The sequence below is a fragment of the Vipera ursinii genome, assembly GCF_947247035.1.
Source record: "Vipera ursinii genome assembly, chromosome: 2".
Lineage (NCBI taxonomy): Eukaryota > Metazoa > Chordata > Lepidosauria > Squamata > Viperidae > Vipera > Vipera ursinii.
The window spans coordinates 195,694,727-195,983,084 of NC_139513.1; the positions used below are offsets into that span (position 1 = coordinate 195,694,727).

At 42.3% G+C, this 288,358-nt stretch overlaps 9 protein-coding genes across 20 annotated transcripts in view; 4 read left to right on the top strand and 5 right to left on the bottom strand.

Annotated features, from left to right (window-relative positions):
• Positions 1-33,171: 33,171 nt before the first annotated feature.
• Positions 33,172-41,542, top strand: XPA (XPA, DNA damage recognition and repair factor). Of its 3 annotated transcripts, none has more exons than XM_083355081.1 (7): positions 33,172-33,402; positions 33,883-34,043; positions 34,851-34,970; positions 35,510-35,615; positions 36,586-36,751; positions 38,025-38,142; positions 39,183-41,542. In XM_083355081.1, the coding sequence occupies exons 2-7, from the start codon at positions 33,905-33,907 to the stop codon at positions 39,329-39,331; spliced, it is 798 nt and encodes a 265-aa protein (XP_083211207.1). In that variant the 5' UTR covers positions 33,172-33,402; positions 33,883-33,904; the 3' UTR covers positions 39,332-41,542. The 3 variants fall into 3 exon arrangements, with proteins under 3 accessions (XP_083211207.1, XP_083211206.1, XP_083211208.1); XM_083355082.1 differs by having other exon boundaries at positions 33,211-33,297; XM_083355080.1 differs by having other exon boundaries at positions 33,172-34,043.
• A 191-nt stretch (positions 41,543-41,733) lies between these two features.
• Positions 41,734-77,319, bottom strand: LOC310635793 (nuclear cap-binding protein subunit 1). Of its 4 annotated transcripts, none has more exons than XM_083355077.1 (23): positions 77,151-77,319; positions 71,349-71,428; positions 70,211-70,311; positions 69,067-69,223; positions 68,333-68,440; positions 67,294-67,415; positions 64,666-64,735; positions 64,156-64,371; positions 63,228-63,325; positions 62,952-63,015; positions 62,629-62,739; positions 62,444-62,508; positions 61,758-61,820; positions 58,850-58,924; positions 55,470-55,573; positions 55,033-55,152; positions 50,452-50,554; positions 48,868-48,961; positions 47,580-47,683; positions 47,084-47,198; positions 46,270-46,392; positions 45,180-45,293; positions 41,734-42,399 (listed from the first exon to the last, which is right to left on the bottom strand). In XM_083355077.1, the coding sequence occupies exons 1-23, from the start codon at positions 77,182-77,184 to the stop codon at positions 42,286-42,288; spliced, it is 2,355 nt and encodes a 784-aa protein (XP_083211203.1). In that variant the 5' UTR covers positions 77,185-77,319; the 3' UTR covers positions 41,734-42,285. The 4 variants fall into 4 exon arrangements, with proteins under 4 accessions (XP_083211203.1, XP_083211202.1, XP_083211204.1 ...); XM_083355076.1 differs by having other exon boundaries at positions 71,349-71,431; XM_083355078.1 differs by lacking the exons at positions 71,349-71,428; positions 77,151-77,319 and adding an exon at positions 69,322-69,371 and having other exon boundaries at positions 70,211-70,310.
• Positions 77,320-80,932: 3,613 nt separating this feature from the next.
• On the bottom strand, positions 80,933-122,479 carry LOC310634277 (nuclear cap-binding protein subunit 1-like). 2 transcript variants are annotated; one of them, XM_083352496.1, is made up of 23 exons: positions 122,221-122,479; positions 114,598-114,671; positions 111,949-112,049; positions 111,062-111,218; positions 109,458-109,565; positions 107,679-107,800; positions 106,759-106,828; positions 106,271-106,486; positions 99,046-99,143; positions 97,452-97,515; positions 97,087-97,197; positions 96,824-96,888; positions 96,211-96,273; positions 93,988-94,062; positions 90,886-90,989; positions 89,749-89,871; positions 87,350-87,452; positions 85,732-85,825; positions 85,350-85,453; positions 84,765-84,879; positions 83,596-83,718; positions 82,710-82,823; positions 80,933-81,377 (listed from the first exon to the last, which is right to left on the bottom strand). In XM_083352496.1, exons 1-23 carry the CDS (start codon positions 122,252-122,254, stop codon positions 81,264-81,266), a joined length of 2,352 nt encoding a protein of 783 aa, XP_083208622.1. In that variant the 5' UTR covers positions 122,255-122,479; the 3' UTR covers positions 80,933-81,263. The 2 variants fall into 2 exon arrangements, with proteins under 2 accessions (XP_083208622.1, XP_083208623.1); XM_083352497.1 differs by lacking the exon at positions 122,221-122,479 and adding an exon at positions 111,332-111,665 and having other exon boundaries at positions 114,598-114,650.
• Positions 122,480-127,107: 4,628 nt separating this feature from the next.
• TSTD2 (thiosulfate sulfurtransferase like domain containing 2) lies at positions 127,108-155,163 on the top strand (the record flags this gene model as incomplete). 2 transcript variants are annotated; one of them, XM_083355509.1, is made up of 11 exons in its annotated part: positions 127,108-127,233; positions 131,420-131,625; positions 134,274-134,581; positions 135,708-135,816; positions 138,534-138,659; positions 142,151-142,256; positions 142,739-142,857; positions 144,856-145,014; positions 147,897-148,035; positions 149,276-149,484; positions 155,072-155,163. In XM_083355509.1, exons 2-11 carry the CDS (start codon positions 131,437-131,439, stop codon positions 155,096-155,098), a joined length of 1,491 nt encoding a protein of 496 aa, XP_083211635.1. In that variant the 5' UTR covers positions 127,108-127,233; positions 131,420-131,436. The 2 variants fall into 2 exon arrangements, with proteins under 2 accessions (XP_083211635.1, XP_083211634.1); XM_083355508.1 differs by lacking the exon at positions 155,072-155,163 and having other exon boundaries at positions 149,276-149,556.
• Positions 149,598-187,527, bottom strand: TMOD1 (tropomodulin 1). Of its 3 annotated transcripts, none has more exons than XM_083355513.1 (11): positions 186,879-187,527; positions 181,223-181,408; positions 177,995-178,151; positions 171,855-171,974; positions 163,559-163,648; positions 160,506-160,633; positions 158,785-158,892; positions 157,284-157,427; positions 156,079-156,223; positions 153,812-153,870; positions 149,598-151,757 (listed from the first exon to the last, which is right to left on the bottom strand). In XM_083355513.1, exons 2-10 carry the CDS (start codon positions 181,340-181,342, stop codon positions 153,842-153,844), a joined length of 1,041 nt encoding a protein of 346 aa, XP_083211639.1. In that variant the 5' UTR covers positions 181,343-181,408; positions 186,879-187,527; the 3' UTR covers positions 149,598-151,757; positions 153,812-153,841. The 3 variants fall into 3 exon arrangements, with proteins under 3 accessions (XP_083211639.1, XP_083211638.1, XP_083211637.1); XM_083355512.1 differs by having other exon boundaries at positions 153,806-153,870; XM_083355511.1 differs by lacking the exon at positions 153,812-153,870.
• Positions 187,528-189,836: 2,309 nt separating this feature from the next.
• Positions 189,837-227,436, bottom strand: TDRD7 (tudor domain containing 7). 3 transcript variants are annotated; one of them, XM_083354511.1, is made up of 17 exons: positions 227,297-227,436; positions 218,018-218,230; positions 216,335-216,476; positions 215,334-215,541; positions 210,841-210,926; positions 208,781-209,001; positions 206,495-207,066; positions 201,352-201,538; positions 200,021-200,132; positions 198,771-198,970; positions 198,544-198,678; positions 197,669-197,749; positions 196,835-196,969; positions 196,289-196,399; positions 193,196-193,677; positions 190,816-190,976; positions 189,837-190,128 (listed from the first exon to the last, which is right to left on the bottom strand). In XM_083354511.1, the coding sequence occupies exons 2-17, from the start codon at positions 218,222-218,224 to the stop codon at positions 189,932-189,934; spliced, it is 3,237 nt and encodes a 1,078-aa protein (XP_083210637.1). In that variant the 5' UTR covers positions 218,225-218,230; positions 227,297-227,436; the 3' UTR covers positions 189,837-189,931. The 3 variants fall into 3 exon arrangements, with proteins under 3 accessions (XP_083210637.1, XP_083210638.1, XP_083210636.1); XM_083354512.1 differs by lacking the exon at positions 227,297-227,436 and adding an exon at positions 220,634-220,827; XM_083354510.1 differs by lacking the exon at positions 227,297-227,436 and adding an exon at positions 220,001-220,225.
• Positions 227,437-236,695: 9,259 nt separating this feature from the next.
• Positions 236,696-256,068, bottom strand: LOC310634938 (perilipin-3-like; the record flags this gene model as incomplete). Its single annotated transcript, XM_083353474.1, has 7 exons — positions 236,696-237,360; positions 242,266-242,388; positions 245,671-245,876; positions 248,246-248,483; positions 250,265-250,347; positions 253,809-253,992; positions 256,015-256,068. 7 exons carry the CDS (start codon positions 256,066-256,068, stop codon positions 237,010-237,012), a joined length of 1,239 nt encoding a protein of 412 aa, XP_083209600.1. The 3' UTR covers positions 236,696-237,009.
• A 3,069-nt stretch (positions 256,069-259,137) lies between these two features.
• On the top strand, positions 259,138-270,942 carry LOC310634939 (GATOR2 complex protein WDR24-like; the record flags this gene model as incomplete). The annotated part of the gene is given in 9 exon segments (XM_083353475.1): positions 259,138-259,346; positions 260,616-261,291; positions 262,093-262,208; positions 263,552-263,591; positions 263,593-263,674; positions 266,646-266,750; positions 267,187-267,518; positions 269,707-269,891; positions 270,746-270,942. Coding segments are annotated over 9 exon segments (1,914 nt in total). The 3' UTR covers positions 270,915-270,942.
• An 11,613-nt stretch (positions 270,943-282,555) lies between these two features.
• The window catches only part of LOC310636047 (kelch-like protein 10), a 5,918-nt gene continuing 115 nt past the window's right edge, over positions 282,556-288,358 (top strand). Inside the window, exons 1-4 of the mRNA XM_083355506.1 lie at positions 282,556-282,987; positions 283,774-284,391; positions 286,673-286,822; positions 288,103-288,358. The exon at positions 288,103-288,358 is cut by the window's right edge and continues 115 nt beyond it. Of these exons, the coding sequence (XP_083211632.1) occupies positions 282,571-282,987; positions 283,774-284,391; positions 286,673-286,822; positions 288,103-288,358 (1,441 nt within the window). The 5' untranslated portion in view covers positions 282,556-282,570. The remainder of the gene's footprint in view (positions 282,988-283,773; positions 284,392-286,672; positions 286,823-288,102) is intronic.

Here is a 288,358-nt window from a genome sequence, read left to right on the forward strand (position 1 = left end):
TTTCATCCATCCATGTTTAAAAGTCCTTTCCAGCAGACGAAAAGTGAATCTTGTACTGTACAGAAATTCGGCAGTGAAATCCACTCCATTGTTTCCCTCCAAGTCAGAAAAGGTCATCTATTGTTGATGAGATAAAAGGTGTACCTGGATTGGAGAAAATTCACTGACAAGAGCAGCCCAATCCAGAAAAGAGGGAGGACAGCGCTCTCCTTTATCTAGAGACAAAGAGGAAAACCTGTGGCGCATCAGAGATCTACAGTAAAAACCTTCTGGTTTTTTTTTTTTTTTTTTGGGTAGCCCTAGTGTTCTTTTCCATGATGTCGTGACAAAGTACTGCAGTGAATAATCCTCCTAAAATGCCTGTGGCAGATGCATAATGCCTATGGCTTTGAATGGGCTGGGTTGGTTTCAAGGCCTTTGCTTAATCCATTAGGTACTGCACAGTCTCCAGTCCCTACTTGTTGCCAGGAACATGAGAGCAAGGTGTGGCTGTGCTAGACCATCCATAGCTCCTCTCGGCTTTGGCACATGGTGAAATCCGATCAAGGTCACTTCACAACACATAAGGATACCTTAAGTATAAAAACTGAATTCCCTGTCAAGGGAACATCAACTGGGAGATGTTCTGTCTTCATTCTTGCCTGAGGTGTCATGGCTTAATGTTGTGTGGTTCTGAATTTATGAGTTTCAGGACTGACTGGATAGTTTTTTGTTTTTCAATTCTGCATATACATTTCAGCTTTCCCTACCTTTAGAGATCCTCTCAAAGTTTATTCCCACCTTTGCTTTCAGCTGTAAAACTCCTTTTTTTTTGTGCCCTCTAAAATTTTCCTTCTAGGTCACTGTGGATTCTGCTTTTTTTCTTTTCAGGTCAGCCATTCAGCGTTTTGGGATCAGGCCAACCAACTGCATGGTTAGGACAATTTTTTATTTATTTATTTTGAAGATGTGCTTTCAAGTCAATGTTGACTCCTGTTGACTGCCTGGACAAGTTCCTGCAGGTTTTCAGGTTTGCCATTGCCTGCTTCCTAGGGCTGAGAGAGAAGGACTGGCCCAAGGTCACCCAGCTGGCTTTGTGCCTAAGGTGGAACTAGAACTCACCACCTCCCACTTTCTAGTCTGATGCTTTAACCACTACACCAAACTGGCTCTCCAGGACAATATGGAGAATAGCAAATAGTGATATTTAGAATCAGTGGATCAATATAATTCAGCTGCACGTGGCAAATCATTTCCATACCAGTAGAGAAGCTCATAATTTGTGTACAGGTAGGTCACAATTTGTGCAAGTATGAATAGTTGAATACTTAGTTTAGTATAAATTATAAATTGATACCAGGCCACGTTTAATGTGAGCCAAAATTCAGTTAATGTGACGCTACTGTAGCACATGGGCATTTGAGGCTAGTGAATGTGCAGTTGTTGTTGCAGTTGTAAACACCAATTGTTATGTGTTCAGAATGGAGAGAAAAGAGATTCCATTGGACAAAAACTCAAGAAAGTAGAGGCTTGTTTTAAAGAACTACAACAAAATATAGAGGTAACCATATGCTTTGGATATAGTTTTATCCTTAAGCTTCTCTGTGTATGAGATCTATTTATCTCCATGACAGGACTGATATTTAGATTTTCTTTATTTTTTATGTTGCTTTGTATAGCTTCTCTATGCCTTGTTAAAAATAAATTTAATTTTTAAGTATATTTTATCTTTTTATTTATTTATTTATTTATTTTATTTAATTTCTATACCGCCCTTCTCCCGAAGGACTCAGGGCGGTGTACAGGGCAAATACAATAAAAATACAATATACAAAAGTTAAAAAAATTAAATAATGCAGCCCAATTCCAATAAAATTAATACAATAATATTAAAATACCCCAAACCCATCAGACCAGGCCGGCTTGTTCAAATAAGTATGTTTTTAGGTCACGTCAGAAGGAGCGAAGATCGGGAGCCATCCGGAGCTCAACCGGTAAACGGTTCCAAAGGTCTGGCGCGCCCACAGAGAACGCCCTCCCCCTGGGGGTCGCCAGTCAACACTCTTTGACCGACGGCACCCTAAGGAGGCCCTCTCTGTGGGAGCGCACTGGACGAAGGGAAATTGATGCCGGCTGCAGGTGCTCCCGTAAGTAATCCGGACCCATGCCATTTAGGGCTTTATAGGTCATTACCAGCACCTTGAATCTTACCCGGAGGGCAACTGGAAGCCAATGCAGCTCGCGGAGTAGAGGTGTTACATGGGAGTATCAGGAAACCCCCACCACCACTCGCACGGCTGCATTCTGCACCAGCTGAAGCCTCCGAGTAGTCCTCAAGGCCAGCCCCATGTAGAGAGCATTGCAGTAGTCCAAACGGGAGGTCACGAGCGCATGAGTGACTGTGCGCAAGGCATCTCGGTCCAGATAGGGCCGCAACTGGCGCACCAGGCTAACCTGGGCGAAGGCCCCCCTAGTCACAGCTCCTATATGATCTTCCAAGGAGAGCTGTGAATCTAGGAGGACACCCAAGTTGCGAGCCCTATCTACGGGGGGTAATATCTCACCCCCCATCGTTAGAGATGGAATAATCTGAATTTCCCAAATTTTCCTTTTAATATTTTACTGTTATAGTTCATTAATAAACATGCAAAATATGTTTAAAAATTTCATTTCTGTCAAGCTTGAACCAATTACCATATGCAAATTTGAATAATGTGATCATTTTGTGGGCTGTATTAACTGTACTGATCTCGACCTATCTGTAGTAATTCATTACATTATTTTAAATTGAAACATCAAGTTAAAACATTTATATAAATGCAATACTGTACTTTGGAAAATATTCTTGATGCGTTATCTAAAAAAAAAAGGTAACGTGTTTGTTAGGTGCTTGCTTGAGAATGATTTCAGTGCAAAAAAGATTAATTCTCAGCACTTGCATAATACTTGTTAAAGTTCACAAGGCGTCTCCTTAGTAATTCTTTATACTACCTGGAAATTACCTGTGTTTGGCTGAATTTCTTTTCCTAATGAAGGGCAGAATGGATTGAGAAAGTAACCTATTTAAAACGTGATATCGAGTTGAGAACTGTGGATGAAAGATATTGATGGCTCTTAAATGCATTGATAAATTTCCCGGTTTTGAATTAAAAGCAGGGCACAGTCCAACTACATTTTAACAAGTTATTGACATCCAACAAGATGTCCTAAGTGAAACACCAACCTCTAAATAAAATTTTTTAGCATAATCAGTGCCTTTCTTAAGTATGTAGCTGCGCATTACACTGAGCACATCAAACAAACAAATGTTAGCCAGGCTTTGGCAGTTGAGAATTAGGGAGAATCTTCTCAAAGGGTTTTAAACTGCTGGTTATTTAACTTTGCTCATATTATTTATAGTCTTCTTCATGGGAGAGTTACCTCCAGAGATTGGGAAGTAGAGGAGCAGCAACAAAGACAATTCTCTTGTCAAGGGCAAAATCAGCTGAAATAAGGAATTGAGGAAGGAAAAGAAACTCAAAATCCTTTCCAGATTTCTCTGCCTTCTCAGTATCCTTCGTGGGTCACTCTGCCTGCACAATCACACCTTCCTCCAAGCTAGTGGAAATGCCAAAGTAGTCTTTGCATTAGAGGTTGTGGTTTGCACAGAATAGCATGAGAATGCATGGGGTAAAAGTGGGCTTTGGTTGTGCCAGTGACATACTGGTGTCAAAAAACTGGTGTTGGCATGGCTATGACAAAATGCCAACGTGCTGCTCTTAGACGAATTTGAATACAGTGGCAGGTGGGAAAATGGGTGGTAAGATAGGCACTGTTCTAGTCAGTTGACTTGCCAGTTAACATGGCAAGAGAACTCTAAGGCAGTAAGTGAGGTCTGGCAGGTACATGCGGGGAGGCAAGGGCAAGTTGGCGGATGCTTTGAGAATCTCTGTTCTAGCGCATGGATTTTAGTTCACAAAAAAACTTAGATTGGCTATCTTCATAAATGCCACAAGGCCCCTACAGGTCATACTTCCAACATAACTTCCATATCAGTAGACCTATCGAGATGGGGTGTTTCTTAGTGTAGATGCCATCTAGTCCAACTTCTGCTAAGTGCCAGGATCCATTAGGGCATCTCTTATAGGTAATTAACCCAGCCTAACCTTAATGCTGCAGCAAACAACTTACCACTTTATGTAGCGACCTGCTCCAACAGTTGAGTGTATATATCCATATGCTTCGTACAATGCACTGTGTGTGTAGTGCTGAATGAGAGCTAACTGGGGCTAAAGCAGCGTAAGAGCTGTCTTCCATAGACCCAAATCAATAAATAAGTCCAAAAAATGCGTGAGACCAAATAGAGGAGGACTTGCAATTTATTATCCACCTGGATTCTTAGCAGCTTATTTCTTTGCTCGTAAATGATCAATTAATACAATCGAATATATTGAATTTGAAGGCCATTTTCACACAGGCATTGTTTCTAATACTCCATTAAGCATCATATGATCTGACTGTAATTTTCCTAAGTATTTCATCTTAGCTTTATTTTTTGCAATGTTTTTTGTATATTAAGAAATAGAAAAATAGTTTCTCTGATTGAGTTTTCCAGTTAAATAATGAAACAAGTGGCAATCAGCTAAAATATACCAGAGCTTCGGGTCTGGTCCCTTGTCTGGTTTCTGTCACCAGAGGAACGTAATAAATTGATTCATAGCATGATTTTCACTACCATTCTGATCAACTATCTCATTGCCTACAACAAAGTACCTTCTGCTAATATTATTTTTAAAATAATTTTATTAAATGCTACCATTAAAAAGATAAAGTGAATAGAAAACTCAAATAGAGTAAAAAGAAAAAAAATAGAAAGTGCAAAAAAGGAAAAGGAATAGAAAAAATTAAAAAGGAAAGAAAAGTAAGAATATAATAAAGAAAAAGATATATATGAAGAAATAACTTCCGCTTTCTCCAAACTGCTTGACCAAACTGTATATTTGTACATTTCAACTGTGAGGTTACTTGGAATTTCTCAACTCCCAGTTCTTGACGTCAAATGCAAAAAATCAGTTCAGTGTCCAGAGTATATGTGGGTGATCTCATGATCTCTCCTTTCTCCAGAGAGATTTCGTCAGTCAGATCCACCCACTGACCACCAATCTCCACTGCAATGCCATCCCTACTCTTTCAGGAATGTCTAGCTCACAATGTCCTCATTTGAAATCCAAGCATCCTAAGCTGTACGTAGATGTGTAGCTATTACTAAATTTCTCAAAGTCAGAAAGCACCAAGGAACCCACAGTTCAATCTTGAGCTATAAATATTCTCTTCCACTGAAACACTTGTAGCTTTGCAATGTTCATATTTTTGGTGCCTTCAAATCATCATCTTCTTCTGGGCATCTATATTGGACAGAAAAATCTCATGCCATGACATACCCTTCCCTACCTAGAAATTTCTATGCTGATTTCTTTTCACTCCTCTTGAATCATTTCTTCAGAAGTCCAAATCTCACCAAATGAGCCTTGGTGGAACAGTGGGCTAATGCCTCCTTAAGTAACACCAGCTGCCTGCAATTAGTACAGGTTCACATCCCACCAGGCTCAAAGTTGACTCAGCCTTCCATCCTTCCGAGGTAGGTAAAATGAGGACCCAGATTGTTGGGGGCAATAAGCTGACTTTGTAATAATGCCGCTTGGGGTGTGTGTGAAAGCCCTAATAATCAGACATATACATAGAATGAAGGCTACTGCTAAGCTTGTAAGCCACCCTGAGTCTTCGGAGAAGGGCGGGATATAAATGTAATAAAAATAAAAATAAAAATAAAAAACCTGTCCAATTCCATCTTCGCTTGCTACCCATTTTCTTCTCCAACACCTTCCTACCAGCTCAACCCATTTCATTTCCCCATCCCCTTAGAAGACTCCATGAATGTATAAAGTCTCATGGGGTTATCTCTCACCTCTTTCCTAGTTTCAGGTTAGGATCACAAGTACAATTTGTATGTCTGAGAAATCACACGACAGGATGGCAGATAGTGTTTATATCCTTCTTCGGTCACAGTGACATTTGATTAGAAAAAGATCGTGGTAAAGACTTCCTTGAGCTGCTTTTGACACCTAGTGTGATTGTGGACATTTAGCTCATTTAGCTTTCTGGGTGACGTTACTGAAATAGTTTGCCATTGCCATTTTGAAGGCTTTTAAAAAACTACTGCTTATAGTAGTCTTTTCTCAAGATCAGTCAAGGTCAACTATATGCTGCCACCTGCTGTATTTTAAAAGCATTTAAGGCCATCTCAAATATTTGGGGCTCTTTCAAATATGCAAGATAGTCTAACTACTGGACAATCAAGTTGCAGTGTATGGGAGACCTTCCTGATAGCCTCATTAGAAAAATGAAATGTCCCCTCTGAAAAATCCTCTTCTTCGTGATTTCTTTCTGCATGTAAACACAGATCTGTCATGTGAATCAAAGAAAAGCGTGTTACTAGAGTCACCACGATGTAAAAAAGATGTTGAGACTCTAGAAAGGGTACAGAGAAGAGCAACAAAGATGATTGGGGGACTGGAGGCTAAAAGATATAGGGAACGGTTGCTGGAATTGGGTATGTGTAGTTTAATGAAGAGAAGGGCGAGGGGTGAAGCTTGTAAGCCGCCCTGAGTCTTCGGAGAAGGGCGGGATATAAATGGAATTTAAATTTTTTTTAAAAAAATTAAAATCCAATATCTCAGGGGCTGCCACAAAGAAGAGGGAGCCAAGCTATTCTCCAAAGTCTCAGTGAGCCTGAAAGAAGTGGGCTCTTTATTAAGTACTTAATTCCTGGAACGGTTGCTGGAATTGGGTATGTCTAGTTTAACAAAGAAAAGGACAAGGGGGACATGATAGCAGTGTTCCAATATCTCAGGGGCTGCCACAGAGAAGAGGGAGCCAAACTATTCTCCAAAGCACCTGAAAGCAGGACAAGAAGCAACGGATGGAAACTAGTCAAGGAGAGAAGCAACCTAGAACTAAGGAGAAAATTCCTGACAGAACAATTAACCAGTGGAACAACCTGCCTCCAGAGGTGGTGAATGCTCCAACACTGGAGGTTTTTAAGAAGAGACTGGACAGCCATTTGCCTGAAATGGTATAGGGTTTCCTGCCTGAGCAGGGGGTTGGACTAGATGACCTCCAAGGTCCCTTCCAACTTTATATTATTATTATTATTATTATTATTATTATTATTATTATTATTATTATTATTATTATTATTATTATTATTATTATTATTATTATTATTATTATAGTTGATAAATGATCTGCACAGCCAACACTAACATTTCTCATCATTTCATTTCTTCTGTAGCAGTTTCAAAACTATTGCACTTCCCATCATTGGAAATCCATTTCTGAGACTGAAAACTACTTTTGGAGACTGAGTCAGGATATACCAAAAATACTGAAAGTTAATTCCCACAAGTCAATCACAGTAAAGTTACAATTAACACATTTTTTTTTGGAGAAAATATTACTGGCCTTAGGAATGTTCATTGTTCATGTGTCAAATGAGTAAAGAAGTATTTAGAAGAAAATGGCCACCAGTTCAACAATTTAATGATTTTTGGTACTCCTTGACTTAACAACAGTTTGTTTAGTGACCGTTTGAAGTTACAATGGCACTGAAAAAAGTGACTTATGACCACTTTTCACACTTACAACCGTTGCAGCATCTCCAGGGTCACACAATCAAAATTCAGACGTTTGGCAATTGACTCATAGTTATGACGGTTGCAGTGTCCTGGGTCATGTGATCACCTTTTGCAACCTTCTGACAAGTAAAATCAGTGGGGAAGCCAGATTCACTTAACCACCGTGTTATTAACAGAACTACTGCAGTTATTCACTTAACAACTGTGGCAAGAAAAGTTGTAAAATAGGGCAAAATTCACCTAACTGTCTCACTTAGCAACAAAAAGCTTGGCTTCAGTTGTGGTCATAAGTCAAGGACTACTTGGCTTTGGAAATGTTTTCCTTATTTTCATGGGTTACTGTGGGTGGTTCCAAAAAAATGAATCCTAGATGAACTGAGAAGCTTCAGTGTGACAAGAGTTCTGAGAAGAATTCACCACCCTATCAGAATTGACCTATGGGTCAAGTGAATTTTTTTTAATGATTAGAATTAAATCGAAGGGACGCGGTGGCTCAGTGGGTTAGGACGCTGAGCTTGTCGATCAGAAGGTCGGCAGTTTGGCGGGTCGAATCCCGAGTGCCGCGTAACAGAGTGAGCGCCTGTTACTCGTCCCAGCTTCTGCCAACCTAGCAGTTCGAAAGCACGTAAAAAATGCAAGTAGAAAAATAGGGACCACTCTAGTGGGAAGGTAACAGCGTTCCGTGCGCCTTTGGTGTCTAGTCATGCCGGCCACATGACCACGGAGACGTCCTCGGATAAGCGCTGACTCTTCGGCTTTGAAACGGAGATGAGCACTGGCCCCTAGAGTCGGAAACGACTAGCACGCAGGTGCGGGGGAACCTTTACCTTTACCTTTTACCTAGAATTAAATCATAATTGCTCTCTTTCTCAATGTGGAAAGTTAGCTTCATATTTCTCAACCCTAGCAAGACCTTTAAGACCTGTGGACTTCATCTCCCAGAATTCCCCAGCCAGCATGCAATCCGCACCATCTTAAAGTTGCCAAGTTTGAGAAACACTGAATTAGGTAACCTCATTGGTATGCATATTTTATAACTGTTTCATTGATGAAAAATATTCTGCCTAGTGAAACTGTCTTTCATATGGGTGGTCCTCAACTTACAACCACAACTGAGCCTTAAATATCCATTGCTAAGTGAATTTTACCCCATTTTATGACCTTTCTTGCCACAGTTGGGAAGCGAATCACTGAACTTGTTAATAACACAGTTGTTAAGTGAATTTGCCTTCCCCATTGATTTTGCTTGTCAGAAGCTCACAAAAGGTGATCGCATGATCACGTGACACCATCATAAATACATGCCAGTTGTCAAGCACCTGCATTTTGATCACGTGACGATGCTGCAACAGTTGTAACTGCGAAAACGGTCATAAGTCACTTTTTTCAGTGCAATTGAAAACAGTCACTAACGAATGGTTTTAAGTCAAGGACTACCTGTGCAGCTGTGCACCATAAACTCAGCATTCACAGCTCCATCACTCTATTATGTGACTTGAATAAAGAGCTCATCAACGCTTGGCGAGTTTTGAAATTTCGTCTTGTTTGAAATTTTGACATTTTGAATTTCCTTGTACTTTCCAGTAACTACTGTGTTATGTCAGTAGCTTTATTGCAAAGAAGGTTCGTTTGAAGCGGGAGGTTTGGGTGGAATTATTGGCTAATGTTGTAAAGGCGGGAAAAACCGGGCTAGGGATTGGATACAGTTCAAACGGCTCGAGTATATAAGCCGGAGTTATTTTGACAGTTGTCAGTTGACAGATGTGTATTAATAAACGTTCTTACTGTTAACCCTCTCTGAGTCATTCGTCTGCCTGAACCTAACAAGTGGCGACGAAGATGGGATTCGCAGCGAACTAGAGAAGGTCCGGTGACAAACAGCTGAGCGTAAGGTGGTAAATTTAAAAGAATACACAGTCAACCGTTGGCGGCCGCGGCGGAAAGTAACTAAACCTCCGAATGGCGCAACTCGGCTCTTTGAAAGAGTTTGATCCAAACTATCCAGAGGATTGGGAGGAATATGTCAGGCAGGTCGAAGGGTTTTTGCTCGTAAACGGCATAACCGACGACCGGAAGAAGGCTGCTGCCTTATTGACCATAAGTGGCACACCCGTGTACCGGGTTGCCGTTGGACTCTGTCAACCTATGCCGGTATCTAGTGTCTCGTACGCCGACTTACTGGCCAAATTAAAAGTACACTTTACGCCGAAAAGATCAGAGCTCTTTTGGCGACACATTTTTGAAAAGCGCAATCAAAGACCGGGCAAATCTATCACAAAGTTCGTCGCTGCAGTTCGAGAAGCAGCATTGCGTTGTAAATATGACAACCTAGAAATTAGGATTCGTGACAGAGTGGTGTTGGGCTTGCGGGACGAACAGCTACAGAATCGTATTATCGCTAAGCCTACCGGCGACTTACAAGAAGTCCTAGACGAACTGTTAACCTATGAGTCAACTGGAAATCGCGACCCCCCCCGCAATAGCACGGCTGCATCAGCCGAAATAAACCAAGAAAGCCGTGTGGACAGCGGGGTGGAGGACCAACAATGGGAAGCCGACATAGCAGAAGTCACCCGTAGGTTTGGCAAAATGGCGGCGAGACCCCCTCGAAATGACGGACCTGAACCGGGACGCCGAGTTCAAACAACTGCACCGCAACGACAACCAAGAGACTACCAGGCTAGACCACGCGACAATGAAAGCAGATGTGGAAGCTGCGGGGGCAACCACCCTAGAGCAACATACAGATTCCGCTCTGCCAAATGCAGAATGTGCGGAAAGACTGGACACATTCAGGCCATTTGCAGAGGCCGTCCCCGAGACAATCGCCTTCACGAAATTGATGTTTGGGCCGAAGGTAAGGTAACCCTTAAACATAGTGGCACTGAGACCCCCAGACCTCTGGCACGTTACCCCAACCGCGGGGAGGTGGCGCGAGTCAACCACATAGGGAAATCCAAAATACACCACATCCTGAGGCCTAAACTAAAAATCATAGTACAATTGCAAGGAATTCCTTGCAAAATGGAAGTTGATTCTGGGGCCTCAGTGTCCATAATTTCCAGTGAGACCCTTAAACAAATTGAACTTAAAAGTGGTCGTAAAATTCCACTTAGTTCAACCAAAATTCAATTGGCAGATTTTCAAAAAACCCCAATAAATATTAAGGGAAAGGTTACCCTTAAAGTTAAATATAAGGGGTTTAATGGCTTCTTAGACTTAATAGTCACAGAAGGCCATAGAACTAGTTTAATTGGCCTTAACTGGTTTCCAGCCCTGGGAATTTGGGTCGGGGGAATAAACACCATTAATAATAATAAGACCCTCAAATCTGTCTGCGATGAATTCGCAGACGTATTTGATGGGTCTTTAGGTAAATATAAAGGGCCCCCAATTAATTTTAATCTAGACCCAGCAGTTAAACCCATTAGGCTTAAGGCCCGACGGGTACCTTTCGCCCTTAAGCAAAAAATCGAGGCCGAGCTCGATAAGCTTGTAGGCCAAGGCGTTCTAGAACCGGTCGAGGGTGGCTTGTGGGAAACCCCAATCGTCACACCCCTAAAACCTAATGGGGATGTGAGGATTTGTGCTGATTACAAGGCCACCCTGAACCTCGGAATGAAAAAGCATGCTTACCCGGTCCCGACGGTGAAACAGGTCCTTGCCATGATCCAGGACGGCGCCATATTTGCCAAGTTAGACTTGGCGCAGGCGTATTTGCAACTTACTGTTTCCAGGGAAGCTGCTGAAGCTCAAACTATTGTCACCCACAAGGGGGCGTTCCGAGTCCACAGACTGCAATTTGGTATTGCAGCAGCTCCAGGCATCTTCCAGGAGGTGATGGAGAGGACTTTAAAGGGCATACCTGGTGTATGCCCTTACTTTGATGATGTTCTAATAGCTGGAAGAAATGAAGAAATTTTAGCTGAGCGTCTGGAACAGGTATTGGGAAGATTTAGGGAGGCTGGACTTAAATTAAAAAGGGAAAAATGCTGTATAGGAGTTAAATCCACCCTACAGCTGAAAAAATTAAGACAATTAAATTGGCACCAGAACCAAAAAAACAAGGCTGAATTACAAGCCTTTTTAGGATTAGTCAATTTCTATCACACATTCTTGCCACATAAAGCTGCCATCGCGGAACCATTACACAGACTATTAGATAGAAAAACCCCATGGCAGTGGCAAGAAAAACATAGAGTCAGTTTTCAAACCTTAAAAGATATTCTATCAAGCCAATCCACAGTTACTCATTTTATTGAGAACAAACCAATCTATTTAGCTTGTGATGCTTCACCTTATGGTGTGGGGGCTGTTATCAGCCACATGGATAGTCAGGGCATTCAAAAGCCAATTGCATACTATTCCAGGACGCTTACTAAAGCTGAACGGAATTATGCACAAATTGATAGAGAAGCATTAGCTATTGTGGCAGGAGTAAAAAATTTCCATGATTACCTTTATGGTAGGAACTTTACCATACTCACTGACCACAAACCGTTACTGGGACTGTTTACCACTGATAAACAGACACCCCAAATAATGTCACCCAGAATGCTGAGGTGGTCAATTTTCCTCTCAGCATATTCATTTTCACTGCAACATAGACCAGGTAAGGAAATGGGCCATGCGGATGCCCTTAGCAGACTGCCTTTAATCAACTAAGGAAGAGGGTTGCCGAAAGTATGCCAGTCAATGGGGGTCAAATCGAACACGGGGGCGATACTGCATCTTGGCTTAATCAAAACGACTTGTCAGATAGTGGAGGAGAAGTGGAAACTCAACCCAGTGTAGCTGTAGCAAACCCACAACATCGTCAAATTGATTGGGAGCTGTCCCCTATGAACAGGCCAGCAGTACCTGAGCAACAACAACAACAACAGCCACAACAGCAATTACAATCAGTTAGTAGTGAATCTTCAGAGCCTGTAACCCAAAATTCCAGACCCATAAATATCAGCCAGTCAATCAGACAGTCAGTTAACAATGACGTAAGTGGCAAGCCCAATAGATACCCATCTAGGGTCCATAGGCCACCCAAATACTTGAGAGATTACATCAACAAATAACATCAACTGGGGGGGAAGGGGTGTTACGTCAGTAGCTTTATTGCAAAGAAGGTTCCTTTGAAGCGGGAGGTTTGGGTGCAATTATTGGCTAATGTTGTAAAGGCGGGAAAAACCGGGCTAGGGATTGGATACAGTTCAAACGGCTCGAGTATATAAGCCGGAGTTATTTTGACAGTTGTCAGTTGACAGATGTGTATTAATAAACGTTCTTACTGTTAACCCTCTCTGAGTCATTCGTCTGCCTGAACCTAACATACTGTATAGGCCTCCATATTGAAATACTGAAGAGCCACAAGCACATGTTTCACGAAAGGTCTGCCCTTTTCCAAATAGCTTTGCAATATATATGAGGAATTGAATGTAGTTGTTACTTGGATACCGACTGACCACAGCAAAACAGCATACTTTTTTTAAAAACAGAGTATTGCTCTTGGTCGAGGGACAATTCTGGCAGGAGTGCTGGACACTTGTTGAACATAAAATATTGCCTTGGATGAAGAAGGGCCTTCACTTCAGACCATAAAATTTGCTGGGCCGAAGCAGCACTCCCAGAAGATTTATTTATTTATTTATTTATTTATTTATTTATTTATTTATTTATTTGGATTTGTATACCGCCCTTTCCCGAAGGACTCAGGGCGGTTTACAGGGAATTAAAACAAGAAATACAAAAGTTAAAAACAATTAAAAAGATTATAATAGTCCCTGAGAGAATAAAAACCCCAATTAAAATTAAAATAATTAAAATTAAAATTCTCAGCCTGAGCCAGAGAGCTCGAAGAGCCAGGTCTTCAGGTCCCGGCAGAATGAACGGAGGTCGGGGGCAGACATACAAATAAACCCCTCTCTTCTGGGGTTGTGAAAAGTCCTTAAAACCTGTCTGTCACGACTGCCATCGTACGCTGAGCTTTGCTTTCGTTAGCTGCCAGCCTGCCATGAACTAGAAGGAGTGTGGGGAGAGCGAGCCAGATGTGAGGAGGAAGAGGATAGAAAGTCATTGTACCTTCCAGAGATGCCATCTCAAAGCCCTGGGAAAGGAATGTAATGAAACAACAACCAGCCCGCCCACCATTCAAGAGACCATTTCCAAAATATTTTATTCAAATATAATTGGGGAATGAGGGAGCAGCAGAGAGGAGGAACTGGATGGGGAAAGTTAACCAGGAAACTTTGGTGCGTGAACGTCACTTCTGGCTTTGCGAAGCTGTATTCCACTTGACTTTTAGTAAAGTGTACTTTTCAATGCAGACTTGAGGGTCTTTCTTGTCTAAAGAATCAAGATGGGTGAGGACTGACATTGGCTCTGTTCCCAGGCTTGGGGTGCCCTGTTACAGCTTGTGTGTGTGGCTCTGTGTGTTTGTTTTTAATTAAAAGAGTTTTTACTATTTCTGGATTTTGTAAGATGCCCAGAGTCTAACAGAGTGGGTGGCTATAATAAATTTAATAAATGAATACTTTTTAAAAATATATTGTCCACCTACCTCCACAAAACTAAAAAAAGGCATAAAAAGAACTAAAGATATTAATAGGCAGCCCAGACTAAAATGCTCTAATAACAAAAGAAAACAAGGGACAATAAGCAAATAACAAACTTCTATCTCAGGCCTGGGGCAAAATCAGATTTTCAAAGCCTCCTGGAATCCCAGCAGAGACGACACTGTCCTTATTTCAGGGGGATTTTGTCCCAGAAGGTGGGAGCTACAACAGCTCCTTCTTAGGTGTGCTTCTTAGGTGCCCCAAGTTGGCAATATTTAATGGATGGGACTTGGAGTGCATTCACTCTGCTGGAATATACTAGGCAGGTGGACACAATTGGAGACAAGCAGTGTCTTGGTATACAGGCCCCATATCATGCAGGGCTTTGTAGGAAACAATCAGCACCTTGAATTGCACTGAGAAGCCAATCAGCAATCAGTGCAGCTCGTGCAGTGGTGGGATTCAAATATATGAACAACCGGTTCTCTCTGTGGATGCCGCTTCTGGAAGTCCATTCTGGGCCTGGGCAACAAAAAATTAGCTACCAGTTCTGCCGAAGTGGTGCGAACCAGCTGAATCCCACCACTGAGCTCGTGTAACAGTGGTGACACATGGGGACATCAAAAGGCACCTGTTACTGCTTGCGCTGTTGCATTTTGAACCAGCTGTTGCTTCAGATAGTCTTCACGACAATGATAATAATGATTACGTAGGCTTTGAAATTACTCTTTGGTCTGTACAGGTAAAAACCAGTCCTTTTAAATAAAAGAATAGTAGATAATTTAACTGGTTTTCAAGACTATCAGGGTCTTCCAAAGAGCGATCTCCTTTAAAAAAAATCCTGCCTCTTGGCTATTTTCAGCCCCTTTCTTCCTGTTCTCATTTATTTATTTCATTATGTCATAACGGAGTTCACTTTGGGAACACTCTCTCTCCCTCAGTCTCTCTTTCTCTGCTTCTCAAGTATTCCCAAATCTTGGCAGCATCAAGATACTTTATAGTGTGTGAGTGTGTGTGTGTGTGTTTGTTTGTGTGTGTGTAGACTGCCAGATCAAGGCTCAAGAGAGCATAACAAATGTCATACAAATACAATTTTAAAACCCAATACACAAACACAAAGCATCGGAGAGAAAAATACACATAAAATACCTGTCAGCCACTGTCCACCAGAAAAAAATCACCAACTTCCCAACACTAGAATTCCCAGTCAGAGCCATGCTTGTCTGTTGATTTCAGGGACTCGTAGTCTGTATACCTGAAGGATGCTCAATGTAAAGAAAAATGGGCTACTCCTGTTTCCTAGAATTCTCTCCCCCATCCATCGACGTGTTTTAAATGCTCAAAGCAAAATATTACTTCACATTACTGGGGCAATATCTTCATAATTAATGCAGCACACTAAGCTTTTGGTCTTTTGGATGAAGAGTTGGCAAGCTGAAATTACATTCCGGGGATTAAGAAATAAAACCAGTTTGATCAAATACTTGGAAACAGAAGGCAGCGTTCCGAACCACTGCACTTGTTTGGAGACTTTACTAAGTACACAAAAATGTGTATCCTACATTTCAGCAGCTGAAAAGTATTGACTACAAAAACATGTAAGCACAGCCATTTTGTCCACAGTTCCCTCTAATTAAATATTTTCTTTCCCCGCCACCTAAAAAGGTCTCAGGGAAAAAAAGCTGAAGCTTTCTTTTACCAGTCACTACATGTGTACTGGGAACTTAGAATCTGGTGAATTGCCATTTTCACACTCCTCTTTTTCTACTCATGTAGTAATTGTGTTTGGTTAAATGAATTACAAATTCAGGAAGAATCACAATGGATTAAATAACCTCATCGTTTGAAGGTATTGCATTTAAGAAGTCAGTCATTTTTTAAATGAAGGAATGACTAATGGACCAGCATGATTGTTGACAACTTTTCCACTATCTTATAACCTCCCAGGCCCATAGTTTTTTAAAAGCTCATTTAAAAAAAAACTTCAAAGTGTTTCGTAACAATAGTACAAGAACATATAGAATTAAGTATAAACCTTTGAATAACATTGCTGATTTTTTGGGAGGGGGCACATCTCATAGAGAAAGTCCCTCATTGCTCTCTTGCATAGCAAGGATGTGCATTCATTGTCCAGAAGGCATCCATAGGGAAGGGGAGTCAAAAATGAAAGAGGCAGCAGCCATGATTATGGAGGGTTGTGTGGTGGCAGCTGCAATTTGACTTTTAGATACCCCCTCCTCGTGGATACTCTTGTTATTTGTGCTATAATCATGCTCAATAAACATCCCAGCATTCTTCAGCCAATAAAATGGATCATGTTTTGAATGTGCCGTACTTGAATGTAGGGATAGAAATAGTACATAATTTGTCTGTTCCACTCCAAATACGTTGAATTACAAACCCCGTTATGTTGACTGGAATGGTGGGGCTTTCTTTCAGAGAAGGAAATACAGATTTTTTTTTTCAGATCCTCCAATACAGGTAGTTCTCAACTACAACCACAACTGAGTCCAAAATTTCTCAAAAAGTTCCCTTTTTTCAGTGGGAGATACATATTTTTACAAATAACTCAAGGCAGTGAACATATTTTATTTATTTTATTTTATTTTATTAAACTTATATACCGCCCTTCTCCCGTAGGACTCAGGGCGGTTCACAAGGTTTTTTAAAACAATGCAACAAGTTACAAAAATTAAAAACAATTAAAATAATTACATTAACCTTGAAATAAAAACCCAGTTACAATTAAAAATACAATTAAAACCCCAGTTAATACTCTCAGTCTAGGCCAGAAAGCTCAAAGAGCCAGGTCTTCAGGTCCCGGCGGAATGAGCGAAGGTCAGGGGCAGTCCTAAGCTCTACAGGCAGCTGTTCCAAAGGGTTCCAACACACCTCTTATTTTCCTCACAACAATAACTTTCTGAGGTAAGTTGGGCTCAGAGAACAACTGGCCCAAGGTCACCCAGCTTGTATAGAGATGGGTGCAATATGGAGCTCATTCTTAAAGGACCTTGGCCCATTCTTTACACCCTTTACCTCTCAACTTCATGACGGGCACAAACTGCTTGCAAGAGAAAAAGGAAATTTTGTCTCATAAAATCAAAGAGCCACATCTACATACCCACGTTCATTTTGCAAGAAAAAGTGCCTATTGTTTTCCAACAGGAGGGAGCTTTTGCCTTGCCCTGCCTCCCATCTCAAGACAGTCATTATTCAGCAGCTGCAATAAAGCTTCTCTACACCCCTAACCCTGAGATTCAGCAAGTTCTAAACCAGGGGTCTTCAAACTTGGCCCTTTTATGACTTGTGGACTTCAACTCTCAGAAGTCCTCCACCAGCGTGCCTGGCGGAGGAATTCTGGGAGTTGAAGTCCACAAGTCATAAAAGGGCCAAGTTTGAAGACCCAGGTCTAGACTCAGAAACATATAGAGCCCAAAGTGCTCACTATAATGCCAAAATAAATCAACACATAAAGACAATCTGCACAATCTCAGGAAGATTTAATCTGGATTTAGGAAAAACACCTTCAATCTCTAACATTAGCAAAAGAAACCCAGGGAAAATATCTTCCATATTTCAATAGTGGGAAAAGGAGTAGGGGAAGTTTGGGTAAGTCTTCAAAGAGCACATCTGGACTTATGAGAGAATATAAATGAGTATGCTCACAGACAAAAATATTGCTAGGGCAGATAGGGTCAGTCACAAAAAGCTGTTTGGAAGAGGGCTCTCTATTATGATAAAAGTGTATCTTGCAAAACTACTGCCACTCTAACTCTGTGATTTTTCTGTATCTATCCAGTTTACTTTTGGACATGGTTAGACATTCTCAATTAAAGCCCAGGGTTACTAACCAACCATAATTTTGAATTCATAAGAATGCCTGTGGGCAAATGCTCAGATACATGGTTAAACAGACAGGTAGTCCTTGACTTAACCATTCATTTAGTGACCATTCAAAAAGTGCCTTACGACTGGTGCCCCCATTTACAACCATCGCAGCATTCCCTAGGGTCACATGATCAAAGTTTGGGTGCTGGCAACCGGTATGCATTTATGATGGTTGCAGCATCCTGAAGTCCACATGATCAGCATTTACAACATTCCCAGCCAGCTACTGAAAAGCAAAGTCAATGGGGAAGCTGGATCACTTAATGACCATGTGGTTCACTTAGCAACTCCAGTGATCTGCTTGACAACTGTCTTGCTTAAAAATGGAAATTCTGTTCCCCATTATGGTTGTAACTGAAGGACTACCTGTAAAGGGATGCTAGAGGCTGGCATCCTACCTATTTGTTTTTTTTATGGAAAAGAATTTAAAATATAATCTAGGAAATAAACAAGAGAGAAAGTTGGGCCAGTCGCTCCCTTAGCCCAACTCACCTTGTTGTTGTGGGGAAAATAAGAGGTGTGTTGGATATGTTCACCACCTCGAGTTATTTATAAAAATAATAAAGGTGGGATACAAATCAATTAATTAATAGGATCCTTAGTTCAAGTCAGCATTATTTATTAATGGTATTTACATTCAGATTTTCCTCCCAAGAAATCCTCCCATAATCTCCCCCCTCTCTATTTTTATTCAGTCAATAATCTGAAAGGTAAACCGTTTTAAGAGGCAGCTATTGCTGAAATGCTCTATCTCAGAGGTCCCCAACCTTTTGGGCACTAGGGACTGGTTCCATGGAGAGAGGTTTTTCTGCAGACCGGAGTGGTGGGGGGGGGCGGGCGTGATTTTGTATGCTGCCTGCATCCCACAGATGGGGCTTTGCTTGTCTGTGCGGACCAGTTGCTGACATGCCATGGCCCGGTACCAGTCCATGGACTGGAGGTTGGGGACCCCTGCTCTATCTCACTAAGCTTCCACGTTGAATGGGGAATTGAACCTGAGGTCCGAGACAAGGGGGAAACGGAGATTTATCAAGGATAGGGAACAAAACACCAACAACTGCAGAGAACTGGATAATATGGGAAGACCAAATGGAAGACTGAGTGAAAGAAGGTATGTAAAGTTCATTGAATTTAAATTAGCAGGCTGGAATATCTGTTGAAGTAAGAAGACCCCCAGTGGGATAAGAATATTTTAAATAAATTGGGAAATGATTCTGACTATCTTGTGTTTTATTGAGGGGGGCTTCTTTTTTTCTTTTCAAAGATTGCAATCAAATGCACACAATGCTCAGAACAAATATGTAGTCAATAACCTGATCTTTTAAAAGTCAGGTAATTAAGTTGCCCACGCTTTTGTACGCCCAAGCTGCTCCCTCTTTTGGGATGAATGGTGCTGAAATGATGGGAGCCTCAGAGAGGACCACCCAGAGGGGCAAGAGAAGGAATGCTTTCACCCAGCTGACAGTCTCTGGGGCTGGGTGTTTTTTTTCTTCTACCTTCTTTTCAATCTGTCATTCAGAAAACAATAGATCTCAGGTACTAGTGGCAAAGTTCACTTTTCTGCTTATTCACGCTGTTGACAAAAAAAAGTGAAAAAGAAAAGAAGATAGAATAGAAAAATCCTAGCCCCTGGAAAAAAAAGTACATCAAGATTAGGGGAGGGGCATCTTTTGCATGGCATCCATGAATGGGATGAGATTAGCTAGCTAGTGACTAATTTATTTTCTGAAAGCGTTCCACAGCTGTCCTCTTCAGAAGAGCAAACAAAGGCCACACTTTGGAAAGCCAGTGCAGGGAATAAGGAGTCTGCTCTTGACAGCGATGGATAGGTCAGAGAGGCCCCCCAGAGTTGTCAAAAAGATGCCACTCCACCACTCTTCTCAATCCATGTACAACTTCTCTCTCTCTCCTTGTCTTTTAGGCTCAATTTATACAATATCACGGAGGGATGGTTGATGCTCCCCAACAGCTGACATGCTGATGCCATGTTTGCATTAATTGTGCCTTAAGCTACAACAGGGAAGCCATGATGCCCTTCCAGCTAAAATCGGGGGGAATACTGGAAAACATCCCTTCACTCCTTTAGCATTCCATCCATAAAAAGGTAAAGGTAAAGGTTCCCCTGCACATGCGTGCTACTCGTTTCCGACTCTAGGGGCCGGTGCTCATCTCTGTTTCAAAGCCGAAGAGCCAGCGCTTGTCCGAGGACGTCTCCGTGGTCATGTGGCCGGCATGACTAAACACCAAAGGCGCACGGAACGCTGTTACCTTCCCACCGTAGTGGTCCCTATTCTTCTACTTGCATTTTTACGTGCTTTCGAACTGCTAGGTTGGCAGAAGCTGGGACAAGTAACAGGCGCTCACTCTGTTATGCGGCACTAGGGATTCGACCCGCCAAACTGCCGACCTTCCAATCGACAAGCTCAGCGTCCTAACCCACTGAGCCACCACCATCCATCCATACATACATCCATACATCCATCCATACAGGCTTGTAAAACATGGTCTATTTTAATTCAGAAAACAATTTTCATATGTGTGAAATTACATCAGGCTTGGAGGTTTCTACCATGTGTATCAGAGTGTACCAATAGTTTGGGGAGGGGGAATCTATGATCATAGCCTTTTGCCTTGCAGTCACTCGATTAGAAAAAGCATTAATCTCCCAAGTGAATGAATGAATGAAAAGAAGATGCATGGCACACTCCACAACACAGTGTTGTGTTACGCGAATGAGAAGCATGGAAAGGACTGCTTAATGGCATGGAATGGAATGAAGGAGGCTGTGGAGGAGAGGAAAATACCCATAAGAGAGTGACTGCTGCCAAAATTAAGATGAGAGAAAAATAGTGTATATTATATAAATAAAGAAAAATGAAGTCAGAGACAATAAGGAATGATTAAGATTAAAAATGAAACAAACTTGCAGCACAATTTTAATAGAAATAAAAAAGGGCTTAAGAAAAGGGCGAAGAGGGCTGAGCAAGAAGTCTTGAATGGGATTAAGAATAAAAGCAAACAAAATTCTTTGGGGTGAATTTTTTTTTAATGATTTGCAGGGGGATGATAGCAATGTTTTTAAAAAAATGGAGTTAAAATGAATGCTGCTATACAAGAAAAAAATAATGAAAAGGGAGTTATCAGTGCTGAAAGAATGTTTAAAAAAAGAGGCAAGGTTGCACATGTAGAACAGTTATTTATTTTATTTATTTATTTTAATTCCATTGATATCCCGCCCTTCTCCGAAGACTCAGGGCGGCTTACAAGCTTAGCAGTAGCCTTCATTCTATGTATATGCCTGCTTATTAGGGCTTTCACACACACCCCAAGCGGCATTATTACAAAGTCAGCTTAATTGCCCCCAACAATCTGGGTCCTAAAAGTTATGAGAACTTTTAAAATATGAAAGCTTATGGGGTTGATTAAAGTGGGCAAAGATGCATCCATGCCTAAACAATTCCACTATTCCCTTACACAAAATAATGATAATAAGCAAGTATCCAAAAACTACAAATGGTGGCTTAGTTTGTTAAGAAGAGTATGTTTGTTCCAGAAGAGTATTTCTGGAAAACTATTTTATAGGTCTGATTGAAAGAGCACAAAAGGTTACAATACACCGAATTTGGAAAGTGCAATACAGCTTTTTGTTTGAATGAATATTTGCCGCCAATATTGCTGTTCAAGGTGACTCAGGATTATTGCTCTTTAGGAAGTCACTGAGAAATGTATGAAATGATATTTTATTGCACATTTTGCTGATTTAGAAGAAACATGTGATGAAAGGAATAGCTTGAATTGTGGAATTTTTATGTTAATATGGATTGAAGGTGAGTTACTGAGTGTAATCAAACCAGTGCACTGAAGGAAGTAAAGTGTCCCTAAAAATGAGTAGAATGCCTGCTAAATGTTTGCTTCCAAGAGACCAGTTCACCCCCAGTTCTTTCAGGAAGATAATGAAGACACTTTCATTTTGTTTGGTGCATAAGTAAGTGTGAGTCAATATTTACTGGGCTGCTCTTGTTGTTGTCACTAAATTTTGGTTGGTTTTATTATTTATTTTTCTTTGTTTATTTTAGCCTGTTTATCTAGAACCCTTGCTTTTAGATTCTGAGTTGTAAGGAATTAAGGATTGTTTTAGTTATCTTTAGTTATCTGATAATAAACCATCCACAGAATGCTTATTAGGGCAGGATATAAGTATGATAAAATGATAACTAAATGAGTTACATACAGACAGTAAAAAACAACAACACACCACTAAGGAATTTTCAGATTACAATGATGGACTGGAAATGGCTAGAGAGTGTCCAAATAAGCAGGGCCTCTGCTGCAGGAATTATAGGCAAATGTTTTTGTAAGTTCCTGCACTTAGAAAAACAAAAGCTGTGCTTTTAAATGGTTAAAATGTGGAATGCTTTTTTTTTTAATGGTGAATGTGTGGTGTTTTGTCATCGTGCCCAAAGACACTGGGCATAGGGAGTCTGAAAAGTGATCTTTGGCAGCAGCAAAAGGGTTTGACTAGTAAATTATAGCTTTTTAATTTTCTGGATTATAAACTGACAAGAAAGAAAGAAAGAAAGAAAGAAAGAAAGAAAGAAAGAAAGAAAGAAAGAAAGAAAGAAAGAAAGAAAGAAAGAAAGAAAGAAAGAAAGAAAGAAAGAAAGAAAGAAAGAAAGAAAGAAAGAAAGAAAGAAAGAAAGAAAGAAGAGAGGGAGGGAGGGAGGGAGGGAGGGAGGGAGGGAGGGAGGGAGGGAGGGAGGGAGGTGACAGACAACAAAAATATGTATAAAGCAAAAGAGAAGACAAGTCTAGCTTTCACCTCCTGCCACTTTCTTGTCTAAAAGATAGCTTTATGAATTTCCTGATATTGCAAAGTGACTGCACTGTGTTCTAAAATTTTGTTGAATAACAGCTATAATGAAAGCCAGGCAAGTATTGCTTTTTTAAAAGAAAAAGAACCACCAAAAACAACCAAAAAAAATTTCACATCCTGTCATACCCTCCCTCTCTCTTTTGTGAGAATAACAAAAATAACAAATGTGCATTAAGATTGCCTTTTAGGGAAGGCTGCCAATTTTCCCTTATATATTTGCATTTCAGATCTGTTCACATACCTGCACTTTTCAATTTTAAGGCAGCAGCTTTCAACACACTTACATGCTCTCTTAATAGTCTATCTCAGACAATAGGAGGCAACAAATGAAGGAGAGAGACAGCTCAAACTACCCAAAACGTCACTAGATGGCAAGACAATTTTAAAATGGTTCTAGTCTATTTAATTTTTTTGTTTTTAAAAGGCTATTGTTTTTATTATCATTAATAGTTTTTTATTTTTTTTAAAAAAACTATTTTTAATACACTCTTCCAGAAAGCTGCCTCAGAGTTGCTAACCCACTGGAATTTAGCCAGGGAAAATGACTACCACATAAAAGACAGGTATTGGCACTATTTAGATGTTATACTGAAAATATTGAGCTCAATCAATGAAATCCCACATATAGTCCTATTTCTACAGCTTTGGGACTGCAAAGCTTGCAAACCGGTGAAACAAACACTCACTGGGCTTTATTTTTCTCTTTTGAAATCTGTACATTGACTCATATATGAAAAATGGCCTAGGTCAGTGTTCGGGGCCCTTGGCCATGTTTTACATGCTCAGTTTTCCTAATAATAATAATAATAATAATAATAATAATAATAATAATAATAATAATAATAATAATAATAATAATAATAATACAAGAAGAGGAAGAAGAGGAAGAGGAAGAAGTTGTTGGAAGGGACCTTGGAGGTCATCTAGTCCAACCCCCTGCTCAGGCAGGAAACCCTATACCATTTCAGACAAATGGCTGTCCAGTCTCTTCTTAAAAACTTCCAGTGTTGGAGCATTCACTGCTTCTGGAGGCAGGTTGTTCCACTGGTTAATTGTTCTGACAGTCAGGAAGTTTCTCCTTAGTTCTTGATTATATAAAAAAGTAAACTTCATTAGCCAGTTACAGTGTCACCAAGGGCTGGCTGATTATTCTCATTTCATTTTTCTCTCTAATATTGCTTATTTCCCACCCTCATATGTGACTACCAAAGGATCTGTGTAGATCCAGATTTTGCCACATGGTAAGCCAATGCAAGAGGCTTGTGTAGTCTCCTTTTGAACATTGGTTTCTAACCTCTCCAGAAGGTTAGAAACCTGCTCCACAAGGATATAGGAGGCTACTCTGAACACCATCTTTATATCTCAGAAGGCGTTAAGCATTAATTGAAAGCCGAGATGCAATTGCTTCTCTCAAGGTGCCACATTTTATTATTTATTGCCACATGTTTTTTTTAAAAAATAAGCTTTCTTAAATTAATTTTTTAGACAAGAATAGAAAACACAAAATGTGGAAGTTATATGAAAAGAATAAAAAACTAAAATACAATGACTGAAATGCAAGCAACTAAACATTAAACCTAAAATATCATGGAGGTTACAATTTTTCAATATACCCTTGGTTATTTATAAGATTACAACATGTATTACTTTTTAAAGAGTAGTCTAAAGTCACTATTTAGATTTAAACTAAAAATATCTGGTTAACACAGTTTAGATCACTAATTTATCTAATTTCTTATAAAGTTGAAATCTGAACTCTCTATTTTACACCCCCCAAATATGACATATGGTATAATAATAAACTGAAGTCCAAGAATGGTTTCTGATTAGGATTGATTTCTACATTAGATTTACTTTTTAAATATGCTAGAAGCATATAGTATCCATCATGAAGTTAACGTATACAGAATAGTTATTTGAAGGAATGTGTGATTTAATAAAATTTAATTAAAATATTTCTAATTGCAAAGAGAATTCAATTTCAAAATGTGTTACCTTCTAATATGCTTCTTCTTCCAAACTGTTGAGTTTTATTGCATTGCCACCAGTGTGAAAAAAAATGATCTAACTTGCTCATTATATCAGCAATATAGTAGCAATAGTATCGTGGATTATTAATTTTAGCAGTTAAGATTGGAGTAACATACCAGCACCAATTTTCTCTGAATATAATATTTGGAGTAAATGTAGTATTTTTATTCCATTGAAATTCTCCTTGTTGCACCTCTATTACTATACTCAAATTTTGCATCCATTTAATCACACACTTTCTGACCTGCTCTGTATTGAATTTCACTAATAATTGATAAATTAAAGCAAAACACCTGTTAAATAACCTATTAAAGGTAATCCTCAACTTATAATGGCAATTGGGACCAGAATAAGAGAGTGATGCAGTTGTAAAGCAATCCCCGCAGTCCTGGTTACAACTGTTAACCAAGTCCCATTGTTGTTAAGCCAGGTAACTCTCTGTCAGCTTCCCACAATAAGTCAGGGAAGAAGCTGGCAGGAAGTTACCAAAGAAGACTGGCATCCAGGAAAGCACTTAAATCATGATTATGGACCATGGGAATGCTGGGACAGCTAGAACTGCAAGGACCAGTCATAACCACCATTTGTTCAGCATGTTCATAACTTAGAATGGTAGTTGTTATGTATGGGGGTTTAAGAGATACAGTAAGCCGAGGCATAGCCGATACCACCAGGTCGCGCTGTACCGAAACTGCTGTGGCCGGTTAGTTTCAGCGGGAAACTAAGGTTTAAATTGATTGGCTGAGAGCGTACCTGGCCAGGTATATAAAGGTACAGGTACAGTTTCTATCACCAATAAAGAGCCGCTATGCTGTACTCATCGGCCTGGTGTCTTTCCTGCGTTCCAGAACCCACTACACAATAGTAGTATGTCAAGGACTAGCTGTATAAGATTTTTCAATTTTGTTAAATCTAAGAATGGTGAATTTCCCCTTGTTTCTGCCATTTTCTTCATGCTGAACTACTTATTGGAAGGAATCTACAGTAAACTACCTTCATCTCCTTAACAATCTTGCATCTTCTTGCAATCTGAATGAATGATTGCCTTTCCATTGTGCACATTTTTTTATGTCCTTCTCTTCGTAAAAATAGGCATTTAATAACGAAGGTGAAAACCCTGGACTTAGTCTTTTGCTCTTTTTGCCCCATCTATTTTGTTACATTACTCCGCATTGCATGGTCTCTTGTAAATTGGAGCCTTGGTGGAGCAGTGGGCTAATGCCTCCTTAAGTAACACCAGCTGCCTGCAATTAGTGCAGGTTCAAGTCCCACCAGGCTCAAGGTTGACTCAGCCTTCCATCCTTCCAAGGTAGGTAAAATGAGGACCCAGATTGTTGGGGGCAATAAGCTGACTTTGTAATAATGCCGCTTGGGGCCCCCCAAAAGCCCTAATAAGCAGGCATATACATAGAATGAGGGCTATTGCTAAGCACATTGGTTTGTGCTTAAATTGTAAGCCGCCCTGAGTCTTCGGAGAAGGGTGGGATATAAATGGGATTAAAATAAAAATAAAAAATGATCTGAAACTCTTGGCCATGCCATAGAAGCAGCAGAAATATAAGGAAATACAATGGATTCTGAAATCCATGTGAAATAACTCACATGGGAGTACAATTTAATGTTTGGAGCCGCTGGTCTACCTTACTCTTTCGAATCCTGCAAAATCTTGAATCTAGTACTTGATCTTTTATTGGACCATATATAATTGCTTACCTATCTATACTAGTCAGTTAATATCTTGTTTCAATATATAATCGTAATCATTTGAAAAAAGGTGAATCTTGGCAAAAATGTATTTATTGAAACATCACTGCGCCTTCTTCAGCCCCTAATAGTCTTAGAGGGCTCTCTCTAGATACCAGGAGAAATGAGGAAAAAACTGTGGGAAGAATTCAGAGAAAGAAATATTTTGGGGAATATTAAAAAGGCAGAATATTTTTTCCCCTCTAGGGATTAGGGACATTTAACAGTTAACATTTACATAATACACAAAGACTTTGACGCAGACACACACACAAAGACAAGGAAAGAGGAAAGAAAAAGGAGACAGAACTCTTGGTTTTCACACACTGGTCATTCCCACTATAAATCTGTTAAATCAAATTAACCCTAACCTTTGGGGAAATATATTCTGTCTTTTTAATATTCCCCAAAATATTTCTTTCTCTGGATTCTTCCCACAAAGCTTAGGCCCCTCGCTCCTCTTATGTTCCTTCCTCTAAGACAGACATGTCAAACAGAAGACCCGGGGGCCGGATGCGGCCCATGAAGTGGTTTCATGCGGCCCGCGAAGCCATCCTGGAAACAGTGAGGGAGCGGCCCCCACTGCCTTGGTCCCGGCCCAGAGACCCTCCTTCTGCCAGAGACCCTCAGATCTGTCCCACTCCTGCCCAGGCCCCCATAGGCACCCTTGTTGCGAACGATGTAGAGCTGGCCACACCCACCCAGTAGGCCACGCCCACCCTGGCCATACCCATCCGGCCCCCTGAGGGCAACCGCAATGCTGATGTGGCCCTCAATGAAATTGAGTTTGACACCCCTGCTCTAAGACAAGGTTTCTTCAAGTGTGGCCCTAGGACTTGTGTGTGGGAATCCCCCAAGACCCTCTCAGAGTTCCATGATATCACAATTATTTGCCAGCCCATGATGAAAAATAATACAATGTTAAAATCCCATCAAACAGTTGTGAGAAGCAGTAGCAGTAGTGAATGCGTCAATTTCAATTTTCAATAGGTCAATGTGGATAAACATTATCATGTATAGGCTCTTTTGAGGTTCTCCATAATTTTTAAAAGTGGGAAAGGGTCCTTTGAGGAAAGTTTCAGAAATCCTGCTCTAGATATTCAGGAGCTGATACAGACTACTTGGCCCCTCTGAAGAGCAGACCTCCAGAATGTCTTCAGGTGGGTAAATGGGGAGCATCAAAGATTGGGTTCCATGGGCCAGTCACAATATGTTTTATTAATTTCTTTTTTCACAGAAAGTTGTCTTGAGATCTGGTGTTTGGTACATCCTGTATACTCAACACACACACACAGACACAGACACGTGCACACAGAGGCACACACACACACGCATGCATGCACACAGACACAGACACAGACACACAGACACGCACACATGCAATAAAGAAAACAAATATTACACAAAGTGCTAGAAGTATTGCAGTCCCTCCTCTTAAAGAAAAACAGAGAGAGCACCATTGCACCATTGCTTGGAAAAGGATGACGTAAATACTGTTAAGAATAATACCACTTTGGCTTGGTTTCAGTTGTGGATAAAGACTTAAGTCTCTTGTGCTTAGCCCACTTATAAATATAATTCCATCACAAAATTCCCTTCTGGGGAAAAGCAGCATCACGTAAAATGCAAAAAAAAAGAAGAAGACGTAATGGATAGAAGAAATAAAAGGCAGGAGGTAGTCAAATTAAATTTAGTTGTCCCCAGTACAATTCATTGCAATCCCCCATTTAGTTCTTTCTTGGCAAATCATCCTAGCTTCCACCAAGTGCTCACATGACCTTTTCTCTTTCCATTTATACATTTTACCTCAGTTTTTTAAAGGGTGTGTCATACATACCATCCTATCATGTTTTTCTCAGTCTTCCCTTTTCTCTTGAGACATTTATTCTTCCTTTATATATTTGTTCTGTGATTTGATTCTCAACCAGCCACCTCAGGTGACATGACCAGGCCAACATGCTCCTTATGTAATGGTTACTCATTTTCTGCTAAGTTCAGATTCATTCATCAGCCATTCATTATTTTCACCCTCATTTTACCACACAAATAATCCACTCAGCTTGCCTTCAGAAATCGTGGGCGCTCCATCAATGGAGGTCTTTAAGAAGAGACTAGAAAGTCACTTGTCTGAAATGGTATAGGTTCTCCTGCTTGAGCAGGGGGTTGGACTAGAAGACCTCCAAGGTCCCCTGCAGCTCTATTCTATTCACTCATACTACATTTGACTTTCAGGCTTTTGACTTCTTTTAACCAACAATAGACCACTCTTTTTCTACCAGCATTTACATACGAAAATATTTTCCATTTCTTTTCCATTTTAATTAACTTTCAGTCAACAAATTCATCTGCCTGCTAATTTTATTGCCATTTATATATACTACGTTAATTGTTCGTTCCACTTTCCATACTACATGCAATTACTTTGTCTTTGATATATTAGTTTTCAGATCTATACTTCAGATTGTATCGTACAATCTAATATTTTCTGCAAATCAAGTTCCGAAACAATAAAACGGCACCATCTGTATATACAAAAGGACACATGCACATTTATGTTCTTATACAACAGACCTATAGTGTTACCATAAGTATTCTTTATATATTTATCCATAAATGCATTAAAGAATCATGGAGATGCTTTAATTCCTGGTCAGTGCTGAACCATTGCCTAACCTTGCCATTTATTCATACATTTCTTTCATTTGACTCACAGTTGTCATATTCAGCAACAAGCCTTGAAATCCATATTTATGCAAAACATTCCGTACAGCAATTTGTGCCCATCCATTTTACCACATATTTCCCTAAATCAACTTGTAGTACATGCAAGGACTGTTCACAAGCCTTATACTAAACACACCATCTCAGAAATGTATTTGGAAAATCCATGTACGTATTAGCTTTATATCTCACATTTTGTACAGAAGCTCAAGGTAACATGCACAGAGCTTCTGCTGCTATTTTTTCCTACAACTACCCTGTCAGGTAGGTTGGACTTAGAGAGCAACTGACTAAGTCACCCACTGAGCTTTTATGGATGAGAGTGGACTAGACCTTGGGTCTCCCTGCTCCTGGCCAATATCTTCATCACCACACCATGTGCCTCTTGAGATAGTTTTGAAAGTCTCATAGTCTTGCCTATGTTTTATTTATTGATATATACATACATGCTTACATACGTTTGTATAAGCCACAAACAGGTAGTCCTCAAGTTAGGATCACAATTGACCCCCAAATTTCTGTTGCTAAACGGGACATGTATTAAGTGAGTTTTGCCATTTTGCGACCTTTAGTGACACAGTCATTAAGTCAGTCTCTGCAGTTGTTAAGTTAGTAACACGGTTGTTAAGAGAATCTGGCTTCCCCATTATCTATACTTGTCAGACGTTTGCAAAAGGTGATCACATGACTCCAGGACACTGCAATTATCATAAATATGAACCAGTTGCCACACATTCGAATTTTGTACATGTAACCATGAGGATATTGCAATGGTTTTACATGTGAAAAAATGGTCATAAGTCACTTTCTTCAGTGCTGTTCTAACTTTGAATGGTCACTAAACAAATGGTTGTATGTCAAGGACTATCTGCATTCCATAAATTTTCACATATACACATAAGACAATAAAACCTACGCAACCATAGCATAGACAGTAATTAAATGATATTGACAAACCCAACAGCTATCCCCTGTGAAGGGGCTCAGTCTTCGATAGGTCTCCTCCCACCAAAAGTGGATTATTTTGCTAAAGAAGTAATACGGAATATGGAGTAGAGGAGAACTGTTCCTGATCAAGTGAATCCTGAAATACGATTAAGATTAAACAATTAGACAGTGTAAATGGATTTTCTGTGCACTTGCTATGACTAAAAAACTGATTGTGCAGCACTAGAAAAATAAATGTATGGCTCCATTTATTCAATGGACCAAAGACCTAATTGCATTTGCTGCCTATAAGAGGATTGCCTATAGATGTATACTTTGTATAGACAAGTAAAATGAAATATGTCTCATTTGTAAAGAATATGGTAGGTTAAAACAAAAGACAGCTGTATAAATGTTTGCATTAGCAAGTCTATATTGTCTTGAGAGAGAGAGAGACTGACTGGGCCAATCCAACCAACCTCACAGATTGTTATTGAGGGCAAAAGAAGAGGAGGAAGGTATATTATTTGTAAAATAATAAAGACAGGAGACATAAATAAATAAATAAAATGTATAGAATTGTAAATTCTAATAATGGCATGCTTTTGTGGTATTCCCCCCCCCCACTTTTTTCTTAGAGCAATTTTATGCACTTTTTTATCCTTACCGACAACATTAATTAGCATTATATTTGGCTCTTTTTTCTTTTCGTTATTAATTAAAAAGTAGCAAAATAAATAACCACAATCAGATTTCTGATTGTGAAAGTAACAGATACCGTGGTGTTGCAACATCATGTCCTGATTTTGAATATTTAGTTGAAATAGGATTTGTTGCAATCTGCAAGGCTAATTTTCAAAAACCCTTGATATGAGTTTTTGTGGTACGAGACTTCTCATTCCACAGTAAAATATACAGCAGAGACTTTTCTATGTCCTGTCTCTAACTCTACCAGAGCACTCTGTTGCTCTTGAGGCAGGCATGTTTTCTTGCTTGGAAATAGTTTTAATCATCAGTTTGAAGTTCTTCTTTCTGGCCAGTTAGCTGAGTACAGAGAAGTTTCCATCAAGTGGTGCTGGTTAGGAATATGTTATTACTCTTGCCAAAGCACAAATCCCCAATGGCACTTCAGTGATTGTCATAGTGAGATGTACTGCCTTCCATGTAGACCTCTTTATCCCTCTGTGGTATTCAGCTACCACATTGGGCTATTGAGAATTGCGTGGGCAGAGCCACTCACCAAGACAAAACATATTAAAATAAGTACAACCAACCTTAGAACTGACACAGAGTATACTGAAATGGCAGGTAGCTTCTGCCTTTTGGGATAGGCCACCAACAGCACAGTAAAAGAATAAGCAGTCAAGAAACACCCTGCCAACTAGTCCTCAATAGGGCAGCCATGAAGGCCTTAGAAAGATATCCAGATGTCATGATGTGATTACACCTACAAATTACATAATTACATAAACCATGGTATTCCCTGTGACACTCTAGAGAAGTGAAACTTGGACTTTGAAGAAACAGGAGAGGGAGAGTATTGATGCTTTTGAGCTTTGGTATGGGAGAAGAGAATCTTATGGGCAACCAAGAATACCAAGAAATGGATCATCAAACAAATCAATCCAGAGAATCAGTCTCAAATTATCCTATTTTGAATACATAATGCAAAGACTTCGCTTTCTGAGACAGACTGTAATGCCGGGAAAGGTGGAGGGAAAGAGAAGATGGTCACCGGGGAGCTGGAAGGATTCAGTTAGTGTAATGCGTGCACCATTGGAAGATCTGAAAGACCAGATTAGGGGGGAAAAAATCTATTGAGCTTGGTGGCATGCAATTAATTATTTCAATTTTAAAATAAAATCAAAAGATTGAAGGCTGTATTTCTGTAATGTTTACTGCCACCATAATTCTCTTAGGTTTATGCCAACTAAGCAATTTGTACATAAGTAGAAGATATTAATTTTGCAAAGGTATCAGCGCACTCTACTGTCGGTTGTCAAAACACCACGTGCTTGGTTTATTTTCTGTATTGAGCAATTTATACAGCTGATGTGGCCGAACTACAACTCCCAGCAATCCAAGTGGCTGGCCACCAAACACATATTGCACAGCAGAAAATTAGAAAAAATCGGAGTTCTTGCTCTTTCGAAATCATCCTTCGATTTTTTTTTCTCAAATTTGGAGTTGCCTTAATTTTGGAAGACCTGCCTACACGTCCGTAGAGAAAGAGTCTTCTACAGAGACCTAAGAGATTGGCTTTGATCTTGGTTACATGCTCAGTCAGTTCTGTAAAGTAAACTACTCTCTTAGCGCAGCTACGATTTGCCCTTGAGATCATACAACACCAAACTTATCTTTCTCATCCCGGCTTTATATCGCACACTTTATTTATTATTTATTTATTTATTTATTTGATTTATATACCGCCCATCTCCTGGAGGACTCAGGGCGGTGTACAGAGCAATAAAATAAAAATACATTAGATAAATAATTTTAAAACCCAAATCCATCAGGCCAGGCCGACTTTAAAGATAATTGCACAGGACCATTTTTAAAAATGGAGAATAATTTTTTTTAAAAAAAAATTGCTGTCGCCCTGAAAAAAAACATTGAAAAACCCGCTCCCTACGGAAGGATGGTCTTTTCTTCTTTTTAAATCTATGGTCAAAAGCACCCCATTGGATCTCGGTGGGTGAGTGAGTGAGTGAGTGTGCGCCTTTATCAGAGCATGCGCACTCTGTTAAAGAAGCCACTACTTCGCGTTTCGTGTAAGTACGGTGGCCGCGGGCGGTCGTGGGGTCGAAGGGTCTTCTCGGATTTTCTTGCTTTTCCCAAGCGGGACGCGCGAAGCGAAGATCCCGCGGGACCAAACTTACGTGGGGAAAGGAGCCCCGCGGAGTGAATAAACTGGCGGGTTGGGATGATGGTGGTCAAAGTAGGGTTGTGCCGAGAGGGAACCAATTTCTGTCCTTGCTCGCGTCTGTCACCGTGTTTGACGGGCGGCGCCTTTGCTTGAGAGGCGAGTTGCTAAATCTCCCTTGCTGATGCTAGCAAGGGGAAACAACAAAGAGCGGTGACATTTCCAAAGTGATAAAGGGAGCTGAACTGAGTTTGTGCGCTGAAGCCCACGTTATCAGTAGTGCCGCCTCTTAAGAAATAGATCAGGGGTCTTCAAACTTGGCCCTTTTATGACTTGTGGACTTCAACTCCCAGAATTCCTCAGCCAGCTTTGCTGGCTGAGGAATTCTGGGAGTTGAAGTCCACAAGTCATAAAAGGGCCAAGTTTGAAGACCCCTGAAATAGATGGTCAGGTTTTGCTTTTTTGGGGTGTGTGTGGAGGAATTCGACTTGCAGTCGAGCAGCCCATCAATCACCCATCCAAGCATTAATGCCATCCTCACCTCCTTCGACGTTTTGTTAAAATGTGGTAAAATTGATATTGAGTGGTCCTTTGGCTATCGATTTATGGCTCAACTACCGTACCTCTTCCCATTTTTAGATGAGTGGTTCTGAATCCGGCCATGGATCCAAGTGTTGCCAAAGGAGAAAAAAACGCACTCTCCGAGACCATGAGGGCAAAGATTGAGAGGAACCGCCAGCGGGCTTTGATGCTCAGGCAAGCTAGACTGGCGAACTGGCCCTACCCTTCTCCTGGCGAAGGTTTGCCGTATCCTGTTATTGTGTCATATAGGGGACAATATTTATTTTTTTTAATTTTTTTTATTTTAATTCCATTTATATCCCGCCCTTCTCCGAAGACTCAGGGCGGGATATAAATGGAATTAAAATAATAATAGTTTGTGCACTTTATAAGGAAGTCATATGAAGAAGACGATGTAGGGATGTTCTTAAAGACTTTCCCTAATAAAGTGTACATTCTGAGAAATTAAACAAGTTTATTGTAAAAAGGGTTGCCACCTTCTTTTGTAGTGAGTGCACAGAGAAGCAAAGCTTCTACTTTCATTGGACTTGCATTCACACCCTGCATTCCTGCATAATAATAAGGAAGGATGTTTGTGGAACGAGCTACGGAGAGGGATATTTTATTCAAAATGAAGAAAAAAATGCACATTGAAGTTATTGGCTTAATGTGCTGACTAAACCAAGCTGTTGTCATTCTGTATTATATTATTAGCATGATGGGCAAACCTAGCCAATTGAGCTTCGTTCAGTGAAATGTAATTACATAAACAGTGGCTTGGTAAATATATGGACTCACTCGTATCTTCCCAGTGTGTTTTATGAATTATATCTGTTGCATCTCAGTTTGAGATGGATATGAGATGTGTAAATGTATATATTTCAAGACTGATCTAAAAGTGTTGAAGCTGTTGAAGTCTAAAAATGTTGAAGTGTTGCAGTCTCTTCAGTGACTGAAAGTAGTTTATGTAATGAATGTTATGGAGTCATTTCAAAATAAAGTCATTTTATCTGTATAGATACACAAATTGTTATTTATCTTTACAGGCAGCTCAAAAGTTAAAGGACCTCCAAAGACAATAGATACAGGAGGAGGGTTTTTTCTGGAGGAGGAAGAGGAAGAAGAGAAAAATCGACACCAAACTGAGAAAATTGTGCATCCCCCTGGTAATTTGCTTTATTTTAATAAGTGCCTGAATAAGCAAGACATAGGACATTTTGGTCAAAAAGAGCCATATGTTTTGATTTTAGGTTCAGCATTGGTTAAATAAGAATATAAATTTGCTAATCTTAATCTAAAATTGACTGATAATTACAGTGAGTACGGATGGAGACAACAGATCTAGAGATTACCAGATTGGAATAAGTTGCACTATTGAGTCAAGAATTTCTTTAAATTTCTGGGCACCATACAAAGATTGAAATCAATAGTTACAGAACAATAACCCTTGTTATCCAAGGTAGAGTATCATAAAACCACATCAACAGCACAGCTCACCTGACCTGGAAAAGCTTAGTTCTAATAAGCAGTGCTTGTTTTTATCAAGGTTTATAGACAATAAAACACAATAAAATGTAATTTCCAAGATTCCAAAGCTTATTTTTTTTCTGTTGTATTTGCATTTGCTGTTATTGCCCCTTTACTAGTTTGGATAAATTTAACAGCTTGAATTGTCATTATTGTGCTTCCGTTCTTATTTTAATAGGGCCGGTATTAGAATTTGATTATCTAATCTGCGAAGAATGTGGGAAGGAATTCATGGACTCATATCTCATGAACCACTTTGACCTGGCAACATGTGATAATTGCAGGTATAGCGATTTTGTTTCTGTACTTTCAAGTCAGTTCTGACTCTTGGCAACTGTGTGGATTAAGAATGACTAAATAACTGGATTTAGTGCTTCATTTTCTTTTAGTATTGCAAAACTTTCTAGCTCGGTGTAAAAAAATAAATATTATAAACTTAATTTAAGTCCAGAGTCATTGGAGTTGTGCAGCATCAAATCAATCAATTAAAAAATATGACTTGTATAATCAAAAAAGAACAATCAAAAAATATTTTTAAATATATACCAGCCCCCCTTTTTACAGGCTTCCACACAAGGCTTGAAAAAAGGTGTGGCTTAGGAATTGATTTAAATCAGGCATGTCAAACACAAGGCCCGGGGGCCGGATTCGGCCCGCGAAGTGGTTTCATGTGGCCCACGAAGCCATCCTGGAAACAGTGAGGGAACGGCCCCCACTGCCTTGGCCCTGGCCCAGAGACCCTCCTCCTGCCAGAGACCCTCAGATCTGTCCCGCTCCTGCCCAGGCCCCCATAGGCACCCTTGATGCGAACGATGTAGAGCTGGCCACGCCCACCCAGTAGGCCATACGCACTCTAGCCACGCCCACCCGGTAGGCCATGCCCACCCTCGCCATACCCACCAGGCCCCCTGAGGGCAACCGCAATGCTAATGCGGCCCTCAATCAAATTGAGTTTGACACCCCTGATTTAAATGTTCTGTTCATTAAAGCAGTTAAAAAAATTTTCAGGTTCATGGGGAAGTCGGAAAAAAGAACTCTGTTTTTGTAAACTTTGAAGCTCTTTTTCCAAATAATTTTCAAGGCTTTTTTTTTTGGCACAGACGAACCTGATATCCAGTGTTCTTATCTTAAAATATGTTCCCCTGAACATAAAAATACAATGTTAAGCATTAGTTAGTGGTGTAACCTGCATATTATTTGATATATGCAAATACATAGAATGCATGTTCAGTTTGGATTGGGGTCTCATTTCAGAGATGTTGAAAACAAACATAAACTCTTAACAAGGACTGAAGCAAAGCAAGAGTATCTTCTGAAGGACTGTGATTTAGACAAGAGAGAACCAGTGCTTAGATTCATTCTGAAGAAAAATCCTCACAATCCACACTGGGGTGACATGAAACTTTATTTAAAACTACAGGTATTGAATCTTGTCCTCTTAATATTTTTTCTTCCAACGGTATGACTTCCCTGTATTCTAACGACATTCCAGTTTTTCTCTGGAGTTGGACATCTACAGTATGATTCAGCTATATGATCCAACTGTCTCTTTGATATATATAATTTTTGTTGCTGGTAGGTTACAAGTAGGAACCTGAATTATATCAGTGTGCCTTTCTAATGAGGGAAGGCCTTTTGATTCAGTGTAGTTTTCTATCAACGGGGGAGGGAAGGGGTGTACCAAAAATTTGAGGAACTCTTTGAAACAGTGTGGCAAATGGTGCCAGCTGAGAGACATCATTAGAGATAACCCTCTGTAATTTACCATTAAATTACCAATATAGTTTAATATATATACTAAGGAGGGATTCATTTCCTATTTCCTAAAAGAAAAAGGTCCAGCCTCTCTCATTGCTACTTCCACGGTCTTTCTGAATCTGTTGCACGGATTGCCATGCTGTTTCCCACAAGCATTCATTTCTATTGTTGTATCGTCAGAAAAAGTAAATGGGACTGCTTCTTTGTATAAATTGCTATTCTTCAATGAAAAGAATCTTCTTAAATAAGACAACCCTTTCCCCACAGATAACGAATGAAATTAGTACCAAAAGAAGATAGCACTATATTCTTTGCTGAAGAGAGCTAGCCGAGAACAAGAGCCCTTGTTGGTTGTACTGCAGCCAACCCAAAGATGGGGCTTGGACATTACGACGTATAAGGTTTTCCTTAAGATGGTCTTTTTTTCCCAGGGTTGCAAAATTCCAGGAGGCAACACATACAGAAAATCTTTTGTTACCAGCTAATGTCTCCCCAAGGGACGCGGTGGCTCAGTGGGTTAGGACGCTGAGCTTGTCGATCAGAAGGTCGGCAGTTTGGCAGGTCGAATCCCGAGTGCCGCATAACAGAGTGAGCGCCTGTTACTCGTCCCAGCTTCTGCCAACCTAGCAGTTTGAAAGCACATAAAAATGCAAGTAGAAAAATAGGGACCACTACGGTGCGTCTTTGGCGTCTAGTCATGCCGGCCACATGACCACGGAGACGTCCTCGGACAAGCGCTGGCTCTTCGGCTTTGAAACGGAGATGAGCACCGGCCCCTAGAGTCGGAAATGACTAGCACGCATGTGCAGGGGAACCTTTACCTTTTACTTAATGTCTCCCCAGGCTTTTGTAGCCTAGAAACAGTTGCCCTAGCTGATCTAACCATTTATTTCTAGTCCCCTAAATCTTATTCAAATGATGCTTGGTATTTACAGGTAATTCAACGCTCACTTGAAGTTTGGGGTAGTGAGGAAGCATTGGAAGAAGCTAAAGAAAACCGCCAAGATAGCAGAGAGAAGATGAAGCAGAAAAAATTTGATAAAAAAGTTAAAGGTAAATGTAAACCTCCCTGTCCCTTCCTCCTGCAGGACAATGCACTAGTCTCCACAAACTAGCTTTCTTTCAAACAACGTTCTTGGATTCCACTCAGACCCAGCATATTTGGCTCAAAAGTAAAAATGTCGAGTTGATGCAACTGTTTACAGCAGTGCTTTTCTTTTCTTTTCTTAGTCCCTTTGAGTCGATGTTGACTCTTGGCAATTGCCCGGAAAAGCCCTTGCAACAAAGATTTCAAAAGTGGTTTGCCATTGCCTCCTTCCCTTGGCTGAGTGAGAGAGACTGGCACAAGGTCACCCAGCTGCCTTTGTGTCTAAATCAAACTAGAACTCAAGTCTCATATTAGTGCTTATTTTTCAAAAAGGAAAAGGGAAGCTAATGGGGGGCGGGGGAGAGCTTAAAAAAGATGGCAGAACTGTGAGGTAAATTGGAATTCTGCAAGTAGCCAATCCACCCACCCCACCCCACACATACACACAACCAGCCAGCTTTACTGCACTCATCATACTCTTGTTGACTGATGCCCCACTGGCTGAAAGATGAGGGGCTTAATGTATGAAATCCAGAGAAAGAGTTACATCCTTTTGTGACTGCTTTTTGTGATCACTATCATCTATCTCAAGAGTCCCCAACTCCCGGTCCGTCGACCAGTACTGGGCCACGACATACCAGCAACTGGTCAACACAAACAAGCAAAGCCATATCTGAGGGATGCAGGCAGCACACAAAACCATGCACTTTCTGGTCCGCGGAAAAAACTCTCCACGGAACCAGTTCTTGGTGCCCAAAAGTTTGGGGACCTCTGATCTTATCTAATGGACTTTAAAAATCACTCTAGATTCATTCCAATTCCATCTGCACATTCACTTTCAAAAACAGAACATTAATGAAAATAATGAGGATTTACTCCCTAGTTATGTTTTGGAATACAATACTCCCATTGAGCACATACAGAGTGTCACTGGGATTCATTTTTTTATTTGTGTGTTTGTGTGTGTGTGTTTTAATTACTGTGCTCCTTATTTCTATTGTATTAGAATTACGGCGAGCTGTAAGAAGTAGTTTATGGAAAAAAGACACAAGTATCCACCAACATGACTATGGAGCTGAAGAAATGATAGATGATGATACGTACAGAAAGATCTGCAGCACATGTGGTCATGAATTAACCTATGAAAAGATGTAGAACGATTTGGATTTATGTTCAATGAATTTTTGTATTCAAGTGTTTATATAATTGATACGGCATATCGTATAATTGATAATGGCATATTCTTTCTGGCCTACTTTGCATACCCTAACCATTATCCAGAAATAAGAACTGAAAATCTGGTAGAAAAGAGGCATAATGATAATCCTTTTATAAAAATGTTACATTTATTGAATAAAAATATTTAACTGCATAATACTTACACAGTTAAATGCTTATCTGTTATCATTGCATGCATTCTTAACATTTTTCATATATATATCTACAGTGATTGGTGGGTTAGAAAAACACGTTCCAATTTTGAAGATCGTACAGAGAACATAATACACCATAGTGTGGTTTGTGTCATTTTGATTTAGTGTCATTTCAACATAGTCACAGACCTCTTAAGACCCCAAACCTCAAATTGAGCCATGTATTGCCATAGAGAATGCTACTGGGAGGGTTGAAGATTTGCTAGGAATGTACAGTACAGCTGACCAAATTATTTGAGACCTTGTAGTATAGCAGTATAGAGTTTAAACTGCTGTGTTTCTCTGAAAATAAAACCCGACCAGAAAATTATGCCTAGCATGGTTTTTCAGGATGCTCGTAATATAAGCCCCCACAACCAAAATAAGCCCCAGTTAAGATCAACAGCCAGAGGGAGGCATTTAGTATTGTGATTGCGAGTGTGTGTGTGTGTGTGTGTGTGTGGCTAGCTCCATGTCGCTTGCATCTGAGGGGGCACCTGTGGGGGCCCGGGTGCGGGATCCATAGGTCTCTGGGGGAGGGGGCTGGGACCCTTCCCTAAGATGCCTCAGCTCCAGCCAACAGCCAGCCCTGTGCCTTCGGAAGCCAGCCCGGGACTTACGAGTTCTTGCTGTGACCTGTGCAGCCAGAAGCTCCCCATAACAACCAACCAGAGGAAGATTTCTTCACACATAACCCCTTGCCTTTTTTTCTCCCTGAGCAATTGCCATTGGCTCTTTCGCAGACTGCAGAAGGGCTTCCTCAGCCATCTGTTCTTCCCTGGATCAATTTCAGAAGCTGCCGCCTCCACCACTGTCACTTCCTTCTGCCTCTTGCAAGCTAGTTGCAAGGACGATGGAGAGGGGAGGGCACCAGGGAAGGTGACAGTGGGGACGGCTTCAGAGCCCGGCATCAGCATCACCACCCCCTCACTCCATGGGTTTACCAGGACAGCTGCTTGGAGGCGGCAGCAGTGCTGGCAGAACACGCCCTTCACACGAGAGAGTAATGCAGACAGGTGGGGGCAGCCAAAGGATCGGGCGGCAACGCCTACCCTGCCCTGTGTGGCTTCAGCAGGTACCTGGCAGGTGGAGTGAGATGGGCAGGTGAGTGAGCGGGCCCTGCAGCCAGGCCAACCCCACCCCACCATCTGGCTTGCCTCACAGTGGCGGCACCAGCAGCAGGCAGAGGTAGAGGTCCGGTGACCCAGCCCGCCAGATGTGCCCTGGTGCATCTGGTGGGCCGGATTGCGTGCCTTCCCCCCCACGCCTCTGCCTTCGCCTGATGCTTGGAGGGCTGGCCCAGCAGTCACAGCTCTCTGACTCATCTGCACTGCACAGGCTGCACAACCCAACAGTGCACTGGCCAAGGGGCCAGCAGGCTGCAGCTGCTGCCTGACACCATTAGCTCCTGCGTGCTCACAGCCTCCTGTACATGAAAAAAAGTAGGTCATCACCTGAAAATAAGCCCTAATGGATCTTTTGGAGCAAAAATAAATATAAGACCCGGTCTTATTTTCAGGGAAACATGGTATTAATATTATGGCACTGGAAGTCTCCCTACCTAGTTCTCGTTAAAAGGAACACATTATTTGGAGGGAAAACATCTGGGCCTTGGATATATTGGTAAATGAATAGACTTTAGTAGTCTGTGAACTTATTTTTCATTTACTGGCTGGATGTCATTAGCAATTCATTGTGCTGTCTTGCCTAGTAACAATAAATGGAAATACCAAGAACCCAGTAATACAGCTCTGAGCTGTATATATTTTCTACTATTAAGAATAGGCCCTTAAGTAACTCTCAAGTTTCTTACTCTCATTGATAACAATATTGACATTGATAACAATATTGGCAAAGCCAGCCTTAATCTAATGATTTGGCTCATCCAATTTATGAGTCAACACAAATAAATGAAAAGAAGCACAACAGTCCTGGTTGTCTTCTTGTCGATGAAACAAAAATACACTTTCTCCATAGTAATCAGACAATCTTTCTGCTATGGAAGGCAGATCAGGCTAGTTGATAGCTTGATATTAAGTCACTTAATGCAACTTATATCTGCATTACAAATGAGCAGCACAAATTGTTGCTTCAGTAATTGTGTTTCTATACTGTGTGACCCAAAATAAGCACATTAGACCAATATAAAAAACATGTTGTATTTCAATTATGTTTCACACAATCATGATAATTCATTTTGATAGCAAACATACCCAAAGGTTCTTTGCAGACCTGGCCATTTAAATATTCATATATTTGAGACCTCAGTTTCTTACGGAGCTTTGAGCATTATTACCACCAGAAAGGACATCTTCAGACAGAGACGTATGTTTTGAGACTTGTTTCACATTATTATGGAACCCGTTGCATAATGTGCAAGGGATAAACAAAGAGCCACGTTTATTTATTGTCTTCTATTTTTAACTTTTATACCAATAATAGGAGGGCACAAAAAGGATGCTATGGCAGAGTCCACATTCAATCCATTTCAAATTTAGAAATCCACGCATTATTCTATCCCAAACCTCCAGAAGTCATAACTAGCATAAGGCCCCTACCACTGAAAATTTGAGCACTGTGTAGCTAATTTAGCACAGCACTGTCAGATTATTATTTTTTTCCTTTCTTTCCCATCAAAGTTTTCATCTTAAACTTAATAAGATGAAATTAAGTCCTATACCAAAATAAAAAAGTTATTCAGGCCTGCAGTGCACAAAACTGCTGAAATACAGCCAGTATGTGATGATCCAATTCTGCTGTAAATAGAAGGTTCTCCAAGGTCACCATGTACTGTTGGATGATCTGATGATGCTAAGACACAAAAAAGCATTTCGGTTAAGTTTGGAAATGATGTAGCACCTTAAATAAAAAAAAACATTGCATCTTTCTAAAAGTTTAATATTTTGTTTGTACTTGCCACCTGTGGCTTAATATTGCAAGTTCGATTTGTATGATTGGTACCGCACAAGTATGCTGTACGCTATGTGCAACTCAAGTCAACACAACTAAAAACAGAACCTGGTCGGGAACAATCAGAAAAAACCAGAGTGGACAATCTTAAATGTGAAATCCAGCATCCTATGAAGCCGTAGGTTTATAGCACACTAACTGCTTTTACACAGAAATGAAAGATTAAATGGTCATTACAAAATATGATTTACTTAATGTCTATCAGCCCACCACTTCCAGAGCACTGTAAAATGAAGGCAATAAAAATACCGTATAAAATAAAAAGAAATTAGAAACAGAAATACATAAACTTGAACTTCAGAAATCCATCTCCAGCTACAAACCTGTACAAATAAAACCAAGTCTTAATTTAATCCACGTAAAACTTTGTCTAAGAGAGCTTTCTGTAATCATGCCACTACCACTGTCTAATGGTTATGGGACGGCCATCTAATCTTAGATGACAAATTTGAATCTTGCATTTATTTGGTCATTTAGAATCTTCAGTGAAAGACCCAGGGCTTCGGAGGCATATGTAATAAAAGCCAATCCCGGTAATTAAAGGTTTTAGAGACAGTAACAATCGCAGTTGGGTCCAGCATGGGACTTGACAGAAAGTTTGGAACTATTAGCTAGACTACCTGCGTGCTCCTGATTAGCTAAGGTTTCTCAGAAGATGGTGTGTGGTTGGATCCTGGCAAGGTTGACTCCATTCTCAAAAGAAAGTGGTGGAACCACTGACGAAAAAAAAAAAAAGGTAATGTTGCCTCAAGAAGCCACTGCTGAATTTGATTGTTTTGGGGTAACTTTAAACTTGTCTCCAATCTTCTCTTCTTGGGGAAGGTTGTTGAGAAAGTGGTTCTACTTCAGCTTCATAGATACCTTTGATCACAGAATTCTTCTAGGTTTCGGAGATTAGAAGTGGAAGGCAGTTCCGCCTTGCTCATCCACCTTCCTCACAAGGTTGGTTTCAGTCAGGGGAGAGAGATCTAATCCACAGCATTTTATCTGCAGGGCTCCTCAGGATTTGGCACTCTCCCCATTTCTATTTAATATCTACGTGAAGCTGTTGGGTGAGGTCATCTGACCGCGCAGTCTGGGGTATCAAATTGTGTGCTAAGGATACTCAGCTCCACACCTCTGTTGTTGGCCTACCAACGGATGCCGCTGGTGGTTCTATCAGAGAGTCTGGAGGCTGTGGCTGGGGAAGAATAGGATTTGGCTCAACCCTGGCAACATTAAATGGCTGTGAGTCTTCAGGCCCCTTGGATCAAGAAACAGACTCCACATGAAGACTAGAACTAGATAGATACACTATAAACTGAATCTTGCAAGTCTGATTCTGCTTTACCTTCCCTTCCTTTGGGGCCCTCCCACTGAATCAGGGAACAGTGTCCTGAGCTGCTTTGATACACTATTTTGTTTCCCAGAACTTATAGCGTCCTTCTGACAAATTGCGAGAGGGGCACTTGCTTCCAGAATGTGACCCGCTTCCAGGATTGCGTGAAGAGCCTCAGTAGGCCACGTGTTGCCTCACTGGGTACTGATAACGCAGTGGGTAGAATGCAGTATTGCAGGTTAATTCTGCTGAATCCTAGCAGTTCGATTCTCATCAGCTCAAGGTTGACTCAGCCTTCCATCCTTCCATGATCAGTAAAACGAGGACCCAGATTGTTGGGAGCAATATGCTGACTCTGTAAACCGCTTAGAGAATGCTGTAAGGCACTGTGAAGCGGTATATAAGTCTAAATGCTGTTGCTATTGCTACTCTTTCAGAAAATCAATCTCTGGAAAAGTAAATGGAGCAAGGAATGAGGCCAGGGGGGAGGCCCAAAGCCTCTGAGACCTGGGGAGGCTGGACTGGGGAGGGAACATAGGGAGATGGAGGCTGTTGCAGCATCCTTGCTGTCGGTCACATTGCCAAGTGTCCCCAATTTAATCATGTGATTGTGAGGATGCTGCAACAGCTGTAACTTTGAGTACAAGTCTTAGATCCCTTTGTTCAGCACCAATGTAATTTCAAACAATTAATGAATGGTTGCAAATCAAGGACTACCTCTGTTGGGTTTGGTCTTCCCTACTATCATAGGTTTCTGATGTCTTGTTGACTTACTCTTTGTATTCTTTTCTAATGTGTTAGCTGCATACAGTCACTTCTGTGAGATGGGCAGCCATATAAATTGATTAAATAAATACTAGCAAAATGAGATTACTAAAATGTCCCAAATAGCAGATATATTTTGCATTGACTGAATTTCTAATGAAGAAAAAGGACTTTGGTCTGATCTTAAATGCCAATGTCGATCTAGAAAGTGCTATGACTTTAATTAGTAGCTGGACACATTCATCTCAGAGAGATATTCACCGGCTTCTCCTCGGTATCTGTATGCAGCAAATAATTCTACAAATCACTTAGCACACGCACAAACAACTTTATCTAAGAAAACAACAAAAATAGTATAGCTAAAATCCAAGTTCAATTTGGGCCAATAGTGAACAAAAATGCTACAATATGACAAGATCCTGTTGAGGCTTTTGAATCAAGCCGCTACGAAGAAATTGCCAATCAGTGGTGCAAAGATGGATTTCCAGATAATCTCACTTCCAACAACCACGTGCATTCTGAGATAGGTAAGACTTGCCTGTAAGAAGATCTGCTGCAGCCTCTCTATACAGTTCTTGTACCAAGGTGTAGTTACATCAATGCCTCCTGCTTCACTTCGTGCTAAATGCTCTGTTAGGATCATAATGAAACGCTGGAAGGAATAAACAAGGTGAAATTATTGACCTTGGATTCACAGTCGGCAAGATTACTTTTCTTTCGAGTAAGGGTTAAAAGCGTCTCTGAATTAAGCAGGGAATAATTGAGTACAGAATGACAGCATTGGCAAACGTGGACTCACTAGCCCTGGACTTACAACCACAAGTAAGCCCAAAATTTCTTTTGCTAAGTGAGACAGTAATTCAGTGAATTTTGCCCCTTTTTATGACTTTTCTTGCCACAGTTGTTAAGTGAATCACTGCAGTTAAGTTAGTAACATGGTTGTTAAATGAATCTGGCTTCCCCATTGACTTTGCTTGTCAGGAGATTGCAACAGGTGATCACAGTGACCCTGGGACACTGCAACCGTCACAAATGTGAACCAGTTCCCAAGCATCCAAATTTTGATCATGTGACCACGGGGGATGCTGCGATGATTGCGAGCGTGAAAAATATCCACAAGTCACTTTTTCCAGTGACATTGTAACTTCGGTCACTAAATGAACTGCTGTAAGTCAAGGATTACCTGCCGTTATTTTCAACAACTTTTTTTTTAAAATTCCATTTATATCCCGCCCTTCTCCGAAGACTCAGGGCGGCTTACAAGCTTAGCAGTAGCCTTCATTCTATGTATATGCCTGCTTATTAGGGCTTTCACACACCCCCAAGTGGCATTATTACAAAGTCAGCTTAATTGCCCCCAACAATCTGGGTCCTCATTTTACCTACCTCGGAAGGATGGAAGGCTGAGTCAACCTTGAGCCTGGTGGGACTCGAACCTGCACTAATTGCAGGCAGCTGGTGTTACTTAAGGAGGCATTAGCCCACTGCTCCACCAAGGCTCTTCAAATGCACAGAATTTTAATTTAGAACCTTACGAAGCAGAAACACTTGTTCTAGAATTTTGCAGCCATGCTAATATTTTAAGATTGCCCTTTTCACTGGCCCATCAATATGGTCCCTGCTTTTACCTGAAATATTACAAGGAAGAGGTTTTTTTGTTCACTTTGAGCTGATTCAACTTTTTCTTGCAAACGTTCGATCTGCTCTTTAAGGGGCCAATTTCCCCTCTCATTGCTTCGGACATCATCACGCTGGAGGGAAAGGGTTGAAATGTAAACGGTAAGAGCACAAAAGAAGAGAAAGCAAAAACATCAAGGGTGGGACTTTTGTTCATAGGAGACATTAAGGAGGCAGACATCAATGAGAACGTGATGTAAGTTTGTATCTGTAATTTTAAATCCGTTACAGGCATAAGCAGATTTCAAGATACGTTAAAAATATTCAAGACTGAAAACAAAACAAAAATAAAAAGGCAATTATTGCGTATGTTATCAGAATTGGCTTCAAAACGCACAACATAGTTTTCGGGTGATGTTAAACTAGCATGATCCAAAAATGACTGCTTTGTCTACGGTTGGCTGCCTCAGCTGTTGTTTTAGACTATATCGACTATTGTTTAAAAATGTTGTAAGTCTCCACTATGAAACAGAAATCAGAAATATAAATCAATCGTGCTCAATTATATGGGGAAGTTGATTACATTTTATCAACGGTGGTTTTATCATAGCATGGGGATGCAAAAAAAATTAAATTATCCAATGAAAAGTATTCAAAAATAAGAAGGCCTGAGCCATAGACACAACAGAATGATGACCATCATCAATTTTCTGTCCTGCTGCCCGACTCTAGTTCAGAAGAGCAAAGCAAATCTTATGTTCTTGTAGCTGATGAAATATTGTTTCAAGCTATATTTCTTCATACAGGCATGAAAAGGTCACCTACTCTTTTCTGTTGCTTGGCTAATTTTTCTTTGGCTTCTTCTAGCTCCTTTTGGATCATCAGCACATGCTTGTTCATCTTACGAATGGTAGAGTGTAAGATCTCCCAAATATAAAATCTAGCAATAAAAGAAGCAAAGAAACCGCTGATGTTCAGAGAAAACATTCTGATTGTTGTCAGCAATAAGGCCGAACACTTGTAGATCTGGACTTTTCTCAGATAACTGAAATGGCCCCAAAGTTAAAACACAACTATACAACTTGCACCTCCTAATCTTCCCTCTGAACAGAAATTTCAGAATCATAATTCTCTAGGGCTGTAAAATTTCAATTAGATGCAAATTTCAGTAAGATACATTAAGTGTATTTACTTTCAGCAAATATATTTAACTTAAACAAAATCCCCCTTATTAAGGTCATTCGCTATGAGGAATATTTAAATCATAATCTGAAGATTTTTTTTTTAGAAAAGTTATGAGTTATGGTTGACACTTATTTACCTTGTAAAATCATGAGATAGCTCTGGAGAAAAAATCCAGTTTGCCACTGCAGCACAATCCACAATCTGTGTTCGGATCATCTTATCCACCAGTACAGCAATCATCTGTGTAATTATGCAAATGCAGGAACTTTGTTCAGTTCGTCAGTAGCGTGTCATCTGGACACAGCTTTCAACACAAACTCACAGACCGAGATCCCAGTTCACTGAAAACTACACAAGATCCCTCAAACCACAGCCTCTCTATAAAATCAATGCCTAAGCTGTGCAGACCATAATTATTTATGTTGGGAGGGCCACTTATCATAACTTCCCATCAAGAATCACAGATTCCATCACATTCACATTGTCTGGGGAAATCTGAACAATGGAGGACCTTTAAATCATTTACTTTTTAACTTTTTCTCATGTCAAAGCTGAGAAGATGTGAAGAGGAAACCATCAGCTCAGGACTGCATCTCTGTACCAACCCATGAGCAGGAAGACCATTCCTAAAGACACAAAGGACACTCTGGAACAGACATGTCAAACACAAGGCCCGGGGGCCAGATCCGGCCCGCGAAGTGGTTTCATGTGGCCCGCGAAGCCATCCTGGAAACAGTGAGGGAACGGCCCCCATTGCCTTGGCCCTGGCCCAGAGACCCTCCTCCTGCCAGAGACCCTCAGATCTGTCCCATTCCTGCCCAGGCCCCCATAGGCACCCTTGATGCCAATGATGTGGAGCTGGCCACGCCCACCCAGTAGGCCATACACACTCTAGCCATGCCCACCCAGTAGGCCACGCCCACCCAGGCCACACCCACCCGGCCCCCTGAGGGCAACCGCAATGCTGATGCGGCCCTCAATGAAATTGAGTTTGACACCCCTGCTCTGGAACATTGGAATGCAACCTCCATTCCTGCTAAAAGGCACAGATTCCTGTCAATGTTTCTGTCCACTCTTTCCTTGATGGAGCCCAGAGAATGACTGTCCATGACTGAGCTAGCTTTGGGAGGAGATGAAGAACTGCCAAATAGATGTCTACAATTTCTCTGGTTATAATCTTATGAAACAATAGATACAAAAAAGAAAAAAAGTTTCAGGTCTTGTTCAACAACATAAACTGAATTAACTCAATAAAGGAGGTTTAAATTAAAAAGAGGGAACACACTTTTCTCTAAAGCAGGAATTGCTGAGGGAGGGAGGGAAGAAGGAAGGAAGGAAGGAAGGAAGGAAGGAAGGAAGGAAGGAAGGAAGGAAGGAAGGAAGGAAGGAAGGAAGGAAGGAAGTCTATAAATATTTATTTTTACCTGAGGATGATTTTTCCATACTTCATACATAACTCTGAGAACGTGAAGCTTCCCTTCATCACTTTCAGCCAGAGTTTTGAGGATTTCTCGAAATCTTATCAGAACAGAAATGAATAACCCAAGAACGTTAAGGAATACAGGTCACTTCATTCTTACAGGTCACTTCTTACGTAATCTCATCATGCAACATGGTTTGAAATGGCAAAACTGAAGAGATAGAGAAGTGGACTGGTCTAGTCTCCCAAGATTCATTCTGAACTCTGAATTTTTAGATTAAAAAAAACTAGGAGGGTCAACATGTTGACAAAGAGCTCTGTAACACAGCAATTCTTCCTGCTATCTTGACTAGCCACATATTTAGTTGGGGATTAGTGATTTATGGAACCCACCTCTTCCCCAAAATCTATACCACCATTAACACACACACACCCCAGCTCTCTCTCACTGTAGTTGAGTCAGAGATAAGAGAAAGCAATGAGGTGAAAAACCTAGCTTAAGCCCAAGTCTCACAGAAGGTTTGTTCCAACCCTATTGAGGTAGTCAAGACTTGAATGCAAAGTCATGAATCTTAATACTACTTTTGTTATCGGGTTAAAGTAACAGGATCTTGTCTTCCCTACCTCCCTGCCTTTGTCCTAAAGTGAACTAGACACAGTCAAGACACCTCCCTGAGTCACAGGTGGCTAAGAGGCAGAGGAGGTAAAGTACAAGCAGACTCCCAAGGTTCTGTTACTCTAACCAACCTTTAACAAAAGGATCTTGGTCTTCTGACTGAGTTGATTTCATCATGGTTTACGTCAAGGGGCTGACATTTTCTCATTGTACAACTGGACCCAGTCATCAACATTTTCTTCAGAGAGGTTGCTTTTAACTTTGCCAATGTCCAGGGTGACTACACCACTGCAAAATCTAACGCACAAAGGAATCTTCTCCTCCAGCAGTAAACTTCTGGATTTCCCCTCTCTTTCTCCTGGGCCTCCATTGGTCATTCTTGTTAGGCTGTGTCTTGAGACTTAGATGTGTACAGGGATAATGTTGTGCTGCAGATCACAAGGAGGTGAGAAAGGACTGATGAACGTTTTCTGGATGCTGCAGTTCAAGAGGAAGCTCCTGACATGCAAAACTAAGCAGAAGTACCCAGGTATCAGGGACTATACAGGAATCTGCCTATTTTAAATTGCAAGTTAAAGTGAAGTGCTTTTTCAAAACGTAGCTGGACTTTCTTTGTTCTTCCTTGAAGTCGTTTCAGGTCTCATCCCAGAACTGTCTTCGGTTTCAACTGAACCAGTCAGAGCTGAAGAAGCTTCTTAGGTGAAAAGCAAAATGTCTTCAGGGAAAAAGCCAAGAAAGCCCATTTGTCTTTTGAAAAAGCACCTTTGGGACAACCATGACCTGGATGACTGAGAATCTTCACAGACATTTAAAGAGAAGTAGATAATATAGCTATTTTTTTAAAACAGCCATTAAATAAAAATCTTATTTGCTTCTGGCCTCTTTTTCGTTAACATTACAAGACAAATAAAAATAACATGGCAACAATATGAATGCACTGACAGATTAATATACTTAATGATAAATACTTACTTTCCCAGAGCACTGAAAGAGTGACTGAATGATTTTGAAGCTAAGTGCAATAGTGCCTGGACAAAAACTTCTATTTTTAAAGGATTGAATGAGAAGCCTTCATCTGGAAAACAAAATTACAAATACATTTGAATCCCTGTAAAGCAATGTAGGCATTCACTAAAGGCTGAGAGGGACTGAGAATTTTTATTTGTCTTTTTTGGAAAAAAGTAAAATGGCGAGGAAATTTCATAAAGGGCTTTTTTTCTTATCATATCCATTTTCGGTCAAAGAGTGTCGACTGGCGGCCCCCAGGGGGAGGGCGTTCTCTGTGGGCGCGCCAGGCCTTTGGAACCGTTTACCAGTGGAGCTTCGGACGGCTCCCGACCTTCGCTCCTTCCGACGTGACCTAAAAACATAATTATTTGAACAAGCCGGCCTGGTCTGATGGGTTTAGGGGTATTTTAACGCTTTGTATTAATTTATTGAATTGGGCTGTTGTATTTAATATTTTTTTTAATTTTTATATATTGTATTTTATTGTATTGCCCTGTACACCGCCCTGAGTCCTTCGGGATAAGGGTGGTATAAAAATTAAATAAATAAATAAATAAATTTATTTTTTAAAAAACCAAAGTTCCCTATTAGGTTTTAAGTTGAAAATGCTTGGTTAGCACAGTACTAATAGCTAACAAAACAATAAGCACATTAATAAATATTGGTTAAAGATCATATCCATACTTTGGATCCATTACGTGAAGACCTAGTCTTCTGATTAAGACTTTAAGGCTGAAGGAAGGTCAAAGGAAAAAGATGGAGAGAAGTAACATGGATGGACTCAGTTATAATGGTGGTGGATGCACCATTTCAAAACTTGAAGAACTATCTTAGGGACAGATCATCCTGGATAAAATCTCCCTATAGTATATGGTCACTAAAGTTAACACTGACCTGATGCCCCATAATAAAAAATCAGATAGAGTAAGACATAAACTCTATGCATATGAAAAATTTGGATGTGGAACAAATCCATGTGTAAAATTACAATCCAAGAAGGGTTTCCAATTATAATTAAATACTACATCAATTCTACATCAGATTTACTTTTCAAATATGAGATTATTCTGGACGTCAAGGCATACTCTCATAATTTATTTAGCTGTGCTTCTGTTTTCCAATAAAAACATCTCAGATCCATTCAGCTGTTCATATACTCAATGCCGATTCAATATTTTTTTTGAAAGGATATATAGTTTAGTTCAATTTAATATTAAGTCAAATTATGAGTTTCAAAAAATGTTCCATTCCATTCCATTTTCATGTTTGGTGGTCCTGTAATAAGATGCAAAAGTATTGGCAAAGGATTCGGATATGGTTAGAAGAAATATCAGGATGGAGTGTAGATTATAGACCAGAATTTTTCCTACTAGGCGTAACAACAGAGAAGCATACCAAAGAAGAGTTATATATAATGATACACATCATCACAGCAGCGAGAATGACGTTCGCCCAGAAATGGAAAAACAGTGAAATACCGGATGAGAGTGAAGTGATAAATAAAATTTGGGTGTGTGCAGAAATGGACAAGTTAACTTTGGAAATTAAAAATAAAGATCAGTCAGATTACTACAAAATTTGGAATAAGTTTTACTCATGGTGGGAACAGAAAGGAAGGTCACAACAGAAACACACAGGATGATGATTTCACATATTACTAGAATAAGGTGGTTGATAAGATTGAATATTCTATAACTGTATATAAATGATATGTACATAAAGTGTATATATGTATATAAAACACAAAAATGATATAAGACAAGAAGGATTGTCAGACCGTTAACACCTTGTCCAAAATTTTAAATAATAAAATTTGCAATTAAAAATTTTTTTTTTACTATCCATAAAGTATTTTAGGTGGAAATGCATCTTTGAAAATAAATACCAGCTGCTCTGGGCAAGTTTTGAAAATTTAACACTACCAGTATTACCAGTTCACAAATAAATTTGAAAACCAAAGAGAAAAAATATATATGTTCCATTCTATTATAAACCATTTTCCAGAATTATTAAGTTTTAAAGTTTTTCCACAACATTAAAAAGAGCAACCCAATACGCTCATTACTTTCCAGCAGTCTTTTGAAAAAGAATGACTCATTTTAGCAATTAAAAAAAAGGTAAAAACTTTCCCTTTCGGTCGTGTCCCACTCTAGGGCGGTGTTCATCTCCGTTTCTTGGCGAGGTAGCCAGCATTTATTTATTTATTTATTTATTTTATTACATTTATATACCGCCCTTTCCCAGAGGACTCAGGGCGGTTTACAGGGTAATTAAAAACCAAAAATACAAAAGTTAAAAACCAAGTTTAAGAAAGATTAAATTTATCCCTGTATAAATAAAACCCCAGTTAAAATAAGATTAATCCTCAGCCTGGGCCAGAGAGCTCGAAGAGCCAGGTCTTCAGGCCCTGGCGGAATGAACGGAGGTCGGGGGCAGTCCTCAGCTCCACTGGCAGCTGGTTCCAAAGGGCAGGCGCCCCCACTGAGAAGGCCCTATCCCTGGGTGTTACCCGCCGGCAATCTCTTACCGGTGGCACCCTGAGAAGACCCTCCCTGTGGGAGCGCACTGGACGAAGGGAACTTGATGCCAGCAACAGGTGTTCCCTCAGATATCCCGGACCCAAGCCATGTAGGGCTTTATAGGTCATCACCAGCACCTTGAATTTCACCCGGAGGACAACCGGAAGCCAATGCAGCTCACGGAGTAGAGGTGTTACATGGGAGTATCGGGAGACCCCCATCACAACTCGCACGGCCGCATTCTGCACCAGTTGAAGCCTCCGAGTGGTCCTCAAGGGCAGCCCCATGTAGAGAGCGTTGCAGTAGTCCAAACGGGAGGTCACAAGCGCATGAGTGACTGTGCGTAGGGCATCTCGGTCTAGATAGGGTCGCAACTGGCGCACCAGGCGAACCTGGGCAAAAGCCCCCCTGGTCACAGCTCCTATATGGTCTTCAAAATTGAGTCGTGAATCCAGGAGGACGCCCAAGTTGCGAGCCCTATCAACGGGGGGCTAACACCTCACCCCCCCCATCGTTAGAGATGGAATAGTCTGGTTGACCCGAGATGCCGATATGCACAGCCACTCAGTCTTGGCGGGATTGAGACGAAGCCTGTTTCTCCCCATCCAGACCTGGACCGCCTCCAGGCACCGGGACATCACGGCGAGGGCATCGCTGGGTTGGTTCGGGGTGTAAAGAAAAAGTTGGGTATCATCAGCGTACTGATGATACCCCACCATGAAACCACGAATGATCTCACCCAGCGGCTTCATATAGATGTTGAACAGGAGGGGCGAGAGAACCGACCCGAGGAACTCCACAAATGAGAGTCCTCGGGGCGGATCTCTGCCCTCCCGTCAACACCGACTGCGAGCGGCCCAGGAGATAGGAGGAGAACCACCGTAAAACGGTGCCTCCCACTCCCAACCCCCTGAGACGCCGCAGCAGGATACCATGGTCGATGGTATCAAAAGCCGCTGAGAGGTCTAATAGGACAGAGGAGCAACCCCTGTCCCTAGCCCTCCAGAGATCATTCACCAGCGCGACCAATGCCGTCTCCGTGCTATATCCGGGTCTGAAACCCGATTGGTACGGGTCCAGATAATCAGTTTCCTCCAGGAACAGAGGAAGCTGATGCGCCACCACACTCTCAACAACCTTCGCCAAAAAGCGAAGGTTGGAGACTGGACGATAGTTATTTAAAACAGCCGGGTCCAAGGCAGGCTTCTTGAGGAAGGGTCTCACCACCGCCTCCTTCAAGCATTGTCCAAAGACATTTTCTATGGCCATGTGGCCTGCATGGCTATATGCCAAAAGCGCACAGAATGCTGTTACTTTCCCACAAAAGTGGTACCTATTTATCTAGTCCCATTTGCACGCTTTCAAACTGCCAGGTGGGCACCAGCTAGGCGAGTAACAGGAGCTCACCCCGTTGCGCGGGTCTCGGGTCTCAAACCCAGGCTGTCAGCTCTCCAGCTAACAAACTCAGTGTCTTTAACTGCTGAGCCATTGGACCCCCTGTTTTAGCAGGTCTGGAATAATATCAATTATTATTATTAATATAATATATTGCTATAATTAATATTAATATTATAATATATTAATATCAAATTTTACTCCAAACATTATACTTATAGATAGAACTTCTGTAAGATGCTTTACTACTGGTGTATTAATCCAGGCTTTAAGTCTGGAATAATAACCTGTAGTAAAGAATCTTACAGAAATTCTGTCTATAAGTATGATGTTTGGAATAAATTTGATATTAACAGTATCAACAATAATGCCATCTCATATATTTAGGCATACTGTATACCAGTTTCAAACGAAAAGAATATTTGCTTGTTGGCATATATGGGGTGGGGGTAGATGCTGAGAGTCAAGGACGAAAGAAATTCCACTGAGTTAGTACATATTCCGTCTAAGTGCGTAACAATCAAAACCATGTACCAGATATGCTTAAACATAGCTAATTTCTCTGAGGTTTTGCAATGTTTCCATAAATGAACATTAGGAATGGGGCACAGTAAATATTAGACGGGCTTACCATCATTATCCTGATTAGTACTGGGCACATCCTTCAAAATGGTAAAAATTTCATCATTACTCGCTTTATTTTTGATGGCAACATTTAAGGAGAGTGCAATATTGTATCCAGGAAGAGATTCTAAAAAGATAGGAAGAAGCAAAGTTACCGTCTTTGAAGATTGGACACTTTTATATAAAAGACTGCATGCAACATAGTAGAAGGTTTTACATATCTTGAGGAACGTTTCAGAAGATAAGAAGCCACATCTTGAAGCAATGTCTCCTTGTGTTATCTTGCCCACTAGGGCTTTGGATGGTTCTTGGATGTTTCTTTTCTTTAAAGGGATTTATTATTGCTTCCCCCCTCCCACCTACACACACACAGGCCATTTCCCACCAACAGCAGCAAATGCTTCTTTTATATCTTAAAAAGTAAATTATATACTCTCAACATACTGTTGCTTTCTTCTCCATATTTATAAATACACACTGGATTTGCAGGAGTCAAGACTGAAAAATTAGCAGGAACAATATCAATTATTCGTTGATGGTAGGAAAGCCTGAAAAAAGAAGAAAAGAAAAATTATTTTGAAGAAAGTTGCTCTTGCTCATCATTCAGTAAAAGATATGTGCACTGGTAAAGCACCCCGAAGCTGATGTCTGTTCACTGAATCTGAGCAACATTCATAAAAAGTTCTTCAGAAGAACGAGGGCTGTGCCTGTGCTATAATTTAACATTATAATTCTTTTAACTGCTCAGTACTGGGTTATTGGCTTCAATATGGCTACCGCATTTTGGCCACCCCTTCTTTTGGCAAACTCAAATTCAACTGGTCAATCTACCAGAAAGAACTCACACTGACTTTTGAAAGTCAGGAATTAAATTCTGGTCTTCTCCATAACTCTCTTAAATTCCCAAGCGAGTGCACAAGTATTATCTGAGCTGCTAGCTGCTGTGCTATGGCTGGCTGAGACAACTCTTGACCTAAATCCCAGGTTAGTTTTATCGTGGTATTGGGCAGATCAGTTCATTGCAAATCCACTTGGTGATACTTCAACCAAGCTGTGGACAGTGGGGTGCCCTGAGAGTTGGATGCCATTACTAGAATCCTAGGTAAGACTGTTCTCTTTCTAAAGTTTTCAAGCCGATGTCCTTTGAGTTAAACGAGGTCAGGAAGCCAACTCCAAAAGTTTGATTCGAACTATACATTTTTGATATATGCCAGTGTTTCTGAGCCTTGGGTGCTTGAAAACATGCGGACTTCAATTCCAGGATTCCCCAGTCAGCTATGGGAAGCTGTGCTGGTAAGAGAATTCCATGCTGGATGGGGGATGGGGAGCTAAGTTGCCAAGGTTGAAAAACACTGCTATAAGCTATAGTAGCAAAAAATTGACTATGTTTTCTCTTCCTTCTTACATCCCAGTGAATTAGGCTGGAACTATTCTGAGTGGTTCCAGGCGGCCCTTGGGTCCCCACCTGCCGCCTTAGTTCACAGCTCGGGCGAGGCCCTAGTGGAAGCCTGGGAAAAGGCAGCCACTGAGGCACTCAACCAAGTTGTACCCATGCGGCCCCTGACCTGGTGCAGATCCCAGTGGGCTCTGTGGTTCTCCGCGGAGCTCCGGGAGATGAAGCGTCGGAGACGGGGCCTAGAGAGCTGTTGGAGGTCTAGCCGGTCTGAATCCGACCGATTGCGACTAAGGTCCTTCACAAGGTCTTACCTCGCAGCGATGAGGACAGCGAGGTCAAACTACTTTACTGCCCTCATTGCGTCCGCAGATAATCGCCCGGCCGCACTGTTTATGGTGACTCGCTCCCTCCTGAATCAGGAGGTGAGGGAGGAGCCCTTGCAGGGTCGTGCCGAGGAGTTTAGCCAGCATCTGTCGGACAAAATCGCTCGGATCCGGACCGGTCTGGCCTCCGACTGGGCAGAGTCTGACGGGGAGAACATGGGTGATCTTGTCGATGTCATCTGGGAGGAGTTCGACCCTGTGACTCCGGAAGAGGTGGACAGGATTATGGGGATGCTGAGCTCCACCACCTGTTTATTGGACCCGTGCCCCTCCTGGCTGGTTTATTCGGCTCGGGAGGGGACACGAGGCTGGCTCCAGGCAGTGATAACTGCTTCTCTGAATGAGGGTAGTTTTCCCGCCGCCTTGAAGGAGGCGGTGGTGAGACCCCTCAAGAAGCCTGCCCTGGACCCAGCTGTTTTAAACAACTTTCGACCAGTCTCCAACCTTCGCTTTCTAGCGTAGGTTGTTGAGAGTGTGGTGGCGCAGCAGCTCCCTCTGTTCCTGGAGGAAGCTGATTATCTAGACCCGTACCAATTGGGCTTCAGGCCCGGGTACAGCACGGAGACGGCATTGGTCGTGCTGTTGAATGATCTCTGGCGGGCTCGGGACAGGGGTTGCTCCTCTGTCCTAGTCCTATTAGACGTCTCAGCGGCTTTTGATACCATTGACCATGGTATCTTACTGTGGCGTCTCCGGGGGTTGGGAGTGGGAGGCACCGTTTTACGGTGGTTCTCCTCCTACCTCCTGGGACGTTCGCAGTCGGTGTTGGCAGGAGGGCAGAGGTCGGCCTCGAGGCCTCTTGTTTGTGGAGTGCCTCAGGGGTCGGTCCTCTCGCCTCTCCTGTTCAACATCTATATGAAGCCGCTGGGTGAGATCATTCGTGGTTTTGGGGTTGGGTATCATCAATATGCTGATGATACCCAGCTTTTTATCTCCACCCCAAACCACCCCAGTGATGCCCTCTCCGTGATGTCCCGCTGCCTGGAGGCGGTCCGGGTCTGGATGGGGAGGAACAGGCTTCGGCTCAACCCTGACAAGACTGAGTGGCTGTATGTGCCGGCGTCTCGGGAAATTCAGAATATTCCATGGTTAATTATGGGGGGCGAGATATTACCCCCCGTAGATAGGGCTCGTAACTTGCGTGTCCTCCTAGATTCACAGCTCTCCTTGGATGATCATATAGGAGCTGTGACTAGGGGGGCCTTCGCCCAGGTTCGCCTGGTGCATCAGTTGCGGCCCTATCTAGACCGGGATGCCTTGCGCACAGTCACTCATGCACTCGTGACCTCCCGTTTGGACTACTACAATGCTCTCTACATGGGGCTGCCCTTGAGGACCACCCGGAGGCTCCAGCTGGTGCAGAATGCAGCTGCGCGAGTGGTGGTGGGAATCTCCCGATACTCCCATGTAACACCTCTACTCCGTGAGCTGCATTGGCTTCCAGTTGCCCTCTGGGTAAGATTCAAGGTGCTGGTTATGACCTATAAAGCCCTAAATCAACTTCCCTTCGTCCAGTGCGCTCCCACAGAGAGGGCCTCCTTAGGGTGCCGTCGGTGAAAGAGTGTCGACTGGCGGCCCCCAGGGGGATGGCATTCTCTGTGGGCGTGCCAGACCTATGGAACCGTTTACCGGTGGAGCTCTGGACGGCTCCCGACCTTCGCTCCTTCCGACGTGACCTAAAAACATATTTATTTGAACAAGCCGGCCTGGTCTGATGGGTTTGGGGTTTTTTAACGTTTTGTAATTTATTAAATTGGGCTATTGTATTTAATATCTTTTTAATTTTTATATATTGTATTTTATTGTATTGCCCTGTACACCGCCCTGAGTCCTTCAGGAGAAGGGCGGTATAAAAATTAAATTAAATAAATAAATAGTGAATATTGGTGTAAATATGTTTAGGAACCCTTCCTCTTCTTTTTATTCCTCCATGTCTTTAATTTCTTTTGCTTACTCTTTTTTTCTGCTTTCTCGGTTCCTGCTTATCCTAATGGACACAGCATGATGGGTACATATGTATACAAATTTTGATAACTCTCACTCACCTCAAGCATTTTTCTAGTATTTCTCTTACGAACCTAGGCCTGGGTCTGTCAAGACCCTCCGAAAGACAATCTGACCTATAAAAAGAAAAACAAGACTATTATAATAAATAATCCCTTTCATGTTCATCAATACTCCTGAGATCAGAGAGGGATACTTTTTTCATTCAACACATTTTTATTTTATTCATATAACATTAAAATACAATTCCAAAAAACAAAAACAAAAAAATATAAAAAGAGAACTAAACAAGACATAAAATAAATAAATAAAACAAAAACTGTATAATTGTGCATACAAACAGATAAAGACACATATATACAGATTGTTCTCCCTAGTTAAATATTGATATATGTTTCAAGAATGATTCCCCCTTGAGAAATACGGTTACAGTTTATGTATTTCTACAGTTCTATTTACCGGTACGCATCTGGCATCTACTTACACATCTGACAACTACTTACACACCTCACACACACACACACACACACACACGTGTGTGTGTGTAAAAAACAAGATATTACAAATCCTCCATTAACCATCTATTATTGTGTATCATTTGCAGAAAGTCCACAACAGCTTCTAATCTACCAGATACCACCACAGTTGTTGTCTCTGCTCTATCAAGGATCAAATATCCTTGATTGGTTCTTAATGATAAAGCTTTTTCTTAAAATTTTAATTTTAGCCAGGATCTTCCACAACAATTGAGCCTCATTCACATAAATATATCCATATCCTTTGTTGTTCAAAAAAACTTTTTTCCATAAATGAATCTGTTCCCCAATCTCCATCTTATTGAGAAAGTCCAATTCATCCCTCATTGGTTCTGTCAATTTTAAGTCTTTCAAATGCACCTCTTTTCAAAAAAAACAACAAACCCTTTTCAAGCCAAACTACTCCTTCAAATCCACCAGCAATAAGTTGAATTTAACTGTAAATCAGGTTTAGCTGCTGTTGCTTGTACTTGAGTATTGTCTTTGGATTGATTTAAAACTGTTGTTATTTTATCAAACTTTTTAATCTAAGTTTTCAATTTGAACTTGTAAGTTTAAAGAGCTTTTTTCTGAAGGCTTCCCAAAGGGTTTTGTTTTTAAATTGATGCATTGTTTGCATTTTTGGTATAGTCCAGGACAGCCTGTAACTGAGCTTTCACAATGAAGCATAAACAGTTTTTCTTAAGGATGGGGGAATTAGATATAGCATACCAGAATAACCGCAGAGAACCTTGAGATAGCATTTCCCACAACACAAATGAAAAGGAGGGGGGGAGGAGATTCCATCAAAAAAATTTTTTAAAAAAGAATAAGACCAGGGGTTAAGAATAAGATCAGGGGTTGCCACAAAGAAGAGGAAGTCAGGCTATTCTCCAAAGCACCTGAAGGCAGGACAAGAAGCAACGGATGGAAGCTAATCAAGGAGAGAAGCAACCTAGAATTAAGGAGAAACTTCCTGACAGTTAGAACAATTAACCGGTGGAACAACCTGCCTCCAGAAGTGGTGAATGCTCCAACACTGGAAGTTTTTAAGAGGAGACTGGACAGCCATTTGCCTGAAATGGTACAGGGTTTCCTACCTGAGCAGGGGGTTGGACTAGATGACCTCCAAGGTCCCTTCCAAACTACTATTACTACTACTACTTATTATTATCATTATTATTATTATCATCATCATCATAGCTTTTAAAAATTCATAAGATGCAGAACCCCTGTAGTGAAAATCCAGCTGTATGTAAATCAAATGTAAATCAAATCAGTACCCAGAAAATGGCCATCAACTTCAATATGGAGAAAGTGAAAGTGCTTCTCAACAGCAAAATAAAGCAGTAAGCCCACAAAATAAATTCAAGAATTAATGAGATTTTAATGTGATTTGTGATGGCATATAGCACTGATTATCACCAGGGTGAAAAATCAGAAGCCATCCAGGACAGCAAGCACATGCTTTAGAGACTTACAGAGTGCTATTACGTAAGCACTGCAGAATGCTCCACTGCACAGTCCTAACATATTTACACCTATGTACATACATGTATACAGATAATCCTTGATTTACAACCATTCATTTAGTACCATTTGAAGTTATGACAGCACCGAAAAAAATGACTTATGACCATTTCTCACACTTATGACATAACACAGCATCCCCATGGTCATGTGATTAAAATTTGGACGTTTGGCAACTAGCTCATATTTATGACTATTGCCGTTTCCCGGGGTCATGTGATCCCCTTTTGCAGCCGTTTTGACAAGCAAAGTCAATGGGGAAGCCGGATTCACTTAACAATTTATTTATTTATTTTATTACATTTATATACCGCCCTTTCCCTGAGGACTCAGGGCGGTTTACAGGGAATTAAAAACCAACAATACAAAAGTTAAAACCAGTTTAAAAAAGATTAAATAACCCTGTGCAAATAAAACCCCGGTTAAAATAGATTAATCCTCAGCCTGGGCCAGAGAGCTCAAAGAGCCAGGTCTTCAGGCCCCGGCGGAATGAACGGAGGTCGGGGGCAGTCCTCAGCTCCACTGGCAGCTGGTTCCAGAGGGCAGGCGCCCCCACTGAGAAGGCCCTATCCCTGGGCGTTACCCGCCGGCAATCTCTTACCGGTGGGACCCTGAGCAGACCCTCCCTGTGGGAGCGCACTGGACGAAGGGCATTTGATGCTGGCAGCAGGTGTTCCCTCAAATACCCCGGACCCAAGCCATGTAGGGCTTTATAGGTAATGACCAGCACCTTGAATTGTGTGACTAACTTAACAACCACAGCGATTCACTTAAAAACTGTGTCAATGAAGGTTGCAAAATGGGGCAAAACTCACTTGACAACTGTCTTGCTTAGCAAGAGAAATTTGGGCATAAACTGCGGTTGTAATTCGAGGACTATCTGTACAGAGAATCAAACACTTACCAATCTTCCCAGCTCCAACGGAATTCAAAATTACTAAGATGGTGGGAAAACCAATTAATGAACCTTGATGGGAAAAAGAAAATCTGTAAATATTTTTATATTAAAAACATTTCATTTTGCATTGCTACTATTGACATTATATACAAATAGACAGAAAGACAAAATATAGTGGATTGTAAACTCTTTGAAACTGGAAGACAGAAAATGTGCAATTATTCTGTAGTAAATTAGTCTTTTGAAGAGCCATTCCAGAGGTGACTGCATGCTTTGCAAAAGCTTTGACATACAGCAGATGCTGCAAAAAAACCTGGGACCCAAAAGTGATGTGGCTGAACTGAGCCTCAGTATATTTTAAAGTATAATTTTTGAAACATTTTTGAAGAATTCACAGCCTAACATCCAATAATTGAGTAGCTCTCTTCTAGTTTTTAATATTAAATCCTATTTTTATTAACAATCTAACATGGCAGTCTAAGTGGTTGATTATGAATGCCATGTAAGAAAGCTCCAGAAGAAGCTAATAGAAAAAAATCACTTATTCCTCTACTAATTAAATGAGAGGAGCCACCTAAAATATGAAGGCCTATAAAAGCAGAAGCATTTACAAACATCATGGATTCTGTTGCCCTGAAGCATCTCAAGTCAATAAGTCCTCAGAAAATTTAGATGAGAATGTCCTCACTCACCGATCTATGCAGATGGTATTCATTGTATCTAAGCGCATGTACAGCATTTCTGTAGCTTGTGCAAGCTGTCAATTTTTCAATTAAGGTTTAAATTGTTTTTTATAATCTTTAATTGCAGAACAGAACATTCCTTTTATTATCAAAAGGTATTAACAGCTACAAGAAACCTTCGGGAGAAAGGATACAACTTGAGGTAAAGATCCAGGCTGAAGTTTACAGAGTTCAATAAAAAGCGTAGTGTACATGATTTCCATGTGAGGCGGAACAGGAAGCTGAAACAACTCAGCAAAAATTACCTGGGGAAAATATGAAAGCAATATTTCGCCAAAAAAAAAGAGGTGCATAGAATATTTCGTTGTCAGAAAATTTCAGTGTTAAAATGCCCCATTCCAATCCCACACCGGTGTACCAAAAATGGTTCAAATTCAAAAGGGATCATTGCAAGCTCCATTCTGAGATGAAGAACTACTAGCAGAGAGGAAGGTAACATGATAAATACAATATTTACCTCAACAATGTGGTAATTCAGAGGGATCTTGTGATTTCCTGGATAGCTCGTTAACTGTTCAGCACTACAGAAAAAGAAAGGCATGTGATTTGCGTTTAAAAGGGCAAGCAGGAAGTACCAAAATCACACTTTTTGTGATATGTGCCGGGTCCACTCCTTCAAAGAACTTCTTCTCCTTATGGGAGCAAGTCTTGGAAGTAGCTGCCGAAGGCTCGATCATCATACAGTGTCAGTCCCTGTTTGGACCGATTGATATGGACATTGATATATCCCTACCATGTTATTCTCTCTTTCCAAAAGGATCTGATGATGCAGTGAAGATTTTCTTCGATCACAAATCTTTCAACAGAGTGGCTTCCAGGCATAACTGGGCCCTGAGAAAACAAGCGACAGAGATTAATTTATTGGTACAGTCCAAAACTTCCATTTTCATCCCAAAAGGCTTAATATGATTACACCACTGGCATCACAGCATTTTCAAAAAGTTCTAATAGAGTAGTAGTTCGTAGGTATTTAATGTTTACAACATACTTTTCAGCATAAAGTTCAGCTGCCCCTTTTAGAAGCAGCTTTCTCTGCTCTGAAGAACAAACAGACAGAGCCCTCAAAAGCAGTGGTGCGTAGGGTAGATGGAACTATTAGATAGACAAAACAAACCCTAAGCCATTTCAACCCTCCTAAAGAATGTGACGCGGTGGCTCAGTGGGTTAGGATGCTGAGCTTGTCGATCAGATGGTCGGCAGTTTGGCGGGTCGAATCCCGAGTGCCGCGTAACAGAGTGAGCGCCTGTTACTCGTCCCAGCTTCTGCCAACCTAGCAGTTCGAAAGCATGTAAAAATGCAAGTAGAAAAATAGGGACCACTACGGTGGGAAGGTAACAGTGTTCTGTGCGCCTCTGGCGTCTAGTCATGCCGGCCACATGACCACGGAGACGTCCTCAGACAAGCGCTGGCTCTTCAGCTTTGAAACGGAGATGAGCACCGGCCCCTAGAGTCGGAAACGAATAGCACACATGTGTGGGGGAACCTTTACCTTTTTAAAGAATGTGAAGGAGCATTCTGAGTCTCAAGTAATTTCAGACAAAGTAATGACCCAAACCGAAGGCGAAGGGATATATATTATGTGGAACCCACCAAAGACAAAAACATTTCATTTCCCAACAGACAACGCACCACAGGGATGTTGCCCCACATCATTAACTTACTTCAGGATCATCAGTGTAGTCAAACATTCGGAAGGTGACTCTTGGCATCGGGTAAACGGAATCTGCCGTGTGGGGTGGGGGCGTAAAAGGAGGCAGGTTGTGCTGCAGCGCTTCACAAAGCACGCTGTCGAACGCCAGGTATGGCCGCAGAATGTGCCTCTCTTGCCAGTGGTCCTTCTTCATTTTCTGAATCTGAGCCCAAAGGCAATCTAAGTACTGGAAGGCAACAGCATCCGTCACATGTTTTCATATTCGGAATACAAGGACCCAAACCCAAACCCAGACTGATTTCTGTGCTGTAGGAAATCACTCTACCCAATTTTCTTAGGAACCGTTTCGGGGGGGGGGGGGAGAAATTCAGAATAAAGAAAATGCAAAGAAAGCCATTTGGAGGACTTTCTCATTAGAATAGGGTCAACTTCATGAAGCAAAACCTGGAATTATGCATTTGCACTAATGTTTCTTCAGATGGATGTGAGGATAAGAATTCACAACCCTAATCATATTCACCTCTTCTTGTGGATGTGGCTTATCAACGGACCAAACTTGCAGCATAGACACATGAGTCTTCTGACGCCGTCTGCCATAAAAGAACATAAGTCATTTCAAGGCTACTGATAATTGATTTGCACTTTAACTCAGAAAGACGCTGAAACAAACAGCACGTTATTCAAACCAGCCGCGACCACTGTTGTCTCTAAAGCCTTTAAAAATCAGGACTGCCTTTTATTAAATATGCCTCCCAATCCTTGGTCTTTCATTGAAGATTCTAAGTAAGTAACTAAATAATAAGAACAAGATTCAAACCTTCTTATCAAAAATTAGATACATGGTCAATAGAGAGGTTTTATTTTCAGGGATAACTTAATATTTTATTTGTCTTTTAACTTGTATTTTGTATTGGTATGATTTTAAACTGCCCTGTAAACCGCCCTGAGTCCTCCGGGAAAGGGCGGTATATAAATCTAATAAAATAAATAAATAATAAATTGGCAGAAGGCATTGGGAAAACTAAGCATCTGGCTGAAAAAGTGTGTGCTTTCAATGACCTGATTCTTAACTATACTGTAGGTTTTGGGAACAATTGACTCAGCTACCATGTAGAAAGATGCTTCTAGAACCATACAGCCCAAGACTTACAAAATTCTCTTGTCAGCCCTATGATCGCTTCAGATCCCTTTTTAAGTGCAAACTTGCCTACTTGCTTTCCAGGAATTCACACTCACTTATTCTAGTCCTGTCTTCAGAGTCAACGGAAAACAATTATGAGCACGTGCCTTTCAGCCAAATTTTGAGACTTTATCGTTATTGGTCTGCAGCATCACTGTCCCCACTAAGAATGTTGTTTGAGTCTTTCAATGTGTAAAGTCAGGCGATGATGATTAAAAAAGGAACCTAAAAGTCTGAAGTTATTTATTACCTCTCCATTTAACGGCCAATGGGTTGTATTCCTGCAAATTTATGACGTCTACATGTGCTATGTTCATGCTCTATGAAAGCATAATAACACAAAGTTATTATGGCGGTCATCTCTGCTTCTCTGAGTAAGGGTCACTTCCCCACCGCCTTGAAGGAGGCGGTGGTGAGACCTCTCCTCAAGAAGCCCACCTTGGACCCATCCTCATTGAATAACTTTTGTCCAGTCTCCAATCTTTGCTTCCTTGCGAAGGTTGTTGAGAGCGTGGTGGCGCACCAACTTCCTCAGGTCCTGGATGAAGCGGTTTATCTAGACCCGTGCCAATCGGGCTTCAGGCCGGGCTACAGCACGGAGACGGCATTGGTCGCTCTGATGAATGATCTCTGGAGAGCCCGGGACAGGGGCCATTCCTCTGTCCTAGTCTTATTAGACCTTTCGGCGGCTTTCGATACCATCGACCATGGTATCTTGCTGCGGCGCCTCAGGGGACTGGGAGTGGGAGGCACAGTTCTGCGTTGGTTCTCCTCCTTTCTCCAGGGTCGCTCGCAGTCGGTGCTGGCAGGGGGACAGAGGTCGACTCCGAGGCCTCTCGTTTGCGGAGTCCCTCAGGGGTCGGTCCTCTCGCCTCTCCTGTTCAACATCTACATGAAACCGCTGGGTGAGATCATTCGTAGCTTTGGAGTAGGGTACCATCAGTATGCTGATGACACCCAGCTTTTCATCTCAACTCCAAACAGCATCAGTGATGCCCTCGACGTGATGTCCCGCTGCCTGAAAGCGGTCCGGGAATGGATGGGGAGGAACAGGCTTCAACTGAACCCGGACAAGACTGAATGGCTGTACGTACCGGCAAGCCAGGTTACTCAGAGCATCCCATCCCTTAACATCGGGGATGAGTTACTACCCCCTGTTGATAGGGCCCGCAACCTGGGTGTCCTCCTAGACTCACAGCTCTCCCTGGAAGATCACATAGGAGCTGTGACCAAGGGGGCCTTCTCCCGGGTTCGACTGGTGCGCCAACTACGGCCTTATCTGGACCTGGATGCCTTACGTACAGTCACCCATGCCCTTGTGACCTCTCGCCTTGACTACTGTAACGCTCTCTACATGGGGCTGCCCTTGAGATCCACTCAGAAGCTTCAACTGGTGCAAAGTGCAGCGGCACAGACACTTTTGGGAGCCTCCCGATACTCCCATATCACACCTCTCCTCCGTGCGCTGCACTGGCTTCCAGTTGCCTTCCGGGTGAAGTTCAAGGTGCTAACAATGACATACAAAGCCCTACATGGCATGGGTCCGGACTACCTACGGGAGCACCTTCTGCCAATGTCAACACCCCACCGCCCTGTGCGCTCCCACAGAGAGGGCCTCCTCAGGGTGCCACCGCTCAAGGAATGTCGGCTGGTGGCCCCCAGGGGGAGGGCATTCTCAGTGGGTGCGCCAGCCCTCTGGAACTGCTTACCAACTGAAATCCAGATGGCCCCCGACCTCCGCACCTTCCGGCGCGACTTGAAGACTTACCTATTCCAGCAGTCCGGCCTGGCCTGATAGCTCTAATTGGGGTCCCAGTTTGTTTTGTTTATTGTTTTTCAGTACTGTTTCATTATGTTTGCCTACCTTACTCTGTACACCGCCCCGAGTCCTTCGGGAGAAGGGCGGTTTATAAAAACAAACAAACAAATAAATAAATAAATAAATAATGTTTTCTCTCGTTTCCTTACTTCAGATAGTTTTCGACAGTAGACAAGATCTGCTCCATTTCAGTATCCTTTTTCTCATAGAGCAACTTCCCCACCCAAGGTAAGGACGACAGAAACGCATACACGTACCAGTCACATCGCACCTGTTAAGTAGAAATATGGACAATAAGCATTCAGAAGATACTTTTGGTTCTTGCCATAAAAGCTGAATCAGGTCAAAGGCTTGAATTTCGTAAGAACAACTATTTATGATTCCACAATTCTAGCTCTATGTTACGATGCTTCAGGTACAAACTTTCAAGGGCCCAGGTTCATATATGTGCACATGAATGGTTGATTTTGATATTTCTAAAACAATTCAACCCAAAGGTGAATAGGGGAATAAGTACTAAATCTGCACAAATCAATGAAAAAATATAGGACAGAAAAGTCAACATTTTCCTTTCGTTGTGCTGATGCTCTATTATTTACCATTCCCCCACCCACCCAAGGAGCTATTTCGCACATTCCTTCTGATTGTATTTAAGATGTAAAATTTACTCTCTGGTGTAAATGAAATCAGCCAGGGCCTGGCAAACGTCTGTAAGTCATCAACAGCAATTGGCATGATGAAAAGGTTTTCTACAAATCCAGGTTTTAGAAATGTTCTAGGACAGGGGTCTTCAATCTCGGCCCTTTTATGACTCATGGACTTCAACTCCCAGAATTCCTCAGCCAGCATGCCTGGCTGAGAAATTCTGGGAGTTGAGGTCCATAGTCATAAAAGGGCCGAGTTTGAAGACCTCTGTTCTAGGAGCTACATTGTGGATCTTTTGGACTGCAGATTTTTAATATGAGACAGGATACTTATGTTCTGTCTGAAGGCCACAAGAGACTGTGACAAGAGCACCAGAGGGCACGTAGCGAAATCTTACAGGTTACTGTTTAGGCTTTTGTTATAATACAAGCTGAGGAGAGGCTTATCACATTTACAGACACAACCCAAAAATGTAAAAAAAACCCACTAACACATTTCAGCAATTTATTTCTCTATCTATGAAGCAAATGTATTTTTGTTTACCTGAGGTACATCCTCCTCCTGCGTCACACTAACGAAATTCTCAAACATGGCTACCACTGAGGGCGCAGCTATTACGTGACAATTCACAAGATCAGAAAGAAAGCGCACCTGCAGAAAGAGAACATTCAGCCCTTTCTCAATCACGTTTTTCCTCAAAGCATGGATCATCAAGAGTACTCATAAGGCCAGGCAAGAACACAGCAGAAGCCTAGGCTGTATCTGCTTCAGCATTTTTTACAAGGTCACAGAAATCCCAGGGCCAAGACATAACTGAATAGACACTTAAACCTCATGTATTAGGAGCGGTAGTGGTACAATAGTTAAAATGCAGTACTGCAGGCAAACTCTGCCCACAGCCTGAAGTTCGATCCTGATGGAGCTCAAGGTTGACTACCTTCCATCCTTCCGAGATCTATAAAATGAGGACCCAGATTGCTGGGGGCAGTATGCTAATAATGTTTACATTGTAAACCATTCAAAAGCGCTGTAAAATGCTATGGGGCAGTATATAAACTATCAAATCTAGATCACAAAACCTGGCACACCATTTATACTGCAGAGCACTATGACAAAGTCAGAAGAAATAAGCCTGTGAAAAGGTTTGGATGGGGATATCAAATGATCACACGGAATTACATTTTTTTATCTTCACAGCCTGTAAGGTAAAATGTGAGCTCTTTAAATATGCTAAAAACCAAACTAAGTAAAGTCTCTAAAGTATGAAAACAACTTACTAAATAGACAGCTTCATTGTACAGGTTGACTTTCAAACATTCTTTCAGCTGACGTATCATCGCTTCTACAAACTCTCCACCAAAATTGTAGTTCCTGGCATTCAGCAAGCCAACAACAGTTGTGTAAAGGGTCATCTTTTGTGGTAGCAGACGTGCACTGATTTTTTTCCCATAAAGGAGAAAAAAAAACAGCCTCAATTATTAACTCAAATCACAAGTGCCATCTCATTACCCCATGTGTGATTTTCAAATTACCTAGAATGACTAAATTTTGAAAAGCAGTGTCTTCCTTGACAAGAAGTCTACTATATATTGCGAAAAAGATAACATGAGAGTCAATTCAGTCTTCATTTAACTCTTTACATATTTCAAATCCCAGTGGGAAATTACATAAGACATGTGTAAAATTATGGGAAACATTCTACTATGTATGTAACAATATATATCTTCCAATGTTTCAACCACAGCATTTATACTGCTTCAGACTCAGGTGTCAGTATGTTCTTTGCAAAGTTGAAAGGAGAAGGTCTGATGAGTAACAGGTCAGGCAAAAATGTAATCCTTTCTTTGAGCTCTTATGAAAATTCCAGAAGCTGGCCCTGCGAATCACGTCTCAATGCACAGTTGCAGAAAACAGGTTAAATTAAGAGGACTGCATTGCAGTTACCAATGATCAGCAACAGAGAACTATTTTGACACTTACCTCCTCTCCACTCTCCTAATTAGTTACCTTGCTAATTATCCCATATTGTCTCTAAGTTTCAAACATTCTTTAAATGGGAAAAAAACATGTAGCCGTGCAATATATTCAATAAATAGCTTTGAAAAGAAATACTTTTCAAAAGTAATTACTTAAAAGCCTTTACTGTAGCTAATGTAGGAGATGACCAGGTTGAGTCTGAGGGAGGGGTCAAATGCATCGTCTCAAGGACCTTCTTGCCCACAAGAGATCTATGTCCAGCCCACCTTGAATTTTGTTCTCTTATTTACCACCTATTGGCTTCGACCATTAGTACTTCAGATTCTTGTACAGAGCTCTAGCATACAATAAGCCTATATTCTGTTGAACTGCCTGGACTCTTGATTTCATGCCCTTGACATTTAATGCATCACACCTAGATCCATAAATCTTTTGCATACATACACTGTACAAAGGAGTCTCATTATTTTGCTTTTGAAGTTTGGCAGATTTGCCTCCAACACCTCAGTTGTATTCTCTAAGTTATATTCCAAAGAAAAAGAACTCTGAGGGGATAAAATATTAGAAAGTTATTGTCTTGTTCTGATATACAGTACATGTTACAAAGATACTTCTCATTAAAATGTCCTCTCAGTACAACAGCTACAGTAACTCCAAAAGCTATCAATTAAAGGATACTCTACTGCTATTATCTTGCATTCCTTACCTAAATTCTTTATTGAAACACACATAGACAAAGAAACAAAAAGGGGAAATGTAAGAAAATTAAAAATAAATGACTCTTCTTGATCATCCTAAAACACTGTACAATAACAGCCTCATCTGCAAACTAGTTTTATTTCTGCAATGAAATAAAGCTTTATAATAATTCAGTCTTTACATAGATAAAGAGGGACTAATTAGGAATTCAGAAAGGGTCAGCAGTGATAGCAATGCAATTAAACAAGACCACTGAGTAATAAAACTCCATAATCCATAATTTTTTTTACAGTTTTCAATCAAATCAATGAGGACAGCTTGATCAGATCAGTAATCATAAAACATTTCTTACTATTAAGTAATTGGAATGGTACGCTGAAACCCAGCATGGAAAGTTGGTTAGCACAATATTCTTACAAACTGTAAATGTAGTGTAATAGTTTATTGCAGGCTCAATTTGTAAATGAATATATCAAATGTTAAGGCCCCATTGTAGAATGAGGGGGCATACATTCCACATAACTACTAAGGAGTATTTGTTTATGGTCCTTGAACTTATTAAGGCAAATACTCTGATGGATAATATTTATTTATTTATTTATTTTATTGGATTTGTATACCGCCCTATTCCCATAGGACTCAGGGCAGTTTACAGGGCAGTTAAAACCATGAATACAAAAAATTAAAAACAATTAAAACATATAAAATATATAAAAGAGAACCTTTTTTAAAAAAAATAACAAAAATGACACAATACACAGTAACTTTATTCCATTTCTAAATATAATATACTTATGATACCTCATTTGTATTTGAGTATTTATGTTATTCTCAGACAGGGAAACCTCAAAGAGGTCAAAATGAAGCTTCTAGCCTTTTATACCTTTTCTCCCAATGTGCTTAGTAAGTATTCCAAATCCTCTTCATCTTCCAATAATGTTTTTCTTCTCTTGTGTTCTTGCTCTACTTTAGTGAGACAAAACATCAGATGCCAAAATGAAAGTCCCAATATGGTTGGAGATATGGTGGAATTGTAATATTAAATATCAAAAACATGACATCTATATGTACATTTTCACAATTCGTTCTAGGAAAATATCATAAGGCACTGCACTGACATTTTATGATACTGATGTTAGAAAAAAAAATCTAACAAAATACTCATAACAAAAATCCCCTTCAAATTCTATTTCTTTTGAATTTCGTTAAAATAAGTTGATTCTAACCATCCTTCCCTTCCATTGTTTTGAAGACAATGGTTGACCTTTGCCCACCAGGCTTCCGGGTGCTACACCAGCCTCGAGCTCAAGGTAGGGGTGGGGGTGTGGCGGTGATCATTAGGGAGACCTTATGTCCGCGGGAGACCACCGTTCCTCAGATAGTCGGGTGTGAGTCTCTCTTTGTGAGATTTGGTTCTGGGGCGCAGTTGGGCTTGCTGCTCGTGTACATTTCGCCTAGTCGCGCAGCGGCAGCCCTGCCCGAGCTGCTCGATATCCTCTCGGGGTTGGTGGTTGAGTTCCCCAAACTTATAGTTTTGGGAGACTTCAATCTACCATCCCTGGGAGGCTCATCTGAGCTCGCTCGGGAGTTCATGGCTTCCATGACGGCCATGGACCTGACGCAGGTAATTTCTGAACCAACTCATGAGGGAGGCCACACCCTTGACCTGATTTTCTTATCTGGACGGTGGTTGGATGATCTTGGTGGGGGCTTTCCATTTATTATGCCCCTGTCATGGACCGATCATCACCTCCTGCGGCTGGTCTTCCATTTTGCCACCCCCCGCCGTGGGGGTACGGAGCCAATTAGATGGTACCGCCCCAGACGCCTAATGGATCCTGATAGATTCCAAGCGGCGCTGGGGTCCCCACCTGCCTCCGTTGCTCACAACTCGGCGGATGCCTTAGTGGAAGCCTGGGAAAGGGCAGCCACTGAGGCACTTGACCGGGTTGTACCCTTGCGGCCCCTGACCCGGTGCAGATCCCAGCGAGCTCCATGGTTCTCCGCGGAGCTCCGGGAAATGAAGCGTCGGAAACAGGGCCTAGAGAGCTGCTGGAGGTCCAGCCGATCTGAATCCGACCGATTGCGGTTAAGAACCTACATTAGGTCTTATCTCGCTGCGATGAGGGAGGCGAGGTGTAATTACTTCTCTACCCTCATCGCATCCGCAGATAATCGCCCGGCCGCCTTGTTTAGGGTGACTCGCTCCCTTCTTAATCAGGAGGTGAGGGAGGATCCCTTGCAGGGTCGTGCCGAGGAGTTTAGTCAACATCTGTCGGATAAAATCGCTCGGATTCGGACCGGTTTGGACTCCAGCTGGGAGGAATCTGGCGATCAGGACACGGGCGGTCCTGTCAATGTTATCTGGGAGGAGTTTGATTCTGTGACCCCTGATGAAGTGGACAGGATTATGGGGAAGCTGAGTTCCACCACATGTTTATTGGATCCGTGCCCTTCTTGGCTGGTTTATGCAGCTAGGGAGAGGACACGAGGCTGGCTCCAGGCGGTTATATCTGCTTCTTTGAGCGAGGGTTATTTCCCCACCATCTTGAAGGAGGCGGTGGTGAGACCTCTCCTGCCTTGGACCCAGCTGTATTGAACAACTTTCGTCCAGTCTCCAACGTTCGCTTTCTTGCGAAGTTTGTTGAGAGTGTGGTGGCGCATCAGCTCCCTCTGGTCCTGGATGAAGCGGATTATCTGGACCCTTACCAATCGGGTTTCAGGCCCGGGCACAGCACGGAGACGGCATTGGTCGCTCTGGTGAATGATCTCTGGAGGGCTCGGGATAGGGGATATTCCTCTGTCCTAGTCCTATTAGACCTCTCGGCGGCTTTCGATACCATCGACCATGGTATCCTGCTGCGGCGTCTCAGGGGACTGGGAGTGGGAGGCACAGTTTTTCAGTGGTTCGCCTCCTATCTCCTGGGACGCTCGCAGTCGGTGTTGGCAGGGGGGCAGAGGTCGACCCCTAGGACTCTCGCTGTGGAGTTCCTCAGGGGTCGGTCCTCTCGCCTCTCCTGTTCAACATCTATATGAAACCGCTGGGTGAGATCATTCGTGGTTTTGGAGTTGGGTATCATCAATATGCTGATGATACCCAACTTTTTATTTCGACCCCAAACCACCCCAGTGATGCCCTCAACGTGATGTCCCGTTGCCTGGAGGCGGTTCGGGTCTGGATGGGGAGGAACAGACTTCAACTCAACCCTGACAAGACTGAGTGGCTGTACATTCCGGCATCCCGGGATACCTGGGATGTTCCATCTCTTTCTATGGGGGGTGAGTTTTTACCCCCTGTGGATAGGGCTCGCAACTTGGGAGTCCTCCTAGATTCATGACTCACTTTGGAGGATCATATAGTGGCCGTGACTAGGGGGGCTTTTGCCCAGGTTCGCCTGGTGCACCAGTTGCGGCCCTATCTGGACCGGGAGGCCTTATGTACGGTCACTCATGCGCTCGTGACCTCTCGCCTAGACTACTGTAATGCTCTCTACATGGGGCTTCCCTTGAAGACTGCTCGGAGGCTCCAACTGGTACAGAATGCAGCCGCGAGAGTTGTCTTGGGAGTTTCCCGGTACTCCCATGTTACACCTTTGCTCCGTGAGCTGCATTGGTTACCAGTTGTCTTCCGGGTAAGGTTCAAGGTTTTGGTTATGATCTTTAAGTCCCTACATGGCATGGGTCCGCGATACCTCGAGGACCACCTGCTGCCGGCGTCGACTCCCATCCGCCCTGTGCGTGCCCACAGAGAGGGCCTCCTCAGGGTGCCTCCGGTCAAGGAATGTCGACTGGTGGCCCCCAGGGGGAGGGCCTTCTCTGTGGGTGCTCCGGCATTATGGAACCAACTGCCGGTTGAGCTCCGGACGGCATCGGACCTCCGATCCTTCCGTCGCGGGTTGAAGACCCATTTGAACTAGCGGGTCTGGCCTGATGGGGGTATATGGGTTTTTATAGGCTTGTTATTATTTTATCATTCTTGTTTTAATTGGGCATTGGTTTAATTTTCTTTCAATTTTTGTATTGTTATTTATATATGCCCTGTGAACCGCCCTGAGTCCCTTAGGGAGAAGGGCGGTATAGAAATCTCAATAAATTAAATTAAATTAAATTAAATTAAATCTTCCTTTTTCTTTAAGCTGACCTTAGAGGCTGCACTATAATCCCCTCAACTGAAGAGATTAGAAAGGCTGGGGAAAAAAAAGCACAAGGCATATTATTATTTTGGCAGAATCCAGTGGCAGAAAGTTAAAAAATGCCCTTCATGATCTTTGCTTCTATTCCCACATTTCTGAAATGGGAGCTCATTTCTTGGACTGGGCCAAAGCAGAAGCAAAACTTTACAAAGGAATACCAAAAACAATTCTAACCCATTTTATGTCCATTTTATAATCTAGTATTATTGTTTTGAATGAAGCAAGCAAATATAGGCTAAGGAACCATTCATATCTACTTATATGAGATACAATGCTGGGAAAGACCAAATCCAGTTAAGCTAAGGTGAAAGTAGAAGAAAATCAAAATTATACAAATAAATGTTTGCTTAATGGCCACTTGTTCAGCAACTGTTCAAAGTTATAAATGAATGAATTAGAACTCACAACCAGTCCTCAAAGTTCTAGCCATGGCAGCATCCCTGTGGTCATTAGATTGCAATTTGGGAACTGAGCAATCAGTGCACAATTATGATGGTTGCTGTATCCTACAATCACCATTTGAGACTATCAATATAACTTTAGACAAGGAAAACCAACGGGGAAGACAGTAGGTGGTCAAAAATGGTAACCACGGGACATTACATTTAACAATTGCACAGGATTCACTTAAAGATGGCAATCGGAAGAATTTAGAACGGCTGTGGTAACTGGGCATGGTGCTAAAAATAATAGGTTAGTATACTACTAATTAACAGTAATAATTTTTTTACTATGTTACAAAGGATGGGAAATACACAATAACTTTCTTATAGTCATACAGAAATAAACAAGGAAGTGCTGATCATAAGAAGTGCCCTATATTTGAAGAATTGTTGACCAGCGTGGTCCAGAAGTTTAAAGAGTAACTTCAGTAGAGTTTTCATCTGTTTACACTGGTCTGGTGTTCACTGACCAAGAATTCACAAATAATCAATAGACCAATATCTCTGCTTCACTTTTCCTGATATAAAAAGAAAATAATACCTTTATGCAAAGACTTACCAATATTGTTATATTTTTTTCTTCTAGGCTACATAGAATCAATAGATAAAAAGACGTGTCTGCTCAAGGGCTATAATGTAACATAGCTTCTTCCAAAGAGCAACAAAGACAGTGAGTTCAACTCCTGACTTGGGGATGAAAGCTAACTGAGTGACTTTGGGCCAGTCACTGTCTTTCAGCCCAATTCACCTCTCAGGGTTGTTGTTGTGGGGAAAATAGGAGGAGAAAGGTGTGTGGGATATGCTTGCATCTCAAGTATACAGAGGCCCACTTGGATCTCAAGCATTAAACTGGGGGTGATAAACCAACACTTTCTCAGTTGATTTTCTTTCTTTCTTTTTTGAAAAATCAGCTGTGTCAGCACATCAACAGAGAACTGAACAAAAGAAAAAGTTTAGGTCCACTATTACAGGAATGGATTCATTCTTTTTCCAGTCCTGCAATTTGTTTCTATATCAGGTTGTGGGGGGGATGGGGGTAGGCTAACCACAGGTTGATCACTGACTACATTTAGCTGAGAATAAAACTTAAATTCAGCTATAATCCTACAATGTCATCAAAAGTGGAAGTTTTCCAACCAATGCCCCAAAACTAAGTGTACAGAAGGAAAATATGAAATCACAGTTCAAATGTTGGGAAGAACCCGATGTATGAAACGTGGCCTCTAAATGCCCAAATATATATACATATATACATGTGCCCAAAGTGATTCCTTTCCTCAATTCTCAAACCTAGAAAAAGTGTCTCTGTGTTCAGAATTTTTAAAATAGACAAAATTAAACTGTGCATAGTTACACACCTGTGATATCAACAGTGTTTTGCTATAACAATATACAACCAGGTACATAATGGATTCTTTCTTTCCACTCATCTAAACAGATCGGGGGAGGGGGGGTGATTATGAAGAAAATCCCTGCGGGTGCACAAAATCTGTGAATTTAAAATAGGATCGTACATATAAAAAATATATCAATTTTTTTAAAAAAAAATTAAAAAACAGGTTGGGAATCTGTCAAGCTCCTTCCGTAACTACAAGGCACTGCTCAACTTTTAGCAGAAGACAAAAGACCTGGAAGACGGGATGGAGATTTCCCAGGGGTTACATTATTAGGCTTGATGTACCAGATGCCATCTGCAACTCAAATTCAAGTCAAGGTTGACTCAGCCTTCCATCCTTCCGAGGTAGGTAAAATGAGGACCCAGATTGTTGGGGGCAATTAAGCTGACTTTGTAATAATGCCGCTTGGGGGGGGGGGTGTGTGAAAGCCCTAATAAGTAGGCATATACATAGAATGAAGGCTACTGCTAAGTTTGTAAGCCGCCCTGAGTCTTCGGAGAAGGGCGGGATATAAATGGAATTAAAATAAATAAATACAAATAAAATAAATGTTTTCAGATTATTCCCCCGGGAGAGAAATCGGTATGCAACTGATTGGAAAACAGCCTATCCCGGAGCTCCCACCCTCACCCTCCGCTTCCCTCCCGCTCACCGTCGTCCTCGTCCCGGTGCCGCCTGCGCGACATGGCTCGATTCTCCTCCCTCCGACTCGGCGGACGGCCGAAGGGCGCTCACGGGGCGGGAAAGGGCAGCCGGCGCCACGGCCCGATGACAGCAGCCACACCGATGCTCGGGGCGCTCGCCGGAAGCCGCCCGCCTCGAACCGCCCCCCCCCCCCTCCCCGAGAGAAAACAGCGAGACGGGCGAGCGGCGAAGACGCGTGCCTGCTTCCTCTCGGCTCTTCGTACCTTCCGGCCCGGCGGCTGGTCCTTCCGGTGGGCTCTAAGTGGTGGTAACCAGAGAGGCGCTTTGGGGGGTGAGAGGACAGGATGCGAATGGAGTTTTTCCGGGGCAGGTCGAGGCTGAGGGACGGTCTATCAGTCGGGAGGTTTCGTGCATCTTTGTCAAACAGTGTTTCCCAACCTTGTCTTCTTTAAGGTGGGTGGACTTCAGCTCCCAGAATTCCCCAGCCAGCAGGGGGAATTCTGGGAGTTGAAGTCCACCCATCTTAAAGCAGACAAGGTTGGGAAACACTGATCTTTGTTGCTGTGCTTTTTTTTTTGTGGGGGTGGGGGGGTGAGGTGGGGCTGGGAGCAAAACTCCCCGGGTAACGTAGGTTCCTGATGTTTTAAAGCAAGAACGAAGGGGATAGCTGTACAAACGAGCACAAATCCAGCGTCAATCCGCGATGCGTCGCTCTGAAATTCCTTATTATGGGGACGTAACTAAACCTTGCAAGGTTAATTTTTTTTGAACATGGGGACTCCTCTCCTGATAGTGCTGATCCTTGCCTCGCTATAAAGTCGGCAGTGAGTGCCTGATTTGGAAGACGGGTTGAATACAAAGGTTAAAATACCTTCTTTGTAACTCAATCGGCATGATTGAGATCCTGGATTGTACGCATTGCTGAACAGTGGCAAGATTAAAATATTTTGGTGATGGATGACGCTCATCCCATTCTCCGTGAATAATTCTTCTTTTTTTTTTTTGGCAGCATCTGGAAGTAAAATACTACACTAAAATCAATTAGAAAAGAATCCTTTTATAAACCATTTATTGAATAATAAAATTGTTTAATACGCAATCGTATCGCACACACGCACGATCGTATTGCACACACACTTAAAAGTTTTTCATATGTATCTACAGTTGTTTGTAGGTTAAAAAAACCTACAAGCAACTGTATTTTGAATGTTGTGTGTTGTTGTTGTTAGCTGCGAAGTTGTGTCTGACCCATCGCGACCCCATGGACAACGTTCCTCCAGGCCTTCCTGTCCTCTACCATCTTCTGGAGTCCATTTAAGCTCACACCTACTGCTTCAGTGACTCCATCCAGCCACCTCATTCTCTGTCGTCCCCTTCTTCTCTTGCCCTCAATCTTTCCCAGCATTAGGCTCTTCTCCAGTGAGTCCTTCCTTCTCATTAGGTGGCCAAAGTATTTGAGTTTCAGCTTCAGGATCTGGCTTTCTAAAGAGCAGTCAGGGTTGATCTCCTCTAGGACTGACCGGTTTGATCGCCTTGCAGTCCAAGGGACTCGCAGGAGTCTTCTCCAGCACCATAGTTCAGAGGCCTCAATTCTTTGGCGCTCAGCCTTTCTTATGGTCCAGCTTTCACTGTCATACATTGCAACTGGGAAGACCATAGCCTTGACTATACGCACTTTTGTTGACAGGGTGATGTCTCTGCTTTTTAGTGTGCTGTCTAGATTTGCCATGGCTTTCCTCCCAAGGAGCAAGCGTCTTTTAATTTCTTGGCTACAGTCCCCATCTGCAGTGATCTTGAAGCCCAGGAAAATAAAATCTGTCACTACCTCCATTTCTTCCCCATCTATTTGCCAGGAATTGAGAGGGCCGGATGCCATGATATTGGTTTTCTTAATGTTGAGTTTCAACCCAAGTTTTGCACTCTCCTTCTTCACCCGCAACAAGAGGCTCTTTAGTTCCTCTTCACTTTCTGCCATTAGAGTGGTATCATCTGCATATCTTAGGTTGTTGATATTTCTTCCGGCAATCTTAATTCCAACTTTTGATTCATCTAGCCCTGCCTTTCTCATGATGTGCTCTGCATATAAGTTAAATAGGCAAGGCGACAGTATACAGCCTTGCCGGACTCCTTTTCCAATTTTGAACCAATCAGTGGTTCCGTGTCCAGTTGTCGTGTATATATATATTATAGGATATAATATATATGTAATATATATATATATAATATATACATATATATTATAGGATATAATGTTGCATCAATAGAGCCACAGACCTGAAAAGCTTCAAAATTTCAGCTGGAGTCATGTGCCTGCCATGGAGGATGCTACTGGGAGGGCTGATGCTCTGAGGATATGCTAGGAATGATTGTTGGGTCCAATAATGGCCTCTTGAGAAGCAGATGTACCACGACATGCTTCAAGGTAGGCAGTCCTATCCTTCCTACAAAGAGAGATTAACCACTGCTTGTACTCAACCACACACCATCTCCTGGGAGGATTTAACCAATCTGGTGGGCATGGATCCAGAATGCAGGCGGCCAAGAGTCCACAGCCACAAGGACTCTATCTACTTCCTCAGGATCAATCATCTGAAATTCCTTCCAGATGACAGGACTCAAATGAATCCTGGTCACTTGCAAAGATCTGCCCAGCTGGAGTCCATCTCTGAGAGAAGCTGAGCAACTTTGACAAATGCTGAGAATATTCCTCACAGTGGCCCTGCAAGAGGCAGTTCCTCCTTACCCAAGAGGGATCCAATCAAGTGCAATAGATCCATTAGGTGGCTATCTCCTAATGGAGATAAGTATGCTTTGCTGCCCTTATCAAAGCAAGGTGCATCCTAATGAAGGCTCTTGTATCCACAATCAGAATGTGGATGAGGTGAGCTTTATTATAGGTCGACTTGGCATTAAGCAGCAGAATCCAGAGCCACCAAATCTCCAGAAACCAGGTCTTGGTGCAGATCAGTATACAATTTTAACCTACTATGGTGCTAGAAGTCTTTCAGTTCAATTCTCCTTAGAGGTACAAGTCTTTGGCAGGGAACATTTGTATTATATTACCTAGCTTGGTGAAACATTTGCAGATGTTTCCCTCCTTATCAACACAAATATATTCTAACAAAGGCTCTTAATAAGTGCTTGATTGATTTGTCTTCCCCAAGCAGCACTCTAGACATCCCATGTCTATTCATTTTTTAGAGCCACTCAGTAAACCATGTGTTCAGTAAACCATGACGCTCTACAAGATTTGCCTGCACAGAGTTTGCTTCCCTATTGCCTGCTCACTGCAAGCAGTAATGAGGGCATCCACTAAATTGCATGAAACGTGCTGGTTCTATGAAGCATCTTGTAGTCAAAACTGCTTTTCTCCCAAAGTGAACTACAGATTGATAGAATTAGCTGGAGCCACCAACCTCTTTATATTAGGAAACCCCTTCTCTACTTCTACTTCTGTTTGCCTGGGTAGTTTTTGATAATCTTAGTTGCTTAATTCAATTAAATTTGCAATGAACAGTACAAATCACTATCTTTAGTAATTATATGTTCAATTCCAGGTAGAATGTTTCATATATTTGATAAATCTCAAAGGGAACAACCAGTGATATGTTGTATACCCCCTTCGGTCAATGTAAGTCTAGGCTTCTTTATAAATCTGATCGTTTAAGTATTCCTATACTTTAGGTTCATTTTTATAGAATATTGAATATTAGGGAAAGACAATCTGAATTCATATGTTTTATATTATCATAGAATTTGCTCATATACAAAAAGCAAGCAAAGAGCCAATTATGTTTATTATCTATTTTTTTATTTTTATACAAACAGTAGGAGGGAACAAAGCAGATGCTATGGCAGAGTCAACATTCAAACCATTTCAAAATTAGAAATCCACGCATTATTCCATCCCAATCACCCGGCAATCATAACTAGCATAAGGCTCCTACTGCCCCAAGTCATCCCATTCAAGCACTGCGTAGTTTATCTAGGACAGCACAGTTAATGTATTTTCAGATTAAAACATTTTCTTTCCTTTATTATCAAAGAATCCATCTTCAACTTAACAAGATGAAATTAAGTCCTATATACCAAAAAAAAAAAAAAAAACAACCCACGTTATTTAGCCCTGGAGTGCACAGAACTGCTGAAATACAGCCAGTATGTGATGATCCAATTCTGCTGTAAATAGAAGGTTCTCCAAGGTCACCATGTACTGTTGGATGATCTGATGATGCTAAGACACAAAAAAGCATTTCGGTTAAGTTTGGAAATGACGTAGCACCGTAAATAAAAAACATATCTATCTAAAAATTATAATCTCTTATTTATATTTTCCAACTCTATAATATCTATGATAGCTACAACTATACTATGCACTATGTGCAACTCTTGCCAACAAAACGAAAAACAGAACCAGCCTTTGAACTCTTAGAAGGTGGCCAATCTTAATTATGAAATTAGGAGCAGGAGATTTTCATCATGCCAACTGTTTTACATAGACAGGAAAGGTTAAATGGTGATTGTAAAATATTATCTTCTTTATACATATTACTGTGCAATTTCCAGAGCACTGGACAATGAAATCAATCAAATCAATAAAAGTACTATATAAAATATTCATAATTTTTTAATTCCAACAGCTCATCTCCAGTTACAAACCTTACAAATAAATCATAAAGTTTCAACTTTAATCCCAGGCAAGCTTTTTTGAGAGGGCTTTCCATAATTATGCCAGCACCACTCTCTATTGACCATGTATCTAATTTTTGATAAGAAGGTTTGAATCTTGTTCTTATTATTTAGTTACTTACTTAGAATCTTCAATGAAAGACCAAGGATTGGGAGGCATATTTAATAAAAGGCAGTCCTGATAATTAAAGGCTTTAGAGCAGACATGTCAAACACAAGGCCCGGGGGCCAGATCCGGCCCGCGAAGTGGTTTCATGTGGCCCACGAAGCCATCCTGGAAACAGTGAGGGAACGGCCCCCACTGCCTTGGCCCTGGCCCAGAGACCCTCTTTCTGACAGAGACCCTCAGATCTGTCCCTCTCCTGCCCAGGCCCCCATAGGCACCCTTGATGCGAATGATGTAGAGCTGGCCATGCCCACCCAGTAGGCCATATGCACTCTAGCCACGCCCACCCAGTAGGCCACACCCACCCAGGCCACACCCACCCGGCCCCTTGAGGGCAACCGCAATGCTGATGCGGCCCTCAATGAAATTGAGTTTGACACCCCTGCTTTAGAGACAACAGTGGTCGCATCTATGCCCAAAATTTGATGGCAGAAATCATGGCTACTTAGATCACTGAGGTTTTAAGAAAGGAAAAGTCGTTAAGTACCCAGTGTCAATCTAGGAAGTGCTGTGACTTAATTAGCAACAGACACATGCCAATTATGCAAACCCAGATGGACACATAATTACCCTCTGAAAAATATTTGATCTATCTCAGAAAGGTTCATTGGCTTCTCTTCAGTTTCTGAATATGGTGCAAACCGAGATAGGCTGTATCAGGATAATCTCACTTTCAATAACCGCATGAATTCTGACATCTATAAGACTTACCTGTAAGAAAATTTGCTGCAGCCTCTCTATACAGTTCCTGTACCAAGGTGTAATTACATCAATCCCTCCTGTTTCACATCGTACTAGATGTTCAGTTAGGATCATAATAAAACGCTGGAAGGAATAAACAGTGAAATAGTTGGTGCTAGATCCAGACGAGATAACTATTTTTTTGAGCAGGGGTTAAAACACACATGAAAAACAGCATCTCCGAATTAAGTAGGATATAATTTAGTACAGAACATCAGCATTAGCGTGATACCATTTGCTATTTCCAGAACTTGTGGTCAAATCTACAGAATTTTAATTTAGAAATGCATGAAGTTTAAACACTTGTTCCAGAGTTTTGCAGTCACATGAAGATTCTAAGATTGCAAGGGGAGTGGTGGCTCAGCAGCTTAAAGACAGTGGATGTGTCGGGCGGAGAAGGTTGACTCTTTACATTCTAGGAGTTCAAGCCCTAGCACCGCATGATGGAGTGAGCTCCCATCACTTGCCTCAGCTCCTGCCAACTTAGCAGTTCAAAAGCATACAAATGTAAGGGGATAAAGAGATAACACTCTGGTGGGACTAGCGGAAGAAGCAAGAAGCCAACTGACACTGGCTCAGCCCGAATGCAAAGCGAAAACCAGCAGAGGAAAAGGCCTGGATAACACTTGACACTCCAGCAGAACACTGTTAGTCTGTTGGCGGAACTAGTTCATTCCCGTGGTGTACCCTGGATACCAAGCAAGCCTGAATTGAACAAACTAGCAATCTTAGGCAGCCAAACTACTACTCTATATTAATACTGTAGATGTCTTGACTTTCATGTACCAATGCCATATGCTAACTAGTAAGTCTAAGATTGCCCTTTTCATTGGCCCATCAATATGTCTGCTTTTACCTGGAATATTACAAGGAAGAGGTTTTTTTGTTCACTTTGAGCTGATTCAACTTTTTCTTGCAAGCGTTCGATCTTTTCTTCCTGGGGCCAACTTTCCCTCTCATTCTTTCGAGAATCATCATGCTGGAGGGAGAGAGTTGAAATTTAACTGATTTTAAGATGTTTTAAAAATAATCAAGAGGGAAAACAAAACAAAACAAAAAGGCACTGTTGCATGTACAGTCGGGAAAAAAAATAGCTTGAAAGCATGCAGCGCAGTTTTCTGCTGCACACTGAACTGGCAAATAAAGTCATTTATTTATCTAGATTGGTTTGGTGCCTCAGCTATTATTTTAGATTTTGTTTATTATTGTTTCAAAATGTTGAAAGTCTATGAGATAGAAACTGATGATATAAATCATTCATACTCATCTATATAGGGGAGTTGATCACATGTTATCAAGCAAATTCCGTCTACTGTCCGGACCCACCTCAATCCACATCTTAGGAAATAAGAACTCTTGGATGCAAGTTTAGTCCAAAAGGAAAATGTTTACTAGGAAGGAATCGATTGTGGCAATACAAGACGGAATCTAACAAAGTTACATTTCAATCCCATATAAAGCATTCCCATTTCAGCCCCTCCCCTCATCCATTTGGTCAGGCTCCCATCATTTGCTTAGGTGTCAGGCCCTTCCCTGGGAAAGGGAAACTCTCCTTGTTTTTATTTTATTTATTTTTTTATTTTTTATTCCATTTATATCCCGCCCTTCTCCGAAGACTCAGGGTGACTTACAAGCTTAGCAGTAGATGCGATCCAGGTCTGTGTCTCCCCCTCCCTCCCCCAGTTCAACCATTTCCCTGTTGTTTGAAGATGGCCTTAAGTAACTATCCTCTTCCCCCCCCCCTCGGAGAGATGGCAGAATCCCCAGAATAAGCACATTGTTCTACCTATACATTTATGAAATGTGATATAAATGGATTCTGACAGTTATCCAGCAATAAAAAGTATCCGAAGGCAAGAACGCTTGAGCCATAGGCACAGCAGAAGGATGACCATCACCATCTTTCCCTCCTGCTGCACATCTCTGCCTAGCTCAGCAAAACAAAGCAAATCTTATGTTCTTGTAGCTGATGAAATGTATTTTAAGTCTCATTTCTTCATACAGTCATGGAAAAAAGCCACCTACTCTTTTCTGTTGCTTGGCTAATCTTTCTTTGGCTTCTTCTAGCTCCTTTTGGATCATCATCACATGCTTGTTCATCTTACGAATGGTAGAGTGTAAGATCTCCCAAATATAAAATCTAGCAATAAAAAAAGCAAAGAGCACTCTGATTTTGGGCAGTAAAAAGGCTGATACACACTTGTAAATCTAAGCTTTTCTCAGACAATGAGTGAAATGGACAATTGTGCAATTTTCATCTTTGTCTCCTCCCCCTGAGGAGAAATTTCAGTATCAGAATTCTCTGTAAAAAAAAAAAGCATGCAAATTTTCAACAAGATATACAAAAGGTTACTTACCTTCAGGAAATATTTACCTGTCTCTGCCTGTATGCTTTCTGATATTCGAAAACAGTGCATTTTACTGAAGTTCCGAGAAAATAATCGCACACAACTTGCGATTAATCATGTTCCTTAGTCTTCCAAAAGTACGGTAAATATTTTTAACTTAAACAAAATTTCCCCTATTAAAATCACTTATACTTCTATGAGAAATATTTGAAGCATAACCTGAAGATTTTTTTTTTTTAAAAAATAGTTTAAATTTATTTACCTTGTAAAATCATGAGATAGCTCTGGAGAAAAAATCCAATTTGCCACTGCAGCGCAATCCACGATCTGTGTTCGAATCATCTTATCCACCAGTACAGCAATCATCTGTGCAAATGCAGAAACTTTGCTCAGTTCATCAGTACTGTGTATTGCCATCTGGACACAACTTTCAATACAAAGTCACAGACTGAAACTAAACAGGATCTCTCAAAGCACTGCCTCTCTTAAGAGGACGGACTGCCTAAGCTGTCCAGGCCACAGTTATTTATCTTAGCAGAGCCTCTTATCATAACTCCCAAGGGAGGTAGGGAAGCAGGGAGAGAGGAAAAAGAAGGGAGGAAGGAAGGGAGGGAGGGAGGGACTATATAAATGTTCATTCTTACCTGAGGATGATTCTTCCATACTTCATACATCACTCTGAGAATATGAAGCTTCCCTTCGTCACTTTCAGCCAAAGTTCTGAGGACGTCACGAAATCTTATAAAAACAGAAATGACATATTCCAAGGGTGTTAAAGAATAGAACATGTCTTGATTCTTACAGATCAATTCTTACGGACCCTTGTGAGTCAGCTGGGATCAAAAATGGCAAAAACAGATTGGGAGGGGAAAGGAAAGAGACGTGGGCTGGTCTAGTCTCCCAAGATGATTCTGAAGTCTGGATTTCTAGTTTGAGAGACTAGCAGTATTGCCGTGTTGACAAAGAGCTCTGTAACACAGCAGTTCTTCCTGCTACCTTGGCTAGCTACACATGACAGTACCCTAGGAATATTCAGCAAGCCAATTATGGAACTCATCTCTTCCCCCAAATCAGTGCCAACATTAAACACCCAACACACACACACCCGTATGTGAGACAGAGGTAAGGGACATTTCTTGCCAAAGCAATGAGAGAAAACCATGCCTTAAATCCAAGCCATAGCGGAAGGCATGTGCCAACCCTTTGAGGTAGATGAGACTCGAATGCCAAGGAAATAAATGCTAATACTACTTTCGTTATAGAGTTATAGCAATAGAATCTTACCTCCCTGACATTTCCTAAAGAGAACCAGGGAGGGTCAAGTCTGAGATGTTCCGTTCTGGGGCTCAGATTTCTCTTATTCAACCACTGGCTTGGCTGCAGCTCTCCCTCAGGATTACTGTATTGTCACAGCTGATTATACAGTATGCAAAAATGTCTGAGAGAGACACCTCCCTTAGTCACAGGACGATACGAGGCAGAGGGCATAAAGCAGAGCCAGACACTTCCAAGATTCTGTTATTATAGCCAACCTTTAAAAAAGTAGCTTGGTCTTCTGATTGAGTTGATTTCTTAGCTCGGTTTACATTATGGGGCTGACATTCTCTCATTGTGTAATTGGACCAGTCCTCAGATTTTACTTCAGAGAGGTTGCTTTTAATTTTGCCTATGCCCAAGCTCTATCCACCACTTCACAATCTAATGGAGAAAGGCTTCTTCTGGACAAGCAAGTTTTTTTTAACTTCCTGCCTCCCTGCAGACCTTCTTTGGCCATTCTTATTAGCCTGTATCTTGGGCTTAAAGGGACAATGTTCTGCTGTCCAGGTGAGAAAGGACTGATGAACTTTTTGTCTATGCTGCGGTGTGGGAGAAAGCTGCTGAATGCAAGACTGATACAGACCAAAGATCTCAGGAATCATAGACTACACAGCAGGCATGTCAAACTCGCAATGTCACATGACATCGTGCAACGTATCGTGACTTTTTCCCCATTGCCGGCAATGGGGAGGGTGCGGTCTTGTCGTGATGCATCCGGCCCGTGGGCTGGCAGTTTGACATGCCTGCTATACAGGAATCAATCCATTTTAAATAGTAGATTAAAGAAAAGTAGATAATATAACTATTTTTAAAACACAATCAAAAAATAAAGAACATAACACACATGCTTCTATCCTCTTTTTCATAGTTACAACACAAATAAAAATAAAATGGCAACAATATGAACACACTGACAGTTTAATATACTTAATGATAAACACTTACTTTCCCAGAGCACTGAAAGAGTGACTGAATGACTTTGACGCTACGTGCAATAATGTTTGGACAAAAACCTCTATTTTTAAAGGATTGACTGAGAAGCCTTCATCTGGAAAACAAAGTTACAAATACATTTGAATCCCTGTAAGCAATGTAGGCATTCACTAAAGGCTGAGAGGGACTTAGAATTTTTACTTTTCTATTTAAAAAATAAACTGGAGAGGAAATTTCATACTAGGCTTTTCTTACAATTACATTAATACAAATTAAATTACATATATGAATGAATGAATTTCAGACATATACTAAGATAAAACTGAATTGAAACTCATGGATGAAGCCAATTCTTAGTATATAGTAACTAGTATCTGAAAAAGCATGGTCTTTCCTACAATCTCCTAGTCTCAACCTCCTATTTTATCCAAAATGTGGCAATTTTCTTCCTCCTATCTGACTTGAAGCATTTCCCTTTTCCCATTCTGATTCTATAGTGTCATTCTGTTTAAAATACCATAAATGTAAAGGGTTTGTATATATGGAGTGGTGCTGGATGTATGGAGTGGTGCTGGATATCAACAGGTCCCAGGTAAATACAATTCTACTGAGCTAGTAGAAATTGCTGTATGAAAATAAGAACTGGAGCCACATCCTACATTTAACTAAAACCTAACTAACTTCCCTGAGGTTTTGCAATGTTTCCATAAATGAAATTAGCAGTGTTTTTTTTCTTAAAAAAAAAAAAAGGTGCCGGAACTCTCATCTTGGTGGGCACAGGAGACGGGGTGGGGGTGGGGCGCTGCTACGGTCACGGGTGCGAGGGGTGTTGGTGGCAGGCTGCCCCCTGGGGCTGGAGACAGCACGGCTGGTGCTGTGGGAGCAGCGTGGCCCGCTCTATACAGCGGGGCGGTGCGGGAGGCAGAGGCAGTGCGGGCCAGGCGATGCAGAAAAAAGCCCTGCTTTTGTTTTAATCTTATGATTTTAAAAATATTATAAAAATATTTATTTTAAAAATATTTATTTTAAAAATATTTATTTTAAAAATATTTATTTTAAAAATATTTATTTTAAAAATATTTATTTTAAAAATATTTATTTTAAAAATATTGTAAGTTGCCCCAAACCTCGCCATGTGGATTTACTACAAATATTATATAATCGGTAAATAAAGGTAGAACATATGTTAAATATACATCAAATGATAATATGTTTCCCTACAAAGTCAATTCATGCTCAATGACAGACCAAGGAGTTAACTCGGAAAGACAAGAGGAAAATCTAGAAGAGGTCTGTGCAACTTGTAGAAGGGAAAGTCCAACACTGATAAATTAAAAATCTTTGTGGTCTGCAAAGGAATGCTGGTGGGCTAATTAATGATTTGGTGACTAGAGGCGCATCTACAGTGTTGGAGTTCATGGTCATGGTAAGCCATGGAGGCACTAGGCAACATGACTTTCACGGCAGTGGTGGTGATTTTATTACTTAAAAAAAAGTCTGTGCTCTGTCCAAGGGTGCTTGGTAGGCTGCATGTACAGGCCTAGTCTAGAATTTATTTTGGAGCATTTACCTATCTAGAGCAGGCATGTCGAACTAATTTTGTTTGAGGCAACTTCTTATAAAAGAATTGCCATTAATTTGTTTTAATAAAATAATTTAAATCAATTTTTCACTTGATTTCAAACTAAATGAATTATATTAGTTGACAATGATTTTTTTTAGTATAATTGCCAAATGCAATAAACTGCTTTTAGGTATATGTGTGCACTAATTATTTCAACACCAATACATTTTAACAACATATTCTATTTGTAAATGAATGCAAATGCAAATTATACAATTTTTTGTGCAAAAATAAAACAAAATAACAGATATAAGAGTTGTTATCATTAGTTATCCTTAGATAAAAAATAATTCCATCATCCAAAACTTTGTTATATTGTTGCAGAGATGTTAACATAGGAAATAGATTATTTTGTTATCTAATTTTACCTCCCGAAAGACAGAAGCAGATGAAAAATGTGAGGTTCTTTCCTGCTGGCTTTTTTGAATTAGCTGTTTTACATTCTAAAAGTTTAGTTCCTAAAGAAGTAATTCTGTAAATAATTTTAATGTCCTCTTCTAGTGCAGGCTCTTTTATGACTCAAGGACTTCAACTCCCAGAATTCCTGAGCCAGCATGGCTCAGCTTGGAAACCTCTCCCTTTCCCCTCAGCATGGCTGGCTCAGGAATTCTGGGAGTTGAAGTCCATGAGTCATAAAAAAGGGTCAAGATTGCCTAGCAATAGGCTTTCAGAGGGAGCTTTTTTTTTTGCAAAAAAAAAAGGTGCCGGAACAACATTCTGAGCGTTCTATGAGAAAAAAAGTCCTGGAAATTAGCAACAGAACATGGTAAATATCAGAAGGGCTTACCATCATCATCATCCTGATTAAGATTGGGCACATCCTTCAGAATGGCGAAGATTTCATCATTACTTGCTTTGTTTTTAATGGCAATGCTTAAACAGAGTGCAACGTTGTATCCAGGAAGAGATTCTACATCCAAAGATAGAAGAAGCAAAGTTTCCAGCTTTGAAAACTGGGCATTTTTTAAACATTTCTTTACACACAAGTTTTTACAAGTTTACATTTTAAAAGCGCATTAAATTTGCTTGGAAATCAACCATCTCAGAGAAATCATCAGACCAGATATATAAGATTGAATAAAAATATTAGAGGGTTTTACATGTCTTGAGCGTTCCAGAAGAGAAGCCACACCCTTAAGTAATGTCCTCTTGTGTCATCATGACCACTAGACATCTCATATCTGCCCATGGCTGCAGCAGCTTTCTTTGGATCACTGATGACGAACCGTTTAGAGACCAAGTGCCCAAACCGCAACCCAAAACCCACTTATTTATCGCAAAGTGTCAGGGGCTGCATCAGCATTGTGATGCCCTCAGGGTGGGTGGGTGGGAGGGACCCACTAGGTGGGCGTGGCCACCTTGATGCTGCTCATGGGGGGATGCCTGTGGAAGCTGGGCAGGATTGGGGGAGATCCAGAGGGTCTCTGGTGATGAAGCGGTGGGCAGGAGGCTTGTCCTGCAGGGTGAGGCAGGGGGTAGGGTGGGGTTACCATTGCTGTGGGGCAAGGCAAGGCGAGGCAGGGACAGATGCTGCCTGACACCATCGGCCCCTGCACACAGAGGCCAGCGAGCGCATGGGGGCATGATCTACCACCTCTATTCAAGCTTGCTAGCTGCCTGCTTTGCCTTCTTTGTGCTGGGCGGAGCTGCCGCTCCGGGTGGTGGCAGCAGCCTAATGGACCTGCTCAAGCTGCTGGCAGCAGCAGGCATGCCCACAGAGAGGGCTCTGAGTGCCGCCTCTGGCACGTGTGCCAAAGGTTCGCCACCACTGCTTTAGATGGAGTTTCTTATTGCCTCCCCCATCCCCCACCTCTTTTAATAAGACAAAATACCATTTCCCTCCAACGGTAACAAATACTCCTTGTCACAGTCCAAGGGTGTTTTTTGTAAAGTGTAAATTATGTAAATATAATCTTCTACATACTGTTACTTTCGTCTCCGTATTTATAAATACATGCTGGATTTGCAGGAGTAAGGACTGAAAAACAAGCCGGAACGATATCTATTATTCGCTGATGGTAGGAAAGCCTGAAAAAAAAAGATTTTTTTGCCACAATTATGTCACATGATTATGGTTACACTACAGATATAACCCAACCAATCATTCATTACTTGGCATACATACGTGCACTGGTAAAACACCCCAGAGCTGATATCTACACCCTGATCCTGAATGCACAGGAAAAGTTCCTCATAGAACTAGGACTGTGCCTGAACTATAATTTGTCAGAAGTAGGGAAATGATAAGCTTCCTTGGGATTTTAAGGCTTTTCTTTGTTTGAAGAAAGCTTGTTGCCAATCTCTCTGCTTAAAAAGAGAAAGTCTGTTGAACTTGCAAAAGTGGAAGAGAATTTTAGTTAAAGGGACAAGAAATTTCAGTTAAGAGCAAAATACATTTTGTAAGCTAATATTGCATGGAGAAAGAGTGCTCAAATAAGGGCACCAGAGAAAGTTAGGGATAAAATATTCCTCCTCGTCTTGCTATTAATTTGATTACCTGCAAGTGAAGCCCTCTATCTATCCGAACCTCTAAAATTCTGGAAATCATTTAATATTTTTCAATTCACTTAGTCTTCTACAATTTTAATTTTATTTTCTTGCTAATTAAGTTAGTCCTCAAATGAATCATGTTTTCCAAACTCTTAGAAGCTAGTGCTTCTAGTGCCTAGAAACTAACTCTAAACAGGCATGCCCTGTTTATAAAACAGGAAAGAAATGGTCAAAGGATCAGTATGCTTCTTCTGTATATATATCTCAAATAGGTTCCATAGTTTTTGGACCACAGGATGATGGTTTTGGACTGAAGATTTTAATTAGAGAAGAGACAGACCTTCCAAGGTGAGGTGGTGATTATGGGAATGGAGCCCCTGCTGTAAGAAACTGAGAGCATTCCTGCCTGCTAATTCCATGTGAGAATAGGGATTGCTGGGAATCAAGTATTGCATTTTTGGCTAAAACAGGGCTAATCACTATGGAGATGAATTAAAGAATGTGGATGGTATATTAGCTAACAAATGGGATTAGACAGAACAGGATTCTAATATCAGGTTTTAAAATCATGTTGATCCTAAATTCCTGATTCCTTTGCTGCTGTCAAACAACTACCAATCCCATTGGCACACCTGCATAGCACAACTTTGCAGTATTAGCCTCTCCCCTGAATGTTTAGGTCAATTAACCTGGAAAAGGCCAAACTAATAATAAAAGAGAATCAGGACACTGATTGCTAAAATGGTATCACCAGTGCCCCAAAAGTCTATTGCCAATTCTCAGACAGATGCAAGCTCTCTATTGTGGGATACTTATATCAGGCATCCCCACCCTATGGGCCGTGGCCCACAACTGGGCCATGGGCTCTTGGCCAGCGAGCTGCAGAAATGGCTGGCCGGTGTGCGCACACTCCCCTCACTCGCACTAGTGCCCGTGGCCCTGTTTGCACATGTGCGTGGGTGCAAACGGGGCCGCTAGCCCTGGTGGGTGTGCGTGGCCTATATGCACATGCACACGGACACAAACAGGGCCGCTAGCCCTGGGTGGGTGTGCATGGCCCGTTTGCGCATGCACAAAGGTGGCTGCTAGCACCGTGTGGGTTGTGCGGCCCATTTGCGCATGCACAAACGGGGCCGCTAGTACTGCACCAGTGCACGTGTCCCAGTTTGTGTGCGTGCACACCAATTTGGAAGCTGCTCTGCTTCCCTCCGGGCCGTGAGCCCGGAAGAGTTGTAGACCTCTGACTTATACAATTTAACACTAAGCAAATACAGATGGGTCTTTTCTAGAGCCTAGTTTAATGCCCTTCTGTTGATACAATTTAATGGGATTGCTCAGTTTGACCCTATGGATCCAGGAAGGTAGAAACTCTTGCCCATGTCCTCATATGGGGCCCTTTCTTTGATGCTCCAAGACGTGCTCTGATTGTCCCAATCACTTCCAAATATGAGGCCCATCCAGATAAAATTTATGTTTATTATATTTTAAGGGATACCAATCCTACAATAGCAATAGCAATTAAACTTGTATACTGCCCCACAGTGTTTTACAGCACTCTCTGGTCCGTTTGCAATGTCATCATATTGTCCCCAACAATCTGGCTCGTTTTACAGATCTTGGAAGGATGGCAGGCCGAATCAACCTTGAGCTCCATCAGGATTCAACAACAGGTTATGGGCAGAGTTAGCCTGCCATACTGCATTTTAATCTCTGTGCCATCAGGGCTCCTCTCATATAACAGGTGACCAAATATTTTCACCAAGTTATATAAGTGCAAAATTTTTTAAATTAGATATGCTATTTTGTTGTCTTATTATTATTTGCCTTCCCCAATAAGTAATTGATATATTAAACTACTTCTCTTTTACTGTACTATTCTGTTGTAAAGGCTGGTCAAGGAAAGATCTCTCTCTCTATTCAGACTCTGCCAAACATCCCTCAGAATATGGAAGTAACAATTTAACAGGGAGATGCAAACATGCATATGAAATAAGACAATATGTCTTAGAATGCAGGATCAGTAGATGAGAATAGTGGAAACGGATGACAGGATGGGATAAAGAATGGAGATCAGGGTAGTGAAGATAATAATGCAGTGGAGATGGTTGTTTAAGAAGTGTGCATGTGGCAAAGCAAGAATAGGGTCACAAATAGCTCTATGCTGAATGAATGCAGACAGACTTCCAAGACAGAATAAACCTACCAATTGCAAAATAAATGTAAGGAGGGGGTTTGGACAAAGAGAAATGATAAATGAGGTCTGAACGGCAAAAAAGTCTAGGCAACAAAAGTGAATGTGACAACAGGAAGGCTGAGTAATTGCAGCTAGGTGAGTTGGAGCAAGCTGATACGGTCGATCAAAAATGATCTCTGCGGTGTAATGCATTCATGAAGCTTTCCTCTTCTTTTTATTCCTCCATGTCTTTAATTTCTTTTGCTTCTTCTATTTTCCTCTTTTTCAGTACTTGCATAACACTGCTTATACTGACAGAAATAGCGTGGATAACGTATACAAATGCTGCTATCTCTCACTCACCTCATGCATTTTTCCAGTACTTCTCTTACAAACTTAGGCTTGGGTCTGTCAAAAACCTCAGAAACAGAATCTGACCTACATATAAAAAAGATGGTATTCAGAAAAAAGAAAGACTCTATGGCAACTAGATACTTTCATGTTCATAACATAGTTTTCTAAATTTTTATAGCATCACAATTTCTAGGATACTAAGGTTATGCAGAACTGGAGTTTTACTTATAACCCACAATTACTACTTAAAAAACTATCTTCAATTATTTAAAAGGTCAGAAAATACATCAACTTTGTAATGAAACTATTCTGTAGGATTTCCCACTACTTGTATTCCTATCTGCTACCCTATCTACTTTTCTACTCATTCATGAATTCATCCAACCATCTATCCATCTAGGTTTCTGTTCACTATGTGCCAAAATATCCCACAACAGTTTGCAATACAAGCTGTAATAAAATGTGTAGAAATAATATAATGAAATATTGTAAAATCTCACTAAATCAAACTGTCAGAATCCATTTATATCACATTCATAAATGTATGTTTAAAACATTATTCCCGCCCCCCATGGATTCTGCCATCTCCTGAGGAAGGAGGAGCGCATGTGGATTCAGCCTGCCTTAGGTTATTTCAAAGACCAAGGGAAATCTTTTGAACTGGGGAAACAAAAGAGAGGGTTAGAGAAGAAGGCATCTGGCCTGTGTCTTCATTTAATTCTGTAGAGGAAGAAGGCAATAACCATAAAGATTCAAAGTTCCTTTTTTCCCACGAAAGGGATGACATGAAGTAAAATGATGGGGGCTGACCAAATGGGGTTGAGGGAAGCGGGGGTTGAACCGTGAACCCTTTATAAAGTTTCAATTTGTAAAACAATACTAAGTCCTGTCTTGTATTTCCACAACCAAGTATGTCCTAGTAAAAATTCCTTTTGGACTAGAACTTTCCTAAGATGTGGATTGGGGTGGGTCCTGACAGTAGACAGTACTCGTTCATCATTTATACAGATCAGGCCTGGGTAAAAAACTGAATTTCAAACTCATCCTAAAATATGGCACTCTGGAGCATGGACAGAAATACACTGAAGGGCTTTGTGAATAACCTGCCTGAGGGTATTATGCAGCCTCAGTCGATGTAGTAGGATGTCCCTGATGATCCCAATGACTTATCTCATTCTACAACAGTGGGGATTGTATATTTTTTACTTACTTAAATGTTTTTATCCCTTTTTATAGGTTTTTTAGATGTGTATATATGTGTGTGTATTGAGTCTACATATTTAAAATGTTTCTTAACTTTGTGTATTTTACAATTTTTAGCTTTTAAAATTACTGTCTATGTCTGTAATAAAGATTTGTTTTGTTTTGACAGCTGAGGCAATTGTACAGGTGTCCTGGTCTCAAATTACTAAAAGCCTTGGAGGTCATAAACAAAGCCTGTCACAGAAGCTAAATGGCAGCAGCGTAGCTTCAGCAAAGGACTAGAATGTGTACAATCAGATGCCACATATAGCAATCTGCTGCATTTAGATCAATGGCAGCAACCAGATCGAGTGCAAGGGCAGGACCACATAGAGCGCATCAGGGTAATTTAAACGTGACGTTCCTAGATTATGAACATCTATAACTAGTTGAAAGTGGTGGACCTCTGGGCTTTTCCAATCCCATTCCTGAGAGCATTTTTGACAGTTCAAAGAGAAAGCTGGGCAGCACAATTAGATAGCAAGATGTGATCCATCTTACTAAATAGTGCTCAGGAAAAAACCTCATAGCTTCCTGAGATCAAACAGGTTTTCTGAGGAGTGACATGATATCCCTATGGATTAAAGGAAGGCTCAACTCCAGAGCCTGGTTTCATGCTGCATGTCTGTACCATCCAGCACAACCACCTATTTTTCAATTAATACAAGCCAAGTTGACTCTTTCATCCAGGAATTAATGAGGTTTTAATGTGAATTGTAATGTAGCACTCATTATCACGAGGGAGAAAATCAGCAATTGTGCCATCCAGGATGGCTGGTACAAGTGCTTTAGAGACTTACAAAGTGCTGCTACATAAACATATTTTGCAGAATATTTAAAAATACAATTTTGTACTGGAATCTCAGGCACAGCACAGTCCAAGCATACATAACCCAAACAAAATAGATAGCTGTCAGAAATGAGAATATGCACAAACATATATTTACACTCATGTTCAACATACATGTATATATGGAATCAAACACTTACCAATCTTCCCAGCTCCAACGGAACTCAAAATTACTAAGATGGTGGGAAAACCAATTCATAAATCTTGATGGGAGAAAAAAAATATCCTCAGACTTTTATATCAAACCCTTTTTGTTTTGCAGTGCTATTACTGACATTACATCCAAATATATAAAATAACTGGTGGTCAAGTCTGAGGAGATGCAAATTCTTAAAAACCAAAAGACAGAAAATGTCCAATATATTTATAGTAACAGAATCTTTTGAAGAGTTATCTCAGAGGTATCTGCATGCTTTGCAAATGCCTCGATAGAGCTTCAGACCTTGCATATCCTAAAGTACCTATTTTGAATCATTTTCAAAGACTTCATAGTCTTACATCCAATAATAATTGGGTAGCTCTCTTCTAGATTTTAATATAGCAATCTAACTTTGCAGTGAGCTCTAACTAATTGACTATGAATGCTATATAAGAAAGTTCCAGAAGCAGCCAATAGAAGAAACAATTTATTCCAATACTAATTAAATGAGAGAAGACCTGTGAAACAGGAGCATTTATAACTAGATTTTGTTGCGCTAAATAAGCCCATGTCACTAAGTCTCCAGAAAATTTAATGAGAATGTCCTTACTCACCGATCTATGCAGATGGTATTCATTGTATCTAAGCGCATGTACAGCATTTCTGTAGCTTGTGCAAGCTATCATTTTTCAATTAAGGTTTAAAATATTTATTTTATTTATTTATTTTATTTTAATTCCATTTATATCCCGCCCTTCTCCGAAGACTCAGGGCAGCTTACAAGCTTAGCAGTATTATGTTGTTTAATTATAATATGGTTGAAAACAGAACATTATCAAAAGATATTGTTACAAGAGATTTTTGGAGAAAAGGATACAACTTGAGGTAAAGATCCAGGCTGAAGTTTACAGAGTTCAATAAAAAGCGTAGTGTACATGATTTCCGTTTGAGGCGGAATAGGAAGCTGAAACAACTCAGCAAAAATTACCTGGGGAAAATATGAAAGCAATATAATGAACCAGTTTCACAAAAGCAGAGGTGTACAGAATATTTCATTGTCAGAAAGTTCCAATGTTAAAATGCCCCATTCCAAACCCACAATGGACTTTCTAGGTATACCAGAAATGGTTTGAACTCAAAATAGGTCATTTCAAGGTCCATTGTGAGATGAGGAACTATTTGCAGAGAGGAAGATCATTGGCACTAAATAAGAAAAAGTGACATGATAAATATAGTGTTTACCTCAACAATGTGGTAATTCAGAGGGATCTTGTTGCTTCCTGGATAGCTTGTTAATTGGGTAGCACTACAGAAAAAGATAGGTGTATAATTCAGAATAAAAAAGGAAGTAGGTAGACCCCTTGCAAAAAAACTACTTTTTAGTGATATGTGCCGGGACCCACTCCTTCAAAAAAACCTATTTCCCTGCAGGAAGCAAGTCTTAGAAACAGTTGCCAAAGGTTCTGTCACTATGCAGTGTCAGTTCCTCTTTGAACAGACTGATATAGAAATAGATATGACAGCTCCAGATGCCATTAATAACCAGGGAAGAAGCTCCTTCAAAATCAATATTCACAGTTAACAAACACAATGTAAACCTGCATTTTAAAGCATTAGTTTAACACACAAAGTTTTAAAGAGCACTTCTCAATGTAGGGAAAACAGATCAATATCACTTTTCTAGGCTGTTCTCCTCCACTAATACTCAATTTTTATATGTAATGGCTAATGGCAGTTCATTTGTATCCATTTAATTTCCATCTCTCCTTCCCTCCCTCTGTTCCTGACAACAGTGCAACAACACGGCCAGTTATTTATTTATTTATTTATTTATTTATTAATGGGACTTATATCCCGCCCTATCTCCCGAAGGACTCAGGGCGGCTAACAACAACAAAATTAAAGGTCTCTGTACAATAAATTAAAATTAAAAATTAAAATAAATTAAAGATTAGAGTTAAAAATTGTAAACATAATTAAAATCCCTGTCAGTCCAGGTCAGCCAGGTGGAAAAGGAGTGTTTTGAGGCTGCGGCGAAAGGACTGGAGATCTTGGGCCATCCGAAGCTCAGGGGGGAGCTGGTTCCACAGGGCTGGCGCTCCCACAGAGAAGGCCCTCCCCCTGGGGGTCGCCAGCCGACATTGTCTAGCCGACGGTACCCTGAGGAGGCCTTCTCTGTGTGAGCGTACTGGGCGATGGGAATTCGTTCCCGGCAGCAGATGGTCCTGCAAGTATCCCAGGCCTAAGCCATGTAGGGCTTTAAAGGTAAGTACCAGCACCTTAAATCTCACCCGGAGGGCAACCGGTAACCAATGCAGCTCACGGATGATCTCTCCCAGCGGCTTCATATAGATGTTGAACAGGAGGGGCGAGAGCACCAACCCCTGAGGCACCCCACAACTAAGGGGCCTAGGGGTTGACCTCTGCCCCCCTGCCAACACCCCTGCCAACACCGTCTCCGAGAGGTAGGAGAACCACCACAGAACGGTGCCTCCCACTCCCAACTCCTCAAGACGACGCAGCAAGATACCGTGGTCGATGGTATCAAAAGCCGCTGAGAGATCTAATAGGACCAGGACAGAGGAATAACCCCTATCTCGGGCCTGCCAAAGATCATTCACCAGCGCGACCAATGCCGTCTCCGTGCTATACCCGGGCCTGAAACGTAAACTTCCTATCAACAATATTGCTTGGATAAAACTATAGCTGATTTATGCAAAAATACTTTTAGGATATTGCAAAAAAATATTTTGAATTATAATAAAATTTTTGCCACTGTGTCCAATCTGGTTGAAATTGTTGACAATTATTTACCCAAGGAAGCAAAGAGCCTTACCACGTCTGTCTCTCTTTCCAAAATAATCTGATGATGCAGTGGAGGTTTTCTTCAATCACAAATCTTTCAACAGAGTGGCTCCCTGGCATAACTGGTCCCTGACAAAAGAAAACAACAGAGGTTAATTTATTGGCACAGCCCAAAAATCCATCTTCATCCCAAAAGGCATGATGTGTGATCACATATTGGCATTATAACATTTCCCCTACAGTTTTAATAAAATAGTTTGTGGGGATGTAATCTATATAATGTACTTTTCAGCATACAGAAAGTTCAGTTGCCCCACTCTGATTTTTGAGGAGACGAGAGGAGAGGGAATAGGAGGGGGTCAGACACCAGTGAACAATAACATTCTGAACATGATCAAATTGTCTGAAATGGAGCCATGTATAAAATATTTAATTTAATTTAATTTAATAACATTTGTATACCGCCCTTCTCCCTGAGGACTCAGGGCGGTTCACAGGGCAGAATAAAATAGCAAATACAAACATTAAAAAAGATTAAACAATTGCCCTAGTTAAAAACAATATAAATACAACGCTAAAAACCCCCAGAAAAATTAAAAAACGAAAGATAAAACAACCCCAACACTCCCCCTCAGGCTAGGCCGGCTTGTACAAACAGGAATGTCTTGAGATCGCGGCGAAAGGAGCGAAGATCAGGCGCCGTCCGGAGCTCAACCGGTAGCTGATTCCATAGCTCCGGAGCGCCCACAGAGAAGGATCTCCCCCTGGGGGCCACCAATCGACATTCTCTGATCGGTGGCACCCTGAGGAGGCCCTCTCTGTGGGAGCGCACAGGGCGCAGGGAGCTTGATGCCGGCAGCAGATGTTCCCTGAGGTACTCCGGCCCCATGCCATGGAGTGCTTTGAATACCGTTACCAGTACCTTGAATCTCACCCGGAAGACAACCGGCAACCAATGCAGCTCACGGAGCAGAGGTGTAACGTGGGAGTATCGGGAGACTCCCAACACCACTCTCGCGGCTGCATTCTGTACCAGTTGGAGCTTCCGAGTGGTCCTCAAGGGCAGCCCCATGTAGAGAGCGTTGCAGTAGTCCAGACGAGAGGACACGAGCGCATGAGTGACCGTGCATAGATCATCCCGGCTAAGATAGGGCCGCAACTGACGCACCAGGCGAACCTGTGCGAAGGCCCCCCTAGTCACGGCTCCTATATGATCTTCCAAGGTGAGCCGTGAATCTAGGAGGACCCCCAAGTTGCGAGCCCTATCTACGGGGGGTAATAATTCACCCCCCATAGCTAGAGGTGGAATGTCCGAATAAACCCGGGATGAAGGTATGCAAAGCCACTCAGTCTTGTCGGGGTTGAGCTGGAGTCTGTTCCTCCCCATCCAGACCCGAACCGCCTCCAGGCAACGGGACATCACGTTGAGGGCATCACTGGGGTGGTTTGGGGTCGAAAAGAAAAGTTGGGTATCATCAGCGTACTGATGATACCCAACTCCAAAGCCACGAATGATCTCACCCAGCGGCTTCATGTAGATGTTGAACAGGAGAGGCGAGAGGACCGACCCCTGAGGAACTCCACAAATGAGAGACCTCGCGGTCGACCTCTGCCCCCCTGCCAACACCGACTGCGAACGTCCCAAGAGATAGGAGGAGAACCACTGTAAAACTGTGCCTCCCACTCCCAATCCCCTGAGACGCCGCAGCAAGATACCATGGTCGATGGTATCGAAAGCCGCCGAGAGGTCTAATAGGACTAGGACAGAGGAATGGCCCCTGTCCCGAGCCCTCCAGAGATCATTCACCAGCGCGACCAATGCCGTCTCCGTGCTGTGCCCGGGCCTGAAACCCGATTGGTACGGGTCTAGATAATCCGCTTCATCCAGGACCAGAGGGAGCTGATGCGCCACCACACTCTCAACAACCTTCGCAAGAAAGCGAAGGTTGGAGACAGGACGAAAGTTGTTCAATACAGCCGGGTCCAGGGCAGGCTTCTTGAGGAGAGGCCTCACCACCGCCTCCTTCAAGACGGCGGGGAAGATACCCTCACTCAAAGAAGCCGATATAACTGCCTGGAACCAGCTGCGTGTCCTCTCCCGGGCTGCATAAACCAGCCAGGAAGGGCACGGGTCCAGTAAACATGTGGTGGTGTTCAGCCTCCCCATGATCCTGTCCACTTCCTCCGGAGTCACAGAATCAAACTCCTCCCAGATGATATCGACAAGACCACCCGTGTCCTGATCGTCAGACTCTGCCCAGTCAGAGTCCAAACCGGTCCGAATCCGAGCGATTTTGTCCGACAGATGTTGGTTAAACTCCTCGGCACGTCCCTGCAAGGGATCCTCCCTCACCTCCTGATTTAGGAGGGAGCGAGTCACCCTAAACAGGGCAGCCGGGCGATTATCTGCGGACGCAATAAGGGTGGCGAAGTGGTTGGACCTCGCCTCCCTAATTGCGGCGAGATAAGACCTAATATAGGCTCTTAGTCGCAATCGGTCGGGTTCGGATCGGCTGGACCTCCAACCGCTCTCTAGGCCCCGTCTCCGACGCTTCATCTCCCGGAGCTCCGCAGAAAACCATGGAGCCCGGCGGGATCTGCACCGGGTCAGGGGCCGCAAGGGTACAACTCGGTCAAGGGCCTCAGTGGCCGTCCTTTCCCAGGCTTCCACTAAGGCCTCGGCCGAGCTGTGAGCGAGGGAGGCAGGTGGGGACCCCAGCGCCGCCTGGAACCTCTGGGGATCCATTAAGCGTCTGGGGCGGTACCATTTGAGTGGTTCCAAACACCCACGGCGGGGGGTGGCAAAACGGAAGACCAGCCGCAGGAGATGATGATCGGTCCATGACAGGGGCATAATAATTGGGGAGCCCCCACCAAGATCATCTAACCACCGTCCAGACAAGAAAACAAGGTCAAGGGTGTGGCCTCCTTCATGAGTCGGTCCCGTAATTACTTGCGTCAGGTCCATGGCCGTCATGGAAGCCATGAACTCCCGAGCCAACTCAGATGATCCTCCCAGCGATGGTAGGTTGAAGTCCCCCAAAACTATAAGTTTCGGGAACTCAACCACCAGCCCAGAGAGGACATCAAGCAGCTCAGGCAGGGCTGCTGCTGCGTGACTAGGCGAAAGGTACACCAGCAGCAAGCCCAACTGCGCACCAGGGCCGCATCTCAAAAAGAGAGACTCACAACCGACTGTCTGGGGAACGGTGGCCTCCCGCGGACACAAGGTCTCCCTCACAACAACAGCCACTCCCCCACCCCTACCCTGAGCCCGAGGCCGGTGCAGCACCCGGAAGCCTGGTGGGCAAAGATCAACCAGAGGAACACCGCCCTCTGGGCCCAACCAGGTCTCCGTGATGCAAGCCAGGTCAGCCTGCTCACCCTCGACCAAGTCTCGAACGAGAGGAGCCTTATTAACGACCGACCTGGCATTCAAATACACCAGCCGGAGCTCAGGAGGCTGCACATCCTCACTCCCGGGACCTCGGGGCGGAACCAGAGGGTCGGAGTGCCTCACCGCTTGTAAGCAGCGGAGAGGCCTTCCCTGAGACCGATACGGCCCTCTGTTCCTACACCTGCTGCCATTCCCTATCGTCGTGGGAATGGACAATCCCACGACTGGCCCTGGAGCCCCAGAAGCAGCCGACCCCCGCTCCTCCCCTCCGCGATCAGCCTCAGCACTAGCCTGAACAAAGGTAGTTGGACTGCCCCCCTCGTCCAAACAACCAAAAAAAGAACCCTCCCTCCTCCCTAACCCCCAAAAAAATTTTGACAAAAAACAAATCAAGGACCTCCTGTTAGGTTTACGTCGGAGGCCCATAACCGTGCCCGGCCATCTCTCAGGATCCCAATAGATGGGACCTTCCTCGAGATTATACTCGGCTGGAAAGGCGGGCCGCCTCCAGGAAGGGGGAGCACCCCTGAGGGCAAGCAAGTCCGTAGAGGAGTACCTAAAACAAGGCATAAAGCAGTCCAGATATAGGCAGTCCATAATCAGTTGATTTAAGGAGGAACCAAACAGAGAGCAAATAGATGTCCCGAGTCTCCACCCAGCCACTGCCACTCAGCTGGGTGTCACCCCAGGACAGGCCAACCACCGCCCTCTCACGACAGTTGGAAAGCCTATACCAGGGGGGAATAGTCCGAAACATCCATCCTGGGTACAGCATGTCCCCTAGAGCTCTCACCTCTAGGGGCAGCAGATGTAAATTCAGGCCACCCTCTCACTGTGGCCAGTACCCAGGGGAACTCTGAATCCTTTGGGGCCGATATGTGAATGGCAATAGAGAACAGTCCGAAGGCAGGGATGAGATGGTGTATTACATCATCAAAGTCTGCACTACTAGGTGGCCAAATCCTCCGCTGCTCTGTCCTTCGGAAAAGTTGATCATGGCCAATTCTGCAATCATTGGGGTCTTCCAAATTATCTAGTTCTTTTAGGTCCACAAATCCAATGGCACCAACCAGAGTCACAACTGGTGTCACGGGAAACATAGATCTTTCAAGGGACCACTGGGCTCCACTGGGATCCACCGGCATTAACCGGCTAGCCCAGGAACCCTCGAGGCCACCAACAGCAGTAAGAGTACCAGGCCATCCAGAAAGAGCAAAGCAAGCAGAGGAAACAATAAGTTGATTCCAGCGTCGCCGCTGAGCCACCAGGGCCACCGCCCCCACCGGAGCGTTGCTGCAGACGCCGCCGCCATTGCTGCCGCCGCCAGGACGCCGATGGAGCCGAGAACAAGCAATCGATGGAAAGGGAGGCCCAAAGCGGCCCCGGCACAACGCCGCCGCCGCCGCCATCCCCGTCGCCATCCAAGCGAGCCAGGAACGCCGCCGCCGTCACAGCCGAGGGAGACCAGGCCCACCGCAGAAGCGGCCCGAACGGCCCAAAACGCCACCACCGAAACCGCCAGAAGCGAGGGACCATCCGAAGGCCAGCTCCGCAACCGCCAAGGACGCCCAGCGAACGGTCGATGGAAAGGCAGGCCCAGGACGGCCCCGGAGAACGCCGCCGCCGCCGCCGTCCCCGCCGTCTCCGGAACGCACCAACAACGCCGCCGTCGCCACAGCCGAGGGAGAGCCGCGAAAGACCAAGCCGGCCACAGAAGCGGCCCGGAACGGCCTGAAACGCCCCCGCCAAGGCCACCAGGGCCGCCAGCAGCCAGGGACCCCCCGCGAACGCCGGGTCCGCCACCGCCGAAGACGCCGCCGCTGAAGCCGCCGGCCGCCGCAACCACCAGGCCCGAGAAAACGACCGGAGAAACGCCCGAGGGAGCAGGTAGGCGCCGCCAACATCCAGTCGAAAAAACGGCAGAGCTGGCAGCTAACGGAGTCCAAAACCTTCATCCTTCAGCTGCCTAAACAGTTGCGCTCACTATCCCCCCAACCCAGAGGGTGTAAACACCCCTGGGGGGCTCCTAGGACACCTATTTTCTGAGACTTGCAGAGCTCACTCAAACAGATCCGCCCGCACGTCCGCCATCTTTAATATCTTATTGCTAAAATGTTAAAATTGGAAGCACAAGATGAAGTAGTTAAAATTGTATGATAAGCTGGGTGAACAATTTTCAATAAAACATACAAATTGATCCATTGGGAACTATGTGGATAAAGAGATTGAAATTTACCTTATGCTCTAACCTCAAGGAGAATTTCTAGAAAATGATGTATAGATGGTATTTATACCCAGATAAATTGTTTAAAATGTATGGTATAAAAGTTACCCAAATAGTTTTGGAAAGACTCAAATAGGAATCTTTTATCACCTTGGGTGGATATGCAAAAGGCCAGACAATACTGAAGAGAAATTAATAATATAATTCAAAAAGAAATTTCAAAATTAATATACAGTTTAGACCAGAAACTTTTTTTGTTGGGATATATGGATAAAAAGTAAAAAAAATACAGTGTAATATTGTTTTATATCAGGGGTCTCCAAACTTGGCAACTTTAAGACTTCTGAACTTCAACTTCAGCATAGCTGGGTGAGGAATGCTGGAAGTTGAAGTCCACAAGTCAGTTGCCAAGTTTGGAGACCCTTGTTCTATATCATAATAGCAGCACAACTTTTATAGGCTCAGCATTGGAAAGATCCTACAGTAGCCACAGTAGTAAAAAGGTAAAGGTTCCCCCGCACATGTGTGCTAGTCGTTTCCGACTCTAGGGGCCGGTGCTCATCTCCATTTCAAAGCCGAAGAGCCAGCACTTGTCCGAGGACGACTCCGTGGTCATGTGGCCGGCATGACTAGACGCCAAGGGTGCACGGAACGCTGTTACCTTCCCACCGTAGTAGTCCCTATTTTTCTACTTGCATTTTTACGTGCTTTCGAACTGCTAGGTTAGCAGAAGCTGGGACGAGTAACAGGCGCTCACTCTGCTACGTGTCACTCGGGATTCAACCCGCCAAACTGCCGATCTTCTGATCGACAAGCTCAGCGTCCTAACCCACTGAGCCACCGCGTCCCTGCCACAGTAGAGGAATGATTAATAAAGATGACAGAACTAGCAACCGTGGCTCAGTTAATAACCATCCTGAGAGAAAAATCATTGAAGACAATTCATCTGTAATGGAAGCCCTTTGTGTACTCTTTGCAGGAGATGCAGAAAAATCAAAATCTGACATTTAAATTGTTAAAATTTAAAAAGGGGAAAACACTTTTTAAAATTTCTCCTGATCTTTTGGGGGTAAAATGGACATTTTATTACAGTCTTAAACTAAAAGTTGAAAGTAAGTGTTCTCTATATCTTTAGAAGTCAGAAATCAGTCTTTGTATATATTTGTCTTTTTTTCTATATACTTCTTTCACACTTCTATCCCTATTCTCTTTTACTCTTTATCGTTTCTTTTGATGGTTAGTATGTGTGGTTTTTAATGTGTATGATTTTTAAAATGCAATAAAATTATTTGACAGAGAAGTCAGTCAGCCGGAAACTATTTCTATAAGCACAAGGATACTTAGTATTTTCATTTAGAAGCAGCCTTTTCCTACTCTGAGAAACAGAATGGACAGAACCTCAAAAAGCAGTGGTACATGGAGTAAGAAAGACAAAACACTGAACCATTTCAACCCTGCTAAAGAATTTGAAGCAAATTCTCAACTAGTTTCAGATCAAATAACAACCCAAACCGAACAGTCAAAAGGTGAAGGGATATATATATATATATTATGTGGAACCCACCAAAGACGAAAACATTTCATTTCCCAACAGACAACGCACCACAGGGATGTTGCCCCACATCATTAACTTACTTCAGGATCATCAGTGTAGTCAAACATTCGGAAGGTGACTCTTGGCATCGGGTAAACGGAATCTGCCGTGTGGGGTGGGGGCGTAAAAGGAGGCAGGTTGTGCTGCAGCGCTTCACAAAGCACGCTGTCGAACGCCAGGTATGGCCTCGGAATGTGCCTCTCTTGCCAGTGGTCCTTCTTCATTTTCTGAATCTGAGCCCAAAGGCAATCTAAGTACTGGAAGGAAACAGCATCCGTCAGACGTTTTCATATTCGGAATTCAAGGATGTTCCCAAAGCAAGACTGATTTCCGTGCTGTAGGAAATCACCCTTCCCAGTTTCCTTAGGAACCATTTCAAGGGGAAAATTCGGAATAAGGAAAAGCCATTGGGAAGACTTTCTCACTAGAACAGGGTCAACTTCATGCAGCCAAAAACGGGAAATATGCATTTCCACTGTTTGTTCAGATGGATGCGAGGGCAGGAATTCAAAACCCTAATCATATTCACCTCTTCTTGTGGATGTGGTTTATCAGCAGACCAAACTTGTAGCATGGGCACGTGGGTCTTCTGACGCCGTCTACCATAAAAGAGCGTAATCATTTTAAGGACCACGGATAATTGGTTTGCACTTTAAGACACCGAAACAAACAGCACTTTATTCAAACCAGACAGTACATCTCAAAGGGCAGGAGACATTGGGAAAAGTATATTATGATCTCTTCTGTGGTAGATATTAAAAGTAAATGCCAGTTTTCAGCAAAACTATGGTCATGTGAGTGTGTGACACCGCAAATGGCCATAAATGCCCAACATGCAGTCATGTGACCAGGGAAGTGGGCTGTAAGTTCTCCCAGAGAGATCTGTAATAATCTTCAACAGTCACTAAATGATCGGTCGTATGTCGACTGTATGCACTTTCAATGACCGGATTCCTAACTAATGTAGGTTTTTAGGAGAGTTAGTTTGACTACTATGTCGAAAGACACTTGTAGCATCAAAGAGTCCAAGACTTACAAAAATTCTCTTCAGCCCTGTGATCACTTCAGATCCCTTTTTAAGTAGCAAAACCTGCTTAGTGTTTTCCAGGAATTCCCACTCAATTGTTCTAGTACTGACTTCAAGATCAGTGGAAAGCAATTATGTTTTCTGCAGAGCACCTTTTTCACAAATTTGAGGATTTTATCATTCTTCTTGAGTATCTTTCTCCATACTAAGAATGCAGAACTATTTGTGTGTGTGTGTGTGTGTGTGTGTGTGTGTGTGTGTGTGTGTGTTTGAAAAAGGAACAAAACTAACTTGGTTTTCTCCTAAAGGTCTGAAGATATTACCTCTAGATTTAACAGTCAAGAAATAGAATTCCCTGCAAATTTATGAAGTCTACAAGTTCTGTGTTCGTGCTCCAATGACAGAAAGAAACATTTCCTTACTTCAGATAGTTTTCGACAGTAGACAAGATCTGCTCCATTTCTGTATCCTTTTTCTCATAGAGCTCCTTCCCCACCCAAGGTAAGGACGACAGAAACGCATACACGTACCAGTCACGTCGCACCTGTTAAGTAGAAATACGGACAAAACACAATCAGAAAATACTTCTGGTTTTTGCCATAAAAGCTAAATCAGGTCAAAGATCTGAGATTTACAGGAAGCACTACTGTATTTATGATTCCACATCTCTAACTCTAATGTTATGATGCTTCAGGTGCAAAGCTTCTAGGGGCCAGGTTCATATGCTTACATGAACATGAATGGTTGATTTTAATCATTTTAAAACATCCTGCACATAGGTGCACGGGAGATTACGCACTGAATCTGCACAAAGCAATGAAAAAAATACAGGACAACCCCCCCAATTTTTTTTTACTTATGTCACGATGATGCTTTATTATTTACATAAGCTTCTTCAAGGAGGTATTTCACCTATTGTTTCTCATTGAATTTAAAATGTAGACTTACTCTCTGGAGTAAATGACATCACCCAGGTCCTGGCAAACATCTGTCAGGCATCAACCCAATGGGTATGATTAAAAGGCCTTCTACAAATCTAGATTTTAGAAACGTTAGGAGCTACATTGCAGATCTTTTGAACTGCAGACTTTCAATATGAGATAGGATACAATGGTGAGGACTCCTTTTGCCTGTCTAAATCATGGCCACCTCCCATGGGGCTTCCCTTGAAGACCACTCGGAGGCGCCAGCTGGTACAGAATGCAGCCGCGAGAGTTGTCTTGGGAGTTTCCCAGTACTCCCATGTTACACCTTTGCTCCGCGAGCTGCATTGGCTACCAGTTGTCTTCCGGGTGAGATTCAAGGTTTTGGTAATGGCTTTCAAGGCCCTACATGGCATGGGTCCGGAGTACCTCGGGGATCACCTGCTGCCGGCGTCAACTTCCCTCCGCCCTGTGCGTTCCCACAGAGAGGGCCTCCTCAGGGTGCCACCGGTCAGAGAATGTCGGCTGGTGGCCCCCAGGGGGAGGGCCTTCTCTGTGGGCGCCCCGGCTTTATGGAATCAGCTGCCGGTTGAGCTCCGGATGGCACCTGACCTTCGCTCCTTCCGACGCGGTCTGAAGACCTATCTATTTGAACAAGCCGGCCTGGCCTGATGGGGGATGTGTTGGGGTTTTATTGTGGATTTTATATTATTCTATTGTTTTAGCTCGGGCTCTTATTTAATTCTTTTTAATTTTTGTAATCTGTATTTTTATATGCGCCCTGTTCACCGCCCTGAGTCCTTCGGGAGAAGGGCGTTATACAAATGTAATAATTAAATTAAATTAAATTAAATTTTTATTCTGTTTTATTTACGTTCCTCCTGAAGGCCACGGAGGCCTGTGACAATGTACCAGAAGGCATACGGCCAAATGTTACAGCTTACTATTCAGGCTTTTGTTTTGCAAAACAAGTTGAGAAGAAGCTTGCCATTACAAAAAACGTCTATGGAGTTTCTCTGTCATCCAAGTCATGGTTGTCCCAAAGGTGTTTCTCCCCCCCCCCCAAAAAAAAGGTGACTAAAAGATTCTTCAGTTCTGGCTGAAGAGGTTTCTTGGATGAAAAGTGAAGAGTCTTCAAGGAAAAACAAAGTCCACTTGTCTTTTTTTTTGGGGGGGGGGAAGCACCTTTGGGACACATTACAAAAAAGTAAAATAATCACAGTAACAAATTTCAGCAATTTAGTTCTCTACCTATGAAATAAAAGTATTATTGTTTACCTGAGGTACATCCTCCTCTTGCGTCACATTAACGAAACTCTCAAACATGGCCACCATTGAGGGAGCAGCTATTACGTGACAATTCACAAGATCAGAAAGAAAGCGCACCTGGAGAAAGAGAACATTTTGCCAATTATCGGTTCTGTATTTCCCCCAAGCATGGATCAGCAAGAGTTCTCATAAGGCCAAGTAAGAACCTTGCAGAAGCCTAGGCTGTATCTGCTTCAGCATCTTTTAGTGGGGTAAGAGGAATCCCAGGGCCAAGACACAACTGAATAGACATTTAAACTTGGTTTATTATCGAAGTAACAAAAGTCTAGATCAGGAGATTGCAAAAACTGGCACCGTTCACATTACAGAGCTGCTGTGACAAAGTCGGAAGAAATAAGCCAATGGAAAGCTTTGGATGGGTGTACAGGTAGTCCTCAACTTACAACAGTTCATTTAATGACCGTGCAAAGTTACAAGGGCACTGAAAATGCGACTTATGATGGTTTTTCAAAGTTACCACCTTTGCAGCATCCCCATGGTCACATGATCAAAATTCAGATGCTTGGCAACTGGTTCATATGTATGACTGTTGACCTTCCGACAAGCAAGGTCAATGGGGAAGCCAGATGCACTTATCAACTGGGCTACTAACTTACCAACTGCAATGATTCATTTAACAACTGTGGCAAGAAAGGTCGTAAAATGGGGCAAAACCCACAACAAATGTCTCACTTAACAACAAAAAAATTGGGCTCAATTGTGGTCGTGAGTCAAGGACTCCCTGTATTGTATGATTACATGAATTTACATTTTTTTACCTTTACAGCCCACATGGAGAGCTCTTCAAATTTACTGAAAACCAATCTAACTATAGGTAGCCCTTGACTTATAATTGTTTAATGATATTTTAAAATCATGATGGCCTTGGAAAAAGGGATTTGCCATTTATCCTCACGCTGATGACAGGATTGCAACTGGGGCACTTGACAATCAGTTCACATCTTCAACCAGCTGCAACACCTTGCAGTCACGTGATTGCAAGTTGTAATCTCCCTAGCCACTTTCCAACAAGCAATATTAATTGGGAAATCTGGTTTCAGTTAACCACACAATTTGCTTAATGACCATATGATTTGCTTAATAGCTAAGGTAAAAATGATTGTCCAATCTCTTCTTAAAAACTTCCAGTGTTGGAGCACTCACAACTTCTGGAGGCAAGTTGTTCCACTGATTAACTGTTCTAACTGTCAGGAAATTCCTCCTTAGTTCTAGGTTGCTTCTCTCTTTGATTAGTTTCCATCCATGGCTTCCTGTCCTGCCTTCGGGCGCTTTGGAGAATAGCTTGACTCCCTCTTCTTTGTGGCAGTCCCTGAGATATTGAAACACTACTATCATGTCAACCCCCTAATCCTTCTCTTCATTAAACTAGACATACCCAATTCCAGCAACCGTTCTTTATATGTTTAACCTCCAGTCCTGATTCTGTTAATGTTTTAATAAATCATCACATCAAATGATTCACTTGAGAATGTGATGAGTGAAATTCTAGTCTCAGTTGTGGATATATGTCGAAGGTAATGTGCAAAAGTTCTTAAGGTATGAAAACAACTTACTAAACAGACAGCTTCATTGTATAGGTTGGCTTTCAAACATTCTTTCAGTTGACGTATCATCGCTTCTACAAACTCTCCACCAAAATTGTAGTTTCTCGCATTCAGCAAGCCAACAAGAGTTGTGTAAATGGTCATCTTCTGTGGTAACAGACGTGCACTGAAGTTTTTTTCACAAAAGAGAGAGAAAGTAGTATCAGACAATAACTCTGATCAAAACTGTGATCTCATTACTCCTATCTATAGTTAATTCAAGCTATTTGGGATGCGTACCTTTTGAGAAGAAGCAGTATACCCCATTAAAAATAAAGATACTGCTAGAGTCAATTCAGTTTTCATCCAATGTTAATACTGCAATTCCAACTGGAAAATCAAACTCAAATCATACGTAATATGCATAATCCTCCATTGTTCTGATGTTGTCCCCCAATCCCAAGTTTAATTCAGTTTCAGAATGAGAAGGCAATATGTTCCTTGCAAAGGAGGTCATTAGTTGAAAGGAGAAGATGTAATGAGCAACAAATCAGACAAAAATGTAATCCTTTCTTTGAACTCTTATGAAAAGTCCAGAGCAAGCTTGCACTGCGAATCGCATCTCAACGTATTGCTGCAGAAGACAATTAAGAGAATTGTATTGCTGTTACTGAGCCCGAATGATCAGCAATAGGGAATCATTTTGACACTGCTGCTCCTTCTCTGCTCTCCTTCCTAATTATCCATATTGCATCCAAGTTTCAAAAATGCTTTAAACAGGATAAAATATGCAGGCATACAATATATACAATAAAATGTTTTGGAAAGGTGACCTTTTTACAAAAGTAGATATTTAAAAACCTTTACTGTTAAGTACTGTATTATCACCTAAATCCATAAATCTTTTGCATACATACACTGTGCAAAGGAGTTTCAGTATTTTGCTTTTGTAGTTTGGTAGATCTGCCTCCAAAACTCCAGCCAAGCCTTCTATTCTACTTTCCAAAGAGAAAAGACTCTGAAGGGAATAAAATATTTAAGAAATCATTATTAAGCATATTATATCAAGATTTTCTTTCCTTCCCTGGACTGTAGTGGCTACGGCAGTGATTCTGCCATGTCACCAGAAAGTTTTGGAATTCTACTTCTCCCACATTTAAGGAGATGAAGGTTTTCTTAGAAAAAATGATTGCATCAAGTTCTTGGGATGCTTCTTTTAAAAAAAATAATGAAGTAGCATCTCATTAAAATTTAATCTTGGAAGGGCTCTGAACTTAAGATGTGGGACTACATGACCCCTGGAGGGGTCACCTCATCACACGTTAAGCTTGTGAAGCTATTGCCCCAGTTGTAGAAAATTCTTTCAAGGAGGAAGTAATAGAAAAGGAAGCACATCCCTTCAACTTGACATATTGCCCTTTAGTGAATATGTCATTTGACCAGTGAATAAATAAAAATTTGCTCATGCTTAATATATAATATAAAATGTGTGCATTTCTTTCCTAGTTCCAATGGTTAAGAAAAAATAAGTGCTCTGAGGTTGGGCACCCAAAAAATTAGCTCCCTTCTGTTCTTAGGGAAAATGGCTTCATCTTTAATATTTCTGAAGGCCACCCTGCACAGACGCTGGCTCTGAATAATGAGAAATAAAGATTCCTTTTCATTGGTACTTGATAAACTGATCAGCAAACTTTGATGAACTCAAGTTACCCTTATTCATAGTTAAAAGTCATACAAGTGTAACTTGTTAAACTGTGCATTAAAATAAAATTCCTTTATTAAGGAAATGTAAAGATATTAATATAATCACCACATATTTTATCAATAGTGATGATAAACAATAGCTGCAGTGCCATGGAATTGAATGGCTAATATTCATACCACTGTGACCTTATACCACAGGTCTGCAACCTGCGGCTCTGGAGCCGCATGCGGCTCTTTCAGCCGTCTCCTGCGGCTCCCAGTCCTCTGCCATGTGCAGTCCAAAAGAAAAAAAAGTGGGACTAAAAAAGTTCAACCAATCAATTCAAATATGCAGGGTAGGTGCATATCTCGCCTTGGCTGCACTCTTCAGTCAAACCCTGTTCTGTGCATGTGCAGTTTATACTTTTGTGAGGGAACCGGTTCCGAGTGGCTCTTTCACTGTTTCAGGTTGCTGACCCCTGCCTTATACATTATTTTTACATATTTCAAAAACAGCAGTAATTCCTCTGTGTAGCAAAAATGTGGAAATGAAATTTCATAACTGTAAGTTGATTTACACATTTTTATTTTAGTCTTGTAGCTTAGTGTTATCCACTTCAGGAATGAGTTCATTGTGTTTCAACAAAATGATCTCACAGCAATTTCAATAAATACTTCAATAAATTAAAAACTTTAATTGCACTAAATATAATAGCAGATTTATTTGCCTTGCTGATTATTACTTTATATTTAATTTTTTGCCTAATGGAAACACGCAGTATTTAGTGTTTGGTTGGTCAACAAGTAGACGCTATTTTCATTTCCTTATTCTCACTAGTAAATGCTGGCACAATGCTCCGTGTCATATTCTGTTTCTTTTCGTTTTATGGGCTATTTTAAGTCACTATTTTTTCTCCACTGAAGCAAAACGTATAATTATTGAGATTTTACACGGATAAAGTGCATTATTAATAGAAATTCATATACAGTGAGCATTGAGAGGACTACAGTCTAACAAGGCCACAGAGTAATAACTATATGATTGAGTGTTTCTAATATAAAAATACTGAAAAACTCTAATCAGTCCAAAAGGAACAACTGATCAACGTAGCAGCCACGTACAACACTACCTTGGTACTCAACTGCTTTGAAACTCATCAAATTTGGTACTCAACACATTTTGATGTGAAAATTTTGTCCCAGTATTCATCATTAAGGGACACGGTGGCTCAGTGGGTTAGGACGCTGAGCTTGTCGATCAGAAGGTCGGCAGTTTGGCGGGTCGAATCCCGAGTGCCGCGTAGCAGAGTGAGCGCCTGTTACTCGTCCCAGATTCTGCCAACCTAGCAGTTCAAAAGCACGTAAAAATGCAAGTAGAAAAATAGGGACCACTACGGTGGGAAGGTAACAGCGTTCCGTGCGCCTTTGGCGTCTAGTCATGCCGGCCACATGACCACGGAGACGTCCTCGGACAAGCGCTGGCTCTTCGGCTTTGAAACAGAGATGAGCACCGGCCCCTAGAGTCGGAAACGACTAGCATGCATGTGCGGGGGAACCTTTACCTTTACCTTTATTCATGATTTGTTTGGTACTCAATACACAAGCTAGAACCTGTCAGTGTCAGCTGCCTTGTGACTCGCTACATTAATCCTTATGGGGAAAAATTTGTTGGGTACTCATCATGCCTCCCGGAACCAATTAACGCTGAGTATTGTGATATCACTGTAATGTTTTCTTACTATTAATTAGAAAACTGAAAAATCAAGTAGAGTGGAATTGACTGCTGAAACAGAACATTATTCATCCATCCATTCAAAATTTCAGTATTTGTATTGTGCTCAATAAAGAAACCACAAAAATATGAAGATGCTAGTCTTCCATACCTTTTCTCCCACTTTGCTTATTAGAGATTCCAATCGTTCTGCAATAGATACTTTCCTCTTCTTGTACGGTAGTTCTATTTCAGTGAGACAAAATAGAAACACCGTTTCAGGAGGAAAAATGAGGTGCCAGTAAAGTGTGAGAGGCTGTCTCAATTATAATACAGTAGTAAGATTCAAACATATTTCCACAATTTATTCCAGTAAAATGACATATTATCTGATGGTACATTGCAATGATTCCATTGTTTACCTAGAAAAAAAAAGATTTTTTTCCCCCACAGTTCAGTTGCACAGTTTTGTCCTTTGGAATCTTGACTAGAATAATTTGTTAATTAATAATAACAGAAGTCTGTTGTTTTCCTCCCCCTCCATCTTTTTACACAGATGAAAACAAGAACCAATTGTTCCTTTATTTTTCTTTAATTGACCTATAATAAGCTGCATCAGAATCCTTTCAACTGAAGAGGTAAGAAATATTGAACAAATCAAAGTACAAGTCAGAGTATTATTATTATTATTATTATTATTATTATTATTATTATTATTATTATTATTATTATTATTATTATTATTATTATTTAAAATGAAGTGGCGGAAGGTAGATGGGTGGCCACCATGATGTCCCCTTCTAATTCTATGTATTCTACATTTTTGAAGGAGGAATCAAATCCCAGACTGGGGAAACAAAGAAACAAAATTTTACAAAAGGAGTAATTCACAGGAAAAGATCTCCTAAAACCAAGTCAAGCTAATTTTTTTTAAAATGTAAAGCCAAAGTAAAAACCAACACATTTTGTGCCAGTCATATAAAATAACACACTCCAAAGAAAAAGGAGATTTCTTGTGTGTGTGTGTGTGTGCGTGCGTGTGTGTGCATGTGCGTGCGCACAATTAAGCAAGCCAATACAAGCTAAGGAACCATTCACAGCTCTCATAATTTGGTTTAATGCTAGGAGAAAAGGAGCCAAAACCCAGTCAAGCTAAGGTGAAAATGGAAGAATATCTAAACCTATATACAGGTAGTCCTCGACTTACGACCACAATTGAGCCCAACATTTCTGTTGGTAAGTGAAACATTTGTCAAGTGAGTTTGTCCCCATTTTACGACTTTTCTTCCCACAGTTGTTAAGTGAATCATTGTAGTTGTCAAATTGGTCACACTGTTGTTAAGTGAATCTGGCTTCCCCACTGACTTTGCATGTCAGCAAGTTGCAAAAGGGAACCCCATGACCCTGGGTCACTGTAACCGTCATAAATATAAGTCGATTGCCAAGCATCTGAATTTTGATCACATGACCACCGGGATGCTACAAAGGTTAAGTGTGAAAACTAGTCACAAGTCACTTTTTTGAAACTTTGACGGATCACTAAACGAACTGTTGTAAGTCGAGGACTATCTGTAACACACTTTAAAGTTCTCTGTTTACAAGAAAGCATCGAGGAATATGCAAGTATTTGTATGGCTTTTCATTTCAAGGTCCAACAGCTAAGTAGGACATGTAAAATTTTAATCAGTCTAGCCACCTGGAAAGGAAAACGCTAGCTGCCAAGATCCCTTAGTCTTCCGCTATATCTGTGTAACAAATGAGGCAACCCATGTGAATCACATGGATTCTACCCACATTTCATTTGCAGTCTAACAGTGCTAATTGTTTTTTTTCTTCCACCCAATCGTATATGATTCTCAGAGATTGCCTAGATTGCCTAGTATAATGGTTAAGGCATCAGGTTAGAAACTGGAAGACTATGAATTGTACAGAAGTTCTGCTTTAGGTATAAAACCAGCTGAGCAAACTTGGGACAGTCACTTTCTCTTTGCCCTAAGAGGGAGGCAATGGCAAATCATTCTGAAAAAAACTCTTGCCAAGAAAACTGCAGGGATTAGTCTAGGCTAGGGGTAGGCAACCTCGGCTCTTTTACGACTCATCCAGCTTTTTGGCACAAGGGCTGTAACTTAAATAAGTTCTCAGAAAACAACAAAGATATTTTCCCTTCATTTTAGCAACATCTTCATAGGTTTGACAAGTTGGGAAAATTTACCATCTGGCTCTATGGTCAGAAGCTGACTTTCTTGGTTATCTCATTATTTATGAGTAATATGCCCAGGTTTTATACTATGAATATCTAGCCACATGATATATATTATGCATTTCCTCCCTACAAAAGGCGATACCTTACCTTGGACCAAATAAACCTGAAATTAGTATCAACTTATCCATGAGATGCCCTGAAGATATCTAGGTACATACAATTCTGCTCTGTCTATAGAATCTGCTACCTTTATATAGCTGATTAAGTGGGAGAAGGCTTAACCAAACTTGTGATTTTGCCAACTTTTTTTGCAATTATTCGCAAGTACACAATGGCCTCCTTGGATCTCAACCATAAAATGGGATGGAAAATCAAACTCTTTCATTCAGCTCATTTGTTTTGAAAAATCAGCTATGCCACCCACATCCAGAAAGAACTGAAGAAAACAAAAAAACAACAACAGGTCTACTACTGGTACTACAGGAATAGTTATGCTGTTATCTGTCTTGCAATTCATTTCCATGTCAGGTTGTATGTGCGTACTTAAGAGAAGGGAGTGCTAACAATTGAACATGGGTACTACAAAGCACCAACACACAGTTGCAAAAAGGGCCAACAACAAATTATGGCTGTACTCACTTGGGAATGAAAGTTAAGTTTAGATATAATCCTAAAATGTGCTCAGAAATGGAAGTGTCTGTTCTCCTCTTCATAACTAATGCCAGAAAATCAATTGTATAAGAAATCATGATCCAAATGCCAGTGTTGGAAGAAAAGTCTTCATTGTGGTTCAGTCCAGGCTGGGAACAAACATGGCGACTGCTTTAGGAAGAAGGTTGTAGTTTATTGAAGAGGTGAGCTAGACAGGAAGATGGTCTGGCAGACCTTGAGCCTGATTTGAGCCTGATTTCCTGCCTCTTCCAAGATCCTTTGAGGAAATATATTTTCCTGCCCTTTTATTATTTCCTTCTCTGGGGGGCTGACTTCCCACACTAGGAAGAACCAGTGTGTGAAATATGGCCTCTGGCTGCCATTATATACTAAAGGTTATTCCTTTCTTTGATTCTCAAACCTAGAGTGTCTGTTGAAGGTGTGGACAGTTAGATCTGTGACACTAACATACTTATTGTTACAATAGTATAAAACTGTGTACTTCCACCAAAGGGGCTTATCAATTGGGAAAGAAATGTATATATAGTTGATTAGAAAATTGTGCAATAAAAATTTATTTCTCTTAAGCAATTTTTCTCCCCAGTTCAATTTTTTCCCAGAATATTCACATTAATAATCCCAGGCTCAAAAGTCTGTAATAATAACAACCAATCTAAGCATCTGGCTGACTGTGCAACCAACCGTAACAACTGCCATACAATAACCCAGACTTAACAGTTGTTGATAAGACAAAATGTTTGGGTACTGGACACTGCAATACATAAAGAAACTGAGAAAATTAAAAAAAAGACCTGCAACACAAGTAGAATGACTATGGCAAAAGAAAGCAAAGCTGGTACTAACAATAGGAAACTTGGATGCAATTTTAAAATATCTGGCGCACCAGTTTAATACTGACAAAATCTCCATTGGTCAATTACAAAAAGCAGTTTTACATGGAATAGCTTATAGTTTGTGATGATACCTTTTAGTATTATTAAGCAAACAGGTTCTTGGGAAGAGTCAGTAAGAGGACAAAAATGGCAAATTCAGTCTAAACATCTGCCTGTGTGACTAAACATAATTGTTTTTTGTTCCTAATCTCATATGGAAACCTGCAATGGATTTTCTGCACTGGAACAGTGACATCTATTTGCACATATAATGGGGAAGAACAGGCTCCAGCTCAACCCGGCCAAAACTGAGTGGATCTACGTACCGGCATCTCGACTTGTCCAAGAGGTTCCATCTTTGGTTATGGGAGAAGAGGTGTTGCCTCCCGTTGATAAGGCACGCAATTTAGGCGTCCTCCTGGACTCACGACTCAGTTTTGAAGATCATATTGGAGTCGTGGCCAGGGGGGCATTTGCCCAGGTTTGCCTGGTGCGCCAGTTGCACCCCTATCTGGACCGAGATGCCCTACGTACGGTCACGCATGCACTCGTTACCTCTCGGATAGATTACTGCAATGCTCTCTACATGGGGCTGCCCTTGAAGACCACCCGGAGGCTTCAGCTGGTGCAGAATGCGGCCGCGCGGGTAGTGATGGGAGCATCCCGATACTCCCATATTACACCCCTCCTGCGTGAGCTACATTGGCTACCAGTTGTCTTCCGGGCGAGATTTAAGGTGCTGGTACTTACCTTTAAAGCCCTACATGGCTTACGCCCGGGATATTTGCAGGACCGTCTGCTTCCGGGGACAACTTCCCATCGCCCAGTGCGCTCACACAGAGAGGGTCTCCTAAGGGTGCCGTCGGCCAGACAATGTCGGCTGGCGACCCCCAGGGGGAGGGCCTTCTCTGTGGGAGCACCAGCCCTTTGGAACCAACTCCCCCTTGAGCTTCGGATGGCCCCGGACCTCCGGTCCTTTCGCCGCGACCTCAAAACTTTCCTCTTCCATCAGGCTGACCTGGATTGACGATGGGTTTTTAAATACCGTATTTTCTGGCGTATAAGACGACTTTTTAACCCATGAAAATCACCTCAAAAGTTGGGGGGTCGTCTTATACACCCAGTCGTCTTATACGCTGGAAAATCAGCGTCTGGTGGGAGCCGGCAGGGCAGTCCTGCGCACGCGCGCACTCCCCGGCTGCTCCTTAGCAGCTGGGGAGTGCGCGCGTGTGCAGGACTGCCCTGCCAGCTCCCGCCCGAGGCTCTTCCCTCTTGAGGCAGCATCGCTCCCTGGCTCCTAAGGAGTCCTCGGGGATGCTGCCTCAACTGTCCTGCATTGCCCCCATTCGTCCTCCTTTCCAATTCTCCAAATCCTCCTTTGCTTCATGAATTAAGGCTAAGCAACATGGAAGGGAAGCGGTATTAATTACACATTAAGGCACCCGGAGTGATGCTCGTCTCTGCCTCATTTTATTTCAACAATCTGTTTGGGGGGGAGGGGTAAGTATCGAAAGGTCATCCCATTCACCAATGGTTTATTTGGACACGAATCTTCGTATAAACATAAACCCACCTTATCCTACAGCAGTTACAAGCACCCAAAGGAGGAATTCAACAACGATTATAGAGATCTCTCCAAGAGGGAAGAGAGCAACATTAACCCCTCCCTCTCCCCTCGGACGCGCGACTACTCTTCCCCCGCTAGCAAAGAAAGCGCTCCTGCTCAAGTAAGCCCGCCGGCAGTTGGAAAGGGAAGAGTCAGAGGGGCATCGAAGGCAAACGCGCGTGCAGGCTCTGATTGGTGACTTCTCGCGCAGGCGCCCGAAGGCCGGAGCCAAGCAGGCCGCGGGGCTTTTTGTCAAGGAAACGCCTGTTTACAGTTGTTGCGTCCTTCTCTGCTTCCACCGCAACCGCCTTTTCTCTCCCCTTAGAAGACTTGCACGTTTTCGCTGTCCACGTCTAGTTCCAGGCAGGCGAAGAGTCATGCCTGTACGCTGGAAGGTGAGAGGGCGCTGCCGTCGTGTCCTCGGCGAGAGGCTCTCCCCTCTTTTCCTAAGAAGCTTTAAGCTCTAGACAAACGCTCGGCTTCCATTCTTTATCTCTCCTCTCCTCTCCTCCCCCCGCGCATACTTGGTATTGGCCGTTGTATTATGGTCATTTCAAGAGAAGTGCCCATTGTTGCCACTTTGGGGGTTTGTTCTGTCTTCATCAGGAAATAATTCGGGTCGGCAGCTGCTGGTTGTCTCGCAAACCCTCACAGGACTTCCCTGCCGGCTCCCGTCCGACGCTCTTCCCTCTTGAGGCAGCATCCCCGAGGACTCCTTAGGAGCCAGGGAGCGATGCTGCCTCAAGAGGGAAGAGCGTCTGGCGGGAGCCGGCAGGGCAGTCCTGCACACGCGCGCACTCCCCAAGCTGCTAAGGAGCAGTCTGCCCTGCGATTTTCCGGCCTATAAGACTGAAAATCATCTCAAAAGTTGGGGGGTCATCTTATACGCCCAGTCGTCTTATACGCCGGAAAATACGGTATGTTTTAATTTTTAACTGTGTAGTTAATTTATTTTGGGGCTATTTAATTCTTTTTAAATTTTTGTATTGTTGTTTTTTATTGTTGTTAGCCGCCCTGAGTCCTTCGGGAGATAGGGTGGCATATAAGTCCCAAAAATAAAATAAATAAATAAATAAATAAATATAAACATTTCAAAAAACTGAAACTGGGATGATGTAAGACAGAAGTAAAAAAAGGCCTCTAAACCATTCCAGAGTAAAATCTTTCATATCCACCCAGGACGCTGCCACATATTTTTATTCTTTGCATCCATGTTTCTGATGTTACAGAATTAGCCTGGATACAAATATTGTCAAAGGACTAACTAATCTAGCTATTTTTTAAAACTGTATGCAAATAGAATCCTGGGTGGAAATAATCTCTTCCATCTCACTACAGATAGTCCTTGACTTACAACAGTTTGTTTAGTGTTCGAAGTTACAACAGCACTGAAAAAAAGTGACTTATGACCATTTTTCACACTTACCACCTTTACAGCATCCCCACAGAGACATGATCAAAATTCAGATGCTGGGCAACTGGTTCATATTTATGACGGCTGCAGTGTGCCAGGGTCATGTGATCATCTTTTCTGACCTTCCGACAGGCCAAGTCCATGGGGAAGCTCGATTCACTTAACAACCGTGTTCCTAACTTAACAACTGCAGCGATTCAACGGAACCACTCTAGCAAGGCAGGTCGTAAAATGGGGCAAAACTCACTGAACAAAATGTCTCAACAGAAATGTTGGGACTCAACTCTGCTCGTAAGTCGAGGACTACCTGTAACGTAAGGAGACCCAAGATTTTTTCCCCCAGGACAAAATCTTGGGATACCCTGGAAACTCCCGATTGAAGAGCAGTGGCATGTCTACTTCAGATCTCAGGACCCAGCGAGCTGAGCTTTTTTCTTCTGACTTGGCCAATCCAAGCACAGAAGATTTTTTTAAAATTTATTTTAATTCCATTTATATCCCGCCCTTCTCCGAAGACTCAGGGCGGCTTACAAGCTTAGCAGTAGCCTTCATTCTATGTATATGCCTGCTTATTAGGGCTTTCACACACACCCCAAGTGGCATTATTACAAAGTCAGCTTAATTGCCCCCAACAATCTGGGTCCTCATTTTACCTACCTCGGAAGGATGGAAGGCTGAGTCAACCTTGAGCCTGGTGGGATGCAAACCTGCACTGTCAAACAGCTGGACCAGGGGTAGGCAACCTCGGCTCTTTTATGACTCATGGACTTCAACTCCCAGAATTCCTGAGCCAGCTATGCTGGCTCAGGAATTCTGGGAGTTGAAGTCCATGAGTCATAAAAGAGCCGAGGTTGCCTACCCCTGAGCTGGACCGAGGCTATGGGGGAGGCCCCCATGATTTACCGCACTTCCTCCCCAGAAGCGCACCTGGAGAGCGCCAAGGTCTTCCGGAGCAGCAACGGCGCGGGCGCAAGGAGAAGGCGGCCTTGCAAGGCTTTCGCCCTCCGCTTCCCTCCCCTCCGGCTCACCGTCGTTCTCGTCCCTGTGCCGCCTGCGCGACATGGCTCGACCCTCCCTCCGGCTCGGCGGACGACCTTAGGGGTGCTCTCGGGGCGGAAAGGGGCTGCCGGCGCTACGGCCCGACGACGGCAGCAACCGACACTCGGAGCCTTCGCCGGAAGTCGTCGTCGTCGCCGCGCAAACGCCCCCACCCCCGCCGACAAACACAGCGAGGGAGCGAGCATGGAGCGCGGACCTCCCCTTCTCTCCGCCCTTCGTTGTTTCCGGCCTGCCGGCAGGTTCTTCCGCTGGCCTCTGGCGGGGAAACCAGAGAGGAGTTCGGGAGTGGGACGGAATAGGAACAGTGGCAGCACTTCCGGGGCAGGTCAAGGCTAAGGGACGATCTACCACTTGGGAGACTTCCTGAGAAACGCAAAGAAACAAAACGCTCCCCGTCCCCTTCCTCTCCCGTAGCGCGCAAGGCGTCTTTGTTGTGCTTCTTTAGGGGAAAACAAACAAAACCGATAATGTAGGCTCCTGATATTTTAAAGAAAGGATGCGGGGATACCTATACCAGGGATCTTCAAACTTGGCCCTTTTATGAGTTGTGGACTTCAACTCCCAGAATTCCTCAGCCAGCCATGCTGGCTGAGGAATTCTGGGAGTTGAAGTCCACAAGTCATAAAAGGGCCAAGCTTGAAGACCCCTGACCTATACCAACGGAAACAAATTCAGAGTCAATCTCCAAGATATCGCTCAGTTATTCTTTATTATGGGGCGATAATTAAATTCTGTAAGGTGGTTTTGTTATTTTTTTTTCCATAGGGAATCTTCTCAAGATCTTTGTGACCTCAATGTACGTTCTGCAGTGAAAGTGATTTCGAGAAAGGGCAGAATATAAGCCTTAAATGTCTACTTTGTAGTTAAAAATACAGAAAACAGTTGTGGCCATGACAGATTGCCTTACTTCATAATTTTTTCCATCTCTTCTAAAAAAAAATATCATTGCAAACAAAACTGAAAAATAGGCAAAACATTAAGTGTACATTCAAAAGGATAAAAGACAAAAAATATTAGCTTTCTGAATAAAATGATTTTTTTTGATATGTGTTTTGAATAGGTTTTATCTTTTAACTATGTGTCAGCGGAGTGGAGTGTCTTGTGTTTTGTACCATGCAATCTGCCTTAAGTTTGTTGTTATTGTAGCTTATTTGGAAAACTGGTTTAACATTAATAGATCAAAGTGAAGAATTTTCATGGTTGCAGTTGTCCATATGCTTTTTTGAAGTCATTTAACGCACATGCTGGGATTATTACATGCCAACCCAAAGAATGCTGCCTCCTTATTCCTCCTTCATTTGTATACTAGTTTCTTTCTCCTGCTATTTGCGTTTTCTGAGAATGGCTCTTATACTCTAAACTTGTCATGATTACAAGCTCTATGCAATTCCCCCCTACCCCCTCTGTTCAATCTTGTCCAATTCTCTCAGAGACACCAGAACAAGTACCAGCAGTTTCCTTGGCAAGGTTATTCAGAAGTGCTTTGCCATTGTCTTCTTCCTAAGGCTGAGAAATTAAAGCTTCCTGAACATTTTATTTGTCTCTAAACAACTGAGTTCTTTTTGTTTCTCCCCCTTCCCCACATGTATTTTGGGAGCTTACAGGAATCATACCCCTAATTGTTTCTGCTAACTTTTCCATTTCCTTATTACAGCTATAGCATATGTCTTTTAGGAGTTCAAAGGTAATTTTATGTTAACAGTGCAGGTGGTTTTGCAGATCACCCCAAATTCTGTTCCATTTCTTAAAAAATAGAAATTATTTTATTTCCTTGAGGCCCGAATAACCACACACACACACACACACACACACACCACTCTCCCCTCTATTTATCTTATTCCTTGTTTTAGTCAGCTGTGGGGTTTGAACATTCTTTTTGATAAAGTAGCTTGGCTGATATCCTGATATAATACCATTTTATTTCCTTCCCAATTTATTTCTTCCAGCAAATGTGCCTTTTGAATAATGTTTTCTCTCATGGGAGCCTGAGAAATGTTTTTCTGGTGTCTTTGTATCTTTGTCACTTAGATGAGATGGGCAGTATAGAAATGTGATGAATAAAATAGACAAATAAATAAACAAAAGTTCTATTAAATTAAATAAACAAAAGTATATAAATTAAATTAATAAATAAAATATTTATTGCTGGAGGAGTGCTAAGGCTCACATATTAATACACATATAAATGCACTATGAAGAATATTAAAAGAAACATAATCCTGTATATTTCCAATCTTATCTTGAGATATACTGGAGCTCTGTGGGAGACTTATTACCAGCCACAAGGATTGTGTCTTATATTTTCTCTGTGCATATTAATACGCTACCACAATGACATTTGACTTCCTATTGAACATCAACACCTTGGATCACAGCAAGCTAGATTAAACGAGTGGAAGATAATGATTCCTACATGTTCAGCTCAACTCCTTGGACTATATCAGGGCTTTTCAACCAGTGGTACGGGTACCACCTGGCAGGTGGTACACGACCATCCTAGAAAAGTAGGGGGGAGGGGAATGAGCTGAAACAGTGGCAGCACTGCACAAGCCTGAGCGAGAGATGGCTGGAGCTGCAAGGCTCAGCGGAAGCGCCAGGATCAGCGTTCTTCAGGGCTGTCAAGGCTCAGTGGAAGCACCAGGATCAGCGCCAGGATCCAGCTGGAGCTCAGCGCTGATCCAGCTCACTTCTGAGCCCAAAATAAGCGCTGATCAGCTGGAATGTTGCAGCATCTCCAGGGTCTTGTGATTTAGATTCAGATGCTTGGCAACTGATTCATGTTTATGAGGGTCATGTGAAATGAACAAAACCTGCTGCAACCACCCAGCAGAGGGGGGGGAAATAAAAACCAAACACACCCCACCCCACCCCCACTGCCAATCCTCAACAGAAATGCTCACAACAATGAAAATCTTAGACAGGAGGAAGAGTGCCGCTGGGCAGGCAGGCAGGCGTCTTGCTTGGCTGTGGCTTGGGGGGCACTTTTTTCAGTGCCAGTGTAACTTCGAACAGTCACTAAGCAAACTGTTGTAAGTCGAGGACTACCTGTAATTCATCAGCTTTTTCCTTTTTGGGGGGGGTCAAGTTTTTGACACCTTGCTAGGCGACTGGTGGTACTCGGATGTTGCCATATCCTAAAAGTGGTACAATGGGTGAAAAGGTTGAAAAGCCCTGAACTATATGGACATGTTCATGGAGTTTTCCTGAGGAATATACTCAAATAATTCTGGATTTCTTTGTCCTGAGGGAATGTTAAAAATATATACATACCATCAGCATGTTCATGATATTCAGCTATACGGTATATTTCTGCTCTGGGCCAATCAGCTGATGCTGTTGAAGTGCTTCTCATTTCCTGGAGGCTATCTGAACCTGAATAGGAAGATTTGGCTTTTGTTCATTCTGACAAGATTGAGTTTTAAGGTACCGGTATCTGGTGAGTTGAGATCTTTGACACTTCCCTAGTCTCAGCTGGTGTGCAATTTGGAATTCTCTGGGAATCTTGGGTCCTGTTCAGAGAGCAGGTGCTCAAAGGCAGGAGGGCCTTTGTACATCGTGTGCTCCAGTTTTACCCTTTCCTAGATAGGGGACACTGCGCAGTCACTCGTGCCTTAGTCCCCTGTTTCAATGAACTCTACATGGGGGCTCCGTTGAAGAACAGTTAGAAGCTACACTTGGTCCAGAAGGTAGTAGCGGCGTGGCAGTAGTGGACATACTTTGTATATCTGTGCAACACCACTGTTGTGTGAGCAGCACTGGCTCCCACTAGGCTTCTGGCTGTGGGGTGGGAGTGGGCTTGAACATCATTCATATGGGGGCAGCCACAGAAAAAGCCCCTTCCTGGTCCTATTAAGATGAAAAAATGTCAAAGACAGGGCCTGAAGCAAGCCCTCCCTATGGGAGCATGTGGGAGGTACAGATGTACCTGGTAGAAAATGATTCCCTGAGGGATCCTGGCCCTGTAGAGCCCTAAAGGTGACAAATGGCACCTTGAATTGCACCTGGAAACCTGCTGGAAACAAGTGCAGCAGTGGTGTTACATGGGCAAAACAACACGCCTATACTGATGCACTGTGGTTGAACCAAAGCTTCCAGTTAGCCTTCAAGGGCAGAGTAGAGTCTGTTGCATTAGTAGTTCAATCAAGAAGTGACTGAGTGACAATGAGCAGGGCCTCCTGGTCCAAGAACAAGCATGATTAGTATCTCATGCCTCCTAATCGCTACAACACTTTAATCACTGAAATGCTTGTGTGATATTTTAGTTCTCTGGTAAAATCTCAATACTAGCTGTGCTTGAAGAGGAAGATTACCCACGTAAGGGGCCTTGGTGGAGCAGTGGGCTAATGCCTCCTTAAGTAACACCAGCTGCCTGCAATTAGTGCAGGTTCGCGTCCCACCAGGCTCAAGGTTGACTCAGCCTTCCATCCTTCCGAGGTAGGTAAAATGAGGACCCAGATTGTTGGGGGCAATTAAGCTGACTTTGTAATAATGCCGCTTGGGGTGTGTGTGAAAAGCCCTAATAAGCAGGCATATACATAGAATGAAGGCTACTGCTAAGCTTGTAAGCCGCCCTGAGTCTTCGGAGAAGGGCGGGATATAAATGGAATTAAAATAATAATAATAATTAATAATAATAATAATAATAATAATAATAATAATAATAATAATAATAATAATAATAATAATAATAATAATAATAATAATAAAAAATCATCAAAGGGACCGGCTGTACGAAATACTCCTTTGGGACGCCCAAACCATTTCTGCCTTCCTTGCAGTCCTGTCTAAAAAGACTTGAGAATTGCAGGCAGTCCCTCAAGTGAAGCGTTTCCAGGAGGAGGCGGAGTAAAGGCTTAAGGGAGCCAGCCGCCAGCCATGCTCTCGCTTCGAAGAGTCAGCCAATTCAGCTGCCGGCCAAGGAAGCGAGGAAGGCGCGACGGAAAGGGACAGGGAGGGTCTGCGCACCGACCGCGCCTGCCGTGGTAAAAAAAAAAGGGGGCAACTGGGGGAAGAGCGGGAAGAAGAAGCAACGGAGGCAGAAACCTAGCGGGGTTGCATGCCAAGGAAACCGCGAGAAGAAGAAGCACAGCCCAGGAGGCGATTGCCTTGGTTTGGGCCAGGGGTAGGTAACCTCGGCTCTTTTATGACTCGTGGACTTCAACTCCCAGAATTCCTGAGTCAGCATAGCTGACTCAGGAATTCTGGGAGTTGAAGTCCACGAGTCATAAAAGAGCCGAGGTTGCCTACCCCTGGTTTGGGCTCTTAATGGCTCCTAGTGAACTGAACGGGACACCAGTAAATAGCTTGCAACTGGGAAAAAGTCCCAAACTTGTACTCCGCCTCCTTCGTTTGGTTTTGCCTTCTTCCCTTCTGAACCAAGCCTTAGCTACGAATTTAATTTGGAATACGCGCCCCCGCAGTTAACTTTCTTGCTCAGTCGACCGGGCAAACGTACAGTGCACACGTGTCTCCTAAAACGCATTTCTAAGCCACGTAACACAGCGCTTCTCAATCTCAGCAACTTTAAAGAGGTGTGGGACTTCCATTCCCAGAATGCTGCCTGGGGATTTCTGGAAGTGAAAGTCCACACATTTCAAAGTTGCCGAGATTGAAAAACACGGAGTCGGAAGCTAGTAGCCCCTTTTCAAAAGTTGCATCTGAGGTAGAGAGCTACAGCTCACAAAAAAATTATAGTTTATAGTTTATTAAATTTTTATACCGCCCTTCTCCCGAGGGACTCAGGGCGGTGAACAGGGCATATAATAAAAATACAGAAAATTGTGCTTTTTAATGAAATTGGCTACAGTAGTCTTGAATAGAGTTTCCCAGCCTCCTAACTTATTTTTGCTACAATAAATGGTAATACAGTCTTCCTACAGTGTTGACAATACAGTGTGGTAATAATCATATAAGAATTCATCACATATGCGAGTTGGGTGGCTGTTCAAGTCTAATAAGTAAATCCAAGGCATTGATGAACATACTCTTAAAACAGCCATAAAAAGGAAGGTATTATTATGGTCATACAGAGTTTTTATTTCTGTGTCACGGAAGAGAGTCAGATTGAATCTCACAATGAGTGTCTTTCAAACAAAAATTGGATTAGGACTTCATGACTCTTACTACTTTCATTCCTAGTGGCTTACGCTGTAATTCCAATTCTAGAAATGAACTTTTTGGATTGTATTTTGTCAGTGCTGAAGGAAGTAAACAGCAATTGCTTGAAAAGCTAAAGATGGCTTTTCCAGCTATTTCATAGATTCAGGAGATCTGGACTGAGGTGAAAAGTGCAAGTGTTACTTGTAGAAAGTTATTGGTCTGGTTTATATGCAGCCACTCCTACGTGCGTTTCCTAGAATCTTCAAATGCAATGAGATAAACTCAGCTTTAACATTCAGAATTGTCATTCATTTTCTGAGTGTACACACCTCATCATAGGCTGGGCTTTTACAACATGGTAGGGTAAAATAGAATTTGATAGTTTGTACATCTAGCTCTTGACTTGCAATCAGTTGTGGGATTCAAATATGTGAACAACCGGTTCTCTGTGTGGATGCCACTTCTAAAAGTCTATTCTGGATCTGGGCAACAGAAAATTAGCTGCCGCTTATGCTGAAGTGGTGCAAACTGCCTGAATCCCACCACTGCTTACAACCATTTGTTTAGTGACCATTTGAAATTACAAAGGCGCTGAAAAAAGTGACTTACGACCATTTTCCACGGTTACGATCATTACAACATCCCCATTGCCATGTGATCAAAATCCAGACGCTCGGCAACTGACTCATATTTATGACGGTCATAGTGTGGGGGGGTGGGTGGGAGGGTCATGCAATCATCTTTTGCAAACTTCTGACGAGCAAAGTCAGTGGGGAAGCCAAATTCACTCACCAGCTGTGTTAACAATTGAAGTGATTCACTTAACAGCTGCAGCAAGAAAAGTCATAAAATGGGGCAAAACTCACTTAACAACTGCCTCATTTAGTAACATAAATTTTGGACTCAATTGTGGTCATAAGTTGAGGATTCTGTAGTTCAGGATATCATGCAAAATGTCTACTGGCCATAATATTAGAATAGGTAAACCAAAATTATGAGTGAATGGCTGAGATTGCATATGGTGTTAAGAAAAAGAAAACATTTATTGCTTAATATGTTGCATAAACTCAGATTCAACTAACTTCAGCATGGCTTAGCAAATGGTGTGACTCAGACTAGCGACTGACAATATTCTTAAGATATTTACCATCAGAAACTACATTTACCCAGCACATGAAGGAGCAAAAATGCAGCTCTTGACTGCATAAGATGTTAGATAAAGAATAATATAAGTTATCACAGCTGGGGAAACAGCATATCAACTTGTGTCTGAATTAAATATTAATATAATAGTATTCTTCATTAATCCTGTAAAGCAGACCAGTAACTTTATCAGTACCACTTGATAACCATGATAAGGCAGATGAATAAGGTTTAAAAGTAAGGCCTATATTTTCAGAGGACAGATTGATCTTGACCAACTGTGGCTTAAAAAAATCTCCCTTGTGACTAATATGAGTATTTCAAACAGAGGGCATAGCTCAGCATTCACAGATGTGCAGTAAAATCGCAAGTGCTAATTAGAGAAATTAGACCATATTTTAAGCTACCAAGTAGGTCTAATTTCAGGTTGTGTCTGAGGCTTCTGCAGATGCTCTACCTTTTAATTTTGGAAAGTACCACATACCATTTTTGGCTTCTACCTGGAAAAAAAGATCATATTTACTAGAAATGAAAATGATTCTTATTTCATCATAATTCTTGTTTTGCACATTCTATTCTGTAGCTTATAATAATTATTAAACTTTAGCAAGTCGTATTTTGTGTTGTTCAGACTTACAGTAAAGGATTTCACTTGAAAATAAATTATTAGGGAAATAATCTATTCCTCCTCTTCTCCCCCTCTCCCCCTCCCCCCTCCCAATAAATATAGTAGGAGTAATTTTAGGCTGATTCGGAATAGGTTCACAACTGGGTTCTCAGCTTCCTGAATTAGCCTCACGTGTCCTTGGTCCTTCAGATAATATTGAGGAATCTTTTCAGCTTTGAACCTCAAATGCAGGAAACCATATTACAACAAAAGGAAAAAGCTGGAAGGCAGGGTGTTCTATTTGTGGGTCACTGAAGATGTAGGTCAAAATTCCTATTAATGGGGCAATAGAATGCATGCTGCAAGAGAAAAAAGTAGATTCGCTCTGATTTAGTATACATTGCAGCAGATTTAGCAATACATATAGATACAGATAGTCCTTGACTTACGCCCACAACTGAGCCCAAAATTTCTATTGCTAAGCGAGACAGTTGTTAAGTGAGTTTTACCCCATTTTATGACCTTTCTGGCCACAGTTGTTAAGTGAATCATTGCAGTTGTTAAGTTAGTAACACCATTGTGAAGTGAATCTGGCTTCCCCATTGACTTTGCTTGTCAGAAGGTTACAAAAGGGCATCGCATGACCCCAGGACATTGCAACCGTCATAAATACATGCCAGTTGCCAAGTATCTGGATTTTGACTAGGGGATTTTTTATTTTTTTTTAATCCCATTTATATCCCGCCCTTCTCCGAAGACTCAGGGCGGCTTACAGTCTAAGCACAAATCAAATGTGCTTAGCAGTAGCCTTCATTCTATGTATATGCCTGCTTATTAGGGCTTTCGCCTCCCCCCCCCAAGCGGCATTATTACAAAGTCAGCTTATTGCCCCCAACAATCTGGGTCCTCATTTTACCTACCTGGGAAGGATGGAAGGCTGAGTCAACCTTGAGCCTGGTGGGATGCGAACCTGCACTAATTGCAGGCAGCTGGTGTTACTTAAGGAGGCATTAGCCCACTGCTCCACCAAGGCTCCACCAAGGATGCTACAATGGTCGTAAGTGTGAAAAACGGTCATAAGTCACTTTTTTCAGTACCTTTGTAACTTCAAACGGTCACTAAGCGAATTGTTGTCAGTCGAGGACTACCTGTAGGTAGATTCTTACTGATCTGCAATCAGGCAGCTCTGAAGCGGATCCCAGTTCCAGTTTTAAGACCTGGTGTGGAAATGCTCATGCAGGTCTATTATTTCCTGGTTTTGTTTTATTTTCCTTGCATGTCTTGTTATTAAATCCCTATTTTGGAACGATGTTCCTTAGGATACCGAGAAAAACGCATGCCGGGCTGCTGTGACATAGAAATGATCTCTTTGCCATTGCCTGATGGAGACGATGCGGTGGAAGTTTGCATCTTAACCTCTGCAGACCTTCAGTTGAAAGACCACCTTGCTTTCCCACCCAAAAGCCATCTCAAGACCAAAGTAGACTGCAGCACCAAAAAGAAATACGCCTCTGCAAAGAAGAAGGTACCTGGCTCGTTGTTGACTGTGTCTGCTACCACTGGAAAATGGTGGTGCAGCTGAGTTTGTTCATCCCACTTGCACTCCAGTCTTAAATGGTCATTCTGACTTTAGTGTTACGGCTGATGTGCCAAATTATTTCAGATGCATTCCAATTTCTGCTCTACCGATCTGAATCCATTTACTAGTAAATCCTGAGTAACCAGAATGTATCTGGCAAACTGGGCATTCTCTTGACTGCAAAGCAGCAGGAGGAGGTTGCAAGGGGGAGTTTTGCATGTAAAAGTGAGGGATGTGCTGCCCTCTACCTTCACTGCAATCCTCCTTTTATACAGGTACAGGTACAGGTTCCCCCGCACATGCGTGCTAGTCGTTTCCGACTCTAGGGGCCGGTGCTCATCTCCGTTTCAAAGCCGAAGAGCCAGCGCTTGTCCGAGGACGTCTCCGTGGTCATGTGGCCGGCATGACTAGACGCCAAAGGCGCACGGAACGCTGTTACCTTCCCACCGCAGTGGTCCCTATTTTTCTACTTGCATTTTTACGTGCTTTCGAACTGCTAGGTTGGCAGAAGCTGGGACGAGTAACAGGCGCTCACTCTGCTACGCGGCACTTGGGATTCGACCCGCCAAACTGCCGACCTTCCAATCGACAAGCTCAGCGTCCTAACCCACTGAGCCACCGTGTCCCTCCTTTTATAGCCAGGATTAAAGAGTCCTGTTAGTGATGTGGTTTAAAAACAAAACAAAACCAGGAATGGAGACAGGTAGTACAGTATCATAGATTTCTGTTTCTTGGTTGGTACATGGAGAGAAGTTCATGACCAGAATTTACAAAAGAGAATTGGTATCACAATAACCTTGTGTAGCAAAATGTTTTTCTGATTCCTCTATTTCAAATGAAGTTCATCATGCAGCTTCTGACCTCATTTACTTCTTCTCTTTGTCTATTCTTTAAAATTAATATTTTGTCTGTCTGTCTGCCTACCTACCTACCTACAACTCAAGATGGCAAACGTACTTAATACCCCTTCCTCACTGGTGGAATCCAGATATGTGAAAAACCGGTTCTGTGTGTGGATGCCGCTTCCGGAAGTCCATTCTGGGCCTGGGCAACAAAAAATTAGCCACCAGTTCTACCGAACTGGTGCGAACTGGCTGAATCCCACCACTGCCCTTCCTCCTCCTATTTTCACACACACAACAGAAGTGGGTTGAGAAAGTGACTGGCCCCAAATCACCCAACCAGCTTTCATACCTAAGGCAGGAATAAAACTCACAGTTTTTCTAGGCCAGTGCCTTCACCACTACACCAAACTGATTCTTATCAGTCCGTCCTACTCTCTCTATTTTCCCCCCCTGGTTCTATGACTTTGTTTGATTTCTCCAGTTACTATCTGTCACCCTTCGATTATCTACGTATCACCTTTGCTGCTTCATCTGTTTCCTCTTGCCCTGGGGTCCTGGTTCATCCTTTCTATATTTATCCCATTTGCTGTCTGAAAAAGGTATCAGACCATGGAGCATAAGTGGTTACTTTCTTGGGGCAACATTCAATGCTTTTTCTTTCTAGGTTTGAAAAAGTTAAGGCTGGTAAGGCTACAGCAAATGAAGCTTTGCCTCCTGGCTCCACACATCCATACACTAAATCAAGTTTAGTTTAAAAAGAATGCATACTGTATCACCTCAACTCATTGTGCCTATTCAGGAATCTGTGTTTCATATCTAGACAAGATGACCCAGAGTTATTATTGAAGGCTGATTGCAAAAAAAAAAAGTCTTTGCTGGGGGAATCGGGAGGAGGACCATGTTCTATACCTTTTAGAGTACTCCAATTTGAAACAAATAACTGGACAGGGATATTGATTCATTAAAGATGATCACTAATTCACCAACTCACCACCTTCCCTTTTTCCCCTGATTCCAGTCCAAAGAAGTTTTGGAATTTGCAAGATTTGGAGATGTATTATTTTGTGTGGTATACATGAATGCCTTGTATAAACAATAATTGTATGGGTTGTCTTTTAAATAAATAGCAATAGTACTTAGATTTATATACCGCTTAGCACTGTTTTACAGCCCTCTCTAAGAGATTTAGAGAGTCAGCATATTGCCGCAAACAATCTGAGTCCTCATTTTACTGACCTCGGAAGGATGGAAGGCTAAGTCAATCTTGAGCCAGTGAAGATCGAACTGCTGGCAATCGGCAGAATTAGCCTGCCAAACTGCATTCTAACCACTGCGCCACCACGACGCTTTCAACTCTTTCCTGAATAGTGACTACAGGGTTTTAAAAAGAGAGTTTTTAATTTTAAAATAAATAAATTGTATTTAAATACAATACATTTAAATAAGTACAAGCTGCTTGCCAGGACAGAAGGAAATCAACTTGCTTAGTCAGTTACCAATTGGGTTCTTCACTTTTTTTCCAACCAACATCTTTATCTGTGTTTGTTAATGACATCATAAGTAGATATTACACTAATTAAGTTAACTAGACAACTTCATAACTATAAGCATTGGTAAAGCAAGGCAACCAAAAGGCTTGCAATCTATCTGTTTGCTTAGTCAGCATCCGGTAGGTTTTGAGTCTCAGATAACGCAATTATATTTGCTCTTAAACTTCTGGCCCCTCTGCCTCCTTTGCTGCTGTTGTAGGCGTTTGCTCTCTTTGTGAAAGCCAAGGAAGTGGAAGTTGACATGCCTGCTTGCCAAAGGGCAATTTCCTGGAGATGCTGCCAACAGACATTCAAAGATCTGACTGGCATTCACAGACATGTGGCTTCTCAACATTCAGGTGACGTTGGGCAGCAAGCATCTGTGATCTTAAAGCAGATGGCCGGCATTGGAATCAATCCTGCTTCTGTGGATGAAACATCTAGGCCCAGCAAGACTCTAGACAGAAACCAGGAGGTGATCTACAAGCTCCCAGATATAAGTCACATTGATACTAATGAAATGAAAAGGTAAGAAAGAATTATCCTTATCTTGAGCTAGGGTGAATCTGTTCACTTTCTTCTGTCTTCACTCATCCCACTTCCTAACGATTGATGGTCTTCTGCTCTGCTGGTGATTATCAATCATCTGTCATCTAGGAAACCTCTGATCACAGAGAGACTTATGATCTATGATTGAGGAGCATCAGTTCCATGTTGTTGGGAATGATCACTGCCACCAAAAGACTGGTAGTATTTTTACCTTCCATTGACCAATTTAGATGCCCTTGCCCTCCAGTTTAGCTGTCATGGCTAGGCTTTTTACACGTCCCATTTATATCCCTTTCACGTTCCTTAAGGAAACTGTTTCTTCACTTAAAATGTAATGGATGACTATAAAGGGTTAGAGATGGTTTCTTGAATTGAGTTTGACAAGTGGTTACAAAACTGAACCTCTAACATTTGGTCGGTAATTTAAGAGTTGGACATCTAAACTCTGGCGTTTTATGAAGTTCAGCTTCTTCATTTAAGGAAACAGAGGTGGAGATGGGAAAATGGAAGCAGGAATAGGCTCTTAAGGTCTTCCTGGTATACTTGGTTTACCATCCATTATCATTTTCTCAGAGACAAAGTCAGCTGGAGGAGGGGCCAACAAGATGGTTTGACCTGAGAGGTGAACTGAACAATTTTCTTCTCTTTTTAAAAACTTAGGAGGTGACAGCAACTTCTCACAGATACTTTCCCTAAATGAGAGATTACATTCTTTGTTTCTCCAGCTCTCTGTAATCATAAAGTTTATAATTAGTGTGTATCGACTTGTTTATGATTTGCTGTAAAATCTCAAAGCACGTATGAGAAGGAGAGGCAGAATGGTTCAAAATGAGGTGTGTGTGTGTGTGTGTGTGCGTGCGTGCGCATGCATATGCCTTCGTGCACACAAATACAGTTTTGCAGAATGATATGATACCCAAACAAAAGTAAAAAAAAATAATTCAATGCTTATGACATGGCTCTCTTCATTGCATGAATCAAGAGGGTAGACAACAATTAAAAGCAGACACAAGGCAATAAACTAGCGCCAAGCTGTTAAGGGCTTGTACATTTAGTCATGCAAATATAGAATTTGGACACTAACTGTTCCCTCCCCTCTTTTTAGCGAAGTTGGGAAAGTTTTGCTATACTATTGCTACTGTGAGGTAGCAGATCCTGTGGGACTTTGTATGTGGCAGAAGGCTTTGTGTCAGCATCTGCATCTCACTGGCAAGGTAAGTGATTCCCTCACTGTCCCCTTTTTGAAATAACTGCTATAATCTGAGTTTTAATTGAAATTTTAGTTAATTATTTCTGTTTTGTCTTGTACAGGTAGTCCTCAACTTAAAACCATTTTTATTGATCATTCAAAATTACAGCGCCTCTGCAAGAAGTTACTTATGACCGTTTTTCATACTTATAACCATTGCAGCATCCCTGTGGTCACATGATCAGAATTCAGACACTGGGCAACTGGCATGTATTTATGACAGTTGAACTGCCCTGAGGTTCTGACAAGCAAAGCCAATGGGGAAGCGAGATTCACTTAACAATCGTATTACTAACTTAACAACTGCAGTGATTCACTTAACAACTGTGGCAAGGAAGGTCGTAAAATGGAGCAAAATTCAGTTAACAGCTGTCTTGCTTAGCAATGGAAATGATGGGCTCAATTGTGGTTGTAAGTTGAGGACTGCCCGTATATATTAACAATGTTAGTTATATTAAACACCATTATTTGGAGAAAAAACAGGTATAGTTTCAATAAATCATCATCATCATCATCATGATAGGCAGCCTGGCCTATCTAAATAATATCTAATAATATCTAAATAATCTAAATACCTGGCTAGAATCATCCCTGACAACAATTTTGGAGGAACATCATCTCTTGTTCACTTTCAGACATTATGTAGGAAATGTATTTATTAAATTATTTGAAGATTATTAGAACATTTATATTGGCGCATACCCGCACATGGCAACTCAAGGTGGTTTAAAAGGACATAAAAGCACAATGTAAAAGAAAAATAAAAGTAATAAAAATAATAACCCCCCACCCCAGCGACAACATGCATTCATACCAGCTATTTAATGGGCTCCATTCTGCTCTGGGCTCCCAGGCCTACTGGCAGAACCGCGTCTTCAGGGCCTTCTGAGTGGGGGCCCGTCTAATTTCCAGAGGGATGATGTTCCAGAGGGAGGGAGCCATCACGGAAAAGGCCCTTCTTCTGGGTCCTGCCAGATATCTTTCCTTAGGGGATAGGATCCACAACATTCCTTGCCTCCCTGCTCTAATGGGTCGGGTAGATGTGACCGGCAAGAGACCTGATCACCTGGTCCCAAGCCACGAAGGGCTTTAAAGGTGACAATCAGAACCTTGAATTGCACCCAAAAGCAAATCGGCAACCAATCACCTCAGGAGAGGGGATACATGTGCACACTGAGGTCTTCACAAAACCATGTTGGCTGCTGCATTTTGCACCAACTGGAGCTTCCAGATGCTTTTCAGGGGCAGCCCCATGTAGAGCGCATTGCAATAGACTAGGGCATGAGTGACCGTGAGTAGGCATTGTTGATCCAGGAAAGGGCATAACTGGTGCACAACCCGCAGTTGCGCAAAGGCCCCCCTGGCTACAAAGTCCAGGAGAACCCCTAGATTACACACAGGGTCTGTTTTGGGGCAGTGCCACTCCATCCAAGACCAAAGGGAATTCTCCATGGTCCAAAGAACCCCAAACCCGGAGCCATTCGGTCTTGCCAGGGTTCAGTTTCAACCCATTGCTCCCCATCCAGCCCCTAACAGCCTCCAGGCACTGAAAGAGGTCAGGGCATTGCTTAACTCTCCATGGGCCGAGACATACAGGTTCACAGTCTTTTCTGGCACTGGATTTGTCTAAACAAACCTATAAATAATACAAGATCTTGCAGGATTTTTGCAGCTTTCAAAATGTTTCATTTTCAGAGTGAAGCAGAGTTGTTTGTTGGGCAACTTAAGGCGTGCCCTGACTCCTGGGTATTATTTTGCTGCCTCAAAACAAGCTTTTTATGCTGGGTGGGAAGAGAGCTCTTTTTGTTTTTAAAGTATTTCCTACAAATCAAGCTCAGAAGCAAATATCAGCCAGCGTCTCCAACACAGAGCAGATTGCATTTGAACAATCCCAAGATAATTTTTAAGAACATGCTAAGCCTCTCCCTTTTTTGATGTTGCCTTTGGTTTGAATTAAATTTAGATGCAGTTGAACAAGAACAAATTTATTTATTTTTTTATTGATGGGATTTATATCCCGCCCTATCTCCCGAAGGACTCAGGGCGGCTAACAACAAAACATATAATAAGTACAGAAATCAAGATAAAAATAAAATTGAAATCATCTGTGCAATAAATTAAAATTAAAGAATTAAAAAATAAATTAAAAATTCTAAATATAAATTAATTAAAATGCCTGTCAGTCCAGGTTGTGCATACTTTCCTACAGGTAAGTCCTAGTGGATTCTGTTAAGATCCCTTCTGAATACACAGGTAGTCCTCAAATTATGATTACAATTGAGCCCAACATTTCTGTTGCTAAGCGAGAAAAGTGTTAAATGAATTTTGCCTCATTTTATTACCTTTCTTGCCACAGTTGTTAAGTGAACCACTGCAGTTGTTAAGTTAGCAACATGGTTGTTAAGAGAGTGTGGCTTCCCCATTGTTTGTCAGAAGGTCACAAAAGGGGATCACATGACCCTGGGACACTATAACCGTCATAAATATAAATCGGTTGCCAAGCATTTAAATTTTGATCATGTGACCATGGGGATGTTGCAAGGGTTGTAAGTATGAAAAACGGCCATGTCACTTTTTTCAGTGCCATTATAACTAAATGAACTGTCGTAAGTCGAGGATTACCTGTATCCAGATAGACCTTGGTTGCATATCTTGTAATGACTCTTCCTACTTGGCTTCTAGGTTCGAATTGCTTCAGAAGGAATTAATGGAACTGTAGGTGGAAGCAGGACATCTACTAACCTATATATGGATGCAATGCTATCTCATCCCCTCTTCAAAGACATTTTGACAAAGGAAGATTTCAAGGTGAGAGACAGACAAAGCAGTCTGGCTGCCTGGTGACCCAACAGTGACCATTTTATTAAAGACCTTTCTTCCCCCCACAAACTTTCGCTTTGTGAATTTTTTTTTATGCAGTATGAATGTAGAGTTCTCCCAGGTCCTATAGCATTCCAAGAGAGGTCAAAAGAAATCCCACCTGTTTTCTTCAATAGTTTCAGGCTCATATCTGAGTCCTCTGCCTCTATCAAATAAGGTCCAAGGGCTGGATATACCGTATATACTTGAGTATAAGCCGACTCGAGTATAAGCCGAGACCCCAAATTTCACCCCCCAAAACTGGAAAAAGTTGTTGACTCGAGTATAAGCCGATCCGCCGTTCTGCAAGCCTCTGCCGCCAGCAGAGGGTCGATCCGCCATTTTGCAAGCCTGAATACACAGGAATACCCTGTGTGGCCTTGGCTCTCCGGGAAGCCCTGGCTGTCCGCTTCCTCGCTCCACGCTGCTATTCGGGGCCCGTGCGTTCCCCGGGCAAATCGCGGTGCCCAGCAGGCGAGGAAACACGCCTGCTCCAGTCGCCCCCCCTTCCCTCAGGAGACGCGAAGCAAGTGACCGCCCAGAGCTTACCGAGGACTTGCTTCGGTGCTTCCAGGATCGCGCGCACCTCTCCCAAGCCGCCGCCCGGAGACCTGCCGAAGTTTGGGGAGGTTTGGGGAGGTGCGTGCGCACCTCCCCAAACCTCCCCAAACGTCGGCAGGTCTCCGTTCCTCTGTGCCCTGCCTGCCTGCTTCTTTCCACAGGGGAAAGAAGCAGGCAGGCAGGGGGCGGAGGAACGGAGACCCGGCGACGTTTGGGGAGGTTTGGGCGCCTCCCCAAATATCCCCAAACGTCGCCGGGTCTCCGTTCCTCTGTGCCCTGCCTGCCTGCTTCTTTCCACAGGGGAAAGAAGCAGGCAGGCAGGGGGCGGAGGAACGGAGACCCGGCGACGTTTGGGGAGGTTTGGGCGCCTCCCCAAATATCCCCAAACGTCGCCGGGTCTCCGTTCCTCTGTGCCCTGCCTGCCTGCTTCTTTCCACAGGGGAAAGAAGCAGGCAGGCAGGGGGCGGAGGAACGGAGACCCGGCGACGTTTGGGGAGGTTTGGGCGCCTCCCCAAATATCCCCAAACGTCGCCGGGTCTCCGTTCCTCTGTGCCCTGCCTGCCTGCTTCTTTCCACAGGGGAAAGAAGCAGGCAGGCAGGGGGCGGAGGAACGGAGACCCGGCGACGTTTGGGGAGGTTTGGGCGCCTCCCCAAATATCCCCAAACGTCGCCGGGTCTCCGTTCCTCCGTGCCCTGCCTGCCTGCTTCTTTCCACAGGGGAAAGAAGCAGGCAGGCAGGGGGCGGAGGAACGGAGACCCGGCGACGTTTGGGGAGGTTTGGGCGCCTCCCCAAATATCCCCAAACGTCGCCGGGTCTCCGTTCCTCCGCCCCCTGCCTGCCTGCTTCTTTCCCCTGTGGAAAGAAGCAGGCAGGCAGGGCACAGAGGAACGGAGACCCGGCGACGTTTGGGGATATTTGGGGAGGCGCCCAAACCTCCCCAAACGTCGCCGGGTCTCCGTTCCTCCGCCCCCTGCCTGCCTGCTTCTTTCCCCTGTGGAAAGAAGCAGGCAGGCAGGGCACGGAGGAACGGAGACCCGGCGACGTTTGGGGATGTTTGGGGAGGCGCCCAAACCTCCCCAAACGTCGCCGGGTCTCCGTTCCTCCGCCCCCTGCCTGCCTGCTTCTTTCCGCTGTGGAAAGAAGCAGGCAGGCAGGGCACAGAGGAACGGAGACCCGGCTTCGTTTGGGGAGGTGCGCGCGCACCTCCCCAAACCTCCCCAAACTTCGGCAGGTCTCCGGACGGCGGCTTGGGAGAGGTGAGCGCGATCCCGGAAGCTCCAAAGCCTCGGCCGCGCACAAGTCCTCGGTAAGTTTTTTTGTTGACTGGAGTATAAGCCGAAGTGGAATTTTTCAGCCCAAAAAGTGGGCTGAAAAATTCGGCTTATACTCAAGTATATACGGTATTTCTTTATATGCTAAGAGGCTGATGTCAGCAGGTGGAGTTTGGGGGAAGGGAACTACTGCTCTCTGACCACATATGTTCTTACTGTTGAGGTGGATCAATGGAGGAAGGCCTTTGGCTCCATCTATGATTTATTTTGGAAGGGACGCGGTGGCTCAGTGGGTTGGGACGCTGAGCTTGTCGATCAGAAGATCGGCAGTTTGGCGGGTCAAATCCCGAGTGCCGCGTAGCAGAGTGAGCGCCTGTTACTCGTCCCAGCTTCTGCCAACCTAGCAGTTCGAAAGCACGTAAAAATGCAAGTAGAAAAATAGGGACCGCTACGGTGGGAAGGTAACAGCGTTCCGTGCACCTTTGGCGTCTAGTCATGCCGGCCTCATGACCACGAAGACGTCCTCGGACAAGCGCTGGCTCTTCGGCTTTGAAACAGAGATGAGCACCGCCCCCTAGAGTTGGAAACGACTAGCACGCATGTGTGGGGGAACCTTTACCTTTACCTTATGATTTATTTCATCTTGTGTGATGTTTCTCTGCAGACGTGAAAAGGAGGAGGGCAATGACCTCCCTCTTCCTTTTCCTGGGTAGAGAGCTATCCTTCATCTTCAAGAGAAAAAACAAAAACAGAGCGCAGGATTATGTAAGAAATATGGACCTAAAGTTTAGTTTTGTGTGTAGGTGTTCTATTGGATCATTCCCAAGTGTGCTCCTCCTGGTTTCACCCACTCGACACCCTACCTTGGCGAAAAGGAGGAGCCAGCCAAACTGCTAAGATAACTTCATCTGGAATGCATGCAAACTTAGCTTATTGAGGGGGGGGAAGCTACTTGACCGCTTAGTGCACAGGTCTGGAGTCGCATGCGGCTCTTTCAGCCATCTCCTGCGGCTCCCAGTCCTCTGCCATGTGCAGTCGGAAAAAAAAAGTGGGACTAAAAAAGTTCAACCAATCAATTCAAATATGCAGGGTAGGTGCATATCTCGCCTTGGCTCCACTCTTCAGTCAAACCCTGTTCTGCGCATGCACGCATGTACGCACATGTGCACACATTTTTTGTGGCTCCCAGTTTTTCCTTTTGTGAGGGAACCGGTTCCGAGTGGCTCTTTCACTGTTTCAGGTTGCTGACCCCTGGCTTAGTGGATTGTGCTAGATCTGTGGGAAGCATGTTCTGTATCCCCAGGGCAATTGTGCCCTTCAGGAAAGCTCCTATTAAATGTCGTCACTCTCAAACAGGATGAGTAAACTATTTGGAAAAATCAAACCTTGTCAAAGGTTTATTCAACAGGGTTGCTCCTAAATCTTTTTGACTAAATTAAGCTACAGGTGGACTTCATAAACACTGGTTTCCCCACCTTTGATTTCCAGGGGATTGGGGCAGATGAGAGAGAGGGATGATGGGGCAGGAAAGATTATTGACCCTCTTAAACCAACATGGAAACTAACATTTCTTTGCAACTGCCTCTTTCCTTCCCTTGATTCCTCAGACCAGTGTAGGAGGAGCCCATTGTTTTCCAGATCTTCGAATTGGCGTGTTTGAAGAAATAGTGCCTATGGGAATTCACCCAGAAAAAGTCTCTTACAAAGAAACTGGTATGGAACTGATCATAGACGATCAGTTTTTTGTTTTTTAATGTCAAGGGTTGGATTCCCCCAGAGTAATTTCTTGGGGGGAAAAATGCTGGCGAAAGGTAGAATAAAAGTATAAAGTGGGTGTGGCCACTGTATTGTCTCTCTCTTCCTCCCGCTCCTTTTTATTGTCCATCCTCTTTCCTCTCAGCCAATGAACTGACACGGAAAACGCAGAACGTTTTTGCTGGAAATCCAAACTTATCCCTTTTGAAACTAAGCCTACTGTGACTTACACGAATCAGATGGAAGGCCGTAACCTCAAGGAACCAAAATAGCAGCTGCAGAACAGGGTTACACTCATGTTTGAAGTCTAGTATACAATTATTTAGGAAAAAAAACTTTCTAGAATAAAGTAGGATTTGCCGAGGAGAGGTGTGTGTATGCACATTTGGCTCACTGTACTGACTTACAGTATCTTCTTACTGTCTTTTAATTCTTGGTAGGAATCCGTTTGGCGCCAAAGGAGTTTCATGCAGAAGTTGAGAAATACCTTTCTCAGAGTCACGATGCCCAGATGGATACGATTTTGCTGGACTGTAGGAACTTCTATGAAAGTAAAATAGTAGGTAGCTTTAATTTGGGTGTGTTGTTGTTGCCTCCTTTGGATTTACACACCTGACATTGTAAGAATGCACACTAGGAACATACATGCATGACACATACATGTCCATGTTAAGAGACTTTTAAACACCGATTCAGTAGTACCTTGTCTATTTCCTCCCTTTTAAACTTTGAGATGGATAAGCTATCTTTTAAAAACTGAACTTTTAAATAATCTTGAAGATGAAAGAAAATATATAGTTGTCAGCTGTGTAGATGACACCGAGTAAGAAAGATTGGCTAACTGTTTACCGGGCAAAACAAAATTCCCTTGTTAGGTCTAAACATTGAGTCATATCCAGCAGTAGTGTGAGAGAACCTGCATCTGGTAGGGAAAACTGAATGCATTAACACAGGATTGGGGGCAGTGTATGTGAGCTGCATCTCAGAATAGTAGTAGACCTCCAGTCTTATATAGCAATTAAAAAGACCAGTATAACCTTGAACTGCATTAATAATAGCATTACGTGCAGAACATGATAGGCGAGTGCTCTGTTGAACTCCGCATTGGTTAAACCACAGTTAGGATACTATTGAGAAGTCTGTAAGGCTGGAAAAGGTGGAGGGAAAGAGGATGAACATCAGCAAGGAGGGTGGACTTGATTACAAGAGCAATAGATGCACTGCTGGAAGTCTGGAATGGGGACAGATCATCCTGGAGACGGTCTTCCTTTTTTGGTCACAACCAACTTGATGGCACATATCAATAGAATACTATTGTAATCAATTGGGAACTATGTACTTAAGATGAGCAGCTATGCATGCTAATGTTCTAAAAGAATCATTGTGCTTGTGGTCTACAAATCCCTAAAAGAAAGAGAAAGTGGACCTGTATTGGAACTGGGGACAAGAAAGAGCCAACACATTACAAGGGAAGGAATTCTTTGGTTGTAGCCACTGTGGCTTTTGGCCTCCTCATTTCCTTTTACTGCTGACCACTCCAAGCATAACTGCCTTTTCCAGTGAGTTTGAGCACATTACTTGGCTGAAAAAGTAAGGTAGAATTTTGTGGGGTTTGCCTTCCAGTGATACATCTGATTTTATACATTCACTTGTTTGTCTCCTTTGTTTTCCAACGAGCCTAGTCCCAACACCACAGCTTGATCAAGTTGATTTTCCTCTTGTCTAAATTTTTTTCATGGTCCAAGGTAGCCGGACTATAGGTAGCTATGGGAAACAAAATTATGCAGACTAATCTACATTTAGTTGCCAGGCTGACGTCTCTTGCTTTTCCATACTTGATTCATGTTTATCATTGCTGTGCAATCCAGGGCAATTTTATTTCTGGACCTTATTCAATGCTTTGATCAATCTGCATCCTAGGAAAGTGATTCAGTTTCTTCTTAAACAATGGAATCACCTGCTTAGACCAGGGGTGTCAAACTCAATTTCATTGAGGGCCGCATCAGCATTGTGGTTGCCCTCAGGGGGTCAGGTGGGTATGGCCAGGGTAGGCGTGGCCTACTGGGTGGGCGTGTCTAGAGTGCTTATGGCCTACTGGGTGGGCGTGGCCAGCTCTACATCGTTCGCATCAAGGCTGCCTATGGGGGCATGGGCAGGAGTGGGACAGATCTGAGGGTCTCTGGCAGAAGGAGGGTCTCTGGGCCAGGGCCAAGGCAGTGGGGGCCGTTCCCTCACTGTTTCCAGGATGGCTTCACGGGCCACATGAAACCACTTCACGGGCTGGATCCGGCCCCCGGGCCTTGTGTTTGACATGTCTGGCCTAGAACAATTGTGGCTTGTTCCTAAGTGGAGCTTTTCAACCAGGGCCTGGATGGCTGCTTGTCAGGGATGCATTGAGTGGATTGGATGTCCTATAATATCCTTCCAACTCATTCTTTCTATGGTCTGAAGAAATCCAGCAGTGAGATAATATGGTACCATGACAGCTGCATTTGTTCCTGATTTTATCTTTTAATATCACAGGTTAGATAATGCTTTTTTTAAAAAAAAATTACAGGGGCATTTCCGAGGCTGTCTGGCTCCCAACATTAGGAAGTTCAGCTATTTCCCCATCTACATCGATGAGAATTTGGACCTTTTCAGGGGCAAGCGCGTCCTGATGTACTGCACGGGAGGTATCCGCTGCGAGCGGAGCTCAGCCTACCTCAGGTCTAAGGTGAGTCACCTCAGGGGAGAGGGCTTAACTTGGAATTGGTCAGATGTAGGAAATAGCAGGATTTGCACAAGGCCTTCATAGTTTCCCTGGCAGATCTACTACCGTGTTTCCCTGAAAGTAAACCCTACTCCAAAAGTAAGCCCCAGCTGATGGGGGGGGCTAATATAAGCCCTACCCCCAAATAAGCCCTAGCTTGGGGTGGGGCGAGTCAGCCCAGATCTGTGTGACAGCCAGAGCTCCTCCCCCCACCGGCCTGCCAGGGCCCTATGCCAGTGGTCGCCGGTGGAACTGGCTACCACTAGCTCCACCCTCTCCATCCCACTGTCTGCTTACTTCGCCACATGTTTGTGGGGCTAAAAAAAAAAAGTTCAGTCAGACTTTCTAACTTCTGGTGAGATCTCAAGAAGTTAGAAAGTCTGATTGATTTTTAACCGGTAGTCCCACAAACACGCGACAAAAGCTGAGAAGCGAACAGAGAAATGCAATGCAGCTGAAAGGCAGGTTAGTAAAAAAGTGCTTGGGGGAGGTGAGGGAATCTGGGTGGGGAGGGTGCGGAAACCTTACCCTTCGCGGCTTTGGCACGTGGAAGGAAGCAACTCCACATACACACACACCCGCCACCTGCCTCGTCTCCTTACCTCGTGGTGGCGGCAGCAGCCAGCCAGGCGGAAGGTGATTCGGCAGGAGCAGCTGGTAGAGGCTAAAAGCGCCCAGCCGGCATGAGAGCTGCAGCACCCACCCGTAGCCCAGGGCCTGCAGCACCGAATAGGCATGCAGGCTGGCACTCAGCAGCCCAAAGTAAAACCTAGTGCTTACTTCAGAGCCCAAAAGAAAGTACCACAGGGTCTTACTTTCGGGGAAACACGGTAGGTCCAATCTTCTGGCAGTTACATAATGCTGAACAAAGTCAGACACTAGATAACCACAGATTTAACCTGCACAAAATTGCCGGAAGTATTTAAATTAATTAACTGTTCAAAAAGAGCTGAAAAAGAGCACCTGCTCTTTCACAACCTGTAATGGATGAATCATTGCAGTTTAGATAAAGATCAAAGCTATCCTTTCATAATTTTGTGGATCCAGCTGTGCACTAAACAGATGCCTTTGTTCAATACAGGATAAACAAATGGAGTAAATCTTGCCTTTGCTGCAAAATGTGTTCTGCATGTGGCCCTTATGCTAAGGAGCAAACAGCTGAACCAGAACCCTTTGTAAAAGATAGTATTGTTTAGCATCACCCAGCCTTCTTTGACGTAATGCAGAGTTTACCTTCATTACAGTTGGGTGACCTGTCCGAGAAGACCTTCTAGCTCAGGGGTGTCAAACTCAATTTCATTGAGGGCCGCATCAGCATTGCGGTTGCCCTCAGGGGGCCGGGTGGGTATGGCCAGGGTGGGCGTGGCCTACTGGGTGGGCGTGGCTAGAGTGCATATGGCCTACTAGGTGGGCGTGGCCAGCTCTACATCGTTCTCATCAAGGGTGCCTATGGGGGCCCGGGCAGGAGTGGGACAGATCTGAGGGTCTCTGGCAGAAGGAGGGTCTCTGGGCCAGGGCCAAGGCAGTGGGGGCCGCTCCCTCACTGTTTCCAGGATGGCTTCGCGGGCCACATGAAACCACTTCGTGGGCCGCATCCGGCCCCCGGGCCTTGTGTTTGACATGTCTGTTCTAGCTCATTAATTGGGATCTTGTCTAATTTCGTGTCTGAGAACTCTTCTGCTCAAGGGGAGGCAAGTTCTGGATGGGGGCAATTCAGCCTCCTACTTTGTTGGTAGGCTTTCCAATGATGCAACGGGGCTGAAATGTTTAGGGCCCTTTTTTATGCTTTGGGGGAATTGGGATGAAGATGTTTAAGAATAGAAATGGGGATAGTTTTGCTCCCCAGTCTCCCTTTCTCTTTAAATAGGAGGGTTAGGGTTAGAGCTTGATTCAGAGATCTTTGTAATTAATAGCCAGGCTGTCCTGGCAGTTTCATCACCTTGTTCAATCTTAAAATTTTGTTTTCACTCCTGGGTCAGCCTCTGAAAAAACAAGCTCTTCAAAACAAATCCAGATGCAACTGAATTGCTAACTCTTGTGAGGTCACAAATATACACAACCCACACACTGACAGAGCAGTTTTGTCCTTCAGGTTCAGTCTTGACTCCTGGAGACTGCCTGGACAAGTCCCTGTGCTTTTCTTGGAAAATTTTTGGAAGTGGTTAGCTATTGGCCTGCTTCCTAGATCTGAGAAATAGGGACTGGCCACCAAAATCAGCCGGTTTCCTTTATACCTAAAGTGGGATTATAATTCAGGCTGTTCCGGTTTCTAGCCTGATGCCTTAACCACTACGTCAGACTGGCTCTGCTAGCAATTCTGTAATTTGAAGTCTACACATCGCCAACATTGCTCTAGCCTAGAGCTAGGCCTTTGAGCTCATAGGTAATGGCCTAGCACAGGGGTAGGCAACCTTGGCTCTTTTATGACTTGTGGACTTCAACTCCCAGAATTCCTGAGCCAGCCATGCTGAGGGGAAAGGGAGAGTTTCCAAGCTGAGCCATGCTGGCTCAGGAATTCTGGGAGATGAAGTCCACGAGTCACAAAAGAGCCAAGGTTGCCTACCCCTGGCCTAGCATGATTCTAGAGGTTAGTTTTCAGGATATGGGACAGGTTGGCTTCTGCTGTCAGTTAATATAGAATCCAATACTTCTTAGTTGTTGTTGAAAAAGGAAGAAAGGCATAGAAAATTCACATCTTGCTTGGCTTATATGTGCTCATGAAATAAATACAGCAAAGCGATATACTCCACGTGTTCTGATACCTGACTGGTTGTAGATTGTAGAACCTTTTCTTGGCTTTTCAGAAGTTCTAAAATTATATTGGATGCGGTATTGCTTTCAACCAGGGTGTCTGCACAGAAGTGTATCATCTCAAAGGTGGCATCCATAAGTACCTAGAAGAATTTCCTGATGGGTTCTACAGAGGGAAGCTTTTTGTTTTTGATGAACGTTACGCCATTTCCTCAAACAGCGACGTCATTTCAGGTAAAGTATGTTCTTTCCAGTCTGAGCAGCACTTTTTGCTGCATGCATCCTGTAAGCCCAGTAGTTTGCAAACTACTGTGGAATGGGGCTGTCTCCTGCTCAGCCTTCTTCAATTAGCTGCCCTCTGTATGAAGAGCAAGATGGCTGGGCCTAATGAGAGGCTGTAGTCCAGTTCATCCAGCTGGGGAAAATTATTTGGAAACAACAAGAGTTTTTTCCTTCATACTTAGGTTGTTTTTTTTTTAATGAGACACTGACTCGCTGCCTATATCTCCTATGCTGGCATATATTTTATCTTAATTCAGTCACAATTAAAGCCCAGGCTGAACATACGGTACATCATAGGTCGGACACTGCTCTTCCTCCAAGTGTTTTAAAATGTTGAATTTGGACCAGAGAAATTCAAGTTCAAGTATCTGCCCTTCCATCGCTGGAAGATGAAGGCAAGCTATACTTTTTCAACTAATTTACATTACAAGGTTGTGGTTGTAGGAATATAGTAACCTTCGGTTTAATATACTGAGTTTAATGGACTTCAGAAACAATGGGCATTTTTGTACTTGTTCTTCAGTTTCATTTAATGTTAATTTGCTACACTGAGGTTTTATTGCCATTTTTTAAAAATTATGTCACTACACAAATGACGTATGCCGATACAGATGACCTATGTTCGGATTTAACGGACATTTGGATTTAACAGGTGTACTTCCTTTGGAATAGTCAATTAAATTAAGGGCTTACTGTAAAAGGAGAAGCCTCTTGTGACTAGCGTGAACTTGCAGAGTAATTATGGGGCATAAATCTGAGGACCCAGATTGTTGGGGGCAATAAGCTGACTTTGTAATAATGCCGCTTGGGGGGTGTGTGAAAGCCCTAATAAGCAGGCATATACATAGAATGAAGGCTACTGCTAAGCTTGTAAGCCGCCCTGAGTCTTTGGAGAAGGGCGGGATATAAAAGGAATTAAAATAAAAAATAAATAAATAAATGCAGTACATAACAACTAATGTGGAATGTTTGGTTTAAGCTAAATGTGCTGTGAGATCCAAACCACTGTATTCATAAAGCACAACTTATGATTTAGCTGTCGCAACTAATTCCAATCCATTGTGGATTGCTGAATAAACCATGGATAGTAAATGGTAGCTCGGTAAGTCCTATCATGCTCTGCCTAAGATCATCGGAAAAATGGGGTCAGCAGTAACCATAAACAATCTAAGCTTGCTTTCCTCCCCTCCAGCTTGCCGTTACTGTGGGACACTCTGGGACCAGTACCGTCTTTGCTCTACCCAGCTCTGCCGTCAACTTGTCCTGACATGCCAGAGATGCCAACAAAAAGGGTTTACAGCCTGTTGTCCTCTCTGCCAGGAGAAAGGTCTAGCACTGGCTTCAGCACCTTCAGGACGAAGCTTCAAAGAGGAATGTGAATGTACAGAGACCCGGCAGCAGGTACCCGTGGAACGCCATTTGACAACCCCTGAAGTTACACTCCCTCATGATTGCCTGAGATGCCAGTTTTGAGATGTGTTTTAATGGGATTTGAGGGAGTTAATTGTGTGGGGCGGTTGAGCAAATCTTCAGTTCCAGCTGCAGTCAAAATTTCAGTGTGTGATTGGATTCCTCTCAGAAGAAATTGCATGGAGGGGAAAGATTCGACCATATTTAGAGTCTTTCACCGAGACAGCTTGAAGTTCAAATATGTGATGCTTTAGGACGGCCTAATTTACAGTGAAAAAAATAGAAAAATGGGTCTCAACTCATTAGGGAAGGTTACAATGCATTCGCCATTAATTTTAACAAGTTGCATAGAATTCTGTACAGTTATGAATGTTGCTGACTACCAGTAACAGAACTAATGGGATATGATCTCATGACTGTTGAGTTGGGCCGTATTGCAGCGTTAGACAAGTTTTTTCATCCCGAGGATTACACTTTGGGACATAGGAATTAGGATTGCTAATATTATATAATTAGACAAAGAGGGGTTTAACCTTTTGATCCATTTTCAGGAGTGTTAGGGACAGAAGTATAAGGTGCTTGTTTTGCTCAATTCCCAAGTCAAACTTGCCCCAGTTTTAGGGAAGAGATGTTTCAGAGTTTAAAGGGCATGTTAAACATTTAAAAGATCTCCTATCTGTAAATAGGAGGAAGCTTTATGTATACCGCCTTAAATTGCACAAAGGTAAGATATAATAATAATAATGTCATCCTTTGTGCTGTTTTAAATCCCCCAATCTTTCTTCAGATGAACAATGAGTCCAAAGATTAAAGCCATGCCTGTTCCTGGATGCTTGCTGCTCTGAATCATTACAGATTCTAATGCTACCATGAGCATCGATGGGAATTCCCCATGTCCCTTAGCTGTGGAATTGTAATCTCCATTTGAGGAGGGCAGAACATGACACTGTAAAGTGGGAGACATAAAAAGAAATGGTACCCTCTTTTGGCAAGAGAGAGGCAAAATCATATTTGTATGGCGTCAACTGTTTCAGCCACTGTGCAGAATGTAAGGTCACCCTCTGTCGAGGGAGTGTAGAAGACTTGTGCAGTGAGTAGAGGTATCCCCATCAACCGTGCAGGGAGATTAGCAAATCTTGCCTAGGTACTAATTACTTTGCTCTTGCAGAGCAAATGGAATGGAATGAATCCAAAACCTCAAATAAAGCTTCCGAGCATTATATCCCATGCAGCTTTTTGCAAAAGCCTGTTAGATCAGGGAGACTATCGCTAAGAGATAGCGAAACAGAAACACGATACAAAAAACATTCACTTTGCAAGCATAAAGAGGCCTGACACACTCTTATGTGTATTATCAGATTTAATCTATATTTTAACTTCAGTTCTTCAGGAAAATTAGAAATAACCAACATCCCATTCAGCAGCTGCCTTTCTTGTGCTTATTGCTTAGGACGGTGTTTCTCAACTTGGCACCTTTCAGATTGGTGGACTTCAACTCCCAGAATTCCTCAGTCAGCATCTTAAAATTGCCAAGGTTGAGAAACCCTGGCTTAGGCAAACAGTGGCCTTACATATTTTTGTGCTGGAGGGCTGAGAACTGCTTTGTTTAATAGATGATTCTAATACTCAGTTCCAACTTAGGGTTCTGGATGTTGCTGGCTGGTTGCAATTTTCAAGTCTTTAAAGTGATTATATATATTGGGATAATAAAAATGCTGTCTGATTAGCAGAATCTTTCTAATTCTTTCAAGATGAAAATAAAATATTTTTAACATTTCTGCTACATTTACAGAGCAGTATTGCATCTTTTTATTGTTACTACTCATGCATATCCAAGCGCGCACGCACGCACGCGCGCACACACACACACACACACACAAATAAATCCATACAAAAACTAGGCTGTAATCTAATTATAACTTCAAGCTATTTCCGAGCGATGATATATTTCACCAGAATCCAAAATTGCACTTTATGGTTAACAGGGTAAAACTTTGAATTATTCTTTAAAAATAAAGATGTTATATTCTACAAATTGATAGTGAAGACCTTTGCCTATAATCACTATTTAATTTAAAATTATCATGTGCGAAGGTGTCATATAAAAAACAAGCTGCATTAAATCACCGCACAGTTGCTCTGCTTCCGTAAGCCTTCATAAACCAGGGCAAGCTTACAGACCCATCTGTACAACCAAAACTACACCCCAGTTCGACACTTGGGAAGGATGGGTCCAGTCAGGTCTGCAAGTCGTCTTTTTCTCACTGAGGAAAAAAAATACAGTTGAGGTCAGGATACGTTTCTTATGTATAGAAATGGGGAGGTCCATAAATACTCTAAATTCTTGAATTACAAGACCAGGGAGAAGGGCAAGTAACCCTAGGTGTAACAATTAGAATACTAAACATCTAATCATCTTTGAACAAACCTCACCAATTTATTGTTGGATATTTAAAGAGAGAAATCAAAGATCCGAAAACACTGTACCCTAAGCTGAATTAATTACCAGGGTTCCTTTTGTGCCCTTATCGTGGCTAATCAATTTTCTTGGAAAACACATTTTTGTGAAGTACTAATGACTATTACATCCTTTCTCCAGGACTAAAACTGGAATTCCTAGGTTTCTAAAATGTCAATTTAACAGTGCAATGCTATAGCTATCAAATCAGAAGTAATCCTTACGTTAGCTAAACTAAGAAACAAATACACACAAGACTATACCCTCTGTCTAGAGCAAGTGTTTCCAAATTTTCAGACTGCAGAACCTGTTCCTAAAAAAAAAAATCAGAATCCCTGATCAAAAGAGCTTCTGCATGTCAACTGACAAGCCCTGTCCTATTGACAGTGTTGCTACTGCTGCCTCTGAAGAGCATTGTTCAGGTGAGAGCAGATAGAATAGAGCTGGAAGGGACCTTGGAGGTCTTCTAGTCCAGCCCCCTGCTCAAGCAGGAGAACCTATACCGTATCAGACAGGTGATTGTCTAGCCTCTTCTTAAAAATCTCCAGTGAAGGAGCGCCCATGATTTCTGGAAGTAAGCTGTTCCATTGGTTGATTGTCCTCACTGTCAGGAAGTTTCTCCTTAATTCCAGGTTGCTTCCCTCTTTGATCAGTTTCCAACCATTGTTTCTCATCCTTCCCTCTGGTGCTTTGGTGAACAACCTGACTCTCTCTTCTTTGTGGCAGCCCCTCAGATACTGGAATACTGCTATCACGTCTCCCCTATTTCTTCTTTTCTTTAGCCAAACTCAAGTCTTGCAGCTGTTCTTTGTATGTTTTAGTCTCCACTGTATTAAAAGCTTTTTTTTCCTTTGCTCCTTGCAAAGTTTTTTTTTATCCCATTAGTTCCACAAAACTCAGTTTACATCCTTGCAGAACCCAGTTTGAAAAAACCCTGGCCTAGAATATGTAACTGTCCATTGCAATTAGACTAAAAAGAATTCCGGACTCTGCATGTTTGTTTTACCCCTTCTCTCCCCGTCCAAATTTCTGCAGAAATTAGTTCAAGTTGGATTCTTAAGTAACTCTGGTTGCAGTTTCCCATTTTTATGATTGTTTGGGAAAAATCAACTCTAGTTAGAAGAGTTGCTACTGAGTGGAAATGGTGCAAAAGGCAGCTCTGGTTTAGGGCTGAAAGGGTCAACAGCTTTAATTTTTTTTTCACTACGGAAGGTCTAGACATTGTACATGGGAATAAACATTTTAAAAATCTTCACCTAGTTGGAAAAATCAAGTTAAATGCCAGCTGTTGAAGTAGCTCTTCACAAAACAGACACACCAAGTGTTTTTTCCTAACAAAAATAAGCACTGCCCTGTTTTTAATCAGATTAAATTGCTGGCATTACAATAAAGGCAACCCTAATGGAGAAATGAGCTTTAAGAGAGGTTATGATGTCTGGAGAACATCATATAACCTCATCTGGCCTGGGCCTGGTCGGATTCTGTGCTTGGGCTAAAAACCTTTGGGACTGTCTACATTGAGGAAGGTCGTTTTTAAGCAACTCTTGTTCTAGCTGAAATCACATGATACTCAATTGCAAAAGTCAATCACATATGTATAAGCAGAAGGCAAAGGAAGAGCAAGGACAGAATGAAAGAGTGAATCACAGCAATTCAACCATGAAGATAGGAGGTATTTTCCTTCCAATAAGAGAGCTATTTCCAAAGAATAAAAGGACATCCTAGAGAAATCTATGAACAGAAGTGCAAGGGGACAGTCAGAACCAAGTGGAATAGCAGAGAAGCACTCCTGGTTCCCAATCTGGGAAGGAGAGTAAAGTAGTTGCCAAAAGAGGATTGCAAGGATATCTATACTTATACATCTTCCAGTTCCGGGGCTGAGGTGTTATGTCAGGGACCATCACATCGATGTATGCGAGCTGCAAATAAGAACTAAGTCAGATATTTTATGTAGAGCTCCTGCGCCAAGGAGCTCAACTGAGACCAGTCCCACAGCCAATTGACATCTATTTTGACTTACAAAATCTGTACTACAAACAGTTGTGACAGCTTGGTCCTCCCCATGCATAGGAGTTTTCCTTGTTATTTACGTATGCTCAGCCAATCAATGACAGAAGCTTCATAGATTGTGGAATTCTTGATGCTCTCTGAGAATGGCTGTTTGCTTGCAAATACTTCATTACCCAACTAGTAACATCATCAGTGATGATAATCAGTGATGATGTTACCTAGTTGAGTAATGAAATGTCTGCAAGCAAAGAACCAAGCTCAGAGAGCACCAAGGACTCCACAGTTCAACCCTGAGCTACATATAATCTCTTCTTCACATTTCCATGAGTGCAGTATAACACAGGCACAACATATTTTTCAGTGCAGGTTCTTTTTTAACAGGCTTGATCTTCCATGAGCACCAGTGAATTGCTCAAGCTAATTTGTAGTTCTACAACAGGTCAAGATTTTCCATTGTGGGTTACAGAGTTTGTAATCTCTGTATGTTCTTTATATATGCTGCATGCTTTACATGCAAACTGTTCTCGCCTGAACTCAAATAATTTCTATAAAAAAATCTCCCAAGTCCATGAAGAAATACTGCAAGTTAAGATAGCAGATAATATTGGTCCAGACCAGGGGTAGGCAACCTTGGCTCTTTTGTGACTCGTGGACTTCAACTCTCAGAATTCTTGAGCCAGCATGGCTGGCTCAGGAATTCTGGGAGTTGAAGTCCACGAGTCATAAAAGAGCCAAGGTTGCCTACCCCTGGTCCAGACCAACCCCCTGAATCAACTGAAGGCAGGTTTATTTATCACTGATTACATCCCCCTGGGCAAAAGCTGTTTTTTTTTCCTGAAAAGTTTGGCAACATCAAAAAAACTAAACAATATCAATCCCAAACTCACACTTTTGAATACTGCAGGAATAGCAGTCAGGAAGTTAAGGCAAAGAGATCACACTTTAAAAGTCTTGATACTTTTTCATTAAAAAAAATAATCAGAAATAATAATCTACATTTCCACATATTCCGAAGCTTCCAACTGAAACAGAAACTTTAGGTGCGACTCTAATCAAGGAGTCCACTTCTTGTATTTATTTATTTGCTTGCTTGTTCTTTTATATTTCTAGGTAGAATCTTGGCCTCCCTCCTTTTAATATGGCCAATCTGTGATATTCCTTTGAAAAATCTGACCTCAAGCAACATTCACCCTCCATTCCTCACAAAAACCCTACCCACGTATGAATCCAGCATTCCCCCACCCCAAAAAATATTGAATGAAGGAAAATTGACGCAACTAAAAAAAAAAGATAAGAAGAAAGCAAACTCTTCTGATCACTAGGGAGCCAATAAACAATATCTTTCCCAACCTTTATCTTTATCTTTTTTATCTTTTTATTATATTTGTATACCGCCCTTCTCCCGAAGGACTCAGGGCAGTGAACAGGGCACATATAAAAAATACAGGATACAAAAATTAAAAAGAATTAAACAGTAGCCCAGCTAAAACAATAACAATATAAAAATCCCCATTAAAACCCCAACATACCCCCCATCAGGCCAGGCCGGCTTGTTCAAATAGATGGGTCTTCAGACCGCGTCGGAAGGAGCGAAGGTCAGGTGCCATCCGGAGCTCGACCGGCAGCTGATTCCATAAAGCCGGAGCGCCCACAGAGAAGGCCCTCCCCCTGGGGGCCACCAGCCGACATTCTCTGACCGGAGGCACCCTGAGGAGGCCCTCTCTGTGGGAACGCACAGGGCGGAGGGAAGTTGACGCCGGCAGCAGGTGGTCCCCGAGGTACTCCGGACCCATGCCATGTAGGGCCTTGAAAACCATTACCAGAACCTTGAATCTCACCCGGAAGACAACTAGTAACCAATGCAGCTCGCAGAGCAAAGGTGTAACATGGGAGTACCGGGAGACTCCCAAGACAACTCTCGCGGCTGCATTCTGTACCAGCTGATGTACCCTGATGTTCTTCAGTAGTGCTGGATTGTAACTCCCAGAATTTTCAACCAGAGGTGACCAGTTTAAGAAGAGTAACATATAAACATGCCATCTTTTGGAGTAACGGATCAGGAAGGATGGTCATGACCACCCCAAGTACCCCTACTTCTATGAAAAAATAAATCTTACCTAGGTCATTGTTGTTCATCATAGCATTGGATGCCCGAAGTCTGGGTCCCTGTTGAGTGAAGTTATAACCAAACCTCAAGAGAGAGGTGTTTTTTTCTAACATACTGGCAATCTCCATTTCTACCTTGTTGCCCAAAAGCTGGCACTTAAAAGAAAAATAGAAAAAAAATGCATAGAAGCACTTTTTAATTTTAGTTGCTTATCTGGCAGGTTTATGCCTACATGATGTAGCAGTGCAGAGGAGAAAGTTCATCAGAAGAGAGCAGAATGCCCCCCCCCCTCTGTTATGCTACAAAAGGGGAAGATACAATAGGAGGAAGAGTTGCCTGTGACTGGGATGGGAGGAATGATAACGTACCAAACTATACTGCTCAAAAAAATAAAGGGAACACTTAAACAACACAATGTACTGTATTTAATAGTAGGATGTCTTATTTTCTGTTCCCTTTATTTTTTTGAGCAGTATATAAAGAAAGAGGCTAAAAAGGTTATTTGTAATCTTGGAGTCCCAGGTTTGTTTGGGGAAAAATTAAGACCTAGAGAAGTTAAACCCTAAAGCAGGGGTGTCAAACAGCCGTCCCATGCCCCGGATGCTTCATGCCGAAACTGCGCCCACCCCATTGCCGGCAATGGAAAAAAAGTCGTGATACATCATGACACGTCACATGATGTTGCGAGTTTGACACCCCTGCCCTAAAGGAAGCTAGACCAAAAATTATTTGGAACCTGTGCTCTAATAATATATTGCTCTAGCAACCAACAATTTAAGGAATTACACGATAGAATAAAAGACATTTTATGCCACGTGTGAAAATCCACCCCCATACAACAGGAAGCCTTTGATTTGAGGATATCAAAGAGTGAAAGCACACCTGGCATTTCTAGAGCACTGTAGCCACCTGGAAGCATCCATCATCCTTGTGTGTGGACTTGTTGTGTATACTGACTGGGGAATTCTGGGACTTGAGGTCCACACAGCCTCAAGCTGTGAAGATTAAGAAATACTGATTTGGACAGACCTGTTTCATCTCTAGGCTGAATGTAAAAGCCAAGCATATGTAATGCTCATTGGCTGTTCCCCCAAAATCCTCAAATGTCCTCCCATCTCAGTGTTGTAACACAAAACCCGGCATCAAAATGGAAGAGGCAGTTAATGCTTAGACTGTAAAATCTGGTGGAAGCTGACCTTATTCTACACAGGTTACCTGGTTGTCAATTTTGAGTTCAATTAGTGTTGTGTTGTTCTGCAGTGCTTTTATCAGGGCCAGGATTCCAGATCCAGTAATAAAATTCGATTCCACATTTAAGCTCTTCAATACGCCATTTTCTTTTAACATTTCTGCCAATGCCTTCCAATGAGAGAGAAAATGAAGAGAAAAGCAGAATACTTATTGTTGCTAATAACTTTAAGCAAAGATTTAATGATAGCATCATTAATACAAGAGCGCTTTTTTGTCATAACCACTCTGCTGACTCAAACCAGAGTTTTCTATTTTATCTTTTGGGTGACTCTGAGAAACCCACAAGGAAGCTCTGACACATCACAGGGTTGTTGTTGTGAGGAATATTAGGTGCCCTGCTAAATTAGATCCCTAGCTAGTTCAGCTCACAGCTGCCAACCAACTACCCAAGGAAATTGTACAAAGCAAAGGCAGGATATATATATCTAATAACGAACAAATTAACATAAGATTATATTACATATGAAAATAGTAGGGTACAAACTAAGCCAGTCACTGGGACCAAAACTTTATTGTTCCAAGCTTTTGGGCTTGTCCTGGAGGTCATCATCAGAGAAGCTCTCTCTCTTTCTCCAGAGAGAGCCAAAATGCTTGTAAGAATAAAGCTTTGGTCCCGGTGACTGACTTAGTTTGGATCCTGCAACATTATCCTGGGACACATACGGTATATTTACCTTCATTCGCAACAATAGAAGTCTTCAAATTTAGATAATGATTAACCTGAGAATTCAGCCATAGAGATTTCTTTATAAAGAGTACAGCTCTGCTATCAAAGAACCTAAAATCAGTTTAAGACTGAACATATGACAAGCCTGAAGAGTATAAGTTACCTTCTTAAAGAAACCATGTTCTAGCTCTAGGAATTTGTATTCTTTTAAGAACCTGCAGTCTTTCAGTGGATTTTTCAACTGTAAAATTTACAGAATGAGTTCCTCAGAGGTTGACAGCTTGGGAAGCTTAAGGCACTCAGTCCCCTTACTTCTTTACCCGTTGCCCCAATTTCTTCTGTTTCTGTCAACCACGTCTGTCATAACTTAAACAGCTTATGATAAGTATGATTCATTAGAACAAAGCCACAACCATTTGAGTAACAAATAGTGTATTTCAAAGAGCTGTGTAACTCGTAAGCCATACAGTCCCAAATTCTTGCTCCGTTGAAGGAACTGCTAAAGCATTCTGGACAGGGGGCTACTCCGTCTCTATTTGAAGATCTCCAGTGAAGAAAAATATACTCCTCATGAGGCAACTTATTCCAATGGTTGATAACTTTTGCTACCTGGAAATTCTTTAAAATAAATAAATTCTATGCCTCACCAAAATGTCTTTCACCCTCTTCTAAACTCACTTGTGAAAAGGCAGGGTTCTTATATGAGACTTGCATTTCAACCAAATAGAATGTCATTAAAGGAGGCAATCCCAATAAAACTTTCCTGAGAAGATTAGGTGTAAGTCATCTGACACTTACAAAAGCAACAGGGTCATTGCTTCTTGTTCCTACTATGCTGAACTTTTTCACATAGGTGTTAGTCTTCAGAGCTTCAGCATAAGCTTTCAAAATAGGTATAGGAATATCCTTTAAAAGAGAAACACCAGACAAGGGTTAGATGAGCTATTTTTACTGGGACACAACCACAGATTCCAAGGAATCATGGATCTCCAAAATCCAGTAATACCAGTGTAAACCATTTCAAACATGCCAGTTCTATTCTATTATGCTACCTTTCCTCTGCTGAGATCTCAATCAGAAAATAAATGCATTTTTTATTTTTTTTATTTATTCAATTTATATAACCACCAATTTTGCCTGGAGGTGAGGAGTGGGAGCAGAAGGTAAGAACCTCAATTTCATTTTAAAAACAGGCAGAATAAAGCTGTGATAAAATACATTGCAAAGAAAATCAAGCAACCGCACTTGGAAAGTAGTATGTCCTTTTGGTCCTTCTGCCATAACCCTTCCTTGATTTAGAACTATTCCCCAAAATGTGTCTTGAACAAAACATGTGTAAATAACAGCAGTCACTTGATTTTCTTTGCAGCATCAGCTTTGTTTCATATGTTAAATATCAGAGAGACAGATGGGGAAAGCATCTGTCACTTTAATGCCATCTATACTTTCTCTGAAATGATTGGCTGCTTTTTGATGGAAAGAATGCTAGGTATATTGTTTTAGAACTACCATCTCAGTTTAATTTCTATTTCATGATTCAGTTGTGGTTCTGGTGTGAAAAAGATACCTTTTCAAGAAGTCAATGGAGGGAAAAGTCATTTTCTTTATTCTCTAGACTAGAGCTTCCCGGGTCATGGAAAGGGGAATGCAGATGGCAGCAGATAGCAAATCTTGATTTAGCTTGAGAAAAGGCATGCAAGCCTTTTCTCGCAACTTGGGTGTCCTCCTGGATTCACGGCTCAACTTGGATGATCATCTAACGGCCGTGACCAGGGGGGCCTTCGCACAGGGGTACTTGCGAGACCACTTGCTTCCATTGACAACCTCCCATCGCCTGGTTCACTCCCACAGAGTCGGCCTCCTCAGGGCACCGTCGGCCAGGCAATGCTGGCTGGCGACCCCCAGGGGGAGAGCCTTCTCTGTGGGTGCGCCAACTCTCTGGAATGAATTGCTCCTGGAGCTGCGGACGACCCCTGACCTTCGGTCCTTCCGCCGTGACCTGAAGATGTGGTTGTTCCAACAAGCGGGCCTGGACTGACTACGGTTTTAATTAGCTTTTTACTGGTTTTTAAATTGTCATATAATTATTGTATTTATTAATTCTTTTTTAAAAAATTTATTTCATGTTTTTAATTTTTATTGTTGTGCGCCGCCCTGAGTCCTTAGGGAGAAGGGCGGCATATAAATTTAATAAAATAAATAAAAACGAATAAATAAATACTTGAATGGGAGACCATTCAAGGTTAGTCAACGATGTCTTGAAAAAATCTTGGAAGAGGTCAATAGCGAACCTCTTTATTGTGAAGAAACCCCAAAAGAGTGTATTTCTGTGCAGACAGTCCTTGACTTACAACCACAGTTAGAACCTGAATTTCTGTTATTACGCAAGGCAGTCATTGAAAGAGTCACGCCTGACTTTATGATCTTTTTGGCACAGTAATTACGTACCGTAGACCATAGTACAAATTAGCTCCCTTTGACCCCTCTGCCTACTCAAGGCAAACCCAGGTAGAAAGTACCTTAATATTATTGAGATTAATTTCCTGAAGTTCTGGATCATTGTTTTTTACTCGTTCCAAAGTTTCTTCTACATTGGTTGAATTTGGCTCATCAGGAACTGGTTTGTACTGTGTAGGCTTAATTATACCTACATGAGTGAAAGAGATAAAGATCTATTATGCCCATTTGCTTCTGACCAGCCATTAGTGATACAATGAAGAAAGAGTAATAACCTCAACCTTAACTCATCTTGTAGGTTTCAACCTTGATCTCCTAAAGCTTTTCTAACAGCATTTGTTTCACTTGGGGTACAAATGGAAGAATCTGATTCTCTGATGCTGGATTCTTATGAAAATAAATTAAAATAAGTTCAGCACCAACCCCTGATAGGAGTTTTAAATTTTTATTGGCCAAGTGGTGATGAAAATGTCTACAACGTTGCATAGAAACACACAGAACAGACTCAGCGTTAGTAGTGTGATAACTAAGCTGCTTTTTTATTCTATTTTTTTAAAAAAAATGCTTTCATATGCCTCTTACAGATGCACAGAATAGACAGATGCAAGCATATCTTTTCAACCCATGTTGAAGAATTTGAATTTAAATAAATTTATAAATTTGTACAATAATGATGTCTTATGTCGCTTAGCAGCTGTACTAATATGATTTATAGATTTTGTTTGGACTGTGTTTTTAAGATTTATTTTTTTCAGTTTGGGAATCAAAGAAAAGGGGAAAATACATTGGAATGCCTTGTTTTCTGAAATTCAGGCTTAGAAATTTTTTGGTGCATAAACTGCATGCCGAGAAGGAAACCTTTTTTTCCCCTGTACTTCATCGTAACTGTTTTCTTTTTAAAGTTGAAATATACGTTCATTGTAGACATTGACAGTGCATTTGCTTCCTTAGTGAACAATAACAAATTCTATATCATGAAAAACACTCACCCTCATCAGAAAAGAAAAAGAAAAAAGAAAATAGGAGAAAAAGTTTTCATATTATAGCCTTGGTGGAGCAGTGGGCTAATGCCTCCTTAAGTAACACCAGCTGCCTGCAATCAGTGCAGGTTCGCATCCCACCAGGCTCAAGGTTGACTCAGCCTTCCATCCTTCCGAGGTAGGTAAAATGAGGACCCAGATTGTTGGGGGCAATTAAACTGACTTTGTAATAATGCTGCTTGGGGGTGTGTGTGAAAGCCCTAATAAGCAGGCATATACATAGAATGAAGGCTATTGCTAAGCTTGTAAGCCGCCCTGAGTCTTCGGAGAAGAGCGGGATATAAATGGAATTAAAATAAAAAATAAATAAATAAGCATGTATTTAGAAAAAGTATTTCTTTCATCAATGTATTTTTCTGGAACTCCAGTACAAATAAATTTAACATTTCTACAGTATTAATAATTCCACATTCTCAAGTGATCTGCTCTGTAGAGGAGATAATCTATAATCTATAATCAACCCTGGATAGAAAGCACTAATCAGTAACGTTCCCTGGAGATTATTTCAAAGGAATGACTTTTCCCAGGGCATATGACCCCAAAGATGGAGATATGGATTCAGATTATGGAAACACATTACAAAACTACCATTAATATCCTTACCTAAAAATTAAAGATAATTCTCTGAAAGAAAAACTAAGGAGAAAAAAACTTATAATTCAAGCATATCCAATGCCCAGTTTCCCCATTTTATTAAGCTAGGTTTGCTGACTCCAGTTGAAACCAAATCTGGAGATTCTTACTGTTCTGACAATAAGCCACTGACCTACTTCAATCTTTCTCTCTCTGTGTACAGATATTTGCCAGAACTTCAAAACAGAGCAGGGGAAAAAAAACAGAGCAAAAAAAAGTGTTAACTGAATTAAGAACTACTAATTAAAATTATTGCTTGTAAAATAAGATAATAATAATAATAATAATTTTATTTATACACCGCCCTTCTCCCGAGGGACTCAGGGCGGTGAACAGGGCAAATATATAAAAAATACAAAAATACAAAAGTTAAAAAGAAATTAAACATATGCCCGATTAAAAACAGTAAATACAAATATTAAAAATGACCATAAAACCCAACCCATCCCCCATCAGGCCAGGCCGGCTTGTTCAAATAAGAGTGTCTTCAGATCAGATGCTGTATTCACAGATTTACCGTAATTAACACTATCCCCAGATACCATCTATTCTCTGACTCTTACCCAGAAATGCAAATCATTCTCACAAACATATGCAGACACATTCTCCTTCCTCCAATAGAAACACACACCAAAGAGAGAAAAAGAAAAAACAACTAGAATAGAACTGGAGCAAGAGGAAAGTTGTTCTGAGAAGGAAAAAGAAGATTCAGTGATTAAAAGGTATGGTCCACAAAGGCTCTTCCGCTTTTATGCCCATGTTGTGATTCCACAAATGCATACAAAAGGGCAGAGTTCGCCTTGCAAACAACACAACACAGCTTTTGTAATTCTGATAAAAGCACTAGATTCTGGAGATGCTTAATAAGAGAAGAAAGAAAGAAAGAAAGAAAGAAAGAAAGAAAGAAAGAAAGAAAGAAAGAAAGGAAGGAAGGAAGGAAGGAAGGAAGGAAGGAAGGAAGGAAGGAAGGAAGGAAGAAAGAAAGAAGAAGGAAGGAAGGTAGGTATGGAGACAAGGCTTGGAGAAAAGCAGTCCTATTTAATATTACAAAAGTTTAAATCAACTGGTGAAAAGCCCTCCCAAAAAACAGCTAATTAGACTCATCTTCAAAAGGACTCTGTGATATTTGGAGACACTTGCAACTCATGCTTATTCCTTTATTTTTACTACCTTCTGCTCTTATCATCCAATGTAGGACACACGGAATTATAAAAAGTGATTCTGAACAGTGTGGAATCATGCATCATACCTTTTGGCACCTTTTGAATTAATGTGACTTCTTCAAGAGTTGTGACCAGAGCACTCTCACATATTCAGAATCTGCTTTCCTCTCTTGAATCTGGATTTAATCTGAATCTGTATTGTCTTATTAACTATAATTATAATACTGCTGGTTTTGACTCCCTTTGTTAGATTATTGTAGTGTTGTAAACCTTACTTACTATCCAATCCTTCTTTGTTCACTATAGTTGTAGTCCCTCGTGCTTCATAATATTGTTGGTTACTCATCAACGTATGCATGCCAAGAATAGCTACATGAGAGAAGAAAAACAACAACAAAGAAAACAAAAGTTAAATAAATTTATAGATTTGTCGTTCCTGAGAAAGTGATAATCTGGCCAAGACACTCAGAAGCCTAGAAAAAAATGTGAAATAACAATGATAAAATATTTATTTTGAAAGAGAATATTGAGAAGATCCATTGAAGTTCAACACAACTTGTATGTTCAAACAGGATGTGCTTCCTGATGCTTTGGCTAATTAAAGGTTCCCCCACACATGCGTGCTAGTCGTTTCCGACTCTAGGGGCCGGTGCTCATCTCCGTTTCAAAGCCGAAGAGCCAGCGCTTGTCCGAGGACATCTCCGTGGTCATGTGGCCGGCATGACTAGATGCCAAAGGCGCACAGAACGCTGTTACCTTCCCACCGTAGTGGTCCCTATTTTTCTACTTGCATTTTTACATGCTTTCGAACTGCTAGGTTGGCAGAAGCTGGGATGAGTAACAGGCGCTCACTCTTCTACATGGCACTCGGGATTCGACCTGCCAAACTGCCGACCTTCTGATCGACAAGCTCAGCATCCTATCCCACTGAGCCACCGCGTCCCTTTTTGGCTAATTAGACGGGGCTTTTTTTAAGTAAGGAGCAACATGCTACATTGGATAATCAGTTAATCATCCACTATCACTGGATTCCTAACTGACATGACAATGACCTGCATATCCTTCTAAATTTCAGAGAATTTCACTGCATCCACCCACTATGGGAAAGAGGACTGAGATGAATGCAGTTCTCTTCACTGCTTGGCAAGTTGCTATCATATCTCTTACCAAGTGAGCTATTTGCAGTTATGCATTACCATTTAGCAAAGCCTCAGTCGCATCTGTCCTCTAATTCCACAATGAGTAGAATCTGAGCTACTGCCAAAATCTGCAAGGGCTTAATATATATAGTCAGTTTGGTGTAATTATTAAGGCATTGGAATGGAAACCAGGAGGCTATGAGTTCTAGTCTCACTCTAACAAAGCCAGCTTGGTGGCTTTCGGGTAGTTGCCTTCTCTCAGCCCTAGGAAGGAAGCAATGGCAAACCACTCCTGAAAAACCTTGCCAAGAAAATTGCTGGGACCGGACCTGGCAGTTTCCAAGAATTAGACATGACTGAATAAAAGAAATACACACATACAATAAGTTGTCCTTTTCTTCTCAGAATAAATAAAAGCTTATTTGTTCACAGAGTTAGTCCACACCTAGCATTTTATTCTGACATGCTTTCAATAACATACACACAAAAATAATATCTTATAAAGCTACATCCACTCCTAGATTAGGAAACATGCAACATTCTGGACAGTTGTACATTTGATGGCAACTGTTTGTTAGGAATATAGTAAGTTCTGCAGTACCACAAGTGATAATTGCATATTTTTAGCCAATTATTTGTACATACGTATGGTATATGTTGTAATCAGCACCATGTTAGAGCAGGCATTCCAGACTTGCATTTGAGTGAAAATTAAGTGGCTCTTTTCTAAAGAACTACAATTTTTGTAAATCCTTAACAAAATATTCAGTTATTGCTTGAATGACTAAGACCACAATCCCAAACAGTACTCATTAGGGTGCAGATGATGGAATGAGCTGTATTCTTGTTGATTCAGGAGAACACAACATTTACAAATTGTTTTCTCTTTATATAAAATATCTATGTATTTAATTTGCTTTATTATAAAAACTAGCTTCGATCATGCTCCTGGAGTTCTTTAACAAGCAGCAAAAAGCTCAGAGTCAGTTCAGTTACAAAGGATCTGTCTGTCTGCCTGTCTTGCTGAAATGTATCTTTTTTAAAAAAAAACTGTATATTTTTTTAAAAATGCAGTTAGATATATTTTTTAAAATATCAAAATAATTAAAAAGTATTCTTTTAGTTTCTAATCTATGACTTCCCAATTAAAGTTTCTTAAAGAAACATTACTAGGTTGAATTGGTGTCTTGCAATATCCCAGAAGAGGAATAGAATCTATTACAGCACATCTTACAATGGGTTTGATGCCTTGTTTTTCATTTGCTTTGTGTACTAATGAGGGCTATGGAAATTTTCTACCAGTTCTGTCTCATGGAAATACGTCCTTGAAGTGCTATACACTCATCTGGCTGGTTGTACAGTGCAAGAAAAACTTGATGATAGACGAACTTTTCAGACATGTGTCTGTATAGTCTCCACACTATCTGTTATCTATTCAATTAGGAGTCCTAAAATGCTGAGAATCCTAAAGTATACGGTATATTTGGAAAATCACTGCTTAGAAAAATATGCCAGCAAATGAGAATATCAAGCCATCTCTTGTAAACAGCAGCCGTTATGTTTTCACTAATCATCTTTTCCACTTCTGTATGGTTTTAGTTCAAGAATCAATGAGGCCTCTCCTTCTAAAACAATTTGGAAGAAATGTCTGCCTCTCTGGTTGGCTTCTGGCTTACTGGTGCTACACCTCCACCTCCTGTGCTGTAGGGAGATAAAGCTTATTTGACTGGTCTGCCCAAAGCAATTTATGGGTCCAGATAGATTCCAGAACGAGAGTGGGCAGTTTGGCAGAGGCCTTGGTCACAGCTTGTAATAACTACATGTTGGACCATGTTGCTCTTTGTGGCCTCTTCTTGTCTGTCAATTGTGGACTGCACCTTGGCTTACCAAGGAATGCCAGGAGATAAAGCTCCCAAAGAGATAGCTGGAGCCCCATTGGAGGAACTTAGAGAAGCAAACTAATGAAATAGGTGAGAGTCCATATCCAGGATTATCTTTTGGCGATAAGGCAGAAATATTTCTCTGACCTTATTGTATTTACCAATTGGACAGCTGTAATGTTCTTTACATGGGGATGCTCTGGAAGACTACTGAGAAACTGTAGCTGGTCCAGAATGCAGCACTGCAATGTAGGGTACACATGTTATGTTCTGCAAGCTGCGTTTGTGGCCAGTAGATTTATGGATGCAATTCATGATGCTGGTTATGACTTGTAAGTCCCTTCATGGTATAGCGCTATTTGAAGGACTGCCTATCTCCAATGATCTCTGCTGAATATACTTATGCAAATTATTTCAGTATATTGTAGTCTTCCAAGTAGGTAGTCCTCGACTTACAGCCACTACTGAACCCAAAATTTCTTTTTAAGGTTGTTAAGTGAATCTGGCATCCCCATTGACTTTACTTGTGAGGAGGTCGCAAAATATGATCCTAGGAAACTGCAGTGATCATAAATACATGCCAGTTGCTAGGCATCCAAATTTTGAACACATGACCACAGGGATGCTGCAATGATTGTAATGTGAAAAACAATCATAGGTTACTTTGATTACATACTTATAACTTCAGTCACTAAACAAATGGTCGTAAGTCAAGGACTATCTGCATATACGGCATATATTGTAATCTACTCACTTGAGTACATACATAGTACATACATAGGATTTGCTAAGAGATATTATAGTTTATCCCACGCAATTGATGCAGCATTCTCTTCAGAATAAAACTGAAAATCTACTTAATCTTCATATCTAAAAAAGTTTAGTTTAAAAGGTAGCAGGTCTGATAAAAGAAAACTGGACTAGGAAACTTAACTGCTGTCATTAAGTTCTTGCATTTATTTCATTAAAACAAAGCAAGCTCTCAATGCAGTGACTCATGCAGAGATTTCACTAATAGTTTGCTTTGTTAGACATCTTATTCTGTTGTCTTGGCACCAGAAGCAGTCATAGGAATAAATATATCCAATTCAAAGAGATAACAGAATTACTCAGACCTAGAAGAAAATTACTGGAGTACAAAGTAAGGCCAGAGTCATGCACTAAATATTGTGGATGAGCAGTGCACCAAATTGCCAGCACAAATATGGTATGTAGATGCATTTTTATGCAAATATGCATAAGCAGCTCTTGGAACTCCTGAAGTATTGCACATGTATTTGTTTTTGGAAAGGGCGGGGGGGGGAATCTATACTGTCTTTGGGTAGAAGAACCAATTATTGCTTTTTATAGATATGCAGAACTACTCATGAGTAAGTATCCCATCTTGGCATATGAAGCATAAGCTTGGAGTGCATTTGTTAGTGGCATACGCATTTGCCATTGTAACACGTTGGATCCCTGGCAGGTCTTTATTCATGAGTGCCACAGGGGGTGAGGATATTCCACTTTGCCAGTCTGCATGTTATAAAAAAAATGCAGAAGCCAGTAAGCAAGCCTTTGGTGGAAATTCCAATTCACACTCCAATTTGTGCAAAAAGAATAAAACAATAAAGCAGCAAAATAGTTTTGGGTAGTGCAGTGTGAAGCACGCGACTTTACAGGTAGCGTGGAGTACAGCAGGCCTAAGGCAGTTTTGCATTCCTAAAGCAGGACTATGAGGTCACCAGTATGGTTCTCTTACAGTCCTTCTGCAACTTCTGCTGAGGTGGATGATGTCATGGAAATATGAGAGGAAGAGGCAGCAGGCTGGAAAAAACAGACATAGTTAAAGCGGGAATGGATTGCCTCAGGGAAGTTGAGCTGAATAAAGGGAAAGGGATTTTAGTAAAATCAGAGAGATGAGGGTTAATTCACACTTTTGGAGAATAAAGCCAAGCTCAGATAAGATGGAGTGGTGAAAAAGATAGTCCTTAGTCCCAGAAGAAAAGGCAGTATGTGAATCTAAGAAAGAGATACATGCTGGTTTCTTATACTTCTTTCTCCACACGAACCTGGGTTGTGATATCATAATGTGCCATGCCCGGGAGCCGGATCTGGCCTGCGAAGTGGTTTCATGTGGCCCGCGAAGCCATCCTGGAAACAGTGAGGGAACGGCCCCCACTGCCTTGGCCCTGGCCCAGAGACCCTCCTTCTGCCAGAGACCCCCAGATCTGTCCCACTCCTGCTCAGGTCCCCATAGGCACCCTTGATGCAAATGATGTAGAGCTGGCCACGCCCACCCAGTAGGCCACACCCACTCTAGCCACACCCACCCTGGCCATACCCACCCGGCCCCCTGAGGGCAACCGCAATGCTGATGCGGCCCTCAATGAAATTGAGTTTGACACCCCTGATATAGAGGAAGAGAAGAGCTGACCCTTTTATGAATTATAGAGCATCAAAATATATAGACATTTGGATTGAGTGGATCATTCAGGAAAAGGGGATGTCCATCAAATCCAAATTTACCTCATTTGCTTTGATTTATCTCACTCACACACTGTAACTCTGTAATTGACAAAACAAGCATCCTGTTACATCTTGAAGTTTTCAATTTAATGGGCAGAGCCACGGTGAAGTCAAAACAAGACAAAAATGTTCTCCGTATACCAAGCCCACCAAATCAAGGATTTACTGTATTTTAATACCAAATTTGCTTTACCCGGGAGGCAGCTTCAGTATGCTTCACTCATACTGTAAAATTTCTCTTTGTATTGTTTTCTATATTTGAAAAGGTCTAGTTTACCCCAAGTAAAATAATCCACAGTTATCTCTCCTTTTCTTTCCTTCTTAGAGAAAGTTCAATGATTTCCTGCTTTCCTAACTTTCTTCACAGCTTTTCAAATCCTTGTCCTACTTCTCACTTCCTGTGAAATTAACTTACTATGCTGGCAAGATGGGAAGGCATTAAATCAGGGGTGTCAAACTCAATTTCATTGAGGGCCACATCAGCATTGCGGTTGCCCTCAGGGGGCCGGGTGGGTGTGGCCAGGGTGGGCATGGCCTACTGGGTGGGCGTGGCTAGAGTGCGCATGGCCTACTGGGTGGGCATGGCCAGCTCTACATTTTTCGCATCAAGGGTTCCTATGGGGGCCTGGGCAGGAGTGGGACAGATCTGAGGGTCTCTGGCAGAAGGAGGGTCTCTGGGCCAGGGCCAAGGCAGTGGGGGCCGTTCCCTCACTGTTTCCAGGATGGTTTCGCGGGCCGCATGAAAGCACTTCGCGGGCCGGATCCGGCCCCCGGGCCTTGTGTTTGACATGTCTGCATTAAATGGACCATACGTTTCTTCCCATCTCAATATCAGCTTTAAAAAAAAACAGCTAATCTTCAGAAATAACACTTATCTTACACCAGTGTTTCACATTGGTGCTAGCTGGAGAATTCTGGGAGTTGAAGTCCACACGTTAAAGTTGACAAGGTTGAGAAACACTGCCCTACATCCTTCCCAGCTCCTTCTCAACCAGGCTATCTGGATTACAAATGGCTTATGCAGTTTTACAGCAGACAATGAACCATTGTTTGGAGGGGGAAATAAGAAACCGCTATATTTTTTTTCCTTTTTGTGAAGTAAGTTTGGCTGCCCAACCACATATATTATCCTCAATTGCTTTCCAAGCCTTTTTCAAAGAACTATCTTGACAAGCCTAGCAACACCTTGTGTGCAGAAGGGTAAGAAAAGTTGAAAGGAGAAGGAAGGAAATAAAGCAGCTTGTTTTGCCATTATTCTAGTCTACTGCAGGCAAAGGGCTAAGCCAAATATTTGTATCTTGCAAACTGAATAATTGAGACTTTAGTCTATGAGCTTAAGCCTTCAGCTGCTTACTTTGCTGAACCACTGCAGTTGCAGCAAGAAGAAATAAAATCTGGTCAGTACAAGAAGGGTGAAAACAATAATAACACACAGAGAGAAAGCCTTTATTAGACTTTCTTTCAAATAAGAGCTACTTATATCATATTAGACTGTTTTCAGATATTATGTTTGTTGTTGTGCTATGTGAATCAAGGCATTGTTTGTAACTCAAACATGTTGTGTGAACCAACCAACTGTGGCTTAATCAACAAGTTAGGGCAGAAAGCTATATCAATCTAAAATTAGTTGTTTCCATTGCTGATTCTTACTATGGTGTTTTGTTTTTTGGAGTCTTTTTCACAGCCTTGACTTCTAGTGATTTCATGGACAAGTCAAAATACTTTTTTAATACTGGAATAGCTAAGTGTCAAACTCCCACATGGCTAGACAAGATCAAGGAAGCAAGACTTACATATATTTCAGGAACTTCAATGTTAGTCTGGGGTAATTATAAAATCTTGTAAACTGTAAAAGGAATTTTCTATTTATTAAAGGTAAAGGTTCCCCCGCACATGTGTGCTAGTCGTTTCCAACTCTAGGGGCCGGTGCTCATCTCTATTTCAAAGCTGAAGAGCCAGCGCTTGTCTGAGGACGTCTCCGTGGTCATGTGGCCGGCATGACTAGACGCCAAAGGCGCATGGACCGTTGTTACCTTCCCACCGTAGTGGTCCCTATTTTTCTACTTACATTTTTACGTGCTTTCGAACTGCTAGGTTGGCAGAAGCTGGGACGAGTAACAGGCGCTCACTCTGTTATGCGGCACTCGGGATTCGACCCGCTAAACTGCCGACCTTCTGATCGACAAGCTCAGCGTCCTAACCCACTGAGCCACCGCGTCCCTATAATTTTCTATTTATAATGAGCCAATCAGGATGGAGGGTTTCTTGAACATCTTGAAATGCTTCTTCCCAGGTTTCTGATCACCCAGATTAAGTTGCCATTTATGAAAATTACAGGCTATCTTTTGGTTGTTTATGTCTGTGCTCTTTCTTTCTAGGCTCCCCACAATTTCTCACATTAAGAAAGATTTAAGTCTGCCTCATTCATGGATCAGGATTAAAAATAAGATAACATCATGGTAGTATAAAACTCTTGCTGTGGCATGTTCATGATGTGGTTTGATAAAAGAAGAGAAAGAGTTTAAGAATTAAAGTAGCTGTCCCTCACTTCTAAGTCACTAGAATCAGCCCTGTGAACTTAAAGATGATTTTCACTCCAACACATTCCTACATTTTAAAAAAAACTTTGGCAGAGAGGAGGAAAAGAAGATAGTTCTGTGCTATTATCGGAGAGAAGCAGTCAGCTCCATTTCCTAGATACCGGTAACAATCTTTGTTACAAATTTACAGAATGATTTCTCCATTCTCCTATGAGACTGAATACAGTCCCAGAAAAGGGAAAGGTACAGATAGAGCATCCTTAAAATTTCAGAACAATTATAACTGTTTTCAGCTAAATATAACCATAATAAAATAAGTTTACTGTACTCCCTTCCCCCTTCTGATTCTTTCATGCACAAATTCTCCTAGGACTTTTTAAAATCTAAATTTTTAAATATAAAAATTCCAAATTTTAAAAATTCTCCTAATGCAGAGAACTCAAAGCCTCTTGGAATAACGATAATTGCAACAACAACAAAGCTAACACATTCAGCAATTGCATCTTACCAGCAATGTCGCAGAGTTCAGCATCGGAAGCATTCGCCAGAGCTTCCTCCAGCTCTGGTTCCAGAGTTACACTTTCCAAAACTGGATCAATAGCTTTCTGCTTGGGGACCCAGATTTTTCCTATAAATACATGAAGTGGTAACAGCTTCAGCTCCATTCCAGCAGGTTGGCAATTAGATACATTTTAGTCTCTAAAGGTTAAGGAACCAGGCTAGAAACTGGGAGACGGTGAGTTTTAGTCCTGCCTCAGTCATGAAAGCCAGCTGGGTGACTTTGGGCGTGTCACTCTCTCTCGGCCCAACCCACCGCACAGGGTTGTTGTTGTGGGGCCAAAGGAAGAAGGTGTGTTGAATATGTTTGCCGTATGTTTGAATTATTTGTAAAAAGAATAAAGGAGGATATAACAAACAAACCAATACATTTTACTTTCCTAAGAGCCTAGCTAAGGTGGTTCTTTCATAGTTCCTAACTTTTGTGGGTTAGATAGCATCACCAGCAGATGGATTCGTAGCTGGCTGACAGGCCGTACTCAGTGTGTGGTCCTCAATGGAACTGTATCTACATGGAAGGAAGTGTGTAGTGGGGTGCCCCAGAGCTCTGTTCTGGGCCCAGTGCTCTTCAACATCTTCATCAACGATTTGGATGAGGGGATAGATGGGCAACTCATCAAATTTGCAGATGACACCAAGCTGGCAGGAATAGCCAACACTCCAGAAGACAGGTTTAAGATACAGGAAGATCTGGACAGACTCGAACACTGGGCCCTATCTAACAAAATGAAATTCAATGGTGAAAAAAGTAAGGTTCTACATTTAGACAGGAAAAATCAAATGCACAGGTATAGTATAGGTGGTACCTTGCTCAATAGTAGCAACTGTGAGAGAGATCTCGGAGTCCTAGTGGACAATCACTTAAATATGAGCCAGCAGTGTGCTGCAGCTGCCAAAAAAGCCAACACAGTGTTAGGCTTCATTAACAGAGGGATAGAATCAAGATCGCGTGAAGTACTAATACCACTTTACAATGCTTTGGTAAGGCCACACTTGGCATACTGCATCCAGTTTTGGTAACCACGATGTAAAAAAGATGTCGAGACTCTAGAAAGAGTACAGAGAAGAGCAACAAAGATGATTGGGGGACTGGAGGCTAAAACATATAGGGAACGGTTGCTGGAATTGGGTATGTGTAGTTTAATGAAGAGAAGGGTGAGGGGTGACATGATAGCAGTGTTCCAATATCTCAGGGGCTGCCACAAAGAAGAGGGAGTCAAGCTATTCTGCAAAGCACCTGAAAGCAGGACAAGAAGCAACGGATGGAAACTAGTCAAGGAGAGAAGCAACCTAGAACTAAGGAGAAACTTCCTGACAGAACAATTAACCAGTGAAACAACCTGCCTCCAGAAGTGGTGAATGCTCCAGCACTGGAAGTTTTTAAGAAGAGATTGGCCAGCCACTTGTCTGAAATGGTATAGGGTTTCCTGCCTGAGCAGGGGGTTGGACTAGATGACCTCCAAGGTCCCTTCCAACAACTACTTCTTCTTCTTCTTCTTCTTCTTCTTCTTCTTCTTATTATTATTATTATTATTATTATTATTATTATTATTATTATTATTATTATTTTCAAGATTATAAAAGAAAGGGGGAGAGGCATTGGCAATGAGACTGTTGTATGAAAAAAGGAAGTTAAACTCTCCCCTTCCCAATTAAAATCATCCTCTCTATCTACCAATAACTCACAGGAAAATAAAGGTCTTACTATGTGTGTGTGTGTGTGTGTGTGTGTGTGTGTGTGTGTGTGTGTGTGTGTGTGTGTTATTTAGATCAGGTTTCAAGACTCACAGTGTGGTTGCTAACCTCACACTTAAAGTAGAGGTTGGATTTTATGTAACTCCAAATCAATTTTTACAGCATCCTACTTCTAAGATTTGCTAAATGTGACTAGTACTGTATTCATTTAAAAATAGCAATGGCATGAAGTCAGAGCGTGCCTTCAGGGGTCTGGCACCTTCAGTGATATCCCAGGCCTTTCTCCAAATGTTCATTCACTGTGGGAGGTGCTTATTCAGGCTTGGCCCTTTCAACAGGGAACCAAATTCCTTCCTTATATTTTCACACACACTTTTAAAAGTAAAGTTCTATTTGTTTTACTTAAGGTAAAGCTAAAAAGTCATTTTTCCACTTGCAACTTACACTCATTCAACCATTGTTGTGCTCAAACAACAGTAACAATGAGGGGCTTTATGTCATTTCAGTGATTAACGAACGAGATTCTGAAGATGCTTTAAAATACTGCTATGGAAATGGCCAAAATGTACTTTGAGTAGTGCTTGACTGCTGATGAATGCATGTCCGTGTAGGTCTCTTAGCAACAATATAAAAAGGATTTGCAATTGCCTTTTCTTGAATTTTCCCCCCCACTTCCTCGTCTAGTCTTGGGATTCCCTGGAGTATTAGCCAACATAACTGTGTCTAACTTTGGTGCCCAGAGAGGGCCAGTCAGGTGCTGCAGGAAACAAAACAAAAAAGCTAGCTGAATAAGTTCCAAAACTAGTGAGAAATAGTGGGGGTGTTGGTGGCTAGGCCAAGGGATCTTTAATTTTAAAAGCAAAATCTCAGAACAAAAGAAATGTGTGTATGCAGTGGTGAAAAGTTGGACCATATGGCAGTGAAAGTTGGACTATGAGAAAGGCCGAGCGCCAGAGAATTGAGGCCTTTGAGCTATGGTGCTGGAGAAGACTCCTGCGAGTCCCTTGGACTGGAAGGCGATCAAACCGGTCAGTCCTAGAGGAGATCAACCCTGACTGCTCTTTAGAAGGCCAGATCCTGAAGCTGAAACTCAAATACTTTGGCCACCTAATGAGAAGGAAGGACTCACTGGAGAAGAGCCTAATGCTGGGAAAGATTGAGGGCAAGAGAAGAAGGGGATGACAGAGAATGAGGTGGCTGGATGGAGTCACTGAAGCAGTAGGCATGAGCCTAAATGGACTCCAGAAGATGGTAGAGGACAGGAAGGCCTGGAGGAACATTGTCCATGGGGTCGCTATGGGTCGGTCACGACTTCGCAGCTAACAACAACAACAGTGGTGAAAATGCCATCTTTACCGCAAAGGGAAAATAAAGATTACGAAGGGACAAAATTAGAATAGTTTTGTATTTCTTTTGCTATTTTTTTTTCCTTGTAAAAGAGGACAAAGTCTGCTTTGGGTTGGTTTGTTTTGGAATGGAAAACAAGAAAGCAAGAAATAAGATAGGACAAACATAAGGAAAGGGCTTCCTTTTTATAAAACAATGCAGTCAAAGGGGGGGGGGAAATGGGGGAGAAAAGTGCTGCTCCAGGCGTGGGATGTGACACTGGAGCTATTTTTGTTCCTGCTTCCTACGACATGGCATGAAACACAGGACAAGGACCAGGTGGTCCAGCTTGTGGGTGGAGCAAGACTAAATTTAGGCTCACACTGAAGCAACTGCTCCTTTTCTCACGAGGGTAAAGGAACGAAAGGACAAAGTTACAGAAGACGGGCTTGCTTCTAGGAGCATTAGCCATACAATCACTATTCTGGTCCTTGAAGTAGATTTCATTTCAAAGTAAAAGGCAATACGAGCATAAAATAGAATTGTCAACTAGCCACAGCCAACCCACAGTGGCCAACTCGCCATGGCCAACGGGACAATTCCCTGCGGGACAACTTGCCACTGGACAAAAATTATGTAATGTTGGAAGAAATGGTGGAACAGAATCATGAAAGAAAGGATGCAGAAGGAGGGGCAAAATGAAATGCGAATGACAACATTTAAAATATTTATTTTAAATGATTTTAAATAATTATATGAAATTGTTGAATTGTCCCGTGGCAAATTGTCCCATGGCGAGTTGACAGCAGTGAGTTGGCCACAGAAAGTTGCCCGTGGCGATTTGTCCCATTTCAGTTTTGGGATGTACTTAAGAATGTCTGTAAGTTTATCAGTATGAGAAGCACAATATAAAACTATTCTTGATGGTGCATGGCACCTGCAGAATTAGTTAAAGCATATATAAAGTGATATTTTAAATAATGAAAATATTGATCAGCCAATGCAAATTTACTTCGTAAGAAATGGAGATGCCTGATAAAGAGTGAGTACTGAAGGAAATAGTAAATACAACATCATAATTATTAGGAGTAGCATCTTCCATTGTTGCCCTTCCTTAATTTGACAAAATTCATCCCCAGAGTTACAGGATTATTTATAATGAACTTATTAATTATAGCTAAATAATGGAAAGGGGCGCGGTGGCTCAAAGGGGCGCGGTGGCTCAGTGGGTTAGGATGCTGAGCTTGTCGATCAGAAGGTCGGCAGTTTGGCGGGTCGAATCCCAAGTGCCGCGTAACAGAGTGAGCGCCTCTTACTCGTCCCAGCTTCTGCCAATCTAGCAGTTCGAAAGCACGTAAAAATGCAAGTAGAAAAATAGGGACCACTACGGTGGGAAGGTAACAGTGTTCCGTTCGCTTTTGGCGTCTAGTCATGCCGGCCACATGACCTCGGACAAGCGCTGGCTCTTCGGCTTTGAAACGGAGATGAGCACTGGCCCCTAGAGTCAGAAATGACTAGCACGCATTTGCGGGGGAACCTTTACCTTTTTAAATAATGGAAAGATGTACACCCTCTATCAAAAAGAGACAAGTATCTGTAAATTGGCAGAAATGCCCAATTTGATATAAAATTAGACCAAAAGGTGTAACAAAAGAAGGATTCTGGAGAGACTACTTTTATATCCTGTTGGAATTTTTATACACTCTTAGAATGCCAAGTTAATTATTTATTTTGAGATATCTATTTCTGTGGCTTCACTGATTACTGATCATCTGTCTTTTTCTTAAACATAGATCCATGGGCAGGGAATGAGATGAGTAAGGGAGGGAAGGAAGGAGGGAAGGGTGGGCTAATGTATTCCAGGAAGCATTTTAGAGGATTTAAAGGATGATCTCTGAGTGGGAACTCAAACTCTATCTAGTCCACCATCTTGTTACAGACAATGACTAAACTGATTTCTTTGAAATGCTTCACATAACCTTTGCTGGCATGGAGGTGTCCTTGCTACTCAACATTTATGGGGATATAAAATAAAGCAGAAATAATTACTACTACTACTACTACACTACTACTTGAACATTGGAACTGACAAAATTACCATTAGTCAATTGCAAAAGGCAGCTTTACTTGTAAGATTTACATCCTGCGACAATACTTTTAATATTATTAAAGAACATCTGCCTATCTCAGGCCTTGGTAGACAAAAATGTCAAATCCATACTAAATATCTGGCTGTATGACCAACCATAATTTATTAAATTTATATATTGCCCAGCTGTCAATGAGTCTGGGCAGCTCTAAGGGATAGTGGATCCAATTCCTGTGGGTTTATGTAAGCATATTGATTCACCCAAGCTTTTGCATCTTGTGTTGGTCTGCAAAATGTGTGAGGAAATATTTAAAAGACTAACATCCCAGGGATTTAGCAACTGTATGTAAACACAGCATGAATTTCAGTCTATGTGCTCCCCATCTTCCACTCACAATCCAACTGGAAGTTCTTCCGAGTAAACATTACTAAAATGAATACCGGTAAGGTTCTGTTTGAATAAGATTCTGTTTCAATAGGATTTTCAGGAGAATGTCTCAAAAGGTAAACATATGCTTGTCACTTACATTTATTTATCTATTAGATTTTTATCCCACCTATATTACTTTATAAGTAACTCAAAATGGCAAGCATACCTAATACTCCTTCCTCTTCCTATTTTCCTCACCACAATAATCCTGTGAGGTGGATTAGACTGAGAGAGAATGATTGGCCCAAGGTCACGCAGTTTGCTTTTATAGCTAAGGTAGGACTAGAACTCACAGTTTCTTAGTTTCGGGCCTGGTGTCTTAGCCACTAAATCAAACTGGCTCCTACACATTAGTACATATTACAGCTACAATCCCATCTTGGATTTTGAATCCCCAAACCCACTGAACATGCAAAATATATAACAGATGCACCTTAGAATGAAAATGCTATGGGCAATCATTGGTCAGCTTCATCTAAATTCTAGAACATACATTCCTGGGGGGGGGGGAGAACCCCTCAAACATCATTGACACTTGTTAATTTCCTACCTCTTTTCTCTCCCGTGAAGGGAACCAGGTCGTCTCGGTCTTTGGTGTCATTCGCCTGCTTCTCCAAATGTGCCTGAAGAACACCTCTATTAAAAGGGCCTGTGGGTGTTTTCTTGGTCTGATCTTTCTGCCTCATTCCTGCAGGTAATATTGCATTCTATATTTTGGAGGAAGGAGAAAAAACATACAAGCTCCATGATCACCACCCATCGCCCTATCTTTTTTAATGAAATCTCCCTGAAACCCCCCCCCCACACACACACACTAGCAGGGTCTAGTTATTGAATTGGAATAGCATTCCCAAAATCGTAAAATATGTGAAGAAAAGTTAGCTTGTTCAATTGACCACCAAGTTAACAATATTTAAAATACCTCTAGAGAAAAATAACAAAAATTAAGGAAAACAAACCAAAAGCACAAAAGCATAAAAGACAAGATAACAAATCAATCAAATAATCCCCCGTGGGCTCAACTAGCCTCCCATCCTTCATCCCTGGGATACAGCCAGGGCTTGAGAGTTCCCAAAAGTCCAGCAGAATCAGGGCCAAACTAAGTGTATGGTGATCCAAAGGGCAGGGGTTATACTAGACAAAGCACATTTCCTGGATCCTGCAAGAGAACATTCTCTAATCAATCGGACCAGGAACATGCCCCTTCTGCCAAACATGATGGGCCAACTGGAGCCCATTGGAAAGACAAAGCCCTCAGATGAACCAGCATAGAGGGACAGGACAGGTGGCCTTGTCGCAAATATTCAGAAATGGTTCAAAAAAATTTTTTTGTCCAAGGACAACAACATTCCTTAAGTCCTGGGAACAAAGATACTATTAAGAAGAAACTGCTAGGTGCAAACAACTGGGTCCACACCTGAAAGTTCCAAATTACTGATTTATTGCGCAAGCTTCTGCACAGGAAGATTCTCAGATTAATAGTTTGCACCTGGGTAAAACTAGATAAGAGTCAAAGGCATTCAAGGAGGGTTAGACTTTGTCCTCTTTTGACTACATAGAGACTCTAAACTAATGCCTTGCTTGACTCCTCCTCCTACCTCTGCCAGTCTCTCTCTTCCACAGAAACTCAGGCTGGCCTTCTCTGACTGAGGGAGTTTAGGAAAAGGAAAGAAAAAGCACAGTCAGACTTGCAAGTTTCTGTTATCATAAAAAGGTAAAGGTAAAGGTTCCCCTGCACATGCGTGCTAGTTGTTTCCAACTCTAGGGGCCGGTGCTCATCTCCGTTTCAAAGCCGAAGAGCCAGAGCTTGTCCGAGGACGTCTCCGTGGTCATGAGGCCGGCATGACTAGACGCCAAAGGCACATGGAACGCTGTTACCTTCCCACCGTAGTGGTCCCTATTTTTCTACTTGCATTTTTACGTGCTTTCGAACTGCTAGGTTGGCAGAAGCTGGGACGAGTAACAGGCGCTCAACTCTGTTACGTGGCACTCGGGATTCGACCCGCCAAACTGCTGAAAGTTCATAATCATAATCATAATATTAAAGTTGAAAGGGACCTTGGAGGTCATCTAGTCCAACCCCCTGCTCAGGCAGGAAACCCTATACCATTTCAGACAAATGGCTGTCCAGTCTCTTCTTAAAAACGTCCAGTGTTGGAGCATTCACAGCTTCTGGAGGAGTTGATTTTCTGGTCTGATCTTGTGAGAATGATCTTGGGAAACTGGAGGAAGAGCTGTGACCTAAATAGTGGTCTGACAAATGAAATTCTGAGTTCAAAAGAGGAGAGGTGGTGAAAGCATCTCCGAAGAGACCTAGTAACCCTCACCTAGTAATCAGGTGAGTAAAAGTAAGGAACGGAAGAATTACTTTCAGTCTTGTAAGGTTTTGTCAATGTAATCTTATAATAAAGATAGAGCCACAACGTCTGGTTGTGGTTCTGTCTGAACAACCCTACAAAGCTAACAGGTGTGCCTTGTATGGCTGACAGACAGTCCCATGCCATGAAAGTCTAGGAAACCACCAGCACCTTGAATTTATTTATTAATATAGACGCTCATCTCATTTTTATGTGATTCTAGGTAGTTTACATTTCTAGAGCCATTTTGGTGTAGTGGTTAAGGCAGGGGTGTCAAACTCAATTTCATTGAGGGCCGCATCAGCATTGCGGTTGCCCTCAGGGGGCCGGGTGGGTAATGGCCAGGCTAGGCGTGGCCTACTGGGTGGGCGTGGCTGGAGTGGGTGTGGCCTACTGGATAGGCGTGGCCAGCTCTACATCGTTCACATCAAGGATGCCTATGGGGGCCTGGGCAGGAGTGGGACAGATCTGAGGGTCTCTGGCAGAAGGAGGGTCTCTGGGCCAGGGCCAAGGCAGTGGGGGCCGTTCCCTCACTGTTTCCAGGATGGCTTCGCGGGCCACATGAAACCACTTCGCGGGCCGAATCTGGCCCCCGGGCCTTGTGTTTGACATGTCTGGGTTAAGGCATCAGGATATAAATAGGAGACTGGTAATTCTAGTCCTGCCTTAGGCATGAAGCCAACTTGGTAACCTTGGACCAGTTCCTCTCTCTCTGCCGTAGGAAGGAAACAATGACAAATTACTTCTGAAAAACCTTGCCAAGAAAACTGCAGGGGCTAGTCCAGGCAGTCACCAGCAGTCAACCCTGACTCAAAGGCACACATACAAGCAAGAAACCAGATTACAATAAAATAAATACGTAAGTACACAATATAAAAAATAAAACATGTAGCCATTTGGCATTTTCCAATGAATTATTGGAACTACAGCCAGAGGTATATTTGGAGCCAGTGCAACTTGTATATATCTATAATCGCTTGTACCCCTATATTCTGGACCAGCTACAGCTTCTGGATGTTGTTCCAGGAGAATCCCATTTATTTATTTTGGTATGTGCCACCTTGAAGCCCCATGAAGAACATATTAATCTGCTCAAGAGATGACTAAGCATGAGTGAAACATGGACAGTATTAGCTGGCCCAGGAAGGGGCATAATTGACACACAGCACAAAGTTGTGAATAAGCCTTCCTGGCCTCCATTGCTGCCTAATTCTCAAACAGCAGCTGTGAATTTAGGAAGTCTCCCCATTGTTTGTGTTTGGGGAAATACAACACACACACACATCCAGAATTAAAGATTGGAAACCATCAGTTCAGGAGACCCTACAATCAGCCACTCAGTCTTGTTAGGATTGAGCTTAAATCTATTCTTCCCCAGAGCCTCCAGGCACCCAGTTAGAACTATTCTTTAAAGTACTTACATCTGGATCGAGTTCTAGTAACTCATCTTCTAGAATATTAATTTCCTCTTCTGTCAATGCTCCAAGGATCTGATCTTCATCTAGATCTCGGTATTTCTCTAAACCTTGTCTGTATGACATTTTGGAGAATTGACTTTTTGATGTTTTCTGGATTTTAAGTCTCTTCTTCTTCCCAAAATATAGGACCTGGATGATTAAAAAATTTAAAATATTAAAACTTATGTTGCATGATGGTAGAATTATAATAATACAAAAATCAAGTTGATCATAATCACTAGATGGCAGCACAGAGGTAAAGAAAGCCAGCACCCAAAACAAAAAAAGAACCAATGAGGGATCAGCACTACAAAAATTACTGATCAAGATTGGTCACAAAGAACCAATCAGAGACCTAACCTCACTGACCTGCACCAATTGGACATCTGCTGGGCTAAATATCAATTAAAGGTCAGGGACCTGATACTGGTAGAAGTCTACTCAATCCCTGTATTCCCTGATCAGTTGCCTGTGGTTTCTTTTCGCACAGAGGTCCCCAACCCTCGGCCCACGGCCCACTAACTGGCCATGGGCTGTTTGGAACTGGGCCATGGAAGTGGAAGGCAAGCTCGTGCATAGCTCCACTTGGTTGAGCAGCAGACAAGCTTGTGCACACACGAAGCTCCATTTGTGAGAACAGCAGGTGTGCATGCCAGCCTCTCATGCGAAAGGAGCTGCATGCGCACGCGTGTCCACTGCTCATGCAGAACCATCCCCTCTCTCTCCTCTCTGGTCTGCAAAGCTGGAAAGGTTGGAAATGGCTGCCTTAGCAGACCACCTTACATCTGAAGATGCCAACCACTATTGCAGGGAAATATGTTGTCTTGACTGTGGTCACTAAATCCTCAAGATCAACACTGTACAGCTCAACACTGCCCAAGGGATACAGGCCATGAAAGCCTACACCAGATACAGGGGGAAAAATGCTTTGCTGAAATCTGTTTTCTGTATAGGTAGTCCTCACTTACCAGTGGTAATTAGGATCGAGACCTCAGTCACTAAATGATCATAAGATGTGATATCAGATGACTGCACTGACTTATGCTGCAGTTCTGGCAGTCTCAGTTGCTGTCGCTAGGGGACACCCCCCCCTATAGAGTCATAGCATCCTGCGGTCACGTGATTGCCATTTGTGACCTCCTGTTGGCTTCCCCCTTGGCTATGCTTGGCCGGCAGTGAAAGTTACAATTGGCAATCACATGATTATGGGATGCTGTGACAGCTGCAACTATGAGGGCCCGTCATAAATCACCCACCATCACTGCCATTGTCACTTTGGTTCCTGAATGAGTAAGTGTATGTGGAATGAGGACTATCTGTTTGCAGCCGAAATATGATATCCTTAATGGTAGTTCAAGAAGTCAGTTTGGTGTAAAGGAATTGGACTAAAAACCAGGAGATTGTGAGTTCTAGTCTTGACACAAATCCAGCTGAATGACTTTACGCTAGTCACACTCTCTCAAACCTAGGAAGCAGGCAATGGCAAACCATTTCTGAAATTGTGCCAAGAAAACTGCAGGGCCTTTTCCATGAAGTCCCCAGATGTTAAAAGCTGCCTTGAAGTCACCAAAAGAACAAAACATTTTGCTGTAGAATACAGTTCTTTAAATGTGTCAATAAATTTAAAAATGTGATTTACCACCTAGAACATATATCAGATCTTTTTGGCTTGACAATATTGACAATAGCAAACTTGATATCTTATTAAATATAAATGTTAGTCCAATTTTAAGAATTCCACTGCAGGTCTCATGTATTTTTCACCCGATACTATTGTACAGGAAGTTCTGCAACACATTTTTGGCCCTTATGACTAAAGATTGGCTGCCCAACCCAAAAAGAAAAGAAAAAGATTGAAGAGCTCAGGAGGGAATAAGGACAAAAAGACAAAACCAGCAAGTTCCTACAGACACCCAACTTATACAAACAAAATTCAAGAAGAACAAAATTGCCTGTCCCATTTAATCAAATACACCCAAATATTCCAAGTAGAGCATATGAGGACTGTAATTAGGAAGACAGATTATAAATCTTAAATTGTCTAATCTTTATTAATAGTCAGATGGGAACTGGCTGATGTGCTCTGCTTTGCTGGCAGTATTCAAGTAGAGGAAGGCTAACCATCTGCCATGGATGCTATAGCTGAAATATTTGTTTATGTAATGTATTGGGCTTGCTTTGTTAAGGGAACACCACGTGGTACTTGCTGGAAGGCTGTTTGAGCAGGGAAGCTGGCTAATGGCTCCCAGCTCCTCAGACAACCTGTCTCCAGCGCCGCTATTGGTTCCCTCTAGGGTGGCAATAGGTTGCTTCAAACCTATTGGATGCCACCTAGAGGCCAGGGTATAAATTGCTGCATTCGCATTCCTGTTTCCCAGTTCAGATCCTGCAAGCAATAAACCGTGATCTTTGCCAAACTCACTCGCCTCGTCTTCATTCCTGTGCAATGATCCTAGTACACAACAGTTTATATTTCATATTTCTTTATCTGCCCATCTGCCTTACAGTGGGGCTCCAGGTGGTGGAATTGGACTGTATCAGTGTTTCTCAATCCCAGTAACTCCCAATAATCCCAAATCAGCCATGGAGGTGGAGTCCACACAACTTAAATTTGCTGGGACTGAGAAACACTGGAGTAACATTTTCCAATGATGTAATTATTGTAAATATTCCTCTTCCTCTTCTCCCCACAGCAAGCCTCCATCATATGGTAGCTGAAATAATATACAATCTGTATCATCTTAAATTCACAAAAGATTTAGAGTTCTTCTGCCTTTATTTTAAGGCCCAAACTGTATCCTATGGATAAGTTATTACCCTAAAAATCCTATTCCTGTGCTGTTAAGAGCAGCCTGATACATAAAAATTCAATAGATGAATATTTCCTAGCTCTTACAGGCTTACTTACAAATAATATATGTATGCTGAACAGTTGCTAGAACCAGCTTTTTTCCCTCTGAGCCTATATTTTAACCCTAACCCTAATGTATTGTAAAAAATGTATTGTAAAAAAAACAATGCTACTTTTCACCAATCAAGCGGAAGCTAAGGAAAATAGGAAGAAACCACAGTTTCTGTAAATGTGCAAGAACAGGTCTTATAAAGCTAAGGTCAGGTCTTATAACCTAAGCTTGCCATTCAGTTTCCTTGTGCAACATTCCGTCTTGCAGCATGGCAACCCACCCACCAGTCACTTTTTATGACTCAGTTTCTCAGATTGTCAATTATTATGTAAAATATAACAGGGAAAACAGGAAAGCTACCTTTCATTTCGCCAAAAACATTAGGCTTGCTATAGTCTTGAGTAAAGAATAAAAAGGAATGTCCTTCATCAAACAATACCTTCTCCTGCTCATTTATAACATGGATATGCACAATCATTATCTTCTTCTTATCAAAACCAAAGCCGACTCAGTTAGGAGAGTCAGGATAACCTTTGGAGGCCCAAAAGGGTTCTCCACCCATGTGACTCACGGGGCATAATTCCTCAACCTTTTTAGCCCTAGTGTGAGTTGAAAGCAGCTGATAAGAAACTTGTCACTGAAAGTTTGTGTAGTAAGTATTATCTGGGATGCTCCAGGACTTTTTAGGTGTTTGCAGAAGTTCCCAGTTTGTTTTTCAAAAATATTCATAGTTACTGTTATTGATTTCTGTACTTGTTATAATTTATGTTCTGCCTTTCCTCCAAACAGCCCACGTGGTATACAACAGTATTTTTCAAAATTGGGAAGTTTAAGACTTCTATAGGCAGAATTCCCCAGTCAGCAACAGGTTAGGTAAAGGTAAAGGTTCCCCCGCACATGTGTGCTAGTCCTTTCCGACTCTAGGGGCCGGTGCTCATCTCCGTTTGAAAGCCGAAGAGCCAGCGCTTGTCCGAGGATGTCTCTGTGGTCATGAGGCCGGCATGACTGGACGCCAAAGCCGCACTGAACACTGTTACCTTCTCACCGTAGTGGTCCCTATTTTTCTACTTGCATTTTTACGTGCTTTCGAACTGCTAGGTTGGCAGAAGCTGGGACGAGTAACAGGCGCTCACTCTGTTACGCAGCACTCGGGATTTGACCCGCCAAACTGCCGACCTTCTGATCGACAAGCTCAGCGTCCTAACCCACTGAGCCACCGCGTCCCTTTTAGCAACAGGTTACTTACACCTTAAAATCCCACCCACCCATCACATTCTGACATATAGGTAGTCCTCAAATTACAACCATTCATTTAGTGATCGCTCAAAAAAATTGAATTATGACCCTTTTTCACACTTAACCACCATTGCAGCATCCTCACATGTGATCCAAATTTGGATGCTTGGGAAGTGGCTCATATTTATGACTGTTGCAGTGCCTTGGGCTCCAGTGGATCACCTTTTGTGACTTTCTGACCAGCAAAGTCAGTGGGAGAGCCAGATTCACTTAACAACTGTGTTACTAAACAACCCCAGTGTTTCATTTCATTGTGACAAGAAAGGCTGTAAAATAGGGCAAAACTCACTTAACAATGGTCTCACTTAGCAATAGAAATTTTGGGGCTCAAGCCCTCAAAAAAGAGCCTTGGTGGAGCAGTGGGCTAATGCCTCCTTAGGTAACACCAGCTGCCTGCAGTTAGTGCAGGTTCGCATCCCACCAGGCTCAAGGTTGACTCAGCCTTCCATCCTTCCGAGGTAGGTAAAATGAGGACCCAGATTGTTGGGGGCAATAAGCTGACTTTGTAATAATGCCGCTTGGGGTGTGTGTGTGTGTGTGAAAGCCCTAATAAGCAGGCATATACATAGAATGAAGGCTACTGCTAAGCTTGTAAGCCGCCCTGAGTCTTCGGAGAAGGGCGGGATATAAAAGGAATTAAAATAAAAAAAATAAAAAAATAAAAGTCAAGGGCTACCTGCACATACGTTATGGTGAGATGCAGTGACTAGCCTAGCCTAGCCTAGCCTAGATGTGGGTAAGATACTGTTAGCTAATATGTTGTTAGAGGTGGATCATCTTTTAGAAACATCCTCTTTGCGTGCTGTGCCGTATCAGAGGAAGGAACCCCAAATCTTGGCAACTTTCCTACTGATGCCTTGTCCCTTTAAACAGCAGATGCCCAAAGCTTTCTCTCCCTCCCTCCCTCCCCCCACCCCCATTACTTAACTCTACTTAATCTTCACCTGCTTTATTTCCAAGCTCCAAATTCTGACTATGGAGGCAACAACCTAACAGCCACACGCCACCTCCATGGGTACACACCCTCCGCCAGGGCTACGAGGCAGAGAGGCAACTTGCTTCCACTTTGCCCCGGAGCGACCTGCGGCCAGAAACTTTCAGCCGCGTCAAAGGGAACTAGAAACTCCCAAAGGGTCTGCCATCATGCCCTCCCCCAGCCCCTCGCTCTGTCCTTCCCAGTTCCACCCCAGCCCAAAAAAAAAAAAAAAAAACCCCGCAAGCAGCGAGAGCAGAAGTAGCAGCTATTTATAGGCGCCGCGCCTAGGCCGGTCCCCTTTTGGTGGCGGAGGAGCGCTTTGGCCAGATATGGCTTGAGCGGCTCATGCCGGGGCTCCTGAGGGAACCGAGAAGCGGGGTCCCAATTCGAAGGGCACCCAAGCATGGGCACCCCCAACCCCTGCCCATTCTACCCGCTTACATACCTGTGGCGGCTGCAGGCGGTGGGCTTCTGGAAGAGGAGGGCGCACGCCGCCGGCCGCGAGACGGGTGCCCCGGAGAGGAGCTCTAACGTGGCGCAGAAAGCAGACGGGGGGACTCCCTCCCACCGCTACTGTCACTCATGGGGCTGAGGACGGTGAACGGGAGGCCGCCCCCCAGACTTCGCTGGAGCCTTGGCTGAGGGGGCTCTTCGGTGCCTGCGCTCTAAGCGTCCGGGGCGGGCGTGTGCGGAGGAGAAGCGACAGCCAAGCGTTGGCTGTGATTAGAAGAGAGCGATTCCAGGGTGGGCGGCCAAACACTGCCTCAGGGACCGTCTGGTTGCGTGGCCGTAAATAGATTCAGGTCCTACCTAGCCTGGCCGACCAGGAATGGAACAGCTTTCCTGCATTTCGTCCGCCGCCACTCTTTGCCTACTTTAACAAGCCGGTTCCCGTCGGCGTATAGTTACGTGCACAGACTTTACGCTCTCGAGATTGTAATCTCTGCAGGCTGGTGACAAAAAAAAGGGCGGGCGTTTCAATGATTAAAGCGACTCTTTAGCTGCTCATGGGCTTTTTTTTTTTTTTTTTGAAATAAAATGAATTATTCGTGGCGCTTAAGCCACACTATTTTGCATACTTTTCTCGTTTTTTTACTGGGAGTAAAAAGTTTTTTTTTTCCCCAACTGGGGCCTTCCCCCCGCTGACATACAAATACATGGAACTTTTGTTTTTCTTCTTGCCGTATCTCCACAATGCCTTAATTTGGATCTGATTAGTTTAAACTGTGCATAGCTGTTAACAGTGGTAAAGTAGTACTTTTCTCTTTATTCTGAGACTTATTCTGTAACTTTGAGAATGTGCAAAATCTGTTAGGCTTTATCAGCTGTTTATGGGGGCAGCATATTTAATGTTAATATAGCTTTCTACTTAATCATGCAAAAGTGGGTCAGCAGTGGGGAATGGCCTTTAAGAGTATGTTATGGTGCTATGCATCCATTGTACTGTACAGGTGACGGCTGTTTCTGCAATAGTTGGACGATACTAGAAGGCACCATAATCACTAGTGAGGAAATTAAGATTGCCTAAGATCAAATCAAGGGACGCGATGGTTCAGTGGGTTAGGACACTGAGCTTGTCGATACGAAGGTCGGCAGTTTGGTGGGTCAAATCCCGAGTGCCGCGTAGCAGTGAGCACCTGTTATTCATCCCAGCTTCTGCCAGCCTTGCAGTTCGAAAGCACATAAAAATGCAAGTCGAAAAATAGGGACCACTACGGTGGGAAGGTAACAGCGTTCCGTGCGCCTTTGGTGTCTAGTCATGCCGGCCACATGACCACAGAGACGTCCTTGGACAAGCGCTGGCTCTTCAGCTTTGAAACTGAGATGAGCACTGGCCCCTAGAGTCAGAAACGACTAGCATGCATGTGCACAGGAACCTTTTACCTTTAAGATTAAATCTTAATATAGTTTCTACTATATGTGAGCTTTGAGTCACTTTTTAAAATTCTTGTTAACTGCCCAGGCAAGCCCTGCCACTGTCTGCTTCCTAGGCTTGTGAGAGAGGGACTGGGCCAAGATCGCCCAGCTGGTTTTGGGCCCAACACAAGACTAGAACTCGGTGTCTCCCAGATTGTAGACTGTCTTAATTGCTATATCAGACTGACTGGACTTGCTCTTGATGATTTGATGCAAAATTCTATCATATGGCAATCTAACGTCAGACACTCCTGTCACATAGTGTGTCACCCAATGATTTTAACAGGAGTCTTGTAAGGAGGAACCTTCCTCAAAAGAGTGCCTGGGCATTACTTGAAAGCTAATGTCCTTCCACTCTTTGCGTTAACATACTCCAACAGGATGAATTTTCACCTTAAAGAAAGGACCTCACAATTTTGTGCACTTTACAGTGTCACAATTGTGGAATATTATTTGTAAATGATCTTGGAAATGCAATGAAAGGACCATGCAAAAATATTGATAATAAATATGCACCTGTACATAGAAAGGGCTAATACTGGTTAGCATGGAGGTTTCAGTAGCCCAGGATATAAACCCAATTATAGCTGCAAGAGCTTCATTTTCTGTTTGATGGGTTGCAGTTAAAGGCACAAATTAAAAAAAGTTTAAAAGGCACAATCTCAAAGCAAAGGCTCATGTTCAGTTTAGCAAATGAATTCTGTGCCTAGACCTGTTGAACTATGATGCACTTATGATACAGGATTTGATTTTTTATTAGCATATGAGTACTAATATATATTACAGAAATCACTGTCATGCAGACAGTGTGTGTGTCCCAAAGGAGCTTTTTCTGAGGCAACTGGACTTTTTTTCTCTTCAAAGATGTTTCACTTCTCAGCCAAGAAGCTTCTTCAGCTCTCTCTCTCTCTCTCTCTCTCTCTCTCTCTCTCTCTCTCTCTCTCTCTCTCTCTGTGTGTGTGTGTATTGTATGGGTAAAGAATATTGTTAAGAATACTCTTTAAGAATAGAACTATCACATGAAACAATAGTGAAAGTTGTGTATGTGTGTGTGTACACATACAAAACAGACTGCTATGCACACATATATGCACACACTTTTGGTCTGCATTTAAATGATGTATAGTGCATGAAAATACATGAAGCATTGGCATGCCTATAACCAGATTAACAGTCAAGTACATTTGTGGTAATTAGTGACACACAATTCAAGATACACCTATAGCAAAATCTACAGACAGACGATACAATGGATTATGAATAATAATCTGGTTTGAAACCAATGCAATTTACCTGAGCTGTATGAGCTAAATAAAAGTTCAACTTATTTAGAGGTTGGGAAAAGTCCATTTCTAACTACCAGTAGCAGGCTAACTTCAGACAATTTTTAATTTGAAGCAAAAAGAAATTGTTCTAATAGAAGTTAACAGAATCACACACACACACACACACACACTGAACAGTTCAAAAACCAATCAGAAGCAAATTGATTTAAGTGATATTTCTTTTTTATATTTATATTTTACATTTTGCTAAAGTCATTAGTCTTTTAAAGTTTTTAAATTGCGGTTGTAATCTCCATTACAACTGATTCATAATGTCATGAATCCATACATCTTTCTCTGGTAGAGATGTGTCTACCAAATACACAATTGCTTTGCGATCCGATGGATGAGTCCCTTCAATAACTGTTTCCACCTGGGCTACCAGGGGTTTCTGCTCCACATGGTTGCGGAAGACTATTGAAGCTTCCTCTGACCACTGCTGACATTCTATTCCTAGGGGAAAGCAGCATGAAAGAAAATAAGACAAAACATCACACTACGTTTTAGAAATATTTTAATCCATATGCTCATTAAATGATTCTGAAGCCCTTAATCTGGAGCATGTAAAGACACATTTGCCAGAAAACTGGCCTTACTGCATAAACTTTTAACTTTTATTCTGACTTGTGAGCAATGAAGATTAATTTAAGGAAATGAAGAAATAATATTAATAATGAGATATTGTAGTGTATATTTTGGATCAGTATCATAATGCAATTTTAAAATGCCCAGTGTTAAGAATGTAAAGTACTTAAGAACAGCAATATATCTTGTGAGGGAGGGTCTATGCATATGTACGTATGTGCGTGCGTGCGTGCGTCAGAATGATGAACCTTACAAGTCATAATGTCACATACATATATGAAAAGGGTTGAGCTTGTAGGGTGTTACTGCAATGTTGCTTTTGTCATTTTGATGAAAGCGGCAAGATCTGGCAGACTCCACTGAAAATTATTTTCAGGAAATTGGGATAATAGTTTAGAACATTATTTATAGGAGCAGCACAAAATTACCAAGATTAATTTGTCTTGGCAAATGGTTAGGTCATGAAGTCCACTGGTCTCAAATGTGCATGTCTGTCTGTCTTGTTCAATGTTGTCATTTTTGCGGTCACTGTTTTAATATATCAGTACAGCATACCTGCAAGTTGGGCTGTTATAGCCTGAAATGGCAGGTCTCTGAACATATCCACAAGAGGTCTTATATTCTGGATGCCAATCAGCTCGTGTTTACCATAGTCCAACTCATACACTGTCACCAGTCCATTTCCCAACAATCCTTTTATTAACACTCTGTGCCATCTAAGAAAGAAACAAACAAAAAAGGGATAGGACTCTACTCACCTAAAATGGAATAAATAGATTCATAAAAAGTAAGGGGTGGACTTGACTCCATGCCTTAATGCCTCTGAGTATACAATTTTTAGGTATTAATAAATCAAAAACTCCTCTGTGACTTCCCAACTCTGAGCTGCTGCCTTGGACCATTTAGCAAAAAAAGAGAAAAAAGGAAAAAAAAAAACCCTTTGCTCCCCTTTTATTACTTGAAAGACAGAAGACCACATTAAAAAAGCAATAATAATAATAATAATAATCTCCCATTTCTGGAATGTCCATCCTTATGGATGCCCTCGCCGTGATGTCCCGTTGCCTGGAGGCGGTCCAGGTCTGGATGGGGAGAAACAGGCTTCGTCTCAACCCTGCCAAGACTGAGTGGCTGTGCATATCGGCATCTCGGGTCAACCAGACTATTCCATCTTTAACGATGGGGGGGTGAGGTGTTACCCCCCGTTGATAGGGCTCGCAACTTGGGCGTCCTCGATTCCCGGCTCAATTTTGAAGACCATATAGGAGCCGTGACCAGGGGGGCTTTTGCCCAGGTTCGCCTGGTGCACCAGTTGTGACCCTACCTGGACCGAGATGCCCTATGCACAGTCACTCATGCGCTCGTGACCTCCTGTTTAGACTACCGCAACGCTCTCTACATGGGGCTGCCCTTGAGGACCACTCGGAGGCTTCAGCTGGTGCAGAATGCAGCCGCACGAGTTGTGATGGGGGTTTCCCGATAATCCCATGTAACACCTCGACTCCGCGAGCTGCATTGGCTTCCGGTTGCCCTCCGGGTGAGATTCAAGGTGCTGGTAATGACCTATAAAGCCCTAAATGGCTTGGGTCCGGGATATCTGAGGGAACACCTGCTGCCAGCATCAAGCTCCCTTCGTCCAGTGCGCTCCCACAGGGAGGGTCTTCTCAGGGTGCCACCGGTAAGAGATTGCCAGCGGGTAACACCCAGGGGGAGGACCTTCTCAGTGGGTGCGCCTGCCCTCTGGAACCAGCTGCCCGTGGAGCTGAGGACTGCCCCCGACCTCCGTTCATTCCGCCGGGACCTGAAGACCTGGCTCTTTGAGCTCTCTGACCCAGGCTGAGAATTTTAATTTTAATTTTAATTGGGGGCTTTTACTTTTTCAGGGACTGTTGTAATTTTTTTAATCGTTTTTAACTTTTGTATTTCTTGTTTTAATTACCCTGTAAACCGCCCTGAGTCCTTTGGGAAAGGGTGGTATACAAATCTAATTAAATAAAAATAAATAAATAAATAAATATCTCAAACGATTTATACAAGGGATACATAGCTCTTTGTGTATATTTATTCCCCCACTTTCTTTCCTAGAAAACTTTGGAATCTTTAAAAAGCAAAAAAAGAAAGCAGAAAGCCAAGACACTAGTTAATAAAGCACAAATCTTACTTAGGAAGAAGAAAACTACTATAAAGACAAAAAATGTATGTATTTAATCTTCAGAGTTAAATAGTATCTTCAAATTTAAGGGAAATATCCTTGATATTATTTATTTTTATTTTTTAATCCCATTTATATCCCGCCCTTCTCCGAAGACTCAGGGCAGCTTACACTCTAAGCACAAATCAATGTGCTTAGCAGTAGCCTTCATTCTATGTATATGCCTGCTTATTAGGGCTTTCGCCCCCCCCCCCAGCGGCATTATTACAAAGTCAGCTTAATTGCCCCCAACAATCTGGGTCCTCATTTTACCTACCTCGGAAGGATGGAAGGCTGAGTCAACCTTGAGCCTGGTGGGATGCGAACCTGCAATAATTGCAGGCAGCTGGTGTTACTTAAGGAGGCATTAGCCCACTGCTCCACCAATGCCCAATTGTCAATTGTCAATTATCAATTGTCTAGGAGCGTGAGCTAGGCTTAAGAAGCCATAACTAAAGAGGCAGGCATGTAAGCAGAGAGGATAAAAGCCAGGAATCTGTCTAGAATTTTGTTTTCTATTCTATTTTCTATCATGCCCTAGTATAGGGAAATTACCTCCCATGTGGAAGATGGTGAGAAAATACTGGGATAGATCATCTTTGACTTGGTCATCAAAATTGCTCCAATAACCTTTGAGGACATGAAAACGGAATCTACTATGAGACTAAATTAGCCTCATTTCAAAACATGTTAACAGAATACAATTCCCAAATACAGGCCGGGGTACTTATAAAAGTTCCTTACTTGTTTTTTACTTTAGCTGCGTAGATTTTGTTTTTTTCAACAGCAACAGCTCCATCTTCTGCTGCGTTATAATACAGAAGCATCTCTTCCATCAGCATTTCTAACTTGTGCATCTCTTGCCAGGGCTGGAGGATAAAGTAGCCCGGGTGGCATGCCAGTGCAACAAAAACATCCATCTGTTCCTGGGATGGGACAAGTGGCAGGGCCGGTGGCATTTTCAAGGCAGTTTCCACCTTGTGGGATTCCAGAATACGAGGAGCCGTATCTGTGGAGCTCTGCTTGGGCCCTAAGCTTGACCGCAATGGTAAATCTGTTTCCTTTCTTCCAGGGAGACTACTGAGAGAAGCGCTCAGAAAAACATCCTTCTGATGCTTCCACAAGTCAGCACTGGTGATCTGCCTATTTATACTGCGATCTGGGTCTGGAAAATTCTTTGGTGTAAACAGATAGATGTGTGCAATTTGATTATCCAGTTTAACCACCTTATTGAGAGAGAGAAAGAGAGAGAAAGAATATTACAATGATCAAAAATTATGTCTTGATCAGAACAATAGCATAGAGAGCTTTAATTCAGAAAACTTTGTACCAGCATTATGTTAACAAGACAAGTGATTAAGATAACACCAAGCAAACATAACCAAGTCACTAATTCAAGAAGGACTCGGGGTGACATGATAGCTGTGTTCCAATATCTAAGGGGCTGCCACAAAGAAGAGGGAGTTAACCTGTTCTCCAAAGCACCAGAAGGCAATAAAAAACAATGGACGGAAACCAGTTGAGGAGAGAACCAACCTAGAACTAAGGAGAAATTTCCTGACTGGGAGAAAAATCAACCAGTGGAACAGCTTCCCTTCAGAGGTTGTGGGTGCTCCAACACTGGAGGGTTTTAAAGAAGAGATTGGACAACCATTCATCTGAAATGGTATAGGGCCATGGTGGCAAACTTATGGCACGCGTGCCACAGGTGGCACGTGTGCCCTCACCCCAGTCCTAGGCCTTTAGCTGAGTTTTATAAAACCTTTTTGCTTTAGGCCTCTGGCACCGTGTGCAAAAAAACAAAAGGTTCAATCAATCAATTGCAACTTCTCACAGGACAAAAAAATCGCAAAGTTGGAATTGATTGATTGAACTTTTTAGTCCCACCAAGTCTGCTGTTACCACCACACCCAATAGGCCACACCCAATGGGCCACGCCCACCCAGCACCTGACAATACATAAGTGGGTTTTGGGTTGCAGTTTGGGCACTTAGTCTCTAAAAGGTTCGCCATCACCGATATAGGGTTTCCTGCTTGAGCAGGAGGTTGGACTAGAAGACCTTCAAGGTCCCTCCCAACTCTGTTATTCCGTTAAGAAATTGCGGTAGAACCATTGGCTGAAGGAGAGGAGACCCTGAGTGGAGTTGGGGTTAAAAAACATTCCAGACTAGAGTGCATTCACTGAGGAAATGTTTGAGGTCAGTCCCTTAGGTCTGTATCTCCCATTTCCAAAGTGAGATCCTTGTAAACTGGTGATCAGCAGTAAAGAAACCTATCTGACCCATTCTTGGAACTGTTCTGGTAGCTTGCACCTAATAGAATAGTAAGGTATCGTTATACCAAATCACAAGTTTACTTACATTAAGATAAATATAATGCCCATAATCCTTTTTGCGATTATGTTTGGTAGTATTGATACAATATGCAAGAGGATATTTAAATGCTAACGCTTGTTGCCAGCCTCTAAGGAAGGTTTTACAAACTGCAAATTACATCAGAGATAATGTCAATACTCTGGATTCTTAAATATATGTGGAGATACCATCTTCCAAACCTGCTGGATTAATATAACCAAAATTACGCAGACACCCACCCCATACCACTCTTTTTATACTGGAATACTCTGAAAGTACATATATTAAATCCCTCCCATTTGCTTCATTGAGAAGAATGCACTAATTAATTTTAAAACCTGAGGACAAAAAGAAACAATAGAAATGCAATTCTGCCCTCGTGAATGACTTGCAATATTAGTTGATTTTGCAGCACGCAGTATGGAGAAAGATTGACAAATCAATTTTTTTTGTTACCATCAGTGACGAGATGTAGGTACAATTCAGTAACAATATTACAGGGAAAAGATGAGTGGGATAAAAGTTAGATGAATAATTTACACAAAGGTGAGGTGAACGAGAAGGAAAAATAAAAAAGCAACCAGCATGAACTGGAGGACCAGACCCTATTAACTTACCATCTTTCTCCGAAAATAAGACCTGGTCTTTTTTTTTTTTTTTGCTTCCAAAAGGCACCAGGTCGGGAGTATCTTTTCCACTCACCTCCGGCACCGAGTGCCCCATCCAGCTGGCCCACTTTTTTTTGCGGCCGAAGGAGTAGTTTCATTGTGCAGCTGAGAATGGAACTCCAGCCTGCATTTCACAGTCCTTTCCAGAAGGCCTCTGACTGTGAAATGCAGGCCTCAGAAGAAGTGGGAAGGCAAGGAGAGGCCTGGCTGCAAGGTAAGTGGGAATGGGCTGTGTGGGGCAGCTCCACCCCACCACCCCTGCCTGATTTTAGGTGTGTGCCTTGCCCCAAACCTAGGGTTTATTCTTGGGTTAGGGCTTATATTAGGCCCTTCCCCAAAAATCAAGCTAGAGCTTATTTTTGGGGTAGGTCTTACTTTTGAGGAAACACGGTATATAAGGTAGTGATAATTGCAAAAATGGTTAACTGTATGTACAAAGCTATACTAAATGAGAGTCTAATAGGTTAAAATATTATATTAATATATTTAGATAATTAAAATGTGATGATAAAACACAGAAGTAAATACCAAAACAATAAAATTCCACTTAAAATACTTTTTATGTATTAAACATTTATTATTGTACTTTCATTGTTTTTATTGTTTCATTGCTTTGCTATTGTTTACTTTTTTATCATTTTTTTTCTGTTTTACTATTGTAAGCCACCCAGAGCAGCCCCACGCCAAAATGGGCAACAAATAAATTTAATAAATATATACAGTAGCTTGCGTAATAATTACTTTTATTTTGATAAACAATAACTCAAGTACAGTATATCTTCCTTGAACCCTAAGGAACATAATAATTTTTTTACCTTCATGCTGCAGTCAGGACAGTTCAATACAGTATCTCTCAGCCAAAGTACAGCATCTGAGGTCCACACGCCAATATTAAGTGGAAGATCAGCCAAGCAGCATTTTATTGCCTAAATAATATATAGTTGCAATAGCATTCAAGTTACACATGGCAGCAAGATTCATTCTTAGTAAACTGCTTGAAACTCTCTTGAGAATTGTCTATGGAGATTCTCAGTCATCCAAGTCATGGTTGTGCGAAAAGTGCTTTTTCAAGAGGTCGAAAGGACTGTGTTGTTCCAAGAAGGCTCCACAACCATTTGCACTACTCAGGTGACCCTGAGGATACAGACAAACCCCCAAGTGGCCTCAACTCTAAAAGAATGCAAATGACCAGCTGTCTGCAAGGAATATAAATCCTTCCGTTCCCCACCATCCAGTCAGAGCTGAAGAAGGTTTTTGGATGAGAAGCAAAACGTCTTCAAAGAAAAACAAGGAAAGTCCCGTTGCCTCTTGAAAAAGCACCTTTGGGTCTCTTGAGAATTAATAAAAAGAGATTTTCATACCTGAGGTGGTATTGCAATGATTTCTCGCTGGAATATTGAAGGGATCTCTCTCAACTCCAACACTTTTACAGATGCCACTGTTCCGGTATCCATAAATCGAACATCAAGAGTCCGGCTACTGTGAACACTTATTATCTGAGGCAGGGTGGAAGTTATATCAAAATGGCAGTCTGTTTTGCATGTAGAAAGATAAGTTGCATTCTAAGCTTGATAAACTACCAATAATGCTTATGGACAGAACTGTCATTTAAGCCATCAGACAATGAAGAACATGCCAACCATTGACTGTTCCTGTCTATCAACCCACCTATACCCACATCAGTCTGAACTGTAGTGCAGTGTATTCTCCTTCACTTTCCTAAATGTTCATCTCTGAGACTCTAACAATTGTCCTAGACTAGATTTTGGAACATAGTAAACCTCAGACATGTTGAACTGCATTTTTCATAATCCCTGATTAAGATACCAAATTATGCTGGTCTTTTTTTGACTACGGCAGGAAGCTGTAGTTTAGCAGCGTATGTTTGCCATATTGCTTCCCAAGCAAAAAACCAGGAATTTTCTTTTACTATTTCACTGGTGGGAGTAACTTTTATTCATTTATATCTATACTGGTACAAGGAAAGGAGCAATGTTCCATCTCACAATGATATCAGAATTTGGTTCCACCTCAAACTGGCTCAGAAGAACTAAGTAGAAAGAATAATTTAACTTATAAGCATGTGAGGAACCACCGCTTATTCTTAGGTCAATATTCAGAAGATATTAGAGCATAAAACCTCCAATTTTTAGAAAACATTTTTCTGATCTGCTTGTCAGTATTATATTACTTACCTCCACTCGGGCCCATTTTCCTTTATTAAGCAAGCAGATCATGCCACAAAAAGGTAGTGATACAGAACATTCTGCTGGTTGCTGGAATAGAGTTGAAATCAGATTATGTAATGATAGTGGTTACCATGAAATGTAGGATGATTCATGGTGCCTATATAAATTGCTCACACCCTTTCTATTGACTTGTAATTAATTAACAAATAGCACACAAATGGTTATCTTATTTCAGTTCCAGAGTACCAAAAGATTAAAGCACTGCCAAAAAGCCTGCAGTAATCACCATTATTAAACATCCAAAATGAATATTGAATATACTACTACTTTAATGCAAAAACATTCAGCAGCCACAATCTCACGGTATTTGAGATTAAGGGATTTCTATGTTAAATTAGCATACAGGCTTTCCTTCAGCACGGGGCATTTATTTATTTTATTTTATTTTATTTTAATCCCATTTATATCACGCCCTTCTCCAAAGACTCAGGGCAGCTTACAATTTAAGCACAAACCAATGTGCTTAGCAATAGCCTTCATTCTATGTATATGCCTGCTTATTAGGGCTTTCCCCCCCCCAAGCGGCATTATTACAAAGTCAGCTTAATTGCCCCCAACAATCTGGGTCCATTTATTTTTAGCATTTCAAAAATATACTATATATCTACTATAGCTAAAGAATGAGTGTGTGTGTGTGTATACATATACATACATACATACACACACACACACACACACACACACACACACACACATATATAAAAATACAAAAATGAGTGACCAATAGCTTTGAAATTCTTAACTTGATTATAAGGGAATTGCTAGCAACTGCCCTGCAAAATCTTTTAAGAGAGAAATCAATATTAAAGATTAAGACTCACCCTGTGGTGGAAATAGTTTTCCAATTTCTGCAAACTTTCTGAGAGTTTGATCAGGCCCTTCGATGGCACTTGACAATATAAAGTTCCATCTGAGCAAACATTGGTGACCCGGACATCTTTATACAGTGCATCTACCTACAATGCAAAGAACTCAAGATGCTGAAGGCCTCTGCAACTTAAAAACTTACTTGTTTTATTAAAGGGTTATAGAGGGGTGAAGACAGTACCTGAAGATGGAGCTCAAGTGATTTATCCCGCAGGACCTTCAGGCAAGCGGCATTAATGTTGATATCATCGTCTCCCGATGTGTCATATAGAATAATACGGGGAATGTCACTTTTCTCTAATATTTCAACAGCAAATATCTTGCCACAAGTTTGAGATTCTACCATTTTTATTAAGATTGGATCATCGAATGCTTCTAAACCTATGGTAACATAATCAAACAAAACATATAAGTTGATAAGCATTACAAGCCTTGTGTTTCAAAGTGTTAATTCAACGCTTAGCATAAGGATTGTATTACAAGACTGAAAAGAATTCCACCTCTCTATTTTTATCTCTGGCCACTTATTGTGCTTTATTTTTTAAGGAATGTGCTACACTATTAAGAAAGCTTGGAGCCTTTCAGTGTTGTACAGGCAAGAGCAATACCTGCTGAAATCTAAGAAGCTAAAAGGGCGTGTAAAATCGCAGGATTCTAAAAGTTCTGAAATTTTTATTTCCTCCCTGAATGGTGAAGGAAGTATAAATCTATTATGGAATTTTACAGCATAGTTAAAAGAAACCAGATTTTCTTTATGGGGAATTCTACCACAAATCTTTATATTTATCAATGAGGTTTCTGTAAAGTTGAACTGTCTTAAGGATGATAAAATGAATTTTGTTTCATTCTAGGATTGCAATTTAATGTTACTACTGTCTAGATTGCTTGAAAACTTTACTGTATTCAACTATTTTTCTAATCAAAAGGGACAGCAAATGGACAGCCCTATTACCAATTCAAGATACTAAGCAACATTCATACCATAGAGTACCACCAATATCATGAAAAATATCAAGGCCAAACTCTAACTCAAGTCAGCTAGAAATAATGGCTCTGCTTTTTTCTTATGGGCAAAATGAATGTGCTGGCATGGTTGCCTACTAAGCTGGAATGAAATTCGGGAAGGTTTTAAATGCAGTATCAAATAAAAACTTTTTTTAGCCCAGATTGTTTTAGCTTTTATTATACATTTTTTTAACAAAAATAATCACAAAAAGAGGTCTGCCTTGATCTCACATTGATTTCAAAGAAAATTAGTCATAAGGTCAGCCCACTCATTGTGTCAACTCTAAGAGTACAAGACGGTCTTGCCAGATACCATTTTCCAAACCTGCTGGATTAATATAGTCTATAATCTCTTTCTCCCACTTGTTAATGGGATGCTATGCAAACAGCATTTGTACCTATGGGGGGGAAAAGGGCACATCTTACCAGCTAGTTTACATCTGGAAGCCTGGAATGGCAATCTATAGAACTGCTTGGCTAATTTGTACACTCTGGAATTTTCAATGATTTCATTAAAACCATAATCAACGTAGCATACCTAGAAACACAACAAATTAAGACATAACCAGGAATCTTAATTAGTCACAGTACAGTTCTTTGCACTTTCCCTGGGATTTGCTTACAACTCCCATTATCCTCAGCCAGCACACCAACTGGCTGTTCAAGCTGCAAGTGTTGTGCTAATACTGGTAACAGCCCAACTGCTTTACAACCACGCAAAGCTATTAAATACAAGGCCTCAAGTTTTTAGGAGAAGGTTTGTTTTTGTCTTGCAGTTTCTGTAGCCATCGTTCCTTCCAGAAAAAACTAGAATATTCAGGTTTTGTTTTTTTTTTTTGAAGTGTAGTCATTCTTATATGCTTTGATACCACGCTGAGATCAATCCATGTCACTGGAAATATGAAGCCATAAGATATGTAACCAAGTTGTTCATACAGAGCATTATTTCTATTTATAAGAAAGTTTAAAAATATTCTATTTGGGGACAAGATTTTAGGTATAACAGGGATTGAAGGCTTGACTTGTTTCCCTTTCTTCCTTATTCCTCACCTCTTTCTCTCCTGAGGACCACACAGAGAACAGGGAAATCTAAATTTATTTTACTTGTGCTTCCCTATATGTTTACCTCCACCCCCAATCGGGAGAAAGGGACCGGTTAGTATGTGTTGGCATCTTAGAAAAATTGCTAAGTGCTGTTCTCAATATGTAGGGGCCACGCTGGCAGGAGCTGTTGGGAACTGCAAAGAGAGCCACTGTGATGTAGTGGTGAAGGTCATGGACTAGAACTGAAAAGTTCCAATCATGTAAACGCACTGGAGGACTATGGCCCAATCACGTTCTCAGACCAACTTACCCACATGTTGTGGGGCAAAAAGTGAGGAGGGAGTAACACAAATGCCACTTCAGGTTCTGAATGCAAGAAAGCACATAAGCGTAATGAATAAACAAGCCACATCCCAAGAATTACAATTTCCCCACAAGTGGGATACTGGTATAAGAAGTAGCAAAAGATAAAATCTCAGTACTATTTTAGAGGCAGAGATGCAAGCAGGAAGGCAAGGATAAAGAATCCTATTGCTATACCTATGGCTGACTTAATTCTCTGTCTGCCTTCATATAATTTTACCAAACAAATTCTTTGATTGGATATTTTTAATCACAGTGTCAGGAATATCGATGGAGTTGATTAGAATGAAATTTGGGACCAGCATCCATTGTTTAATGTAATTTTCAGTACAGGAACTTTTTGCACTTGCCTTTATTCTATTGCCTTCTGTTGAAACAATCTGGGCCCGCAGCCAAGCATCTTCTTCTGCAAGGGCAGCAACAATTTGTCCAACTTTAGGAGACTGGATTTGCAAAACTGAGGCATTCCGACTGTACCAATCTTTCATCTCTTCCTCCATGGACTCCTGGGCACCAGAATAGTTTGCGCCCACATACCTATGGATTTCAGTTGGACAACTTAGTACAAATCAATAACCACGAACAATAGGAGCAGTTGAAGAATTAATACAGGTAGCCTTTGACTGACAACCATTCATTTAGTGACCAAAGTTTTACACTTTTGACTGTCACAGCTTCTCCGCAAGTCCCATGATCAAAATTTGGGTGTTCCGACAACTGGCATATATTTGCAATGGTTGCAGGGTCCCTGGGTCAGGTAATCACTATCAGAAACCTTCTCAGCCAGCTTCTAACAAGCAAAGCTGGATTTGCTGAATGTCTGTGTGACGTATTTAATAGCTGGATTTGCTTAACAACCGTGGTAAAACTGTTGTAAAATTGGGCATGACTCACTTAACTGCTTTACTTAAGCAACAGAAATTCTGGTCCTGATTGTGGTTATATGTTGAGGACTACCTGTATTCTCAAGTTAATGTAACTGAACTTTGGAATGTGTTTACTATGTTTTTTATTATACTAAGTGCACCAATTTTTAAATTAAAGCAGTCTTTGATCCCCAAATATATTTAAAATGAACAATACCTTCGTTTTCTTACATATACTCTTTTGGAATGAGAGAATCCAATATAAGACACTTCGGTTTAAAATTAAAATACAAATTACACTTTATGCACAGCGCTTTTAGTACTTAATAGAGGTTCTCATTTGTCCAAGTCTTTCGTTCATAAAGCGACTTATGAAAGCTACATAATGTAATCTGCTACCAGAAACTACAAATAAAATGGTCAGAGTAGAGCATTCAGGGAAATAGTGAGTCATTTAAATCTAACTTATTTAAAACAAACCCCAGGAAAAAAGGTGGTTGGGTGAACTTTTAACACCAGTTGCCGAACACCTAATGTATCCAGTTGGAATTCATATTTAGATCTTTGAAGCATGGACTTCGATTGTATGTATGTATGTATGTATGGGTGTATTAATCAAATGTAAATAGCCACCCATCTCATCAAATGCATCTTCCTACACTGGTTCTTTCTATAATGATAAGGAAACTGGAAAAAATCTTAGCAAGGAAAGGAAGGTTGATAGCACCAGATGTACAGCTACTTGTGGATGAAGGCAGTTTATTTCCAATGAAGAAGAAAAAAAAAGCAGCATCAAAACGGCACAGAACCCAAAGATGAATTATATGCACGTCTGGAGAGAGAAGTGTAGTTGAATCAGAGTTACAAAAGGAGTAAATCATGAGTACATTCCCAAAGAGGAAAACAAAGGGAGTTTGACAGGAGAGGATAGGCAGCGGGAAGTGCTGACAGATGAACCCATGGAAAAAAACATTCTATCTGTTGCACTTTGATTCTTGGCTGAAATTGTGGCAGTCTGGTGACAAAGCTTAGGGGTTTTTCTGTTTTGCTTTGTTTTTAGGTTTTCAAAATGCTACAGCAGACATGTCAAACACAAGGCCCGGGGGCCGGATCCAGCCCGTGAAGTGGTTTCATGTGGCCCACGAAGCCATCCTGGAAACAGTGAGGGAACGGCCCCCACTGCCTTGGCCCTGGCCCAGAGACCTTCCTTCTGCCAGAGACCCTCAGATCTGTCCCACTCCTGCCCAGGCCCCCATAGGCACCCTTGATGCGAACGATGTAGAGCTGGCCACGCCCACCCAGTAGGCCATACGCACTCTGGCCACGCCCACCCTGGCCACACCCACCCGGCCCCCTGAGGGCAACCACAATGCTGATGCGGCCCTCAATGAAACTGAGTTTGACACCCCTGTGCTACAGCATTTAAAACAATTGGGTTATTTATATATAATCTATGTAACAATACGTAATTATTATTTACAGATTTGGGGATTTATGATGACCCTTACTAGCCCTTGAGTATGTTTCTGGTATGAGGAATGTCTTTATGATCTACCTCCCCCAATAAAGACATACATGTAGTACAATATCATCCAGAATCTTCATCAGTTACAAAAAGCAATAAACTAGCATGTAAAGGGGAAACCTTTATATAACATTCAAGAAAATACTTGCTTCACTGAATTAACAGGTTACCTAATACAACAAAATGGTTTCAACTTCATCTTACCAACAACGAGTATCTGTGGAACATTTGGACCGTTTGTATCTGCTGATTTCCCATTTTTAACTTTGAAAAGGGCAGTATTTCCCCATTCAAGAATGATGCAAAAACTAGGGGTCAGCTTGGGACTCAAAACTCAATGGTAATTATGGTTAAAAAGGCTTTTACATAGCTCCGTCTGGTGCCAATTGAACCCCTTTCTAGACTGAGAGGCCTTTTCAAATGATCAGCTCAGAAGATGACTACTGCAATGTGCTCTACGTAGGGCTGCCCTTGAAGACCACTTGCAAGCTTCAACTGATCTAGAGTGCAGCAGTGCATTTTAATTAAACTGCCCTTTCTATTTAATTAAATCAAATCTATAGGTCAAAATTATAATATGGCATTAATATATTTGCATATTAGCAGCATACCAATTATTACAAATAAACTAGAAGAATACTAATACATTAGCATATCATATATACCCGTGGTGGTGAACCGGTGGCACGCAAAGCCCTCTCTGTGGGCACGCGCGCCATCACCCCAGTCCTAGGCCTTCAGCTGGGTTTTATAAAACCTTTTCGCTTTAGGCCTCCGTCGCCATATGCAAAAAACCCCCCAAAAACGGTTCAATCAATCAATTTCAACTTCTTGCAAGAAAAAAAAAAGATCTCGCACAGTTGGAATTGATTGATTGAACTTTTTAGTCCCACCCACTCTGCCGTTACCACCGCAGCCATGCCCACCCATTGGGCCACGCCTACCCGGCACCCGACAATAAATAAGTGGGTTTTGGGTTGTGGTTTGGGCACTCAATCTCTAAAAGGTTCGCCATCACTGATATATACGCACACAATATGCACACATCGTACAATACAAAAAATAGTTTAACCTATATTAATATAGTACAAGTTTGAAACAGTACCAATATAGTAGTATAATAAAAATAATTGTGGACAAAAAAAATCTAGTAGGAAATCATGGTTTTACAGAAGAAATCACCTAAATTGTATGCCTATTGTTGAGTCAGTCTTGGAATACTCTTCTCTCCCTCTTTCTTTCACACTGAAATGTTACTTTTAATTTACCGGTAGCTTTTATAGCAGATCCTAGTTTTCACAATCAAACAAGGACTTTAACATTCAATGGGTTTTAACATATTCAACTCAAATTTAGGTCCAATTTTACTATTTTAGATTTATTGTACTGTTGAATCAATTTAGAAAGGAAGCATCTTCCCAGAATTTTAACATTCTGAAAAAAAAAATAGTTAAAACTTATGGACTGTCTCCAGTAAGGTCGAATATGTTTCAAAAACCTACTGACCTCATGACAGTAATAAAAGTTTGTTATATTTCAAAAATAATACACAAATGTTTTACGTTACTTTTTTCTGATTTCCATCTGAACTTGAAAAAAAATATGCTGCTGGTGTAATGAACTGAATTACGGTGGCATTTTTTTAATGTTAGTCTTTAAACAATTTGTGTGAAAAGAGAGGCTGCTTCATCTAATAGGAAAGAAATTCAGCTTTCATGTAAGGTCTGAAATGTTTTTTCCATTTTTTAAACATGCCTAGCCCTAGCATGCAGTTGTATCTCTTTGAAGTCTTAAGTGAATGGAAATTCCCTGACACTGCAAATTTTTCCTGATGTTTAAAGGTAAAGGTAAAGGTTCCCCCGCACATGCGTGCTAGTCGTTTCCGACTCTAGGGGCTGGTGCTCATCTCCGTTTCAAAGCCGAAGAGCCAGCGCTTGTCCGAGGACGTCTCCGTGGTCATGTGGCCGGCATGACTAGACACCAAAGGCGCACGGAACGCTGTTACCTTCCCACCGTAGTGGTCCCTATTTTTCTACTTGCATTTTTACGTGCTTTCGAACTGCTAGGTTGGCAGAAGCTGGGAAGAGTAACAGGCGCTCACTCTGTTACGTGGCACTCGGGATTCGACCCACTAAACTGCCGACCTTCTGATCGACAAGCTCAGCGTCCTAACCCACTGAGCCACCGCGTCCCCCTTCCTGATGCTACAAAAGATTATTAGATTTTTATCCTTTTTAAATAAATGCCTCAAGGTGGTGAAAGTATCTAATGCTCTTATGTCCCATTTGTCCACAACTACCCTGTAAGTGGGTTGGGCTGAAAATGCATGACTGGCTGGTTTTCATGTCTAAGGCAGGACTGGAATTCACAGTCCCCTCATCTCTGGCCAGCACCTTAACCTCTATACCAGACATGTCAAACACAAGGCCCGGGGGCCAGATCCGGCCCGCGAAGTGGTTTCATGTGGCCCGCAAAGCCATCCTGGAAACAGTGAGGGAACGGCCCCCACTGCCTCGGCCCTGGCCCAGAGACCCTCCTCCTGCCAGAGACCCTCAGATCTGTCCCACACCTGCCCAGGCCCCCATAGGTACCCTTGATGCGAACGAGGTAGAGCTGGCCACGCCCACCCAGTAGGCCACACCCACTCTGGCCACGCCCACCCAGTAGGCCACACCGACCCAGGCCACACCCACCCGGCCCCCTGAGGGCAACTGCAATGCTGATGCGGCCCTCAATGAAATTGAGTTTGACACCCCTGCTCTATACCAAACTGTTTCTCGTTCATGGAAATGTTAAGATTTCCATTTGCATTCTTTTTTCTCTATCTCCCAAGCTATTCCAAGGGAACTCCCAACCCATTTGAATAGATTTAGGAAGGGGGTGGGGGAAGGGGAGAGAATTCCAGGATGTTGTGAAAATCCCGTCTAACATCCGAAGAAGAATGTTGTGGAATAAAGTATCTTCAATAAAACAAAAGCAATACACAATAGTATACGCCCATTAGAACCGTTCTAATTTGAGATTCCCCCCCCCATTCTTACCTATGATTTTACACAACTCCAGGCACCAGAGAAATGTCAAAAGAGAGGTTTATAAACGTACCTAACGACGACGTCATTTGTAGAACATAGGTCCACTACCAACACAGATGGTGATATTTCTTCTGGGATAATTAAAGGAGGTACAGGAATGTGTTCAAAATCACCCTCTTGGGAGTCCTGCTTTGCTTTAGCAGGTTGATGCTCAGCTGGTTTCTGTATGCTTTCAGGTGTGGAGTTCTTAGCAATAATATTCAGGTCCTTCCCTGGGTGCTGTTTTGGTATGGCATAGAGAATTGCCTTTTTTGGATTTTCAGAGATGTAACTGACTGTACATATATCTGAGAGTAAGTCAAGGTTATCCAAAAGATTCTGAGGCAACGCTGCTTTGTGTGTGTCTTCATATACTTTTGGGAGAGCATTAGCCCAAAGGCCACTGGAATATTTTGCCAAGATGGCTGCGATATTTTGCTTGAAGTCTCCGTGGAGGGGAGTGGTTTTAGTTTCCACACTCTGTTTTAACAAAGGAGGCTGAGGCTTTCTTTCTTGGCTTGACACGTCCTTTCCTGGATTGTGCATTTTTCCAGAAGGGTAGAGAATTATATCTCTTAGGCCACCAGAAGATACCTTCTCTGCCTTAGAAAGAACAGAAGAAGCAGCTATTAAAAAAATCACATTGAGTGAAATATTCAAGCTCAACGCTATGGAAGCCCACTCAAGACCTACGTATCTGCGAAGCCATCTTCTCCCAGAGATTTCTGCTAACCTTTCAGAACTGGAAATCTCCCTCCAGGTCCCAGCCACCTGGAATGCCATCTGCAGACAGCCCAGAGTTGCTGGGACTTAACTGCTGTCCCCTTCTCTGGAACAGTATTCCTCTAGGTATCCAATAGGCATGCTCTTAGTAAAACAGTTACAAAATTATTGTAATTTTAGTTAACTCAACTAAAGTCAACTCAACTTTGGTGTATGTGGGGATGTATTTGTTCCCCTTTATACCCACTGTGCTTTCCTCAATAGCTAAATGATTTTAATATTGTTATATATTGCTTTTCAATCTACTGTTGTTTAGAGGTATAACACGCTGAGTCTTGGAACAGCATATAAGCCTAATATGTAAACTTGTGAGAAAAGACTGCCCAAATTTTGGAGAAAATACTTACCTCTTTTGCTTATGTTCAGGTAAATCTTTCCAACTCAAATCACTTATCCTGCCTGGATGAATCTCCTAGTTTTCATGTAGCTATGGCAATTTATTACAATCGTGATTGCTAAAGGTACTGGACTGTAACTCTCATAAATAACAACTGATGTGCCCAAATGCCATTCTGTCTAAGAATTTGGGAAATCTGAAAGCATCTGAGAGCATCAGGCTATGGAAATCAGACCTAGGTGTATGGGTATTTTAAAAAGTGGGTTAACCCTGTAAACAAACATTTGGAAATAGGTTTAGGTTTAAAATAAATTGGGAAAAGTCCCAATGCATGCAAAAATGCAATCTTCAAGTTACAGCATATTCAGCAGACTGTTAATACAGAAAAACAATGTAACGTTTAAAACAATTTCCCAAATTGATAATGCAAGGCTGTATACATTTCAAGACAAACAGCTTTTCAAAATATAGCATGTTCCCATTGGCAAATGCTTGTTCTTTTTGGTGCTACGTATATCCCCTTTTAATCCAAGCCTAATTAAGGGCTTAAATAAAGCTAAAAACATAACCTAAATTCTTTTTTCAATCTATGTTGCCCTTTGATCTGCAAAGTTTAATGATGCTCAGGGATACCAATTTTCTACTGTCTCTTTCATTACATGCAAAGATATTAAATAACTATATTTAAGGTGGCAATTTTCTCTAAATCCATTTCAAAGAATTTCCATTGAATCGTGTGTTTTACCTCGGAAGTGAACATACAAAAAGATTTTGCCTCAGTAGTCATGTTGTTTGACAGAATTAAAAAAAATCATAATTAGAGAATTAAGAACACTGCTGAGCTCAGATGAGAAGCATATACAGGAACACATTATAGAGGTTCAATTGATGGTTTTGCTAAGGTACAGTGATACTTGTAGGATTCTCAAATATGAGATTTCCTGCTATAAGTTCATCAGGAAGCCCTCAACAACAATTTTATTCAATTAAGAGTGGAATTCTATATATTCCTATAAACAAACACTTTGATAATCCTAGTTCAGTTGAGACTGTCTAGACTTTTTTGTGCTGACTTTAAATTCTGATTTCCAAGTAAACTATCTTAAAGATTTTTATTTTAAAAATTTAAACATACATTCAAAATCAGAAAATTAGTCTACAAATAATTTTATCTTCTGTGATAAAATTAGCACCTACCGTACAAACATGTGGCCAATATTCAAACTGTGATAGCAAAGCGGTATTAAAGTCTTCACCATAGGCCTCTCTATACAAGTGTGGTATCTTTGATAACCATATTCCATTTTTGAATTGATTTATGATGTCTTTTATTCTTTTCTGAATCTCGTTTATATCAGTATTCGAGCTGCGAGGGAGGGCGAGTGGTTGCATTAATTGTCTTGGTTCTCTAACATTTTCTGCAAAAGCAAATACATATTCTTGAATATATTTCTTATTTTGAAAGTAACAATAATTAAAACTATTAATAGTATAAAATGTGCCATAGTGTCTTTTAATAAGCCACAATTAAACCAAGGTTTAATTCATTACAATTTATCATCAGATATTTATCAGACTCTCAGACTGTGAAAATACATTTAGTTTGATACAGTAACACACTCTCACCTGCACTTATAGATCATGGGTCCCCAACCTCGGACCGGTACCGGGCTGTGCACCTGGAGGTGTGCTGAAGGCATGTCTTCCACCTCCGGGCATGAGGCAAGACTGCAGGGGTCTGGGCAGGAGAGTGGCTGGGCAGTAACTGTCTTGCTCAGTGCAAAGGTCCTCTGGCATCTGCCCTTGCAACTGGCTCCTCCTCCTCCTGATACTTCCTCCTCCTCCTCTTCACTTTCCTCCTCTCCCCCTCCCAGCAGCCCAGCTGAGCTTGCGCCCCCTTCGTGCAACTCTCCACGAAGGGCAAGACAAGTGCCAGCCAGCCCAGCTTGAAACCGGGAGCTTCCCCAAAGCCTCATTGGAGGGGGATCCTCCCAAGGTATGTGTGAGTGAGGGAGTCTTATCGTCAGGGTGCAAATAGGGGCAGGGAGAAGCTACCTTTCACCTTAAGCCCTGCGTCTCCAAGGGATCCTCTCTCTCATCTGCACCTTTCCGTTGCACTTCAACCGGAGTTTTTTGCTTTTGTTTTGATGCTCCAGATGCCTCGTGTTTTGGCAACATCCTGCCTGCTTTTCATGATTTATTTTGGTGTGTGTGTGTGTGTGTGTGTGTGTGTGTGTTCCTCCTTTCTTCTGCAGCTCTCCAAGTTTGCAAGCCAAGTGCAAACTACCCGGCTTGCAAAGGGGGAGGGGGAGGGGAGAAGCTACATTTCCCCTCAAGCACTGTGTCTCCAAGGGTTTTGCTGGAAGGCTGAGTTTAGGACTATATCTCCCTTCCCACTTTCTTAGGAGAAAGTCACTGATCTAATCTAATGCAATATAATAGGAATAGAGATAAGTGCATTACTTATTTGTTCATTTATTTAGAAAATTTTCAACAAATGTAATGCACTTGAATCATCCTGAACCCCTCATCACCACCCCAGCCTCTCCATCCCATCCCATCCCTGGTCCATGGAAAAACTGTCTTCCATGAAACTGGTTCCCTGGTGCCAAAAGGTTGGGGACCTCTGTTATAGATAATAGGGCTTTATTTTATTTTCTATTGAAATTATAAGATTACAAGTCATAATGCAAAATTCCTTTGCCTTAAGGCAGACATGTCAAACACAAGGCCCGGGGGCCGGATCCGGCCCGCGAAGTGGTTTCATGTGGCCCGTGAAGCCATCCTGGAAACAGTGAGGGAACGGCCCCCACTGCCTTGGCCCTGGCCCAGAGACCCTCCTTCTGCCAGAGACCCTCAGATCTGTCCCACTCCTGCCCAGGCCCCCATAGGCACCCTTGATGCAAATGATGTAGAGCTGGCCATGCCCACCCAGTAGGCCATACGCACTCTAGCCATGCCCACCCAGTAGGCCACGCCCACCCAGGCCACGCCCACCTGGCCCCCTGAGGGCAACCGCAATGCAGATGCGGCCCTCAATGAAATTGAGTTTGACACCCCTGCCTTAAGGTATTGCGTGAATCTAGTAATTGTGATAAGCCATGGCTCAGAATAATGTATAAACTTTTGTTTGCCCATCTAACTCAGAACTGTAGTCTTAGAGAACTCGCCCATCAGCAGATACCTTATTTTTCGATATATCAAGTGACATAGATAAAGCATGAATTAGAACTACACGTGAACTTCTAATAACATACCGTTAATGTCCAAAGGCACATTTCTTGTCAAATGAAGTTGAAACTCTTTTTGAAACCTTGGAGGAATCACAAGTCTTCTCTCAGGCCTAAAAAACAAAAGCGAAGAATCAGATTTTCATTTTTTTAAAAACTGCAGCTAAACAATCAATATATCATATAGATCAGGCATGTCAAACTCGCGACGTCACGCAACGTATTGGAACTTTTCCCCCATTGCCGGCAATGGGATGGTGCCATTTCATCGTGATGCATCCGGTTTGACATGCCTGATATAGATGCTATACTGCAGGCATGTCAAACACAAGGCCCGGGGGCCGGATCCGGCCCGCGAAGTGGTTTCATGGGGCCTGCGAAGCCATCCTGGAAACAGTGAGGGAACGGCCCCCACTGCCTTGGCCCTGGCCCAGAGACCCTCCTTCTGCCAGAGACCCTCAGATCTGTCCCACTCCTGCCCAGGCCCCCATAGGCACCCTTGATGTGAACGATGTAGAGCTGGCCACGCCCACTCAGTAGGCGATATGCACTCTAGCCACGCCCACCCAGTAGGCCATGCCCACCCAGGCCACACCCACCTGGCCCCCTGAGGGCAACCACAATGCTGATGCGGCCCTCAATGAAATTGAGTTTGACACCCCTGCTATACTGTATTCTTGTTTTCAGGTGCTGTAGTTGTTACCTTATCTTATCTTACTACATAAATGGAACTATTTTATTCCACGCAAGTTATGCTGGACAACTGAAAATAAACTCTTTTCTGCAGATGAATTTGTGCTTAAATAAACATATAAGCAAATGAATATACATAAACAAACTGGGCAAAACAAGTTAAAAATTAGATATACTGGACCAGGTTCAGCTACATGAAGCCAAAATGAAGAATTCAGCATAAATTATGAAAGCTGGTTATTTTCTGTGCTTCTATGTTTTTAACGCGTTTCCTTGGAACACCTTTTAGCCTCACCCATGCATTCATAGGTACAGAATCTCAATGCAACTGAAACTACTCACGAGGGAAGTTAAAATTTGTGCCAATCTGTTTTCAGAAAGCCCTTTTCTGCAAGACCAACAACCACAGAATCCTCTATCTGTGCAGACCTCACTTGGTTCTATCATCAGAGAACATGACAGTTCTTTGGGCTTTCTGGAAAAGGTTTTCTTCCGGGGGGGTCTTCAAACTTGGCCCTTTTATGACTGGTGGACTTCAACTCCCAGAATTCCTCAGCCAGGCACACTGCCTGGGGAATTCTGGGAGTTGAAGTCCACCAGTCATAAAAGGGCCAAGTCTGAAGACCCCCTGATTTTCATGAATCTCCTTAATCTTGCATGGTTCAGTGACTAAACAATTCATGTCTAAATCACAATGAATTTGGGAGATACATTCTCCACCTAAATTAACTCATCTGTAAAGGAATTAAGAGCTGACTTGGAGAAGTTATGACAGAGACTTTAAAGGAGGAAGGAATCTGTTGCTAAGGTGGAACTTGAACAATAAATTACAGAGTTCAGATATAGAAGAAAACATGAGAAAAAACCCCCAAAGTACCCTGCCTTGATTTTAATATATGATGTACAATGATCTGAGATAACCCTGGACAGGTTTTTAAAATTCTACTAATGTACCCTACAACAGCAAACTAACATTCATATCATTATTGTTTTTTATCTGGCCCACTTTAAAGGGCTGGCATTCTCAACTAAAAAGGACTCACAATAATACTAATACATTAATTTGAAAGCACAATTTTTCTAAAAGCGTAACAGGAGGATTAACAAGGCAATATGAACTAATCTGAAAAATCCAGCCATAACAACAGTCCTTGCTGGTCTATCTGTATCATCATTTGATGATCTACAACAGCAGCAAACAATACATGGAGAAGTGATGGCACAGCAGCTGAGCTTGTTGATTTTGATTGTTTAGACTGTTGAAAGGGGGAAGGGAAGAATACTACTAGATCGCTAAATATGTGGCATAAAGCTCATCTCTTTTTAATTGAATCTGCTCAGAATTACAAAACAGGACATAAACAGATCAGTTTTGTCTAACTTTAAAAATGGACTATTGCCCATTTTGAAATCACAGTACTGTTTCAGATATATGGAAATTATTTTCTCTTCTCTTCAATATAGATGTTCAAGCAGTATAAAACTGCGGGAAATTGGTACAGAGTTGTACCTTCAGTGAAGCTAAGCATACCTAATGTATTAAGTTTCTCCTAATACTGTATTGTAGAAAGAATCCCCAGAAGCTAATTTTTGTTTCTATCTAGTCTAGGGATAGATAGTTTAAATTTTATGAAGGCAAATACACATTTTATGGTTTAGAAATATAGTTTATAAACGAAAGTCTATCAAACAACTCTATGTTTAGAATAAAAAATAGTAATTTAAAGGCAAATACATAAAATATTGTGACAAACTTCAATTTACTTTAAAATATACATTGTACAAGTAGTTCTCGACTTACAACCAGTTGCTTAATGAGAGTTTGAAGTTATGATGGATCTCCTCAAGAGTTATTGCCCCCCTCCCCCCCAGGTCACTTGATCACATTTGGAGCATTTGGCAACTGGCTCAAGATTATGGTGACTTTCAGCCCAAGTAGAAAAAGAGCAGGCAAAGCTAGGGGCCGGAGTTAAAAGTGTCATCAGCTTTGAGTCATTATGTTCCCACAAACGGTCCAAGTCCAAACTCTCTTGAATTCTGTTGACCCTTTAGTACAGGCACGTCAAACTGCCGGCCCACATGCGTCACGCTGAAATTGCGCCCACCCCATTGCCGGCAATGGGGGAAAAGTTGCAATACGTCGTGCAACGTCACATGACATTGTGAGCTTGACATGCCTGCTTTAGTACCTGTACTGAACTTTAGTTGACTAGATTCTTGTATGTAGACTTGAATAATCTGTGCTGCAACGTATGATCCTGATCTTTCGTGCCTAACACACGGTCACATGACCATGATTTTTTTTCCTGGAAAGCGGCATTGGATACAATGGGTTCGCTTAATGGCTATAGTGTTTGTTTAACAACAGCTGTAAAAAAAGATCATAAAATCAGGCTGGTCATGTGGTAACCCCTTAATGACAGGTATGACTTACTACTGTAATTCTAAGCTCAATTATAGTCATAAAATTGAGGACTACATGTATGTGGTTAGAACTTAAGGCTGCACTATTAATGCCTTCGCTTCGTTAATGCCTTCAGTTCAGTACCTCTAGAAATAGTCCTATGTTAACTTATCTAATCAACAGCATTAAATTTGAAATTAACGTTAATAATAAGACTAGTCTATGTTAAGGTAATTGAAATAAGTAGTGCTTGCTTATGAATAAACACGAAGAAACGTTGACTGCATGTTATCACTTTATAATTAGTTATCTATTTTGCTAGCATAACTCAATCTTGTTTCTTGTTTCTCTATGTATAGATGTGCCTTTAAGAGAATTTTGATTCTTGGTCACTGCCTGAACAAGTCCCTGCAGTTTTCTTGGCAATGTTTTTCAAAGTGGTTTGCTATTGCCCCCTTCCTAGGGATGAGAGACAGACTAGCCCTAGGTCCCCAGCTGTCTTCATTCTTAAGGCAGGACTGGAACACAGTCTTCTCACTTCTAGCCTGGTGCCTTAACTACTGCACCAATCTGGCTCACCTTTCAAATTATAGGAAATTCTAAACCAGATCCCTGAAAATTAAAGGCCTGTGTAAATTAGGAAGTTCCTCTGCTTTTCCACATTTATTTCTTGGTAATGTGTGTCTAGTGTTAACATCTGTTCATATTTTTTTTCTGATGGGAGATACGTGAAGAAAAGTGAAAAGTGGAGCAATCCACGCATTACAGTAAAACTCTGCCATCAGAAAGAATATGCTTGATTACTTGGGATCAAGATTGTTACCTGTGTAGACAACCTATTTAAAGTTATAGCTCTAATTTTGCCATAGTCTAGTGTTAATTGTAACATTTTACAAAGTATTTCACTAATCATTATCAAAGAAAATATTGTGAAGCAATCCTCCGCATGACACTATCTCAAACAAAAAAGTCAGAAAAACTCTGATCATACAATTTCTCTTCCCTATGTTCTTGCATTATACTGATCTTCCTCTTCCTCCTTTAACTAGTATTTTTCAAATATTTTCCCATTATAGAAACACAGAAAACTGATGGCAGAAAAAGACTTAATGGTCCATCCAGTCTGCCCTTTGGATTTATTTCTTGTTCTCCTTTTAATCAATTTAATTACTTTTTAATTATTATTTTTATATTTGTTTTTACTTTTACTTTTTGTCTAATGATGGACATTTGTTTATTCCAAGCACGTTTGAATTCATTTTCTGACTTCTTCATCTCCAGTGGAAAACGAGGGATGCTATAATTCCTATAATGCTTTCACTTATCTTTGAAGTTTATATCTGCTTATACCATTAAATAGCAATTTCATCTTAACTATACACAGAATTCTAAAATATCAACAGTCATTGACAAGTTTTCTAACCTGTTCACCATGGTCCCATGTCCTTGTATTAAAACTTCATTAGGTACAGCCGTCCCAAATTCGGGGGATAAAGGATATGATGCAGGGTTCATACTAGGATTCACAGCTGTATGGTTTCCCTTGCCTCTCAGCAGAGGGACTGTATCCCTCTTAACCTCTTCTGAAAAACTCATGAACCCAGGTTTTCTCAGTGTGTCCTTTGGCTTGCCTAAAATACAACAAAACAGACACAACATCCTAAGCCTCACTTTCTATTTACCTGACTAAGAAGCATTTCTTTGGATGTTCTTTACCTAAAGCCGAGAATCTGGTAAGCACACTTTACAGAAAACACATGAAATCTAAATATATAATTAGATTTCTCTCTCTCTCTCAGAGAGAGAGAGAGAGAGAGAGAGAGAGAGAGAAATTCAACAGGGTACAAGGAGCAAGTCCAAGTAACACAATGAAGTCACTGAGTGAGCAAAGTTGAAACACTTTGACCCTTATGTGTATGTCCCACAGAAATAAACATCCATTATAATCTTTAATTTGCTTTGGAAAAGGTAGTTTGCTGTTCTGAAAAAGGCCAATTTATCATGCAAGTTTGGCACAGAGAAAAACTCCTAATCAGGGCAGGACTGCATGCAATCCCTGAGTTTATAGGATAGTCATTTTGGAAAAAAAATATCCCGTTATTTAAGAAAGCTATATTTTAGGATATAATCAAATACAGAAGAATGCACTTTTTGCCAGTTTAACAGATTATAAGTATAATGGGATTGTGAAACGAGAGACTGAATTACAAAACAGATTATGGCATTATTGGCACAGATCTTCCTTTCCTTTCCAACATTAGCAACTTTACTATGCAGCTGTGGGGGGCAGGTGAACTGTCCAAGCGTAAGCACAGTTCACTGCAGTCAGCAGAAATGCCACACTAGAAAAGCTCTGCCATGATTAGCAAGTAGCTGATTCATTCAGTGTGCTCTAGCATGGTGTTTTGCAACTGACAAGCTTACCTATTGAGGCGAGGGAGGTAGTAGTTTTCAGCCTCATCTGGCAATTCACTTGTCGTTTTGATTTTTTTTTTGAAGTTCTCTGGCAGGCTACAAGCTTAGCAATTCTTGCCGTCTCCTGGCAAACAACAGCATGGCAAGTTACCTATGTCAGGTAGAAAGAAACATAGATGGATTATGTATTAATAGCTTTATATATTCCTAATTATGGGAGATACTTATTCATTATGAAGCCATTTCAAACTCTTTTTGCATTGGCTCGGACTGAGCTAAAAAGCAAGCTTAGCTTATACCTATACATCTGCCACAGCTTTACATATTATGTATGGTAAGGTTAGTGCCCAGAACAGAAAATAAGGGGCACTCTTAGCTACTGTCATATGCTCTCCACTGCCTTTTAGAAACATTTTGCAGATCATATAAGCTAGTAGTGCTTATTTTTTTTAAGATGGCATCCAGATGGGTTACATTGGAGATTGATGTGGATGTTGTCTTTTTGTTTCTGTATGGGTTCTTTTTTGTGGGTTTGGCTGACTCCCACAACCCAGTATTGTACTAACCTTTTAGTCTATCATGAAGCCCTGGAGACAAAGTCTCTGAGGCTGCAAGAGCAGTTGGAGGCCACAAAGAAAGAGGGAAAGATCGGCAATGAAATCAAGGAGCTGGCACAAAACCCGCTGGCTACTTTGGATTGGGTAGGACTTCCCCCTTTGAAGTTGGTACACAAGTTGGGGTCCTCCTGGACTCACAACTTGTGCTAGGGGTGAGCCGGAAAGACTTTGCATAATTTCATCTGGTGTATCTTCTGCACCCTTTCCCAGATCAGTTCTTCAGTCAATCATACCCTAGTCAACTTGTGGCTTCATTATTGTAATGTTCTACATGGGCTGTCTTTGAATACCAAAGGATATTTTAACGTATCCAGAATGTGATGGTGAGGGCAGTAATAGGCATGCCTCAGTCTGCCTATGTAATATTTCTGGTTCACAAGCTGCAGTGGCTGACTTTTTCTTGGTGGCATTCAAGAAGCTGGTTGCCGTCTATAAAGCTCCCATCCAGCATAGGGACCATCTCTCACAATAGTCTGCCCAACCAATTTGATCCTGCAGGGTTGATATGCTCTGGGTCCCTTTGATTAAATAATGTCATCTATCAGGATTATTGAAGCACACCTTCTCTGTAGCAAGACCTGCACTTTGGAAAGAGGTTCTAACCAAGATCTGGATGGCCTATACTCTTGCTGTTGTTTAGAAGAGCATGAAGACCTAGCTCTTCACCCAGACCCATGTCAAGGGAGAGTGCACTCGTCATCTTTAATGCTTTATTAATTTTATTGTAATTTGATTGTTGGGAACAACCCAGAGTCATTGAGAGTCAGGCAGCATGCAAATTTAACATGTTATGACTTATTACCTTTAAAACATGTATATTATTTCCTCAGGTTTTTGGCTGTATTCAAAAGATTCAAATGAATCTTTTTATATGTATTACAAATAAATAAGATAAAGACTAACTATTGTTATCCCACCATGCGAACTATTCAAGGACCGTCATTAAATAGGAAATACCTGGATTTGCTTTGTGTGAAAATAATCATAATACAGTTCTAACAAGTTTCCGTTTGTGGAATGTTTAGAATTTTTGCACATTTACATATAGTTTAATTGTAAAGAAAAGATGTCTCACCTCACCACTTTTGCTAATTTCAATTCTAACAACTCCAGGAATGCTCTTCAGATATCCCTCTAGTGTAGCATGTCCCAGCTGCTTAAAAGGAATCCAATCTCCAGTTAAAGATTTATATTCCCCTTGCAAATAGGAAAAGGGCACTCCAGTTTTATGAGACTGGAGAACAGCTCGAAGCATTTTTGCTACTAGATCTGCTTCCTGCATCTTTATCTGCAATAGAAATGTACTTGAATTTTACAAGGAAATTGGCAAGCATTGTGAGTTTGAAGCATTAATATGCAAGAAATTCAATGGTAGTATATTCAGAATTTAAAAGTAAATATCCTATCACACTAGGAAGATGTTTTAATTATTTTATAATGACAAAGCATCTGAGAATAAAAATATTGTGCAGGACTGTTGAAAAGAATATCTTGCATATATCAACTTCTCAACGAAAGATAAACAGAAATGTAACATGTGAAAACAATAATGTTTTTCCTAAAACACAAAATATCCATGCCTTTAGTTTAGAACCATTTCCTCTCATAGGAAAAAATATAGGAAATAAAATTTCTAAACTACATGGGTGGAGTAAACTTTTTCTAAGCTCCTAGTCAAATTTCCCTTTTTTTATAAGACTACATTTATATCCATACACCAGGGGTAGGAAACCTTGGGTCTTTTATGACTCGTGGACTTCAACTCCCAGAATTCTTGAGCCAGCATGGCTGGCTCAGGAATTCTGGGAGTTGAAGTCCACGAGTCATAAAAGACCCAAGGTTCCCTACCCCTGCCATACACCATAAAGGACTATATAAACTATGGCACACTTTTAAAATAAGTTTTTATCATAGGAAGTCTAGAGTTCTTCCCTCAAGTATTGTATGGGCAATATGGGCCATGTTTTCATTGCATTATTCATCCTCTCAGAATGGAGTACACAAGAAATAAATGAATCCCTTTCAACAACCAAAATAGCTGGACAATACACAAGCATTGGAATAGTGTCCATTTTTTAAAAAAAACTAAGTTGGGAAAATTGAAAGAAAATGCATAACTCCTATTAGATTTAGCAGGCATTTTGCTTGATAGTCCTTTGAAAAGCAGAAAAGCACTTTTGCATTCCACCCAAAGCTACTAGCTTTCAGTACATTTCTGCTGCCAATATTTCTATGTATTTTTATACCAACCCCACTATCGTGCGTGCATCAGAAAGACAAAACGTTTTCTTTACTGTTCTTTTAAAATATAGAATATGTCAAAAATAACTTCCCCAGGTCCACATGTTTGGCACATATAAATGTTGTGAAAATACTAAGTATGAGATAACTTCCATTGTTTATTTGTCACATTCAGTTCATTAACATATGAAATGCTGAATCATAACCAAATCCAGTACTGTAAAGTTCAAATTTTAGGGGAAAATTCCAATTTCCCAAGTACCTTGAGTCATTAATCCAAGGTTAAGACTGAACAAACTGCTTTAAAAAAACAACTAAGTGCTTTTCCTTAATTTGACTCCATTTTGCAAGGGGAAAGGAATGAAAACTCATGATCCAGCAGCTCTTTGTACCCAATGGCAATAGGGAATTACAACAAGGCATTATTACTACATGTCACACAATAGTGAGTCTTCAAGATACTGTTAACATTGCCAGCTATATAAAAGGTTGTAATTCTAAATGGATATGCAAGATGAACCAAAACTAAAAGCTCAATCACTACAAGTCAAGGAAAAAAAATCTGCAAGATTGATAATTCCTAATCTATACTTGACAAAATCATCAAATCTCAGTTTGGCACATAGTCTTGCCACATAGTTTGGCACATAGTCTTTGACACAAGGCAATGCTAACTAACATCAAAGGCAAAAATTATCTAGGGATTGTCAGTCATCCTTATAGCGCTCTTATTAAGCTTTTTCTTACAGATTTCTTTCCGCATCTTTGTGCCTTGAACAACAATGCAAAGTATAAGCTTCAAAATAAGTTTACTTACTAACTCCCCCTTGGAAATAATAAAAAAATAAGCTCCAAGCATCATTCTTTGCAATAAAAACAAAAAAAATCAAAGCAATGAAGCTGTAACAAGAGGAGACAGGTTGAAATTTAAACTTGAGAGTGAGAAAGAAGGGGAGGAAAAATAAGTAATGCTAAAAAAAAATATGATCCTTAGCAGCAACAGCAATGAAAATAAATGTTCCATTTCTCGCTCCCATCTTTCCCCCCCCACAAGTACCAACGATTGCAAGAAACCAGAAACAGCAGAGGCGAGAAACGGGACAACGAAAGTTTCAAGGGTATTTATGCTAATAAATATTTTTGAACAAGGCTATATAAACAAAAAAATCCTCCGGTATTTTAAGTCTTAGGGACTCCTAATACAGAGTCACGCACGGACGCCCTTCTGGTCCCAAGAGAATCTGGAGAGGGAAGTAATTATTTACTCCCAGCCGGGGTTATTTGCTATTTGAGCCAGGCAAGCACTAGACGCCGTCGCAGCGATTTTTCATTAAAAAAATAAAAAAAAAAGAAGCTGTACTTCGGCCGGCTCGGGTAGACCCCGCAGCCCTTCTGCAGAAAACGGCCATTCCCCGAGCTAAGTAAGGCAAGGAGCTGCGGCTCGGCTCACCAATTCCTAGGATTACCCCGAATGGTCCCAATTCGGCGCGGAGAGGGCGGCTCCCCTCGCAATTCCCCCTTCCCTCGGCGCTCTGACTTCCCGTGGCCCGTCGGCCGGAACAACGGGTCCGACTGCTAAAGGCCACTTCCCCGCTTCTCGGCGGCGCTCGTGTGCCGGCGACCGCAGGACCCTCCTCCTCCTCCTCCTCCCAAACTTCTCCCTCAGCTTCAAAATTACGACACACACACACACCCCTCCCCACCCCGCAGAAAGAACGGAATGCTGAGGACAGAGACAGCGTATAAAGCACCCGCGCCTGCGCACTAAGCCCTGGCTCCGGCGACCGACCACGCCCTCGACCCCCCAACACGTGAAGGCCGCCAATAGGATTAGGGCCTCCTTAGTAGGCGGTTTGTAGCCGATTAGCTGTAACTACGCTGACCTTCCCCAATCGGGCGTACGCCTTGCACCCTACTACGCTGCTTAAGTTGCTAGCTCAGGGGTCTTCAAACTTGGCCCTTTTATGACTTGTGGACTTCAACTCCCAGAATTCCTCAGCCAGCTTGGCTGGCTGAGGAATTCTGGGAGTTGAAGTCCACAAGTCATAAAAGGGCCAAGTTTGAAGACCCCTGTGCTAGCTAGTGCTTTAATTTGACGGTGCTTTTCTGCTATGAATATTTACTTCATTTGAGTTAATTTCTGGACACTGATAAAGGACGTTGAATATAATTTATGAGGGCCCTGACCGGTTGTGAGATGCTTTTCCCCCCAAGTGTTGAAGAAGAAGGCTCTAGCTGCCTATTTAACTACTACTGGCTCTGTTCCTACAACAGGCCAAACCATGTTTTTTGCTCTATTAGCTAGGTTTGCACAGTATATTAAAATCATAGGCGATCATACCGATTTAGTTAGTGCAGGACACTGATCCATCAAAAAGTCAACCGTGTTTAGCTAAGCATTGTTTATTTAAAAAAAAACAGCTATGTTGGTGAAAATATAGCTTTGTATTTTTGACTTTAATACTTTCACACAACACTCTTTAAAAAATAGATGTAGTTTTTGCTCCGCAGAGCTTCAGAAAGTGACATAAATCAAGCTCAATAAAGGGGAGAATTAATGGGCGAAAACACTACAAACCTTTCTGTGCTTGCTTCTTTAATGAATGCGATAAAGTTTGTGGTTCAGTTCTAGTGAGTTTGCCCTATACTCTAGTCCAGACATGTCAAACACAAGGCCCGGGGGTCAGATCCGGCCCACGAACTGGTTCCATGCGGCCCGCAAAGCCATCCTGGAAACAGTGAGGGAACGGCCCCCACTGTCTTGGCCCTGGCCCAGAGACCCTCCTTCTGCCAGAGACCCTCAGATCTGTCCCACTCCTGCCCAGGCCCCCATAGGCACCCTTGATGCGAACAATGTAGAGCTGGCCACGCCCACCCAGCAGGCCATACGCACTCTAGCCACGCCCACCCAGTAGGCCACACCCACCATGGCCATACCCACCCAGCCCCCTGAGGGCAACCGCAATGCTGATGCGGCCCTCAATGAAATTGAGTTTGACACCCCTGCTCTAGTCCGTGGTGGTGAACCTATGGCACGGGTGGCAAAAGTGGCATGCAGCGCCCTCTGTGGGCACGTGTGCCGTCCCCCCAGTCATAGGCCTTCAGCTGGGTTTTATAAAACCTTTTCGCTTTAGGCCTCTGCTGCTGTGTGCAAGAAAAAAAAGGTTCAATCAATCAATCAATCAATTTCAACTGGGGGGAGGAGATCTCTCTAAGTTAGAATTGATTGATTGAACTTTTTAGTCCCACCCAGTCTGCCATTACCACTGCAGCCACGCCCACCCAAAGGGCCATGCCCACCCAGCACCAGATGACACATAAGTGGGTTTGGGGTTGCTGTTTGGGCACTCGGTCTCTAAAAGGTTTGCCATCACTGCTCTAGTCTATGTGTAAAGTTGTAAGGACTGATACTACCACATGGCAATATTAACTATCATCAACACTAAGGACATTCCTACACCTTGGGCAGTAGTTTGAATCTTAACTTTATCTGAAATCAGCACTTGGCAACTAGCATGTATTTATTATAATGGTTGCAGTGTCCCAGAGTTGTTTGAGCTCTATTTGCAACTTTACCTGCTGATTTCTAATAAGCAAAGTCAATGGGGAAGCTGGATTCACTTAATGCCCACGTGACTCATTCAGCAACTGCAGTGACTTGCTTAACAACCCACGCAAAAAGGTCATAAAATCAGGTAAAACTTGCTTAGCAACCGAAAAAGGTGAGCCCACAAAAAAGGGTGCCAGACTTTGAACTACCATGTTAGCAATGGACAGTCCTGAATAGGATTCACACCTCACATAGCATCGGCCAGGACTCTCTGTATAAATGGAGCATAATATTCTCCCCTCAGTGTGACTGTGGGGTCCCACATCAAACTGTATATCATATCATGACCGGCTGTTAAGATGAGGGCATCTACCTGTCCAGTATCTGATATTTTTTTTTAATATAAATGATGGTGCGCTTCAATGGTTAGAATCCAGCTGAAGCCTGGCACTGATCCTGGCGCTTCTGCTGAGCCCTGACAGCCCTGCAGCTCCAGCCATCTCTCGCTCAGGCTTGTGCAGTGCTGTTCTGTACCAGCCTGCTACTGGCCTTGCAGAAAAGGCAACCCCTTTACAGACGGCAAGAGGCTGGAATACGTCTGCCAAATTTATTACAAAAACAAACAAGACACGAACCAAGATACCGGAGCTTTGAAACACTATCTGAGCGGTTGCTTTCAGCAAACCAGCCCTCCCCACACAAGTCCTTTATAAAGAGTTCAGGGCATGGCTTCTCTCTCCCTCCTTCCGAGAAGCCCCATTGCCTTCCTCTGTTTACTCCTACTTGACTGCCTCCTGCGTCGGGCGTCCTTGAACAGGGCCAGCTGTGGGTCATCTTCATCCACGCTGTCAGGCTCACACAGCTGGGTCTCCACCAGGTGGGAGGGGCCTGGCTGGGGGCTCTACGAAGCCTCAAAGCCATCATCAGCAAGTTCTTCAACACCCCCTCCTCCCCCTCATCTGAGTCATCCGACCCAACTGCCGAACCCACAGGCTGACCCTGAATCACAACAGGTGCTGCCACCAGTTCAGCTTATTCCTCTCCCCTGCTACCACTTCTCTAGGATGGTTGCATATCACCTGCCAGGTGCCAATGTACCACAGGTGGTACCCGTACCACTGGTTGAAAAGCCCTGGGTTAGATGACCTAGACATTGGTATTTGAACATTGATCTTTTAAACATTTATATTTTATTGTGCTTTACTAATCTAGGTGAAATGTTAACATATGTTGCTAGGCCATGTATGATATGCCATATGCTAAATAAATAAATAAGCAACTGAAAATCTGGTCCCAGTTCTGGTTGTAAGTCAAGGATTCCCTTCAGACCTATTGGCTGGAGCTGAATTCAGATCTCATTGGATTCTGAGAAGCTTCATCAGAATAGGAAAAAGTCCTGTCTCCTCCCATGAGCATTTAGGGCAGACATGTCAAACACAAGGCCCGGGGGCCGGATCCGGCCCGTGAAGTGGTTTCATGTGGCCTGCGAAGCCATCCTGGAAACAGTGAGGGAACGGCCCCCACTGCCTTGGCCCTGGCCCAGAGACCCTCCTTCTGCCAGAGACCCTCAGATCTGTCCCACTCCTGCTCAGGCCCCCATAGGCACCCTTGATGCGAACGATGTAGAGCTGGCCACGCCCACCCAGCAGGCCATACGCACTCTAGACACGCCCATCCTGGTCACACCCACCTGGCCCCCTGAGGGCAACCACAATGCTGATGCGGCCCTCAATGAAATTGAGTTTGACACCCCTGATTTAGGGAGTTGTTTGAGGATCCCAGAAACCCTCTGAAGAACCTGTGCTCTGTCTTTACTTGGCAGGCTCTTTTCTCTTATTGGAAAAACCAAGAGATGGACAAAGCATTACAGGGATGTTTGAAAGATTCAGTGGGAGAGTTCCCCAACTGTGCTGCAGCCAAAACAAAAAATCCCATCAGTGCTGAGGACCAAAAGCCCAATACAGGTAGTCCTCGAATTACAACCATTCATTTAATGACCATTACAACAAGCACCCAAAAAGTGACTTATGACCATTTTTCACACTTATAACCTTTGCAGCATCCCTGAGGTCATGTGATCAATATTTGGCCAAGTGGCAAGTGCTGTATATTTAAGATGGTTGCAATGTCCTGTGATCCCCTTTTGTGACCTTCTGACAAGCAAAGTCAATGGGGAAGTCAGATTCACTTAACAACCATGTTACTAACTTAACAACTGCAGTGATTCACTTAACAACTGTGGCAAGAAAGGTCGTAAAAATGGAGCACAACTCACTTTATAACTGATTTGCTTAGCAACAGAGATTTTGGGCTCAGTTGTGGTTGTAAGGTCAAGGACTACCTATTATGAAACTGCGTTAGCCAGATTTAGGAGTTGAATTATGTGTCTGCCTTTGAATCAGTCTGTTCCTTCAGTTTTCTTGACAGAATTTCAGAAATGATTGGTCATTGTTGCCTTCCGGATGGAATAGTTAGAAGCCATTTTTTGCAGCAGTAAAAGAATCCATGGTTGTTAAGTGAACAATAGTTCACTTAACTATTGTTAAGCAAACCAATGATTCTCTATGGGCGCAGTTTTGCTAAAAGTAAACTGTGTTTTCAGCAAAACCATCATAAAACATGGTCATGTGTCTGAAGGACACTGCAAATGGCCGTAAATGCAGCCCAGCTGCCAATCAGGAGGGGCTGTGCATTGGAATTCCAAATCCGGATTGTAACTAAACCGCCCCCCCCCCCCCCGCCGTAGGTCTGTCAGTACTTGGATCAGTCACTAAGTGACTAGTCATAAGTCAAGAGCTATCTATGGTTTAAGTCATATAAACCAGCGGCTTCCAACCTTTTGGGTGCCAGGGACTGGTTCTGTGGACCAGGGGAGCACGGTTTCATGCACTGCCTGAATTCCATGTGTGCGTGGCTGGGGCTTTGCTCGCACAGCCCAGTTCCTGGCAGGTCACTGAATGGTGCCAGTCCACAGCCCAAGAGTTGGGGATCTCTGACATAAACAAAAGGAGCTAGAGAGTGCTCGGATCAGAAAGTTGATCTTTTTAGCATAGTAAAAATCACGCCCGGAAGCAGACACTTCCATAAAAAGATACATGAAATCTTTCTAGCAATATTTGAAATCTGTCTCGTGATTAACTAATAAGAACTAAAGTTGTGTCATTTCCTTGCCTGAAGCTATATTAAGATGCTGGCAAATTGTAAATTGGCATGCTTGATTTGGGGCATTTGCTCTAAGTCAGACGTGTCAAACACAAGGCCCGGGGGCCGGATGCGGCCCGCGAAGTGGTTTCATGCGGCCCGCGAAGCCATCCTGGAAAGAGTGAGGGAACGGCCCCCACTGCCTTGGCCCTGGCCCAGAGACCCTCCTTCTGCCAGAGACCCTCAGATCTGTCCCACTCCTGCCCAGGCCCCCATAGGCACCCTTGATGCGAATGATGTAGAGCTGGCCACACCCACCCAGTAGGCCATACGCACTCTAGCCATACCTACCCAGTAGGCCACACCCACCCTGGCCACACCCACCCGGCCCCCTGAGGGCAACCGCGATGCTGATGCGGCCCTCAATGAAATTGAGTTTGACACCCCTGCTCTAAGTGCACCCTTTTTGCCTGTACAGAATAGAATAAAAAGGGATTTGGGTTTTCACTACTTCTGGATGTTTCATTGGCTGTTCACACCAAGTGAATCAACCCAGTGCTTGGCTGGGCCAACATTCCTAGAGCTAAGAAAAAAAAAGTGACTGGCCAACCAACCTGGTGGCTTTGTGCCAAAGCAGAACAAGAATCTTACTCTCCCAGTTTGTAGCCTGATGCTTATCACCATTACACCAAACCGGCTGCCATAAGAGTTATGTGATCCATTTGTTTTTAATTTACCAACCTTTACTAAACTGTCAAAGCAGTTTGCAATGTTATAAAAAAACACAACCCTGTGAAAACTTAAAACCTGAATGTAATAAAGTAATGATTAAGGTGCTGGCCTAGAAGCCAAGATACTGTTAATTCTAGTCAAACCTTAGGCATAAAAAAGCCAGCTGGATGACCTTGGACCACTCACTCTCAGCCCAAGATTAATCCCCCCCTCCCACAGGGTTACTCTTTTGGGGAAAATAGGAGGAGTTAGGAATATTAGGTATATTCACTGCCTTGAGTTATTTATGAAAAATAACAAATATGGGATAAAAAATAAGGAAGGAAGGAAGGAAGCCTATCAAAACAATGCCTCTTCAAAACAGTTCTCACTTAGTCTAGTATGTGACTGCAATAGTGAATCAATTATAACAAATTATCCTGCCATCGGCTATAGTATAATTAAACGGGTGTTCCTCATTAAACGTATTTGTTCAGTACACATATACGTAAACTGTGCTAGATTGATAACAATCACTCACCTACAATGCTTTTGCTAGAATTCACAGAATATGCAAAGTACCTATATACTTCGGACAAAACAGTCTCAGAGTGTACCTTACTTGAAAAGTCTTAACCAGACTGATATTTTCCAGCTATTCGAGACATTTTTTTCTCTCAGAATGCCCCACCCACATCTTATGTGTCTTACCTTGGAGAGTCACCCCTCTTCCTTCCTGGTTATGTGGAAGAAATTGCAATGTTCCTTAGTTAGTAGAAGCAGTGGCAGCATAGAGAATTCAACTGCTACAAAATCGAAAGTATAGCTAAATTCAAGGAATTGAAACTGAAAGGAGGAAATATAGTGGAAAAATACAGAGGAAGGATCTCGTGAAATGCAGTGACCTCTAGCTGTGGAACCTGCATGCAGTACAGTAATGATTTTTACGGTATCGAATTACCATGTTCTCTTTGTATACTGTAAATCCGTTTATACAGTATTCCTTGACTTACAAACAGATCGTTTAGTGACTGTTCGAAGTTACAATGGCACTTTTCAATCATTTATGACCATTTTTCATATTTACAACTATTGCAGCATCCTCATGGTCACATGATCAAACTTCAGCTGCCTGGCAACTGACTCATATTTATGACGATCAGGGCTTTTTTTTCTCATAGAACGCCCAGAACGGAGTTCCAGCACCTTTTTTGGATGGAACCTTTTAGGATAGGCAAGGTGGGTTGTATGACATGTGTGAGTTCCGGCACCTTTTTCTTTTACAAAAAAAGCACTGATGATGATTGCAGTATACTGGGGTCACGTGATCACCTTTTGCGACCTTCTGACATACAAAGTCAATGAAAAACCCAGATTCGTTTAACAACTAACTCAATTGTGGTTGTAAGTAAAGGGCTACCTGTAGATGTAGATGCTGTTGCTTACTGCAAGAACAAAAAGATTCCTAGAGAGTAGAGGTTACCAGAAATAGACTGAGCATTTGAACGTGTTAACTGGCTAGAGATGGCACTTGATTTATTTTCTTAATTAAGCTGCAATTTTGGTTATAAGTTATGATGCTTGTAAAGCAGATCACCATGTGACCCCATCTGATTTTACAATGTTTTTTGCGGCAGTCATTAAGTGAATGCAGCAGTAGTTACGTGGACCCATTGTTTGCTAAGGGAATTTTTCCCCCAGAAACTAGAAATAAATGTCAGTTTTCATTAAAAAGTTGTAAATCAGAGTCATGTGACCATGGGATGCTGTGAATAGCCATAAATGTGGGCTGTTTGAGGAGCACTCAAAATGCAGTCACATCATGTCACTGTGGAGGAAGGTGGGCAGATATTGGAACTTTGAATCTGAGTCACAAGTCTCTTTTGGGGGGGAGGGTCTGTCATAAATTCAAATGGTCACTGAGAGAGCAGTTGTAAGTCGAGGACTATCTGTATTCAAGGATGTGAGGCTGTGTCCAGACACAAACTATTTTTCAAAGTTCCTTTCTTCCCGTTTCTGCTTTCTACTTTCGTTGTTGTTTCATTATTTGCTATTTCATCAATTCATGAAAAATCAATGAAATCTTCATTCATAGTTTAGGCAAAGCATGTTATTTATCCTTCTAGTTTTTGTCTTGCCAACTGCAACGTACTACCCCTCCCCCCTCTCCCTGGTTTGCAGAACTAATGAGCAAGGTCACCATTCCTGCAAGCACAATGTTTTTTTCTTTTATAATTGAGGTTAGAGAATTGTGGAACTCAAAAGAAACAAATATGAATTTGCATGGCATTTTTTCTGGCATGACTTTGAATAGTGCATGAATTGGGGCAGCTCAAACTCTTGCCAGACTTTGGAAAGGCCCACATTAGTTTTTCTACCAGTTCAGGTCATGCAGTTTTAATTTAACACATTGGGCCAAAAAATACCCAAACGTTCTGGAATTCCAGAACAAGAAACAACAGCAACAAAAAACAAAGCTCAGCATAGCTCAACTTGCTGGATTGTTGGGAGAAACACTATGGGACAGACTGAGCAAAGCAAAATAACCTTGTTTGCTCATAGCAACCACCTCACCAAAACAAGATGAATTGTGTCCAGCTTGACATTGGCAACAGTTTCATTCTGTATATTCTGAATGTATATGGATAATACACATTCAAAAGACAGTAGAAAAACGGTAAAACATGGACCGTTCACTAAATTAAAAAAATTAGGCATATTAAATCATATATATTATCTGAGTTAATCAATAAATCAAACATATTCATAATTAATTACCGGTAATTATTTTTCTTAGGTCTAATTTTTAAACATAAACTCCTTATTTTCAACTAATTTCTAAATATTTTAAATCTAATGACCAGAATTCCCCTTATCTCAACTTCTCCCTTTAACCCTCTAATTAATAATATGAAATTCCCGCTAATAAATCAAAATCCCAATTTTTTTCAGCTTTATTCTGGCTTTCTTCCTTTGCCAACTAGGCTTCCATATTAGTGCTTTTAGATCATCAAATAGCTCTCCTTCTATTATTATATATGTTATTTGAAATAAAGGAGACCATTTAATTGCCATTTTTTTGGGAAGGACTAGCCCATTTGTATTCATTAAGTTGTCTCCCTATTATTCCAATTCCCCATGATTGCCCTGATATGTTTATCTTCCATTCAATCTGTTCTTCTTCTTTCTCAAATTTCTTCTGATTTATATAGAAAGTCTTTTCCATATTCAGTGTTGTCACTCCCTTTTCTGGATTTTCCATTAACTGTATTTGTTGGTCAATTGAGTCCTCTGTCTTAATATTTGATTGTTCCACTTCTTCTGTTACCTTCTGTGTTGTTAGTTCTTTGGTGTAGTCAAAGTTTGGGTTTGTGTATCTAAGCTGGCATCTTGATCTTTTATGTTAGGTCTTATTTTATGACAAGCTGAAGGAATGGTTTCATATATTGCTTTCAACATGGAAAGGATCTTTTCCTGGTCTTCATCCATCTCTTTCATGTGTTTATAAATAGTCTTTATAGTAGAAATTGTTTGTCAAGCAAGGTTTTATAGTCCAATGTATTTCATCATCTCATATAGTAACCAATATTCCTCAAATAAAGAGATAGGAAAGCAATTCCCCACATATAATTCTGAAAGTCAGTAAAGGTTTACATTCACTTTTCAAGTAGGCCAGTTATGCCGCTCAGCTGTTCTCTTGCAGCTGAGATTCTCACAGGTGGTGCCAAGGTCAGAAGAGTCTTTTGTAAGGTCTGGGCTTGACCACCTTAGTTTCCTTCCTTTGAACCTTCTCTAATCACATTACATCCCATTGATAGAATGGTGACCAGTGAAATTCTTCTATGAATTTCATTTATATTGTGTGCCCTTTATGTGTTGCATGTGCAATGCATGTACAAAAAGAGGTGGGGTTACAATAACATAGTTGTGGCCATTGTTTTTAATACTTTCCAAGCCAGTCCTGTTTCAAACCTTTCAGAATGAGAAATGATCAGTTGATTCAAAATACTATATAAGATTCGTATTAAGATTTAACCTTCTACGAATCTTGCATTCTACTAAAGCTATACTATGTAACCAACTAATTTTTTTAAAAAATCCCAGTACTTGGTGAGTGTTATTCAAGAATGAGGGAAGAATCCAGAGAAAGAAACATTTAGGGGAATATTAAAATATGTTTCCCCAAAGGAATAATGGAGAAGATCTTTTAAAAGGCAGAAACTTCTCTCCTCACCCCTCCAGCTAGACAACTCAGCAGAAACCAGCTTTTAGAAATGCAGATGTAATAATCCATTCAGGAAGGTTGGAGCCTTCCAGCTAGAAGCTGAAGAGATTAGGAAGACAAAGACCCTTAAAATCTACATATCCCACCCAAACTCTAAGGCAGGACATAATAGGATTAACCCACCAATGCCAAAGGCACACTCAGACTCGGGTCAAAATACATGACACAGGAAATACAAAGCCTCAAACAGGAACAGGAAACAACCTCAAGAGCCCCAGAAGGTATAAAATAGCTGCATTGGTTGCCAGTTGTCTTCCGGGTGAGGTTCAAGGTGTTGGTTATGACCTACAAAGCCCTCCATGGCATGGGTCCAGAATACCTTGGGGAGCACCTGCAGCCGGCGTCAACTTCCCTCTGCCCAGTACGATCCCACAGAGAGGGCCTCCTCAGGGTGCCGCCGGTCAAAGAATGCCGACTGGTGGCCCCCAGGGGGAGAGCATTCTCTGTGGGTGCACCGGATTTATGGAACCATCTTCCGGTAGAGCTCCGGATGGCGCCCGATCTCCGCTCCTTCCGGCGCGATCTTAAAACCCATCTTTTTAAACAAGCGGGCCTGGCCTGATGGGACGGGGTGGGATTTTATTATTACTTCAATTTTAAATCTGTATTATTTATGGGCATTGTTTAATTATGTTTTAATAATTTTAATTTTTGTATCCTATTTTTATGTATTGCCCTGTTCACCGCCCTGAGTCTCTTGAGAGAAGGGCGGTATATAAATTAAATTAATAAATAAATAAATAATAAATAAATAAATAAATAAAAACCCACCACTCCCTGCGGTCAGCTTTCCCAGAGCCATCTTTCTGTCTGGCTTTCCTCTTCAATAAACTACAACCTTCTTTCTAAAGCAGTCTCCATTTTGTTTATTCCCAGCTTGGACTGGACCCTGATGAAGATTTTTCTTTCAGCAAGAGTGTTAGCTTGTTTTTTTTAAGTTGAATCTTTAGCAAGTGACATCTGCTCTACTTTGCAAACATTTATTATTTATTTCATGAAAGTATTTGCAGATTGCATATCCATAAAAACACCTTGGAAAACCAAAGTGGTGTAGAACTTTTCAGAATTAAAACAATTTAAAGTAAAATAAGATGAGATTATAGATAGGGAGACCAATATAAAACCAAGGGTTTTTTAAAAAAATGCTTAAAATGCATCAGGGCAAAAGTTTGGGACACATAAGGGGATACGTTACTCCAAAAGACAGGCAACATCAGAGGAGGGGCCTAATTCTGCATCACCCCTAAGAGATGATTTGCAGAATAAAGTACAAATTGATGATCCTGTCCCATACGAAGGAAAGTTGATATATTTTAATACAATCTTTAAGTTAACCTGGTGGTAAATTGTATACTTGTATAAGAAAACATACCTACCTAAGAAAAATATAAATTGTATCCAGTACTTCTTCAGATAATTCTCTGCCACATAATATGACTGTGAAAATCTTTGCAGTGGAGCAAAGTTTCCCATCAAAGTTGTTTTGTAAGGCAACATGACCCCCACCCCACCCCCACCCCTCCTAATGATAAGGAGAACATATTGCTTTATTCTGCTCTGTTTTGCAGGCCCTCGGGTATTGCTCTCATTTGGAAAAGCCAGGTTAGGCTTTTGCATCCATACAGTTCCTCTGCAGATGCCACTGTAGAAGGCTACAAGTCACGCTGCCTTTTCCGAGAAGCTCTTTGTAGAAGCAAATCTATGTCATATTTCACCAATCTGTTTTTTTTAGAGCATTTATTCCACCATTGCAAGGCCACTTATTTGTTGCACACTTGTCCATTGATGGGATGAAGAATATGTTCTTCAGCTGGTTTGTTACAGAGCCTGACGTTTTGGGGGGCAGAAAAAGAATATGACTGAGTCACCCATGGATAACTGGCATCCATGGAAGGACAAGAACTTGGATTTCTCCATTGCTAATCCAGACCTGAGAATACCATAGACAGCCAAGAAATCAAGCTGATGGATGATCAGACAAATCAAGCCAAGTTCTCACTTGAAGCACACTTGCCAGACTCAAATTATCCTACTTAGGACACATTATGTGAAGACCCAGCTTTCTGGAAAAGGCGAGGGAAGATGGAAGGAAAGAGAAGGAGAGGACAAACTGCAACCAGTTGTGTGGACTCAGTCACAATGGTGACAAACACATCACTGGAAAAATTTGAAAGAACAGCTTAGGGAATAGATAGCCATGGAGAAGATCTATCTGTATGGTTGTTAGAAGTAAAAAATGACTTCATGGCTCCTCCGTCTCCTCTTTAAGCATTACAACACAATGGCTCTCTTCACAAGCCTATTATATTCCGTAACATCTGTCAACTCTGCTTATGTCACTCTGTCTCCACCCATGTTTGGTATTTTAGAAAGAATGGACTTCAGATCTAAAATTTTATACTAAAAAAACAAGTTGGGAAACAAGCCAAACAAAAATGAGTGGCGAAACAATGTATGAAGTTTAAGCGATTTCAATTATTGCATTGGGGCTACAGGTTTCTTTCAAAAACTTAATGGAAGTAACGCAGCGGTATTGCATTCTATCCTTAAAGCATCTGCCTGGTCACAAAATATATATATATATATATATATATATATATATATATATATATATATATATATATATATATATATATATATATATATATTAGGACTAACATTGTGTATGCGGTCTTTTATTGACATTGCCTTTATGATTTCAAATATGAGACATAGAAGCAAAGCAAGTAGAAGGACAGGTTTGGGAGAACTCTTTTCATAGCCAAAGCAAGACAATCTCTATTGTGTAGAAATCTCAGCTGTAAAAAAAAGCTATCATTTAAAACCATGACTGTGCTGAAAAGTTAAGATTAAGTGAATTAAACAGAGGATGTAGGCACTGATTTGTCCAGTGGATAGAATTTGGGTTTAAATCTCCTTTTACTTAAAGTCCAAGTGGAAGTGGAAAGTTGCATGTCTGCCTATCTATCATGTCATTTTAATTTATTTTTATTTTAATTCCATTTATATCCCGCCCTTCTCCGAAGACTCAGGGCGGCTTACAAGCTTAGCAGTAGCCTTCATTCTATGTATATGCCTGCTTATTAGGACTTTCACACACACACCCCCAAGCGGCATTATTACAAAGTCAGCTTAATTGCCCCCAACCATCTGGGTCCTCATTTTACCTACCTCGGAAGGATGGAAGGCTGAGTCAACCTTGAGCCTGGTGGGACTCGAACCTGCACTAATTGCAGGCAGCTGGTGTTACTTAAGGAGGCATTAGCCCACTGCGCCACCAAGGCTCTTGTTCATGTTCTCATGTTCATAAGGACAAATAAAACAGGGTGGAATTGTTGAAAAATATTCCAAAACCACCAGCGGAAGCCTCTGCAATGCATGAGACCAATTCCTTATTACTGAAATTACTGAGATATTTCATTTACTAAATTAACTCAGCTATCCCCAGAAATGACATCTTGTCTCTGTCCTTTGCTGTCTATGCAGGTAAGCGTGAGTGTACATGTAAATAAAACTTTTATGTCTATTTGTTACTCCTTGTTTTTCTCCTTTTTGAAATCAGTAGAGATAGTCAACTTACAACAGTTCATTTAGTGACCATTTGACGTTTCTGCAGCACTGAAAAAAGGGAACTTATGACCGTTTTTCACACTTATGGCTGTTGCAACATCCCCATAATCACATGATCAAAATTCAGATACTTGGCAAGTGACTCATATTTATGACGGAGGCAGTGTCCTGGGGTCATGTGATCCCCTTTTGCAACCTTCTGACAAGCAAAGCCAATGTCATTTAACAACTTTGTTACTACTATGATTCACTTAACTGTGTCAAGAATGGTCATAAAAAGGGCAACATTTATTTAACCACTGTCTCACTTAACAACAGAAATTTTGTGCTCAATTGTGGTCATAAGCTGAGGACCACCTGTACTTGTAATATTTTAACACCATTTTCTTGAGCAGATTCTTCTCAGAGCTGCGTCCTAAGTCTGCTGTTGTTCACTCTGTTGACCCATGATTGTTTTGCAAGGTTTGACAATACAACAGTGGTGGGCCTTATTCAAGATGACAATGAGGGTGCTTACCGCAAAGAGGTAGAGGGTTTGGTGAACTGATGTAACAAAAACAGCCTAGTTTTAAATGTTGGAAAAACTAGAGAGATCATTGTTGATTTCAGTGATTACCTCTGTGAAAATCTTACCTGGAAAGTTAATACAACCCAGGTGGCCAGAAAGGCCCAACAAACTTCACTTCCTCAGGGTCTTGTGGAAGAACAGGGTAGAACAATGGCTAATGACCCTCTTTTACCAGTCTACTATAGACAGCGTCCTCTCGTACTGTATTGTGGTTTGGTATGCTGGTCTGACAGCCACGGATAGGAAAGTATTACAGAGGGTGGTGAGCACAGCACAAGACATTGTGGGCTGTCCCCTGACACCACTGGATGACATCACCAAGGCTTGCTGCCTTGGAAGAGTGAGGAAAATTCTCAGGGACAACTCACACCCTGGTCGGTATCTCTTTACTCTCCTACCATCAGGTAGGAGATATAGGAGTATAGCCAGCTGTACCAACAGGCTGAAGAACAGCTTTTATCCATGGGCTGTTAGGCTCTTGAAGGGAAATAATTTTATAAACTTTATGCATGATTGACTTGTGAGGCCAGTGTGTTGTGCAATTAGCTCACATGGTGTAATAAGATGGTTTGTTGTCACTGTGAGTTGGGGTGGGGGCACAAAGGGAGGCTCAGCCAATCTCAATGTATACATGGTTGTACTTTGACAATGAAGGTTCATTCATTTCAGAAAAGGCAGGCACAGCCACACTGTGTATTGATTCACCTGCAGACATGGTTAGCAGCATCAAATTTCTGAGTGTGCAGCTGGCTTGGTCGCTCACCAGTGAGACACCGGTGAAGTGGGCACAGCAGTGCCTGCATTTTCTGCAACACATGAGAAAAGTACATCTTCCTTCCCTTATCCTTACCACTTTCCATAAAGGGTTGACTGGAGAGTATTCTGTGTTATTGCATTAGTCTGGTTTGGAAGTATTACCACATCAGACAGGAAGACGGTGCAGAGTAGTGAGGATGACAGAAAACATTATTGGCAGTTCACTCTGTTCTATCCAAGACACAGCATATAAGTGTTGTTTGAGCAGGGTTCGCAGGATTGCCTGGGACACTACACATCTTCTTCACGATCTGTTTTCCTTGTTACCTTCTGGAAGGAGGCTTTGTGGTATCCAAAGCAGAATATCCTGGTTCAGTCACAGTTTTGTTCCATACAGTATCAACCTTGTGAACTCTAAAACCTCCTCCTTCTGTTATGTTTTCAAGATGGACAGTGATTAATATTTATATGTAATTATATGTAAGGGTGTAGGTGTGTATGTATATAGGTTTATATGTGTGTTATGTATGTGTACACTTTTGAGAGCAGGCAACAATTTCATTTTTAATGTGTGCCAGGATGCCCACAGTAAAAAATGACAATAAAGGTTATTTAATCTAATTGTACCTATATTTCTGTATGTGATTTTCAATTCTAGTGTTATCCCAGTCAAATAAACCAGGAAATTACCCAAAGATCAACTCAGTTATCAAGATTTTTTGAATTCTAGAACCACCTACTTCAAGCTTCTACTTAGGACATGCTACATCATGGGTGTCAAACTGCTGGCCCGCAGGTCAGACAAATCAAGAGGAAACCGCGCTCACTCCATTGCTGGCAGTGGGGAAAAAGTTCTGATACGTCGTGTGATGTCACACGACATTGCAAGTTTGACATGTCTGTGCTAATTGTCACATCACAGCTGTTTAATTGCAATTTTATTTGTATAAACAAAATGTGCAGATGTCTCTTACATATTAAAACCTATAGCAATTAAAATTCTTATACAGTTGAGTATTTGACTAGTAGTCAACATAAAATACTCTTACAACTACTTTAATATTAAAAGAGTCATGCATATTATGGAAGTGGTTAATAATTACTTTAAACAGGTCAATCCATTTATTAATTTCTCTCCTTCTCTAAGGGGCCCTGCCGCCTAAGTCTTGTCCAAGCAATTTTTATAAATGCCTCTGATGAAGACACCAGTTGTCAATATTATTAACAGTAAAGAACTAACATATGTTATGCATGTTTCCATTTCAGGGATTCCTCTGCTGAAGATTGAACAGGACAAAAGGGTCCATCTATCCATGACAGACTAGTGTTTTTAGCTATATATTCCATAACTTCATGCACAGCCTTCCTGGCCTTGTTAATCTTCTCTGGGGTCTCTAACAGGAAGCAACTGGGAAGATCCTGGAAACATGTGGTATTAGAGAGGACGGCTTGTAGCTCTTTTAAATCACACTCAGCCTGTTGGATTTTTTGCTTAAGATGTTCAGGAAGGCTTTGCACGTTAGTTAAGATTTTCTGGCAGACCTCTTGCATCTTCTGTGCAACACTGTAGGATGTGGCTAGAGCATGGGATTCCATCTATTATGAAACCAAAAAAATATTGTTAATTGAACATCATAGATGTTCATCTATGAGATTTTCTGAAGGGGGAAAGAAGGAAAGAGAGAGAGAGAGAGAGAGAGAGAGAGAGAGAGAGAGAGAGAGAGAGAGAGAGAGAGAGAGAGAGAGAGAGACTCAGGACAATTGAATATTTTGGTTTATGCATGGAAACACCATTGTTTATTGCTGTTCCCCTGATTTCAGCCATACAATACATGCCAGGCGGCAGAATTCAAATGTCCCCCCCCCCACTTTCTTCTTCCTACTATTGTGTGTATCCGGTGTTTTTTCAAAAAAAAAAAAAGGTGCCAGAACTGTCATCTTGGTGGGCACAGGAGGTGGGGGGGCGGGGGCGCTGCTGCGATCATGGGTGCAAGGGGTGTTGGCGGCAGGCTGCCCCCTGGGACCGGAGCCGGCACAGCTGGTGCTGTGGGAGCAGAGGGGCTCACTCTATATGGCAAGGCTACGCGAGGTGGGCGGTGGAGGCCATGCAGGCCAGGCAATGCAGGGCGGCCACTTAGGCGTGCAGGGCGAGGCGATGGTGGCGCAGGTCCAGCACCAGGTATGCCACCAGCCTGGCTGACACGGGTGAGCACAAGGAAGGAGTGCACATGGACTCTGCAGAACCCATCTCCCACTCCTTGTCCTCTCTTACTTACCTAGTTGAGATGTAGTTGGACAGCAGGGAGGGATGCAAAGTTCTTGCCTACTCACCTTCACTGCAGATAACTTGCCGGTGCAACGTTTGCCGGCCAGGACTTTTGGCGCACTCAGCAGCAATTCCTATAGGCTTTCGAAAGCCAATAGAGGAAGTAGCATAGCTTGTGCAAAAGCTTTTGTGTGTGTGTGTGTGCAAAAAAAGGTGCCGAAACGCCATTCTGAGCGTTCTATGAGAGAAAAAGCCCTGCTTTTATGTTTTAATCTTATGATTTTAAAATTATATCTTTTTCTATTGTAAGTTGCCCCAAACCTCGCCATGTGGATTGCATACAAATATTATATAATCGGTAAATAAAGGTAGAACATATGTTAAATATACATCAAATGATAATATGCTTCCCTACAAAGTCAATTCTTGCTCAATGACAGACCAAGGAGTTAACTCAGAAAGGCAAGAGGAAAATCTAGAAGAGATCTGTGCAACTCGTAGAAGGAAAAGGCCCACACTGATAAATTAAAAATCTTTGTGGTCTGCAAAGAAATGCTGGTGGGCTAATCAATGATTTGGTGACTAGAGGAGCATCTACAGTGTTGGAGCTCGTGGTCATGGTAAGCCATGGAGGCACTAGGCAACATAACTTTTAGGGCAGTGGTGGTGATTTTATTACTTTTAGGCTGCATGTACAGGCCTGGTCTAGAATTTATTTTGGAGCATTCATCCATCTAGAGCAGGTATGTCAAACTCATTTTGTTTGAGGCAGCTTCTTATAAAAGAATTGCCATTAATTTGTTTTAATAAAATAATTTAAATCAATTTTTCACTTGATTTCAAATTAAATGAATTATATTGGTTGACAATGAGATTTATTTTTAAGTACAATTGCCAAATGCAATAAACTGGTTTTAGGTACCGTATATGTTACTGGAAGGAAAAAGCAATCCCTGTTGGATTACTGATCCCAGAAAAGCATTTGCATAAATGCAGGTATCCTTAGGGTACCATAGTTATGGATGAGAAATATTGGTTGCAAAGTTGGCATTTCTGGATGTAATACAGATATTTTGGACTTTTTTTTGTTTCTTTGCCTGTTTGATATTTTTAAAAAGGCATATGCTACTGACTACGCTTATGCACATATGTAACTTCTTTTGCTAGAATACATGACCACTGCTTGTCCAGAATGTGAAAAGTGAAAGATTGTGACTAAACAAAATTTTAATGTACAGATAATACCACCAGAAATTATTTTAGCCTTTTTAATAAATGTTATTGATGTTAAGCTCACCATGGAAAACATCATATATTGTTATGTATATACTAGGTTAATTATTTAAAGACTGAAGTGCAACATAACTAGATTCTAAATAATCTATTTTTCAAAACGCACAGCAGTCCAAACAGTAAAAGTAAAGTCCAAATTAAGAATATTTCACTCTTAAGAATTGTTTAAAGTGGTTTAGTTGTAATGGAGTATGTACAAAAGATACTATTTTTTTTCTAGCATCAGCTAAATTAGACATATTACATTGAGAAAAATATTTCTCATTTCTTTCCTGTTACCTTTAATTGATTTCATTGCAGAGATGTTAACATAGGAAATAGATTATTTTGTTATCTAATTTTACCTTCCAAAAGACAGAAGCAGATGAAAAATGTGAGGTTCTTTCCTGTTGGCTTTTATAAGTTAGCTGTTTAGATTCTAAAAGTTTAGTTCTTAAAGAAGTAACCCTGTAAATAATTTTAATGTCCTCCTCTAGTGCAGGGATAGGCAACCTTGGCTCTTTTATGACTCAAGGACTTCAACTGCCAGAATTCCTGAGCCAGCATGGCTCAGCTTGGAAACCTCTCCCTTTCCCCACAGCATGGCTGGCTCAGGAATTCTGGGAACTGATGAGTCATAAACAAGAGTCAAGATTGCCTAGTTCTGCAATAGGCTTAGGAAAGCCAATAGAGGGATGGTTTGTTTTTTTTTGCAAAAAAAGGTGCCGGAATGCCGTTCTGAGCGTTCTATGAAAAAAAAAGCCCTGTGTGTATCTTCTGTAAAGGGTCTTTGATCCAGCGTTTTGTCTGAGCTTTTTCATATAGCCTGAGAAACATACCATTTTTTTTCTTCTGGTGCTGGGTATAAATTTGCCATAGCTTAATAATGTTGCAGGATTCAATCTGGGTCACTCACCACAACTAGAGGTTTAGACTGTTTAATAATTTTTTGATTGAATAAATCATAATTGGCTAGGTTTACCCAGTATGCCAGGCCACAAACCATTGTTAAGGCATAATGACTGAATTACTAATGTTGTAAGCCTCCATAGACTAATAATTCATATGTATGTTTTACAAACCTATTTATTTATTTAATAAATTTATAGCTGCCCACTTCACAAAATGTGACCCTGGGAGAGATCCATGATAGCTGATAAACCATAGTTTATAAGTGACATCCTGGATTGTTGAATAATGGTTAGAAGCATGGCTTAGCATGAGACATGAGTCAAATAACTATGACTAATTCCAGGAAGTTTATATGGTTCATGATCATGACCAAATCCTTATTTGCATCTAACTGAAGCAAAGATACCCTCAACAATCACTTTTTCTGCTATGTTCTCTACCTTGCTTCCCTCTGATTCCAGCCCATTATAGCCTTAAGCTATTCCTGTGTTACAAGTGTGTTTCTCCTCTTATCTCAACACATTTTGCCAAGAATGTAATGGGGCTCATATCACTGACCATTGTCTTGATGTCATAATCAAATGATTCCCTAAGTCAGGGGTAGGCAACCTTGGCTCTTTTATGACTCGTGGACTTCAGCTCCTAGAATTCCTGAGCCAGCATGGAGTTGAAGTTCACGAGTCATAAAAGAGCCAAGGTTACCTACCCCTGACCTAGGTCATGGGATCAGTCCAACCTCTATTGACCACTGTGTAGGCAAATACCCCCTCCTCTATCCTCTGGACATTGTCCTCTGATTTAGGAAGCAGAGTTTCAAATGGGACCCCCAGCCTCTACTCATCAGGTCTCTAGGCCAATCTCCATCTTGTCTTTGAAACAGCTCAACAGAAACCAAGTTCCAGAAGGCTGTGTGGTGCACTGGAAGTCACTCCTCTTGGCTCTTTAAGCCAATTCTCCTCCTTTCCTCCCCTTCTCTCAAGTGGGGATCAGTGGCAGGGCTGGGAGAAGATGGCAAGTCAAGAGAGCAGATGACTCTTCCAAAGCCCCCGTATCTCTGTAAGATCTGATTTAACAGCTACAGGCCTTTCTTGCCAGTCTCCTGCCTTTCTCATAGCTTGGGTATGTCAGAATCCATTTATATCATATTCATAAATGTATGTTTAAAACATTATTCCATGGATCCTGCCATCTCCCAAGGAGGAGGGAACGGATATGTATTGAGCCTGTATTAGGCATTTCAAAGGAAAAGAGAAGCCTTTTGAACTGGGGGAACAGAAGGGGGGGTTAGGGTAGGAGCATCTGGCTTGTGTCACGGAAGAGAGCAATAAACATAAAAGTTCCTAAGTTCCTTTTTCCCATGAGAAGGATGATACGAGGTAAATGATGGGGGACTGACCAAATGGGGTTAAGGGGGGGTTGAACCGGGAACTCTTTATAACGGTTTAGTTTGTAGAACAATATTAAGTCCTGTCTTGTATTCCTACAACCAAGCATGTCATAGTAAAGATTTCTTTTGGACTAAGATTTGGCTCCAAGAGTTTTTGTCTTCCTAAGATGTGGTTTGGGGTGGGTCCTGACAGGGTAGTTGATTTTCCAGCTGGAAGAGCCAACAGATAAAGAGGGGAAGTTGGCTCAGCCATCTATCAAAAACATTGTTAATCATAAATTAATATGGTGTGTGTGGGGGGGCATTGCCACTACTAGGTAACATGGGGGTAGGAAATGCAATCTTTAGTAGCAAGTTAGGAGAGGGGCAATAGAGCCTGGCAGTGGACACAGCAGTTTTCTGCTGGTTCAGTGCTATGGCAAAGAGGCCAAAGGATTGCTTTGGGAAATGCAATATAGGAATTTGTTTAATAGAGGGATAAGATATTGGCTCATCACGCTTAGTGTTTGTTTTTATACAATTAGCAATGGGTCTCTTGGAGATACAAGGGGTGGACTGTGGAACATCAAGCACAAAATAATATTTGCATCTTCACTGAACGACGGCCCTTCCCTATTTTCTTGTACCTTCAAAAGACAAAGCATCATCATGCTGAGATACCTACCTCTGCCTGAATTGCTTCACTGCTCTGCTTAGGTTGACCTTTGTACCACTCCTTCCACATTTGGTACACTTTTTCTTGACCTTTGTGAACTTTGTAGTCCAATTGCTCCTTGGTATATTTTATCTACAATAAAGCAAAACAAGGGGAGGGGGAAGTCATGTGCTACAAGCCTAGTGTTCTGTTTGGCACCGTAGCTACAGCTTTGGCTTACAGGCCAGACCCATGGTGGTGCAGTAGTTAGAATGCAGTATTGTAGGCTGACTCTGCCCATTGCCAGGAGTTCGGTCCTCACCGGCTCAAGGTTGACTCAGCCTTCCATCCTTCCGAGGTCAGTAAAATGAGGACCCAGATTGTTGGGGGGGCAATATGCTGACTCCGTAAACTGTTTAGAGGGGGCTGTAAAGCATCATGAAGTGGTATATAAGTCTAAGTGATATTGCTTTTCCTTCCCTACTCAGATCCTCTTCAAACAGTTATCCAGAACAATGTCTTAAGGAACTTCCATCAAGTTTATTCAAGGAGTGCAGGCAATCCTTGACCTACAACCATTCAGTGACCATTTAAAATTACAACAGCACTGGGAAAAAAAGGGACCAACAGCTGGCTCTCACACTTGCAACTATTGCAGCATCCCCACAATCATGTGATCCAAATTCAATCACCTGGCAATTGATATCTACCTATGATGGCTGCAGCACCCAGGCCAGATGTTTGCCATTTGCAAGTTTCCTAGCCAGCTTCTTGCAAGCAGATTCAATGGGGGAAAGCCAGATTTGCTTAATGATCATGTGATTCACTTAACAACTGCAGGGATTCTCTTAACAACCATGGCAAAAAAAAAGAAATTGTAAAATCAGGAGGGATTCACTTAACAAATCACCTTATTTAGCTTACAGAAATTCTGGTCCTACTGGTGGTTGTAAGTTAAGGCCTACATGGATTACATTACCTTGTATGCCCAGAGATTGTATACCCAGGACTTACATATTCACATAACGGAAGAGTGGATGGTGAAGAAACTTAATGAAGGCTTTAAAAAAAAAGAAAAGAAAATATAACAGACAAAAGAAAAAGGAACCAAAGTGCACAATCAGCTGGGTATTTTTCTTCATTACAGAACTGCTGCAGCCTTTGACATTAGCATTAATAAGCAAGGATCATTTTGGCCGGGGAACCTCAGAGGGCATTGCTAGTGGTCCTCTTAAAATGAACAAAGTAGATGTAGTGAATATTTTTTGGGGGGAGGGGGGGTCTTTTTTGCAATTGGGCAGAGGATTAAAGAAACAGTTTAGAACCTCAATCCCTGCAGATGTTTAAAGCATCCATCTTGCCCTTTAAAATCCCTCCAGTGAGAGAAAATATTTAAATCTTTTCCAGGCTTGGATGTTCATTTAATTCCTCAAGCCTCATAAATCACCCCAAAGAAAAGGTATGATATGTCCAGACTCATTCCAGGGCCATGTGGATTGCAAATGTAAATTGGGAGACTGCCATCTGTCCTGGGGTCAGAGATTTACTTAGAACAGACATGTCAAACTCGTGACGTTGTACGATGTATCAGAGCGTTTTCTCCCTTGCCAGCAATGGGGTGGACACAGTTTCCCGATGACGCATCCGGCCCACGGGCCGGCAGTTTGACACTCCTGACTTAGAAGGTCTCTTAGAATTGAATTGTGCCTATTTTTCTCTGCAGTAGTGAAATGCACTAAAACAGTTCCAACTTGGTGTCTTGCAAGTATCCTACACCATATCATTCATTATCTCCCAAGACATGGCCAGATTAAAAAAGCTGGATAACTATTTTTGAAAGAGTCCTTCAAGTTTCTAACAATACTCTTGCCCAGACATGTCAAACAGAAGGCCCGGGGGCCGGATCTGGCCCGTGAAGTGGTTTCATGCGGCCCGTGAAGCCATCCTGGAAACAGTGAGGGAAAGGCCCCCACTGCCTTGGCCCTGGCCCAGAGACCCTCCTTCTGCCAGAGACCCTCAGATCTGTCCCACTCCTGCCCAGGCCCCCATAGGCACCCTTGATGCGAACGATGTAGAGCTGGCCATGCCCACCCAGTAGGCCATACGCACTTTAGCCACGCCCACCCAGTAGGCCACACCCACCCAGGCCACACCCACCCGGTCCCCTGAGGGCAACCGCAATGCTGGTGCGGCCCTCAGTGAAATTGAGTTTGACACCTCTGCTCTTGCCTATTCCTAGACAGAACTCGGAGCATTAAAATATACTAAGATTGTATGAGGTGTTCCAAGCAGCCAATTATGCTGCAGTTAGATTAACAAGCAATACTGAACTCATTTTCAACACTGCTTTCTTAATCAAAAAGATTAAGAATAGATGGGTTAAAGACCCATCTATTCGAACAAGCTGGCCTGGCCTGATGGGGGAATTCTAGGGTTTTTAAATGTTTTTTATACCTTGATTGTTTTAATTCGGGCAATAATTTAATCCTTTTTAACTTTTGTATTTTCTATTTATATGCCCTGTTCTCCGCCCTAAGTCCTTCGGGAGAAGGGCGGTATAAAAATTTAATAAACTTAACTTAAACTTAAAAAGTCACCTGCCTGGATTTGCCACTAATCCTTCCAGGTGAGTACTCTGTTACGCTCACTTAGGAACAGAGCATACTTTAAGTGATTGCACTACATTGTTGCATGACTTCTTACTCAACAGGAGGACTCTTTCAATAATCAAAGTGCATTTCTGTAATCATAAAGATGTATTTTCTTGCTTCATATCCAAAATAGCCATGCCAAATGGAGATGATGCTCTACAACTGCCCTCTAGCACATCTGGAAGGCATCAAATTGGGGAAGGTAGCAGGGTTTTATTTACAAATGAGAAGCCTGAACCCCCATGAAGTCAAGAAGGAAACATCTGTGTACAAAAGATTAGAAGATTTGCTAGAATATAAGAAAATGTTAATGTTTTTCCCCCTTAATAAAATATAGACACAACCTAACGCATTCTGAATCTGGTTAATGGATAATATAGGTCCCTGTTTCCCAATCCTGGAAATTTTGATATGTACTCAAATATCTTTTACGAATTTTGCTATGTACGTTACATGTCAACTTCTCCACTGACAGCCCTGTCAACCTGCAAGTTACTCTATAGAAGGTTTTCTGGCTCCAGTCCATGTCTGAATCAGTCTGCCTGGGTTCAGCTACATGGACTTTTTGCTAAAGAAGGGGTCTTCAAACGTGGCCCTTTTATGACTTGTGGACTTCAACTCCCAGAATTCCTCAGACAGCATGCCAAGTTTGAAGACCGCTGTGCTAAAGAGACCATTCAGCATCTTACATGTTCCAACAAGGATGCTGCTTCTCCTCCAAGGTTCAGTTAGTCATCCTTTCTTTTATTTCCCAAACATAACAGGGAATGACTGAGTTTCTTACCAAGTAAAAGATCTGTTCAAGTTGGAACAAGGCCTGCTGCGCACCCAGTTTGATCATTCGCAACTTGGCCAGAGAATGATAGTAAGCTCGACTACAGAGCTTGGTTGACAAGGAACCCAGGCGTGTGTAGTAACTTGGCTCTTCTTCCTGCATTTCAAGACAGGCTGCTCCAGAGCCTTTAGGATGGTCCAAGGATGCAATGGCAACTAAAAAAAACCCAACAAGATCAAAAGGGATCCCCATTCACAACACCTGAACTAATATTATCAGTAGTCACTTTATTTCTCAAATAAATTCCTCACAATTAAGTTTCTGAGAAATCTTAGCTAGTAGACACCTAATTCCTCAAATAAATCCTCCTTGATTAAGCTTTGGGGAAATCTGGGCTACACTTATGTATAACTAAAAAAAAAAGACTTCCATCCCTCTCCCCCATTGTTACAATATTTAATTGGGGGAGTGAGGGGGCTATTTTAGGATATGTACTACCATTTGGAGAGGAACTACAAAAAGGGACCAGTTTTGGTCCAAAAGACTCTTTTTCACTGCCCCTGCACTAAGTTATGTTAGATTTTTAGTGCTGGCATGTTGCGTGAACCCAACCTTCGTGGCATGTAAAAACAAGATCCAGGGCCTGTAGGTTATGTGAAACTCTTCAGTTAGGTTTTGTGAATCAAATCCTGGCAGAGTGCAAGATGTTAAAGTACAACCCGTTTGGTGGACATGGGTAGGTACAGAAATTTGATCATTCGATAAATTGATTTGCACCAGCCATTTACCACACTTTAGGGCAGTGTTTCTCAATCTTGGCAAATTTCAGATATCTGGACTCCAACTCCCAGAATTCCCCAGCCAGTATGTTGGCTGGGGAATTCTGTGAATTGAAGTCCACTCATCTTAAAAGTTGCTGAGGTTGAGAAACATTTCTTCCAAGAGAGTCAGAGTGGAGTAAAGCATTTCATTTTGGGTAACCTTACACCAACCTGTTATGGCCTTGAACTGTTTAAGACTGGTTGAATCTGCAACTCCCAATAGTTTTGTTTGCTAAAATGTGACCTAATTTTTTTTTAAAATAAAATTGTTTCTGATCAGGAGCACATGGATTGGCTACCTGGATCTGATTCTTAGAATACTTTATTTTTCTATTCTGCAATTAAGTGCATTTATCCATGTGTCTAGCTTTCCTGGTTGGTTTTTATACAACTGACTGAGAGCACCCAGCTTCTCTTGCAAATTTGCATCTTCTCCTCTGTCTATTCTATTTTCTGTCAATGCTCTACAGCAGGGGTCTTCAAACTTGGCCCTTTTATGACTCATGGACTTCAACTCCCAGAATTCCTCAGTCAGCATGCCTGGTTGAAGAATTCTGGGAGTTGAAGTGCATGAGTCATAAAAGGGCTGAATTTGAAGACCCCTGCTCTAGACTGCATATCCTTTGGGAAAAGATCTATTTTTTGCTGGAGATGCAATACTGGTAGTCCTCAACTTACAACAGTTCATTTGGTGACCATTCAATGTTATAATGGTGCTAAAAAAAAGGAATTTATGACCGTTTTTCACATTTATGACCATTGCAGCATCCCCATGGTCACATGATCAAAATTCAGATGGTTGGCAACTGACTCATATTTATGACCGTTGCAGTGTCCCGGGGACATGTGATCCCCTTTTGTGACCTTCTGACAAGCAAAAGTCAATAGAGAACCCAGATTCACTTAACAATGGAGTTACTAACTTAACTGCAATGATTCACTTAATAACTGTGGTAAGAAAAATTGTAAAGTAGGGCAAAACTCAATAACTTTCTCACTTAGCAACATAAATTTTGGGCTCAATTGTGGTCGTAAGTCAAGGACTATCTGTATAAGCAGCTTTATCCTAGATAAGATAATTCAGTTCCTCTACATTGGCTAGAATCACACACAATGGGCTTGGATTAAGTCATGGATGATTAATTATGGTTTGTTGAATAAGCCACAATTGCTGGCTTCCTATATCAGCTGGGTCAAAACCAACCAAATCTCTTTCTGGTTTAGGATACTCACTGACTAACAGGAACTGTTTAGGCAAAGGATTTACCCTATTAGGATTAAAAGCTCTCAATTTTAAGAAAAATGAGCTAGAAAATATTAGATTCTATGATTTTTAAAAATATCTAGTTTGTTATATTCCTGATGCTTATAACATATCTAGTTTGTTATACTTCCTGATGCTTATAAAATATTTTTAATATTTTATACTTTATTTTATACTAATATTTTATTAGGCCAGGTATAGTGTATTCTTGGTCTACATTTTTCCTAGCTAATGCCTTTCAGATGTTTTAAACTTTAATCAAAGGAAAAAGTATTGAAACTGAACGAATAAATACTGTTAGTTGGCTAACTATCTCAGCATTTATTTTTGGACTTTTTTTAAAAAAAATTATTTTATAGTTTTAGAATTGTATGCCATCCACAGCTGTATGTCATCCAGAGCTGAGATAGATAACTGTAGAAATAAAATAAGTCAATAAATGTAGAGGTAAAACTCATCAGAGCATGGATAATCAAGAGAGGGAACTGCATATTCTTACGTAATTCCTCATCCGTCATTGGAAGAAAGTACTCTAGTAAGCTGTCTGATGTGAATATCATCTTGTCAACACTGCTGGCCATCATCTGTGACACACTGATTTCCCTCACAGTGTTCACAGCACTCCTCGCTGAACACAATGTCACTTCCATAGTGTCCATGGCAACTTCAACGCTAATCTCTAGCATAGTATCCACAATATTTGCTTCGTTTATTTTAGCATAAATGGATCCAACGATCTGCAGGCAAAAATTCAAAAACAGAAAATATCAGTGAAGAATGATAAAAATCAACACAGAATTAAGCACAAACGCATACACGCTTCTATAAAAATTTGAGTTATATGTTGTTCTTGAATCCAATTTAGATTGTATTTGCTACCTTTCTTAAAAACAACAACAAATATACAGGTAGCCCTCCACCTACAACCAACCTCAAATTCCTATTGCTAAGCAAGATAGTTAAGTGAGTTTTGTCCCATTTTATGACTTTTTTGGCCATAGTTGTTAAGCGAATCACTGCAATTGTTAAGTGAATCATGCAGTTGTTAATGGAATCTGGTTCCCCCACCCCAACTTTGTCAGAAGTCAGCTAGGAAGGTTACAAGTGTGTGTGTGTGTGTGTGTGTGTGTGTGTGTGTGTGTGTGTGTGTGTGACATGACCCTCTGGACAGAGCAATTGTCATAAATACATGCTAGCTGCCAAAGCACTCAAATTTTGATCATGTGACCATGGGGATTTCGCAACCCTCACAAGTGTGAAAACTAGCCCCAAGCTACTTTTTTCAGTGTCACTGTAACTTTAAATGGTCACTAAATAAATAGTGTGAAGTCAAGGACTACCTGTGCACAAAAATAGATTAATTAATATGTTCTAAGACTACTGAGAAATGGCCCAGGGTAAGAAATGAAACAATATGCAATATATGCAAATGCCCCCAAATCCTGTCAAATGGTTTATAAATCTAGAGCTCAATTACCATGCTAATAGAGTAGTATGGTGATGGTGAACCTATGAAGTGCATGTTAAAGATGACATGTTTTGGGTAATACACCAGTGCTCAGCAACACCCAACAACTATTCTCAAAAGCACACGCTGTTCTCATGCAATTTTCAGAGGCCTTCGAAGCTGCGTAAGAATGGGGTGTGTTGTCATGCAGCCTCCGGAGGTTGCATGAGGGGGCCATGCTCTTGCAGAGCCTGTGGAGGCTCTAAAAGTCATGCAAGAATCAGGCAGTTTTCAGAAGTCACAGAAGAGCATTTTACAAAACCTACCCAAAAAAAAAAAAGAATGAAGGCCTTGTGTGATCCAGAGTTGCCTCAGGTAGGCCACAGGGGCCTGTCAACAGAAGAACACCAGCATATATGGCAGATTCTGAACATCACACATGATTGGACTGTATTTTTCCCAAAATTAATATGTAAAAAATTGTTTCTCGTGTGTGTGAAACACACGAGTCTCTCTCTGAGGGAGATGGGTAATTCAGAAATGTGAGTATATAAAATAAAAAAGTTAATCATTTTCCAAAATTTTGACACGCCAAGCCCAAACGATTCACACCATCACTGGGCTAGTACAACAATAGACCCTACTAGACATGAGGGGCTGTTTTGCATTGTTTTTTAAAGCACCAAGAGTACGATAAAATGCTTGTTGGAAGAGTCCTGCTAGTCTAAAACTTTGGAAGACAAAGTATTTAAAGGAGAAATGTCCTTTTTTTCTCCCATGGGAAGAAAAGATTGGTTGGCATTTCATGGCTCTTACAGCACCTGTTGATAACAGCTGTGTCTGAAATCCATGCCTATGAAGCTGATCATCTACCTCTTGTTCTCACCACAGTAGAGAGACAATTTGTGATCTTCCAAGTCTTACTGAAGTACAATGTTCTGCATCCTTCACATTACCTGTCCTAGGGATGTTAGGCGTTGTAATTCAGTAAAATCTAAAATACCATATGTTGCTTACAATGAATCTACACGGATTGATAATATATTATGGAAAATAAGTTCAAGTGATTACCTCATCCACTGTCTGTTGCAGAACAGAAAATTGGTACTGTAGCCTGTCAATATTCCTACAGCCAGCCATATTTGCAATAGCAACTGTAAAATAGCAAAGGTTAAAGAAAGGTTTGATTACTTAAAAGATTCCTGGTTACATTCAACAACTGGATGTTACTTGTATTTGGGTTTTATTGCTACTTAGCAATATGAAAAGCCTATATTGTTTTATGCTGCAGCACAATGATACAAAGGAAAGTGATGACATGAAGGTGAGATTACATTGTTATGTACTCATTTAGGTGGTAGGAAATTCAGAGTCCTATAAATGGACATAAATTGCAAATCAAAAGATAAGAGCCATGTGCACCTCTTCCTCCATGCATACCATCTGAATGTGCTTACTTTGAAGCCATTGATCTTTGATCTTTTAAAATGGAGCTTTGCCTTTATAGCTTTTTGACCCCTAACTGCATTAGAAAAGATACATGTCTCCCTTGACTAGAAAATGGATAATTTTAAGGTTCAGCCTTCTTTCTTTCGGATTTTTCTTTCTTCATTCTTTCCCCACAGCAAGGCAGCATAACATAAATGCAAGTTTTCTGTTATACCATGTAACTTACAAGTAAGTTACCATGTAACTTACAAGTTTTCTGTTATACCATGTAACTTGTCCGTTTACATTTTAAAGAACTCTCCCTAAATTCTCTTAGAGTGAAGGAAATAAACTAGATTATCTTAATATCATAGTTTACATTTAGAAATATCAGTCTTGGAAGAAAAACTTCTAAAAAGATGTCTTGTACAGAATTGTGTTGCCTCCCTTGTTGCATTTTGCAAAACTTGATGGCTCATCAAAAAATTTGCAAAATGGCAAAACGTATTTTAAATTTTATTTAGAGAGTTCTTGCTTTTCATTCCATGCAGGATAAAGTAGAAGAAATAGAATACAACATGATAAAAATTCTAGCACCCTCATTTAGAGAGCAACCTATAACCTCATATACTTCTGTTATGTACTGGGCTCATAGTAATACCACGTGGGTTGCTGGAGCAGCTAACAGCTCTCCAGCAACCCAGACTATAAGTCTCCAGCGCTACAATTGGCTATCCCTAGGCGGCAATGGTTGCTTCAAACCTATTGGCTGCTGCCTAGGGGCTAAACTATATATTGCGGCTGGTTGCAGCCATTTGCTCAGTACAGATTCTGCACAAAATAAAATATGAGTTTCCCTGTGCTCAGCTACCTCCTCTTCATTCCTGTGCCAAAGAACCCGCTATTTAACACTTCAATTCTTTCCTAAAGGAGATAACTCACCATAACTTCAGTGAAAGATCTTGAACCTAATTCATATGGTAAGCAGTTCAAGAGAACTTTTAATTCCAGGAAGTAGAGAGCTCAATGTAGGAAAAGCTGATTTCTCTTGGATTTTGAGTTAAATTGCAAAACGTACACATAGGAAGAATTTTACTAATTAGTAATAATCATAGAAAATTCTCCCCCACACACACACACACACTCAAATAATTGACCAAGACCAGAAACTATGTTGCAATCAAATAGGCATATTTTCACAAAGATCTGGTGCTAAGTTTGCTCAATAATGATAAACAGTAAAACCAATTACTTGGGCAAGCATAATTAACCGAATAACCCATTCGTTCACACTTCCCCAAACCTGCTGCCCAAATACTTAGTACAAACAAAGAAGGCAAAGCTAATAGACACAAGGATGGACAGTATCACCTTTGCCAAAATCCCACACTAGAACCAATACATATGCATATCCATGCCCTTCAAGTATCACAACTCAGCACAAACACACTGATCTGTTTTTGTGCAAACCCGGCTCAAACTGGAACCAAAAAATTATTCTTTGGACAATTTGCTGAGCAGTTCAAGAAAACTTTAATTCCAGATAGTAGAAAGTAGAGAAAACGTAAGAAAAAAGCTTTGATTTCTCTTGAATTTCTAGATAAATTGCAAGAATACACATAGACATAATGCTAATTCAACTCAGTTATTTTGCTGCTCAGGTATTTGTTGGAAGTAGAAGTGGAATACTCTTGGAAGAAGATATGGAAAAGCAGATCAGTGACTGGTTCCAGACACATCATGGCATGGCTTACCTAATCATGGCTTACTGAATAAATTACAGGTAGTCCTTGGCTTACAACAGTTCGCTTAGTGACTGTTCAAAGTTACAATATCACTGAAAAAAGTGACTTATTATGACCATTTGTCAAACTTATTACCATTGCAGCATCCCCCTGATCACATGATTTACATTTGGATGCTTACAACTGATTCACATTTATGACCGTTGCAGTGTTTTGGGGTCATGTGATTACCTTTTGCAACCTTTTGACATGCAAAGTCAATGGGGAAACCAGATTCACTTAACAACTGTGTTACTAATTTAATAACTGCAGTAAGCCACTTAACAAATGTGGCAAAAAAAATTCGTAAAATGGGGCAAAACTCAACAAATTTCTCACTTAACAACATAAATTTTGGGCTCCGTTGTCGTCGTAAGTAGGACTATCTGTACCAGTTGATTCATAGATCCATGTTGAACCATGAATAAGCAAACCACATCTTAAATTAGTGTGATATGCCAAACAGTCAGTACATTTGTGGTTACTGTTGCAAGCCTGCTGGTCACAATCTCCACACTTCAATGAATTGACTCCTAAAGAGGAAGTACTCTGGCTGCAGAGAAGGCAAAACTCTGGTTTAAATAAGATAGTGTGTATTAAGTTTGAAAAAATAAAATTAAGAACTCAGATTAGCTTCCTAGGCTTGCCCTAACGAACCTTTGGAATCAAAGTCTTTTCAGGATCCCCAGTTGCTGTTGGACTATTAGTCTCCTATTCTCTACTCCAGACATGTCAAACACAAGGCCTGGGGGCCGGATCCGGCCCGCGAAGTGGTTTCATTTGGCCCGCGAAGCCATCCTGGAAACAGTGAGGGAACGGCCCCCAATGCCTTGTCCCTGGCCCAGAGACCCTCCTTCTGCCAGAGACCCTCAGATCTGTCCCACTCCTGCCCGGGCCCCCATAGGCACCCTTGATGCAAACTATGTAGAGCTGGCCACGCCCACCCAGTAGGCCATACACACTCTAGCCAGAACCACCCAGTAGGCCACGCCCACCCTGGCCATACCCACCCGGCCCCCTGAGGGCAACCACAATGCTGATGCGGCCCTCAATGAAATTGAGTTTGACACCCCTGCGAGTCTACTCAATGGCTTATAGCAGAGGTTCCCAACCCCCAGGCTGTGGACCAGTACCTGGCCGCAGCATGCCAGCAACCAGTCTGCACAAACAAGCAAAGCCCCATCTGAGGGATGCAGGCAGCACACAAAACCACACCGTCTCTGGTCCGCGGAAAAGCCTCTCTCCACAGAACTGGTCCCTGGTGCCCAAAAGGTTAGGGACCTCTGGCTTACAGCATCTCAAACTCCATACATTAAAAAACCAAGCCCAAAAAATAAACCTGGCATGCCAAAGAATAGTGTTCTAGTTTGGAATGGGCCTATAATTTATAACCAATTACTTACGTTGAGGTTCAAACATGTCGAGAAGAGGTTCTGCACTGCTTGCAATATTCTTCACACCCGTCTCTGCCATCTCAAGGACTGTTTGGATAGCTGGATGAGACTGCTTGGCAAAATCATAGATAGATGAAACCCACTCATAAGTAGAACTGATTAATGGCAGACCAGCGAACTTTTGGAAGGCACACTAAGAAATAAGATACCATACAGTCACCATCTTGCTGGATCCCAGAAGAGTTCTAGATTGCTGAATTGCAGTAGAGATCACATACAGGTGAAACTCGAAAAATTAGAATATCGTGCAAAAGTTCATTTATTTCAGTAATGCAACTTAAAAGGGGAAACTAATATATGAGATAGACTCATTACATGCAAAGCAAGATAGTTCAAGCTGTGATTTGTCATAATTGTGATGATTATGACGTACAGCTCATGAAAACCCCAAATCCACAATCTCAGAAAATTAGAATATTACATGAATCAATAAAACAAGGAGTGTGCATAGAACAATATCGGACCTCTGAAAAATATAAGCATGCATATGTACTCAGTACTTGGTTTGGGCCCCTTTTGCAGCAATTACTGCCTCAATGCGGCGTGGCATGGAAGCTATCAGCCTGTGGCACTGCTAAGGTGTTATGGAAGACCAGGATGCTTCAATAGCGGTCTTCAGCTCTTCTGCATTGTTCAGTCTCATGTCTCTTATCTTTCTCTTGGCAATGCCCCATAGATTATGGGGTTCAGGTCAGGTGAGTTTGCTGGCCAATCAAGCACAGTAATCCCACGGCCATTGAACCAGGTTTTGGTGCTTTTGGCAGTGTGGGCAGGTGCCAAGTCCTGCTGGAAAATGAAGTCAGCATCCCTATAAAGCTCGTCTGCGGAAGGAAGCATGAAGTGTTCCAAAATCTCCTGGTAGATGGCTGTGTTGTCCCTGGACTTAATGAAGCATAGTGGACCAACACCAACAGATGACATGGCTCCCCAAATCAACACAGACTGTGGAAACTTCACACTGGACTTCAAGCATCTTGCAGTGTGTGCCTCTCCATTCTTCCTCCAGACTCTGGGTCCTTGGTTTCCAAATGAGATGCAAAAGTTGCTCTCATCAGAAAAGAGGACTTTGGGCCACTGAGCAACAGACCAGGTCTGTTTTTCTTTAGCCCAGGTAAGACGCTTCTGACGTTGTTTATTGTTCAGGAGTGGCTTGACAAGAGGAATACGACATTGTCCAGGATCCGTCTGTGTGTGGTGGCTCTTGATGCACTGACTCCAGCCTCAGTCCAATCCTTGTGAAAGTCCCCCACACTTTTGAATGGCCTTTTCCTGACAATCCTCTCCAGGCTGCGGTCATCCCTGCTGCTTGTGCACCTTTTTCTTCCACACTTTTCCCTTCCACATAACTTTCTATTAATGTGCTTTGATACAGCACTTTGGGACATCCAACTTCTTTTGCAATTACCTTTTAAGGCTTTCCCTCCTTATGGAGGGTGTCAATGATGGTTTTCTGCACAACTGTCAGGTCAGCAGTCTTCCCCATGATTGAGATTCCTACTGAACCAGACTGAGAGACCATTTAAAGGCTCAGGAACCCTTTGCAGGTGTTATGGCTTAATTAGCTGATTAGAGTGGGACACTTTGAGCCTAGAATATTGCACCTTTTCACAATATTCTAATTTTCTGAGATTGTGGATTTGGGGTTTTCATGAGCTTTATGCCATAATCATCACAATTATGACAAATCACGGCTTGAACTATCTTGCTTTGCATGTAATGAGTCTATCTCATATATTAGTTTCCCCTTTTAAGTTGCATTACTGAAATAAATGAACTTTTGCACGATATTCTAATTTTTCGAGTTTCACCTGTATATGTGAAAGGCACAGTTGTCAATGAAGCTATGATTCAAACTGGACAAACAGTAAACCGATACTGCGGAACTCTAGTTTGTTACTGTTTCTTTCTCAGCACTTTATTAAAAACAGCACAATACAACAAGTTTGTCTTTTGAAGAAGCTCAAAAGCTTTCCTCATCATTTTCTTTTGATGGTTTTACGGTGATCAAAATAGGAACCAATGGGCTTGCAGCTCTTTTGAAAATAAATCTTTGAAAAAGGATATAGATTAGAAAACCCGTGCTGGGTTCTATTCCTGTCACCTACAGTTTGGCCCTTAAATGGTATCCTCGCTTCTTCCAGTATTGTCCACTTACCTGTTCTTGATCTATGACCCTTACAGGTATGAACTCTGCTCCAGGAGAATACATGATGACAATGATGAGAAAGAGCGGCCAGCACTAGAGAGAGTCAAGATCCAATTCAGTCATCATACTAATACATCCAGTTACATTACACACAATTTTAGCAGCTTTTGCATAAGTAGCAAGACCAGCTAAATGAACAAAACCTACCCTATACCTGTAGTTAAAGCAGTGTTTATTCTAACCTTGATCTATTTACACCACGAGGCCATCTGGAGATGTCGAAGCAGGCTTTAGCGGTCAGGGCAAAAAGTTTCCTTCTATTATACATCATCTGATTTTATACATTTACTTGTACTGTAATGTGATTTGTTTGCTTTGGGCTGATAAGCTATATTTACTCTTGCGCTTATTACCAACTAGCTAACTGTGGTTTGTATAAATTATCAGGTTTTGATTCTTAACTTATGATTTACAAGTTAATACTTTAGGGGTTTTTGAAGCTCTGTATCATGTATGGCAGGGGTGTCCAACCTTGGCAACTTTAAGACTTGTGACTTCAACTCCCATTATTCCTCAGCTAGCCATGCTGGCTGTGGGATTTCGGGAGGTGAAGTCCATGTGCCTTAAAGTTGCCAAGGTTGGAGACCCCTAATCTATAGAAAAGGGGGGGGAAAGCAGTGACACCTTTGGGACAATCCCTTTCCAAGACTGCCCCCTTAACAAAACAAATATTTCAACTGATTCTGTAGTGATCAGTTTAATGTAGCACAATCCCCTTCTCCAGAGTCATCAGAAATAGTTGGAATTTCTGAACATTACAGGTAATCCTCAATTTATAACCACAATTGAACCCAAAACTTAAGTTGTTCAGTGAGAAATTTGTTAAGCGAGTTTTGCCTCATTTTACAACTTTTCTCACCATATTTGTTAAGTGAATCACTGCAGTTCTTAAATCAGCAACAGAGTTGTTAAATGAGTTTGGTGCCTTTTTTGTGCCTTTCTTGCAACAATCATTGTGAACCACTGCAGTTAACTTAGTAACATGGTTGTTAAGTGAATCTGGCTTCCCCCATTGACTTTGCTTGTCATAAGGTTGCAAAAAGGGGATTATATTGCTCTGGTACACTGCAGTGTCATAAATGTGAGTCAGTTGTCAAGCAGGCAAATATAAATCACGTGACCATGGGGATGCTGGGATGAGAAAAATAGTCATAAATCCCTTTTTTCCAGTGCCACTGTAACTTTGAATGGTCATGAAATGAACTGTTGTAAGTCAAAGACTACTTATATTCACAAATGTATGTATTTCATTGCATTTGTAAATTCCAATTCCAATTACAATTGGAAAGGTCTTTATAGAGGTCAGTTAATTCGGAAACAGGTGGAGTTTCTCTCTAGCATGGTCCTTCTCTTGCCACTGTAATCTCAGCAAAGAATTGCAGAGAATTCTAGGGTGATAAGTGATTCGATTTAAACTGGTATTTCTGCTTTCCTAGGGGTATTCTCCATGCTGATTAATCAGGTGCTCAGGAATGCTAAACAGCTCCACCCTTTCAATTTTGTAGACCAATGATTTCTTTCCTTCCCTAGAAGGAAACTGAAGCCTTTCTATTCTAAGGAATTTGTCATGCTGGGATGCATGAGGTTTGTGGATTTGCAACCTCCCTCCACAATAATTTAATCAGGAAACGGCAGTAAACCTGGGAGTGGATGTCCTAATTTCTTAGAACAAAAGCAATTTAGCAACAGTATTTCACACAGTATTTCAAGGAAAAACCAAATATTTCTGCAAATCAAGCCAACGGGAAAAAAAACATTGAGACATAATAAAATATGGTCCCTTTTAAGAAACAGTTAAACTGAGTTTCTGGGAAATACCTCTTGTTTTAAAGTATAGCAGACTTATATTATTCAGGAGCTTTTTGGTTGTGTAGCACAAAGCTACACAAGGGCAAGATGCTGTATTTGACAAAAGTCAATAAAACATTTTAGCAAAAGCTAAAACCAAGTCATAAGAACAATTTACCTCTTCCACCAATTCAAAAATATCCGGAGGCATTTACTATATCTGAATGAGGAATTTCCATTCAACTATCAAGCCTGTGAGACCAACATTTTGCAAAAAAAAAAAAAAAAAGTTTTGCTTTGCAGAGTCATACATAAAAAGGAAACAAAGAACTTTAAACCACATTTCTGAAAGAAAAGCAAGTCATGTTAGTTATATTTACAACCATACATACCTCAAAGCCAACAATAAAGCCACTTCTGGCGTCGGTGGTCTTATATACCACGAAACATGAAAAGGCAAAGGCGGGCTATCATTGACAGACAGTTCCGAAAAGCAATCAAAAGCTTCTTCTACTGCTGAAGGGGTGATAGGATAATTGTGTTAGGAAAGATAATGGCTGTAATTCTATACTGTATTCCTTTAGCAACCCACAATCAGGTTGACTAAGAATTATGTTAACTAGAATCAAGGCCACCGGATGTTAGAAAAGGTAGCTATTAATTTACAGTGACCATACTTCATTTATTAGGAAGGGCAATTTTTTATTTAAAAAAATGTCCTTTACATTTTTTTAATTTAATCATTTTCTTTGTCTTGCTCTTTATTTTTTCTTTGTAATGCAAAGTTATAAACGGAAACAATTAAATGTTTGTATCCTTATGAACCTCTTTCAGATTTGCCCCTTTTGGGATTTATCCTTTATTCACCACCACCACCATTTTGTTTCTTTTTACTCTGGACCTTTTTCTATCACCTCTCTTAAAACAAATCTGGAACAATTTACCATCTGTGCAAGGTACATCTTGTGTGTTAACAGTGAATGTATATGCGCTTTTTACTAGATGTCATGACATTTATTTCCTGATTTATCTGCTGTGCTTCAGTTGTAATTCAGTGGAGCTGCTTTTGTACAGTACACTCACAGACTAGGAGCACCAAGTTCGGGACCGAACCTGTTTTTGGAGGGGAAACGTTGCCTGGATGATTTACCAGGTAGAACAAGGCTCTCCAAGCTTGGCAACTTTTAAGACTTGTGGCATGCATGCATGGCTGGCTGAGGAATTCTGGGACTTGAAGTTCACAAGTCTTAAAGTTGCCACATTTGGAGAGCCCTGAGGCAGAAGATGAACCTGATGTGGTTTCTACCTCCTTCAGGTCAGTCAGAAAGCGTGTGTGATGTCCAGTTTAGTATCTGTGACTACTTCACCTTTGCTGCCACCTTTGAAAATGGCAACGTTCAACTGTGGGATATTCGCCGGCTGGATCGCTACGAAAGGATGTTCACAGCCCACAACGGACCTGTATTCTGTTGTGATTGGCATCCAGAAGACAGGTATGAACACCTGTGTATGTGTGTGGATGGGGGGTGTCTTTTCTGTCTCGGATGCTTTTCTCTGCCTGCCTTGCTTTGTAGCACCTTAGAATTAGAATAGAGCTGGAAGGGACCTTGGAGGTCTTCTAGTCCAGCCCCCTGCTCAAGCAGGAGGACCTACACCATCTCAGACAGGTGACAGAGCATCTTCTGACAGAACAATCTGGGATTCTGCTTTCAGCAGCTTGTTCAGTTCCCCTCGCTTTGTGCAACTTCTCTGCAAAGCATTTTGTTTGGAAGTGTACGTTGCTCTTCATATTTTAAGCATCATTTTGCCCCTTCAGACCTTACAACCATTATTGGGACTAGCATTTCTATCATAAGTTCTTGCTGGTTCAGCTAGATTTTTACCATTTTTAAGGTGGTTGTTAAGCAAATCACCGTTTTTGTTAAGCCAACCACACAGATATTAAGCAAATCCTGTTTCAAGATTGCATCTTGGGTGCTTGGCGACCGGCTCACCTTTACAGCCATTTGCAGTGTCCTGCGGACACATGACCACAATTTGCAATGTTGTTGCTATGTTCCTACTTCTGATTTTCAGCCACTGCCACCCACCACTCAGTGATGAAAATTGATTACCCTAATAATTGCCATAAAAAAGGAGAAAAAAAATGGGACTAGTCACATGATGCTTTGACTTGTGACTGTAATGACTTATGATCGTAATTCCCAGCTCAATTCTGGTCATAAGTCAAAGACTAACTCTAGCATCTAGAACAGTGCGCCCCTCCCCCAACCTTTTGGGCACCAGGGACCGGATCTGTGGAGACAGGAAGGGGTGTGGTTTCACATGCTGCGTGCATCCCACAAATGGGGCTTCAGCTTGCTTGCGCAGCCTGTTTTCTGGCATGCTGCGGACCGGTGCTGGTCTATAGACTGGGGGTTGAGGACCCCTGACCTAGAAGACTGTTAGTTCTCCAGTCCTGCTGCAGCAACTTAAGAGATTGTGGCTGAACAAAGAGTCTGACAAAGAGTCTCCTAAACTCTTTGTGTTTTCACGTCTATGGAGATTCTCAGTCATCCAGGTCACAGCTATCCCAAAGTTGCTTTTTTTACAAGGCAAACTGGACTTTCTTGTTTTTCTCTGAAGACGTTTCGCTCCTCATACAAGAAGCTTCTTCAGCTTCTTGGATGAGAAGAGCAACGTCTTCAACGAAAAACAAGGGAGTCCAGTTTGCCTGGCAAAAGACACCCCTCTGGGATACCTTTGCCTTTTTCTTTCGTTAGAGGCTGGTTGGCCACAGGCGGCCGAGATAAGATGGTGAAAGTCTGGGACATGAGCACCAACCGGGCCAAAGAGATCTACTGCGTGCAAACGATTGCCTCTGTTGCCCGGGTCAAGTGGAGGCCTGAGTGCAAGCACCACATTGCCACTTGCTCCATGATGGTGGACCACAACATCTACGTCTGGGACATCTGGCGCCCGTTCATCCCCTCTGCCATGTTTGAGGAGCACAAAGACGTCACCACTGGGATCGTCTGGCGTCATCTGCACGACCCTTACTTCCTCCTCTCGGGATCCAAGGACAGCACTCTTTACCAGCACATCTTCAAGGACGCCAGCCAGCCGATCAAACGGGTGAACCCGGAGGGTCTCTGCTACAGCCTCTTTGGGGACCTGGCTTTTGCGGCCAAGGAGAGCCTCGTTTCCTCGAACCGGAAGCCCTACCTTGGGGACCGCCGCCATCCCATCTTCTTCAAGCGGAAGCTGGACCCGGCGGAGCAGTTTGAGTTCATCTCCTCCCTCAGCGCCCTCAGCGTCTTCGAGGCAGACGCCGGGTGCGATGCCAGCAGCATGGAATGGTTCGTGCGAAGTGCCAAGCAGTACCCCCTGAGCGGGCGACCGCTGGCAGAGCTGTGTGACCACAACGCCAAAGTAGCCAAAGAGCTTAAGCGCAACCAGGTAAAGTTCCACCCCTTAATATGGCTGTTCCAGGTCAGGGCTTCCTCCCTTAGGGCAGTGTTCCTTCTACGGATAGTTAGGACTGCAGAAGAAACCGTCGCAACCAGCCTGCCTTCCATTGAGGACCTGTATCCTGCATGAGCAAGAAAGAGGGCTGTGGAAATATCTACGGAGCCCTCACATCCTGGACATAAACTGTTTCAGCTTCTCCTCTCAGGATGCCGCTATAGGGCATTGTTCGCCCAAACAGCTAGACACAAAGATACGTTTTTCCCCTGTGCTGTCACTCTGCTGAACATCTAATTCCCACAGCACTTTCTTAGTCCTAAAGATATTGTGGTACGTTTAGGACTAAGTAGGGCTACATTGTTATTATCCTTCTCTTCTTTCTCATCTTCTCATTTCTCATCTTCTCATCTTTCCTACTATCTTCTCCTGTTGGTACTTTGCGATTTATCACTTCTGGTTTGTACCTTATAATTAATGATTGTAAATACTGTATGCTTTATGATCTGTGACATGTCACTTTGTTGTACACTGAGAGCTTATGCACCGGAGATAAATTCCTTGTGTGTCCAATCACAGATGGCCAATAAAGAATTCTAGTCCAGTCTAGTCTACATTCCACTCCAACAGGTGGACTTCAACTCCCAGAATTCCCTAGCCAGCATGGGAATTAAAATCCACACCTCTTAAAAGTGGCTAAGGTTGAGAGACAGTCTGCTAGAGGGTTGGTTTACAGTCCTTCAAATGACAGACCTAGCCGGTAGTTTCTTAGCCTTTTCTGTTCTTTTTCTCCAGGTTGCTCAGACATGGACAATGCTCCGGATTATTTATTCAAGCCCTAACATCGTCCCTGCCACGAACCTCAACCACAGCCTGGAGAAAAGTAGTTCTAGCCTTCCACTCATGAATAGGTAAAGAGAAGGGGAGGGGGTTGCATTGCGGGACATGTGCTCTCAAGGGTGACTTGGGGCAAATGCAGGTGAGGCCCTGTAGCCCCCATTTAGATTAGGAATCTGGGAGCCTAAGTCCACCCATCTTAAAGATGTCAAGGTTGAGAAACATTGCCTAAAGACTCTGGAACAGCCAATCCTTGGAGGTTTTGTCAAATGCCAACAGGAAATATTACAAAATGGTAAATCAAATAATTCAGAGATATTGCTGATTAGTCTGTATGTGTTTGTAATGATGATATAGTGTGGGTAAGCCTGGTTCTTGGTCATGGTTATATTAAATATGGAACACGAGCATTCTTGGCTGCCCTATTATTTTTAATTTGGGTTGTTTTTGCTGTTGTTTTCTTTTGTTGGCTACCCAGAGTCATGTATATAAGATCGGTAGCCACCTAATATCATTGTTTTGGTTCATAAATACACTCAGCCAGATGGTAGACTGGATTTTTGGTATTTTATATTTGCCTATTGAGTCCTTTCCAAGGACCTGTTGCCATGATTACATGAGATTTCTAAGCTGCCCAGCAACTCTGGGCAGTTTAAAAAGGTAAAGGTAAAGGTTCCCCCACACATGCGTGCTAGTCGTTTCCAACTCTAGGGGCCGGTGCTCATCTTCGTTTCAAAGCCGAAGAGCCAGCGCTTGTCCGAGGATGTCTCCATGGTCATGTGGCCAGCATGACTAGATGCCAAAGGCACACGGAACGCTGTTACCTTCCCACCGTAGTGGTCCCTATTTTTCTACTTGCATTTTTTACGTGCTTTCGAACTGCTAGGTTGGCAGAAGCTGGGACGAGTAACAGGCGCTTACTCTGCTACGCGGCACTCGGGATTCGACCTGCCAAACTGCCGACCTTCTGATCGACAAGCTCAGCGTCCTAGCCCACTGAGCCACCGCATCCCTTTTAGCAACAGGTTACTTACACCTTAAAATCCCACCCACCCAACCATCACATTCTGACATATAGGTAGTCCTCAAATTACAACCATTCATTTAGTGATCGACAAGCTCAGCATCCTAACCCACTGAGCCACCGCGTCCCGCAGTTTACAAATTGTTAAAACATTAAAACTAGAAAACGACAGAAAGTAAACGAAACATGGTAGAGATAACAAAGCAAGATAGGAACAAAGAAAAAGAAGAAATTATGTTAAATAGTTAGAGATAGCTCAGCTGGTGACAAGCTCAGAATTAAGAACCATCGCACTTACCCAAAATTGCAAGCATTGCGGACACAAAGAAGAAGGGGAGTATGGGAAGGAAATTTTTACGATGGACTACTCAGCCTTTTCTGCTTTTCTCCCAGCTTTAACTTGAAAGATATTCCCTCTGGAATAGGCACTGAAGTCACGGCTGGAGAGGACCAAGGGGGAGAGCCGTCCCGAAGCCATTGTCATGGATTCATCCTCAACTCTGATCAATAATGATGGTGAGCAGACCTAGAAGCGGGGGTGGACAGCTGTACAAGGGAACTGGGTATATTCAGTCCAGGCAAAAGAGGGCCGAAGAAGCGAAATACAGAAGAAGCAAAAATACAGTTGGGACCCAGAATTTCTGTTGCCAAGCAAGGCAGTTGCTAAGTCAGCCTTAGTCAGCCTAAGTCAGCCTTTTATGACCTTTCCGCCCTGCTTGTTGAGTGAACCACTGCATTTATTAAGTGAATCACGTGATCATGGATCCAGCTTTCCCCATTGACTTTCTTTGTTGGAAACTGGCTGGGAAGGTCGCCAATGGCGGTCAAGTGACCCCAAGATGCTGCAGCCATTGTAAATACATGCTGGCGGCCAAGCACCTGAATCCTGGTCACGTGACATGGGGATGCTGCGATGGTTATGCGTGCAAGAACCAGTTACACTTTTTCAGTGCAACTGTAACTTCAAAAGGTCATTAAACAAATGGTTATAAGTCGAGGACTACCTGTATGACACCATTCATACCCAAAGAGGGGTTTCCTAAAAGAAGCTACAATCTCCTTTTAGTATCTAGGACGTGGAACAATGGATCCATGCTAGGTGAAGGCAGATTCTGTTTTAAAATACAGTTTTCCTTTAAAAAACCCCCCTTCCCCCTCCCTCCTCCCCTCCCTACCTCCCCCCTATCTCCCCCCCTCCCCCTCTCCCTCCTCCCTCCCCTGCCTCCCCCCCTACTTCCCCTCCTCCCCCCCTCCCCCCCCGACTTCCCAGAGCAAAATACAAGGTATATATCTAAAAAGCAATCATAAACAATCATATACTAACAATTATAAACTCTAAAATCCATCACTCTCTAGCTTATATAGAGTAAACCAATCCTTAATAATACTAAATACGTATAATGAACTAAAATAAAAGAAAACTAGCGTCATTCCCATCTATGTTCTTCCACAATTCACTATTTCCTAAACAAATTCTCATTTACACATCACAAACACCTATCCCTATTAACCTCTCTAGCCAAAATAGGCTATAATAGATAGTTCTTACACAAATTAACCCACATTAACCCACAAAACTTTCTTCATCTTCCTCTATAGTAAGTTGTCCATTAATTCCAAATTGAAGATTCTGTTACCATACATATCATCCCAAAACTCTTAAAAACACAACTACCACTTGACTGTAAGTATGTTGTGGAAGTTCCATAGATTTCTACTGGTCTTATTTTTTTATCTTTTTTGAGCGTTTTAAGGCAGCACGCGTCACCCTCTGTTCTCTAGGATCATCCAAAAGAGTTGCAGCTTGATCTCCTCCTGTACCATTCTCGTCTATCTGTCCATCTTCATCCTCTTGATGTTCTCCTTCTCCAGATCCCTCTGCAGCTTCCAAAAGTGTTGATGGGGTTGCTTTTAAGACATTGTTGTAAAAATCATGCGCTTGCTTCACAGTACCCAAACAGTACCTTTTGCCTTCATACATGAAGCTCAACCCAGCTGGGATCTCCCATCTGAACCTTATATCTCTTTGCTTGAGCTCTTGCACAAGAAATATAAAGTCCTTCCTTCTCTTTAAAATCTTTGGAGGAATTTCTTTTAGAACCAAAACTTCTTGACCATCAATCACAACTTTAGTATCATAGGCAGCTTGTATAACTTCATCTCTAATTTCCCTCTTTACAAAATAAACCACCACATCTCTAGGCAACTTTCTCTGTTTAGCAATCCACGAGTTCACACGAAACACTTTGTCCATGCCTTGTTTTATTTCAGATGCTGGATGGTTCAATACCACCTCAAAAGCCTCAGAAACCAGCTGCTTTAAATCTTCCTTAATATTCTCTTTTAAGCCTCTAATTCTAACAGCAAACTGCATCTGGTAAAATTGAGCCAGACTCAGTTCGCTATCCATTTTGTCTTTTAAATCTTCAATTTCCAATACTTTTGCTTCTAATATAGCATTCTTTTGAGTCAGATCTTCCACTTTGTCATCCAGCACCTCCACACATTTAGCTACTTTATGCACTGAGGACAAAATGTCTACCTTCATCTCTCTGAATTTCTGTTCCATCCTTTCTTCCATTCTCTGCTCCAATTTCTCCAATTTCTCCTCCATCTGTACAAATTTAACACCCATTGACTCCAAAATTAACTGGGTATGTTTTTCAAGATCCTTCAATGTCAATACATCGGGAGAATGCAACGCCTGCAGTAATGATTGTTGTTGCACCGGAGAATTTCCAGCACTCCGAAAAGTTCTAGGGGGAGGTTTAGCCGCCATCTTTTACTTACAATTGTGACGCACTTTCACTTTAAGTTTTAAGCAAAGTCCATCAAGCTCGAGAGTAAAATAAAATAATCCTCTTCATCTCTTCATCTTTCCCTCTTGTACTGCTCTGCCTGCTCTTTTCCTTTCATAGTCTCTCCTTCAAGCAGGGATGGTCGCAGACGCCTGGCTCTGCTCCATGAAGTCCGGAGCAGAGACGCTAGCCAGCTGGGAGCAGCCCAGGCTACGGGGGAGTTCAATCCATCAGCCGCCCAAGCTCCAAGCTCAGGCGGCCCCGGAGAACTCGACCCCTACCTGGGGGCTCACCCCCTCCTCTTCTCCTGAGGAGGGGGCTTCAAATTCGCCCGAACAGCTGATCGGCGCTGTTTCGGGCGAAAAATCACACAGCTGAGCCGCGGGCAGCCCGGGAAGGCTGTCTCCGGCGCCGCGGAGCCACCGGAAGTCTGTATGCTCCAGGTGAAGGCAGATTCTGATCAAACTTCTAAGTAGCCAAGTGGCTTGACAGCCAATCTTGGTGGAAGGAATGAACTTCTCTCAATTGTTTTTGTTCAAGTGGAGTCTAGACAGGCACTAGACTGCCACTGATCAGAGGTGCTTTAATCTGAACTCCTGCACTGAACAGGAAGCTGAATTCTGTGGCCAAAACAGCCCCATCCAATTCTATGTCTCTACTTGTAAGCATTTTTTTTTCTGGATGTCTAGAGAACGAAGAGACAGAAGGAAGTGACGTTGCTGCCGATTATCTCCTGGGCGATGTGGAAGCTGATGAAGATGATCTGTACATGATGGACCATGAGAATCCTCACAGTGTGTGTCTGTCCTACTTTAATGCCTAACCTGTTGTTTTTTTTCTCTCTTTGCAGAGCAGAGAGATTGGAGAAGAAGGGATTGTAGGAGAGTAAGCAGGCACACAGTGGGGGATACAAGGCGGGTTTATCAAAGCATGCTTGTGGCTGTTGGGTGTCTGTGCATTGCTTTGGATGTGTATTCTCTGTTGTGTGCCTGCTTACTCTCTTGTAATCCCTTTCTCTCCATTGAACGTAAATAAAAACATTCCTTTTTCATTATCCAGTGCTCGTTGAGCACTCCAAAGGGCAGAGTGATTAGGAGGCAAACAAAAGATGACAGTGTGAAACCAATTAGTTTTATGAGCTATATAATATAATTTTATATAGGGGGGGAAGAATTGGAGTGGTTTGAGTCCGCTTTCTTTCTCCTTCATGGTTCCATGTCTTTCCTGCAGCCGAAGAACAAGAGTACATCCTTCCCCAGGAAGGCTTCCCTTTGTGCCACGAGATTGTAGACAACCCCTCTGCACTGGACCACCTGCAGGACAAAGCCGACTTGCCCCACGTCAGTGACAATGAGGCGGAGACCGTTTCTCTCCTGTGGAATCATTCTCTCATTTACATTTCACACTCCCTATACGAGAACCGCCTGCCGGCCGATTTCTTCAACCCCATTGTCCGTGACATGCTGCTCATCTATGCCGAGCAGGGAGATGTCCAGATGGCCGTGTCGATCCTGATTGTGCTGGGGGATCGCATCAAGAAGGGGATTGATGACCAGACACAGGTACCTATATCCAATGCTTTTCAACCTTCTCACCCATTGTACCACTTTTAGGATATGGCAACATCCGAGTACCACCAGTCGCCTAGCAAGGTGTCAAAAACTTGATGGCCAAAAAAAAGGGGGAAAAGTGATGAAGTACAGGTAGTCCTTGACTTACAACAGTTCGCTTAGTGACTGTTCAAAGTTACAATGGCACTGAAAAAAGTGCCCCCCAAGCCACAGCTGAGCAAGACATCTGCCTGCCCGCCCGGCGGTGCTCTTCCTCCTATCCGAGGTTTTCATTGTTGTGAGCATTTCTGTTCAGGATTGGCAGCGGGGGTGGAGTGGGGGGGAGTTTGGTTTTTATTCCTCCCTCCTCCGTCTGCTGGGTGGTTGCAGCAGGTTTTGGTCACTTCACATAACCCTGGGACACTGTGACCATCATAAATATGAATCAGTTGCCAAGCATCTGAATGTAAACCACAAGACCCTGGAGATGCTGAAACATTCCAGCTGATCGGCGCTTCTTTTGGGATCAGCAGAAGCGCCAGGATCAGCGCCGAGCTCCAGCTGGAGCCTGGCGCTGATCTTGGCGCTTCCGCTGAGCCCTGACAACCCCGATGAAGCGCTGATCCTGGCACTTTCGCTGAGCCCTGACAGCCCCGAAGAAGCGCTGATCTTGGCACTTTCGCTGAGCCCTGACAGCCCCGAAGAAGCGCTGATCCTGGCACTTTCGCTGAACCCTGACAGCTCTGCAGCTCCAGCCTTCTCTCGCTCAGGCTTGTGCGGTGCTGCCACCAGTTCAGCTCATTCCCCTGCCCCGCTACCACTTTTCTAGGATGGTCGTGTACCACCTGCCAGGTGCCAATGTACCACAGGTGGTACCCGTACTACTGGTTGAAAAGCCCTGCCTATATCCACAGATATCAGTCAAGCACCAGCTATGTCTCCTGTCCCGGTAGGGGGCGCTAGAGAAAAAACCTTGCCCGCTGCTGCTGCTTTTCCTGACCACGGCTTCCTCTTTACTTGCCCTACTCAAGTGATAGACTTAGGAAAAGGAATACAAGTAGTCCTTGACTTACAAACTGGTCTGTTAGTAACCATTTGTGGTTACGCTCAACCTTACGACCCAGATCCAAACTTCCGGTGATCACGGTCCTCCCCTCTTCAGTCACACGTCTAAAGTTTGGGCATTCAACAATTGGGCCGCATTCATTACCTGAACGTGTTTTACTGCAGTTTTGCCAAAAAAATGGCATTTTGGGGGGTGGGGTTTGCCAAAACTGCAGCCGTAGTGAACCAATGGTTCATTTAATGACTGCAGCAGTTGCTCAACGACTCCTGCAAAAGAGATCATTTGGCTCACACGTCGTTTGACTTCTCCCAACGTCTGGTTTTAGAAAATGGCCAAACTCCCGTGTGAAAGGGTCGCCATCTTGGAAGGTTTCCGCTGTTTAACCTGTTGCATTGGGCACCTCTGCCCTCCTTCCATGGCACCTAAATAGTTGCCACTTGGTGACTTTGCATTTGCTGACTGCCGCTCGGCTAAAACCAGGGTGGAACCCATGTCAGTCCATTTTCATGTGCAGAGAAAATGTCTTACTGCTGCGTTCCTTTTTCCTTCCACCCCACCAGTTGAACATCCCGGTGAGATCCTCCAATTTTAATTTAGCCATGTTTTTGAGCCAAAAAAAGCAAACATGTCAATACGGAGAGCCCCCGACTCTCTCATTTTAACGCAGGCCGGAATTTCTGTCGTAAGTCATGCAGTTGTATGTCAAGGCGGCCACATGACCGGAATAATTTTACGATTTTTTTTGTTGTTGTTTTTGCTGCAGTTATTAAGCCCGTTAATGCACTCCTGCGATCTTGTTTTGCAAGGAAAGGGTTGAAAAAAAACACTAAAATGCATTGTCGGTCATCCCATTCAGTCATCTAGCCTCCTAAATTGTGGTCACAGGACCACGGAACTGGCCACAAAGGTGAACTGGTTGCCAAGTGCCTGCAATGCAGCCCTGTGTCCGTGGGGGTGGTAGAGCCGTTGGAATTCCAGATCTGGGTCGTAAGTAGCTTTGGGTGGTTCCGTCATAACTTCACATGTTATGCTAAGCAAAGATTACCTGCATAAATGCTTCCGAGTCTTGGGAGAAGCATGCAACGGCTTCTGACATTCGGGATGCCCCAATATCATGATCTTCCGTTTCCACAGGAACATTGGTACATGTCCTACATTGACCTGCTGCAGCGGTTCCAGCTGTGGAACATCTCCAACGAAGTGATCAAGCTGAGCACCTGCAGGGCCATCCACTGCCTCAACCAGGCTTCCACCACCCTGCACATCAACTGCAGCAATTGCAAGCGGCCCATGAGCAACAAGGGCTGGATCTGTGACCGGTGAGAAGCTCACGGCTGCTAACACACAGCCTGCATGTGGTACAGCTAATCCTCGATTGGCAGCTTGGTTAGTGACCGTTCAAAGTTACAACAGCACTGGAGAAAGTGACTTATGACCATTTGTCACACTTAACGACTGTTGCAGTATCTCCCTGTGGTCACGTGATCAGATTTCGGATGCTTGGCAATTGGCATGTACTTACGACAGTTGCAGTGTCCTGGATTCATGTGATCCCCTTTTTGTGACCTTCCGACAAGCAAAGTCAGTGGGGAAGCCGGATTCACTTAACGACCGTGTTACTAATATAACAACTGCAACCATTCACTTAACCCCTGCGGCAAAAAAAGAGTCATACAATGGGGCAAAACCTGCTTAGCAAATGTCTCACTTAACAACAGAAATGTTGGGCTCATACGTCGAGGACTACCTGTATTTCTTCTCCAAAGCTTGTGAAATAGCCTAGGGCTGAGATGAGAAAGAAAGAAAGAAAGTCAGAGACAGAGAAAGAAAGAGAAAAAAGAGTCAGAAACAGAAAGAAAGGCAGAGAGAGGGGAAAAAAAGAAAGAAAAAAAGGCAGAGAAAGAAAGGCAGAGAGAAACAGGCAGAGAGAGAGAAAAAAGAAAGAGTCAGACAGACATAAAGAAAGAGAAAAAGTCAGACAGAGAAAGAAAGTCAGAGGCAGAGAGAGAAAAAAAAAAGAGAGAGAGAGAGAGAGAGAGAGAATGGGTCAAATAACAGGCTGAGCTTCATAACTGAAGAAAGATTGGAATGACGCTGGGGCTTGAGGCTCTGCTCTTCCCCTGCAACCCTAGCTGTGTCCTTCAGCCGCTTCTCTCTTTGTGGTCTCTTCCAGGTGCCGGCAGTGTGCTAGCATGTGTGCCGTGTGCCACCATGTGGTCAAGGGCCTCTTTGTGTGGTGCCAAGGCTACAGTCACGGTGGTCATCTGCAGCATATCATGAAATGGCTGGAAACCAGCTCCCACTGCCCTACAGGATGCGGTCACGTTTGTGAATACACCTGAATTTAAAAAGAATGTTTATGTCCGTTCAGCCCCCCCCCCCAAAAAAAACCTGGGTGCTACCTAGAACTGAGAAGCTCACTTTGGGGGTGGGGGGCTGCAAAGTCGCGTGGTCACACAGAGAGACGGACACTGGAGCTGGGTAGCAACTTCTTTATTGGATCAGGAATGAAGCTGGGGCAAAGGGGGTTACCTAGCGTCTCTTTATCCCTGCCCAGGTGAATCGCAACCAATAGATTCAAACCTGGGCTTCCCGCCAGTGCAGGTGGCCAATGGATTTAAACCCTGGCTTCCCGCCAGAGCTGACCATGCCCTGGGGCTGTCAACGGCTTGCTCTATTCAGGCTTTCCCGCCAAAAGCGGTTATAGCCTGGAGCTGTCCAGCCCCCGGCTGTGCTAACATTCCGTGTATGCTTAAGAGCATACACTACACCCCTTCCCCCATAGTGAGGGATTAACCTCTGTCATTCTGTCTCCCATAACTATATACACTTATTTACATCTATACACAGAATTTACATTTGTTTAATTCCCAGTTATGCCTCCCCTAAGAACGCACATAGTCAGCGAGGTAGCTTGGAGCCTTGTGAGGTCTGCTTGACCTCCTTGGGACTGGTTCCCCCAGTGGTATGGTGCTGTTTCTTGTCTCTCTTCCTTGCTGTTGTTGTGGTGGTGGATTGTGGTGTGTATGTGTGTGTGTTGAGGTGCCTTGGCTTTGCGTTACGCTGGGTTCTGGTGACTGCCTGGTCTCCCTGTCTGTCTCCTGCCTGGGGTGGGGTTGCCTCTGTGTCCCTCTGGTGACCCTCCTGGGTGTTTGTGTTAGTGTTGGCTCCTCCTCCTCAGCCCCCAGTGTGTCCTCAACAACGCTTTCTGGAGCCCTTTTCCTCAGCTGCCTCAGTCCAGCTGCCTCAGTCCAGGTGCCTCTTCCAACAGAGTCCCCCCTCCACCCTTACCTTGTAGGAAAGGGGTCCTGTTTGCTCTAGTATTTCCCCTGGAACCCATGGATGACCTGAACTATAGTTCCTTGCCCAGATGGGGTCCCCCATGTTAAAATTTGTTTTGATGTTAGGGGTCCCGGCGTCTGCTGCTACTCTGTCTGGGTGCAGCCTGTCCAGCGTTGTTATTAGGCATCTGCCCCATCTGAGTTCCACTGGGCTTTTGCCTGTGGCTGTGCAGGGTGTTGCATGTTGGTGTAGGAGGAAGGTGGCCAGTCTTTGCTTCCAATTCCCCTGCACTTTGCGCTTGAGGGCGTCCTTTGTTGTCCGCACGAATTGCTCTGCCAACCCATTACTGGCCGGGTGAAAAGGAGCCGAGGTGGCGTGTCTAATCCCCAAGGTCCTCAGGAACACCTGAAAATCTGATGAGGTAAATTGTGTTCCATTATCTGACACGATCACGTCTGGCAGACCATGAGTTGCAAACATTCCCCTTAAAGCTTGAATGGTTCCTGCTGAGGTCATGTTGCCCACGGGCATCACCTCCAGCCATTTGGAATGACTGTCTACTGCTACCAGAAATGTGTGTCCTTGGAATGGTCCCGCATAGTCTATGTGTACCCTGGACCATGGGGTGTGTGTTTCCTCCCACTTGTGAACTGGTGCATGTGGTTGTTCTGGCCGTGACCTCTGGCACGTGTAGCACCCAGCTACTAACCCTTCTATCTCCTTGTCCAACCCTGGTCACCACAGGTAGCTCCTTGCCAGGGCCTTCATTCTTACCACTCCTGGGTGGCCCTCATGCAGTGACTGGAGGACTCTTTCTCTAAGCTTTGTGGGAATGATGACTCTACTTCCCCACAACAGGCACCCCTTGTGTGTTGATAGTTCATGTCTTCTTGAAAAGTATGCAGTGAACTCTTGCCCTGGTGATTTGTCCTGCCACCCACTGCTTACCCATGATTGTATCCTGCTTAGAACCTTGTCCTTGGGGGTCTCTGAGGCTACATCCTTTGCGTTAAGGGGGCATTCTGGCAGCTCCAGTATTGCCAATATTTGGGTAGCAGGTGCGGGGTCCAGCTCAGTATCCCTTAGGGGGAGTCTGCTGAGGCCATCTGCGTGCCCCATCTCTTTGCCTGGTCTGTGTACCAGCTTGCAGGAATATGCTGACAGGAAGATGGACCAGTGTAACATCCTGGGTGATAGAATTTGTGGTGTCTGCTTTTCCGTTGTGAACAACCCTAACAAAGGCTTATGATCAGTATATATTAGGAATTCCCTACCATATAGGTAGTCCTGCAACCACTGCCAGTGCCTCCTTGTCTATCTGTGCGTAATTTCTTTCTGTAGCTGACAGGGTTCTTGAGTAGTAGGCGATGGGGGCCTGAGTTCCATCCTCCCTTAAATGGCTGAGCACTGCCCCAATCCCATAAGGGGATGCATCGCATGCAAGGCAGATTGGCTGGTCTTCCCTGAAGTGCGTGACTGTAGCATTACCTGCTAACAGGTTCTTAAGTGTTTGGAATGCGTTTGTGTGTGCGTCAGTCCAGTCCAAGGATGCTTGCTTGTCAAGCAACCTTTGTAGAGGTTCTGCAATTGTTGCTTTGTGTGGCAGGAATGCGTGATAAGAATTGAGGAGGCCCAGGAATGCCTGCAACTCAGACTTGGTTTTGGGAGCTGGGGCTTCTTTAATTGCCCTGACTTTGGATGCAGATGGGTGGATGCCTTGAGCATCAATCCTGAACCCCAGGAACTCTGTCTCAGCTACCCCAATCTTGCATTTTTCCCTTTTGAGTCTCAGCCCTGCTTCCCTGAACCTCTCTAGCACTGCTTTCAATCGGGTTGCCAAAACGTCCTCGGAGCTGGCTGCAATTAGGACGTTGTCGAAGTAAGGGCAAACCCCTGGTATTCCCTTGAGGGTCCTTTCCATCACCTCCTGGAAGATTCCAGGAGCTACGCTGACCCCGAACTGCAACCGGTCTACCCGGAACGCCCCTTTGTGTGTGATTATTGTTTGTGCTTTAGCAGCCTCTGGGTCTACCGGCAGCTGCTGATAAGCTTGGGCAAGATCCAGTTTCGCGAACACCGCCCCGCCTTGCAGGGACGCCAGGATGCTGCTTACCGCGGGGACCAGGTAGGAATGGGCACTCAAAGCTTGGTTAATGGTCCCCTTATAGTCAGCGCAAATTCTAATCTCGCCATTTGCTTTGAGCGGCGTTACGATGGGGGTTTCCCATTCTGCTCCATCGACTGGCGTTAATACCCCCTGGTCTACCAGCTTATCCAATTCCCACTCTATCTTGTGTTTTAGCGCAAACGGGACTCTCCTAGCCTTCATTCTGATGGGCTGAACCTGGTTGTTTAATTTAAATGAAATTGGGGACCCGGTGTATCTCCCTAACTGCTCAACACGTCTGCAAAGTCCTTGCAGATACCTTCAAGTGAAAGGCAGCTCCGCGTCTGGTGAATTCCCGTGATTCCAATGCCCAGCGCTTTGAACCACCCTAACCCCACCAGGCTGGTTCGCTGCCCTTCGACGACCAACACACTTAATTTGCCTGCAAACCCCTTGTACTGAACCATCACCCCGAACGTTAATGGGTGAATTTTGAAAGTCAGAGAGGGTCAGTCTGGACGGCCTCAAGAGAACCCGTTGGCCGCTCCGCTTGCAAATTTCCTTAAACGTTCTGGTGGAGATGATTGACACGGCTGACCCTGAGTCCAGTTCCATTGTGCAGGGAATCCCTTGCAGCTTCACCCTTAATTTTATTTTTGGGGTGAGTGTCGGAGGGCCCCCTGTTAAGCAAACGGCCGGCCGTCCCTCCGTGTGGCTGACCGTCAGTCTCGGCAACCGCTCCCCGGTACCTGTAGCAAGCTGGAACTCTGCTTCCACTTCGTGCAGGCTGTCCCGTTGCTTGCTCCTGCAGACCGCTGCGATGTGCCTGGTTTTTCCACATGCCCGACACTTTGCCGACTTGAATCTGCAGGTAGACTGGGGATGCTGTCCTCCGCAGCTTGCGCAACGGGTAGATCGGGAGCTGTTTGGGCCGCAGCCGGAGCACTGGGTAGACCGGGGTCCACAACCGCAATGCTAGGTAGCCCGGGGCCGGTTCGCACTGTAGCCAGGGAGTTGGGTAGACTGGGGGGCGATCGCTCCGCACCTGCACTCCTGGTACCTCAGGTCCGCCGCGGCTAGTCGTGGCTCCCTCACGTTGTCTCGGTTGGAGTTGGACTTAGGACTCCTAAGCTCCTCTCACAGTTGCTGCTATTCAGCCAGGTTTCACCCAATCTATATCTGTACTTTTTTTTTTCCTTGTGTGAGACTTGACTTTTCTTTACGTTGAATTTAGTTTTGTTAGACAGGGCCCAGTGTCCAAGTCTGTTGAAATCCACCTGGATTTTGAGCCTGTCATCTGGGGCGTTGGCTATTCCTGCCAGCTTAGTGTCATTGTTAGGGAGTTGAAGTCCACACATCTTAAAAGTTGCAAAGGTTGTGAAACACTACATTAGGGTATTAATGTACAAATGAAGAATGTTGTAACTTGGTTTGCTGAATCTCCATTTTTCCAAAATTTCTGCTCGAATGGATTTAAAAGGTAAAGGTTCCCCCGCACATGTGTGCTAGTCGTTTCTGACTCTAGGGGCCGGTGCTCATCTCCGTTTCAAAGCCGAAGAGCCAGCTTTTGTCTGAGGATGTCTCCGTGGTCATGTGGCCGGCATGACTAGAGGCCAAAGGCGCACGGAACGCTGTTACCTTCCCACCATAGTGGTCCCTATTTTTCTACTTGCATTTTTACATGCTTTCGAACTGCTAGGTTGGCAGAAGCTGGGATGAGTAATAGGCGCTCACTCTGTTACGTGGCACTCGGGATTCGACCCGCCAAATTGCCGACCTTTTGATCGACAAGCTTAGCGTCCTAACCCACTGAGCCACCGCGTCCCTTCTCGAATGGATTTACCGTGCAACAAAAGGGCATTTGATAGGAATTGCTCATTTTCAAATTGCTCTTTTCATCTTTGAAACACTCGGATTGCTTTATCAAATCTCACCCCTCAGTAAATCAGGTGGAAAATGGATTTTTGCTCTCCATCTGCTTTCCACCCTTTTAAAACCAGGGACCTCTTTTAATTGCTTTCTCCTACTTTTGCTCCTTGGGTGTCATATCCACATCTCATCTTTAAAAAAAAGATTTTTCTGCTTTGGGGTCATAAGACCTGGTGTCTTCCTGTTGGCAGAAACCAGCAGATGAACAGCATGAAGAGACATCTGTGTATTAAGTGTGTGGATATTTCTATGCGGTCCCCAGTTTTAGCATCATTGGGGGGGTGGTGATAGGTGCAGCTTTTCAGTTACCAAATTTGAAAGACCATGAGGGCAGTGAAGCATGTGCATGTGTTATAAAGAGCAAAAAAAAAACCTTTAAAAAGATTTAGGAAAAGCTACTGCTACCAAAACACCAGAAGGCAAGACAAGAAAATTAATTGAGAGAAGCAACTTATAACTAAGGAGAAATTTCCTAACAGAACAATTAATCGAAGGAAAGGGATTGCCCTCAGAAATTGTGGGTGCTCCAACACTGGAGGTTTTCTACAAGGGACTGGACAACCATTTGTCTGAAATGGTAGAGGGTCTCCTGCTTGAGCTGAGGCTTGGACTAGAAGACCTCCAAGGTCCCTTCCAACTCTTGTTATTCTGTTATTCCTGAGAACAATTAATGGAACGGCTTGCCTCCAGAAGACAAGGTTTTTAAGAAGAAACCACAGCCATGTATCTGAAATGGTAGAGGATTTGTTGCTTGAGTAAGGGGTTGGACTAGTAGGCATCTAAGGTGGCTTCCAGCTCTCTTAATCTGTTAAGAATAATGTCTATTACTGCTCTATGAACTCTTTAATCAAGGCTTCCCTATACAGGATGACGTTTTTCCTGATTCCTCTTCCCCCCCCCTTCTAACATGAAAGCATTGCTATGGAACAGCCATATGATCATTTATGAAATGGTCTGACCTGATTTTTAGCTGATGTTATGGAGATCAACTAAAGGGACGCGGTGGCTCAGTGGGTTAGGATGCTGAGCTTGTCGATCAGAAGGTCGGCAGTTTGGCGGGTCGAATCCCGAGTGCCGCGTAACAGAGTGAGCGCCTGTTACTCGTCCCAGCTTCTGCCAATCTAGCAGTTCGAAAGCACGTAAAAATGCAAGTAGAAAAATAGGGACCACTCTGGTGGGAAGGTAACAGCGTTCCATGCGCCTTTGGCGTCTAGTCATGCCAGCCACATGACCACGGAGACGTCCTCGGACAAGCACTGGCTCTTCAGCTTTGAAACGGAGATGAGCACCGGCCCCTAGAGTCGGAAACGACTAGCATGCATGTGCAGGGGAACCTTTACCTTTACCTTTATGGAGATCAACTACCTAGGATTTTATTTTTAGCCATTATTATACCCCTCTCATTTTAAAGAAAACCTTGCCAGCGGAACTTATAAGAAAATGCAACAATGAAGTATTTAAATTCAAAAGATTCAATTGAAAGACGAGAATGGAATAATGTCAGCCATTAAAATATAAATCTACATTGGAATGTCTCATCACTGAGACTGAAGTAGCATTGTGAAGATTTGGTTAGCAAGATTCGTCTTAGAGTTGGAAAATCCTGTTTCTGATTCTTTTTATTCAAAAAGTTTAAAATATAAATTCCAAAAAAACCCACCAAGGTTGGTTAGACTCTTGTCTACTCTTGATTATTTGTGTTGCTAGTTCCTTGATTCCTTGTTTCCTTGATTGTAAACAAGTGATACAATCAAGGAACTACCAACACAGACACAAAATCCAACTGTATACAACAGCCAATATATAATTAGTATATAAAAATAAGGGCAAACTCCATTCCCTTCTAGCACTGATGATATTACCTAGTTGGGTAATGAAATGTCTGGAAGAAAACAACCAAGCTCAGACAGCACTAAGGACCCCACAGTTCTCCTCCTCCCCCTCTTCCAACCCCATTCCCTTCTATTATTGATGATGTTACCTAGCTGGGTCATGAAATGTCTTCAAGAAAACAGCCACTAAGGACTCCACAGTCCTCCTCCTCCTCCTCCATTCCACACAGCCCACTCCCGTCTAGCACTGATGATGTTACCTAGTTTGGGTAATGAAATATCTGCAAGAAAACCACCAACCTCAGAGAGCACCAAGAACCCCACAGTTCAACCCTGAACTTCAAACTCTTCTAACTGTAAATACACAATCTGGACACCAGTCAGTCCTTTTAAAGCATTTCAGCATGCCTGGAAAAAGTGCCTCATCTTCACCTGTCCTTTCTCCTCCAAGGAGAGGTTGACCATGTCCAAGCACAATTCCTTTCAAATGGAATCAATGGAATCCCCTGGAACTGAAGGAGCTTCTTGGACGATAAGTGAAATGTTTTCCAGAACAAAACGCCGAGAAAGTCCAGTTGCCTTTTGGAAAAGGACCTTTGGGACAACCATAGCAGAATAACAAAGTTGGAAGGGACCTTGGAGGTCTTCTAGTCCAACAACCTGCTCAGGCAGGAAACCCTACCTACACCATTTCAGACAAATGGTTGTCCACGCTCAAAAACTTCCAGGCTTGAAGCATTCACAACTTCCGGAGGCAAGTTGTTCCACTGGTTAATTGTTGTCACTATCAGGAAATTTCTCCTGAGTTCCAGCTTTGATCTCTCCTTGATTAGTTTCCATCCGTTGCTTCTTGTCTTGCCTTCAGGTGCTTTGGAGAATAGCTTGACCCCCCTCTTCTTTGTAGCAGCCCCTCAAATATTGGAACACTGCTATCATGTCATCCCTGGTCCTTTTCTTCCCCACTAGACTACCTGCACCTAGTCATATGATTTAGCCTCCAGGACCCTGATCATCTTTGTTGCTCTTCTTTGCACTCTTTCCAAAGTCACCATTTCAGACAAATGGTTGTCCAGTCCCTTCTTAAAAACTTCCAGCGTTGGAGCATTCACAGCTTCTGGAGGCAGGTTGTTCCACTGGTTAATTGTTCTAACTGTTAGGAAATTTCTCCTTAGTTCCAGGTTGCTTCTCTCCTTGGTTAGTTTCCATCTGTTGCTTCTTGTCCTGCCTTTGGGCGCTTTGGAGAAGAGCTTGCCTCCCTCTTCTTTGTGGCAGCTCCTGAGATATTGGAAGACTGCTATCATGACACCCCTCGTCCTTCTCTTCATTAAACCAGACATACCCATTCCCTGCAACCGTTCCTTATATGTTTTAGCCTCCAGGCCCCTCCAACCATGACCTGGATGATTGACAATCTCCGTAGACACTGAGGAGCCATCAAGATGCCCAACGCCACCCTCTCCCTCTGGTGAAGGCAATGAGCTTGCTAGCTTCCAAGGGCAGCTGGTGTTCTAGAACCTGGTCATGTCAAGGGCCTCATTATGGGGAGGGGGTTCTGGAACCCCTGGACCAATCACACCCTTTTTTCCAAGAGGAGGGTTAAAGTGGAAGGCCTGGCAGCTCTTCCCGGTGCCTCCCCCTCTTTGAAAAAATGGATGATGCCTCTACTTCGGCAGGGTACCCCTATCGCCACATGGAGCGGAAGATGAGTGTGATGGCCTGTACGGTCTTCAACGAACTTCGGCTGGAAGGGAAGCTCTGCGATGTCATCATCAAAGTCAACGGGTGTGAATTCAATGCTCATAAGAACGTTCTCTGTAGCTGCAGCTCTTATTTTCGGTCAGTGCTCCCCGTCTCTTGAAAGGGATGTAAGCAGCCAGCCAGGCAGACATCAGGGCAAATAAGCATTGGATGATGGATTCTCTCATCTGGACAGCCTAATGGCTGTAGCTACCTGGAGTGGCCTCTAGCCAGACTGGTGGCATATAACTTTAATAATAAATAAACAGACCTTTTTGGCCCTGATTCTAGGAGTGAGAAATTCAAAGTGTGAGGATCTTTGTGCAGATCCGAAAAGGTGCTTCCCCCCCCAAAAGGCAACTGGACCTTCCTTCCTTCCTTCCTTCCTTCCTTCCTTCCTTCCTTCCTTCCTTCCTTCCTTCCTTCCTTCCTTCCTTCCTCTTTCTTTCTTCCTTTCTTTCTTTCTTTCTTTCTTTCTTTCTTTCTTTCTTTCTTTCTTTCTTTCTTTCTTTCTTTCTTTCTTTCTTTCTTTCTTTCGAAAATGTTTCACTTCTCATCCAAGAAGCTTCTTGAGTTGTAAGCTTCTTGGATGAGAAGCAAAATGCTTTCAAAAAAAACAACCACACAAAGTCCAGTTGTGGGGGGGTTTTTGGGAAAAATGTGCCTTTGGGACAACCGTGACCTGGAAGACGGAGAATCTCCACAGGTGTCTGTGGGGAAGAGTCTTTAGCCTCCTTGGAAATAACTCAGCCTTTAAAGTAAAACCCACAGATAAAGCATTTTAAGAAAAGATATTTGCCTTCTCGGTCTAAATAACATTCTAAAATAAAGAAGGGAGACTTTTAACTCTTCAACATTTGTACAGCTTGTGGACCCAAGGGATGTTCAATAACTGCTGTGCAAAAACAACAAGAACAACCACCCCATAATGCACAAGATAGAATCACAAAAAGCAAGAAGTGAGAATCTAGAGCAGTTTTCTCCACATTGGCAACCTCCAGATGTGATTATACACTACAATTAGAAAACATCTGGAGAACATCAAATTTGGGAAAGCTGATATACAAAAGGCAGACGGGGTTTGAATCTTGCTTTTTTAGGGGGGAAAATGGATCCCATAGAAATGATTTTAGGATATTGTGAGATCTAGCCAGAAATTTGTTTGCTTCCATCCCTCTACAGAATATCAGAGTTGGAAGGGACCTTGAAGGCTTTCTAGTCCGACCCCCTGCTCAAGCAGGAAACCCTATAACCATTTGAGATAAATGGTTCTCCAATCTCTTCTTAAAACACTTCAGTGTTGGAGCATCCACAACTTCTGGAGGCAAGAGGTTCCACTGGTTAATTGTTGTAATTCTTCAAGAAATTCCTCCTTAGTTCTAGGTTGCTTCTCTCCTTGATTAGTTTCCATCCGTTGCTTCTGGTCCTGCCCTCCGGTGTTTTGGAGAACAGGTTGACCCCTCTCTTCTAGAAGAGAATATGCTGGCACCCCAAAAATAACTTAATGGGATATAGTGATTAAGGCATTAGAGCAGAAGGAAAAGACCTACCCCCAGATGAGAAATGATCTATGGTGCTTAAACGTTTGCAAATCCTTTTTTGAATGTTCAATACTTCCTTATAAATGCAACCTAATATGTGACCTGCTTTCCACTTAACTCCAAAACGGGATAAAGAGAACCCAGTTAAGCTGATGAATCACAAACGTTCTACCTCTTCATGGATTTATTAAGGAATTTTTTTCCCTGTGTTTGTTTCTTTGTTTATTTATTTGGTTTCTAGAGCTGCCCACCCCAACAAATGTCTCTGGACAGCGCATAAGACACAGAAACGATTAAAACAGTATGAAATAAATACACATGGCACCAAGTAAAACTGTTACTACGGATGTTAACACAGCGAGGAAAGAGCCCAAGTTAATTTTTTGTGTCTCAAGCACCTTAATCAAATAGGACAGAGAGAGAAAGACTTAATGTTTAAAGCGAATTTTGTTAATCATTTTTGAAGCCTGCACATCCTTAGAAACAAAACAGGCCACAAATAGCTTTCAAATTTGTCTCAAAGGTATAAGAGAGACAGTAGGAAAAGAAACTAACCAGTCTGAAACCCAGTCTGCTAGTTAAGTCAACAGGCTAGAAAGTGGGAGACGGTGAATTCTAGTTCCACCTTAGCCACGAAAGCCAGCTGGCTGACTTTGGGCTAGACATTCTCTCATTCATTCACCGGGTGCCGGTTGTGGGAGAAAAATAGGAGGGGGAAAATGTATTGGATAGGTTTGCTGCCTTGTGTTATAAATAGATGGTTATATGTTTATTTTTAAGGTTTTATATTTATTTTTAAAGTTATATAATTTTCTTTTGAGAGTGGGCATCAGAATTTCCTTTTTTAAAAAAATGCATGTATTGTGTTCGCAAGGTACGCGGTGGCTCAGTGGGTTAGGACGCTGAGCTTGTCGATCAGAAGGTCGGCAGTTTGGCAGGTCGAATCGCGAGTGCCACATAACAGAGTGAGCGCCTGTTACTCGTCCCAGCTTCTGCCAACCTAGCAGTTCGAAAGCACGTAAAAATGCAAGTAGAAAAATAGGGATCACTACGGTAGGAAGGTAACAGCGTTCCGTGCGCCTTTGGCGTCTAGTCATGCCGGCCACATGACCACGGAGACGTCCTTGGACAAGCGCTGGCTCTTCGGCTTTGAAACGGAGATGAGCACCGGCCTCTAGAGTCGGAAACAACTAGCACGCATGTGCGGGGGAACCTTTACCTTTTTAGTGTGTTCGCAGAAAAAAGTGACAATAAAGAGTATCTTAAATAAACAAATCAGCAGGCAAGCAAGCAAACTGGAACAATTTCATTAAGCCGAGGGTCTCCAAACTTGGTAACTTTTAAGATTTGTGGACTTCCAACTCCCAGAATTCCCCAAGAATTCCGGGAGTTGAAGTCCACAAATCTTAAAAGTTACCAAGTTTGGACACCCCTGCATTAAAAAAGCCAACACTGCCCCCTTTGAGGCCCAGCCCCGTGACTCCTGCGCTTCTCTTTCAGAGCTCTCTTTACCAGTAGTTGGAACAACTCCGGAAAAAAGATATATAATATTCCTGGTATTACCCCAGATATGATGAAGCTCATTATTGAATACGCCTACACAAGGACAGTGCCCATTACGGTGGACAATGTGGAGCGGCTCCTGGTGGCTGCCGACCAGTTTGACGTGATGGGCATCATCAGGGCCTGCTCTGATTTTATGAAGTCTCAGCTCTGCCTGGAGAATTGCATCGGCATCTGCAAATTCACCGAGTATTACTACTGCCCGGAGCTACGTCAGGCCACCTATATGTTCATCCTGCACAACTTTGAGGAAATGGTAAAAGCGTCTACTGAATTCCTGGAGCTCTCGGTCAATGAGTTTAAGGACATCATTGAAAAGGATGAACTCAACGTGAAGCAGGAAGATGCAGTCTTTGAAGCCATTCTCAAGTGGATCGCCCACGAACCCAACCGCAAACAGCACATGGCGGTCCTACTACCGAAGGTGAGTCTTGGTCAACGGCCACCTTATGCTGGCTATACGCTTATGCAGTCACAGTCTGCCGTGAACTGTGGGGTGGGGGAATGAATGAAAGGGGAGGCTTGGGGAAAACGAAAGTAGAAGCCGCCTCGAGACACCGCTTCAAGGTCTACACAGCTGGGTAGAAATAGGGCTCTGCATACCAACCTGGGCTCAGATTAACCGACATGGAAAGTTATTTTTGTTAGTTTGAGACATTTTGCTGCTGGTCCAAGCAGCTTCATTAATCTGAGCAAGTTAATAAGACAGAGAATTGTTGGAATGTACCAATCCTCCTGCACCAACCCTCAGCGGTTTCCTTGTCAAAGTGTGTTGCAATTTGTTGAGGAAGGGAGCAATAACACGTATATACCGCTTGCTTCACAGTGCTTTACAGCCCTCTCTAAGCAGCTTTTTGCCCCAACAATTTGGGTCCTCATTTTATCCACCTCGGAAGGATGGAAGGCTGAGTCAACCTTCAGCCAGTCAGAATTGAACTGCTGGCAGTGGGCAGAGTTAGCCTGCAATACTGCATTCTAACCACTGCGCCACCACGTTTCTTAATCTTAAAGAATCCCAATCAGGTAAAGCTGAGTTTGAAAGTTGAGCCATGGCAACTGGACTTATTTCCATTAGTTCCTGTTGCTGTGACTCGCCTCCCAGACAGCTTTTCCTGGATGATTGAGCATCTCCATCGCCCCGTTGTCTTCTTGACCTTCCTTTCTCCGCCCAAAATCTGCAATGTTCTCAACCTTCCTCCTGTCTTTGAAGGTCCGCCTGGCCTTGATGCACGCGGAATACTTCATGAACAATGTCAAAATGCATGATTACGTGAAGGACAGCGAGGAGTGCAAGCCCATCATGATCGATGCCCTCAAAGCCATGTACGATCTGAACATGAATGGCCCTTCGAGTTCCGACTTCACCAATCCGCTGACGAGACCCCGGCTCCCCTATGCCATCCTATTTGCCATCGGTGGCTGGAGTGGGGGGAGCCCAACCAACGCAATCGAGACATATGACGCCCGGGCGGATTGTTGGGTGAATGTGACTTGCCAGCAGGAGAGTCCCCGGGCGTACCATGGGGCTGCCTACCTGAAGGGCTACGTCTACATCATTGGCGGGTTTGACAGCGTGGACTATTTCAACAGCGTCAAGCGGTTTGAGCCCATCAAAAAGAGCTGGCATCAGGTGGCTCCCATGCACTCTAGGCGCTGCTACGTTAGCGTCACCGTCCTTGACAACTTCATCTATGCCATGGGGGGCTTTGACGGCTACATGCGCCTCAACACAGCAGAGAGGTATGAGCCCGAAACCAACCAGTGGACCCTGATCGCCCCCATGCATGAGCAGAGGAGTGACGCAAGTGCCACAACGCTCTACGGAAAGGTAAATATACTGCCGAGTTTTTCGGCAGTGCATACAGTTGACAGAGGCTACGCGCGTTCGTGTGTTGGATCTTTCACGGGAAAGGTTAATACCACTTTATCACGCCTTGATAAGACCACACTTAGAATACGGCATCCAGTTTTGGTCACCACAATGTAAAAAAGATGTTGAGTCTCTAGAAAGAGTGCAGAGAAGAGCGACAAAGTTTATCGGGGGACTGGCGGCTAAAACACATAAGGAACGGTTGCTGGAATTGGGAATGTCCAGAGTCTAATGAAGAGAAGGGTGAAGGGTGACATGATAGTAGTGTTCCAATATCTCAGGGGTTGCCACATGGAAGAGGGAGTCAAGCTATTCTCCAGAGCCCCTGAAGGCAGGACAAGAAACAACGGATGGAAACTAATCAAGGAGAGAAGCAACTTAGAACTAAAGAGAATTTCCTAACAGTTAAGAGTAATTAACCAGTGGAACAGCCTGCCTACAGAAGCGGTGACTGCTCCAACACTGGAAGTTTTTAAGAGGAGATTGGACAACCATTTGTCTGAAATGGTATAAGGTTTCCTACCTGAGCAGGGGGTTGGACTGGAAGACCTCCAAGGTCCCTTCCAATTCTGTCATTCTGTTGTCCTGTTATTTCCCTCTCTGACAACAAAAATGTAAGAGTTTTTGCATCAAACCAATTCACACCCTCGGTTTCTTTCTAATATAGGAAGTCTTCGATTTACAAGGGGGGGGGGGCAGAATTTCCACCATTGAGCCAGGTGGTTGTTAAGCGATTTTGCTGCTTTTTTGTTTTGGCTGTGGCTGGTAAGTGAATCACTGCAATTGTAAAATGAATCACGTTCTAGTTAAGCGAATCCAGCTTTCTCTTTTTGATTGCTTGTCGGAGATCAGGTAGAAAGGTCAAAAATGGCAAAGGCTTGGCCCCTGGGTGCTTGAACCATCCTAAATACAAGGAAGTTGTCTAAATTTTGATCAAGTGACTCTGGGAAGGCCACAATGTGGGGATGCTGCAAAGTGCAAGGGCCTGCCGTAAAAAGCTCTTTTGTCAGTCCCATTGTAACTTTGAATGCTTGCGAAAGAAACGGGTTGTAAATCGAGGATTATCTGTACCGGAGAATCAAATTATAATTGCACTTAACCTTCATTCATCTTTAAAGTCAGGGCAACTGCATGGTGTTCCTTTTGGATGCACCCCTTTTGATTTTGGAGTGTGCCACTTAAAGATCAACAGTGGTTCCTGGCTGAGAAAAAAAAATCACCTTTCTTTCCCCCCCCCCCCCAATTCTTATCCTTGTACATTTCCCAAAAGCTGCTATTAGGGCGAACATTACCAATTTATTTTGAAAGAGAGAAAGAAAAGAAGGCAGAAACAAAATGGACCAAAAATGGACCAAGGTGTGCTTAAGAAGCTGACAATAAGTTCGATTTCTCTTTTACATCAAATTCAGGTGAACATGAGGTGGAACGTCATTCTCACAACCAGGAATGCCCTGAATAAACTCAGTCTAAGTAAAATTCAAATAGCTCACCTGAACCATCTGGGGTTTCTCGCGTCAGGGTAACAGATGAAACTCCAGCTTGCAGCTCTTTAAAGCAGCTATGCTATCCCAGGAAAAGTTGCAGTTGCTTTAACGAGCTGAAGACGGGTCAATTCATACTCCTGGGAAGTCTGAAGCATCTTTTTTGGGGAACTGAATTCGAGGCATCACAGACTTTCCATTGCCTTAAGAGAGCCTTCCTCTACTCTGGACAAGGAAGAAAACTGTGATTTGAGTTAGGCACTCAAACAAGCATTGATGCTCCTATAAATTAAGAGATTAGAAATTGGACATACCCGGAGTTAACCATGTTGGGCCCAAGTTCATGTTATAGAACAAGCCAACAGCACAGAGATAACCTGCATTATAAACCCTAATTCTCTCCAGGTTCTACACCTTACATTGACTTCCAACCTTTTCAATGTCATTATGCATATCATAGCCATGCTTGTAAAGCAGAGATCCCCAATCTTTTGGGCATCAGGGACCGGTTCTGTGGAAAAAGGTTCTTCCATGAATAGGAGGGTGTGTGGTTTTGTGTGCTGCCTGCATCCTGCGGATGGGGCTTTGCTTGTTTCTGCGGACCGGTTGCTGGCATGCTGCGGACCGGTAGTGCTCCATGGACCTGGGGTTGGGGACCCCTGATTTATATGAATAACACCCTTCCAACATTCTCAGTGCCGGCATGCATACAATTAACTCCCTGCCTCCTCCTTTATCTTTTTTCTTGCCAATACTAGGTCTATATTTGCGGTGGTTTCAATGGGAACGAGTGTCTCTTCACGGCGGAAGTCTACGATGCCAAAGTTGATCAGTGGAGTTTGATTGCCCCCATGCGAAGCAGGCGCAGCGGGATCGGCGTGATTGCGTACGGAGAACACGTCTATGCAGTAAGGCTGGGGTCGTCTTAGGCTGGCAGCGGCAGGCGAGCCTGCAGCTGGTTGATGATGGTTGCTAGGACCATGCCCCTTTGCTTGGTCCAGGGCACCTTTCTGCAATCCCTTCTAAGCGCCGTTGGGAAACAACTCCTGGATGGTGCTCATGCATTTCACCACATCTGGAGGCCTGCAGAGTGGTCAGGCTTGTTTTGAGAGATTCAGACTAACAGAGTTGGAAGGGACCTTGGAGATCTTTCGGTCCAACCCACTTCTCAAGCAGGAAAAGCTACGTATGATTTCAGACAAACTGTGGTCCAATCTCTTCTTAAAAACCTCCGTGATGGAGCACCCACAACTTCTGGAGGCAAGCTGTTCCACTGATTAGCAAAAGTAATAACACTTATATACCACTTCACAGTGCTTTACAGCCAGTGGTGGGATTTAGCCAGTTCGCACCAGTTCAGCAGAACCGGTAGCTAATTTTTTGTTGCCCAGGCCCAGAATAGACTTCCAGAAGCGGCATCCACACAGAGAACCGGTTGTTCCCATATTTGAATCCCATTCAAGCGGTTTACAGAGTCAGCCTCTTGCCCCCAACAATCTGGGTCCTCATTTTACGGACCTCGGAAGGATGGAAGGCTGAGTTCACCTTGAGCCGGTCAGGATTGAATTCTTGGCAGTGGGCAGTTAGCCTGCAATACTGCATTCTAACCACTGGGGGTCCTTAATTAATGTACATGCCAGTTGCCAAGCATTCTGAATTTTGATCACACGGCGAATGGGATGCTGCAACAGTCTTTAAGTGTGAAAAACAGTTATCAGTTACTGTTTTCAGTGTCGTGGTAACTTTGAACAGTCACCAAACAAACATTTGTAAATCAAGGACTATCTTTAATTGCAATCTTCTTGGAACTGCTTAAAGAACACCATCTCTCTCCCGAGAAGCTTCCACACCCATTTGCACTCTGATTCAGGTGACCCTGAGGGCACAGATCAACCCCCAAGTAGCCTCAATGGCTCTCAGAGAGAGTACTAAACGACCTGATGACTGCAAAGGAATATAAATCCTTCCATCCCTGCCCCTCACCATCCATTCAGGAACGAAGAAGCAAAACATCTTCCTCTAGGAGAAAACAAAATCCAGTTGCCTTTTGAAAAAGCACCTTGGAGACAGGGCTAGGGACCAGCTACGGATTTTTGGATTTTCTCCATCCACCTGTCATTGGCGGGGGGGGGGAAGGCTTGGTCTGATTTTTTTATTTTATTTTATTTTATTTTTTTGCTTTCTGCAGGTCGGCGGTTTTGATGGCGCCAACCGCCTTCGGAGCGCCGAGGCCTACAATCCCATTGCCAACACCTGGCGCACCATCCCGACCATGTTCAACCCTCGGAGCAATTTTGGCATCGAAGTGGTGGACGACCTGCTGTTTGTGGTGGGCGGCTTCAATGGCTTCACGACCACGTTCAACGTCGAGTGTTACGATGAGAAGACAGACGAGTGGTATGATGCCCATGACATGAGCATCTACCGCAGTGCACTGAGCTGCT

Coding starts and splice junctions, on each gene's coding strand:
- TDRD7 (XM_083354510.1), bottom strand. CDS start 220,045: ATGATGCTTGGAGCTTATTTTTTTATTATTTCCAAGGGGGAGTTA. Junction 198,679..198,770: donor CACTTGAGCTCCATCTTCAG/GTACTGTCTTCA, acceptor TTTGCATTGTAG/GTAGATGCACTGTATAAAGA. Junction 190,129..190,815: donor TATAACAGCCCAACTTGCAG/GTATGCTGTACT, acceptor GCTTTCCCCTAG/GAATAGAATGTCAGCAGTGG.
- LOC310635793 (XM_083355076.1), bottom strand. CDS start 77,184: ATGTCGCGCAGGCGGCACCGGGACGAGGACGACG. Junction 67,416..68,332: donor AGGAGGAGGATGTACCTCAG/GTAAACAAAAAT, acceptor TCTACTTAACAG/GTGCGATGTGACTGGTACGT. Junction 63,016..63,227: donor TGGAAAGAGAGAATAACATG/GTAGGGATATAT, acceptor CTTTTTCTGTAG/TGCTGAACAGTTAACGAGCT.
- XPA (XM_083355080.1), top strand. CDS start 33,905: ATGGATCCAAGTGTTGCCAAAGGAGAAAAAAACGCACTCTCCGAGACC. Junction 34,044..34,850: donor CTACCCTTCTCCTGGCGAAG/GTTTGCCGTATC, acceptor TTATCTTTACAG/GCAGCTCAAAAGTTAAAGGA. Junction 34,971..35,509: donor GAAAATTGTGCATCCCCCTG/GTAATTTGCTTT, acceptor TTATTTTAATAG/GGCCGGTATTAGAATTTGAT.
- LOC310634277 (XM_083352496.1), bottom strand. CDS start 122,254: ATGTCGCGCAGGCGGCACAGGGACGAGAACGACG. Junction 107,801..109,457: donor AAGAGGAGGATGTACCTCAG/GTAAACAATAAT, acceptor TCTACTTAACAG/GTGCGACGTGACTGGTACGT. Junction 90,990..93,987: donor GTACTGGAAAAATGCATGAG/GTGAGTGAGAGA, acceptor TTTTTTTTTCAG/GCTTTCCTACCATCAGCGAA.
- TMOD1 (XM_083355511.1), bottom strand. CDS start 181,342: ATGTCATACAGACAAGGTTTAGAGAAATACCGAGATCTAGATGAAGAT. Junction 158,893..160,505: donor TTAATCTCAATAATATTAAG/GTACTTTCTACC, acceptor TCTCTTTTAAAG/GATATTCCTATACCTATTTT. Junction 151,758..156,078: donor GATGAACAACAATGACCTAG/GTAAGATTTATT, acceptor TTTTTTCCTCAG/TGAGAAAAAGACGACTTGCA.